At 47.8% G+C, this 281,551-nt stretch overlaps 1 protein-coding gene across 4 annotated transcripts; it reads right to left on the reverse strand.

Annotated features, from left to right (window-relative positions):
* Window positions 1–6,257: 6,257 nt before the first annotated feature.
* CORO2B (coronin 2B) lies at window positions 6,258–191,944 on the reverse strand. Of its 4 annotated transcripts, XM_066388305.1 has the most exons (13): window positions 149,052–149,289; window positions 148,588–148,852; window positions 77,605–77,805; window positions 32,554–32,670; window positions 19,052–19,201; window positions 18,273–18,437; window positions 15,845–15,961; window positions 15,617–15,721; window positions 15,019–15,115; window positions 12,755–12,867; window positions 12,334–12,424; window positions 11,992–12,131; window positions 6,258–8,239 (listed from the first exon to the last, which is right to left on the reverse strand). In XM_066388305.1, exons 2-13 carry the CDS (start codon window positions 148,600–148,602, stop codon window positions 8,108–8,110), a joined length of 1,443 nt encoding a protein of 480 aa, XP_066244402.1. In that variant the 5' UTR covers window positions 148,603–148,852; window positions 149,052–149,289; the 3' UTR covers window positions 6,258–8,107. The 4 variants fall into 4 exon arrangements, with proteins under 4 accessions (XP_066244402.1, XP_066244403.1, XP_066244401.1 ...); XM_066388306.1 differs by lacking the exons at window positions 148,588–148,852; window positions 149,052–149,289 and adding an exon at window positions 191,924–191,944; XM_066388304.1 differs by lacking the exon at window positions 149,052–149,289 and having other exon boundaries at window positions 148,588–148,953.
* Between the last annotated feature and the right edge of the window lie 89,607 nt (window positions 191,945–281,551).

The raw sequence follows: 281,551 nt of genomic DNA on the forward strand, positions 1-281,551 counted from the left end.
GATCCATGTGAGCTGTGCATCTCAGGATATGGAGTTGGGAGTCTTCTGTCAGAAACCCACCTGTCAAGTGTCCAACAGATGAGATACCTGGCCAGAGTCTGCTCACCCCACCCAACTACCCATGCGGGTGATCTCTTCTGGTCCAGATGGGCAGTGCTGATGGGGCAGGAAAAGTCCCAGGACCCGCCTGCCTGCTGGTGGTGCAGTGGCTAGGGTGTCGACCTGGGCTGCTGAGGACCCAGGTTCGAAACCCCAAGGTCACCGGCTTGAGCGCAGGCTCACCAGCTTGAGTGCCGCATCACCAGCTTGAACGTGGGATCATCGACATGATTCCATGGTTTCTGGCTTGAGCCCAAAAGTCACTGGCTTGAAGCCCAAAGGTTGTTGACTTGAGGCCAAAGTCACTGGCTTGAGCAAGGGATCACTGGCTTGGCTGGAGCCTCCAAGTCAAGGCACATGTGAGAAGCAATCAATGAACGATGAAAAGTGCCGCAAGTACGAGTTGGTGCTTCTCATTTCTCTCCCTTCCTGTCTGTCTGTATCTCTCTCTCTCTCTCAAAAAAATAAAATAAAATAAATAAAAATAAATAAATAAATAAATAAAAAAGGCTCCTGGACCCATACCTGGTGAACTAATTGGAACAAACCTGAGGTTTCATCCCAAAAGAAGCAGTTGGTGGCAAAACCTAAGCTTTTACATGCTTCTGGAATATCTTTAAAACTAAAAATGAAAACAAAACAAAACTTAAAATGACCTTCCTCCCTTACTGAAAAAGATTATTATAGAAAAATGCAGCTATTAAAAAAGAATAGAATTAATCTGTTATCCCATCTCCTTGAGATAATCATTGCTAACCATCAGTCCTTCCAGACATTTTTCTCTGCACTACACAGAATTTTTTAAAAGATTTTATTTATTCATTATAGAGAGGAGAGAGAGAGAGAGAGAGAGAGAGAGAGAGAGAGAGAGAAGGGGGGGAGGAGCAGGAAGCATCAACTCCCATATGTGCCTTGACCAGGCAAGCCCAGGGTTTTGAACCGGCAACCTCAGTGTTTCCAGGTTGACGCTTTATCCACTGCACCACCACAGGTCAGGCCACTACACAGAATTTAAATTGTAAATTAGAGTGGAATCTCTTTGAGAGCAAGAACTACAGCCTGTTCATTTCCTTAGTTCCAGCACCTAGGATAATACTTGGTGTAGAAAAGGCATTTGATAAAAGTTTTTGAACAAAAACTGTCTCATACCTTCTAGTAGGCAAAGAGGGAAAATAAATTAATCTATTTTTATTATTGTTGCAGATGATTTAGCCGAAAGACAAATGTGTAAGAGGCTGGTGGGGGACAAGTTAGGATGGGAGACCCTAGGGTGGGTGGGGGACTTTCACATGACAATGCCAAGCAGTCCTAAAGGACAGTCAGGCTTTTCGGTGATACAAGAACCCATCACGTTTTCTAAGAACACCCTTCCTCTGTCAGCTAGTCCAAATGACACTTGCTAAGCAGGGTACAGCCAACCTTGTCTGAGGTCCCCTGTTGGGAGTGGTGCTGATTTAACAGAGAGGTATAAAGAACCGTGCCTACCTCTGCAGAGGGCCCCTATCTATTGGCAGAGGGTGGTTCATCTCTCATCCCAGCTCTGGTTCCATGCCTGGGAGCTCTCCCTCCCCCCCCGCCTCATTCCCCCAGTTCCCCCGACCAAAGGTGTCTGTTCTGAAGTTGCCCCGACCACTGCCCCTCCCTGCCTCTATCTGCCCCTAGGCCACTGCCTCACCAGCTCCGACCTGGCTCCTTGCTTCTGTGCTGCCCTCAAACCCTTTCTCGTCGCAGCTGCCAGAGGGAGGTGTCCATTCCTGCTTCAAGTCCTTTCTTGGCTCCCCGTCTAGGATTCACGGCTCCCGAAGCCTGGCCGCGACCCCTCTTCCTCTGTCCGCAGCGTTGTATCCGTACTTGGGGCGCCGCTCCTGTTTCTCTCATCAGGGACTTCCTGGACACGAGCGGACGGGAGCGGCTGAGCGATGGCGCTGGCCGGGCCCCTGCTCCTCCCTCCGCGCCTTTTCTTCCCTCCCTTCCACGTTCCCGGCTTTTCCTCCAGCCACCTCCTCGGCACCAAAGCCTAATTGAATCTCAGACTCTCCAGGCTCCTCCCTATTATTGTCCCTTGGTGGGGAAGCTGCTCGAGGTCACAGAGCAGGTTAGGGGCTGAGATGGCCCATGAGCCTCGATCTAGCCTCTTGCCAATTACTGTACTGAGGACAGGCAGCCTCCGCGGGACGGCGAGGTGAGCGCCCTCCTCTGGTCGTTCCTTCGAGACAGCCGACCTGGGGCAGCGGGAGGGTAAACTGCCCACTTGTGAGCCTTCTTTTTCCTATACTTGGGGCGTTTCAAATCCCTGCTAGTCTATGTGCCTTCTTTGCAACGAGGCCTTGGGGCCTCTGGTTGGGTCATTAATTTGGGGAGAGGAGGGGTGGCAAGTGGCAGAAAAGACCCACTTTAGGAAAAATGGGTTTGATAGCAAGGCCATAATCTGCCACCTGCTGGCTGGATTCAAGCTCTTAGCAAATTTACTGGTCTTCGAATCTTGTCTTAATCTCTGTGACCTTGAAATTCAAGATCTCTGTCCTCACCTCTCTGCTCCCAGGTGGGCTCTCTCCTTTTCATTGTCCCTGTTTCCTTCACCCAATCTGTCAACCTTGCTTGCATTAGCACCCCGATCTCTGGGATCTGAGTATGAAGAAGGCTCTGGCAAGGGCCAGGGCAGTGCCTAACGCAAAGGGACTATGGACTCACGGGGGATTCCAGGCAGTGTGAAAACCAAGCACGAGGGAGTGGTTGTGGAGCAGGCACTTCCTAAAACTGTTCAGACCTAACCCTGTAGACGTTCACTTTGTCTCTCTAAGGAAGGCTGACCCGTTTGTGTTTTTACTGAATTAAAATCCCAAGGAAAGTCAGGCTGCAGATTGTTCCCAAATAGAAACACACATGATCATAATATAAGAAGCTTCTGCCAGCATCCCAGAGAGGGCCCTCTTCCTTCCCTGCGCCACTGGCCTGAGTCCCCAGGCTAGCCAGCCCAGGGGAGGAAAGGGAGGGATGTGGTAATGCTTCCTGTGGTCGAGGGAAATGTCTGATCCAGCTCCCTGCAGCAAGGCTGAGGGGTGGAGGCCTGGTGTGTAAGGGGGGTGTTTTCAATATGAAGTCATTTCCTCCAGCGAAGAAGCAGCCACGTTCTGCACGGTCCACTGGCAGTCTGGGATGTTTGCCCAGTACCACGAGAGAGCCTAAAAATGCTCAAGTCCATCTCGGGCTCTCAGGAGGCTGGCTGAAGGGGAACCTGGGAGTCAGCAAATCTCACAACTGCCTACCCCCTGCTGAACCAAGCAGAGGGGGGAGCTCATTCCTGCCTCTCGGGGCTCTTCCTCCTGCTAGATAACATGATGCCCATGGGTTACCCTCTCAAGGGCAGACCTGATCCTTTCCTGTCTTTGGGTTCCCAGCACCCAGTACTGAGTAGACACAGCTACTCAAGTGTGTTAGGCTGAGTTGGAACTCCAAGTAGGTGTTGGGGAGCAGAATAAGGAGTTCTAGGCATGCCCAGGAAGGACTTCTCCATAGAAGAGAAGGGTCTAGAGCAGGAGTCCCCAAACTATAGCCCGCGGGCCGCATGCAGCCCCCTGAGGCCATTTATCCGGCCCCCTGCAGCATTTCCGGAAGGGGCACCTCTTTCATTGGTGGTCAGTGAGAGGAGCACTGTATGTGGCGGCCCTCCAACGGTCTGAGGGACAGTGAACTGGCCCCCTGTGTAAAATGTTTGGGGACCCCTGGTCTAGAGTTTAGCCTATGTCCTTACTGGAGAAAAGAGGGAACAAACACCTGGTGGGGAACCTAGCAGTAAGAACAAGTTCAAAGAGCCAGAGGGACGTGCTGTCCTCCACCATTACAATAATCAAAACAATGTGGTTGGCGGGGCCATAACTGGCAGTAGGAAGAGAGTAACAGATGAGGCATAATGTGTTCTAGTACAAGAAGAACTAAAAGACACACAACCAAAGAGGAAGTGTCCCTACTCAACAAATGCAGTTGGGAAAATGGACTGCTTGGGGGGAAATCACGTTTGACTCTGACCTTGGACAATTTGTCATAACAAGTAATAATTAAAGAGCTGCCTAGTTAAGCTCAGAACTGGGGATTTGGTGGGACAGAGATACATATGAGACAGATCACCTGGTGCATTCCCCTGCTTCTTGAGCCCAGGTGGGGGTGGGGGATGGAGTGGAAAGCCTCAGTCAAGGAGCTAGCTTCATGTTCCCGTGTTCCTCAGCATCTCAGGAGAAGGCGCTTATGAAGGCCGGGCTCTCAATGACTGAGCAATTCTTTCAAGCTCAGAACTTTGTGAATTGATCTAGAGCAGAAGCTCCAGGGATATCTTTGTTCAAATTCATGTTTAGGAAAAATACCTGTCTGTACCAAACCCTGGAGAAAGATGTCCTGCCGCCTTCCTTCTCCTGATAAAACTTTTCTTTGCACCACTTGTGTTAGAGATGGTCTTGGGTATTTGTCCCATTCCCCCCAATGCTGGTATACTAGAAACTTAAATGTTAAACCAGGAAGAGACCCTAAAATTGTCTTATTCCCTCATTTTATTCTTTATTATTATTATTTTAATTGATTTTAGACAGAGGTAGAGAGAGAGAGAGAGAGACAGGAACATCGATCATTTCCTGTATTTGCTCTGACCGGGGATCGAACTGGCAACCCCTGTGCTGTGGGTTGATGCTCCAACAAACTAAGCTATCTGGCTAGGGTGTACCCCCTTTTAGAGATGGAAAAAGTGAAGGCCAGAGTAGAGAAGTGAGTAGTCAATGTCACACACCCAGTCAGAGGCAGAGCTGGGCCTGGAGCCATCCCTCCCAGTTTCTGGTGTCTTGCCCACTGCTTCTCTGCAGCCCTGCATTCATTTCCTCTCCAGCCCTCTTTTCTGAGACTTTCATTGCTTTCTTCTGGCTCTTCTGAGTTTTCTGTGGTGTCCATACTGCTACATACCCGTTCACTTTGCAGCCTGACAACTCTGCCTCCTGACAACCTGGCTTGGTGAGAGATGAGGGTGTCGCAGTGGCTGGCATTCCCTGGCCAACATCCCTGGTCTATGATGGGCCCCAACCCTGCCCCCAGGACAGACTTGACCCAGCACTAAGACTGGCTGGAGACTGAGAGCACGTGTCTTCTCTGACTCTGGGCCCATAAGATCCACATCCCTGTGTCTTCCCCACTACACCAGTTGCGTGACCTTGAACATGTCACCGCTCTGGACCTGACTGCTTTCTTGAAAATGGGAATAACAGAACCTACCTAGAGCTGCTGTGACTGAAGATCAAGGTCAAATACATGGAATAGTACTTTGTAAACTGAAATACATTCCAGTGTAAAATGTTGGTGTCCCCCGGTTCTCAGCACAGGGTGGATACAGAGCAGATGCCTCTGAATAGATGGAACAATGGCTCTCAACTGGGGGCTATGCTGACTTGCCAGGGGACATTGGGTGGTAGCTGGAGACATTTTTGTTTATCACAACTGGGTAGGGGTTGCTATGGCATCTGATTGATTGGAAGCCAGGGATATTGCTAAGCATCTTTTTTTTTTTTTTTTTCCTTTTTCTGAAGCTGGAAACAGGGAGAGACAGTCAGACAGACTCCCGCATGCGCCCGACCGGGATCCACCCGGCACGCCCACCAGGGGGCGATGCTCTGCCCACCAGGGGGCGATGCTCTGCCCATCCTGGGCGTCGCCATGTTGCGACCAGAGCCACTCTAGCACCTGAGGCAGAGGCCACAGAGCCATCCCCAGCGCCTGGGCCATCTTTGCTCCAATGGAGCCTTGGCTGCGGGAGGGGAAGAGAGAGACAGAGAGGAAAGCGCGGCGGAGGGGTGGAGAAGCAAATGGGCGCTTCTCCTGTGTGCCCTGGCCGGAATCGAACCTGGGTCCTCCGCACGCTAGGCCGACGCTCTACCGCTGATTGCTAAGCATCTTAAAGTGCACAGGACAGCCCCACAGCAAAAAACTGGCTCCAAATGTCAATAATGCTGAGGTTCAAAAGCCTTGCTGAGGTGAATGAAAGTGTGAAATTACGTCTGTAGATACAGAAGTGGTTTGTTGTTCCAGAAAGGTGAAGGAGCTGTGACTGGGGAGTTGGCTATCAGGATACCATGGTAACCAAGAGGAGGAACCACACCGGGTAAAGTGAAATGACCATGCCCAGGTTTGATAAGTTGAAAACATTTTATTTCAATTCTATCCTTGGGAGGCAGCATAAATAATCACAGAAGACCACAAAGGTCGATGGGGAAGAAAATAAAAAGCTCAAGAAGTATGGGGAAGAGGAGATGAGAGCTAACACTGCCTAGCTGCAGGGACTGAGGTGGCGGGCCCTGCTTTAGCTGGCCGAGAGGAAGTTTCTTAGAGGGAAACCCTAAGGGTCAGAGGGCTCTCCCTGCCCAGGTTACCTGGAGGGGCTTAGGGCACCCTGGCCTCTGTGGATGGCTGTTATGTAAGGTGGCCATGGGAAAAGCAGGTGTGGAGCATAATGTGTCTAGTAGATCCCAGTGAATGAGAGAAAAGGGTGAACACCCATTTTTTTTATTCCCAGGCCAGATCTCACCCCCCAAATGTGACTTTTCTAAGAACAGTGTTTTTGGACACTGTCGGTAGTGGGAAATGGAGAAAAGAAGGAGGAGAAAAATGTGTAGAAGACCAAATGAAATGTAGCATCTCAAAGAGTCTTGTGAGCTCTGGCCACTTCTCAGTATGTTCACCTGCAGAATGGAAAGAGTGCTCCCCTACCTCTTAGAGCAGATGTGAGACTCCAATGAGATCTGATGTATCAAAGAACTGTGTAAACTTTAAAGTGCTATACCAACGTGAGGGTGTGGCCATTCTACAAGCATAAGGCTGGAAGTGGCTGAGATAATAGTGGGGAGAGACACACGCAGAGCATCATCACCCACCCCTTGAAGCAAACGGACCCCTGTGTTGCCTTCCCCAGGGCCCAACTCCACCCCCCTCAGCCTCAGCCTCCAGGAGGAAGAGGCCTCATCTCAGAGGGAGTCCCCTGGGGGGAGGAACAGGGCAAGGGGACCCGGGGGATGGAGGAGCACTGAGTGAGAAGGCCCTCACCTGGGCAGTGTGACACATTGGCACTACTGGTGTTGGGCAGACGGTGGAAGTGGCTTCCGGTTCTCATTCTCCACAGATACTTGGGCACTGGTGAGGCCCCAGGGATTGGCATCTTGATGCAGTGGGAAGGGCCCTGGCCTGGGGTCTGGACACTTTAGGTCCTGGGTCCTCTGTTGACCTATTGGGTGACTTAGTAAGTCACTTCTCCAATGCAACCCTCAGTTCTGTCATTTGTAAAATAGGGACAGTATTCCCTACCTTGCCTGCCTCACAAATTAAATGGAAAAGGGGTATTGCAAGAGCTCTGAAGAGAATCGTGGGAAGGCAAGGGGTCATTATGGCCTTGGTGAGCATCTTCTTAATTCCCTGAAGACAAGAGTGGGGTGGGCAAGAGACAGAAAGGAGTGTGGCTGCTTGCAACCCTTGTCAGGTGAATCTGGCTTCCAGGGCTGCAGAGGGAGGTAGGGGAGGGGCCTGCCATCCAGCCCTTACATTGTGGTCCATCAGGGGATGCGGTGAGTCCCAGCAGTGGGTGCTGACACGTCCTGGCAGCAGCTTCCTTTGCAAAGGAAAAGTTCCAGTTTTAAGTCTACTTGGGTCCTGGTTCCCTCCTCTTCTCCCTAGTCCACTGAGGGCACCTCTCAGGGAATCCGTGGTCACTGCCCAGCCTCCGGGAAGCCTCGGGGAAGCTGAGGCTCTTGGGGTGGCAGGAAAGGGGACTGCCAGCGGAGGGTCTCCAGGAGAGGCTGGGACTTTTATTAGCATGAGGTCAAAAGGCCAAAGATCAGCTTCCAGTTCTTGAGGTGGCAGGTGGGGTCCTCAGGCTCTCTCCCCCAGCTCCCGGCTTGGCTCTGTCTCTGGGATCACAGGATAAAGGGAGGTTAAGGGACGAGTAGAAACGCCGGAGAGACTGGCGGAGAAAGCGGCCCCACGGGAGCTAGCAGTTCTTCGGGCTGTTGCGCAGGTTCTTCAGTTCCAGCTGCAGCTGCCGAATGCGGACGTCCTTCTGCGCCAGCTCCTCTTTCAGCCGCCGAATCTCATCCTGCTGCCGGAAGAACATTCGGAGGAGCTGGTGGGTGAACGGGGGACCGGAGGGGCCGGTGGGGGGGGGGCAGGAGAAAGAAGACGAGAAGGTGATTTTCCAAGTGGGTAACGCCACCCCCTTCCTCCCCCAGCTCCCCACAGCAGCCTCTGCCCTCCTCCCCCAGACCTTCCACGCCCCTCCCACTGTGGTGTCCCGGGTGACTGATGTCACCACAGCTCTCCCTTCTCCAGATTCAGCTCACAGCTCCTACTTTCTTTCCCCTGTGAGGAAGAAGAAAAGACCTGCCCCAGTCCTGATTCAGGATCACCGAGGAGGTGGTGAGCCCACATAGGCCGTTTCCCCAAACATCCCAAGCTTGCCCTTTTAGGGGTCCAATCCTAACACTTTCAGTTACCATTCTGGATGGAAACCTTTCTAAAATGTTTGCCTAAGGAGGCTCTGATACGGCACAGAAGCCAGTTTTTTTCTCCTGCTGTGACAGGTATACCAGAGTCCGCACTGGGCAGTGAGCCCTTAGCTGGCGTGGGCACAGGCAGCCAGATCCTCACTTAGAGGCCCTGGATTAACCAGTCTCTCCAATTCTCCTGCAGGAAACCCAGATTGACAGGCGCCCACAGAACACTGAGGCCTAGAAGGCCTCAGCTACTGGAGGACCCCACACACTCAAGTGAATGTTACAGACAAGCAGCTGGGTTCATCCTCAAACTTCCTGGTGGGAGTCACATTTGTTCTTTGTAATTGCACAATTTAATTATATATGATATAAACAGTTGAAATATGAGTACAAAAGGGCAGCTGCTATGTTTTTAAGGGAAGGGAATTCATATTGATTGATCGGTTGATTGATTTTAGAGAGAGAGGAAGAGAGAGAGAGAAGTATCAGTTTGTTCCACTCATTTACACATTCATTGGTTGGTTATTGTATGTGCCTTGACTGGGGATCAAACCTGCAACCCTGATGAATTGGGATGATGCTCTTACTGAGCTACCTGGCCAGCGCCCAGTTGCTGTTTCTATAAAAATTAGCTTAAGCGCTTTAGAAAAATCTTGGTAAAGTTGATGCAAAAGATGCTGTTGCTGAATGAGGTGTGGGTGACATAATCACCAACGACTGCAGAATTTTCTATATCTGGGTTGTCTGATAGTGGTTACATGACTATCAAAACTTACATGTTTCTCAAAACTTAGGGAACTGTATACTACAAAGGATGAATTTTACCATAGGTGAATTAAACCTCAATAAAGTTCTCTTCTTTAAAAACTGGGGAAAACTTAGAAAAAAACTAGGGCTTAGTTTTCAGATTGACTTTAAGTTCTTGTTCTATGTCAAAGAAACTGGAAATTTGAGTTTAAGTGTGATTTATTTGAGAAAAACATGGCAGAGCCCAGCCAGGGATATCCTCAAATAAATGATCTTGGTCCTGCATCAAACTATGTTGAATGAATGTACATGTTTTAAATAAAAACAAATGGCTTAAAGAATGTATATGTCATTTATATCATTTCCTCTTTTAACTGACTTTTTTTGTTAAAACCAACAAACCAGTCCTGCTTTTGTCTGAGAGAAGATATGTGATTTGCTCCTACACATTCCCCTGCCTTCCAAATTCTCAAAATTTCTTTGCATAATTTTTTCAACTTTTATCTAAAAAGGCTTTATTGAAGTATAATTGACATTCCATAAATTTCACTTATTTTAAGTGTATAATTCAGTGATTTTTAGTAAAGTTACACAGTTATGCAACCATAAATCTCCTCCCTTGTGTCAACTTCTCTTTACACTTAGATCAATGTGTCCACTGTTTATAGTCCCATTTTCTAATTGGCTGCTTCTAAGCTGCTGTGAAGATTAAAATTGTGGGTCAAAGTAGAGTTAGTAGGCTCTGTGTGAATGTCTTCCCAATGAGGATAAGTGCTCAAGCTTTAGTGTAGGGAGGCTGTGGTATCTGTTTTGCCTGCTCAGAGACCCTTTGCAATTTTCCTCCAGGACAACAGACAAGTCTGCAGCTAAGTGGTATTCGATTTAACTACCATTCAACCCTGCCTTCTCCACACCAGTACTAGAACTGAGCTCAGGTTCTTGACATGGCCCACCTGGGCTAGCAAAGCAACTTAGGTACCTCCACCTTCTCAGTGTACACAAAAAGAAAGAAAAAGAGCCAAATTTATACAAAAGTAGAAAAGCATCATGAATCTACAAGTACTCATCGACCAGCTTCAACAAATGACATGTGTGACTGCTTTTCCTCCCTGATATCTACCTATTCTTGGTATCTGCTCCTGCCCGCTTCTCCCACCCCACTGCCCACGGGGATTATTTTGAAGCAAATCCCATTTATCACATGACTTCATCCAGCCCTAGAAATCTCAACATCCCTCTATAATGGCACATAAACATTATATAACTATTGCCAGTGTACTTGTCAATTTCTACTTTAAAACTATGAGATCCCAGAAGTCAAGAATAGTCTCATTTTCATGAATAATAGTGTAATCATAATTTGGTGTGACAAGAAGCCTCTAAGATTGCCCCTCAAGAGTGAACTGGACCTAGTGATTTGCTTCAAATGAATAGAATATGGCAGAAGCAATGAGATGTCATTAGGTTATAAAAAGACTATGGTGTCATCTTGGACACCCTCTCTTCCTCACTCACTCTGAGGGAAGTCAGTTGCCATGTTGTCAGTTGCCCTATGGGGAGGTCCATATGGCAAGGAACTGAGGTTGGGGGGTGCTCTGGCCGACTGCCCATGAGGAACTGAGACCCTCAGTCCAACAACCTGGGAGGAAATGAGTCCTGCCAACCTCCATGTGAGTGAACTTGGAATTAGATGTGCCTTCCAATGTGACTGCAGCCCTGGCTGACAGCTTACGCCCTCTTGAGAGACCTTGAACCACAAGCAGCCACAGAAACAATGAGACAATGAATGTTTGTGGGTTTAAGTCACTAAGTTTTGGAGTAATCTGCTACACAGCAATGGATAGCTAGTGCATCAGCCTCTCTGAGCACTTCAGGTGAGCCAGGAAGAGTGTTAGACACGTAAAGATGATCTCTTTCATGCTCACAGCATTGCATATCCCCATTGTGCCATGAGGAAAAGGTCAGGAAACTGGTTCGGGCACAGCCAGGAACTGGGAGAGCCAGGATTCAAACGCACGGGGTCTAAGCAGCCATCACTACCACAGCTGCACCAAGCCAAGCACCTGGCACACGGTAGGCATTCTGTGAGTCCCGGCTGAGCTAAACTGTATTGGCAGCAGAGACTGAGGGTGTGGTTGGAAAGAGAAGCCTTCAGGGGCATGGACAGTGCCCAGCTATGGTTGCTCCTACTGCAAATGGTACAAAGAGCATTTCCATAAACATCCAGCATCGTCCACAAACCAGGAAATTGTCAGATCTCATCAGCACTGCAGTGCCAGGAAGGAACGCAGTGCTGTAAGGCACGAGGCTGGCCCTCCTCTCTGACTCAGGACTTTATATCTCCTCCAACAGCAAATGACGGCGACATTCTGGGGTGGATTAATGAGGAGACTGTGAATTCACATGTAACTGTGTTGGTTCATGAATTTGAGGGTTGGGGGAGGGGCACCACTATCCTTGCCTCTATTTATTGGGGTCAGAGGCAATGGAAACCAACAACAGGCTACTTGTGGTGCTTGTCACAGAAAGAAAAAAGCCTCCAAACGCAGATGGTATAAAGGCCTGAAGCCCATAATTGAAATATAAAGGTCCTGCTCTTCCAGGGCCTGTGGAGGTAATAACTTATACTCCTTACCTCATTCTCTGTCCTGGGTGGGACATTTTCTAATAAATCTATTCCATTGACCACAACGCTCTTCTTTTCTTTGATAGGAGCCTTAAATACCATTTTTGAGGACTTCTTGTAGCCTTCTTTCAAAGACATCAGCACGGGATCTGAGAAAGGCAAGGGACATGTTCTCACAGAAAGCTGATAGACTGCCAAGTGATGGTCTTTCATTGATACCATGCCTGACAGTTGACTATGAGGGGCATTGCCAACAGGAGGATGCACAAGGGAAATGGGGTGAGCCAGACAGAAGGCAACGCTTGCTGGCTTTTAGCCTCTTCTGGGAAGCCCACCCCTTGCAGTACTTACCTCGGTTAATGCCTCCCAGCCATTCATCGGGGGTCAGAGCTGGCTCCGTGCCTGGCGTCATAGGGTAAATGTCTTCCTGGTAGGAATCTGACTGTAGTAGGGGGAACAGAGGAGGGAACAGATGGGGGCTGCTGAGAAAATCCTTGCTCTCCTCACTGACATCCAACCACGCTACCTGCTTTCCTGCCTCCAAGCCTTTGCACTCAGTGTCTCCCGCTTGGAATTCCCACCCTGAGTTTGTTAGCAACAAAACTGTCCCCACCTTGGAGTGTCGTCCATTTCCCACCCCAGATTGGACCTGAAGACCCGGGTCCACAGGAAAAGAGCTCCTTCTGCTGGGCTCCTCCAGGCTCACAGCCAGCAAAGAACAAGCTAGGATTCCATGCAGGGGGCCCCTGGGAGTCACGCCAGCCCCACTCACCCTCCGGGGCACGATCATGGAGATGGGCTCGATCAGGCCCTTGAGAGTCACAAGCTTGTAGAAGCGGAACACCTCGCAAGCTGACACATCCAGCCCATGCTTGGGCATGACACCTGTGGACAGGCACACGTAGCTCCCTGGGGTCCAGTGGATTCCCCTCTTGCTCTCCCTCCTCCCTGATGTCCTTGGCCAAGGGAAAGGCCCAGTTGTGGGCACTAGATATGGAGCAATGACCCATGCACAGGGGCAGTGGGTGGGCTGAGGGCTTCTTGAGTCAGCTCTGTCCCTGGGTGGGGACTTCTCAGATGAGTACTATGGGCCAGACCTGTCTCACCAAAGTGCATGGTTTAGAATTAGGGTCTTTTAGAACTGGACAGGGCTGCAGAAATATTGGGATCTAATCCATTCTTTTTATAGATGAGACTTTTAAGGGTTAGAAGAGAAGGGGTTTGCTCAAGGTCACAGAGTGTTGCCATAATATAAGCCACAAAGCCATCACCTTCTGAAATGAACTGGCTTCCTGAAGTCTCTGTGTCTCCCATCCTTAGAGAGAAAAAAGGGGAGAAAAACCTTTTCCCACTCACCCTTGAGGTTTAAAAGCAGCCTGATGACTGTTTTAGGACTGAGAGCATGTGCATACATATGTGTGCATGTATTTTCTGTGTGTGTGTATTAGCCACACTGTCCCTAAAAGCTGCATCTACAGATCATCTACTGAGAGAGCAGTGTGGTGTTAGGAACAAAAGCTTGGGGGTAGGACAGACCCGGGTTCGAATCCTGGCGTTGTCTTTTTTTATGCTGGGAGTCCTTGGGCAAATCATGACCTCTCTGAGCTTCAGGTTCTTGGCCGGTTAGAGGAGGAAAGTGGTGGCCCCTCCTGAGATGGTCAGGGGGCTGAGTGTGAAGATGCTCATTAACTGCTCAGCACAGTGAAGAGCACAGATAACATTTGTTTCTTTCTCCATGATGTGGCTATGAGTTAAGGTTCTACCCGTCCTCCAACTGGAAGGGAAGGCTGCTCTTCTAGGACTCCAGGAGCTGGCGCAGAGTGGTGTAATGGTGCCCATGTGGGATTTGGAGCCAGTAGATTGAGTCTGAGTTCTGGCTCTGCCACTTACCAGCTACACGGTCTGCCTGGGGTGAGCTACTTAGCCATCCTGGGCCTTCGAAAGGGCCTGGCTGCTAGTAAATGCTCAATAGTGGCCATAGTTGAGGACGAGAAACAGTTAACCTTGGTTTCTCTCCCTGCCTCTGCTCCTCCCCAAGTCCTCCTGACCCTCCTTTCTACACATCTGGATTCACCCTCTTCTCCCCATTCTCATGCCATCCTGTCTCCCCGGTTAGACATTTTTTTTTTTTTTGTATTTTTCTGAAGCTAGAAACGGGGAGAGACAGTCAGACAGACTCCCGCATGCGCCTGACCGGGATCCACCGGCACGCCCACCAGGGGGCAACACTCTGCCCACCAGGGGGCGATGCTCTGCCCCTCTGGGGCGTCGCTCTGTTGCGACCAGAGCCACTCTAGCGCCTGGGGCAGAGGCCAAGGAGCCATCCCCAGTGCCCGGGCCATCTCTGCTCCAATGGAGCCTCGGCTGCAGGAAGGGAAGAGAGAGACAGAGAGGAAGGAGAGGGGGAGGGGTGGAGAAGCAGATGGGCGCTTCTCCTGTGTGCCCTGGCCGGGAATCGAACCCGGGACCCCTGCATGCCAGGCCGATGCTCTACCACTGAGCCAACTGGCCAGGGCAACATTTCTTGCCTAGAAGTCCACAGTGGTCTCCTAACTGGTCTCTCTGCCTCCCTCCCGCTCTTTCAAAACCCATGCTCCCAAAGCCACTCTCCCTACAGAAGCCAAAGCGATCTGCAGCTAGAATTTCAGACCATATCACATCGTCCCATCTCCTACTCATCCTCCCAAGAAAAAAAAACAAAAAACCTTCCAATGTCAGAGCCACACTGGGCTCACCCTCCACATCTGCAAGTGGGAATGTAGACACCGTGCACACCCCTGTGGGCTGCTGATGACCAGAGATGCAAAGGGTGCCCAACACCATGGAAGGATGAGCCGCTCAAGTGGGCGATGACAGGTGGCTGAAGACCAGCGGACTGACCTTCACAGGGATGCACCAATAGGTTCTGTTCTGACTAGCCCATGAGCTGCGGCCTTCAGAGTCTGATATTTTATTGGGGGTGGGGTAACCCCTGAGCCAAATATCCAGTCTCTTGTTTTCTAGCCTAAAAGCCATGGCAGCTTCTTGACCCCTTACCTAGGCCTTTTTGCGGGGCTGGGGACCTGAACTCCATGAGGTAACTCAGGTAGGGCTTCTCAGTGCTGATCTCATAGTACCGGATGTTTCCATCTCCCTGCGGGAAGGAGAGGGGAGGGGTGAGGAAGGCAGAGGGCTGGGGAGGGCTGAATAGAGCCTCTGCTGTGCCTCAAAGCTGGTCAAAGGCCAGCAGGCCTGGCCCCTAGGCCCCTGGTGGGCCTGCTACCCGGGATGTGCTGGGGGTGGTGAGTGGTGGTGTGTAGAAATAGCTTTTCTGACAAACAAGGTCGTATTTGTCAGAGGTCTCCTGGCAGGTGCCTCAAATTCCATCATGAGTTACAGTCCTCTGTACTTCAGGCTCCGACCCTTATTCCAGTGTAAACTCTCCAATCCACCTCTGAAGGAATGTGCAGCCATTGACACATCAGTAAGAATAAGTGTCAGACTTGAGGGTAGATTTCACTGAAGAGAGTGAGAATCAGGTTGGGTCAGGGGAAGGCCAGAGAGGTTAGGCTGGCTCTTCTCATGGGAGCAGGACCGAAACAGGGCCCCACGGGGTCAGGGGTCTCCCACAGGTCCCTCTCCCACCCTCTACTACCTTTCCAGCCAGGTAGAGCATGTGGGTGTCAGCATCATAGAAGGGGAACAGAAGGCCGGAGAGTCCATCAATTTCCTCCTCGATCAGAGGCATGGATAGGTCTTCCTGCAGGGAGGGGGCCAGTATCAGCCTATGTCCAGGAAGGATGGCACCTCACCTTCCCAAACTCCAGCAAAGCCCCCAGAGCTACAACTCTTTTATGTAACCACCCAACCTCTTGTGGCTGACCTGGTCCCAGAGAGCGATCTGTCTCGTGTTCCACCTGGAGACTCCTGTCGTGAGAAGCCGCTTCATGTTCCCCAGGAACACCACCCGGTTCACTCTGTGGTTTTTGCAGTTGGCCTCCTGCCGGGCACAGAGAGGGCTGGTGAGCCAGGCCCCCAGGCACCAGGGTCCTGTAGTGGGCTGAATGGTGGCCCCCAGAAGATACATCCATATCTTGTATCCCTGGAACCTGTGAATGTCTCTTTATTTGGAAAAGGGGACTTTTCAAATGTAATTTTAAGTTAAGGGCCCTGAGATAGGGGGGTCCCCTGGATTATCCAAGTGGACCCTAAATGTTATCACGAGATCCCTTATAACAGGCGGAAGGATATTCCACAGACAAAGAAGAGCAGGTGATGTGACCATGGAGGCAGAGTTTGGAGTGATGTGACTAACGAAGCCAGCAGCTACCAGAAACTGGAAGAGGCAAGAAATAATTCTCCCCTGGAGCCTGTGAAGGGAGCGTGGACCTGCTGACACCTTGACGTCAGAGTTCTGGCCTCCAGGACTGGGAGAGAATCCATTTCTGTTGTTGTAAGCCATTCACGTGTGGTCACTGGTTACAGCTGCTCCAGGAAACAAGTGCAGGAGCCGAGGAGCAGTGGAGCCTTGGAAACCAGGTCTCTCCTCCACGTCCCGTACCGGGCGGGGCACTGGGCAGGAGTCAGCTAATGTTGACCACGCCCCAGGCAGGGCCTGCCATGGGCCAGGTGCTTGGTGCTCTCAGCTTCTCTTTGAACCTGCACTACAATACTTACTGGCAGAAATCTCTGAGGATGGAGAACCCCAGGCTCAGGATGACAGGGGACTCAGGGTGGTTCACTGTTTGATGACTCACTTTACCAGGGGCTCCTACAAAGCCGTCCTTTTTTTTTTTTTTTTTTCAGAGACAGAGAGAGGGATAGAGAGGGACAGACAGACAGGAATGGAGAGATGAGAAGCATCAATCATTAGTTTTTTGTTGCGCATTGTGACACCTTAGTTGTTCATTGATTGCTTCTCATATGTGTCTTGACCGCGGGCCTTCAGCAGATTGAGTAACCCCTTGCTCAAGCCAGTGATCTTGGGTTCAAGCTGGTGAGCTTTTGCTCAGACCAGATGAGCCTGCGCTCAAGCTGTCGACCTCGGGGTCTCGAACCTGGGTCCTCGGCATCCCAGTCCGACGCTCTATCCACTTCGCCACCGCCTGGTCAGGCCAAAGCCGTCCTTTGCCTTCTCTCCTGCCTCCCAGTTCATAACACTTTCTTCTCCTCCTAACACACAAAGGTCCTCTGCCAGGATGAGTCAGCATCAGGTAGACACCACAGGCTGGTGGAGCAGTGCAAAGACCCAGGCATCACTTGCTCTGGACTGTAATTCCTAGTTCTGCCAAAAAAGTGTATCCTAGGAGGAGCTCCTCACCCCCTCTGGGCTCATGCCCATGGCTGTGCGTGGAGGTTGGGTTCTCCGCTCTCTGCCACCTTTTCTGCTCAGCCCGGGCCCTTGGGTCCATCTGGCTGGGTTTGAATGCTAGCTGCTCCATGACTGTGACATTCAAGTCTCTGACCCTCTCCAAGGCTCAGCATTCTCATGAGTGAAATGGGAAGGGTAATACTACCCACCTCAGAGGACTGTCATGAGAATTAAATGAGGGAACGTGGAGCCCGTGGCCCACTGCATGCCACCCAGCGAGCTCTGAGTAAATACCGGTGATGCTAGTAACTAGGACAATTATTATTTGTAGAAGTAGTAGTAGATGACTTTCTGGCCTCACAATATTGAACCCTTCCTAGATAAACACAACCAGGTCACCATCAAGCCTTTCTTGTACGGTGGGTAAATCTCAAATTTAATCCAAATTTTTCATCCTACTTAGTGACTGGGATGCTTTCGGTGCTCAAGAAATGATCACTTCTTACTGCCTAAGGGCATCTAATCCCTTCTTTACAGTCAAGACCCAGGGGACTCAAAAAAACAAAACTGGAGTTAAGTTTACCATCCGCCTCTGCACTTGGAGTTGTCCCTGGGGATAGCACCCTGAGCCATGTCCATCAGGCTTGTCCCACCCAGGCGGCTGGGCAGGGAGTCCAGATCTCCTCCACCCACGTCCACGATGGGCTCACTCAGCACCAAGGATTCATGTGCTGAAGGGTGTCCTCAGAGCAGGCCAGCAGAATCCCGTCTGGGGAGGGCAGTGCAGTGGACGAGACAGGGTACTCAAGCCCCTCCCCACCAAGAACAAGGCAGGGTTCCTGGGAGCCAAGAAGGGCCCAGAACAGATGGGGTGGTCAACAGAGAGGCGCAGGCCCGGTGCACAGGAGAGGGGCACTGGCTCGGCCTTTCCTAAGCCTGGCTGAAAGCTGAGCCCCAGGCTCCAGTGCCTTCCCTCCCCCTCAAAAAAGCGGGGCTTCACCTGCAGGACACGGCCTGAACGGGGCTCGATCACACGCAGCTTCTTGTCCTTACACGTGGTGGTGAGCAGGCTGCCGTCGGTGTTGAAGGACATGCAGAGGATCACGTCCGAGTGGCAGTCGATCATCTTCACCGGCTCGCCCACGTCCAGGTTCCAGATGAGAACCTGGGAGGGCAGGCACGCAGGAGTCGGGGTCAGCCCTGCTGTTACCATAGGGCATCTGTCCCTGGTCCATACCAGATGGTCCTGGGAGGGATGCCCCGTGCAGGGTCGGGGTGTGCTGGCATGCAGGACAGTGTCACTGAGGTCTATACCAAAGGCTGGTGTGTCCCTGTCGTGTAAATCCACCACTATTTTTGGGCAGATCCCACCTCCAGCTTGGGCTTACAAGTGAGAAGGATAAATGTTCTTTGCCAGGTTCTAGCGGCTGGCGCACCTCTGTTGAGGGCCTGCCCAGGGGTAGGGGCTGTGGCTCCATTCTCTTCCCTCCAGCAGCTTTGGTTGCTCTTTATTCCCCACCGTGAGAGTGTGGGTATGAAGAGGCATTCGCCTTCAGTCCATCAGCACCAGACAAGGCAGACCAGATGCCTCCAGCTCTGTGGACCCCAGGAATGGCAGGGTCTACAGAGGCTGTTCAGGTATGTGTAGGTGAATGAATCGCCAAACAAACGGGACAGTGTTGATTAACATGCTCAGAAAAATAAGAGGTGCTTCCTACAGGTCCCCAAAGATGTTTTCTCTCCCCGCCCCCCATTCCCACTGCCTGCCAAGCTGCCCACCTTGTAGTCATAGCCGGCACTGAACAGGATGTTGTTGGTGGTAGGGTGCCACTCGACCAGCCCCACACGCCGGCTGTGCCCGTGCAGCTCCAGGAGAGCCTCTGTCATGTTCCGCTTCAGCCCGCCCTCGGGGATCTCCCAGATCCGCACCTGCAGCGGGAGCAGAGGGCCTAGGCTGGGTGGGCAGGGCAGGAGGTCGCCCCGATAGCCTGTCGCTCGGACACCAGGGAGACCTGCTTGGTGAGGCGCCTCATGGCCAGGGTGGTGGGCAGAGCTGGCTGAGGCCTGGAGGGCGGCTCGGGGTATGGTTAGAGAGGAAAGAGGCCATCTCTTCTCTTCCTTTGGGAGGGTTTCTTCAGAGAAGTCTCTGCCAACCTCAACAACTATTACCACTGGCGTGCTATTGCTATGGTCCGACCATAGCAGAGCACAGCGGTCCACATGCTGAGCAGCTCTGAGCCTGTGTTGAACTGAAAACCCTATCTCTGCTTGCCTTCCCATACCCTTCTAAGAGATCCTTCAGCCCCAGCTCCTCTGTTAGTGCCGTACGGCCTGTCTCCCACTCAGGATGGACATCTGAGCAGGGGGAAACCTTTCCAGGAGCTGGGACATCCAGAGTCCTCCCTGAGATATGATAAACCGAGGGGCAGAGATTCTGAGGAGATGCTGGAGCCTGAGCTGGCAGGACGGGCAGAGCCTGGAGGAGCCGCCACTCCCAGGCTTACTGAGGCTGACGGGAGATGGTCTGCAGCCAGGGGGCAGGGGCTGAAGAGAAGCAGAGAAAAGGGGCCATGTGGACCCAGACAGAGAAACGGTAGTTTCTCTGCAACCTTTGACTAACCCACCCCCCATTATTTACACCAGCCCTGGTGGGCTTGTTTTTTAAGCCAAACCAGGCTCAGCAGCAGAAAGCTTTGCCCGGCCTTTCCTACTGGCAGAATAAAATGAGATGCTGCTTGTAAAAGCTGATAAACTATTGAGTTCTCTAAAGGACGAAGGAACTATATTCCTGTTCTAATTGTTGTTATCGTTAACGCTATTTATTATGATCTAACTGGTGGAGAGGAAAGAACACATGTGACTACTACAACTTAGGACACTCTTAAAACAAAATGTTTGAAAATATGAACTCCACCCTTGCTAGCAAGAAGAAAAACAGGAAAAACAGCTTTGAGATACCGTTTATAATCTTCTAAAATAGCCAACTGAAAAAAAAAAAAAAAGGAGCCATGTTGGCAGATTATACAGGGTGTGGCAAAAGTAGGTTTACAGTTGTGACGGCATGAAGCACAGAGTTTATTCTTGTATTACTATTTCTTAATTATTGTATTGTTTTCCATGCGAACAACTGTAAACCTACTTTTGTCCCACCCCGTATTGTAGGTTTAATCGTTGTTGATAGTATTATAAATCAGAGTGATCTTTCAGAAGCAATTTGGCTATCTTTAGTAGGAACTATGAAGCCATTTGTATTATATTCTTTGACTCAGTAATTTCACTTTTAAAATACAATATAAGCAAAAAACTATGCACAAAGATGTTTATTGTAACATCATCTTTACAGAAAATTTAGAAACACTCTAAATGACCAACAGGAGGGGAATAATTTAATATGTCACATCAGTACGGAATATTAGCCACTCGATTATAATTCTGAAGGCCCTGAATGAACACAGAAAGCGTGCTGAGGAAAGCCAGTCACAGGCCATCTCAAGGACCAGGGAGTGAGGCTGGGCACTAGGAATGCCCCAGAGGGGATTTCTTTGGCAGGCTTCTGGTCATGGTGCTTTCCCCGAGACTACAAACATGACTATTCCCACATATGTGTCCCCTGGAGACCCAGCTCTGCACATGCAGACAGGGGGGTCTTCAGGGAGAGACAGGCAGGTCTAATGAAGGGTTGGGGTCACCCTTAGATGGACCATTCTCAGTTTCAAACATACACTAGAAAAAAGAAGTTTATAATTAGGGGAAGGTTGAATGTTTTCCCATTCTGACTGTCATCTCCTTTGGTCACTCCAGCTCTCTGCAGAGCCCAGTGCTCCCGAGCAGCCCAGCAAGGCAGCAGGCCCGGGGGAGGGAGCTGACATAAACAGGGCCTAGTAGGCCCTGTGGTCCTTTCTCCACAGGCCCTGTGGGAGGGCCTTCCAGGGTAAGGTCTGATCTGGAAATGGCAGGGGGGAGAGTGGGGACCCAAATAGATGACTCAGTAGTTACCGAAAAGACATATTCTTCTTGTCTCCAAATGTACTAGAGGAAGGTGACCCTTGAAGAGTGACTATGTTTGTGTTAGATACACACACACACCACCATCACCACACACACACACACACACACACACACACACACACACACACACACACACACACACACACACACAATTTCTTTTTTACCCAAAGGGATACTGTTATACATGTACTTCTGCAACTCGCTTTTCTCATGTAACAGCAGAAGTGGGCACCTTTCCACACCACTACATACGATCTACCTTATCTTTTTAAGTGGCCAGAGGGACATCTGTTGTATGATTGTGCGGTGACGGACTTAATCAGCCTCTAATAATGAACACCTGGGTTCTGTCCACTTCTTTCACTATTACAATTCATTCTCTGATGAACAGCACTGTAATACAAGTTTGTGCACGGGTGTGAGTAGGCCTGTAGGACACATGCCTAGAAGTGTTTCATTATAATTACTGTCAAGTTGTTCCCAAAAGCTGTTCCAGTTCTCACCAACAGTCTGCTTTTCACCTAGGTCTCTAAGACGACATCTTCAAAACTGGAGTTTTGCCCACTGGATGAAAAATGCTACCTCACTGTTGTTTGGATTTGCATTTCTTTGATTCGCAGAAATACTGGGCGTCCTTTTCCCCTATTGGCCACCCTTGTTTGCATTTGGGAGGCCTGAAAGGCTTTCAGACTCAAGGGGATAAGACAGAATGATGGGTCAGTGTGAAGGTGTTTGGGGGCAAAGGATCCTGTCTATGGACACCTCATACCGTCTCTTGAGGACAACGGGCAAGCACGTACACATGGAAACACTATGTCATTCAGCGCGGAAGTGTTGACCGAGGCAGGAGAGTCACCTCTGGTCTTTGTTTTCTTTTTCTTTCTTTCTTTCTTTTTTTTTTACAGAGACAGAAAGAGAGTCAGAGAGAGGGATAGATAGTGACAGACAGGAACGGAGAGAGATGAGAAGCATCAATCATCAGTTTTTCCTTGCGATACCTTAGTTGTTCATTGATTGCTTTCTCATATGTGCCCTGACCGTGGGAACCTTCAGCAGACCAAGTAACCCCTTGCTCAAGCCAGTGACCTTGGGTCCAAGCTGGTGAGCTTTGCTCAGACCAGATGAGCCCATGCTCAAGCTGGCAAGCTCGGGGTCTCGAACCTGGGTCCTCCGTGTCCCAGTCCAACGCTCTATCCACTGCGCCACTGCAGGGTCAGGCGCCTCTGGTCTTTGAGGAAGATCTTTGAAACTGAGAGTTGAGCCTCATTACTTCCACACATCCCTCTTATGAACCAGGCTCTTACCAGCCAATGGGACGGGTGCTGCACTCGCCCCGTGCGGGCCCCTGGGCAGTGTTAGTGGGGCTGACTCAGCAGAGCACCTGCCAGGGCACAGGGATGGGGAAACCTCAAATCCAGTCTTGGGGGTGATGGGTGGGAGTGTTTGGGCAGAAGCAGGGTTGAAAAGGGAGATGTCGACCCAGGTTTGGAAAGACAGTTTAGGGAAATGGGGGAGGGTGGGGCACAAAAAACGACCTGTGTGTGGGTTCAGGGCTAGTGGGTGGGGAAATCGCCAGCAGGTCAGCCTGGCTGGGGTGGAGCAGGCTGGCAGGTGGCAGAGGAGGGCAGAGGCCACGTGTGTCACACCTCGTCACTGAGGCCCAAAGGAGTGCTGCTTAGAGGGACTCTCAGAAAATAAAATTTAAAAAACCCTTTTCCAGAACAGCCTAATTCCTGAGCAGCCAGCTAACTGAGGGTTCCTGAGTGGCATCACATGCTGGGTTAAGGCAGAGACAAGGGGGAAGCTGTGGAGTGAGGGTCCACCCAGGCTCTAATCCCCCTGACCAGTAAGATGACCTTGGTCAAGCCAGTTAACCTCTCTGAGGCTCATGTTCCTTGCTTAGATGATGAATTGAGATGTGAGCACCTTTTAGAGGTGTGTGGGTTAAAGTAAACTGAGCTCAGCGTCCTTGTGGGTCTGAGGCTTTGTTGGGGTGACAGACAGCTCTGCCTAGAAACCTACGAGCTAAGCCAAGGTGTATGCAGAAGGCAGGTCATGTCCGTGCCCAGGCTCAGCCCCTAGACAGCAACCACATCCCGTGGGGTGAAGGGCTGCAAGTGAGAAGCCAGGGGCTGTTTTCCCCAATAACTGCCGGAATAGTGCATCAGGCAGGGATTGGGGGACCCTGATGAAAAATGCCCCACAGAGGGAAAGAGGCGCCTATCCCCATTTAATATCAACCACTTCCTTCACTGGGCCCCGGTTTTTTTCATGTACAGAATGAGACAGTACAAGTTAATCTTCCAAACTTTTCGGCTGTTGACATCATGGAATGTATCCCTGCGGGGAAGAGACTAGTTCTGATTCACCACTACAGCTAACAGTTGGTGCGACACAACGTGCTAAAGGAGCTCAGAGGAGGAGCTGAAGTTCACAGTGGGCCTAGTAGCTGGAAAAGGAATTCCAATCCCTTAGCATGGAAGGGATTTGTTGGAGGAAAAGCATGGATGGGCGTGGCAGGAGCACTGTGGATCTGCCCAGAAGTTGCTCTGGGAGGTTTCTTCTATTCAACAGGAAACCCAATAGGGTCTGCCAAACAGGATTTCTGGAAGGAAGGGGAGGGGAAAAGTGGCAAAAGCATTCTGTTTTGAGAAAGCAGCTGTGTCGGGGATCATCTACTTCATAGGTCCTTGGGTCACAGCCCTGTTATTCTCAGTTACAGACATCCAACAAAATATGCTCAGCCCCTCCCTGAGTCACACACTTTAGACAGACATGGCTACAGCAGGACAGCTGATAGGGGACTGTTAATAAAGCTACAAAACCAGTGTCCCTGTGCATGGAGGAGGGAGCAGTTGGCCAACAAAGAGAGAACTTTATGATCTGACAGGCTCCATTGAGAGCCAGTCTCTGAACCTATTAGCTGTGAGACTCCAGCCAAGTTACTTAGTCTTTCTCTCAGCCCTAGTCTTCTCATCTGTAAGAATAATTATACCTATAATTATAGTTGCTTTGAAGACTAAGTAAACATTTGTGCCCTACCAGGAAGATTACTAAGAACTTAAGAGTATGTAACAATGTTTGCTAAGTATTAATTAAGGACCCTATACAAGTTTTATATAGCTCAAATTTTAGATGGGATTTATATTTTTCATGTGCATTCTGTTGTCACTGGTGTTGTCAATGTATACAGTATAAAGTGTGTCTCCATTTTATAAAATGCAGTATACATTTCCTTTTTAAATTTATTATGTGATTATGAAGTTTGAGTCTCTCTCTGCATTTGACAATTGAGAGTCATAGCAGCTGGTGACTTAGGGCCACGGTCTAGTGAGGGCCAACGGAATGCCTCTGACAACACTGTTCCTAAGGGCAAGAATGTTCTGTTTAGGGCATCTGCTTGTTCTATAGCCACCGCAGACAAGCAGTGCTTACTGTCTGAATCTGTGGTATAGGAGCTCAGAGAAGGAGCTGAAGCTCACAGTGGTCCTAAGCAGCTGGGAGAAGGTATAAAGAGTCCAACGGCTTAGTATTTACTTAAAAACAAAACAAAACTCTATTTAGAGCAGTGTGGGGAGAAACAGGACAGTACACAATATGGTTTCTGCCCTCGGGAAGCATCCAGTTTAGCTATACAGTACTATATCACACAGTCACTGGCCCTAGGATTTCCATCCAACCACTCTACAGATACAATGCCTGGAGCCAAGATCACAGCAAGTCTCATGTCTTCTGCAGCGGGAAGAGAGAAATGGTGAGGGTCTTGCCCAGAGCCAGGGGAGGCTCCTGGAACTCTCACCTCCCCATTTCTTGCAAATGATTCTGTTGACTACTAGAAACTGAGTTTATCTCCACTCACCTAAACAAGGGGTAGCATCTCAAAGTCCACCTTCATGTTGATATCTTCTGACCACCTAACTGTTTCCCAATGTGAGAAACAAATCAATTCAAACCCAGGCTGGTGAGAGAGGTGACCTGAGGCTGAGAAGGAAGTACAATTGAGTGTCTACTGCCGAGTCTCCTGAGGCGGCTGCTAGAGGGTTAAATGAAATGACAAACATGGAGCTGGACACATGGACAAATCCATGCTATTGAATATTATTATCTTTTTTATTAATGATTATTCTTACTTACACAGGTAAGTAAATGAGGCACAGAGAGGTTAGGAAACTTGCCTGGGGTTGCACAGCCAGGAAGGGAGGAGCTGGGATTCAAATTCAGGCTTGGAAGTAGGCAAACTACCCGGTTCCTCTCTTCTGCAGCCTGTCCTTGCCCAGTCCCTTCCTTGTCCCCTGGATGGAGCCTGACAACCTGGGTCAGGCATGGTCTGTCCTTCTGCTCATCCAGGAAGAAGGTGCAGCTCCCTAGCCCCAAGTATCTAGAGATCACCCTCCTGGGGCACAGACAACCAGTGAGGCTTCCTGCTGGCTGGTCCACTCCTCCATACAGGGGTGAGGTCATTGCCCTATCTCCAGGGTGAGGGACATACCTAGCACATAGTAGGGACCCAAGAGACTTGTTGAATGAATGAATCACTGGAGAACCTGAGAAAGCCAAGGGACCCTCAGCAGGATCAGCAGTGAATCACCCCGACCTGGGGCAAGTGGCCTAGCCCTTCCCCTGGCTGGTGGTGCGCTGGACAGAGGAGAAATCACTCCTTTTGTCCTGATTTAGAAAAGGGGCCTGGTTGGGGGGAGTAGATTTCTTTCTTGGATTTTGAGGCCCAGCATTCAGCTTACTCCTTTTTGGAAACCAGTGATGCAAGGCCTGTCTTGGAGGCTCAACGAGCAAAGAATGAAATGTTGTAGAAAGAGCAAGTACTAGGAGTCTGACTCCCAGCCCTCCGGCCAGCCCTCACTGGGACAAGTTATTTGAACTCTTTGGTCCCCACTTAAGGCTAAGGCTAATAAAGTAGCAGTTAATGTTTATGGAGTTCTCAGTAGTCATGAAACATTTTCATATTCAGTTAGTTCTCATGATGAACCCAATATGGTCCCCAATTTGCAGTAGGGCAACTAACTGATACCCAGAAAGGTAAAGAAAGAAGTGTAAAGTCACACCTCGGGAAAGTCGAAGGGCCAGGATTTGAATGTAGGCCTACAGCCTCCTGAGCCTGGCTGCTTAACGCACGAGCCACACCGCCGGTTTCTCTGCAGCTGCCCAGTGCATTGGTGAGGTCTCTTGGGACTACTGTCCTTTCATCACTAAAAAAGAGTATGTTACTCCTTTCCAGCTCCAAGAGGTATTGATTCTCAAGTGTGTAGAAGGGTACGGTGGCGGGTGGCTTCCGGCTGCTTCCGGCAGAGCTGACACGCTGCCCTGTCCCACTCCTAGCTCCTCTGGGAAGGGGATCATCTCTGGGAGAGCTGGGAGGCTGGACGGAGGGCAAGGGAACCCAAGGCAAAGGGAAGATACTGCGCTTGGCCCCCCGGGGAGAGGGGCCTGCCTCCTTCTTCCTCCTCCTTAATTCTCCTGAGACTGACTGCTCTGCCCTCTCCTTGAGATGTCAGAAACCTCTTCCTCTGAGGCTGCCGAAGAAGTGCTGAGAGCAGGAGGCTGGGAAACCCATAGCGCTCTTCCCTGCTGCCTGCCAGCCGCCCCCCAGCCGCCCTCCCTAGCTGCAGCAGAAGCTATAAAAAGCACAGCCCTTCAACAATAGGTGACATCACCCCGGAGCAGAAAGAACTGGATTCTACCAGATGCCAGGAGAGTTACGGCCCCCACCCCTCCCTTGTGACAGGAGCCCTTGGGAACGGGTTTTGGATCCGTTCCACTGGTTACCAGGAGGGATGTGCTAGGCTCCCAGGGATCTCCTCAATCTCTGGGGGTTGGGGGCAGGGAGGCTGGTCCTGAGGGACATGGGGGATGAATTTCACTGGAGACTTTTCAAGGATGGGGGATATGGGAAAGAACTGGAAGGGGTGGAGGTTCGCTTGATCCCTTCAGTGTCCTCCGAATGTTCTGAGACAAGGAGAGGGCGGCGGAGGGGTGGGAGCAAGTGCGCAGGCAGAAGACGTGGGCAAGGCCTGCTGCAAGCAGCTTCTCTCTGGGTCCCTGCTCTGCCTCGGTGCGCCGCACAGTGCCTGGCGCACAGTAGGTTTGCTGACTCTTAACCCTGGTTCTGGATGTTGTTTCAGATGTGCAGGAAGTTGACCATTTGGGTTGGAATTGGTTGAGGGAGGGGTGTCTCGATGGCCTGCCCTTGAGGTGCTTGATGAGGAGGAAGGCCAGTCAGAGCAGCCTGGGGAGGCGGACCGGTCTGCTGGCCCATCTCGGGAGCTGCAGGCTCGAGGCCGATGCACCCACCTCCCAGGCTGGTCAAGGTGCCCACAGAGGCTTTGCACAGAGAGAATACCAAGATGTAAATGTTGGGCATGTGATGGATCTGAGCCTCAGTTTCCTCACCTGTAAAGCTATGGCTGTTGGTGAGGTGCCCAGAGTGCTGACTGGGAGTCAGGAGATCTGGGTTCCAGCCCTGCCGGGGACACAGACTCCTGTGCGACCTGGGGCCAGGTGCTGCCCTGGGCCTCAGTATGCCCTTCTCTGGGCACGCTGGGCCCCGGCTTCCGGGCCTGCAGGCGCCAGGCCATGACCTTTGGCACGGAGCCTGAGGAGGGGCAGAGTCCTGTGGGGCAGAGTAGGGCTCTGAGCTGCTGCTGCTGGGGCAGCTGGGCTGGCAACCAGGGCGAGAACGCAGCTCCTCTCTGGTCTGGAGACTTAACCTTCTCTCCGGATCAGCGGCCTGTGCTAGCCCTTCTCTTCCGGTGCCCACCCCCCCGCTGGCGTCCTTCGTCTTCTCACCCCTGGGTGCTCCCCTTCTCTCTGTGGAGTCACGTTCTGGCTGGTTTGGGCCTCTTCCCCTACAAAGCTGGTCCTGACCCTTCAGCCCCACTAATCGCCCTCCTCTGGGCCCCAGAGCACGCAGTGTCCCCCACACACCACCCGCCCGGTGTCCCCCACACCACCTGCCTGCTGTCCCGGCTTATGTTCTGATGGCTTGAGAAGCAATGGCCTCACTTCAAAGCGCAGCTGCTCACCCTGACATCCCGAGCACGCTCGCTCTGCTCGCCTCCGCCCCTCGTGTCCCTCTCCCGCCCACTCCCCTCCCTGGCCGGCTCCCAGCACTCCAGCCACACCAGATACCTCTACTTTCCAAACACACCATATGAACTCTGCTGTGGTCTGAATGTTCATGCTGTCCCAAAATTCATATGTTGAAATCCTAACCCCTAAAGATGATGTTATTCGGAGGTGAGGCCTTGGGAGGTGAGTAGGTCATGAGGGTGTGGTCCTCATGAATGGAATTAGTGCCTTATGAAGAGAACTGAAAGAGCCCTAACCCCTTCCCCAGTGTGAGAACTCAATGAGACACTGACCATGTTGGCATACTGGCCTTAGTCCTTCCAGCCTCTAGCATTGTGAGCAATACATTTCATGGTTTGAAAGCCACCCAGTCTGTAGGACACTGTCACTCTGGCCTAAGCTGTGTGAGACACATTTCCCCCAGGCCTGTAGCTTCACCCTCTTCCTGGGCATCCTTAAACCCTTTCTCTGCTGTCCAAGTCCTGCTTCTCCAGTCTCTGGCTTTCTCTAACCCCCTCTGTCCGGGCTGTACCTTGCTCAGAATTAATCCTTTCTCCATCCTGGGCCCATAGCCCTGTTTGACCTTCCCTGGCTGCAGTGACTTCATTCTGCATTGCCTCTGAGTGAGTGGGCTGTGGTGCTGGCCCTCTGCTGGTGGCGTTTCCAGGGCAGGACTGAGACTAGCAGGCATAGTCCCAGGCACAGACCCCCCCCCTTTCATCCTCATAGCAACAGCCACAGGGATGTATCATCATTATTAATATTATAAAGATAAGCCAAACTGGAGCTCAGGGAGGGTAAGTAACATGCCCTTGGTCACCCAGCTGGTAAATGGTGAAGCTCAGATTCAATCCCAGATCAGTCAGATCTCATGGTCAAACTGGCTTTGAAGTCCAGCATCCAGGAGCATGGCGGGCACTGTGTGGCCCTTCAGCAAGTGTGCAGAAAGTGGAGGAAGGGCTTGGCTTGTGTGACCGAAGCCAGGGCCTCGTGCTTTTCTTGAACACACAGCATGGGTGTCTGGCTTATTAACTGGGGTCCTGGAGCACGCGGTACATGACTCTCAGGTGCAATAAAGTGCTGAGATAGAACTGGGTAGGGCCATCAGCACCGGTGACCCCTGCCATCCTCGTCCTGACTCAGACAGGAGTTTCCACCTAAGGTGGAACTAGGACGGCCAGTGACCCCGAGAGTTCTGGCCTGACCTGTCCCTTCCCACAGCAAGTGGACACTGCTCTTCTCTTTCCCAGCTGGCTCCCCTGGAGAGACATGAGACCCCAGGAGGAGCCTGAGGCTTCCCACAGGATGCTGTGGGTTCATGTCATGATGAGACTTCATGGAGCAAGAAAGCCTTGGGACCATAAGGTCTCCTCAACTTCCTAGTCGTACGATCTGTTCCCAACCCTCAGACTGGGGGGGCAGTGAGGGCTAACTGTGTGCAAAGTGTCCAACCTGGACTGGGAGGAGGAGCTCATAGAAGGCAGCCCCAAGGTTCAGGGGTGTTGGCTCCCTGATGGCTGGTGACAGTCACTCAACATCTTACCAGGCAGTAGTGGAGCTGGCTGGGGCTGCTGGCAATCCTTGGGCTCCCTGCATCCAGAAGAGTGAGACAGGCAGTGACTCTGCCCACCCTCTCTCCCACGGAGCCCAGGCCTTACCCACACCAACCACTGACCTCTCCAGCCCCCACCAGCTCTAGCTGCCTCCTTTCCAGCCCAGAAAGCAACCAGTCATCTCATTCTTCCTGGGTTTCCAGCCCTGTCCTGGGCTCCATCACCTTGTGGCCATCCTCTGGCCTGCCTGTGCTCTGACTATCCTCATTTAGCTGAAGAAAGTAACCAAACCAATAGCCTATGTCACCATCAATTCTGATTTTCTGCTCAGTGGATCCTGCCCTTGTTGCTGCTGCTCCTGGGTTGACTGAGGGCTTTGACCTCAGGGAGCTGCCCAAGCCCATTCCTCTCTTAGCCCCCTCCCCACTACTCCCATTTACTAGATACTGTGCCAGCTGACCCACCACCAACAACTTTACTAATCAATGGAGACTATTTACTGTGACTCTTTCTCTTTCTTTGGATAATTGATTAGTTGAATTATATTCATTCAGTCACAATTATCTTTCCATTCATCCATCTATCCATTCACCTTCATCCAATCATCCTTCCTTCCATTCATCTATCTGTTATCCATTCCTTCAGTCATTTCTTTACCCATCAATGTAGTCATCCATCCAACAATTTATCCATTAATCTGTTCACCTACCCATCTAGGCATCCAACCATCCATCCCATCCTATACATCCATCCCATCCAACCATCCATCCCATCCAACCATCCATCCCATCCTATACATCCATCCCATCCTATACATCCATCCCATCCTATACATCCATCCCATCCTATACATCCATCCTATCCAACCATCCATCCCATCCTATACATCCATCCCATCCAACCATCCATCCCATCCAACCATCCATCCCATCCAACCATCCATCCCATCCTATACATCCATCCCATCCAACCATCCATCCCATCCTATACATCCATCCCATCCTATACATCCATCCCATCCTATACATCCATCCCATCCAACCATCCATCCCATCCTATACATCCATCCCATCCAACCATCCATCCCATCCAACCATCCATCCCATCCAACCATCCATCCCATCCAACCATCCATCCCATCCTATACATCCATCCTATCCAACCATCCATCCCATCCTATACATCCATCCCATCCAACCATCCATCCCATCCAACCATCCATCCCATCCTATACATCCATCCTATCCAACCATCCATCCCATCCTATACATCCATCCCATCCAACCATCCATCCCATCCAACCATCCATCCCATCCTATACATCCATCCCATCCAACCATCCATCCCATCCTATACATCCATCCCATCCAACCATCCATCCCATCCTATACATCCATCCCATCCAACCATCCATCCCATCCAACCATCCATCCCATCCTATACATCCATCCCATCCTATACATCCATCCCATCCAACCATCCATCCCATCCTATACATCCATCCCATCCAACCATCCATGCCATCCTATACCTACTAAGCATTTACCAGGTAGTCAGCTCTGTGCTAGATGTTTGGGATTCAGAACCTCTGTTCTCAGGAACTCACAGTCCAGTCTGGAAAGACAGGCGACACGATCATGGGAGTTCCTTCCAGTCCCAGTATCTTGGGAGCCTACTGCCCATGCCCAGGCTTTGCCAATGAGTGCTAGGAGATGCGTATGACCTGACTGGAAGGCTGCTTTTCCTTCACCTGGGAATACCAGGGGCTCAGGAAGCCCCTCCTCACAGCTCAGCTGAAACTCTGAAACCCCCTCTTACTTCTAAGCTGGTGAGTTAACGGTGTTCAAGGGCAGTGTGAGAAAAGACATAGGCTCCCCTAAAAAACATGAAGGCTACTGCCAGCACCCGACCCTACCCTGCCTGTGAAAATCAGCAGAGCTTGGGGGAAAGGTGGCCAGAAAACAACTTCAGATTCTACTATCCCTGGATTCTTTATCCCCTCTCTCCAAACTCTTCCTGACCCCTCCCCCCTTCCATCTCTATCTCTCCTGCCTGCTCTCTCTTCCTCTTCCCTCCATCTCCCCCTGCCCCCTCCTCCTCATTTCCTTTCTCCTACTTCTTCTCTCTCCCTGTTAAGTGGTATACACATGGAGCTCAAATTCTGGGCCACCACTGTAGGTCCCTGGACAAGTCATAACAACTCCCAGGCCAGTGTCCTTCCCTAAAGCCATGGCTCCCAGGGCACAAAACCAGGAGTATTTGCCACACCCAGGCTGCAAAAACACAGGTTCTTTTCCTCATGGTTCATTCATTTCCTTCCCTTTCCCCTTCCTCCTTGTCCGTATGCCCCTTCCTGCCCTTCTCTTTATGAGACCACAGACAAGTGCTGAATATACATTTAATTTTTTTGTTCTAATTCTCACCTACAAAACCGGCACTTCCAAACAAAATCATGTTAACGCCACAAAATCTGTCAGTCTATGGATTCACTCCCTCAGTTCTTTTCTTAACTCCCCATCCTGGATCAGAAGAGGGCAAAGGAGCGAGAAGGAGGGGAGTTTAAGAAGGAAATCCTCCCGGAAGAAGGGCGGGGAGTCTCGTGGACCTGCCCTCCGCGGGCACACCCTTCCTGCTCACCGACGTGTCCTCCGAGCATGAAGCAATGATGTTGTCGATGAAAGGGTTCCACTTGATGTCCAGCACATTCCCCTGATGACCACAGACCTTGGGGTAGTTGGGTTCAATCCTGCCTGTCTGCCAACAAGAGAGAGAGAGAAGGAGATTAGTTTGATGGCCCCCCAAAGAGAGAGCCTTTATTCTGGGCTTCTAAAATGTCTCATTCATCTTTGAGTTCTTGCACTGGGCTGGGCCAAACTGCGCTGTGGCTGCATCCCTCCCGGCCAACACGGAATGGTGATGGGAGAGGGGTGGGCACTGCTAGTCCATATGACACCTTTGTGCAAATTAGCAAAAGGTGCCTCTTCCTCAAGGAAAAACATTTAAAGTTAAGATGTCACTGTCCACCTGAATGACCAAAGGCCGCTGCCCTGGCAGGACATGCACCCAGACCAGTGGTGGGATTCAACTGGTTTGCAGAGGTTCGGCAGAACCAATACCTAATTTTTTGTTGAGTTAGGCAAACCAGTTGTTAAAATGGCACTTGTAATCAGGGTTCTCTACGGTGAGCGCCTGAGCAGCCGCCCAATGTAGCAATCACAAATTTACATCCCTTATTATTATTTTTTTTTTGTATTTTTCCGAAGCTGGAAACAGGGAGGCAGACAGACTCCCGCATGCGCCCGACCGAGATCCACCCGGCACACCCACCAGGGGGCGATGCTCTGCCCACCAGGGGGCGATGCTCTGCCCATCTTGGGGCGTCGCTCTGCCGCAATCAGAGCCATTCTAGCACCTGAGGCAGAGACCATGGAGCCATCCTCAGTGCCCAGGCCAACTCTGCTCCAGTGAAGCTTTGGCTGCGGGAGGGGAAGAGAGAGACAGAGAGGAAGGAGAGGGGGAGGGGTGGAGAAGCAGATGGGCGCTTCTCCTGTGTGCCCTGGCCGGGAATCGAACCCGGGATTCCCGCACGCCAGGCCGATGCTCTACCACTGAGCCAACCGGCCAGGGCCCCCTTACTTTTTTTTTAACGTTCATCTGCACAGTAGTGTATTCTAAGTGCCTATAGTAACGTTCATTCCATCCACAGGTGAAAAAAATTTCAAGTGAGGATGCCAATCAAGAAGCAATATGGAAATATCTTAAATAACAGTTTTATAGTTTTTTGTCAGGTATTATTTAATATTTTTTCATTAATATTTTAACACTCTTACAACAATCTAGTTTTGTGTACCTCTTTTATTGTTCTTATTTAAGTATTAAATGCATGGGATAATAAACTACCTTTCAGTATATCTTTTTTTTTTTTTTTTACTTAATATGGTCACTAGTGCAGAGAACCAGTTGTTAAATTATTTGAATGCCATCACTGACCCATACTGGGGTGTATGCGCTCTCCCCAGTGCCTGTACTCCTCCAACCCCCCAGGAGAGGTGTGACAGTCAGGCTGGCACCAGAAGGAGGCTCCTTCCTGCTGCTCCAGGAGTCAGCGGAGAGGCCTGAGGCTCTGCGTCCACCTGAACACTGTCCTTCATGTAAGTTATTCTGCCCGTGATGTGAACAGTGCTGCCCCAGATGTGGCAGGCTTGTTCAGTGTGCATCTTAAACATCTGTACACAGTGTCCTGTGGTTAATAGCATAGTCTTTGGAGTCACACAGACTTGAGTGTTTGAATCATAGTTCTGCCACCTTTCAGCTGTGTTGCCTGGGCAAAGTCAATGAATTTCTCAGAGCCTTGGTTTATTACTGAAATTAGGATAGCAGCACCTACCTTTTAGCATTGTTGTGAAGATTAAATGAGCTGATGTGCTTAGTAAAGTGTTTAGTGTAGAGATGACACTGCTCAATTTATGATAGTAGTTATTATTATCGTACAGGTTAGATGACACCTCTTCCAGGAAGTCTTCCCTCATCTCTCTCACAGAGTTAAAGAGCTCCTCCTCTGTGCACTGACAGCAATCTTGGCTTCCCACCATTATAGCATCATCATGTGGAGTTGTAGTCTGTTTCTATTTTTGAGCAACTGCGGACGGGGCCTGCGTCCTCTTTGTCTCTGAATCTCCAGCTCCTAACAAACCTGGCTCATAGTTGATACTCAGTACATGACCTGAAAGCACCCTGCAAGGGGAATAGAGTCCACAAAAGATGGAACAAGGGGTGAGGGTGGGAGACACGGGAAGGATAGGTCCGTGCTTAGTGCTTAGTGGCTATAAAAGGTGGCAGGAAAGAGAAGAATAATTATAGGCAGAAGCTGTGTCTCCACTTTACTAATACTGTACTAGCTTTGCGGGGTTTGGAGGAAACAAGAAGCTTTTTTGTTTTTTTGGTTTTTTAGAGTGAGAGGGGAAGGGAGAGAGAGAAAAAGAAAACATGGATTTGTTGCCCACTTATTTATGTTGATTCCTGCATGTGCCCTGACCAGGGTGCAAACCTGCATCCTTGGGAGGATGCACTAACCAATTAAGCACCCGGCTTAGGGCAAGAGGTGTTTTTTAATAGCTAATTTTTTTAGGGGGTGAGGTTGGAGGAAACAGGGAGAGTTTTCTAATCCCTGCCCATCTGCTAGTGGGGGTTAGGTGTCAGAGGCACCTTAGGCAGGTCATACCTCCCCCTCCTTTAGGTTCCTGGGCTGAAAAATGAGGAAGAGAACCAGTTTTGACCAAGGCCCTGCTCCATGGGCCCCGTGGCCCTGTCTGTCACCAGTGCGATGGCACAAGGGTGATTTCAGTGCTTTCCTGCCACAACCTCTCCCTGCCCACTTCCTGCCGGCGTCTCTATCGGCTTTCCCCCAGACCCTCTGATTCTTTTGCGGCACAGCAATGGCAGGAGGCTTAAGGAAAAGGGAGCCCTGAGAGGAAATGGCAGTGGGATGGAGCATGAGGAACGTGGCAGAGAGAAGGAGGGAAAAGCCTCGGGGTTGTCCGGGGGACATCAGTGTTTCTGATGCCGACATCTGGGGAATTAGAGGATGGAGAGGAGGGATGGGGAGAGTGGGTATCAGTTAAGAATGGGATCCCCTTTGACATTCCGTGATGGATGCAATTCAAATTGGAATATTTTTTCCAATTACTGTCAGACTTTGGGACAATGTTTCTTTAAATGAGAATTGGAGCAGAGACTGAGCCACATGTGGCCCTGGGATTTATTGGGGTTACATCTTGTCTTCTTTAACTCTTACGACCTTATAAATTAGGCATGAGGAAATTAAGGTCCAGAGAGGTTAAGGAACAAGCCCAAGGTGACCCAGCTGAAAGTGAAATGCAGACTCCCATCTAGTGGTGCTCCTCAGAACTGAGCTTTCTGAACCCCACTGCTCGTTGCTGGCCAGCTCCCTCCTACAGCTCGGACTTCCCTGGGCACGTGGACCCTGCATGGTCTGCTTCTACAGCTCACTTACTCTCTGACAGAGCCATTCCTGACATCGGATCCCAAAGGCTGCATTGGAAGGATCCCTGAGCAAAGCTGTCTGCAGTAAGCCTTTGGCACCCAGCCCAGCCCAGCCCAGGCAAATCTGAGGGGCACTCAATCTGTCGATGGGTGGCCATCAGCTAACAGCAGCTCTGGCGAGCAGCCTGTGAGTGCTGCACTGGAGGGAGCAGTGAGCCTACAGCCCTGGGACCTATTCAGAACGGGGGGAGGTCAGAGCCCTGCACTGGGAAGAGAGAAGTCTTTTTAGAACACAGGATAATCCTGATGTAATGTACAGGTCCAGGTGGACTCCTCTCTATATGATGGGTAATTATAATTATCATGACTTCATCACGTTGTTTATGTGAATGGTAAACCCTAGAGTTTTGCAGGACACAGCCTGCTTGGCTCTCAGTGGCATCCTGAAGGGAAGGCTTTCAAACTGGATGCTCTGATTTTCCTGTTTTATGTAGGAGGGTGTCATGTAAAATTTTGTTAGAAAGACAAGTTCCATTGCTAAGAAGAAAAGTTTGAAAACCAGGGCTATATAGAGAAATCAAGCAAATTAAAAAAATAAATTATTAACTCCTGGAAAAAAAGTTGTACAGGCAGTTCCCCAGGTTCCGAACAAGATAGGTTCTGTACGTTTGTTCTTACGATGAATTTGTATGTAAGTTGGAACAGGTACATTTACCTATTAAATGCAATTTAAACAGACATTTGTCTTAACATAGTATTTATTTTTACCTTTCCGTGCATATAAATACTTAAACATTTTCATACCTACAGAACCTATCTCATTCGTAACCAAGTGACTGCCTGTATAAGAAAGCTAATGCAATCTGACCTGCAGTGGAGCAGTGGATAGAGCATTGACCTGGAACGCTGAGGCTGCCAGTGTGAAACCCTGGGCTTGCCCAGTCGAGGCACATACGAGAAACAACTAGAAGTTGATGCTTCCTGCTCCTTCCTCCTACCCCCTTCACTGCCTTTCTCTCTCTTCTATCTAAAACCAATAAAATAAAAACTAAAAAAAAAGAAAGCTAATGCAATCATAATGCGTAATGACTTATATTTACATAGTTGTAACAATGTAAATCTCAAATATTTATTTAAACAAGAGTTGTGCTTTAACAGAGGTAGGGGAAGTGTGTGTGTGTGTGGGGGGGGGGGGTAAGAGGGGACAGAGAGCTGGAAGAGAGCCAGATCCCCACCTTCCATATCAGGAAGTCAGTAGACAATTCTAAGAATTTAAAAATTAAGACATGACAGTAAAAGCAAGTAATTAAGAAATATGGGAATAGGTGCAAAAAGAAACAGCTAAAAGCAGTGAAAGCGGTCACCTTTAAGGAGTAGGAAGTAAGAGGTGTACCAAAGTGGGACAGGGATAGAGGGAAGAGGCTGTGGTGAGCTGCTTTATGTTTCACAACTGCTTCCCCCATAAGGAAAAGGCCTTGGTTTGTAGCATTTGCCATTGAGTGGTGTAAATATTCCCACCATGGCTAATTTCAAGTTGTGGGGTGATATCACCACCAAAAGCAGAGTTAGAAGAGACTCCTCACAGTACACACATTATATATTTCCTTCCTTCCTTCCTTCCTTCCTTCCTTCCTTCCTTCCTTCCTTCCTTCCTTCCTTCCTTCCTTCCCTCCCTCCCTCCCTCCCTCCCTCCCTCCTTCCTTCCTTCCTTCCTTCCTTCCTTCCTTCCTTCCTTCCTTCCTTCCTTCCTCTCTCCCTCTCTCTCTCTCTTCTTTCTTTCTTTCTTTCTTTCTTTCTTTCTTTCTTTCTTTCTTTCTTTCTTTCTTTCTTTCTTTCTTTCTTTCTTTCTTTCTTTCTTTTTGGTGAGAGGAGACAGACTCCTGCATGTGTCATGACCAGAATCCACCCAGCAACTCCCTATCTGGGGCTGATGCTCCAGTACCAAGCCATTTTTAGCACCTGTGGCTGACATGCTTGGGCCAGTGGTGCCATCCTCAGCACCCAGAACCACACTGGAACAAATCGAGCCACTGGCTGGGAGGGGAAGAGAGAGAGAAGGGGGAAGGAGGGGGAAAAGAAACAGATGTCCGGTTCTCCAGTGTGCCCTGACTAGGAATTGAACCCAGGATGTCTATATGCCAGGCCGATGCTCTATCCACTGAGCAACTGGCCAGGGGCTATAATATTTCTAACATATAGATACATTGATATCTGCAGGGAATTGGGCCCCTTGAGGATATCAAAAACCACAGATGCTCAAGTACTTTATATAAAATGACATAGTATTTTTTTACAATTTACACACATCCTCTCATATACTTTAAATCATCTCTACATTACTTGAAATACCCAATACAATGTAAATGCCATGAAATAGTTATTATACTGGATTGCTTAGGGAATAAAGAACAAGAAAAAGTCTGTACGTGTTCAGTACAGATGCACTGGTAATGGGCCTAACTACGTCAGCAACAATGTTACTTTTTCCCCAAAGATCTGGGGTGGGTTGAACTTGCAGAACCCTCCCCCTCCTCCGACTACCTGAGGCCCACTGTGTGTTAGATGTAAATAACCACAAGAGCAGACACTGTAGTAAAATAATTAGGAAGTTATGACTAATCTTTAATACCTGTTTTTACTATAATTTATTTAATAAAAAGTTTGCATCATTTAATTTTTAATATTGGCTGTATTAAACAACCAGCTTGCAAAATTCCTAAAAACTTAACAACAGGCTTTCACAAGCCAGCACAAGCCGACCCCGGTACAGCACTTGTGGTGTTACAGGTCTCCTCACACTGTTAGACTCTATGAACTCTGTGTAATGATTACTTTACTAGACAGAAAAATTAAAGCGTGAACAAGTAAAAGGCATGTACCAGGTGTTCTAAAGGAAGCTTGTTCTGAATTTTTTAAAAATGTGAACGATCCTTTGCCAGAACCCTAAATGCCTTTGTTTCCTGTTCTGGTTTCTGTTGGGGGTGACCAGAAAACAAATTTGGATCTGGTTCTTAGGTGCTACACAATACTGACTGCTCATCCTCGTATACATAATAATACACCAACACGAATAGCTATTATTACTTATGATATTAATATAAGCAAATGAAATCCTCATAACCCCATTTTACAGCTGAGAAAACAGAGGTTTAATGAGTGGAGTCAAGGTTTTCCAATGTTTCATAACTTAGAATCACTGTTTAGATGGTCAGTTCACAGAGCTGTCCCCGTGGTAGGATTATTCTCAGGGGTCCTGGGTCTCATCTGCTATCATCCAGTCCTTGAACCTCAAAGAGAGCTTCAGCCTCAACAGAGCTGGGGCAGACATCTTGTTGCAGGGGTGGGGTGGGGAAGCCCGTTACTTGGTGTCTATAATCACGCTGTTGGTGGGCCATATCCTAAGGACCTCAAAGGACAAATCCAGTCCCTCTTTGGTGGGACAGAACTTCAACGTCAATGTTGGATGGTAGCTGCTGCATATCCCGAGTCTCCTCAAGAAGAAGCCCAGTGTTGGGGATCAGGTTGTATGGCAAGTACATGCTATCTGCCAAAGATGGAATTGGAAGGGGCTGGACACAGGCCTCTCTACCAGGTGGGAGGGAGTGTGAAGTCACCCGCAGCCTTCCTGCGGGTCCCTTTGACAGGGTCTCAGAGACTTAAAAGGTTCATAGACTTTGACTAATAATTGCACTTTGGGAATTTATCCCATAGAAATCAATAGAGAAGCACACTAAGATGTCCCCTGCTGTCTTATTTTTTAAATGTCCAACAATGGAGCATCACCAGAATGAATCACAGTACACAATATAGTGGAATATGATAAGCACATTTAAAATCATATTTTCAAAGAATATTTAAATGACATGGTACTTGCTCAAGATCTAATGTCTAGTGGAACAATCAGAACCAAGTTATATACATAAAGTGATCTCTACCTATTAAAAAATACAGTCTGTAAGAAAATACATCAAACTGTTAATAGTGGTGATCTCTGGCTAGTTGGATGTTAGTGGTTTTCAATTTCCCCACAATGAACTTTTAACACTCTTATTAAAAAGATAGATATTGCCTGACCAGGCAGTGGCGCAGTGGATAGAGCATTGGATTGGGATGCAGAGGACCCAGGTTCAAGACCCCGAGGTCGCCAGCTTGAGCGTGGGCTCATCTGGTTTGAGCAAAGCTCACCAGCTTGGACTCAAGGTTGCTGGCTTGAGCAAGGGGTTACTCGGTCTGCTGAAGGCCCCTGGTCAAGGCACATATGAGAAAGCAATCAATGAACAACTAAGGTGTCGCAGTGAAAAACTGATGATTGATGCTTCTCATCTCTCTCCGTTCCTGTCTGTCTGTCCTTGTCTAGACTCTCTCTCTGTCTCTGTAAAGAAAAACATAAAAATAAAAAGATAGATATTTAAAACACACACACACACACACACACACACACACACACACACACACACACACACACTGTAGCTTAGATGGAAAAATATTCCTCTCTGGTTTTGGTCAAACAGGTTTTAAAGAAATAAGATGCAGGCTGTAGTCTACAAGATTAACATGTTTCAGAAACGTCTGTGGAACATAAGTGTGCTTGTGCATACAAGCTTCTCTTCTCCCTTGTTACCATAAGAATCATTTGGAGGGAAATACGATCCTTTAAATTGAATAAAATTATATAGCTAATTGAATGCGAGTTTCAGCTTCTGTATGTACATGTGTGCATGCGTGCGTGTGTGTGCACGTGAGCAGCCAAGGCCGGGCCCTCCCTGGGAAGGCTGGCAGTGCGGCTCACCCCACAGGCTGCCTGGGGGAGCAGCGGGTGCTCTGGGCCTCGGTCCAGGCTTTATCTGAACCCAGTGAACTGGCCGAAGATGAGATGTTTTCAAAACAACCTGCATTGCAGCTTTAGCTTCCTAGAATCTTGCGTCGCTGCAAAGCTGAATTTTGTACACAGAAGCAAAATATTTTCTTACCTGGCGAATCAGCTTAGTAAGGCAGAAAGAACAGACCCTGAACAGGAGGTAGGGTTTCTAGGCCCAGTTCCACCCCCACCTACCTCACTGGCTGAATGACCTTGAACATGACCCTGGCCTCTCTGGGTTTCCAAGATTCCTAGACCCTGGGGTAATGCCCTTTCCACTTCTCGGTGGCTGCCCTTCTTACTGTATGAAGCAAGGCACCCCTGCAGCCAGAGGCCGTGCTTCTCTGTGCCAGGACAGATCAGAGATACACACCGGGTCTGCTGTTAGAAAGACGCAGGAGGGCGTGCTAATGATAACAATAAAAAAGAGAATGATGGTAACAAGGGACCATTATTTTATTTAATTCCTGTAACAACCCTGCAATTTTAGGAAATCCTTCTGACCCTCCTGGAACAACCCATTTTATGGATGAGAAAACTGAGCTCTGGGACGTGACCTGCTGGCAACCGAGGAGCTGCACATTTGCACTTGGTGCTGTCTGGCTCTGAGGCACCTCGACTGTGCTGCCTCCTAGTTCAGAAAGTAGGTGACAAATTAGGGGAAAGCGGAGTTCTGAGAAGGGGCTGGCCGGCAGCTCTGTGTGTCCCTTGTCTCTTAGACTTGCTCTTAGAGACGCTCCCTTCCCTCCTTTCTCACTCAGGCTCGCCCCTCCCCCTACTGGTTCCCACACTTTGCTACATTTTTAAATCACCTGGGAAGTGCCCAGGTTGTTGTACTCTATATCAATTTAGTCACAATGTCTGCGAGGGGGTAGCCCCTACTGATTCTGATGGGCAACAGAGTTTGAGAACTGCTACCCTAGAAACTCCCTATTCTGCAGGGGCCTCAGGGAAGCCCCCGCAATACTCGTGCATTCCAACACAGGCTCAGCAGCTGACTGACTGTCGTGCTAACTAACCAGTGCGGGCACGGAGGGTGGGGTGAGAAATCGAAGGACGTTATCGCATGCTTACTTCCCACTCATTTGCAGAAACCACAGACCAGGCAAACAGGAAGATGACAGTCCCATCAGGAGGATCCAGGGTAGTGGATAACGCTGAACCTAGGAAGTGGCTGATCTAGCCCTGGAACCCCAAGCTTCCGGGTGGGAGCTGTGTTTGGATAGGCCGCCCTGGTCCTCACACTCCTTCCTCCGAGAGCCGTCCCAGACACCCCGGACTGCCCACCAGGCCGCCCTGGTCCTCACACTCCTTCCTCCGAGAGCCGTCCCAGACACCCCGGACTGCCCACCAGGCTGCTCGCGCTCTCCTCTGCTTTCTCTCCTCCGGATGGAAGTTGATATTAAGTGAGAAACAGCCATTGTAAAATAGGCGTTAGTCCTTTCCCCCAAAGCTCTGGGCAAAGGTCAGGCCTCTGTGTCCCAGCCTCCTGGGTCTGAAGGTCTTGCCCCCTTCTCAAAAGCACTTACATTTATATGATTTTAATTAATATTGCCCAGGGAAGGTGTGACTTGATAAAAAAGGACATTTGCCCCTGGCCGCCCCAGCTGGCAATGGCAGTCGCAGTGCACTTGTGCAGGTTCAGAGCCCCTGGGTACCACCATGGCCTTCTCAGCAGGGGTGACGGGGGAGTCTCATGTTCCTGAATACTGTGTGCCCTTCATCCAAAGTGCGGGTGCTCCCACCCCAAGGCGTGTTCAATTGGCCAGTGACCGTCCCCAACGCACATGCTCAGACACTCACACATTTATATATGCCCCCCACTCTGCCCCTGGCACGAGCTCCTCTCCACGGCCATTTCTACCCACGTCTCTAACTCGGCTCTTTCTCTCCCGGCACCCTAAACAGAACCTGCTGGTTGCATGTCCCACACGTCAGGGCTCTGTCCTCTTCAGCCAGCTAATTCAATGAATGGAAACTTTCCGAGGGGACGCTGGAGGATAACAAGTCAGTCCATTTCTCCTTGCGGGTCATCTCTGTGCACATAAGCAAGTCTTTTAGAGAAAGCTGCTTCACCCAGAGGTGGGCCTGGGGCTCTCTGCTGGCAGGCAGTCTGCTAAGAGATCTATTTTGGATGGAGAACTGCATTCACACTAGAGCTCGCAGACTGTCCTGGGGATTTCTGAAGCGGGTCCACTGCTTTGTCTCCTTGCCTCCAGTATCTGCCCTCTTCAATTCCCTCTCCCATCCATCTGACATACTGTTGCCTAATTTTGCTAGAGTACAGCTCTGCTGCAATAACTCTCCTGCTGCAAAGTTTCCAATGGCTCCCTATTGCTAGACTTTGAAAGCCGAACTCCTTATCTAGATATCCGAGCTGTTGTAGTCCCAGCTTGATCCTGCTTTGACACAATCCCTTATCCCACCGCCTGTGCCATACCTGTAACTAGACACACACCCCCACACCTGCCGCCAGTGTCCCTGCCGCCTGGATGATGCTGCCTTTGGCTCCCAGTTCGTCCTTGCCACCAGGCAGTGTGCACCAGGAGGACAATGACCCTGACCAAGGCATCTTCAGGGCCTCATTCAGTGCCTGGCTTATAGCAAGAGCTCAAGCCAGCTAAAGAAATGTCATCCTGGTTTCCACCTCTGGGACCCCTCTCCCTTCTGCATACAAGCCTGTCCTTGGCACCCAGAAAGGATCACCCAGGAAACAGACAAATGTTCTCTCTGTTCTCCACGCGGGGAAATGCTTCTGGAGCCGGTTCTTCTGACCTTGAGAAATTCTCAATCTAGGGCTGAGCTTGGGGACAGATTTAGAATCAAAGAGCAGAGTGTGTGATCAAGGTTGTGACTGCTCTAAGGTGAGTCACTGGTCAGACAAAGATTCAAGGTGAGACCTCAGAGAACCTCCTGGTTTCATGACTTCCTGTTTTGATTTTTTCCCCTTCATTCTTTTTATCTGTGTGTTTTTCAAGATAGAAAGGGTTTGCTGGCTTTTCCAGTTAAAACTCCTGGCGTGTGTGACTGTGTGTGTGCGTGTATGGGCAAAGGGGCTCCCTGGGCTGAGGGGGTTGGCTTGTCTGGGGAGGAAGAGCAGTAAGACGTTGTGCTTCTCCCGGTATTTCGGCTCTTGGAGGCTGACACACCTGGTTCTCCCCGGCTCCAGGAAGAAGATGCGACGGGGCCACCTTGTCCTGGTCCTAGGTAGTGTCGTTTTGTAGACACTAGGAGAAGAGGCTCCCTGAGCTAGGATAGAAGGTGTTGAGTAACAGTCAATGAGTGAGGGAGGGACGGAGTGTGAGTATGTGTGTGAGTGTGTATGTGTTAAGGAGGGGGTTTCCTGGGACCTCAGAACTCACTTTTTGCCTCTTCAGTTTCTTGGTTACTGGCCTTTTATAAAATCCTGAGCTAAATATATAAAGAAAATAAGAAAACTCCAAGCCTATGATTCCTGACAAATCTGCATGGGGTGGGGTTTTGATGAAGTGTCCAGGGTGTGGGTTTTCTGGCCTTCTGCTGCTTACAATCTAATGGAGAGACAGACAGACAGCTGGACAACTGCAGATGGGAATGTGCTGTGGTGAGGAAAGGGTGGGCCTGTGGAAGCGCAGACCAGGGGAAAGTATTAGAGACTGTGAAACCAGGGAAGTCTTCCCAGAGGAGGTGCTGCAGACCTGAAGGAGTGCTATCACACCACCAGGGATGACATGAGGAAATGCTTATGAGACAGAATGACCTGCATCTTCAGAGGCCCGGGCATGTTTGGGAAAGCCAAATAAATAGGGAGAGACAAGGCCAGAAGAAGGCCTAGACCAGACGGTTCAGGAACTCGCTAGCCTCGTGAAGGAGTCTGAAGTTTACCCTGTAGGCAATGGGGAGCCATTGATGGTTTAATGCAGGAAAATGAACTGCAGAGGGACCCAGATATACAATTATTACAAAATTAGAACTATGATATGCTCAGGGAGCTTGGAGGCCTGAGGGAGGCTAAGGCATGGAGGGGCCCTAGCTCAGGGAGCATGTTGCAAGGCTTTAAGTATAATGGGGCAGGAAACCTCACAGGACAGGACAGTGTCTCAACACCCAGTCCCCCGTCATGTCCCAGTGTCCCAAAGTGGGGAAGGGGGGTGGGCAACAACCTGTAACTGTTCGGAATATAAAACAATAGGCAAAAAAAAAAAAAAAATGCATGATAGCAACTATGCGAGTTGTTGGGAAAGCCTTAGTTTTGTTTTATAATGAACAGAAAAGCAAATTTGTGGTTCAGGCAGAAAGTTCAAAGGAAAAGAGAGTGCTTGCACCATCTTGAGACCTTCAACACTAGCATTGGCCTTCTCCTCCCCCCTGCCACAAAGCCAAGTTGTTCTAGAAGGGCGGGAGCACTGGGGACATGGGACCTGGCCTTGGGGTTCAGGTACAGGCTCTTCCTGCATGCCCCTCTGAGAGACCCTAGTAGAAACCCACCCCAAATGGGGAGGGGTGAAGGTTGGGATGACCCTGAGGTGGACTAAAACCCAGTCAAGGTCAGGAGCAGTTCCCAGGTCAGCCCTCTGCTTTTTGGCCCAGGGGCTTGGACATCTGCTGTACCAGGGATCCCAGCAGACCTTCTCATGTTTTCCAGGGCATACTACCAAGAGTGTAAAAATCCCTCCTTCCATTTGCCCTGTGGCTCAGGGAGAGAGAGGAGAAATAAGGAAGGACCCTCTGGTCTGAAGCCCCTCCAGCCACCTTCCCACATCTGCCTCATGCCGGTGAAAAAAAGTCCTTCAGGGTACCTGGGCTCATCTCAGTCCTGCTGCTCACTGGCTGTGCAACCTGGGTCAAGTCTCTGCCTCTCTGGTTTACATCTCTCCATCTGAAAAGTGAAGACATTCTGAAGGGACACGGATAACAAATATGTGGTCCACGTGCCACCAGCAGGCTTTTGTCCCTACAGCAGGCTCACTGGTGACCGCCTGAGCCCTGCAATCCTTCTTGGTGACCAGACTGGGCCAGTGAGATGAAATCTGCATGTCCGCCTGGGGCCACGTGACTCCCCGGAGCTCAGACAGCTGTTCACATGTGAGCTCCTTGCTAAGCCTCTGAGACTCGGGGACCTCTCGTCATGCAGAGCAGATTTGTAGAAAAGCCTCTGATAAATTAATCCCCACAAATGCCTTCACATCTGCCCCTTCCTCTCCAGCCCACCCTACCCACAGCCGCCCTGAGGGCACTACCAGTCTTTCAACTGGTCTCCTTGGTGCTTGTGAAACCCTTGTGTGAGGCTGGCATTCTCTCATTGTCACTTGCAACTCCTCTAGAATCTTCCACAGTTGGAACCATTTGTAGGAATTTTGGCACTTGGGCATCCAAGCCCCCTTCTTGATCTGGGGGGTCCTCTCTCACTGTGTGATGTACTGATGGGGTGCAGTGTCTCCCCTTCCATCATGAGATCTGAAATGGGGCTTCTCTTACCCAGGGTCCCCTGCTGGTCACGAAGGGGGCACACGACCAGGTTTGGCCAGTCAGACGCTCCCATCCAGGGAGGCCCAGCACTGATTTAACTTCCTGCTCTGGGCCCTCCAGAGCTGCTTGGTGCTCACCTGTATTCCAGGTCTGGTTCTCTCCTGCCCCAGCCCTTTGAATCTGCGAAGGCCCCAAATCCCTGCCTGCTGAGCAGGGCTAAGGGCAGCTTCTGTTGGTAACAACCGGGAATCCTGACCGAGTCAGCTCCCTTGTCCCCATCTCATCAGATCCAGCTTATCTGCTTGGCCTTTGAGGGGCCCACACACTCTGTTCCTACCTCCCCCCGCCCCCAACCTGAGCCACCAATTCGCTCAACCCTATTGAGGTCACACTGCTCAGATTGCCAAGAGACAGATCCAATTTTGAATGTGAGCTCTCAGGGCCCAATAAAACACTGAAATCTCTCTATTTTTCAGTCTGCTTCTCACGTTTGGAAGAAACACAGAACTTCTTTGCCAGCTGTGTATGTTCTTTCCTTTGGTTTGGGAAGATATGGCCCCCAAATCAAGTTCTCACCGGCCCACAGCAGCCGGACTCCACCCTCCCCACTGTCCCCACAACGCCCATGGTCAGCAGGACCTGCCCCTCTGGGGGCTCTGGCAAGTCTTAACTGTCCTTCAGGAGCCCCTTGACTCCTCCTCCTACTAAGCCGGCTCCTGACTCCTCCCCATCTTGTGATCGCCCTTCCCCCTCAACCTTCCTAAGCCATTCTCCCCATGTCCCAGTATTTATGATAATACTGGCTGTCATTTACTGAGAGACTTCCCTGTATCAGATCTGAAAGCAAACGGTATTTCAGTTATTTACCACAATCACCTTATGAAGTACCTGTCATTACGTCCGTGGTACAGATGAAGAAACCGAAGCGCAGGGAGATGAATGAATACGGTGACAAAGCCAGGACTCAAGCCTCAGTCTGTCCGGCTTCTGAACTAGAATGCCAGCTACAGGAGGGGTGGGGCTTGGTCGTGTTCTCTGCTGTAACCCCAGTAACTGGAATAATGGTAGGCTCTCAATAAGTCTGTACTGAATGGACGATGCCATGAACTGTGGATCTAATCGGGGTCCTCTGTACAGTTATAAGGGCTGTGCATGCACAGTCACCTGGGACATAGCCCTCTCTGGTGCTCCGGATCAGACCACGATGCCGCCCTGCTTCTCAGTTTTGTATTGTTTGCTTCATTTCATGGGTGTGGGTTGCCTTCCCCAAGAGATTATTAACACTTTTATCTGAAATAAGATACTCATGGAGGGTTCCCAGCAGAGTGTGGGACACAAGTAAAACCTCAGAGGCATAAGGCATGCTCCTTGTGCCCTCCGGCCCCAAACGCAATGTCAGTCTACACTGGGGATCAAATGATTCCCCAGTCACGTGCTGCCGGCTGCACAGATGCTGCTTTTGTTGGCAGTGGGAGTGGATCACGGAACCATCCCCACTCCCCTCGGCTGAGCCACTCCTCTGCCTCGGCTCTAGGATCATCCACTGAGAGATCCACCATCTATCCAGAGCGTGCCAACCAGCATGGGCATCTTCCTTGCCTACACACCGCCAGGACGGAGCCCCGGCTGGCATGCCCGCAGAGAAGCTGTGGAGTGTGTGGGCAGAGCAGGAGTCCTGTGGCTCAAACCCTCGGCCTCATTCCATGAGGGGCATTTAAGAGGCCAAAGACAGCGGTGCACCACCTCCGAGGCAAGGGCTCTGAGGTCTCAGTGGCCTTGAAAATGCCCTTGAAATGGAAAGGGAGCAGCCAATCCTTAGGTGCCCCACCTTGTCCCAACTCTCTCCCTGCTGCGTGTGCTGAGGTTGGGTGATCCTCAGGCTCGCTGGTGGGAGAAGGGACAGACTGCAAGGAAGTGGGTCTAGTTTGTAGCAGTTCCGAGCAGTTCCAAGCTGCTAGGAAGTGGGTCTAGTTTGGCTCTGCCCACACTATGAGTGATGAGCAAGTTCCTTCCTCCTGAGGCTGCAGTTTCCGCATGAAACAATAAATGTAAGTTCACCCGGCACAGTGCTGGGCACCAAATACTCAATCAATACTAGTTATCGGTATCATCTGCAAAATGAGGGTTTCTGCTGCCCCTCTGCCCTGCGCTCTGCCACCCCACCAGGGCCACCCCTCCCCTCTGCTGTGGCGGTGTCTCATGGCCCTGTCTCTCACACCTGACGGTGAGCTCTCTGAACGTGGGCATGGGTCTCATCTGCCCATGCACTGCCAGACCCGGCATAGCCCCCGAGCACATGTGCTCAGAAGCGTCTGCTGAGCAGAGCTGAGACATCAGGGCCCTCTAGCGCTGACTGGCTATGTTTAGGAACTGAGCCTCCACTCACCCGCTCCTCAAATACTGACAAGGACCCTCCTGGGTTTGGCTCTGGCCACCTAGACATGAAATTCCTCCTTTGAATGGCAGCTCCATGACAATCTGTTTGTTTTGGTCACTACTGTATCCCCAACATCTAGCACAGTGCCAAGCACCTAGTAGACTCTCAATAAATATTTACTGCATGAATACACGAGTGGGAAGCAGATGACATTTTCCAGGAAGGCCCACACCCTCCCTCACCAGCCCAGAGGGCCAGGGCAGGGACTGGCTCTTATTGTCAAGCAGAACTAGGCCTCCAGAGGGCCCTGGAGGGGACCACATCCCTCTTATGCCTGCCACCTGGCCTCCAGCCAGATCCATTATCTTTTCCAGTCACCAGGGGCTACTCTAATTCCCAAATGGTAAAGGGGACACGAGGCCAGCCTGTGTTGAGTGCTGGGAGGTGCGGCCATGAGGGCTGGGCGGGGGTTGGGTGTGCAGCGCCTGTGTTTTGGGGCTCCCCATGTGAGACCGTGAGGGCAGCTCCTCTGAGCTTGGCGCTGGGTGCCCCATCTGTCGATCCCTGGGACACTATCAGCAGCTGCTGCCTTTTCCATTATTGCCTGATGACCCTGTGGCTACCTTCTGGGAGCTCTGTGTGAGGAGGGTGGAGAGGGCCTCCATTTGCACAGAAATTGGGGCTTTCTGGTTCCCCAAAGCCCACACTGTGCCGTGGGGCCCAAGGCCATTCCGTCTGACTCCTCCCCCAGGGCCTGGCCCAGCTTGGTGGTCTCCCGGGGCTGGATGGGAAGGGCTCTAACCCACCCAGGACTGCAGGGTGAGCTAGCAGCCGGCAGCATGGGTGTTGAGCAACTCTCCTGGGATGTCAAGTACATATTAGGCCTTAGTTAGGGAGGGACAGGGGCACTCAGGTTGCAAAAGGGGAGAGCTCTTGTCAATTACAGAACGGCAATGTCAGCCTTCTGGGCCAAGGCAATGGGTCCCGCTGGGCCCAGGAGACAGAGGAGCCCTGAGCTCTCTACTTGGGGAGGGGAGGAAGCCCCCAGCCCTACCCAGAGAACCTGTGGCCAGTTGAGCTAGGGGATCAGTATCTATGGTTGACACGACAGTAGGGGACCTGGCCACCCATCTACCAGCCATAGGTATGTCTAAGAAGAAGGCAGAAAGGAGGGAGAAGGAGGCGTCAGGAGAGGGGAGGGGGAAGAGACACACAGGAGGGGGCTGGGCAGGGGGAGACTGGATCCTGTGACCTAGCAGGGCTGTTTCACTAGCAAGGGGGACGGGCTGGCCCAGGGCGCACAGTCACGAAGGCCTGTGGCCAAGAACTGCTATTTCCTTTCTGTGCGTGGAGGCCTTGTGTTCCTCTCCCAAATAACCTTTTCTTCCCCAAGGAAGCCTTGAACCCGCTGGGTCACAGCTGAGTCAGTCCTCCCGGCCTGGCTGTTCCTAGAAGAGCAGCCACGGGGCTGCCCAGGGAAACCGCTGCCAAGGGGTCTTTGTCTTCAGCCAGGCCCGATAAAGGGAGGTCTCAGCGCCACCCCCTGCTGCGCAGCACTGAGCTGCCCTGCCCCTGTCTGGGCCTCACTTACACCACCTGTACAATGGAGCTTTGTACTGGGTAACCTCTGAGGTTCTGGAATTTTCTGATTAGTTGACTCTGCTCAGGCCCAGTGGGGGGAGCCGTGAGTAGCATTTCATTGGAAGCAGGAGACACGCGGGAAGGGCAGAGGAACACGCAGGGGCGGGACAATGACAGATGGCGCTGAGGATCGCAAGCCCCAAGGGGCCTCCTCCAGAGCTACTGAATCAGAGTTTCTGGGGAATGAGCATTTTAAACATGCTCCCCAAGTGGTTCCGACATGCCCCTCCCCCCCAACCAGCAGACATCCGGGAGCCATTGCTGCAGCAGCCCCAGCACCAGCTTGGGAGTCTCATCGACCTGGGTTCAAGTCCCACCTCTGGGAACCTAGCCCCATCCCACAGGGGAACAGAGTCAGAGTCTGGATGGGTGTGCCTGGCACCTGGTGGGTTTAGTCAGTGGCGCTTACCCCGCTTTAAGGCGCTTACCCCTCACCCTTTGCCTTTTTTGTCCTGACAGTTGAGGAAAATGATCTTCAGTAGATTGGTCTTAGGATGTCAAAAGCCAGGGTAGGCCAGAAAAAGGTTCTGCTTGTACTCAAGGTCCTCTCTTGGAGTGCACAGCTCACAATGACTCCCTAACTATGGCCCTCACTCATGGATGCCAAGGCTCACAGCCACATTAGCCACTCCAACCCCCCCCCCACACACACACACACACACAGAGACTAAACTGATTGGATCAGAAGGAAGATCTAATTCATGTGAGCCATTCAGATTCCCTGGCCAGCGCATTTAAAGTTGTAACTACCTTCCACCCTCCCACCCTGTCTCCTTCCCTAATTTATTTCTCTTCCTAGTATTAACTACCTTCTATCATTTCTATGATTTAATTATGCCTCCCCTTTGTTCTCTTCTGGGTCCTCAGTGCTGCCAACAGAGCTTGGCACATAGGTGCTCAGTATAAATTGGTTAACTGAATGAATTTTCTCCCAAATGATGTGATAATGGCTATTCCTAGAAGAGCACCTACTATGTGTTCATGTTTACTGAGCACTTACTATGTGTTAGTGTTTTCTAAGCACGTAAGTAATATATTACTTGTTATTATCTCCATTTTACAGATGACTGTCTAAGGTCACAGAGAGGGAGAGGAAGAATTCAAAGCTGTTCCACAGCGACTAGGTGTGTCATGACTGTGTATTATCCTATTCATGACCTTGGTCTTATGGTTTATAAACATTGTATTTGATCCTCACCACTCCCCTGGGAGAGGTATTATTTCCCTAATTTTAGAGATGACAGACTTGAGGCTCAAAAGGCTTAACTGTCTTGCTCAAGGTCATGCAGCAAAAAGTGCCAGAGCTGAAACTAGAACCCAGGACTTCACACCCGCCCAAGTTCCCAGTTCTTTCCAGATACTAGGACACCATTCCTACGTGTAGAAAATGCTGTGACTTTGCCCTCAGCAGCTTACACTTTCCCAGGAAGGCGAGCTAGCTCCAGGAAGGCACAGACCTGCAGGCCCAGGCAGAGGCTGACCCGGCTGGGGAAGGGGCATGAACACTAGCTGCTTTCCCCTCCGTTACTGAGAAACCCTTGCAAGGACTGCGAGCCGGGCAGAAGGCAGATGCTGAGAGGGCGCTACAGAGCACGCGGAAGGGGGCGCAAATGCTCTGATTCATGCTGGATTAGAAGTATTTTCACCAGCATGACTGCCTTCTTCAGATTACCTTCCGCTCTATTTCTCAATTAAAGTATGGCTCATGGAGCTAAGAACAATGCCATACATCCAGCCCGTGGTCTGACCAGCACAAAAGGGAGGGGGGAGATTTCCTTTCTTTCTTGACTCTAAGATTTTGCTGCCTTATAAAAGAATCTCTGCCTTTTTTAGTTGATTTATATCTGAAGTTCCACTATTAGGGATTCATTCCTTTGGTGCTATACCTTGATGCTCTTAACATATAGAGCAGCGGTCTCAAACTCGCGGGGCCCGCAGACTAATCCACGAAGTTCAAAATATTTTGGATAAAATTAAGTAAGTCTAGGGGCCTACTTGTATTTTTCATTTCTCTAGCATCCTAGCTAGATATTAGCTTAGTTAACAGCAGTTGTGATGCGAACTACAGTTTCTGGTCGTTTTGTGACACTGAGTAAACTGCATGTACGATTGTGCTTGTTGTACTGATTTTTTTTTGTTTTCAACTGCAGTGAGAAAAGTGTTGCGTAACAGTTGCCTTTTGTAGACCTAGTGCGGCCCGCCGAAAGGCTGTGATCTTGCTCTGCGGCCCACATGCTGAGTTGAGTTTGAGACCCCTGATATAGATACTACTGAGAAGGGCATAGTGATGGGAGATGTTGGTCATTCTGAATGAGCTTTGGAAACTTATCTAGAAAAAAAGGGGCATGGAGACACTGGTGGGAGAGGGGGAGGGGTAAATAAGAAAGAAGGAATCAGTGCATGGGGTCAAATTCCTAACCTCAGATCTTGCCCGATGAGGTCATTGGGCATCACTGAGTTTGGTGTTCTTTCTGCTGTGTCCCACAGAGGAGCCTTGACCCACGAGCTCTCTGGTGGTCAGAGTCCCTGCTCCTCACCCCACATCAGTGTGAGGCCCAGAGAGGGAAGGTGCTTGCTCTAGGTCACCCAGTGAGTAAGTAGGCGATGGCTGTGCCCAGGGCCACACCCAGGTTTGCAGACATTCAGACCAGTGCTCAGACCCAACTTTGTCAGGTCTAGAGTTCCTGTTCACAGGAAGGGGGCAGGAAGGTCACCCTGAGAAGACATAGGACACACATCAGTTACCTGAGGGAGGTTCACTGGCTTCATTCCCAAGTTAGAGACACTGGTGGGGGCACTCCGCTCTGTGTGATCTCACTTGCCCTCCTGGCACATCTGTGCAGGGGATCTCCCCTTCCCCTTTCCTGAAGCCCCCAGCCTGGAGCTCTCAGACCCCAACCGATCACTTCCTATGGGGAAATCCTTGCCTTGCCAGAGGACTAACACAGCCACCAAGCAGAGGGAGCTGTGCTACTGATATTCCACCAGCAGAGGGCGGTAGCTGCGTTGCTCTCAGCTGCATTCAGAAATGTAGACTGTGGGAAGCAACTTGGCCCACCAGCTCTACCTAAGGCTGAGGTCTTGAGACACATTCTGCCTTGGTGTGAATGCTCCTAGTGCTCAATTGACTAGAATAGTTTTGTTTTGTTTTTTTATATTGGGATGAAAGTCCACTTCCTTGTAATTCTCACCATAAGCACCTGGCTCTGCTTCTGGGGTCACTCAGAAAAAGTCAACCACTTTTTGCTTTGCCACCTCTTGGTAATTGGAGTTCCTTACTTAGTTGGCCATGCACAGGGCTGTGTGACTTTGGGCAAGACACTTTCCTTCTTTGGGCCCTTATTTCTCACCTATAAGGCAATGGGATGGACCCTGATAAATTAATTCTGAGGCTCCTTTCAATTTTGACATCCCAAATGTTGTCTCTTTCACAGTTCCCACTGCAGAGCAGAAGAGGGGACACTGTACCTCCCACTCTGGGCTCAGGTTTCCAGCACTCAGTGGCTCCCAGCACACCTTCCCCACCCTCAAGGCTCTCCTCTACCCTACAGCCTGTTCTCAGACCCTTTTCCTCGGGGGCTGGGTTCTCATGGCTGCTGCGTACTCACGCCCACCTCCACCTGAGCTCACCTTCAGCTCAGGACAACCCTGACACTTCCCATTAAGTGCATGTGACCCAACTGCCATGAGGAGGCTGCTCACAGTTAACACACACACACACACACACACACACACACACTTTCATATTACCAAGCTGTCAGGCTAGCCCCTGTTCTACCATCTCCTGGGATACTCACTATTATTTTTGGTGTATGTCTTCCCCAAGCTGCACTCAGTGAACAAGTGGAGTGTCCTTCCATCCCTGTTCACTACTCCTGTGAGTCCTCAACACGCTCTCCAGAGCTCCTGAAAAATGTCGGGCATAGTCGGAATTTTACAAGCTGCCGACAGCCCCCCATTGCCCCCTCAGAACACTAGCTCTTCCTGTTAAGCACTTTAACCCTGGCACATAGTGGGAGGCAGCTTTCAAGATGGCTCCTGCAGTCTCTACCTCCTGGTATCTACACCCTGCAGTCCTCTTCCGCATTGTACCAGGTCAGTCTGTGACGCTAACAGCATGTGGCGAGAGTGGTAAGAGCTCCTGGTTTCCGTCCTGAGACTCTCACCTCTTGTATCACCACTTAGTGGGGGCGGGGGGACATCATAAGAGAGGACACAGCCTATGGAGAGGCCCAGGTATGAGCAACAAAGGCCACTAGACTCCCCTAATTGAGCCTTCAGATGACTGCAGCCCCAGCCGATAGCTCAACTGTAACCTCATGAGAGATCCTGAACCAGAACTACCCAGCTACATCGTGGGGTAATTTGTTATGCAAAAAGAGAGCATTAATACAGATATAATTCCCATTTGTAATGAGGCAGGCAGACAGGCATCATCACCTCACATTCTGATGTAGTAAACTGAGGCACAGAACCAGTAAGCCATGTGTGTGAAGCTTTCTCAGACAGGGGGGCCCACAGCCAATGACCAGGGAACCTGCTGTGTGAACTTCCTTGGGTCCCCATTGTGGGCTCCAATCCTTGAGATCATAGAGGCTTCCTCCTCACTTTTTAAAAAAGTAGTAAAAAAAAAAAATAGGAAAGTTGGGAAATATAGATGAGAAATGACTGGTTTTATTTGTTGGTGACTATCGGCTCAATTTTATACCCAGCTGGAAAGAGTTTGGTTTTTCTTTTTCCTGTGCCATGAAGTATTTTTGACATCACCATGTTTAATGGCAGTATCATATTTCACAGTCTGGCCACATCATAGCACATTATGCAATCTCCTACTGCTGGACCTATATGTGCTTTGTAATTTGCAATACTTGAAAAAGGTTGTAGTAAACATAGCTGAATCTTTGCATACATAAGTGAATGTTTTAAAGGATAAATTCCTATCCATTAAAATGCTGGGGTAACAGGTTTGCACTTTAACATATGCTTTTGTTATAAAATTTTAAACGCCCTTCATAAAGCTTGTACTAATTTGTATTCTCATCAGAAACTCAAGAAAATGATCATTTCCCTATACCTCTGACAGCACCGGATATTATAATATCTTTAACTTGCTTATTTTTAGATTAAAAAAAAAAAAGATTTCCTTGTTTTCATTTGCAAGCCCTGGATGTCTAGCGAGGTTGATTATGTCTTCAGGTGCTTACCGGGCATTGGCATTTCTTTGCCTTGTGAATGACCTCATTATATGAAGTACTCAGATTTTTTCTAATAAGATGTTCATCTTTTTGTTAATGATTGATGAGTTCTTTGTGTATTAGAGATATTAACTTTGTATTCATTCTTTCTCACACTTATTGTTCCTTTTCACTTGTGATCTAGCTACAAAAACTACTGAGTCTAAATATTTCTGCTTTGCTTCCTGGTCCCTATTCAGTTCCCTAACCTGGTTGGTTATCCGTAAACATTTTATCAGTAGGGATTTCTTGGTTGAGCTCCCAAACCATCCTTGGAATGATCTCTCCAGTAAGTTCAGGCCAGTTTCTGGAGCTCAGAGGCATAAAATCATAGCGAGCTCAGAGACTGCCTCGCTCGTTGCTCTTAGATAAAGCGAGGTCATGCAGGGATACACTGAAAGTCAGGGGCAGTCACGGGAATGCATTCCTGTTGTTAGCTCTCCTGGCCCTGGCCCATTGCTGTATTTATGCAAAGCCCTGCAATTTCTTTCAGGGAACACATCCTACCCACTGGGCCAGAAAAGTCTACCGTACTCGTCACATACCCACTCTGCCCTTCCAGACAGAGGCCCTATTATGGTTCTCATTAAGGAGCCTGCCCATTTGCGGGTTGTAAAGATGCCTGTGTAGATTTCAAACACCCAGAAGCAAATAAGCCAATAAGCCATGGTCCAAATGTGAACAAGATGCCCTGCTTTTCAAGGTCAAGTCCTATCTCAGGCTTTCTAGGGAATGTATTTTATGTATATTTCTTTACTTAGCTCAAGTAAGAGGCAATCTTAGGTTTGAAATCCTCCAATGGCTTCTTTGTGCACGTAGGTACAATCCTAGCTTTTCAGGGTGATCCCGCAGCGTTCTGGGTAGTCTAGCCCCTGCCATTTGTCCAGCTGCATCTCCCAGCGCTCCCTACTCACACACAATGCTCCACTACGTTGCCCCCTAACTCTTTTTTTTTTTTTTTGCTTTGGGCTTTAGCATATGTTATTCCGTCTTGCTAAGACAGTTTTCCTTATGGTCTTCACTTAACTGGCTCTTTCCCATCCAAGTTTTCAGAGAAGTCTTTCTTAACTGTCTTATTTATTATATTCCTCCCAAGTTTCTATCACATTACTGAGTTGGAGTTCTTTTTTCACAGCTTACTGTCTGATAAAATCTTAATGATGGGTTTGTTCCCTTGTTTATTATTTGTTTCCTCGACTGGCCCACAGAGCTCCTGAGAACAGGAGCCTTGCCTCCCAAGCTGTGCCCGCAGAGTGCCAAGTCTGGGTGCTGGGGACAGACAGCCGGGGCCATCTTGCTGATGGAGGCTTGTTGTGTGCCAGGTCCTGCTAGCCTCTGGGCCAGCATCACCCCCTTTCCTTTCGGTTCTATCACTTTCAAGCTATGTGACTCTAGGTATGTGACCTCGCTTTCCTGTGTCTCAGTTTCCTCATTTGTTAAGTGGGGCAGCCCCGGTTTTGTAGGATTGCAGTGAGCATTCAGTAAGACAGGAACAGCCCCTGACCCACAGTACGTGCTCAACAGGTGTGAGTGATTCTTGTTCTCCTAACAACCCTGCCAGGTAGAATTTATTACCGCCCAGTTACAAATAAGAAAGCCAAGGATTTAGGGCAGTGGTTCTCCAACTTTTTGAAGTTGGGGCGCATTTAAAATCCTACAAATAATTATAGGTGCATTATCTACAAATTTCTGAGAAATATGTTATAATAATTAAGTCAAATAGTAAAGAAGAAATATATAAAGTCCAAGCGTGCTTTTATGGAAATTAAATGAAATAAATATGACAAAATTAAATTTATTCTGACATTAAAAAACATTTTTATGTTACATTTTTTGAGTTATGCTTTTTAGAATTCATAAAAAAGAGGGGTTAAAAAATGAAAAAAATAAAAAAGTTATCTTTATATATATATAGATACATTCTTAGTAAGATTTAGTAAATTCGGCAGGTCCTGGCGTGAATGTGTTAAGTTTTTTCATTCTTGTGTTTATGAGAAACATGAGCCTGATGTGTCCTAGAGATTTCTTCAATGTATGGGCATATATTTGAAAGACAAACTCTCATTTCCTTGTCAATACATTGAAGAATTCCTCTCTTTTTACTCTTCATTGTGTTGAGTGCAGAAAACCCCACCACACATATCATCTTAACTTTACACCAAACAAAGGATAGAAGAAACTTGCCTCCAGTTTTTCCGGGGAACAGGGTGGGAGGTAGTGTAAACTATCCAGCACCACAGCTTAACAGCCTTTTGCAACCTAATCAGGCAAGTGGGGGGGGGGGGGAGGTTGGGCAGACTGTCAGCTTACAGCCAATTCCCCATACCTCTGTCCCCCAAAAATCTAAACTCCAAAATCCCTGTTGGTTTTTTGGTCCCCAACAGATACATATTTCTCTGGAATACCATAGGGTGCAACTGGAAATCTTCTAGGGCACACCAGTGTGCCCTGGCGCACACTTTGAGAACCACTGATTTAGGGTCTAATAGCTCAGCTAAGAGGTAGCTGAGTCAGGACTCTAAGCCCAGGAACCCATGACTTCATGGCAACATATTCTAATTCTCTCTTGAGAAGGAGCAAACTGGTGTGAAGTCTCTCCCCGCCCCACACATCCAGAGCTAGCTGATTCTGCATTCCTGCAGCGTGAGGCAAGGCCCACATTACCCTGTCTCCAGTGCACTCTTCCAGTCCACAGAGAGGGCAAACTGAGGCTCAGAAGAGGTGTGAGGGTGAGCAGAGAAGCCCAGCACAAACTTGGTTCACTGGACATTTCCCTGGACACTCAAGCAGGAGGCTTTACCATGTGGGAAAATGTCTGTGGGCTGTTGGGCAGGGATCAGCCATAAGTCTCTGCCTCATCCAGAGGGCCTCACCCATTCATTATTCCCTTCCCTCACGGTCTTAAAATCAAAGTTTTGCAGTCTAGAAGACTTGGGATTTGGGCTAAGACTTGTCACCATCCTGAGCCTCAAAATGGTTATTGCATCCAAAAAGATCCTGGTCCAGTACCCTGGGGAATCCTGGCTGTTGGAATCAGGGTGGGTGGGCATCGTTCCCCAGCCTCAAGAAGCCCAGAAGGTAGCAGTAGGAATGGATGTGAAAACAGACCGAGACTCCCCACATGGAGGGACGGGTACGAACAGGACTTGGTGGAAGACCAGAGGAATAAAGAAGGTGGTCCCGGGGGGCTTCCTTGAGGTGGTTGCGTGGAGCTGTGCTGGGAGGATGGGCAGGTATCGTCTATGTGAACGAGGAGGGAGAAGGGCATGGAGATGGGAAGGACCAGGATAGGCTCAGGGTTGGGGCGGAGGGCAGTGTGAGTCCCTAAGGAGGGGAGGTAGTCACTGGATCCAGAGGAGGGATGGACTTAATCGAGACAGGGAGGGGAGGCCCTGGGAGCTTTCAGAGTAGGGAGGGCCCATGAGAGTGAAGGGAGGTTGGGGAGAGAAGGCTGGAGAGGAAGCTCAGAGCCTGTTTGCCAAGGACCTTCCATCTACAGGCTCAGACTGGCATTGCCATGGCAATTGTGGGTTCCGTACCACCCAGAGCAGGAGCTGAGGGCCGTAACTTACCCACCCTCAGGCAGCTTGTTTCTGGCAGTGCCAAGATTTGAACCCAAATCTACCTGATTATAAAACCGTGTACTTTTTTATCTTTTTATTTTTTAACACAGGTGGTGGTTGCAATAGTATAAATAAAAAAATTGACACTGCAGAGGCCCCCTGTCTACCACAGGGTTGAGAGAGACACAAAGCTGCCTTGGCCCCTTCCTTACTGGGCCCCCAGGCCCCAGGCCCCAGACTCCGCTGTGCTGGCCACTCCAGCTGTCCAGGAAGAGCTCATTCAGGGGAGGAGGGAAGCACCTTCTCAGGCCACTTCCTTTTCTTTGTCTGGGGCTGAGCCAGGAAGGGTCTGCTGGACAGGAGCAGAAGACAGAGAAAGAAAGAAAAGAGAAAGAAATGAAGAAAGAAAGAGAGTGAGAGAGAGAGAGAGAGAGAGAGAGAGAAGAGAGAAAGAAATAAAAGAAAGAGAAAAGAAAGCGAGAAAGAGAAAGGAAAAGGGAAAGGGAAGGGAAGAGAAAAGAAAGGAAAAGAAGGAAACTTCCTTGTTGTCAGGAAAGACTGTCTCTTGGAAATGCTGCCCCTCCCTGGGTCCCATAGGCGTTTGGAAGAGGGGTGGGGGAAGCTGTCATCCTTTGTCTCCTTTCCCCTGAACGTCACCTCACCTAAGTCCTAAAATCTCAGGTCCCCTCCACTTGTGACACCAGCTGACACTGTGGACAGGGCATGAAGGTGCCTGGGGCCTCACCTTCAGTATTTGTACATCTGAGTACCACCCAATGACTTAGCATGTTGTCAGATCCTGTGCCAGCTACACAGAATGTCCCCAAGGAATTCTCAGTCTGAAGCTACTTCCCCATCTCAAACAAATGGGGCACCCAGCAGTGGTAAGTGTAGTCAGCGGTCACAGTAAAATTAGGTGGTGTTTACTGCAAAACTATTTAAACTTTGAGGTATGCTTGAAAGGTTTCATATTAAATGTTGGGGGAAAAAGCTATCTTTCTCAAACCAGAGTATTTAATGGGTAAATATCTGCTGTATATTGCCAGTTAGGAATAAGAAACCACTATTATTTAACAGTTTCCTGGAGGAAAGTCCAATGCAATTAGAAAAGAAAAAGATACTAGAGGTATAAAAACATATAAGGAAATAAAATTATCACTACTTGCAAATGACAAGAGAGTATGCCTAGAAAACCTAAGAGAAAACACTGAAAACTATTATATATAAATATATAATTAGTGAATTTACTAACATGGCAGCATAAAAAATTAACATACAGAAACCAAAGGCTTTCAAATATACATCACCAAATAGAAGATATAATGGGAAACAGGTCCTACAATACCAACAAAAAATGGTAAATATTTGTAACAAGAAATGTACTAGATCTATGTGAAGAAAAAATGTAACACGCTAAATGGGCACAAAAGACTAGAACAAGTAACCAATGTTCACATATAGTTCGACTCAACATCATAAGGTTGTCTACACTCTTTAATTTATTCTATGACTGTAATATAATTCCCTCCCCAAAATAAGAGGTTTTGTCTATCTAAAGAAGCCGATTCCAAAATTAAATATTAAAATACACAAGCCAGAAGAGGCAGCAGTTAACCTTTGAGAAAAGACAATGATGAGTGATGAGTAGCCTTATTGATACTTTTTGTTTGTTTTCTCTTTTTTTTTTTTTTTTTTTTAGCCTTATTGATATTACAACACAAAGCCTCAGGACCACAGCACTGTGGTCCTGACACATTAACAGAGATCAGCAGAAAAGAATGCAGCTCATAAAGAAACCCAAATGCACTGAGAAAAGTAGAATGTAGCAAAGACTTCAAATCCGTGAAGAATAGATAAATTACTCACCAAGTGATATTAAGACAACTGGATGGAATAAAAAAATTAAGTTGAATCTGTATCTCACACTTTACATCAAGATAAATTTCAAAGGTATCCAAGATGGAAATATAAAAATGAAATGATCCAAAGAACTGGAAGGCCTGTCAGAAAGCTACTTTACAACCATGGAGAGAGGAAGTCTTTTCTTACCACAGCCCGGATCCAAAAGTCATAAAAGAAAGGTCTGGTACATTAGAATTCTTGAAATTTAAAAGGAGAAAGCTGTGTTGCAAAAGAAAAAGCAACAACACCACTAACAAAAAACCCTTTTAAAGGTATATTTGCAACTTATATCCCAAACAATGGGCTAATTTCCTTAAAGAACTTATTAAATCACTAAGACAAGAACCACCAATGATCTATAGAAAAATGGATGAAGGATATGAACAATTCACATAAAAAGGAAACGAAAATACATTTTAAACATATAAAGATATTTTAACCTCATTTTTAATAAAAAATGCTACTTGAGCCTACTGTGAGACTGTTTCCCACACATCATTTTAGTAAAAATTTTAAAAGTGTGGTAACACTCTATTTTCAATAAGGTAAGGAAACAAGCACGTTTATACTTTGCTGGTGAGACTGTAAATTGTTACAACACCTCAACAGAAGACAATTTTGTCATTATCAAAATTTCAAAAACATATTATCTCCCCTCGTTTGAAATTAATATAGTATATTTATCTCCAACAACAACAAAAAAAGATCTTAGCTGTACATCTCATCAAATTTTTACACATGTATACATTCATGTACCTGTCACCACAATCAAGATACAGAACATTTCCATCGCTCTGAAAGTGTCCCATGCCAACACAAAACACAACCATTATTCTGACTTCAATCACCACCGGTTTGGGAATTTTGCCTGGTTTTGCACTTCAAATAAATGTAATCATACAGTAGGCACTATTTTGTGTCTGGCTTCTGTTCAACATGTTTTTTGGTTGTTTGGTTTTTTTGGGGTTTTTTTCTTCCATTTTTTAGAAAGAGAGAGAGAGAGGGAGAAGGAGGGAGGGACAAGAAGGGAGAGAGATGAGAAGCACCAATTTATAATTGTGTCACTATAGTTGTATGTTGATTGCTTCTCAGACATGCTTTGACCGGGGCCTCCAGTTGAGCCAGTGACCCCACGCTCAAGCCAGCAACCTTGAAATGATCCCATGCTCAAGTTGGCAACCTCGAGGTTTCAAACTTTAGATCCTCAGTGTCCCAGGTCAACACTCCATCCACTGTGGTGTACACATTTGTTTAACTTTATTAGATATCTCAGAACAGTTTTCCAAAGAGGCAGTAACATTTTACAGCCCACCAGCAAAGTATGAGAGTTCTACTTGCTCCTCATCCTCACCAACACTTGATATTGTCAGTCTTTCCAATTTTGGCTGTTTTGGTGGGTGTACAGTAATAACTCATGGTTTTAATTTGCATTTTCCTAGTGAGTAATGATGGGCCCAGCACATTGAAAAATAAGTCACACAAAAAGGAAGTGCAAATAGGACTTACATAAAGAGATTTTCAGCCTCAATCTTAATAATAATACTAACTGAAACTACTTTGACGAAGTGCCACCTCTTCATAGGCTTCTTAGCCATTTGTATATTCAATTTTATGCAAATTTCATTTAAGTTTTGCCTTATAATTTTTTTTTTGCCCATTTTAAAACTCAGTAATATAGTATTATGGATACCAGTCCTTTTTCAGATCTATGCATTTTAAATATTTTTTCTATATCTGTAGTTTGCCATTTCTTCAATTTGTTGTTCCATTTATGCATTCATTGGTTGATTCTTCTGATTCTTGTATGTGCCCTGACTGGGGATCAAACCCGCAACTCTTGCATATTGGGACAATTCTCTAACCAACTGAGCTACCAGGCTAAGGCTCTTTCTTTTTTTAAGACAAATTTAATCGATTGATTTTAGAGATAGAGGAAGGGAGAGAGAGAAAGAGACAGGAACACTGATCTGTTTCTGTATGTGTGCGACTCGGATCCAACTGGCAACCTCTGCACTTCGGGGTGATGTTCTAACCAACTAAGCCATCCAGCCAGGGCTGCCTTTTCTCTTTTTTAATAGTATATTTTGATGAGCAAACGTTTTTATTTTGTTAAAATTCAAATTATCCGTTGTTTTTATAATTATTGCTTTCTGCATCCTGTTAAACAGTCTTTGCCTGCTACAACGTCAGGAAAAAATTCTCCTCTGTGTGTGCGCACGCACGCTATTTCCTGGGAGAAAGCACATAGCTCTTGAGCCATCAAGGCAACATCTAGGTATTCTACAGATATGTGCAACAAGGTGTGTCCTTAATTATTCTGTGTGGCACTGTTTATGACAGTGAAGGTATGGGAAAAATCCCTATGTCCATTAGGCTCTATCTATGGCTCAACAAAAGATGGTGCATCCAAACAGTGGAATACTGTGTAATGTAAAAATAGATGAAGAAACTTTCTGTATTTAATGTGGAAAGGTTTCCAAGATATATAATTACATGGGAAAAGGCAAGATGCAGGGAGAACAATGTAAGTAGTGTGCTATCTTTGTATAAAGGGATACACACACACACACACACACACATATACATATATATAATTTCGGGAAAGACATTTGAGAAACCATTAACACTGGCTGTCTTCTGGTAGAGAAAATGTAGTAGCTGGAGGCTAGGTGTGAGAGGCAGGCTTTTAACTGTGTATGCTTTCACTGCTTTGGAAGTTTGAGCCATCTGAAGGTTTTACTGTCTGAAAATAAATACTTATTTATAAATAGATGTTACTCTAAATGGGTGAGAGATTTCCCCGTGCATGGCTGCTGGTGAGTAAGGACGGTCCAGAAGGGGGAGGAGCTGGAGAAAAAGTGTGGGCCAGGGAAAGTGGACTGCAAAGTCAGTGCGCCTGGGGCCCTTCGAGCACTTTACAGACCTTCGTCCAGGGTCTCATCATGGCCTCAGTGTTGAATCCAGGGACTTTCATCGTCCTAGAGGGTAAGTCCTCTTAGATGGCCTATAGCTCTGAGCCCTCAGGAAAGTGTCTAGCACTGTGCTAGACACCTTGTGCATTTAAACCTCATTCCGATCCCAAGAAGCATTCTTAGGAATGATGTCCATTGGAGAAAGGAGGAAAGTGAAGATCAGAGACGTTAAATAACTTGCTCAAAGTCACAGTAGCCTAACTGGTCCCAGGGCCTTGTATCCTTCCCTCTCCAGAACACTGTTAAGACCACGGTGAGAAAGGGGAGGTGGGAAAGAGTTAAGCACTCAAGAGTAAGCAACAAGGCATGTCCATGGCTTTTTCCGGGGCAGCCCCTCCCCCTCCCATCCAGGTTGCTGTCTGGCTTTGGGCCCCATCAGCACCCCCTACCCACCCCCTGCGGCCGACTGCAGGAAGGAGGCACAGATGGCAGGCGAGGACGAGTCCCCCAGCCAGGCTCACCCAGCTGTCGCGTTGGAGAGCACCGTGTATCTCCTCCTCCTCCTCCTGCCTTCAACACTTGGGAGCCAGCCAGCCTGGCCCCAGCTGTTCCCTCTCCCTGGTCCAGGGCTCCTGCAGACCCATGCTTCTAAGGCCTTTGTCACTAGTGGAGGAGAAACACAGACTCCCAGCATGTCAGAGCTGAGCAAGACCTCAGAGGACACCGGGTTCAACATCACCTCTTACAGATGGAGAAACTGAGCCCGGAAAGACCACAAAGAGCCAAGCAGAGAAGTCAGGCTTCCCCAATGGCAGCAAGGTTTAGGATTTTGGAGCACCTCACAGGGTGACGGGTGCCCAGGTGGTTGCATTGACCTTCCCCACCAAGCTTCAGCCAGGGCAGGTCTGTTTGTCCTTATCTTATACAATGATATTCCTTCTGCAATTATGTTTCAGAGGTCTGTCTTTAACCTGGGCCTACAGACCCTTGAGCAGGTTGTGAGCTGGGATAGTAGAAAAACTGCAGTTTGCCTGACTGGTGGCGGCACAGTGGATAGAGTGTTGACCTGGGATGCTGAAGACCCAGGTTCAAAACCCCGAGGTCACTGGCTTGAGCTCAGGCTCATCCAGCTGAGCGCAGGCTCACCAGCTTGAGTGTGGGCTCGCCGGTTTAAGCGTGGGGTCATAGACATGACCCATGGTCACTGGCTTGAGCAAGGGGACACTGGCTCAACTGGAGTCCCCTGGGCAAGTCACGTATGAGAAGCAGTCAATGAACAACTAAGGTGCCGCAACAAAGAACTGATGCTTCTCATCTCTCTCCCTTTCTGTCTGTCTCTGTTTCTGTCTCTCTCGCTAAAAAAGAAAGAAAAATTGCATTTATATTTTAGTAGCCTCTAACTAAAATTTAATATTCTTTTTGTTTATAAATGTAGGCAACAAACCCCAGCAGGATTAGATGAACCAATAACTTTTTTATCAACAGACAGCAAAGATATTTTCAGATCACATTATCCTGTTACCGCTATCTCAAAAAGTATCGACACTCATCGTTGCTTTGAAAATACAGTCCTTATTATTAGGCCCTCCACTTGATCATGTCATCTAATATATTAATATGAAAGTACATATACTACTATATTACAATTCTGGTATATATTATGATAACTATATTCCAATATAATTGGTTTCCTTTGTAATCTAATTTATTTTATTTTATGTATTTAAAAACTTTACTCTGGGAGCCCTGGCCAGGTAGCTCTGTTGGCTAGAGCGTTATTTCTAGATGCCAGCATGGCAGGTTGGATCCCCAGTCGGGCACACACATAACTTTACTCTGGAAAGAAGTCCGTGGGTTTTTCTAGATAGCTTTTCAAAGGGATCTATGCATCCCCTCCAAAGTTATGAATCTGTTTTATTTGGATAAAATGTTCCAGTGTTAAAAACTAAAGTTTGTGAAAACTTGAATACTGTATCTATAACTTTATAAGACTAAGATTGAGGCTGAACTCTCTCCACATAAAGATGTACGGGGAGGGGGAGTAGGTACGGGGCACTGGTGCCCTAGGGGCGGAGCCCACGTGCACGGCCTGTGCCAGGTACCCCTCCCTGGCTTTAACACCTTACAGAATCCTCAGAACAGTCTTGGGGTTGGGACTAGCACTTATCCTATCCTACAGCGGAGGAAACTGCAGCACGCAACAGTTAGGTAACCTGCCCAAAGTACATGGCTAATAAGTGGTGGAGCTGGGATTTGAATCCAGGCAGACTGACACCGGAGCCTTTGTGTCTCATCACTGAGCATCCTGCCTCCCCGTCTGGGTAGATCAAGTCTCTTACAGAAAGCCCCTAAGGTGTTGCTGCTGCTTGGGCGGGATGAGGGGAATAGGATTCTGAAGGGTTTGCTGTCCCAACTGATTGCCTGACATCTGGGACACAAGCTAGCTGTGCAACCTTGACCAAGTCCCTTGCTCTCTCTGGGCCGCAGTGCCTCCATCTATAAAAGACTGAGCACTGCTGGTGTTCAACTGAGGGACAACCCACTTAAAGACTTGGGCATAGGTTGTTGAGCAACTACAATCAAGGTCTTGGCTGAGTGGAACAGAAAGTGGTGGGACAGGCTAGCCCGTGCCTTGCTGATGCCACACAGCCCTCTCTTGTTTTGAGGGGCTATGAGTGCTGTGACCTCCCCTGGGACCTCCATTAAGGTGACCTGGCTCTTTAAGAGCCTTGGGATGGGGGTGAGATCAGGGACAGGAGGAAGGCCATCCTGAAAGGAAACTGCCCTTAGGACTAAATCAGGCCTGGAGTTTCTCAGGCGAGGCAAACACATACTCATTGTTCTGGAAGCTGCCATGGAAAGGGTCAATTAGTAGGGGCCTTGGCCAAGGCCTCTGGGCCCTATGGGCCCCCTGGGGAGATGCTGTTTCAAGCCAGTCACCTCAGTTCCACTCAGCCCCCCCTTCCCATGTACCCTATATCACTTTTGCTCCCTGAAGCATTGGGAGCCATGGGCACAGGAGGAAGTTTCTGAAGCAGCAGCTTCAGGCCTGACCCAACAGGCGAGTCTCTTGGGGGCACGGGGCTGCTGCCCCGCGTGAACACGGCTCCCTGCAGCCTGGAATTCCACTGTTAGCAACACAGTCCTTTGGATCTCGAGAGTTTGGTTTCCTTAAATCTCACCCTAACTTGAACCAATTGCAAATCCCTTGTAAAGGGAAGCCATCGTCATCACCAACACTTTAGAGGGTCTGAGTTAGGGACTCTGAGAAGTGGCCGAGTGCAGGGATTCCTGGGACAGGGCACCGAGGGTGTCCAGACATGCTGTGTAACCTGGGGCAAACACTCCTCTCTGGGGCCAGTACTTCTCATGGGCACAGCATGGAATACGTGACTGTGGGAGACTCCTGATCTGCCCATCGTCAGTGTGAGCCTGGACCGGGGCACTGGAGGTGGGTGTGGACTGTGGGGATTGGGAGCTGCAGGCCAGCTCAGCACAGAATCGCACACTCACGCCTGCCCAACGAGCTTGTGCTTTGTATCTGAGTCAGGTAGATTTCAGAAAGCTCCTGCTCCCAATTTCCAGCCCCCACCCCCTTACCTCCATTAACAGGGAGCTTGTTCTGGTTATTATAAAAATAGAAATAAAAGCAATATGGCTTTTACTGAGCACTTGCTATATACCAAACACTATGGTACATCTTTCCTTACTTAGCCCGGGCTGACTCCAGATAAGCAGGCCTGCTGACTGCAGAGGTCCAGGAGCTGGCTGGCACCAGAGCGGGTCCAGCCCGCCTCCCCTCCAAACTCTCCTTCCTCCAGGCACGCATCCTGGAGCAGTGCCATCAGTCACGCTCCCCTGGAGACAATGACCCCCACCCCACTAGCTACTGAGCACAATCGACTGGGTTGTGGGTGCCTTCCCCTCTGGGCAGGGCGGGGCTCATTGCTGGAAAGTTCAGGGACCACACCAGACAATGGAGACGGTAGTGAGAAGGCCAAAAAATATGCCTCCCTTCTGCTGGCTGCAGGCTGGGCAGTCCCCAGGCTATTTCTGGGCCTGGCTGGATAAGAAAGGGAGGGGAGGGCATAGGGAAAGCTGTTGGCATCGCGGAGCTCCTACTGACTGAGCACACACTGTGTGCCATGCAGGTGCTGAGTGCTTTATTCAGTACCTTATTTAGTCGTCACAGCACCCTGAGAAACAATTACCACTCTTATTTCAGACACAGAGAAAGTGAAGCCCAGAGGGATTCCATGCCCAAGGGTTCACAGCTACGGGGTAGAACTATCATGCCCCTTAGCTCCAGGCCTTAGAAGAAAATGGGGAGCAGATCAAGCTAACTGCCAAATTGGTTTGGGTCCAGGCCAGTGTCCATGGGCAAGTCAGGGCCCACAGCCCACGTTCACAGAGATCCAGTGAACCAGCCCTATTATCTCCAGCCTCCCAGGCTCTGCTAGGAATCAGAGGAGAGAAGCAAAGGAGCAGCTAGTGGACGCCTTGGCCCAAGGCAGAGGGATGGGCTCTTGGACCTCCCAGCATATCCACTGGCCAGGCTCCGTCCCTGGTCCCCCCCTGTACCTCAGATCCAGAGAATGCCCTATCCGAAAACCCTGAAATAAAGTAAGGAAACCACATTGCTACTTCTGCTGAAGGGCTTGTCTGCACTTTCTTAAAAATAAGCAGTCATTCTTCCAAAAAAGGAAAAAACACAAAGCAAGGCTGTCAATCTCAGGCCTCAGACAAATGGAATAAAGTTGCGACTTCTCTCTCCCAAAGTCACTTACTGTACATTTGGGCTGTCACAGCCTTTGAGATGCAAATCGCAGCAAGCAGAAGGCAGCTTGTAGAACAAAGAACCATTGAGGAAAGATCAGAAAAATGGATTTGGAAAAGGATCTCTGAATTCCCCCAGGAGAGGGGGAGACAGATCTGCAGAAGGGAGCAGTGGTGGAGATTTGGGGCTATGTTATGGGACAGAGAAGGACTGAGGAGCTCCATGCTCATTGTGGGAAGCGATGGGGAGGGAGAGAAATTTGGAATGGAACCATAGGCTTTGGATGAGTGAAAAGGTCTGATTTTATTAGTTTTCGGCACTGAGCTAGGCACTTTTCCTCCCTTCTTTTAATCTTAGGCCTCAAACATACTGCGAATCATGGAGCTAACTGGTTTGCCAATTATTGGGTTCGATTCCAGAGAGAAAGCGCTGGGTGGGGCAATACTGTTCTAAGGGCTTGAAGGGGGGATGCAGCACCCCTGCGGTCCGGTCCGGGAAGCCCCTGCAGGGCACCACATTGTCCCTGGGGCTGGGAGGGGAGGGGATCCCAGGACCTGAGAAGGGAAACCTCAGCTGGAAAGATGGAGCCCTGTGCCTCTGGGACCTGGCCTCCGGTCAGCACAGAGCCTCCTTCTGGAGCACTTCCTGTGTGCAGGCCCTGCGCACATGTTCCCTACCCTCTGGGGCTCTTGTCCAATCGAGGTGGCTAACTGACTACAGACTCCATGGCAACAGGAACTTGGTCTCGTGTCTTGCTGCATCTCGGGTCCTGGACCTGGGACTAGGACTTAGTAGGTATTCGATATATATTTGTTGGATGGATGGATGGGTGAATAAATCAATGGATGAGAGGGTAGATGGATGGGTGGGTTGGGGGTAGTGGGTAAATGAATAAATAAATGGATTAGAGGGTGGGTGGCTGGGTGGGTGGATGGATGCATGTGGATGGGTGGATGCTTGGATGGATGCATGTGGATGGGTGGATGCTTGGATGGATGCATGTGGATGGGTGGATGCTTGGATGGATGCATGGGAGAAGGTGGGTGGATGGACAGGTGGATAGATGGATGGATGGATTAACCATCTAGGAAGATAAGGAAGCATATAAAAAGTACTCTAACAACGATAGATACAAAATGCCTCCAGACAGGTGCTGGAATGGGGAAAGGTCCATGGAGCTGACCCCATCTGAGCTGGGCCTTGAGAATGAGAAAAGGCTATTCTTATATTCCGCACAGTACCCACCAGCACACGGGTGAGTACATATTCAACTAAAATGCTGTTAGAAGGGAACAGAATGTGAGAGCTAAACTGAACTCCAGAGATCATTGGTCCAACCTCACCATTTTACAAAAGAGAAAACTAGAACACAGGAAGGTAAGTGGCTCACCTGAAGTCATACAGCAATGACATGGCAAGGCAGAGACTCAGTGACAGCCTGATTTGTCAGACCCTGTGCTGTGCTACTCTCCTGCTCCAGGGCTCTGCTCTTCCCACGGAGATGCCTGTGGATCTTTGCTACCATTCCTGCCTCAGGCCACCTCTGCCACTCACCCCTGCCGGGCTGTGGAGACAGGGAGCAACAGCCCAGCCCTGGTCAGGCCTCCCATCCTTGAAGACCAGGCTCAGGAGAATAAGCAAGAGGAGGCCACAGTGAGTGGGCGAGAAGGGAATGCAGCCCCCCAGCCCCAGGACTGAGGAGGAGCTGTTCGGCCACCAGGTTGAGACCAAGCAGGCGTGGGGTGGGGGGAGGCCCCAGGGCTTACCCAGGGGGTAGGAGTGACCCTCACCTGGAGATCAGGCCCAGCACCCCAACCCCAGGATTGTGTTATTTTCACTATATGCAGCTAAAGATAAATTAACCAGGGACTCTAGTGTCTGGAGAATGCAATAATGGCCCATCATTTTGAACTGCTGGCAGGAGCAGTTAAAATGGACTTGTTCAAACACCATGGAGTTGGCTCCTTGAGCAAAACGTGAGCAGGACCCTCTCAGAGAACTCACACCTGCTGGCCTGCCCCCAGGTCTCTAAGACCAGGCCTGATAATACTTGGGCCCTCAGTGCCTGGCATGGCTGAGTGCCCAGTCCATAGCCAGGACTAAAGGAACGATGCTCTCTGAATAATGCTCTCTGGTGTGGTCTCCTGCTCCAGGACACCTCTCTTCACCTCTCCTTGCCGAATGAAATTGCTGCTTCAGTCCTTCAGAGAGGAAGCTTCCCCATAGGCTCTCAGAAATGCCTGCTCTCCTGGCTTCCAGGAGAGAGGGGCACACGTGGTGTCGGCTCATCACAGGAGCTCACGCAATACAGACTGAATTAATGTTCAAGGAAATCCTTGGAGACATGCAAATGACAGTAATAGCAACATAAGGCTCATCTATAGACACGTCTCTCCCGAACTCTTTGTAAGGTGGGCAGACGTGTGGCTGGGAGAGCCCTACGTTGAAATTCTGCCCCTTGTGTACCAGGCAATCTTGAACGAGTCACTTGACTTCTTCGAACCTGTTTCTTCATCTGTAAAATGGGGAGAATAACTACTTTCATCATGGGACTGGAGGTGAGATTCAAAGAGAGCAGAGGTGTTAGACCCTCAAACGTTCCCTAGGTGATTCTAGAGTGCAGCAGGGCCAAGAACCTCTGGGGAGAGAACCCAGACACCTGATGTTCAAGCCAGGCTTCTTTCTTTTCTACCAGGTGCCAGGTGGGGTACCAGGAAGCTGGCTAAAGCTCAGGCATACGAGCCTTGTGCTTCCAGCCTTGGTCTTTTTGGGTCTGGATGGCTGCCCCAGGGAGTGTGGCAGGAAAGGGGAGGTGCACCTGGGGAGGCCCAAGTGATTAATCAGGCCTGGGCACAGTGCCTGGTCTCTGGAATATTCATAAGGCCCCTCCAGCTGTGCCAGGCAATCAGGGTGCTGATTGCTCCCCCATCTGCAGCTTAACATTCCACTCCAGAGAGTAGTGAGCTGGCGGCTGAATGCTAACTAGGGGGAAAACAGGCTCTGGCCTTCACAACAGCGGCCTGAACAGGAGCCCCGGGAAAGACAAATCCACTGCTTCGAGATCTGCCCGCCAGCCAGAACATATCTGCTCACCAGCATCACGGGCCACGGAAAGGGTCGTGGATTCAGAAATCAGAGAGCAGATTTCAGGTCCAGCTCCGGCACTGACCAACTGTATGCCCGTCTCTGCAGCCTCAGCTTCCCCAACTGGAAAATGCGATGGTTCCACCTACCACCTGAGAGGATGAAGACAGGTCTGCTGGACCAGAGTGCCATACAAAGACAAGGCATTGTCACTGTTTGGCTCCCTACCCTGGAGAAAAGTTTTTACTCATAAATATTAAAATCTCAGGCCAACAGGCTTTCAGGGAAACAAAACAAAAGGAATGACACTTCCTGGAAGAGGGGCAGCCTCTCTCTGCAGGCTCAGGAATTCGGGGGTCCTGGGTTCACAATGGTCTCATCTGGCCCAAGCCTCTCAGGGAAGCCAGAAGGGAACGAGAGGGACACCAACAGTAGATAGAAAGCAATTTGGAAAAAAATCGACAACAACAGACAGTGTTCTGGGGGACTCTCGGTGGTTTAGGATGACAGTCTGCTGCCATTGTAGGGTCAATGTAGGGGAGGGACAAAAGTGTGCCACGTGAGTCCACAGCTCACGACTAACCCTCAAAGCAATGATCAGGAGTCATCAAGAAATGGCCCAAACCTTTTCTGTGTTTTTAGTGAGTAACACAGGAAACTGTTTTCTAGGGAGATTTCTATCAAACTGAGGGGAAAATGCTGAAGCTAAAATAATATAACCTTCTTCCCAGGAAATCGATCTGCTTGGGACGGCTCATCTCTGCTGAGAAAATGAGGGGTTTCCGAATTCAGCATGATTGTTACTGTTGTTTATTAGCCCTTCTTCCCCTTACCCACCAGCCAGGCCCTTGCCTGCAGGTCCAGCTCTGACCACAGGGGGCAGGAGACTGACAGCCTTGGCCCAGGCAGTAGGCAGTGGCAGTCTCTTCTGGGGGTGGGACTCTGCTCCACAGAATCTGGGGTCCTGCTCAAACTCAGTGAACCACTCAGATCTTGGAGCTGCTTCATTCTCCCAGCCATCCACCCTGCAACGCTCATCACCGCCTGCCCATATGGATAATGTCTGTATTTTCTCCAACAAGCTCATAAACCTGCGTCACTCTGGGAGATGGATTCAGCTTTGGGCTATGTGGCCTCTGACACCTTAGGGGCTCCCTCCTCACATCGGCAAACTGCTTTCATTACTCTTTTCTCCCCCTAAAGCAGATAACATTATGCATTCATCTAAAAAGCTTTTTAGAAAATATTGCTAAGGAAAACAAAGACAATGAAAGAGCACTCACGATCCCAATACTTGAAGATAACACCTCTAGGACCAGGTGTCTATTCTCTCAGTCTTTTCCAGACAGGGAGGTGGGTACATAGATATTTTTAAATGGGATCATTTAAGTATATTTCACCATTTTGTTTTTCACTTAACAGTGTGCCATAAACAGTTTTCTCTCGTTAAATATTCTTCTGCACCAGTGGTTCTCAAAAGTATGGGTTGGGACCCGTGGGGTCCCAGGACTTTTTCAAGAAGTCTGTTGGGTTAAAACTATTTTCATAATAATGCAAAGACATTATTTGCTTTTTCACTCTGCTCTCTCAGGAGTGCACCGTGGAGTTTGGGAGAGGCTGCCTAATATGTGATATCACAACAGGCCAAATGCAGATGCAGATATGCAAATCATGTTTGTCTATGCAACAGACTAATTTAAAGAGATTTGCAAACATGTAAAACAATGCCATTCTTCTCATTAATTTTTTTTGTTTTAGAAAGTATAGTAAAATATATTATTTGGAGAACATGAAAATATATTTTTTGGAGAACATAAAAGGGTTTTATTGTTGTTTTTAAATAAAGTAACATACATATTTTTGAAATTTCTTGGTTTTTATTTATTTAATTTTTTTTTTGTAAGTGCGAGGAGGGGTGATAGAGGGACAGACTCCTGCATGAGCCCTGACCGGGATCCACCCAGTAACCCCCATCTGGGGCCAATGCATGAATCAACCAAGCTATTCTCAGAACCTGAGGCCAACGCTGGGGCCAACAAAGCTATCCTTAGCACCTGGGCCAACACTTGAACCAATCAAGCCACTGGCTGTGGGAGGGGAAAAGGGAGGAAAAGGGGAGAGGGAGAGGGAGAAAAGCAGATGGTCACTTCTCCTGTGTGCCCCGGCTGGAGATTGAACCCAGGATATCCATATGCCAGGCCAATGCACTATGCACTGAGCCAACTGGCCAGGGCCTTGGTTTTTATTTTAAATATGCTAAATATTTATAGACATAGTCCATGTAAGCAAAAGCTCTTTGGGGTCTGCAATAATTTTTCAGTCAAGTGGTTCTGGGGCTGAACAGTTGAGAGCGACTGTCTGTCACCAGTTCTGATGATTTCACCACGCCCCCAGGTTTGCTCAGCCACTTCCTTATTGATGGATCTGCAGGTTGTTTCCACTGTTCACTATTATAAATATGCTACACAAACCATCACGTACTTATGTAAACTGAAAACTTCATGAAGTTAGAGAAAACAACAGAATCCAACAGGCAGTGTGAGTCATCATTCTCAATCCATTCTTTTTTTTTTTTTTTAATCCAGTGAGAGGAGGGGAGGCAGAAAGACAGACTCCTGCATGTGTCCTGACCGGGATCCACCCAGCAAGCCCACTAGGCGGTGATGCTCTGCCCATCTGGGGCATTGCTCTATTGCTCAGCAACCGAGCTCTTCTTAGTGCCTAAGGCAGGAGGCCATGGAGCCATCCTCAGCACCTGGGACCAACTCCCTCCAGTCGAGCCTTGGCTGCAGGAGGAGAAGAGAGAGGGAGAGAAGCGAGAGGAGGAAGGACAGAGAAGCAGGTGGGTGTTTTTCCCGTGTGCCCTGACCAGGAATCGAACCCAGGATGTCCACTTTCTGGGTTAACCACCGAGCCAACCAGCCAGGGCCTCTCAGTCCATTCTTAATCAAATTAAACAAAATGTATCAGAGAATGTGAGCAAATAAAGTTGAAAAGCTATGTGTACTTTTTTCAGCGAGAGAGAGAGAGAGAGAGAGAGAGAGAGAGAGAGAGAAATGGAGCGACAGACAGGAAGGGAGAAAGATGAGAATCATTGACTCATAGTTGTGGCACCTTGGTTGTTCATTGATTGCTTCTCATATGTGCCTTGATGGGGGGTGGGGCTGTAGCCAAGTCAATGACCCCTTGCTCAAGCCAGCAACCTTGGGCTTAAGCCAGCAACCTGGGGCTTCAAGCCAGCTACCACAGGTCATGTCTATGATCCCAGATTCAAGCTGGCGAGCTCGTGCTCTAGCCGGGTGGGCCCACATTCAAGCCTGTGACCTCGGGGTTTCAAACCTGGTTCCTCAGCATCCTGGGCCGATGCTCCATCCACTGTGCCACTGCCTGGTCAGGCAAGCTATGTGTACATTGACTAAATATGTATGTGTACAGATACCTTGTATCTTTCTATACATAGAGAGAAATACCCTGTGAAGAGTATTTTCTTTTCTGCAATCCATGAAATGTTTACAAAAGCTGATCTAAAAAAACAAAGCTGATCATATTTTAGACCAGTGCTACTGACAGTATAAAACTCTGGTACCATTACAGAAATTGAGAGGAAGAGTTTAGAAACTTTTATGCAATTTGAAAGAGAATTTTTTTTTTACTTATTAATTTTTAGAGGAAGAAGAAGGGAAAGAGAGAGAGAGAGAGAGAGAGAGAGAGAGAGAGAGAGAAACATCGATTGTTGTTCCATTTACTCATGTCATTGGTTAATTTTTTAATGTGCCCTGATTGGGGATCGAACCTGCAACCTCAGCACATCAGGACAATGCTCTAATTGGCCGAAGCTTCCCGGCCAGGGCCAGGAGAGAGAAATTTTATTTCTTTTGGAAATAATAGAAGTTGACGTTTGTAAATAATAAAAATTAAGCACTAAAAACATGTTGCACACATTCCCGGGGAATGTTTCTGTAGGATGGATTCCTAGAAGTGGACTTCCCGGGCCAGTGACACGCACCTTTAAATGTTAACACAGATCGCCAGGTTGCCTCCGTTTACATCTCGGCACGGAATACAGCAAGAGTGGATGTGAGCGTCTGCTCTCACAGCTTTGGGAGGACCAAGGACTACTGCTAGGTTAAGTCTCTTTCTATTTAGCACGTTATAAGATATAATTTGTCTTTCTGAAAACTGCTAACTCACATCCTCAGCCCGTTTTCTAGGTTCTTTTTCTCACTGATTTCTCTGGACTCCTTACATATTCTGCACACGAATCTTTTGTCTGTTATGTATTTTAACTATTGTACTCGATTATGTGGTTTGCCTCTAATTTTGCTTACGTGTCTCATTGAAGTGCCAAAACTTTTCCTTTTTTTAAAAAAGTATTCTAATCTATTCATCATTTCCTTCTTGTCTTAGAAAGCCTTTTCTCATTGCATGATTTTAAAAATGCTCTCCATTTTTCTCCAGTATACTTGAAGCTTTCCTCTCCTTTTTGTCTTTGAATGTTTAATCCACCTGGAAGTAACTTCTCTTAGGATGTGAGGCCCTGACTGCTGACCTCTGCGAGCCGCTGAGTGGAGTATGGCAAGGGGTCGGCCACGGTGTGAGCCTCGCAGGAATGTGCTGGGGAACTGCTGCTGGAGCTGAGCTAGTTAGGTATTTGAGCCCATCTGGGGAGGGAAGCTACATTTCAGAATCCCTTCGAATGTGTTACAGCCCCTGAGTCAACCGGCAAAGTTGAGGAGCAGAGCTGACGATCCTCCCAAAAAAGCAGCAAAACATCTTCAACATGTCACGTGATTCACAAGGAGTTTTCATGTCCGTTATCCCACTCAATGCCAACCTCACAGATGTAGACGGAGGAGGATTTAGGATCCTCACTGTACCATTACAGAAAAATAAAATTGCAGAGAGGTTAAGCGACATGCCTGAGGCCATGCTAAAATCCAGACCTCCTGCTGCAAAGTCCACCGCTTCTCGGACCTATCTGTGCCCCGGGCACTGTCCTCAATATCACTGCAGCTGCCCGTTTGGCGGAAGGGAGGATCTGGCCCAAGTCTTCCCCAAACCTGTGCTCTCCCACTGTGGGTCGGAGAGACTGGAAAAAGCCATCCGCTACCACCAGCTGAGGGTGGATTTCAAGACCAAGCTTTCCTCCTCATGCACCTCCTCCTCCCCTGAGCGGTTTGGCAGAGGGTGGGAGTGGAGATGAGTCAGGCCGGGAAGGGTGAGCTCAGCCATAAACAAGCAGGACTGACAGCGAGCACTTCTCCTGAGGCGCGTGACCTCCCACGGGCCTCTGGGGACTCTGCCTGAACAGCAGAGCTTCAAAATTTCATGATCTAGGCTTTGCCGATTTAATTTGCTGTACTCACGAAGGCAGACGGAGAGGGGAAAATCTTTAGATAGAAGGTGTGGGATGAGGGAGAAGGCAAATGATTGTAAGTCTCTCAGTGGAGAGCTGCAATGTTTTTTGTTTTATTTTCTTTTTTAAATAAGTGTGCCATTTTTGCAGACGTCCAATGTGCCCATGGCTGCGTCTTCCTCCCTTCCAGCTCCAACCCAAAATAACATCCAGGACACAGGGTGGGAGAGCTGGACCTGGTCTTGGAGATCATGTGTGTCAGTCCCTCGGGTTAACAAGAACCTCAGGTATCCTGGGGAAAGTGACTTGTCTAAGTGCACACCTGTGGGGGAGCTCTGGGAACAGATCTCAGGTCTTCCGGAAGGCAGACACACTTGTTCTGGTGAATCCCTGGAGAACCTTGGGGAGGCACAGCCACTGGATACGTGATGAGGAAGTCAAAGGTAGTGAGGGGTGCAGAGAGAAACAGGGGCAACTGCCTATGCATGACCAAGGAGGGCTTCTCTCTGCCCAGAGAGACGCTGGGCACCTACCTGCTCCAGGGGGATGACTAGGAAGGACCCTCCTCCCGCACTCTCGGTGACGATGGCCAGGAAGCGGGCATTGACGGCACAGAAGTGGTTATCATGCACATTCTTGGTGATGGGGATCCCGTCGAAGCAGTGCTCCCGGTTGGCCACCTTCCCATACACGTTCCGGAACTTGGAGCTTCGGTATTGCGGACGCCAGGACATCTATGGGGGGCCAGGAAAGACAAGGGTCAGGCTGGTCACTGTTGCCTGAAAGGCCTTGGCTAGACACTGGGGAGGAGAGCTGCTCCCCAGGAATGCAGGAGGTGGGCCAGCATTGGTGCTGTCCTCAGGACACAGGGAGAGGGGAAGGCATCTCCAAGAATTGTGTGCCCAACCCTGTGCTAGAGCAGTTACTCTTAATAAAGCCCTACAGGAGTGAAGATTGCCATGAGGGTGTTCACACATTTCCTGCCTTTTTTTTTTTTAAGTGAGAGGAGGGGAGATAGTAAGACAGACTCCCACATGTACTGCAACTGGATCCACCTGGCAACCCCCATCTTGGGCCGATGCTTGAATCAACCGAGCTATTTTTAGCACCTTAGGCTGACACCTAGACCAATCAAACCACCCTCAGTGCCCAGGGTGACACTCGAACCAATGGAGCCACTGGCTGCAGGAGGAAAAGAGGGAGAGAAGGGGGGAGTGAGGAGCAGATGATTGCTTCTCTTGTGTGCCCTAAACAGGAATTAAACCTGGGATGCCCATATGCTGGGTTGATGCTCTATCCATTGAGCAAACCAGCCAAGGCCATTTCCTGGTTTTGGTACATACTCCCATCCCACCTTCCAGAAAGGATGTAGGGTCCTTTCACTTCCAAGGGACTTGCCATGTGATAGAGTAAGACCACCCACCCAACAACCTATATGGGCTTGTTCGTGCCAGAGATTGCTCAAACTACAGGAGGTGCAGACAGGTCGGCTGGGTGTCCACAGAGAGAACATTGCTGATGACAAGGGGTGGGAGGAAGATGTCCCCTCTATATGCAAGGAGCCAAACAGCCACCCATTATCATCCCTCCTCTGATTCTCTCAGATTTCTAACCCACAAGTGCACCCTCAGAAATTGTTTAGTCCCATATGTTATCATCATTGTCACCACCAGGTACAGAAAGGTGAAGTGACTTGTCCAAGGTTATACAACTAATGAGTTGGACCATGAACACAGCTTTGTTGGCTGTAAATCTAAGACTTTCTCTTATGTCAGACTACCCTTTGGAGAAAGGCTTCTCAATGTGTGGACCACAGATGACCAGGATCAAAATCATCTGGTGTGAGGGAGGTTTCTGAGCCTCCTTCCCACATCATTTGTTAGAAATGTAGATTTCTGGGTCCCCGTCCAGACCTACTGAATTCAGTACGTGGAGGATGGAGCCCAGAAGTGAACATTTAAGTCAGTTCCATCCCCTACAGTGAGAGTGAAGTTTAAGAGTCCGTGTTCTAGAGAGTGGAGTGGTATCCTCCCCAGCCCTCCCTGACTACTATCTAGGACACAGGCTCCAGCCAACCAGCAAACCAACCAACCAAACGGTTCCCACTGCATGCCTGTCCCAGGATATACACAGAGGTTGGGTGAGGGTTGGATGGGCAGCCCGCAATGGAGCCCAGCTTCACGGGAGGATGGCAACCCCTATGTGGACCCTATGAATGGTCACCATCACAGGTGGAGTCCTGGCAGGCACACATCCAAGCGTGCTGAGCCACAGGCGAGCATCCAGCCCAGGGCCTGACACACCGCGGAGCTCAATAAAACACTTTGTAAAATGAACATGCTTCTGGCCTGACTTTGCCATTATCCATCCCCCCCTTCCTGCCAAATCTCCTGATGTGTCTTGAGTCTCCCACCCGAATTCAGGACGGAAAGGGGCAGGCTCATTTCTTCACAAGAATTTTGCAAGGGGAGGAAAACAATAGGAAACACCGCCACAGAATCAGAAAAACAACTCTGGGGATTTGACTGAAAACAAAACTTTGCATTTGATTTGAATAAAGCCAGGAGCTCAGCCACAAAGCCGTCTTTATTGGAGGACCAAGTTCAGAGCCAATGAGGAGAAACGCAGGGAAGCCTCCTCACCTTTACTCCCCTTTATTGGAGGAAGAAGTTCAGAGCCAATGAGGAGAAACGCAGGGAAGCCTCCTCACCTTTACTCCGCACACGGCTCCACTCCCCCAGGCCACCCGCACCCCGCAGGGCCAGTCTCCCTACTTTCCAATCCTCCCCGCCTCCCCGCCCCTGTGCCCGCTGTAGCCCTCTGCTGTCTGCCTTCTTCTCTTTCTGCAAAGTTCTGCCCCAGGTCATTCAGGACAAAGTCCTGCTGCTGGGCAAGCCCACTGGGTGCTGCCTGGTTGGTCACTACTGGCTGTGTGGCCTCAGCCAAGCTCCCTCCACTCTCTCGGCATCTGCTCACCAGGATTACATCAGCGCTTCCCAGAGTGGCATCTCAGGCGGTCGCTTACAGTTCCTTTACATCAGCGGTTCTCAACCTGTGGGTCGCGACCCCCGGCGGGGGTCGAAGGACCAAAACACAGGGGTCGCCTAAAGCCATCGAAAATACATTTTTTAGAAGTCCCGGGTTCGATTCCCAGCCAGGGCACACAGGAGAAGCGCCTATCTGCTTCTCCACCTCTCCCCCTCTCCTTCCTCTCTGTCTCTCTCTTCCCCTCCCGCAGCCGAGGCTCTATTGGAGCAAAGATGGCCCGGGCGCTGAGGATGGCTCCTCGGCCTCTGCCCCAGGTGCTAGAGTGGCTCTGGTCACAACAGAGCGACACCCTGGAGGGGCAGAGCATCGCCCCCTGGTGGGCAGAGCTTCGCCCCTGGTGGGCATGCCGGGTGGATCCCGGTCGGGCGCATGCGGGAGTCTGTCTGACTGTCTCTCCCCGTTTCCATCTTCAGAAAAATACAAAAAAAACAAAAAAAAATACATTTTTTATTTAAAAATGTATTGTATAATAAATATGTATTTTCTGATGGCTTTAGGTGACTCTGTGTTTTGGTCATTCGACCCCCACCAGGGTCGCGACCCACAGGTTGAGAACTGCTGCTTTACATGGTACAGAGATGAAGTTTTTAATTGTAGTCATTATGTGTTTATTTTAATTTGCATTAAAAAATATAACTTGCATGCCAAATCTACAATTTCACAGATTTTATTGCTAATAAGGCTAAGTTAAAAAATAATGAATCAATTCAAAGAAAAACTAATATGAAAATTATAGTACAGCGGTACGTGGATAAAATTGAATTTTAGGAAAAATTCAATCTGATATGGAAGTGCTGGAAATCGCTCTGTCTCTTCCAAGTAGAACATGCTAGATTCCAGAGTTCCCAAGGAAAAGAAAGGAAATGGGGAGCTTGCTCACTCCAACTTCCCGTTACTTGCTGGTGCAGTTCTGGCCTGGAATGTCTTTACCCCTCCTCTCTGCCCAGCCCCACCTTAGCTTGTCCAACTCACCCAGACTCCACAGCCCACCATGACAGCCAGCACCTCTCCCTAAGCTCCTAGTCTAGAGCTGTCACAGGCTCTCTTGTCCCGAGGGCGTCGTCTCAGCTCTGTGATGGCAGGAAGTGACATCACAGTCTCTGAGCGGAGCTGGAAGCTATTCTGTGCTTTTCCTGGGCAGCCCAGGGGGGTCCTGAATGCCGCGGGGAAACCTGCGGGGTATCTGGCCTCATGAGCACCTCCTCGGAGGGATCCCCGCCTGGTGGGGAGACAGATGGGTACAGTTTGGCTTCCACCAGAAGGCAAACCTCAGGGAGCCACATACTAGCCCTTCTGGTGAGCAGCAGCACGAGTTCTTTCTCCACCCTGAGCACAGACCATGGCCGGGCACCTGGGATGCGCTGAACCGGGCCTGTTTGTAATCGGTCCAGCTCTGTGCTTTCCCAGAGCCGATTTCATTTCAGGGTCTCATGGGTGGCAGTGAGGGAAAGGGCAAAAAGAACCAGACCGAGAGCCATGCAGATTTAGATACAGGCTACGTCTGCTGCTGCCTTGCTGTGTGAACTTGGACAAGCCACTTGATCACTCTGTGCCACCTCCAGCCACTATAAAGGAGGCTGATACACCCCACTGCCTCCAAGTGTGTGGAAGGGTCAGTGCCACGTTGCTATGCTGTGCATAGCACAGGGCTGGCATCCTCTGGATGCTCAAAGGGGCAGAATATGAGGCAGGAGAAGACTGGCTGGGCACTGTGCCCCCACCACAGACCTGCTGTCCATTCCAAACACTGCAGAGCCCTGCAGTCTGAGGGGCTGAGATTGAGCCCAGGCCCTCTGGTCCCCGAGCTGCATCCTCCACGGCTGGGGGATCAACATGGGCCTCCTGGGAAATGCATTGGCCCAGAGCTCCTGGGACATCCAGACAAGCTGACCTGAACCCTCTACACCACAGGCATATTTCCCTGGGGCGGGGGTGGGGGGCAGCGAGCTTGCGGTTGCCCGCGATCTCTGGATCTATTTTCCCACCTGACTTCACTTCATCCTCCCCCACGCCTTTCCTCCCCGTCTCCTTCCTCTTTTCCCTGTTCTTTCTGTGTTGTCCCCACCCTCGCCTTGCTTCCCTCTCTCTGCCACCTCCCTGTTCCTGTGGATACAGCAAAGAGGCATTTGTGGCCACGGCTCCTAGCCGGCACACGTGCACTCTTCTTGAAAACATTTCGTGTCGCCCCTCACAGCCCAGCTAGCGTTGCTGAGCTGGATGTTGTGTCCCGGGGGACCAGAGCCCTCAGGCTGGGGGTCTGCACTCAGCTGGCATGTTCTTCCAGTGAGTGTGTCTCCTGGGGTAGCGCTCCCCCCACAGCAGGCTCTAGAGTGATGCAGGCCTGCTTCTTGGGAACACGGAGAGTGTCTTGCCAAGGGCTTTGTTCTCAGCAAGCCTGGCACTGGCCTCTCCCCATTGGCTGGTAGACAGGGGCTGGATCTCCATAGAGATTCCCTGTGCTGGGCCGTGGAAGGGCTGATGGAGGGAGGCCGGGCCCCTGCTCATCAGTGGTTCTTCCTCACTGAGCCCGCAGCTTCACCCCACCGGAACCCACAGCAGGCATGCCTGGCAGAGCCCCGAGGGACTAGCAGTCTTGTGTTTCCACTTCCCGTTCCACTCCTACCAACCTTGGGAAAGACACTTTGTTTCTCTGAGTCTCAGGTGCTCCATTTCTAAAATGAGATCCATAATTTCTAACATAGTGAGGTTGTTTGAAGAATCAAAATGAGATAATGTAGGTGCAAGGTCCCACTTGAGATAAGCTACCACTGCTGCTGCTGTGGGCCATTTCTACTGAGGGGGCCCCTGGGAAGCACCAGGCATAGACCCTGCTTTCAAATATCAATATATTACAAGCGAGTGGAAGAGATAAAACTGATGCGAATTCAACAAACGTTTGGTGGCAAAGAGACTGTAAGGATTCTAAGTGCTACAGGAATGAGAGGTCAGGGAAGGTGGGGGGATCAGGGTAGGCTTCCTGGAGGAGGAGTCCATTCACTTGCACTGAGAGCGCCCCAGGCACTGTGTACACATTGATTAGTTTCATAATCCACCATCAGGAAAGTACAAGGTGCTTGTACAGGGTGGGAAACAGTCTCAGTCAAAGTTCAGACAGCAAGTGCAGAGTTGATTTGAACCTGTTCTTCCTGACTCTGCAGTCCATATTGTTTTCTCCAACATTTTATTATGAAATATTTCAACATACAAAAGTAGCCAAGAATCACCCACCATTGAGTGGAATTATAATTTGGCTATACATCTTCGCGTTTGTGTGTGTGTGTAACTTCTTTCTTTTGTGAAATAAGTTGAAAGGAAGTTGCAAACTTCATGACTCCTGCCCCACTGTTGCATAGCAGGAATTTCCTACAAAGGAGGACAATTTCCTAATTAGTACATCATGATCATCATGTCTAAGAAAATTAACAATTCCTTGATACCATCTAATACCCAACCCATATTCAAAATTCTCCAAAATGCCTTTCATAGCTATTCTATCTTTTGAACCAGGGTGAGGATCCACATTGCTCCCGTGTTTCATTTGGTTGTGATCTCTCTTTTGCTCATTTAAATCTAGAACATTCCCATCACGGTTTTTATTTATTTGTTTAGAGAGAGAGAGAGAGAAAGTGAGAGAGATGAGAAGCATCAACTCATCGTTGTGGCACCTTAGTTGTTCATTAATTGCTTTCTCATATGTGCCTTGACCAGGAGGCTCCAGCTGAGCCAGGACGCCTTGCTCAAGCCAGTGACCTTTGGGTTGAAGTCAACGACCATGGGGTAAAGTCTATGACCCCACACTCAAGCTGGTGAGCCCACGCTCAAGCTGGCAACCTCAGCATTTTGAACCTGGGTCCTCAGCATCCCATGCCGGTGCTCTATCCACTGTGCCAATGCCAATACCTGGTCAGGCCCATCATGGTTTTGAAAAGTGGTTTTTTAAGTGACATTGACTTTTTCAAGACACCACGTCAGTTATCTTATAAAATGTTCTAGTGATTTGTCTCATTGCTATGTGACATCTTCAAAATCATTCCAGTATTTCCTAGAAACTTTAGGAGTTGGATGTAAAGCCCTGATTTAATGCAGGTTGAAGACACCTCCTGTTATTAATTGGCTGTGCTGGGGGTGAGGCTGGGGAGGTGAGGGCAGAGGAAACGTGTAGGCACACACCTGGCAGGGCCAGTGGCAGTGAGGGAGTTGGCTGGACAGTGCCAACGGTTGTTTTGGAGGATGACAGACAGAGGCTGGAAGACCTGGGAAGCCAGATCGGTCGCCGGCACACAATGTGGCCAGAGTGGGGCATCTACAGGGAGGTCTGACCTTTCCACCCGTGGTTACTACAGGGCTGACTTCATTCTGAGGTCAGACGCATGGGTGTGTAGACAGGGAATAGCAAAGACTCCTCCCTGCTCTGATGGAGGGTGGAGGCCGCGCTGAGGCTGGGGCCAGAGGAGCCTCAGACCTCAGATGGAAATCGGTGGGGGCAGCCCTTTGTCTTTTGCCCCTTTCCTCAAACTCAGCCCAAAGCCTGGTGGACCCCCAGCTAGTTCTAGTGAGGGCAGAACACACTCAGAACCTTCCAGGGAAAAACTGAGACACATTTGAGCTTCCCAAAAGGAAGGATTTTCTTAATGGTCAGAGCTGCCTGAGATGGAAAAGGAAGCTGCCTTGATAGATAATGAGCTTCCCGTCGCTGGAGGGGGTCAAGATTCAGGTGGATGACCTCTAGTCAAGGGTAATGTGGAACAATGGGTGGAACTGGATGGCCTTCCAGCCCAGAGATTGCAGCGCTCCTCTACTTTATGAAAAACACTATGTTGACACAGAGAGGAGCACAGAGGTCGGAGTGCCCAGCAGGAACCCTGATTCTGCCACCTTGGCCGGGGGCCATTCTCTTCTGTAAAACAGGGATCATAATGCCTCCCCAGCTGGGTTGCTGTGACCTTGAATGACAACAGCTGTCATGGCAATTGCTATCTCCAACTAGGGCATCCCACAGAGCTGATTAATGCTTGGTCACTTCTTTTAAGCTGTAGATATGAATGTTTTCTCTCGCCAGCTACTAGATTGTAAGTTATCTGATATTCTGTCTCCTCCTGGCCCCTGTACAGCCCCACCCCACCCCAGGCCTGGTCCAGGACTCCTGTCTGGCAGGAGCCTCCTAGTGACTCTGGTTGAATAATCTCTCCGTATGGCAGGAGGGCAAGAGCCAAGGTCAGGACAAGTGCCCAGTTCTTTAGATGTGGCAAGCACTGGCTCCCTCAGAGCCTCACCCCAGGGTTGTGACTTCAGCTTGCTGAGGTTTTGAGTTTCATTTTCAGAATGATGCTCCACCCCTGCCCACACGACAAGGGCCTGGTCCTTACCCCCCCCCCCCCGCCCCCTTACCACTTCTTGGTCCAAGCTCTTTCTCTGTAGTGTTCGTCCTTCTGGTCACACAGCCCCGTCTCCTCTGAACAACTTGCATCAGGATGCCAAGGCCTCTGAACTCAGTACAGCTCTCAGGCTGGGGCTTAGTGTGTCCCTTGCTGCTGACAGCACAGTATCAGTGAGGGGACAGAGCTTGCAGAATTGCCGCCTACACCACCTACAGCCACCGCCACAACTCTCTGCGAATACCACCTCACTCTCCACCACTCCCAGCTGACCAGTGGGCAGAGCTGGGAGGATACTACAATCCCATTGAAAAAACATCTGGCATGCGTGTTACTAAGCTGAAGCTCAAGGCGTTAAGAGACTAGCCCAAAGTCACAGGCTATGAAAGTTACAGAGACAAGACTTCAGCCAAGAATCCTCTCAGTCTACTGCTCTCCTCCTTCAGCCTCTCCACCAAACTCATACCCCAACACACACATTGTTCCGCACAATACAGAGCAATAGACAAAAATGTGAAAGAACCATACAGCAGGTGGGGTTTCGAGAGTGAGAAAGACTCCAAAGGTTTTTATCTTGACTCTGCCATTTGTTAGCTGTGTGACTTTAGTCTAGTTATTCAACCTCTCTGAGCACCAGTTTATCTGTAAAATGGGGATAATGTCTCCCGGCTCACAGGATACAATGAAGTGAGTAAATGTAAAGTGGCTGACAAGGGACAGGCCGGCACAGGGTAGATGCTTGCCACACATTCGTTCCACCTTCTCCCTCTCTCCTATAACAAAGAGGCGATGACCTCAATGGAGTGTTTACTTGGGGAGGCCAGGCTCTGCCAGGAGGAAGATGGGGCTGGGCTGGGCCAAGGGTCAGGAGGAGGGAGAGGCTCTGGCCTCCAGATGTGTTCAGCAGCTGGGTCCACTCCATGAAGGCCTCCCCTGGGCCCAGGGCCATCCTAGTCTCCCTCTGAGAGGGGGAGGGCCTGGAAGGAAGAAGTATTCATTTCACAGCTGAATGGCCCTTATAGCCTCTTAAGAAATAGAGGCTGGCTTTTTTCTCCTGTGAGATAATCACTATGTACACTCCACATGGAAGCAAATTGTATCCTGTCCTCCGATGCCAAAAAGGAGTTATTGTGGCCAGCGGGTGCATTTTCTAGATGATGAGGACTGAAATCCAGTCATTTAACTAGAACATGGAAATGTACAAGGGAAGTTTTTCTCTTTTCTCTGGCTCAGGTAAGAGGGGAGCTCATGGCTGTATCCCCGGAGAGCTGTCAACTGGAGGAGCCCGGGATGCCTCTGAGAGAGCCATTTCCTGTGCACGTGCCGCCAACTGGAGGAGCCCGGGACGCCTCCGGGAGAGCCACTTCCTGCGCACGTGCCGCCAACTGGAGGAGCCCAGGATGCCTCTGAGTGCCCGTGCTGCCAACTGGAGGAGCCCGGGACGCCTCTGGGAGAGCCACTTCCTGGGCACGTGCCGCCAACTGGAGGAGCCCGGGACGCCTCTGAGAGAGCCACTTCCTGTGCACGTGCCGCCAACTGGAGGAGCCCGGGACGCCTCTGAGAGAGCCACTTCCTGTGCACGTGCCGCCAACTGGAGGAGCCCGGGACGCCTCTGAGAGAGCCACTTCCTGTGCACGTGCCGCCAACCGGAGGAGCCCGGGATGCCTCCGGGAGAGCCACTTCCTGCGCACGTGCCGCCAACCGGAGGAGCCCGGGACGCCTCCGGGAGAGCCACTTCCTGTGCACGTGCCGCCAACCGGAGGAGCCCGGGACGCCTCCGGGAGAGCCACTTCCTGGGCACGTGCCGCCAACTGGAGGAGCCCGGGACGCCTCTGAGAGAGCCATTTCCTGTGCACGTGCCGCCAACTGGAGGAGCCCAGGACGCCTCCGGGAGAGCCACTTCCTGGGCACGTGCCGCCAACTGGAGGAGCCCGGGACGCCTCCGGGAGAGCCACTTCCTGGGCACGTGCCGCCAACTGGAGGAGCCCAGGACGCCTCCGGGAGAGCCACTTCCTGCGCACGTGCTGCCAACTGGAGGGAGCCACTTCCTGCGCACGTGCCGCCAACTGGAGGAGCCCGGGACGCCTCTGGGAGAGCCACTTCCTGTGCACGTGCCGCCAACTGGAGGAGCCCGGGACGCCTCTGGGAGAGCCACTTCCTGCGCACGTGCCGCCAACTGGAGGAGCCCGGGACGCCTCTGGGAGAACCACTTCCTGTGCACGTGCCGCCAACTGGAGGAGCCCAGGACGCCTCTGAGAGAGCCACTTCCTGCGCACGTGCCGCCAACTGGAGGAGCCCAGGACGCCTCTGGGAGAGCCACTTCCTGTGCACGTGCGTGCTGCCAACTGGAGGAGCCCAGGACGCCTCTGAGAGAGCCACTTCCTGCGCATGTGCCGCCAACTGGAGGAGCCCAGGACGCCTCTGGGAGAGCCACTTCCTGTGCACGTGCTGCCAGAGGAAGGCTGGCATTTTCAGTTTTATGTGGGCCCCTAGCTCTGTGGCCTGGGACAAGTCACATTTCCTCTCTAGGCTCAGTGTCTTCTTCCATGAAATGTGGGTATCAACCAGACTCACATCCTGGAATCCTTATGAGGATGAGGACTTATGAGGATGAGGACAAGAGAACACAGGGGCTCTGCAGGTGGCATGCCACTCTAATGAACATCGGACACTATTATCAGCACCTCTGTTGCATTTGCTCATAACATGCTGGGTCCACGAGCAACAGCTGATCACCTGGCCCTCCACCGTCTCTGAGCCAGCCCTGCTTTCCCAAGCCCAGGGCTGGCCACACAGGAGGGACACAGTGCATGTTCCCACACGAGGGAGCAGAAGTGAATCCACCCAGAGTCCTGAAAAGCTTGCCAGGGTGGGTAGTAATTACTGATGGACTCTACCTTTCAGTTTCCTCTTCTGTAAAACGAAGGGCTAGGATCTTTTGCTATTAGCTGGAGAACTCTTTCTCCAAATGAAGTGTTACTCAGAACTTCAAAATGTAAAACAGGCATTGTGAGAGCTGTCTGCATTTGAGTCTAGAAGAAAGCTGGGAGTACCTTTGAGCATGGTCCTGGGACTGCACTGTGAAATCCAATTTGAGAACCTCTGGTATAAGCAAAATGCCAGAAATCTGTGTCCTGGCCAGCTAAGCCACTAACTCACTGGGGACCCTCAGGCAGGTCCCTCCTTCTCCTTCCACAGGAGGTGTCTGGGCTAAAGGCCCACCATCTATCTCTGCCATTTCACAGTCTTCCCAGGACACGGAGTTCTCACTGGTTTTCCGGACTTCTGAGATGCAGCCACTCAAGAAATTCCCAGCACAGAGAAGCTGGACCACACGTCTTCTCTCGTAGGTGCTCTCTGATTGCCGAGTCCACCGGGTCCAGGCCTCCAGGGACCCAGGAATTCCTGAGGGTTTACCTCTGAATTCTTTGACCCCCTCCAGTACAGCCAGGAGCAGCAGGGGTGCAGGACAGAGGGCTGGCTCCCTGCCCCATTCCACAGGCCAGAGCTCACAGCTCAGAACACAGCGGTGCTTAGGAGGGAGGGCCCTGTAGCCAAGTGACCTACATTTGAATCCTGGCTCCACCTCACCCAGGTCCACCAGGATGAGTCACCAAACCACTGTGGGACTCAGTTCCCTCTATCTGTGACGAGACCTTGGGAGGATGCTGTTGCCCCTTCTCACTTCCTTCAGGTCTTTCCTCAAAAGTGAGCTCTCAGTGAGACCCTTCCCAAGAGCATGTCATTCCCAGGCATATGTCATCAACCACACCATACGTTTTACTTATCTGGTTTGTACCTTCTCCTCTACTAGACTGCCAGCGCCAGGAAGGCGGGATTTGTCTCTTCTGTTCACTGCTCTGTCAGCAATGACTAACCCAGTTCTTGGCACCTGGTAAACACTTGAAGATTGTACCTGCCAGTGGGTCTAGGTCAGTGGTGTGCCAGCAAACAGTTAACCAGCTCACCGAGGGAGGCACGGAGAGCCCTGGTTTGCCATGTCTGCCAATTTCCAGGGTGAAAATACTCCTGCCACGGCTGACTTCAAGGTGCCAATGTGGCATCACTGAGTATGAAACTGGGCTAGTTAAACCGCAATGGAAAGAAGATGACAGAAAAGAGGGAGAGGTCACCAAGGCAGGCAGACAGACTGACAATGGCAGGCTATGTAAACGGTGTGCCTTTACCACTCCCCTCCGAGTCACACCTCCCAGGTCCTGTCTGGCGCTCTCTCTGGCTGTGCAGTGGAATTGTCCAAGGTGTGCGTCATGAAGACACGCCCCTGGGGACACCAGTGTTTGAGAACATGCGCTCTAGCTTGGGCGCCGACAAGTAGGACAACGCCGCACCATCCCATATAGTAGCTGCTAGTCACAGTGACTATTGACATTCAAATTAATTAAAAATAAATCAAATTGAAAAATTCAGTTCATCTATCTTCTATATCTTGAAAGAAGTATAGGCTAAACAGGTGTATGCGTTTGTCAAAATTGATTGTATAGTTAAAGATCTGTGTGTTTCACTTTATGTAAATGATATTTTAATACAATACTTTCTTAGAAAAAAAATTAAATTCTTTAATTAGACTAAACACATTTTGAGTGCTCCCTAGCCACATGTGGCTGGTGGCTACCATACTAAATAGCACAGATTACAGATCATTTCCATCACTGCAAAAAAAAAAAAAAAAAAATCTGTTGGATAGCAATGGGGGAATATCAATGAGCCCTAGAAGTAAAGAATCATACTGAAACCCCACACCTAGGAGTTCCTGGCTGGGAAGCACAGGGACCGCAGAAGGTCACAATCAGTAGTCACCCCAGGGACTTTCCACCCTGAGCACATGTTGAATGCTGAACCCTGGGTTCCAAGCCAGCTCTCCTGCCAACACACAGAGCCTCTTGGGCAAGCCGCTCAGTCTCCTCAACCATGAAATGGGGACTCCTCCCCTCTGCCCAGCTCTGTCCTGCCTCCTTCCTTCTACCAGGGAGCAGATCAAAGTCAAGTGGGAGTGGACATGTTGGGATGGCGCCTTCCCAACAGTCTGGGGATGGGAGGGTATAGATCCGGTACCCATGGATGCTACACATCACCCAACGCAAGTCTAGCCAGATGCGAATCTGTTCCTGGAGCAGGTTTCTGTCCTGAATCCCTGCAGCCTTCCTGTTCTGCTGGGTAGGAGTGGACACGTGCGTGAGTGGCTCATCTGCTTCAAGCTCTTCAGGACAGCTTCCCACCTCCCCTGAGATGGCCCCTGAGCTGGCAAGCCTTTCCTGAAGCCCCAAGATTCTGTCCTGTCCCATCGGTTCATCTGACCCCTTTTCTGGCTCATTACTAACAACAAGAGCCAACATTTATTAAGTGCTCGCTATGAGCCAAACATTTTACATTCATTATATCCTGCCATCCTTATAATTACAAGGAATAGACACAATTATTATCCCCATTTACTGATGCAACTGTGCTTGTCCAAAGTCACTTTAGTGGAGGAACTGGGATCTGAACTCAGACCTGACATCAGGATCTCTGCTCCACATGCTTACTGCCAGACCACACTGGCTGTGCTTGAGGGCAGAGCCTTTGTCTCATTCCTCCTCGTTTTTCCAGGGCTTCCCGTTAGGCCTAATACAGTATTCATAAATATTTATTAAATATGTAAATGAGTGAAGGAATAAGACAGGGTGATTGTCACTTCCCCTCAAAGCCTCCAAAAGCCCCCTTGATGCTCCCAGATCAAAACCCTTGTCCACCTCCTCATGGGATCTGCAGAATGAGTTCCCAACCAGTCAGATCCAACCTGGGCAGAAAGCCGGGAGAGGAAACGTCTGCTTCCCATGGGCCCAACTTTTCCTACATGTGTTCCTGACACAAAAAAGACTTTCATGAAAGCACTGCTTGCCAGGGCAGGAAAGGACCCTTGGGTCCACTAAACTCTAGTCTCTCATTTCACAGACCGCAGCCAAGAAGGGGGAAGTGACTTATCCAAGGTCACACAGTAAGGTCACCCAATGACCAATACATACTGTAAGCTTTCTGTTGGAAGTAGAAGTGGGGGTGGGAAGTGGAAGGGTAGGACGTGGCGCTGCCCCCTCTCCAGCGGGAGTGTCTGGGTCGGGCAGGCCCCACCCAGGGAGGTACCCACCCACCACCGGGGTTCTGAGTTCTATATTCCTCTGCCCATCCAGGGAGGGGTGATGGAGCTCAAAGTACAGGCCCAACAGATGGTTTCTATTTGCAGCCATGAGCCTGCTCTTGCCAGACTCCTGACCTATTTTGAGGAACTAAGGGCCCCGCTGGCTCACGAATGGCCTCCCACTCACACCCCTTAACCCACATTTTGGCAGAAGATCAGATGGATGGTGCAGGCCAGTGGAGAGGAGGAGGAGGAGAGGAAAACCTTTGAAAATGAGGCTGAGGTGGATGTCAGAAAGCTTGAACCCTGGGGAAGGACTCCTGTCTCACAATCTCTTGAGGTGTTTGGGGAAATTCAGGTTCCGAGGCCCACTTTGGTAATGAAGGGTTCACCTCTGGGGCTGGGCCAAGGAATCTGCATTTCCACCAAGCTCCCCAGTGCACTGTCTGTGGACCAACAACACTGGCATTATCTGTGGCATTATCTGGGAGCGAGTCAGAAATGCGGATCCTGGGCCCCACCTGGGACGGAAGCAGAACCCACAGGTAACAAGAACCCCCAGTGGTCGCAGTGATGGTAGCTGAAAACCACTGCTCTCCAATGCTTCTCAAATCTGTGCACGCATCAGTCACCAGGGAGCCTGATAACACAGGTCACTGTGGGGTGGGCCTGAGAATGTGCATTTCTAATAAGGTGCCCCGTGATGCTGAAGCCACTTGACCCCTAATCTGTTCTGCAAGGAGCACTGTGCCATCTGAAGCCTTATCTCTGTGACCTGTCCTAAGTCCCTTTACCTCTCTGAGTCTCAGTGTCTCCATCTGTAAAATGGATATATAATTCATAGCTTTTCCCTAGGATAGTTGAGGTTCCAATGAAATAATAAGGTGTGTGAAAGTAATTGAAAGTGTTTTATGAATTACTATACAAACATTATATAAATCAATTTGATTAATTAACAGTTAGAAAGGCCTATAGGTGATCTCCTGTGCCCCTGACAGTCTCCCTGCCTGGCAGCACGTCTGACGGTGGGCGCGCTGGGCCGCACAGCCCTCGGGCTTCGCTCTGCTTTCCTAGACTGCCAGGTACAAGGCCTGGCGTGCAGTAAGCACTCAGCCAGGGCTGGTAGAATTCAACCCCGGACTTCTGGTTCTCAGCCCGGCTCTCTTTCCATTGCAGTCTCTCTCGGTAACGTAAGGCTAAGCAATTTTTAAAAAAAAGGAAATAAAAAAGGTTGTTTGATAGTTGAGGCAAAAGGCTGAGCGGAGGAGCCACCAGCCCCAAGGCCCTCACCTGGGAAATGCCTGCCTGGCTCTCAGGGTCATTTCGGATCCCAAGTTCAGAGTGCCTGACCCAGCCTCCGACACATGGTGGGTGCACCCTCATTGCAGTGGACCCTCCCCATGCCAGAGCTCACACGGTCACGGTCATGGTCATGGCCATGGCCATGGGCTAGCACAGCCTGATGCTGTCCCCTGTCAGTGAAACCCCCTGAAACAACACGCTGATGTGCTGGCCAGGAGCGAGCAATCCCGGCCGGGTCCTGCTGAGGAGCCCCCCTAATTGGTCCATGTCACCGGGAGACTCACCACCATCTCACAGCCCAGGACTTTGGCTCCCTGTCACCTGGCAATACAGAAAAAAGTTGGGTTGATAAACCGTCCCTAGAGGGACACTGTAACTCGGCCTGGGCCTCTGCCTTCCCAAGAGATAATTTATCTCCATTGCAATGAGTGGAAGGCCCAGAAGAGAAGGGAGGTTTGCGTGCTGTGTTGTAGCATGTCTGTTCAGACACAGAGGAAGCCTCCTATCCCTCCGTGCTCCACATGAGAAAGAAAAAAAAAAAAAAGAAAAAATTTATATTACTGTTAATCATCTTGAGTATAAAACAGAGCAGGGTATCAACTTGCCCACCGAGAAGCAGACACCAGCCACCTGCACAGAACTTATCTGGAAACAAACTGTGTCACCCACCTAGCACCGTCCCCAAGGGATGTATGTGTGTGGTGTGTGGGGTATACATGGTCTGTGTGTGTGTGTGTGTGTGTGTGTGTGTGCGTGTACGCGCCCGCACGCACATGCAAGAGTCACCTTTTCCTCCTGGATTTGCTAACCATTCAAGGGGCCTCATCAGCAGAGGGTTTAAAAACCACGGCAGAAACTTTTTGATTAAAGCGCATGTCACTGAGAAAATAACATGGCTTTTATGTGGAAAACCTTCTGACTGATGATTGTCTCATGATGTTCTAAAGACTCTATTAGTTAATTTAGGACAAGCAAGGACAGGGGAACCTGCCTGCATCTTTGGTGGACAGTTGCCCTAGGATAGCCTCTGTTCCCCAAACTCACCAGGGACGCAGCCCTATCTAGGTGGCCGTGCTGTGTCCCCCATGACCTCCAGCTCTGCTCCAGTAGGAGGGACCACACTCGGTGGTGACTGGCTCAGCCACACAGATCCTCCCTCGGAGCATGTAAATGGGAGCAGTGTCGAGCCCTCGGCTGGCAGCAGAAGCCACAGCTGAGAGAAAGGCCTGGAGAGGACCGAGCGAAGTGTGAAGGGGATTGTTCTTACTTTTCAGACATGTTAGCAGACTTAGCTCTTGAATTTACTACTTGTGACCCTTCCTCTCTTTCTCTAAACAGCGTCCATATGCCCAGAGAGGGTTTAGGACTGTAAAAGCAGGAATCCAAAACAGGATTTTGCAGCTCCACAACCGTCTTAACAGCAAGACTTTAAAGGCTTTCCTCAGCTCCCAAGTGCCTCTGTCAGCAAACATGGAGTCTCATCTGGCTGATAGTGGCAGAGAGGTCCTGACCCAGCACCCAGGGAATGGGGAGAGCCCACTCCTCAAGGATGGAAAGACGGAGGACGAGGAGGGAAACGGAGAGGGAAGGGCATGTTCAGGTACGTATCCTGGTGTCCCATACTTTGGGCTCAAATCTTAGGCAGACATGTGCTCGGTAGGTGGAGGGTGGGGTAAATGGTAGAGGGTGGCAGGGTTTCTCTCTAACTTCTTGGTTGGGATTCTAGAAGGAAACAGACCACTATTCAGGATGGCCCAGGGTCAAATAAGAGGTGGCCTCGCAAAATTAAGATGGCCACAGCAACTGGCCAGACAGAGAGGGCCAGGCGTGTGACCTCAAGCCTTCTTCACCTCTTGCCTAGTAGAGAGAACCCAGCCACTCCTGCTCACCAGAGGGAGGACATGGATGATCTAAGAAGCTTCGGGCCACCAAGAGGTTGCCATGGTGAGGGGCAAGCCAACTGCATCAGAGGCTCTGGACAGTCTAGGCCTGGGGTAAGATGACTAGTGAGACAAAGGCCCCCTGGGGATGAACCCTGCTATCGGGGCCAAGACAAAATGGACCATAAGTCTCAGCTGCAGACTTCAGTGGCAGATGCCCAAAGAATGCCCTGAGATGGGACGGACTAACCACACCTCACTGCACGACAGCTAGAACATATCTAAGGACCAGCACAGAGCCAGAGGTCCCTCTGCCCCTGACACCTGAGGGCACTTAGGCCCCGGCTAGCTATATCCTTAGATGCCATTTTGAGAAAATGCCAGAGAAAGGGGAGCAGCTCTGAAAGATGAGCCTTTTGGCGTCATTCAAGCAGAAGCCAAATTACCCCAGAGGCCGAGCCTGTACATCACAGGACTATTTAAATTACTGAACCAGACTGACGCCAGTGGATGAGGCTGACTGTTTTATCACCGTGACCTTGCGAGGTGGGGCTCCTGAATGAGAACAGATTAGCTTCAGAGAAAGCAAAGACACGCATCTCCTTTGCGCATTCAGTGGTCAGGGCCGCCTACAAGGCCATGAAGGCTGGCTACTGCATAGCTTGACCACATGGATAGTGCCCCATGGAGTTATGCAACAGGGGTAGGAGGGAGGGTGTGTGCAAGTCCCTTTACCGTGAAGTGCTGCTGGGGCAGGAGGTAGAGTGGGAGAGCTTCATCACCATCCCAGAGGCCAGGCCTGAGCAGACAAGACAAACAGGGGGGGTCCCGCACACTGGTAGCTCGGAAATGCCATTTCGGCCTCTGAAACCTGCTCATGTGGCTGCCCCTGGGAGCCTGAGAGACCTGCATGATGGTCACTCTCTTGTCTCCCATTACTAATGGTCAACTGAGAAAGTCTGTTTCTAGCAACCAAGAGAACCCACTTGAGGCACAGGAAGGGACATGTGGCCTTCCCACGGCCTGTGCCCTGAGCCATTCCAGAAGCTGGTCTACACTGGCAAGCAGAAGCGACTCACTCCTCGCACAGGTGTATCAGGACTTTCTCCGGTGTGTTTGCTGGTGTCAAAGGTTAATAAATTGGCCCCAGTGCATCTCTGACCACTGTGTTCTTGGGGACTCACCCACCCTGAGCATCTGCAATGTCTCCGGGCCACAGCTCTCAGTGGGCACTTGGCGTACACTTGATGGTCTGATTGCTTTTCTCTCTCTTTTTAAATGTTATTTTATTGATTTCAGAGAGAGGAAGGGAGAGAGAGAGAGAGTGACAAAAACATTAATCTGTTTCTGTATGTGCCCTGACCAGGGATCAAATTGGCAACTTCTGCATATCAGGATGATATTCTAACCAACCAAACTATCTGGCCAGAGGTGACTGGTTCTCTTTATATGTAAAAGAAGTCTCTAGAAGGCTGTAAGGAAGGCCTGCATGCCAGCTTTAAAAGCTGGAAAGAGCAGGAACTCTAAAATTAGACAGGCCTGGGTCAAAATACCACCACTCACTATGTACCCTACATATTTTGGACAGGTTCAGTTATTTTTTGAAACTTGCATTCTCATCCATAAAAATGGAGAGTAACAATGCCTATTCCTCGGGCAGTTTCCACCTTCCTGGTCTCCCTCAGAGTGCACTGTATACCCTGTCAATAATCAATTACTGGGTATGACTTGACTGGCTTTTTTGAAGTGAAGCATAACTTCAGAGCTGTTTCAGGACTCTGTCCTCTGGGTGTCCCCCAGGGGCAGTGGGACGAATGCCCGGGTGGGGGAGGTGTGCCAATGCTACTGACAGGCTACATGGAGGCCATTCCCACCTCGCCCACCGTTTCCACTGCAGGAGGGCCCTGCGATCCAGTTCTGTGCTGAGGGACTTCTGAGAAAGTTTTTCTTTCATATTAATAAAAGGAAACACAAAAGAAAATCTCTTTCTTGATATACAGGCTGATGCACTGCTTCCTGCCTTTGTTTGCATTTGAAAATGTAAAGCCCGGGGCTATGGCAGCCATCTTGGGTCCATGAGATGACAAGTCCATGATCAAAAGCCAACAGGATGAAGAGGCAGACCAGGAGGACAGAAAAAGTCTAGGTTCTTAATGACATTGTTGAGCCACAAAACCAATCCTAAGAACTTTCCCTCCAGGCCTCTTGCTCAACAAACCATAACTATGAGTCATTCTTGGTTGATCTTTTTGTTGCTATTGTTACTTGTAGCCAAAAGGATAGAAGATGAAGAAGAAAGGGCAGGAGATAGCAGATGTCTGAGTCTCTGGATACTACCTGTGATCTACCTCTTGAGGTCTCCATGTCTCAGAGGCTCTGGCCCCACAGCCAGGAACCTAGAAATTATCAGGAGGCTCAGATACCACCCAGCCCTGCCCATGCCCAGCAGGCTTGCCCTGCAGGAGGGCAAAGAAACCCCGAGGCCCCTCCATTCCCTTTCCTCTCATCTCTCAGGGTGGGCTGATGCAGCTGCCTCTGCCTCTGGTGCAGCCGCTGGAAGAGTTGCATAGCTCAGGGGGTAACAATGATGGCCATTGGGGGGAAAAAAGCAATAATCAGATTAATACTATAATACTAAAATACAATAATCAGACCGTTGCTACACAACCACCCACACAACACCTCCCAGGTCCAGCAACACTACTGAGATTTCTCCCTTCCTCCACTTTTTTCTTCATTTCACTAAAGGCTGTCATTATGATAAAAACCATAAGGAGACGAAAATGAGGTCATGTATGTAAAACATCTGGCACAGGGCCTGGTGGGCAATGAGCAAACACCAGCACCCTTCCCTTTCCCTTCCAACGTAACAGCAATGTGCACAACAAAACATGGCCATTGGGCTGCTCCCAAGGGTGGTGGTGCCTCTGTCCTTTTGGGATTCTTGCCTTTTGAAGTACTTTTTGTCCTTTCCCTCATGGCACGCGTGCGCATGCGCACACACACCTACCCTTCTGCTGGTTCTGGGTCCACATCATGATGAGCACATTACAAAGCCCTTATAGATGCTCAGTGCTCAGCCTTTCCATACACATCATTCCCTCCCAGTCCTGGTCCCAGGCTTTGTTCTTGCTTCAGGCCCTCCTGTTTATTATGCAAATCAAAGCCAACCCACTGGCATCATCTGGCCTCTGTAGACTCACTTCTACAGATAAAGTCTCTCTACTCACCTCTCCCCTGGAGTCAGGACCACCCAGTTTGTAGGGTACTTTTATGGAAATAGCAAAAGGTACCCCTTCCTCTTGACAGATACAGCTCTGGACCAGAGCCCACAGCCCTGGGGCAGACACTCACACTGTTCATGGCAGCCATGCATGGTGCCTTTCTGATTACCTTCCAGTGTTTCTGACCTAAATTCTATTCTCACACATAGACTACAGAATTTCCAATGTGGAGCAGCCCAGCTAGGGGGCAACAACTTTACAAAACACCACGACCTACTCAGTACTCCCCAGCACAATCCACAGTACTCCCCAGCACAATCCATGGCTCCCTTGGTACCTCCTTGTAGGCCCCACCCCTTAGGCTCTTCCCCATCAATGTTTGTTAAAGTCATTGCTATGACCTCTGCTGCCCAGTCCCAGCACATTCCTCCCTGCCCTGTCTGGAGGGACACACAGCTGTCCTTGGAGACATGTGGGTCTCTCCTTCTCCTTCTTATTCCACCCGGGTTAGAGGCCTTAGTCCTCAGAGCTACCCGATGAGGTAGGTGCCATTATCCTCCCCTAATTACAGGAGAGGAAACTGAGGCACAGAGGTTAAGTAACTTGTCCAAAGTCACCTAGGGGAGAGGCAAAGGAGGGATTCAACCCCAGGCTTTCCAGCACCACTGAATGTGCACTAACCAAGCAGGCTATGGGGCTTTTAGGGGAACTAAATGACACAAAGCATGCTTGGCACACAGAAGACACTCACTATATGGTCATTATGTTACTGTATCATTATTGTTGAACCTTTATCATCATTATCACTCATTGTGCAAAGTGCCCAAGAAAATCAAGCTGCCTTTCTTCCCTTTTATCCCTCTCTTCCTTCCACTAGTGCTGCTGTGGCTGTTTTGGTGGTAGGAGTCTTCGCACTCTTTATAAAAGGTTTCCTGATGGGTTCACAGTTGTGGGGCAGGGAGAGAAGATTTGGGGTACAGAAGAGAGGGTGAATAAACCTCTTTGGCACAGAAAACTAATTGAACTGGTGGTTGATCATAACACAGCAAATCATGTTAGCTACAATAGGAGGGAGCTGGGACATGGGGGTAGGAGGGGGATCTGGGGCAGAAAGAAATTCATCCCCAGGAGTCTGGGATGGAGAAGCAAATGAAAGAAGACCAGGGCGCCCCTGCAAGATTCAGCTAAGCAAATGACAACTGAATTGCCTAATACAATCCCTGAGGCACAATAAAATGCCACTTCCTCCAGGAAGCCTTTCTAGATATTCCAGTAGAATCAACTCCTTCCTCCCCTCTGCTCTCAGAGCACTTTATATTTCAAGCCCAGGCCTGACCATATTATATCTACTTAGTTTCAGATTCACAGCACAGAGGCTGAGTGTCTTTGTGCTTCTGAGACTATAGTTCTGAGTCTCTGAGGCTCAGAGAAGTGATGTCGCTTGCTGGGGGTCACAGAGCAAGGAAATGGCCCAGCCACTTCTGAGACTATAGGCTTCTGGAGAGCAGGGACCAGGTTTATAACATGTGCATGGACAGCAGAGGCTTAATGAATGCTTGCTGGGTGAATAGTAAATGAACGAGACACAGGTCGCACCTCCTTTGGTCCTCACTTTTTGGTGACCTCATCATTACACAGCAACTGTATGGTTGGTGAGACCTCAGAGCCAGCCTGGAAGGTAGACAACAGGATTGTCCTGCTGAAAGTGACAGGACAATAAGAGAGACTGCCACTCCTTTCCACCTACAACAAGGTTCTGCCTCACCAGGACCCTGCGAGGTCACTCGCCAGGCCACTTCTCCTTCCCTGGTCCTGGGTTTGGCCAGCACCCAGTCATCCCCTCAGGAAGGCCTCGGCCCAGGTCTGTCCAGGCCCTTCTTCCTCCTGCTGCCAGGCAGATGAAGAGCAGACTTCCCACAGTGCCTCCCATCAAACCGTCATCACGGGTCTCCTCTCCAGCGAGCTCTGCAAGCTGCAGCCGGACGCACCTCATTGTCCCAGGCACACGGTTACTCCCCTTCGGAAATGCTCTAGATCACGACTGATGGTGGTCACACAACCACATGCAGGTGTTGAAACACACGATCTTGTACACTCAAAAGGATGGCTTTTGCTGCGTGTAAATTACACAATAAACCTGACTTTTAAAAATCCCCTAAAGATATGTGTTGTTCTGGTCCTTGATAAAGAAAGTTGCATAAAAGAAACTGTGGAAAGTTTCCAGTTTAGACACTTCCAAACCCTGTTTGGTGGCCCGGGGAGGTCTGGGTCCCTTTACCCACACAGTGGCATGCTCTGAACACCCACCGCAAGGAGCCTTAGTAGAGCACAGAGAAAGGGTCCCTAGGCAGGCTGCCGCTTGTCCTGTAGCTTGTCCTGTAGTGTTCCCACTCGGGCAGGTGTGGCCTTTAGTCACCAGCATTTAAGTTAAAAAGGACCTCCCAGTCCCACTCCAGATCCACTGATTCAGAATCTCTGAAGGGTGGACCCCGAAGCCTGCCAGTCTGGTGTTTAAAAAGTCCCGGAAGTGATTCCCATGCACAACTAATATCTGAGATACATCGTCTATGGGTTTCAGGCCCTAGAGCAGGGGTCTCAAACTCGCGGCCCGCCGAACAATTTTGTGCGGCCCGCAGACTAACCCACGAAGTTCAAAATATTTTGGATAAAATTAAGTAAGCCTAGGGGCCTACTTGTATTTTTCATTTCTCTAGCATCCTAGCTAGATATTAGCTTAGTTAACAGCAGTTGTGATGCGAACTACAGTTTCTGGTCGTTTTGTGACACTGAGTAAACTGCGTGTACGATTGTGCTTGTTGTACTGATTTTTTTTTTTTGTTTTCAACTGCAGTGAGAAAAGTGTTGCGTAACAGTTGCCTTTTGTAGACCTAGTGCGGCCCGCCAAACGGCTGTGATCTTGCTCTGCGACCCACATGCTGAGTTGAGTTTGAGACCCCTGCCCTAGAGACAGCAGTTCCTTGTATGAGCTCCAGGCTGGAGAAAACACTGAATGGTACCTTTCCAAGACTCCGATGATTCGTTATAATCTGTGTTACAAACTGTGTTCACTGTTGATTCTGATATCTTACCCTGGTAGGGTGCTTCAAGCTTCAGAGCACCCTGACATGGATTCCTTCTTCTAAGCCAGGCAGCTAGCTGGCTGTTCTTTCATCCCCATTTATCAAATGAGGAAAGGGAATCAGAGAGAGGTTAGGTCACCTGCCAAGATGGGGAAGGGGCAGAACCTGTGACCCCGGTCCTTGGAATCCCTCTCTGCTTGCTTCCATCAGCCCGCCCCAAGAGCTCAAAATCCTCCTTCCTGCTAGAGGCTGAACCAACGAGGGCTGGGCAGTGGGTGGAAACAGAAGGAGTTTCCTCTCAATTCAGCCTCAAGAACCCGGTTTGTGCTCCCTGAGCCCAAGGGCAGAGTGGCCGCTGAGATCTGCCACACAGGCAGTGGGGGTGCTGCTGCTCAAAGCACCCGCCTCCAACCTCACTCTCAGCAAGTGGCACAACCTGGGGTTAGTTACCTGGAGCTATGACCTGGCATGCAGTCATTGCACCAGCTCCTGGGTGCTGGATGGAGAACCCAGCAGGATTTCCAAAGCAAAGGGAGCTGCAGGCTGCCCTTCCCACCAGGAGTCCACCCCACTGCCTGAGACAACTCCTGAACATTCTCCAGGACGATCTCAGTCCACACCACAGCTGGGAGAGGCTGGCCTCACCCGCTTCTGTCCCTTTGGGGTGGGACAGGGTGGGGCTGAGGGGGGTTGTGGCTGGGGAGGGCTGGAGGTCGCTCATGTCAGCTTGTACACGTTAGACACTTCCCGGGGTTCCCTCATGACCTTCCAACGATGTGCAAAGGGCCCACAGCCTCGCTCCAGCTGCTTCAACTCTGACCCCAGTTCTGCCGCTCTGGCAAGTCTCGGGGCCTCAACTTCAGAGGCAGTACAGGGTGGAGGTGAAAGAGCTGGGCCATTTCCTTGCTGTGTGACCCTAAACAAGCAACATCACTTCTCTGAGCCTCAGTTTCCTCATCCATAAAATGAAGATGATGTTAATAGTGCCTACTGCATAGGGTTCATGTGAAGATTAGATTCAATAAAGTATACAAAGCACCCGACAAATTTTACAAATTCTAGCTGTTGTTACGACCACTACCATCCTCAGTTTCCCAGTATCTTAAATGGGAATAATCTTTATCACTGCCCTGCTTACCTCACAGGGGTGTTGTGAGAGCAGGTAAACAAAACTGTAAACTCCATGAGGACAGTGCCTTTGTTGTCCTGTTGTCCTGACGCATACTTACGATTTAAAATGGTGCTTGTCATAGCAGGTACTCAGCAGATATAAATGGATGGGTGGATGGATGGACGGACAGATGGGTGGGTGGGTGGATGGATGGAAGGATGGATGGATGGATGGAGTGTGGGGATAAATCTTATGACTCTGAAGGGACTCCATAGGGGTGAGCTGCTTTTATTTCTAATGAGTAGTCAGTGATGTCCAATGACAGAGTGGACTGTGTTGAGAAGTGGTGAGTTCCCTATCACTGGAGGCCATTAAAGAAATCAGAAGGTCACCTGGCACAGGTGTCAGAGATGGAACTCACATAACAGGTTCACCTTGAGAGTCCTTCCAACTCAGAGTGAAGGACAGGCTCACTTATTCCATCCGATCCTTCCTGCCAACAACAGCCCTCCATCAGGTCTTCCCTAGTCAACTCGCACTCACGTGGATGGAGAACCAACCGTCACACCCTCATAGAGCGGTCACATTCTCCACCAAGATGGACAGTCTCAAAAGCACACTAGTATCCACACACATTTACTCCACTCTGCTCACACAGCCCCTCTGCAAACAGGTGTCACGTCATCACCACTGAAGCAGTAGCAGCTAATACACTGAGCTCTCCCTACAAACTAGGCTGTGGGCTAAGTTCTCCTCCCACTTGGTCTCATTGAATTCTTATTCTTCACAGGAAGAGCTCATTACCCCTGTTTTAAAGGTGGAAAACCAAGGTTCAGAAGGTGAAACAACTTGCCCAAGGTCACAGGGCTGGCTGGAGCAGAGTTGGACTTTGAACTAGCTCTGTCTTGCTCCAAAGCCTGTCCTCTTGAGCCACACTTCCTCCCAAACACAAACCAACAACCAAACCGAAATGAGCCCAACTGGTTCTCGCGAGGTTGCTTCCAGCCCAACCATCATCCCAATCTTTAGGGATGGTGGAACCAATTGGGCCGCTTGACAACTGGGCAAGGCAGAGTCAAGAGGTCAAAGGCACATTCTCACCTCAGGTGTATGTGCACCGCTCTTGCTAATAATGTGAATGAACCCCGGCCAACTGTGGACTCCTGCTCACGAATGGTTCTAACACACCTTCATAGTCCGTCTTTGCTACCGCTTCCATCAGCCTTATATCACAGCCAAACTGGACTCTACTTGCTCACCTCTGGGTCTGGAGTGACTTCCCCTCTTATCCTGGCAAGTCCAATCAAAGGCACAAGTACAGGTCAGATGTCTCGTGCTCTGCGAAGCCTCGCTGATCCCTGCGAGGGAGAACTCGCCGCTCCCTCCTCTGTGCTGTCTCCATACCACCTGGTCCATTGCTCCAGCCCTTGCTGCACTGTTCTCTGGTCAGTTGTTTATGTGTCTGCCTCCCTCGTCAGACTGGGTCCCCTGGGGTCAGAACGGTGTCTGATTCTGTGTGTGAGTCCATCTGCGGTTTCATTACTTATGGTCAGGAGGGTCCCCACATAGGGCTCTGGCAGGGTTCACAGTGGTCATAGACTTGAGAATGTTCACTGCTGACATTATCTGTCCACACGGAGCCGAGTCACAAGCCTAAATGAGCCATTAGCGAGCAGACAGGAGAACATCTGGCCTCCTTCAGAAACCAATGCTTCCTAGACAGGGAGCAGCGTGGCCTCGGTGTGCACTGATCATGGTGCTCCCGAGTGGAGCGCAGCCAGCAGACTGCCCTGCTTTCACCCAGCCGACTCTCCACCATGTGTTAGGGGATTTCATCACAGAAGCTGGCTCCCCTTCTGACCCTGCCTGACACACATGGTGAGAAGGCCTGGTCTGCCATGGCTGGCTGGGTGATGGCAGCGCCCCACCCCTACCCCAGGACTCAGTCTGCACTTCAAAAAAGTAAAACAAAAACACACACACAGAGACGAAACAGGAACCCCTGCTGTGTCTGCTTTGTAGGACTGGGGTAAAAGAGGAATGAACTAGTAAAAGACAAAAGGCATTGGGAAATAGAAAAATAATTTAAAAGCAAGATGCAAGGCCAGATGAGGTTAGAAGGGGACGGCGCTCTTCACTCCCTGCACCTTAAAATAACCTACAGCACCCACAGACAAGAACCTTTCTGGGCCACGATTGCATCAGTTTTCAGGCGAGAGGCTGAACTGAATCAGTGTCCTCCAAACTCGCGTACCAACACAGTTTGTCATACAAATTACCTGAATCATATTTATTTAAAAATTTGGTTTAATTACTTTTTAAAATTTAGATATCTGCTTAAGACTCATCTTAAACAATTTTATCCATGACATCATTTGTTTGATGTGTTGTCTACACGTTTTTCTAATACACATTAAATAAATATGCGACAATTAAACCAAACCATGTTCATCCCGGCCCCACCGAAATTGCCTTGTGCACCACTGGTGGTCCATATCCGTCCTTTAAGAAACAGAGAAAGATGGGATCCTTTGGGACCTTTCTAGCTCCAACTGTGCAAGGTTCACGTCTGCTCGGCTCCCCTGGTGACCCGCCCTGGGACAGACGCTCAGGAGACGGTACGAAAATCACCACCACCCAGGAGCTTCCAAACTTGTCTGCAGAAAAAAACGCTCTCCCGTTGCCTCAGTATATTTGACTTTGCGTTTTATTTTCAGCCTGCTCTAAGGTGTTATTATACCAAAATATATACATTACAGTGGGATAAAAATTTAGTAGGTGATGAAATTCAGACTAAAGGAAATTGAGGGTAGGAGAACTAAGGCAAGAAAAAAAAAAGTGAGTACATAAAAGGCCTACTGGAGTTCTCAAATGCTCCCTGGAAGAATAGTAAATATTGGAGCCCTGAGCTTCCTAGCAGCCAAAGTAAAAAGGGAAACATGCTTTATTCTCCTTTCATTCTCATCAGCATGTGCTGTATGTGCAATGTTCTCAACGGCATCCCTAAGATAAATATGATACAGTGGTCTCTGGGGCTGCTGACCGAGGCAGGAAGATGCTGCTCCTGGCTCCTGACAGGTGTCCCTACCTCTCCTTGAGAACCATTTCCTATCCTGATGCCACTGTGATCTTCCCCAAATGAAGCTTTGATCTTCTCACTTCCCTTTCTCAAAAATGTATAATGTTTTTCTCTTACCTCCAGAATGCAATGAAACATTTCCAACTGTTTTCATGCATCTCCGTGAACTAGCCCCACAATATCTTTAGGGTCACATCTCTAAGAACCTCATATTTGGATCTCAGTGGAACTGCCTGAGTTCAAATCTTGGCTCTACCACTTAGTAGCCATGTGACCCTGGGTAAGTTCAATAACTTCCCTGAGTCTCAATTTCCTTGCCCGTACCATGCAGAGTCCTTGCCTCCTAGGATTATTATGCGGATTGAGTGTGGCAACCCAGGAAAAGTGCTGCTCCCATGACAGACTCAGCAGTCCAGTTCTCCCACCCCGCAGTCTCACCTCTCCTGGTGGTGCTCGGCTGTGGCTTCAACCTGGCCGCCTTTCACTTTTCTCTGTTGACTGAAATCCTACCATTCATCCCGATCCAGCTGAAGGGTCATTTGAACTAGGGCCTTCCCTGATTTTCCCATTCAAAAGAACCCACTCCTCGCTCTCTTTTCTCACATTATGTAATTTATATGCAATACAATAAATGCAATATAGTATGCAGCACTCAGTCAGCACTGGAGGGTCACCTCCTACCAGCAGGTTATGAAATCAAAGTAGTAGGTTGCTATCAGCATTTTAAAAAAGTGAAACAGAGTATAAAGCATCAGAGTGCATGGCAGGACTTTTGGTTTTGTATATATAACATCTGTGTGTCTCTGTGTGTCTGTGTGCATGTGCATGCTCTTGGTCTTGGTCACAACATAAAGTTATTTTCTTACTAAGAGTTGCAGCCAAAAAACATCTGACAGCCATAGCGCTAACTGTAGGGTCCTGGAGGGCAGGGGCCAAGCCAAGTTTACTTCTGTGTTCCCAGCACTTAGCACAGAGCCTGGCATCTAGTAGATACTCAATAAACATTTATTGAAGTGAACTGAAAATCCAGTGACCCAGAATAGTGGTTACTAGGATATTGGGTAGTCCAGATGCCCAAGATTCAGCTATAAACCCCCATCTGAATAGGACCTGATACAGGACCCACCCAGCAGGATGATGGCCACTGAGTGGGAATTTCAAGATCAGGGCTGTTGGGTGTGGGTGGAAAAGAACAATATGGCTTAGTTCAGGACCCCCTTTCACGACTCCACTTCCATCTTCTATAAAATGGGAATAATGACGCCAACATTGTCCATCCCATAAGAAGAGAAAACAGTGAGGGAAGGACTAGAGTTCATCTGGTCCTCTTACATCAAGTTTGCTGAGAACAAACATACACCAGCACACACTTATACACATACACATGCATACACACACCCACACAAATACACTTACAGACACACCGTGTGCATGCTACTCTTTTTTTTAAAAATAATTTTATTTTTTTAATGGGGTGACATCAATAAATCAGGATACATATATTCAAAGATAACAAGTCCAGGTTATCTTGTCATTCAATTATGTTGCATACCCATCACCCAAAGTCAGATTGTCCTCTGTCACCTTCTATCTAGTTTTCTTTGTGCCCCTCCCCTTCCCCCTTTCCCTCTCCCTTTCCCCCCTCCCCCCCCCCCCCCCGTAACCACCACACTCTTATCAATGTCTCTTAGTCTCACTTTTATGTCCCACCTACGTATGGAATAATGCAGTTCCTGGTTTTTTCTGATTTACTTATTTCACTTCGTATAACGTTATCAAGATCCCACCATTTTGCTGTAAATGATCCGATGTCATCATTTCTTATGGCTGAGTAGTATTCCATAGTGTATATGTGCCACATCTTCTTTATCCAGTCATCTCTTCATTTCATCGGTAGGGACAGGGAGACCCAATGAGGGCAAGGGACTGCACAAGGTCACAGCACGTTACTGGCAACCTAGAAATGGGACTAGAACCAAGTCCCTTGGTTTTTAGACCAAGAGTGAGGAAGGCACAAATGAGGCATTAAACAGAAAAGTGCTCAGAAACCATGGACAGTCCCTTTCCAGAGTGAGAGGTGGTGTCAAGGCCCAGCTCCAGGATCTGCAGAGGCAAGAGGCCACGGTTGATGACATGGCCTCCTTCCTCCCACGTTGCCTCTGGATTTCTGCCCATCCCCAGCTCCCAGCCCCGCAGGGTCCCTGTGCCAGAGAGTACCGCGTCCAGCTTTGTAAAGCTGGAGGGGACCGATGTTGTGTGAAACCATGGACTTGGAGGCAGACAGGCTGGCTGTAACTGAGTCCAAACAATCCATAAACCATTTTCTTAAGCCCCCTCTGATCCCTGGACCCTAATCTGGTAACCAAGGTTGCTGTTCTCCATTCCACGGTTCTTGGGAGGGTTTAATGAGACAAAGTAAGTTAAGTACCTGGTAAGTCTATGTAAACGTTAGTTCCTTATCTTTCCCCCTCCCTTGAAACCTTTTATTTCGTCCTCAGAGGTTTCTTCCAAATAAAACCAAAACACCTCTGACCATCTTCTCCTGCTTTAACGCCTTCCATGTCTCTACAGTAAGAGAATAAAGTCCAAACTCCCCAGCCCAACACTCGAAACCGTTCAGGAATTGAATCCTATTTTTTACGTCTTTAGCCCTTTTGTCCATCAATGAGATGAACCAGTCACTTGTCACCTGGGATCACAGAGTTTGCTAAGCGTGAACACACACACACATATAAGCACACAATTCCACACACACACAGCACTCAGCGCTCTCCCCTCAGACTTGCCTGCCCCATACCCTCCTTGCAAAACCTTAGCCCCGAAAGCAGATCCACGTGGTTGGAATTAGTCTGCCTGTGAGTCAGGTTCCAGCACCACATGCACTCAGCACACCATATAATTGCTCCTCGTGTGCTTGCCTGTCTTTCCCATGAGACCCTGAGCACCTGGGAGGCAGGCTGCAGATCTTGGGCCCCTGGATACGGCCCGGCGCGGACACATGGGGACCTCACAGATGATTTTAACATGGGATTCCCTGCGTGTGTCATTCCACGTGCAGACAGGCGCACTCATGGCCTGTCAGAATCATATGAGCTGCGGCCATGAAGACTCATGCGATTGCCCAGGGCACCCAGCAGGCAGCCTGAATCTCAATCCAGGGCAGCCACCTGATTTACAGGCATGCAGCTGGACAGCGAGACCAGCGAGCCAGGCAGTGAGAGGCCCCGGTCGGGGCTGGGTGACCTTGAGCAAACCCTTCCCTTTCTGTTGGAGTCACAGTAAAATTCAGAAGTCTATAAATAACACTAAAAATATGGCTAAATACTTATCTGAGAGAAACTAGGACAACTGGAAAGCTTTTTCAAGCTACATGAATTCTGCCCAAGATTCTTAACTCTCCGCCCCCTAGTACATGTATATCAGAACCTGGAGAAGCAGAGAAAAGTCATGGATGTTATTCTGTAAAGACTCCCAAGATAACTCTCATTAGTCATGGCCCCAACAGCAACGCAATTATGCCCATCGTTCTACTACTGTTCATGACCAAATCACAAGCCACAGTCAGCCATGGGCAGTCCAAGCCAGGACACAATGCCTAACCAATCCAAGCTGGGACAAAATGCGCTCCAGTCAGAGCGAACGGCAGTGGATAAGGGGTCTCCCAGCACCAAATAGAGACGGGCTCCTGGACAGGGCTGCTGGGAGGAGAAAGTGAGCCCTCCTTATCAACTAACCTATCAACTAACCAGAGGCTCTGTTAGGGGCTCCTCTGGGTGAAGGTTAGTCTTCCGTCAGGCGGTAAGCATCTAGGAGGGAGGGCTGCACATCTTCCTTCTGCTTCTCCTCTGAGCCCGGGTCACAGCTTCTGGCTCAGCAATGGGCCAGAAAGGCTCAGAATCCCTCTCTTATTTCACAAACATCTACTGCACCAGGGCCCGAAGTGACAGAGAGGAGCAAGACCTGCCTGCATCCCTCAATAGGCTCCCCATCCAGGTGCATGCCTTATTCTCTGTCTACTTTGATTAGTTAGGTCAGTAGTAGTCCTGTCTCCTGGGTACCTAAGACCCCCAGACAACACTACAGGTACCCCAGAGAGTTCCTGGCTGATTGGAGCCAGCGTTAGCCAGAGAGGCAAAGTTCATGACCAAAAAGTGCATTGTGAGCCAGCCGGGGAGCCCTGGGAGGTGGAGGGACCACGTCACTGGCTGTGTTGACCGTGAAGTAAGCTATCACTCCTGCTTCGGGAGGAAGGCCTGTGGTGGCACCGGCACCGGGACACCTCGCCTCTCTCTGCTCAGAGGCCCCACTGCGAAGCACATCCCCTGTATACAGCACCCCCACCATCCCACCCTCCGGGCATCCAGTGCCTGGTAAATAAAACTCTGTGGGGGGCCAGGCCCTCACCCCACCCATCTCCCACACACAGAAGCTTTGTCTGAGCTGCTGATGCATAATGCATGGGCACAGGCCCAGACCAGCCGAGCACCCATCTTGGACAACAGGCCCGTCACTAAGAGGCTGTGAGGGGCACAGCCAGGACACAATGTGCTCCAGTCAGAACTGAGGGCAGCAGATAAAGGGCCTGCTGGGACCCAGGAACCAGCCCCTCCCCCAGTGCAGGGGTGGAGAGGAAGGCGGTTCCCAGAGGGGCCCATGAGGCAGGCTTGTGGGGGGGGGGGGTTGTCCTGAAATCCTCCCAGCCATTTTCCAGGGCGGTCTCAAGCCACACCCTTGACTCTCAGGCTCCGCTGCTTCTGCTTTGTGACCTGTGGAGAGCCCTTCAGGACCTCTCCTTGTCTTGGTCCCCATGTTCCTTCTTTAAGAATGTTTCCAGCAAATGTTGCCACCTATCAGGATCTAATATGCTCCTTGGGGTCTTGGCTCCTTGATCTTGGCTGGACCAGAGGCCCCTCACCTACTCACACTCATGTGTCAATGGGAAAACACACGGGGATCACACAGAATAAGACAGGGGCATCATGAATCACCTACTATGTAATTACTAAAATAAGCTATGCACAATTTTATGTGATAAAACAGCACTCTTTTACTTGCAAGATATTTAAGTAGAATAAATTCATATGCAACTCATTTCTACGGGCAATTTAGTGTTTGAACCACCATGCAAATACATTAATGATGTGTTCAGATGGTCTCACTGGCACAGGTAAGCTTATTCTGGGGCCTACTCCCAGAGTTTTTGATTCAGGAGGTCTGGGCAAGAGCCCAGGAATCTGTATTTTAACAAGCATCTAAGAGATTCCAATGTAGGTGGTCCACAGATGATACTTTAAGATACAGTGGTTAATGAAAAATTATAGGTTTGAAATATGCAAATAAGTACCACATACCGGTGGTTCACTAAACAACCCACAACAAACTAAATCGATAATAATGGAGCTAAACCCTCAGCAATTTATAATTACAAAGCAGAAATGCAACAATTGAATATTAGAACCAACTCAAGATGATACTGAGAGCAAAGTGTCCTTACTGACAATTTAGAGAGTTCTAGCAGTCTACAGAGGTGCACACAGTAGGAGCTTTGCCAAGGACTGCAAAGGTACCAGCCATCTTTGTAGAATACTGATTTCAAGGCTCCAGTAAATTCTGGGGGTTACTAATTGGGATATATAAATACCATGGTTTGCTAACCCTCGTTTGATAGAGGAGGATATTTGTAAGCAGCCTTTGGTTGTGTATTAAAATTAAAATCTGTGAAATGGTGCTTCATTGTCTCTGAAAAATCCAAGGAAGGGCTTGCAATTCTGAATCTGTTCTCAATCCTTCAGGGAGAACCTTGCCCGACCAGTGGACTTGAAGACTTGTCCTTCAAGACTTACTGCATAGAGAGAAAGAAAGGGAAGCATTCTAGGGTTGAGAAGGGGAAGGAGATGAGTTCACTCTATCTTGATAAATCTCAATTTGGTAAGCCATTTTGATAAGCTGCTGCTGTCATGTAACTATTTGGAGTCCTTAATTTCTGGGCCTCAAGATCTGTTTTTTACAGATTGCTCATTTCCCTTCAAATTCTGTCCTCCTGTTCTCATAGTAATAAAGTCTCAGTTTTTAACAGGGGAAAAAATTACATTTCCCAGACACCTTTGCAATTGAATATGTGGTCATATGATATTTATGGGCCAATAGGATATAAACAGTAATATCATGTGGTAGCTCAGGTCACCTCCAGTAAAGGAAGAGAGTGTTTTCCTACACCACCCCTTCTCTTACCCCACCCCTCAGGTAGAAACATGGAAGAGGGTGAGTCATTTTAGATGATAGAGCAGCAAGAGAGAAGGAGCCTGGGCTGTTAACCACTTTGAAAAGAAGAGCCACCTTAACACATATCTAGGCTATGAGATGTGAGACAAAAATAAACTCATTTTGTTTATACTGTTCTGGGTCTTTATTAGAGCAATCCAAACCATGTCCTAATCAAAGTATTGTTTCATGGCTATGGGGCGGGGGACAAGGGAGCAGAAAAAGGGGTCTGACCTTTGATTTTGAGAGGCCAGTTAAGATAAAACACACAAACTAGACTTAAAGTTTTCATACCTGCCTCTTCTGGAACTCTGGGGAAGAAGAGAAATTCGCAGCCTTCTCTAAAGGGTTGTCAGGGGTCTTGGTGAAGTTAGGAAGGTGAGTCCCATGTCATGTTAAGCCTGACCATACCAATCTTCTGTGCACTCCCAGGGGTATTTAATGGTTCTAATATTCTACCTGGGTGAGACACGCCAAGAAAGTTGTTCCAGGCCCCAAGGAACCAGGGGTGGGGGAGCTGGGTCAGTTATAAACCAACTAATGCCTTCTGTTTCTCCCCAGTGCTGGGAACTCTGAGGTTATAGATCTGCAGAGCTGGAAGGATCCTAAAGATCAAGCAATCCCACTCCCTCGTTGACAAAGGAGAAAACTGAGGTGTGAGGAGAGGAAATCATGTGTTCGAGGTTGGTTAGAGAGCAAGTTATCAGCATGCCAAGGCTTGAACTCACGTATCAGGCCCCACCCAGTTCAATGTTCCTTCTAGACCCTGTGCTCCAATTGCTGGAACTGAGGGGCATGCAGAATCTTACCAAATAGCCTTCCCTCACCCCAACAGTCCCCCCTGCCTACCTCAGATCTCAGGGCACATACTCCTACACCATCCATTCCAGTATTTGAAGGTTCTTGTGCAGCACTGAGCATTTCTCATTGTCCCTATTGTCCCTATTGTCTCCTATTCTCTCTCCCTCTGTCACATACACATACAAACACACACAGTTGAATTTCCTTATGATTATCATTTCAAAGTCTATGCAAAATGAACTTTATAGAAAATCAGAACTTGGTAAAGTATGATGCCCATCTTTTTTTTTTTTTCAAAAGAGAAAGACAGACAGGGAGAGAGATGAGAAGCATCAACTTGTAGTTGCAGCACTTTAGTTATTCATTGATTGCTTTCTCATATGTGCCTTGACCAGGGGCCTCCAGCTAAGCCAGTAAACCCTTGCTCAAGCCAGCGACCATGAGGTCATGTATATACGATCCCATGCTCAAGCTGGTGACCCCCAGCTCAAGTTAGTGAGCCAGGGCTCAAGCTGGTGACCTCAAAGTTTCTAACCTGGGTCCTCAGCATACCTAGTTGACACTCTATCTACTACGCCACCACCTGGTCAGGTGTAATGCCCATCTTTATCCCTCTATAATCACTTTGGTCCTTGTCAATACATACATGTGTCTCCATCAAGAGCCTTTGAGATCTTCATTCATTTTTTTCTCATTACACCTATTCTTGGTAATCCACCACAACAAACAATGAGCATTGTGGACACACTTCACATATAAGGATATTTCTTGAAAGTAGAAAGTTGGACCCACCTAAATGTCCAATAATAATTGGCTAATAAAATCAAATATATTTATGTTCTTATGATAGACTATAATACAAGCATAAAAATCCTGCTTTTGAAGCATATCCATATTTCATCAAGTTTAATTTAATATAGGATTGACCTTTATTTTATGTTCTTTTGATAAAGAAAAACATGTAGTAATTATGACATGCTATCAATTGAAGATATACTTTAAATTCAGAGATCACAAAATGTAAAATATTATAATCAATGAAATATAGCATAAATGATACCATGGGGGAATGCTCTGAATACAATGTTATAACATTAAATGCAAAAGATAGGGTATACTCATATATACTCACAGCAAAACACAACCGCAACAAAAACAAACAAACAAGTGAAAGGAGACGCACCAACATCCAAAGGGTGGTATCTTGGGAGGAGAGGATAAAGGATATTTTATTTACATCTTTACACTTTTTGATTTTCCAAATTTCCAGATGAATATATATCATTTTTTAATGTAAAAAAGACATTACTTTAAAAATACATATTAAAATGAATACAATGGAACAGGTGAAGCCATGGTCAGCATGAGCACGTCCACAGAGAATGCTGGTTCCCACGAGCCATGTCCTGGCTGGCGTGTGCTCCCGGTGCTGAAGAACCACAGGTGACTTCACTCAGTTGCTGTAAAGTTCACGGAATGTTTTCCAAGTTTCTGCTAACACAAGTAAGTCTTTGTACAAAATCCTTTTATTTTCTCTCTTGGGTTATCTCCTTGGCTACTTCCAGGGTGTGGAATGGAAGGTGCTACCTGACATTTCTGGGTGCTAATTGGCATCTCTATGAGTTGGAGTTAAGAGACAGGGTGGGGCCCTGGCTGGTTGGCTCAGCGGTAGAGCATCGGCCTGGTGTGTGAAAGTCCCGGGTTCAATTCCAGGCCAGGGCACACAGGAGAAGCGCCCATCTGCTTCTTCTCTGTCTCTCTCTTCCCCTCCCACAGCCAGGGCTCCATTGGAGCAAAGTTGTCCCGGGCGCTGAGGACAGCTCCATGGCCTCTGCCTCAGGTGCTAGAATGGCTCTGGTTGCAATGGAACAACAGCCCAGATGGGCAGAGCATCGCCCCCTGGTGGGCATGCAGGTGGATCCCGGTTGGGTACATGCGGGAGTCTGTCTCCCTGTCTCCCTGCTTCTCACTTCAGAAAAATACAAAAAAAAAAAAGAAAAGAGAGAGAGAGAGAGAGAGAGAGAGAGAGAGACAGGGTGGTTCCAGGGTACACTTTCTCTCTGATGCTCAGTTTCTATATGTGAACATTCTGGACTGACCTATGCCATGTTGGCCTCCCAGACCCACCTCACAGAATCTGAAATTTTTTGACCAGTGAGAAGAATATCACACTCTGCTAGATGATAAACCATTTTAATCAGTGAAACAAAAACCTTAGTTCTTTGAGAGATGGAATCCTGGGAGAGATGCACCCTCATGTATAGAAGATAGATGCAGGATCTAGGCATCTATCTATCTCCTAGGGGAGACCAGGTTTCCACAAACAGAACTTAAAGGCACGTGGTTCTTGTGGGGGAGGATAAGGGACAGACGAAGAGCAGGAGATGTATGAGGGGAGGGGAATGGGGAGAATGCAGAAGGGCATAGCCCCAAAGGAAAGCTCAGAGGAGAGGAGACCTGGGGCCTGGGAGACAGCCTTCTCCAGAGAAAGCAGCAAGCTAAAAATCAAGGACTGCCTCCCCGCAGAGTCAGGGCCATGCCAATCTGTACCATCTTTGGCTGCCATACCAAACTCCCTAGATCAGTAGGAAAAAATCCAGGAGGAGGCGGGAGTTGAGCAGAGGGGTGTAAAGATGAAGGATTCTCACAAAGTACCCTCGTCCATGTTAGGATGTGCCCCAGTGGTGCCCATGCCCGGTGGCCCCACGGCACCAGCCCACATTTCAGGAACAGTCAGAACACCGGACTAGGATGAGCAGACTAGGGTTCAAACTGTGACTCTTTCAAATGAACTTCAGTATATCATGTGCTTTCCCGTGCTAAGTTCAGGAAACATAAAATGGAGGCCATACACCAAGTGATTTATAAAGACTCTTCTGATGTGGACATCTTATGGGTCCAGAAGAGATGACAATCAAGTAATTTGTTTCTTTTTAAAATTTATTTTAAAATAATAATTGCATATATTTAAGGTATAAAAAACATTTGGCCTACATATAATAGTGAAGTAATTACTACAGTCAAGCTAATTAATATATTTGGGGGGGGGGTGTGGTGAGAGACTTGAAATCTCTTTAAGAAAATTTCTAGTATTCAATATAGTTGATTAACTAGAGTCATCATTCTCTTCATTAGACCTCTAGGCATATTCATCCTATATAACAGCAACGCTGTGCCTTTGATCAACATCTCCTCACTTCCCCCATCTCCCTGTCCCTGGTAACTATCATTCTGCTTCTGCGTATTCAGCTTTTTAAGTTTCCACATATAAGTGAGATCATGCAGTTTTTGTTTTTCTATGTCTGGCTTATTTCACTGAGTATAATATCCTCCAGTTTCATCCATGTTGTTGGCAAATGGCAGGATATCCTTTTTAAAAGCTGAATAATTCTATTGTGTATATATAGTACATTTTCTTTATCCATTTACTCATTGACAGACACTTACGTTGTTTCCATATTTTAGCTCTATTGAATAATGCTGCAATAAACACGAGGGGAGGGGTGCAGATAGCTCTTCAGGAACCTGTTTTCATTTCCCTTGGACATACCCTGAAGTGGAATTGCTGGAGCATATAATTCTGTTCTTAGTTTTGTGAGGAATCTCCATACTGTTTTTCATAATGGCTGCATCAATTTACATTCCCACCAACAGTGCACAAGGGTTCTAAATTTTTTCTGTGTTCTTGCCAACACTATCTATTTATTTTTTAAATAATAGCTATCCTGATGGGTATAAGGAGATATCTCATTGTGGTTTTGATTTGCATTTCCCTGATGATTAGCGATGTTGAGCACCTTTCATACAGCTGTTGGCCTTTGCTGTGCAGGACTTTTCAGTTTGATATTGTCCCACTTGTTTACTTTTGCTTTTGTTGCCTGAGCTTTTGGTATCATCCAGAAAAAATCATTGTCAAAGCCAACATCAAGGAGCTTACTGCCTATGTTTTCTTCTAGGAGTTGAATGGCTTATATTTAAGTCTTTAATAAAATTTGAATTAATTTTTGTGCATGCTATAAAGATCCAGTTTCATTCTTTTGCATGTGGATGTTCTGTTTTCCCAGCACTATTTATTGAAGAGACTGTGTCCTTTCCCCATTGTGTATTTTTGGTGGCCTTATATAAAATTAGTTGACTGTATATGTTTGGAGTTATTTCGTAACTCAAGTCACTATTTTATTTATCATACAATTACTGAACATTTTACCTGTGCAAGGCACAGCATTAAGACCACAGGAGTTGCACAGAGGAATGGGAGGAGAGAGCCACACATTTAATATTTTTCAGGCATGGAGCTGCCTTCTCATTAGTGATGGTCCTAGGAGGCAGGTATTATGTTCCCCATCAGACAGGCAACAACACTGAGTCTCAGACCTGTTAGGCCACACAATGGTAAGGGACTGAGCTGAAAGGCTGACCCTGGTTAACTCACTATGCCTCATCTTCCCTATGAGAAAAAGAGCACCGCTTTTGCCTTCAAAGAACCCACAATGCAGTGAGCGTCTGACTCACTAAGGGCAACACTGAGCAAGAGTCAGAACAATGTCTGATTGACCCTGACAGAGAGATGGGGAAGGAACTGAGGAAAATCTGGCATGGGAGTCTGCCTGAAGCCTGACTCAGAATCCAGATTCAAGTGTAGAACCAGAGGCAAGGGGGAGGGAGGAGGAAACAGCACAAACAAAGGCTGAATGGAGAGAGGGTAAAGTTCATGGGCACGAGGGAAAGAGCAGAGCCTGTTGTCGCTGGATCAAGGGAGTCTAGAGATCAGTGTGGGAAACAGGTCCTTGAAGACGGTTGGGTCCAGGTAGCCAGGGGTCTTGGATGTCAAATCAAGAGCAGCAGTGAAGGGGTGCACCCAGAACGTAAGCTTGTCCCCAGGCTTTCCTCTACGGAGTCATAAGAAAAATGCAGGACTTCAGGGCTGGCAGCGGCTCACCATCTGCTTTGTGAACCAGACACTGGAGGCTCCATGCCATTCTGTGGAGCCCTGGCTGCTCTAACAAGCTGCAGCATCCACATTTCTTGAGGGCTACTGCCCCTGGGGCCAGAGGACTGCAGGCTCCCTGAGGACAGAGCTGGTTTCTGACAGATAATCAATACCTCTCCAGTAAGAGATGCTCAGTAAATATTCACCTAGTTAATTCTGAATAACAAATGGAATCATCACCACATTCATTTTCTCTCTGTGCTTGAGTCACTGGCCTGGTTTCTACCAAGAAAACTGGGGGGTAGAAAGGAGAGGTTGGTTGCACAATTACAGGGCCCCTGGGGATGGGCTAGCTGGCCAATCTGGATGACTCAGATGGATTCCAGGTCCAGCCAGCGTACTGAACGGGACAACTTTGCACTACCCCGCCCCATTCCATCCTGTCTGCCATCATTGCCAGTGACGAGGCCCAAAAGGCCCATTCACATGACGCGTGGTAAAAGGCAGCTCTCCAATCCCACGTTCTCACAGCTGACCCCAGCTCACCCTGGGCAGACGGAGCAGCAGCCTTCCACCGGTAGCTCTGGCGCCGTTGGTGGAGTCACGCAGAGCACTCTGGGAGAACAACAGTGGTGAGGGAGCATGTGGCCAGAACAGTGGAAAGAGGTGGGAGGCCGGCAGCTAAGAGAGGATGGAGACTCCAGTCACTCCCCGACTCCAAGAAAATCTTCCATCGAAGATGGTTCAGTGTCTCTTCTGTTAGGTAGCCACCAGGTGGGAGGTGAAGTCTGGCCCCAGGGTTCAGAGATGTCCCTTCCTTTTCCCATAGACCCTACTTTGGTTCAGGCTCTTTTTTTCTTTTTTTTTTTTCTTTTTTAAGATTTTATTTATTTATTATAGAGAGGAGAGAGAGAGAGAGAAAGAGAGAAGGGGGGAGGAGCAGAAAGCATCAACTCCCATATGTGCCTTGACCAGGCAAGCCCAGGGTTTTGAACCGGCAACCTCAGCGTTTCCAGGTTGACGCTTTATCTACTGTGCCACCACCACAGGTCAGGTTGGTTCAGGCTCTTGTTACCTCATGCCCAGCTTCCAGATACAGGCCACCAACTGATCCTCTGTCCCAGAGGTCCTGCAGCCAGGAACCTCTTTTTTGTGCATATGTATGTGACAGAGACAGAGAGAGGGACAGACAGACAGGAAGGGAGAGAGATGAGAGATGAGAAGCATCAATTCCTCGTTGTGGCACCTTAGTTGTTCATTGATTACTTTCTCATATGTGCCTTGACTGGGGGGCTACAGCAGACCAAGTGACCCCTTGCCAAGCCAGCTACCTTGAGCTCAAGCTGGTGAGCCTTGCTCAAAGCAGATGAGCCCGCGCTCAAGCAGGTGACCTCGGGATTTCAAACCTGGGTTCTCCACATCCCTGTCCGATGCTCTATCCACTGCGCCACTGCCTGATCAGGCCAGGGCCCTCTTCTTAAATATAGGCCCCATAGGAAGAGGAAGGAAGGCCGTTCCTCTGGGCCTGGTGCGACCTAGTTCACCAGGCCCTCTTTCACCTCTGGAAGTAAGGACTCAAGACAGGAAACACCGGAAAATGAGGAAAGTTCTCTTGACAGAGCTCATGTGCCCTGCAGGGAGGCTGCACCTCGGTCCTGACAAGGTCCCATGCTCGGGTCGGTCCTGTCACCATGGTTCCTATTCCCTCATCCTGACCCCTCTGCCAGGGCCAGAGCCTAGCCTTCCCCAGGCCCAGTTCAATCACTGTTTTTCATGAACCTGGCCCTGCTTCTCCAGGACAGCATGCTCACACCTGCAGCTGGCACTGCCTGCTGGCACGGCCGCTGCTTACTGCAGGTCAGTTTCCTCTCTGCTGCCCTTGAGGACAGGGCCTGAGCTGGTGTTCTCTCTCTATGCCTGACACTGAACAGGAGTTTGGGTAAATAAATACACGTTACAATGCTTTCTGAAGGGCTAGGTGGAGGGCTGGAATGGTGGACACAGGGGAGGCGGACAAAGATGGTGGTGAGGAGGAGGAGGAGGAGGAGGACGAGGAGGAACTCTAAGGCTTCTCCTGAAGCCCCATTACTCCAGCTGTGGGAAGTCAGGGAAAGGCATTTAGGAGTCAGGACAAAGCCTTGAGGTTCCAACCATTCAGGATTCAAAAATTCTGGTTTCCAGGGGCATTTCCTCTCTAGAAGAGGGGGACCCGGGGAAAAGGGTGGAGATGGTCCCTGACCCTTGATTCTCACATCCTTCTCCAAAAATCCCTTCACTGCACAAATAACCAAATCTTTGAAAAACAGAAATGTACCAACACACACACATGCACACACGCACACACAGTTGGGTCACCCACCAGCCTGCGTTCGACATGCACAGATTGGCCTAGCCAGGGAAGCCATCCTCAAGGCCAAAGTCTTCCAGGAACCTCCTCCATGAGGGAAGGAGAACCAGCCTTGCTGGCCCTTTGCCATGGAAACTGTAACTACTGCCCCTCACGTCTGGCCATGGGCAGCCAGCAGCAGGAGGCCAGACCTTGGTCACTTCCACCTTGAGCACTGCCTGCCCTCAGACTTCCAGCTTTGGGTCTGCAGTGGTCGGGATGAGGCCACCAGGTCTGGCTGTGGTTGCCTCCAAGGGAAAGGAAAACACTGGCCCAAAGAGAGGTCGCAGGAAGAATGTGGTAAGTCCTCTTGCAAGGGCAGCATTGCACAGTCTATATCTCCCTGCCCAAGTTGTAGGTCAGTCGCTGCAGCTGAGCCCTGGGGTGGCTCTGTGCACCCAGGGTCCTTCGCGCCCAAGCCCCTACTTTATAAGACGCTAGGCCAGAAGGCATCTCATTTTGACTGAAAGATGATAAAGACCCTGGGGTCTCAGAAAAGAGAGGGGCATGAACATCATGTCTGTTTCCAGTGACCAAATCTGACCGACCTTAGAGACAGGTGGAAGTGACAGCTAGAGATGCGCTTTTTGAAGAGGACTCTGAGGTGTTTTCCTCAAATATCCCCTCCCCTCAAATCTGGTGTGGAAATGACACTGTGTGATTCTGGGACTAGGTCATAAGAGGTCATGCTTCTTCTGCCTTGTTCTTCCTGAGTCATGTGAGAAATTGGACTTCTCTGAGCCTGCCATGCCACCAGGAAGCTCAAGCCACGTGGAGATGGCATGTGTAGATGTCCTGATCCACAGTCCCAGCTGTGCCCAGCCTTTGAGTCATCTCAATCTAGGCACTAACACAGGGGTCCCCAAACTACGGCCCGCGGGCCGCATGCGGCTCCCTGAGGCCATTTATCCGGCTCCCGCCGCACTTCTGGAAGGGGCACCTCTTCTGGAAGAGGCATCCGCATCCTGTGCTCCTGGAGTACTGTATGTGGCGGCGCCACAAAGTGCGGTGTCACTCACGTACAGCACTACTTCCGGTGATGCAGGACGCACATGTCATATCACTTGTTACGGCTAGCAGTGACAAATATGGAACCGGACATTGACCATCTCATTAGCCAAAAGCAGGCCCATAGTTCCCATCGAAATACTGGTCAGTTTGTTGATTTAAATTTACTTGTTCTTTATTTTAAATATTGTATTTGTTCCCGTTTTGTTTTTTTTACTTTAAAATAAGATATTTTTTTTATCTTGTGCATAGGAATTTGTTCATAGGTTTTTTTTATAGTCTGGCCCTCCAACGGTCTGTGTAAAAAATTTGGGGACCCCTGCACTAACATGACAGTGAAGAAACTTCCAGATGATTCTAGCCTCTCAGATGTTCAAGTCCCTCCCTAGTCATTTGCATTTTCCTATCTGAGACCCCCGACATTGTGGAACAAAGACAGGCTCTCCCCTGTGTGCCTCGTCTGACTACCTGATCTACAGAAGCCATGTGGCCCTTGCCCACCCCTCCACCTACTCCCAAGGCCCAATATCTGTCTCCAGCCTGGTGAGCCAGGGTGAGAGCCAGGAGGGGCCTGGGATGTCTGCAGAAGGCTCCTTCGTCTGGTGCCCTTTCTGCGATTCTCAATTAATCCAAGCTGACGGAGGACAGACTGAGCACCCACAAAGTCCCTGCTCCACGCCAGCAGCTCCAGGGCATGCCAAGACTGTCTTCCAACCCACCCCTCTGTGCTCCAGAATCTCTCTATGTGGAGCCAGACTGGGGGCTGACCCGTGCTACTGGAAACAACGTCATTCCACGTTCAGTTTTGCTCTGGACTTTCCTGTGTCTGTCCCAGTTTCAAATATTCTACCACACTGTACCCATGAGCTAAGCTATCAAAATAACCCTGTCATTTCACTGTTTCTATACCCAAACTGTATTACCTACATGACCTCTTCCACCCAGAAGCAGGGCAAAAATCCTGCAGACCATGTGCCAGAATTTGGGGCATGGAAAATGTTTACTTTACAAAAATCGACGAACGAACTTTTCTGTTCTGTTCCACAGAATGGACATTTACAGCCCACAGCCTGTAGCCTGTGTGCAAGGCCCCGCATTAGGCTTTGCGGGGCCCACCGCTTCAAGGAATCCTAAGGCTTGGAAGGGCGCTTTCCGTTTCAGCCATGGAGAGCTTCTGGTTCACACCCCACCACTCCCTTGTCATTTTTTATTTTAGGTGAGAGGAGGGTAGATAGTGAAGCAGACTCCTACATGCACCCTGACCAGGATCCACCTGGCAACCCCATCTGTGGCCAATACTCAAGTACTGAGCTATTTTTAGTGCCTGAGGCCAATGAGCTCCAACAGAGTTATCTTCAGCACCCAGGGCCACACTCGAACCAATTGAGCCACTGGCTGTGGGAAGGGAAGACGGAGAGAAAAGGAAGAGGGATGGGGAGAGAAGCAGATAGTCACTTCTCCTGTGCACCTTGACTGGGAATCGAACCCAGGACGTCCATACACCAGGCCCAGGCTCTATTCACTGAGCAACCAGCCAGGGCCTCCCTTGTCACTTTAACAGCCATACCCATCTGGCCAACCCCACCTGGGAGATTCTGATTCACTTGCCTGGAGGGACCTGAACAGTATCTGTGGATGAGAGCCACTATCCTTTCTCAGGGATCTAAACACCATCTACAAGCTGATATCTCTGAAATTTCCACCCCCAACCTGGGCCTCTTTCCTGAACTTTATATCCATTCATTTGGATTCTCCCAGACAATTCTGACCTAGCATGTCGGGAACTAACTACTGATCTTTCCCCATCCCAATCTGCCCTTCTTCTGCCACCATGACTCCCAGTAAATGGGACTTTCATCCATCCAGCTGCTCATCCGTCAAGACTGGGAGACAGCTTGTGAAGCCCCCTTTCTCCTGGGCCCATCTCTAGGTCCTGTCAAGTCTCTCTTCACTTTCCAGTTGAAGGACATCTATATTTTCCAAAGAACTTTCACAGTTACAATCACGGTGTACATAAAACTTTGCAAGCCACCTTTCTCGCTTAGCATGAACATTATTCCACATTGCAATAACATTTTGGTATTATAAATTTTAATGGCTGCAGAATGTTGCATTGAGTGAATGCTGCCTAATTCACTTAACCAGCCCCATGTTGTGAGGCCTTTATTTTGCTTCCACATTTCAATTGTTACAAATAATGCCATGATGAGCCTCTTGATGCACAGAGCCTTTCCTGCCTTTAGATTATTTCCTTTGGACACTTTCCCAGGAGTGGGATTACTAGGTCACAGGATACGGACATTTTTATAGCTTGTGATGCATGTTGCCAAATTGCCTTCCAAAAGGGTGGTATTCCTTTACTTTCATTTGTCTTTGATAATGGCTGATATATTGTTGGAATATGCCACCTGTGATTCCTGGAATAGTCCTGGGCACCTAGGAGTTGAATCTTTCCCTTTCTAAAAAAAAAAAAAAAAGACTTCTTAAAAGTCTGCTTAATTTTCTCCTAATTATCAACATAATAAATGCACAATCTAGAGAGGCAGACATGGAATTATATAGTCAAACAAACAAAAGCACCTATTATTCCACCTTTCCAGAGATTCTTAAAAGACGTGGTTTGAGCCTGACCGGGCAGTGGCGCAGTGGATAGAGCGTTAGACTGGGATGCGAAAGACCCAGGTTCAAGACCCCGAGGTCACCAGCTTGAGCGAGAGCTCATCTGGTTTGAGCAAAAGCTCACCAGCTTGAGCCCAAGGTCGCTGGCTCGAGCAAGGGATTACTCGGTCTGCTGAGGGCCCACAGTCAAGGCACATATGAGAAAGCAATCAATGAACAACTAAGACGTCACAATGTGCAATGAAAAACTAATGATTGATGCTTCTCATCTCTCCGTTCCTGTCTGTCTGTCCCTATCTATCCCTCTCTCTGACTCTTTCTCTGTCTCTGTTAAAAAAAAAAAAAAAAGGCTGTGGTTTGTGAGTGTCAGATGCTAAAATGAGGAACGCGAGCTGAATTTGGGGTTGTCATCTTTAATCGCAGCATACATGTGTTTAGACCCTGACCTTCCCATAGATGTTCCCGGAAAGGCCAGGCGCACATTCTAGTTACACCACTGAGATCAAATCCCGCCCACTCACCACCACATTTTAAAAATAACTTTTAAACTCCTGGTGTGAAATCCCGCTTGGGACTGGGAAGGTATTCTTAGGGCCATCCTCAGTGAGGTCCTACCCTTGCCCTTCATCACAAAGCTCCTCTCCTTAGCCACAATCTGGACATAAGCTTGGTCCTTTCAAGGTGGGAAGCATGATTTAGGGGGTGAGGGGAGGCTGGCCATGAAGTGTCAAACTGATTTTTTGACCCTAGAAGCTAGTACCGTAAGCTGCTGGGTACCAAAAGGAGGTCCTAAAATGTTCTGAACCATGGCTGGAGCCCCTGGAATGTGTGAGGAGAGAGGGGTGGCGACACTGAGGAGCAGACACTGCAGGGATGCAGAGGGTCAGCTCGGGCTGACTGAGGACCTGCCCGTGCTGGCTCTGTGCTGAGTGCTTCACATAAGTAAAAGAAACTTCATGCTGCCTGACCAGGCAGTGGCACAGTGGTTAGAGCGTCGGACTGGGATATAGAGGACCCAGGTTCGAAACCCCAAGGTCACCGGCTTGAGCACAGGCTCACCAGCTTGAGTGTGGGGTTGCTGGCTTGAGCATGGGATCACAGACATGACCCCATGGTTGCTGGCTTGAGCCCAAAGGTCACTGACCTGAAGCCTAAGGTTGCTTGAGCAAGGGGTCACTTGCTCTGTTATAGCCCTCGATCAAGGCACATATGAGAAAGCAATCAATGAACAACTAAGGAGCAGCAACGAAGAATTGATGCTTCTCATTTCTCTCCCTTCCCATCTGTATGTCCCTATCTGTTCCTCTTTCTGTCTCTCTCACTGTCTGTCACACAAAAAAAGAAATTTCACGCTCACTGTGCTACTTGTACAACAAGGAGTTATCATAGTAACTACTGTTGTTATCTCCATTTAGATATGAGGAAAGTGAGGGTTTAGAACCTGTCTAGGACCTCACACCTAGACGGTGAAAAGGGCCAGGACTTGGGCCCGCCAGGCTGACTCCACAGCCAGGGCTCGTAGGAGACCACCTGCCTTTCTGAATTCTATGACACAGCTCTCTTATCTCCAGGTTCTGTCCACCTTGACCTTCCAACTCCGATCCAGGGTTGCCATCTGTGTGAGTCTGTTAGGGCTGCCACACAGAGTGCTGAAGCCTCGATGGCTAAACAAATTCAGCCTGGAGGCTGGAAGTCTAAGATCAAGGTGCCAGTGGGCAGGTTTCCGGGGCGGCCTCTCTCTTCCTGGCTTGCAGACGGCCCCCTTCTCATTGGGAGCTCACAGGCCTCTCCTCTGTGTACCACACACTCCTGGTGTCTCTTCTTCTTTTTATAAGGATATCATTCCTATGGGTTTAAAAACCCACCCTATGACTTAATCTAACCTTAATCACCTCCTTAAAGGCCCCGTCTCTAAATGCTATCATATTAGGGTTAGGACTTCAATATATGAATTCGGGGGAGACACAATTCAGTTCATAACACCACATCAACCAAACTCTGCTCTGAGAAGTACAGACTCATGACATCTTCCAGATGACCTTACATTGTTCCTGCAGCTCATCTTCCATAAAGGTTCTTTTTTCATCATGCCTCACATTGGCATTATTGACAAGCATGCTTTTCAAAAGTAGATTATGATTATGTGGAAGTTACAGGCCAACTTTCACCCATCTATGCATACCCTCCTATTCATTCATTCATTCATTCATTCAATTTAATCATTCATTTGGTCAGTCACTCAGTCATCCCACAACTAGTTTAGTAAGCACCTCCCAGGAGTCAGGCACTATGTTAGCCTTGAGACCAAAGCTGCACAAGATACAATGACAATTCTGTATCCTAACTCGGCCAACCTGTTCACTGCTCTCTCCTCATCGTGATCCCTAAGCCCAGGCCACCTATCATCTCTCACCTCCTGTCCTAACAGACCCTTGACAAATCCTTAGCGGGCAGGAAGCTCTTTAACACCTTCCTGCTCAGGGGAAGTAGATGGCGTTAATCCTATAGGGCAACTGTTTCTAGGTAAGGGATTGCAAAACTGTACGTCTCCTTCTGGGAAATAAAATCACACATGTCCCAACAAGGGAAATAAATGTGTGCTTGTAAGATTTATACAAGCGGTCTCTCTTTGTTTCAGGACAAAGGCCATGCTTCCATGAAATGTTTCTATTAGAAAACAGAAAGGAGCCATCTCTTGGTGTTCTTAAGATGCTTGTCTTACTGCACCTCCCTTCGCTGATGTAGAGAATCATGAAGCTCATACCTACCATCCTTACCCCAGGAGGGGCAATAAAAGGAGAAACCCCATAGCAAGCAAAACCACGGGACCCCCCACCACCACCAACCAGAGCCCCGGGAATCATGGAGATGAGTTGGATCCTGCTTAACTTGGTACATGACAGGGATAGATAAGAGTTAAAGACACATGTTATAAAGAGCAGTCTGAGCCCTTTTTTTGGCTCAACTCTCTCTTAGTGGCCTGAAATTTCAATACCAAAGTGAATGAAAACATCCAGGTAAAAGGTGTACAGGTGTGTGTCTAGGTTCAGACTAACTTGGGCCGTATAATCCCAGTCGCTGCAATACCCTCCCTGCCTCTCACTTATTTCCTTCCACAACACCAAGCGTGACCTGAAATGAAAAACTGAGAATATTTTTATTTTCAATCATAAAAAAGACACGCCAAACTGATTTAAAAAGTATTTAAAACATAAATCTAGTGTTACTCCCTTGCATAAAGCCAGTAAGCAGTTCCCTCCCCAATCTGAAGGATCAAGTTCACGGTCTTTCGATTAGATTACGATGGCCCTCCTTAGTCCAGGCCCCGACAGCCCACTGATGCTCCTACTGTGCTCAACTTTCCGTTCCTCAAAGCCTTTTTCTCTCTTCTCTGGCCCTTTGCACTTGCTGCTGTTCCCTCTACTTTGATCATTCTTCCCAGCTGTTCACTTGGCTAAATTCTCTTCCCTTCAGGTCTGTGCTTCAGGTTCACTGCCCCAGGCTGGCTGGCTGTTGTCCCTAGACTGAGTTAGCTGCTCCTCCTCTGGGTCCCCATGTACTGCCCTCATCCTAGCATCCGTGCTGTAACAGTTGCCTGGTCAGACCCTGAGCTGCGCACCCCCACGGTGCCCGTGACGGTAAGCTCCCTGCAGGCTGAATCCTCTGCCACGTTCATCACTTTATCCTCTGTGCACACAGGAATGCTCAGGGGGTGCTGGCTGGGTGAAGGCCTCATGACAGGCAGGCCCCTCAGCCTCTTGGTGCTGGCCTCCCCCACAGCCCTGGAGTTCACGGGCAGTGTCTCACCCATTTCTACTTCTCCAGGACCTGGAGCAGGGCTTGGCACATGGTGGGCACTCAAGAAATGTTTGCTGTATGAAGGGGTGGGGCTGTGGAGAAGAGAGGAGAACACTCAGCTTTTCTGGATAGATTTTCCATCTCCACTTGGACCTGTCAGCTGTTCGCACACCCACGCACCTGCACACCACCCAACCCCCTCGAGGAAGACCCATAGGGAGTGCTGCTGCCTTAAAGGTCAGCTGGGAGGTGCCCTGTCCTTTTTAATTAAAAGTCAGACAGGCAGCTTCCTCCCCACTCATTCCTGTCTCTCCAGGTCATTTCTGGAACTGAGACTCAGCAGGACAGCTGAGGGGGGTGTGGTGGATGTGGAGAAATCGCTGGGTTTGCATCTCTCCCTGCCAGGCCAGCCCTCCTCCCACACTAACAGCAGGCCTAGGGGCTGAAAGGTCAGTGGTGGGGGGGCAGCGACCAGAGCTGTCCCCAGCTTACTGTTTTCACTTAGGTTTCCTTTTCTTTTGCACTCTTTCCCCAAAGGCTCAGTTTTAGGGTGTCTCCTTCTTTCTCAGCTAGGGAAGGCAAAGCACCTGCCTCCTGACAGGGCCTGCAGTCACAGGAAGTAGAGGGCCCTTGGGAGCCACAGCAACAGAGAGCTCGTAGGCCTGGGTCCTGGGATGGGGCCGAAAACACAGAGAAGTTAGCAAAGACCCCTTTATCATCCAACTGAGCCCATGGAGGTCCCAGTCTGGGGCTCCAGAGAGGAAGGCAGGGGGTTACCCCTGCTGGGAGCTTGTCCCGTGGTACACAATGTGTGCTCAGTGAACCGCTCCGGGCAGACTATGCGGAATGCCCGAGGCACAGACCAAGCCCAGGGGTAGAATGGGGCTGAGAGAGAGACAGGCATTTCAGGAAGGCCTCCTGAGTGAGTTGGAATCTGAGCCAGCCCTCCAAGAAGAAATGCCATTTCTCTATTTTAAAGATTTACAAAACAAATGGCACTTAAATCACTGGGTTTTGGTGTATGGGTGTGCACGTGCGCACACGTGTTAGATGAGGGGCTGTTCAGTTGTTTGTGAAGGGAAGCTCTGGCCAGCAATAGGCTGTTGGGATCATCTGTGAGTATCTTTTATCCCTGCAATGCTGGGAGGAACTGGGGCTCGACCACACGGGTCTCGGTGGCTGCTCACAGGCTGCCTCCATCCGCTTTCCCCGCTCAGCTCCCCTCTGGAGGGGCCTCCGCCCACCGGCAGAGGCAGCAGAAGCAGTCCACACAGAGGAGCAGGCAGGGGACTCCTGAGCCAGTCTCCAAGGACCAAGTTCATTAGGACGCATCTTCCGTTGCCATGGAGACCCCAGGCCCAGAGATTCCGGCTAATAGTCCCTGAATTCACTCAGGCCTCAAGCACAATTAGACAAGATGAATTTTTGAGTTGGAACTTAATGAGACCCGGATGTCCGGAAAGCAACCTCCCAGGGGACGGCAGAGCCCCAGGAGAGCACACTGCTGTCACAAGGTCACCGGGCCGCAGCTTGTCTTGGACAAGAGGTCTGGAAGGCGCTGGGGAGCACTTTCCCTCCTTTATAATTCTTCAAGGGCAGCACAGCTTCTTTGTGAGCAGTGCTGGGGGGATGGGAGAAAGGAAGAATAAGCTCCCTGTATAGGTCCCAGGCCCTTCGGGAACCTTTTTTCTGCACTCTCCGATGGATTCGCCAACAAATGCAGCTCACATGGCTGAAGCTACGCTGCATGTGCAGAATAGATTCTTCTATCCACGCAAAAAATACAAACATGTTATTCAAAAACTTCTACTGGAACATCTATGAGCCAGGCACGAAGGAACACGCCATGGGATCCATGGCATCGCATGCTTCCTCCCACACAGTGCCTGGGGAGACAGGGCGTGGGCAGCTGCAACCATCTCAACACAACCGTGTGGCACGGGAAGGGCAGAGGTCTCGTGAGGAGAGATCAGAGAAGGCTACATGGAGGAGGTGGCATTTTGGCTGGGTCTTGAAAGCCAGGATCAGGAGACCTTCCCAGTAGAGAGAGAACAGAAAAGCACAGTTTGGGGGTAGAAAGCAGACCAGTATGGCTGGAAAACAGTCTCCAGGCAGGGGTCAAGGAGGTTAATGGTGGGAAGCCAGAGAAGTAGAAGGTTTTGAATGCCCAGCTGTGTGGCCTAGCAATGGGTAGTGAAAGAATACTGCCATCCAGGTGGGCAGCGAGCTCTAGGAGTACAGGCTGGTAGGTCCCCACCCCACCCCAGCCCCCTAATCCAGGGCAGCCCAGTCCTAGCACAGGCTCACAGCTTGGCCGCCCCCTGTTCCCGTTCCTGCCAGCGTCCGTCAAGTAGTTACGTCTGCTGCAGAGTTAAAAGTAGGAAACAAGGAGTTGGAGAGAGGAGGCTGCTACAGAGGGCCAATCCAGGCCCTCTGAGGAGATAAGGTTTCTGTCCTTGGATCAATCTTTTTCCAGGAGGTTGTTAGTAAGAATCACTGACTCTGCACGAGAGAGGCGCTGAGATGGCAAAGCTTCCAGTTTGTTTTCTCTCTCTCTCTCCAGGAACCCAGCTCCGTTCCCGGGGAGCAGGACGCACTGAGTCTAGCCAGCTGCCACCCCTCTTCCCCCGATGCTGCCTGCAAAGCCTGAGGTACCTAGCTTCGGCCTCTGCAGAATCTGATTTTCTGAAACTGAACATATTTGAAAAGCTACCAAGTCCATGGCACAAGGTAGATGGTCCAGTGACAGGGGGGAGGGGCTGGGTCCAGAACACAGGGCCACTTCCTCCTCTTGAGGTCGCCATCTCCCTCAACAGCAAGGCCAGGAGCCCTGGTCACCCACTGACTTCCACCTCACACACACCGCCACTGACTTTCTAAACTCCAAACACCACCCTGCGTCCTGTTTCCTCTCCAGTCCTTGCAGCTTCCACCAGGCTGGCTGAGGCCTCTCCCCTGAACCACCGCTAAGGTCCCCTAACTGGGCTGCTGCCCCATGGCAGCAGGTCCTGGGGGAGGGGCAGGACAGAGCCACAGCACAGCCGGTGGCTCCTCTCTTCCCTGGTCCTCCTAGTGACTCTGCTGAAGCCTCCTGTCCATGGCAATCGGGGCCTTTTGTTCGTTGGGGGTTTTGGGGGGGGGGAGTTATGGGAGGAAAACAGAAATTAGGGAGAAGCTATTGGCTAAATGCAATACTTCTGAGGGGCAAACAGCCAGGCGATTCAGGGCATGGGGTCTGAGTGCATCATGGACACGATGCGCCCTGGCCCTGTCTCAGTTTACCCGCGATGTGAATGTGGGCATGTTAGCAAACTCCTCTGAGCCTCAGTTTCCTCACCCCCAAAACCGACATAATAGCACCCCATTCTGTGCCTCACAGGTTGCTGAAAGGGTGATAAGATGCACATTAAACAGCACCGGTCCCTGGAACATGGTCAGCAACTAAACAAGCACTAGTCATTAGCATTTCATCACTGATTAATACAAATCCTACAGCACCACCCTTCTTGCCACTCCAAACTCAAGCCAGCCCAGAACAGATGTGCCCAGCTGCCAGAACTGCCGCTTCCCTCCATCACTTCTCCTTGACCCAAGACGGCTGTGACTCTTAATTGCTCTTTGGTTTTACTCAATTTGAAATGAGCAGGGCACCAATTCCCTGCAGGAAAAAATAAATATGCTTCTGCTCAAAATACTAATGAGGTTGGACTCAAGATGAGGCTGGCAAGGGAGGGAAGCCTCCGAGGACCTTCCTGAGCTCTGCTGGCCCTGCAGGAAAACATGGCCCAGTTTGGTGGGAGGTGAGGCTCTGGCTCACTCCACAGGCCCGGGTCAGAGGCCAGTGGGCTGTGGGGCCCCACTGGAGGGGGTATGGGAGTCTTGCTGTGGTAATACCCCAGGGACTCAAGAATCCAATTCTCTGGGAAGCCCCAGGACCACCTGGCTGTTTTCTTCCTTTCCTCCCATCCAGTCATCAAAGCCTGCAGATTCCTCTTTCCTGGGTCACTGAGCCCTGGCTCAGACCCTCATCACCTCAAAGTGGCTGCCAGGATCCTGGATTGCAGCTTCTCCCTGCTCCTGTCCTTCCACCTCTAAGCGGCCACTCTCAAATAGCCAGCCAGTAAACACTACTGAGCAGAAAGCAAGTGGCAGCCTGCAGGAGGCAGGGCTCCTGGGACCCAGACCCAGCTTCACCCTCCTTTCTAATCCTCTTCCCTGATGCTCCCCAGACAAGGGCCTCATGGCTGTGCCCTCAATGGCAGGCAGGCTCCTCTCCGAAGCCCGTGAGGGTGCCGCTCTCCCAGCCAGAAGGATTGTCCCAGGTTCCGTGGCTTGTTTCCCTCAATCCACGCTGGGACCTGGTGTCCCCTCTTCATGGTCGCCCTATCTCACTGTCCCTTTGCTCTGCCCCCTGACCCCCCCGCATTTATCTGATTACTGTTTATCACCACCTGACATCCTAATATTTATATGTTTGTGTTCTGTCTTATCTCCCCACCCTCAGGGCCCATCCCCTGAGGGCAGGGACTTTGTCTGTTTTGTTCACGGATGGGGATGTGTCCCATCACCTAGAACAGTGGCTAGCACAGGACATGCTTAATGGGTACTTATTGTTGTGGAATCTAATGACTCAATCGTATCTCTTTCCCATGCATAGCTCTTCAGTGACTTGTGCACTACTAGTTGCAGCCTCCACCCTCACCTCTCCTCTGGCTACTCGCCAAGCCCACTCCCCACCTTCCCCGCCCCTGACCTTTGCCATTCAAACCTCCCTGGAAGACCTCCAAGCTTGGGATCACCCCAGGTGTGCTGCTGCCTCAGCCTTTACCAATACTGCACCCCCACCCCATTCTACTCTCCCCAAATCCTACTTACTCTTCAAAGTCAGGCTCAAACCCCACCTCTTCTCAGAAGTCCTGGCCCGTGTCCCAGTGCCCCACAGCCTTCGGGACCTGTGTCCCATGCCGTTCCAATCACTGCGCTGGCATCTGTGTCTACCTCCCAGGCAGAACTCAACTTCCTTAAAGGTCGGGGAAATCGGTCCCCTCTGTGTCCCCTGAGCCAGCGCAGTGCCTGACAGGGAGCAGGTGCCTGGGAAATGGTAGCTTGTATTAGGATTCAGGTTGTTCTAATGCTAATACCTGTTACTAACTATTACTTCTAACAGGGTCCACCATGGGAGACAGGAGCAACAAGCCAGCCACAGAGCTGGGAACAGAACCCCCATCCAGGGAAAAGGCTCTGAAGCTCTGCATCAGCGGCTGAACTGAGGGTGGGGGTCCCGGTCTCCAAAGCATGAACAGCCGATGATCGGAGGCTGGCCACAGGGCTCAGGGCACAGAGTCACAGGCTTCCACATCTGAAGACAAGGCCATTCCCATTGTCAAGGGTAAGTGCTGCTTTTCTCCTTGGTGCCTGCAACTCCCAGGGGATATAAACCGGACACCGCATCCTCTTCCTGGGAGGAAATCCTGCCAGAGTTCACAGGGACATGGGACAGCAGGGCTCAGCTGGAAGAGGAAGAAGGGAAGGGGCCCCAGGGTGAGCTCGGTCCAGGGAATGCTCCTTCTGGCCTGACCTTGCAGGTCACAGCTGAGAATGCCAGGTGGGCTGACCATTCAATTCTGCTCCCAGCCAGTTTTCTGCCCTTGAACATCGCATAGCTGGGACTTCTACATGGTACACCCGCTCCCTACACCTGTTCCTACCCCTTAACTGCCTCAGAGCAAAGCTGCTCCACAGCTCATCTGACTCTCTAAACACTATCAAGGGGCACACATAAGTAGATTGATACTTCTCTCAGAGTTGTAAACAAAAACCCAGAGAGGTTAAGCAACTTGCACAAGGTCACACAGCATGTTAGAGACAGAGCCCAGAATAGAAACTAGGCTGAGATTTCAGATGTTATTATTTGGAGTCACCAGGAAAGCATGTGCTAAAAGGCTTTCCTGGGACTGGAAGCAGGATGTTGAGAGGGCTTTCTGTCCCCTCCAGAAATCCCACCCTCCTTCCTCCTGCAAGTACACAGGCTCTGTCTGGCTTTAAACTCAAAGACATTCCATCGTTGCTCACTGGTTCTCAGACACGGGAAGCAGCCCATTCCCTGTGGCTTCTTCCCCAGAGGATACGCTCAATAAACAGAGCCCCTTTCTCATCTTCCTGCATAAATATTTCAGGAGACTAAGAAATAAACAGATCTGTGTTTGATCTACTGTTGGCTACTCAGAAATGGGGGCTGTTCTGTCCCAGGCAGGACCCTCACTCCTCTCTAGGCACCAAGCCATGGAGCATACAAGGTGGCAGGGACAGCCACCTGCCTGCAGGGGCAGCTCACTCAGGTTGGGGAACCTGCAGTGGGCTGGAGAGCAGGGCCCCCTTTCTACCAGAAGCACCTCCCCATCCACTCATTGCTTGTTGTTCCTAGAAATGGGAGAACACGGTCTGCTCAGCGTCTGTTCTCGGGGACACTTCAATCACTGTTGCCCAAGAGCACATGGCAGGGAACAGGAGGTTCCTGCACGGAAAGGCACCACTCACAGGGAAGAGGGTGCAGAGCCTCCAAGAACAGGTGGGCTGCAGGCTGGCTGGAACCCTCAGCCACCTAGTGGGCCAGTTCCCTTTAAGTCTCCCCCAAACACTCCTTTTGTTTATTCATTCAATGTTCGTTCATGGAGTACATTATTCTTGGACCCAGAACATTCAGCAGCTCCCCACTGCCAACAGGATTCTGACTTCTCAGACTGTCATTTCCTGTGCTTCCCAATCTTGCCCCACCCCCGCTCCCCAACCACATCTCTGCTCAAGGCACACTGGCGCGGCAGTTAGCCTGGCTCCTCCTTTCCCCCAGATGAGTCCTTCCCTTTCCTAAACGCTGTTCTGCCTTCGCCTTCTCCTCTCTCCCATTCTCTTCTCTCCCCCTTCTCAGGTTGGCACATGTGTCACCTTTTCCATGAAGACCTCCTTGACCATCCCACCCAACAATGATGAGCCCCCTCTCTTCCCCGAGCTCCCTCATGGATCGCTGCCACTGCTGCCACTGGGAACTGCTCCTGTGACACTCTCACGTGTGAGGTCTTATCGTTCCAACTCAGTTACAAGCGTCTAGAGAGCTAGGCTCCAGCTTCTGTTTCAGCCAAGTGTCTGAGGATAAGGGCTGCACCTGAAAGGAAACTCCGCTTTGAAGAAATCCTGATGCCCAGGCCTCACCTCCCAGAGATTCTGATTCTATTGTTCTGGGGGAGGAGGGAAGGAAGGACCAACTACTTCATTTGTGGGTCCTCTTGATCAATAATTATGAAGAATTTCAAGACAATGTCAGAACAAGCAACTCAGGTCACACACCCATGAAGCTGGCCCTGGGGACAAGCATTTAAATACCCCCAGGTGATTTGCAACCGTGACAGATGGCAACAGGGAGCCACTGCACGTTCCGCACCCCTGAGCTTCCACAACAGGACAGGGATCTGCAGCTCCTCAACTTCGAGGTTTCATGACCTGTTCACAACCCTCTGGATGAGTGTGTGTGCACATGCGCTGGAGGACACGGCTCAGAAGGAGACTCTGGCAGCAGGGTCTGAGGAGGCTGGGGGAGGGAGGAGGCTGGGGCTGGGAGGAGGCCCGGCGGCAACGGGACGCTAAGCTCTGGGCATCCACATCCATAAGCTTACTCCTGCACACAGCCTGGAACCAGGTGATGTTATCTTAAGGTAGTTAGGGAAACTGAGTGCCGGCCAGAGTGGCAGGTGACCAACCCCAGATCATACAGCCAGAGCTGGGGTCTAGGCAAGAGCTTCCCACTGTGGTGGTCTTCTTACCATGACATAACCAAATCTTCTTAGGAGACTTATGACCCTCTGCCCCATCCTTCGGTCTCCTCAACCCCCAGATCCAACCATGGGAAAGGCCAGCAGCATGGAGCGGTCTCAGCCAGAGCTATTTCCTTGATGGAGAAGGACACATGCAGCACCCACTCCCAGGCAGAACCCCCCACACACACACACACACCTCATTGCACACAGGCTTTGTGAATGACCACTCACCTCTCTGCCTCTAGGGCCACGTGGGCTGGGGTGGAACCCCCAAAAATGCAGGTGGGATCATGCCACTCATCTGCGTAAAGCCTCTGTAGAGCACCCCAAGCACAGGATGAGCTCAAGGCCCCTGGCTCCCACCTGCGTCCCCTGCCTGTTTCAATAAGCACTTTCCTTCCCTTTCCACCCAGCAGCACCCAACTCTAGTCTCTCTGAGAATAAGATACACCCATGTCCCCTTCCAGACCCTCGTTCATGCCACCCCCTCTACCTGGAATGCCGTTCCCTGCTCCTCACCTGCCCCTGCCTGCTCATCCTGGAAGACTTGAGCTAGGATCTCTGCCTCTAGAAACCTTCCCTCCCGGCTGGCGCCAGGGGCTTCCGAGTTCTGTGCACACCTCCCTGTCACTGTCCTTCACAGCCCTGCTCCCCAGCTCCCTTCCCCCACATCCCTGCAGCCGTGTGTCCCTCTGAGGCACCATTCCCCTCCCCACACTGGACTGGGATGCCCTGGCGGAAGGGATGGCCTGGGTTCATCCCCACATGTGCCATGCCGCATGCTTTGGGCCTGGCACACAAATGCTCAACAAATGATTTTTGAGTGAATCTGGGGGACTTGCTTTATTTGACTAGGGGCAAGGGGTGGGAGGGTGGTCAGGGGAGCAGGGAGGCCAGGGTGGAGAGGTACAGGGAATGATGACTACCTTCTCCACTCCCAATTCCCGGGCCCACCCGGCTCCTGGTAAGCAGCTGTCCTTCCTGCCTCAGCTTCCCCCTCAGGAACCTCTCCTCACTCTCTTTAACTAGGATCCTGCTGCCTCTCAGTCAGTGGCACCTACTAAGGCATTACCTCTTCCAGGGGGATTTACATTTTAAGAACATCTAAAAAGCCCAAAGGGACTGAATTCTACAGCCGTGGGCTCCAGACACAGGGACTGGAAGGGCATCCTTGAAAAAGCAAGCACGCAGCGTGACCAGTCATCCACTGCCAGGCCAGCGGGCTGCTAAGTGTCCCCAGAGCTGTGCAATCAGACACACCAGGGTCAGGTCCCAGGCCACCCTTCCCCACTGTGTGAGCAAGGCAAGTGCTAACCTCTCTGAGGATCAGTTTCCCCCTCTGTAATGTGGGGCTACCAGCAGAGTCATGAGGCTACATGGGATAATGAATGTGCCGTGATCAGCGTGCAACTCAGGAAAGTCAGCTCTATCATTGCTGCTGCTTTTCCAGAACGAAGGCCACAGAGCCTGTGGCCCCTCTGGCCAGCTTCAGTGCCTGCACTGATTCTCCAGGGGCCCAAGATAGCGGCTTTGTTGGTGGTTCCTGAGTCTCCCTCTCCTTCTCTCCGCCCACTCCCTCTCTCCCTCCCTTCCTCCCTCCAAACCAGAGTTCCAGGGAAAACTTTGCCTGGAGAATTCTCAAGCCTGTGATAAGGTCTGGCCAGGGAAAGCTCTTAGCAACCCAGGCTCCCAACCCGGAGGCCCTTCTAATGGTTTCAGAGAAACAAAGGAGAGAAAGATCGCCTTCAGCCCAGGGTGCCAGGAGGGCCAGCTCTCCCTGGGCTTCCAGGAGGGGGAGCAGGGTTCACAGGCTGCCTTGGAGGCCAGGCTGGTGGCCTGGCACGTAAGACATGCGGCTGCCAGGGCTCAGTAATCACAGCCCCCGGCTGAGCAGGCAGAACATCAGAAGTCGCTCCTCCAGCCTCTGCCAGGCCACCTCCAGGCCTCAGAGCAGGGCTCTCCTGGCTGGTCCCTTGGGGGACCAAGTCTCTTCATTCAGATGTGCCCTGTCATGTAAGCTAAGTTCTCAAAGTCTACTTTCTGGATTTTCTTCACCACCCACTTTTTAAAATGTTTATTTTATTGATTTTAGAGAGAAGAAGGGAGAGAGAGGGAGAGACAGGAACATCAATCTGTTCCTGTATGTGCCCTGACTAGGATTGAACCAGCAACCTCTGTGCTTCCGAATGATGCTTTAACCAACTGAGCTATCTGGCCAGGGCATCCACCCACTTTTGAATCAGTTCTTGCCCGATTTCTATTAGAAGCCTAGAAAACCCACTGAACTGAAATGCATCCGAACTGGGCCCGCTATTAACCCAAGGGAGCTCCAGTTGTGGCCACTTGTGTGCCCTTGAGTTGACTTTCTGAGGCCTCAGTTTTCTCCTCTGCAACATGGGGGGTCCTGTCACATCTCTTTAAAGTCCCTCCAGCAATCCGTGGGTCAATAGGAAGGACTGTGCCTACGCAGCAATACCAGAGAAGAGGTGAGGCCTGCTGCACTCCTGCCCAATCTTCTATCCTTACACCTGGTACCCCAAAGTCCGGACCACACCCTTGATGCATGCTGTGAAAGGTACTAGGAAGGATCAGACATCATCCCTGGCCTCAGCCAGCACACAGTTATGTTAAGGAGTCGGTCCATGCTCATAAAACAATCAACAAACAACACATTAGGCCTTTGCCCGCGGCTGGTGTAGTAGAGGCTGGGGTGCTACGGTAGCTCCGAGGCAGAGGAATTTCCAGACCCTGAAAATTTAACAGGACAAGTCGGGCCATGAGATGGCCTCAATCCAAAACAACTTGAGTTTGTTCTCAGATAGTCTAATGACTATGACAGGAATGCAGACTCAGCCTGTAGAGGACAGATGTGTGATGATAAAAAGTTATCAGACGGACCCTCAGGTACACAGAAATCCCCTTTCCCAGAATCCCATATTTCTTGGAATCCCAAACTTCCCCTGCATTCCTGCAGACCGCCCTTTCACCTGGAGGTCGGCAGGGCAGGCATAGACAGCATTTTCTTCATGCATTGAACAAAAACGCAGAAATTACATTTTATCTTTTGTTCTCTTCCACCAACATCTTTCTTTCCAGCTGTTGCATGTCCTGGAAATTCCCCTGGGCCTCAGATCATAAAGCTATTGGTTCTGAAATCACACTCAAGGTGTTTAAATGGTTTGTGGTAAATGTCTCAAGCTAGTCAAAGATTCCTCTTTTTATAACCCCAAAGGAAAAGTAGATCTGAGCCCCCTGGGGTGTCAGAATGTGTGGATCAAAGGTCAAGATCATTTGCCAATGGGAACTGGGTCTCCCTGCCCAGAGACCTGGGCAAGTTTGTGCCCTGGGACCTGTCTTCCCCCCTCCTCCACAGGGAACTGGGATGATTCAGATCAAGGTTTAGATGCTTTATTTGGCTCACTTTTCAAATGAAAGCAGGACACTCCATTTTTATAGCCAGATTATTTGTCCCAAGCATATTAAAACAGCCAAAATAGAACAAGAAAAGAGGAAAGCAACTTTTCATCTGCACCCAACTAGAATAAAAACACACAGAGGCTGTTTAGAAGAGATGAACTTGTCTCTTCCACCAACGAAGTATGAATCGGTTCTGAAGTCAAGACCACAGCAGGGGAGAAGTGGGTTAGCTGTTGGACATGACTGCCTAACATGGAAGGCCGGCCGTGAAACGCTGGTGGTGGGAGGGGGCGGGAGGGGCTGTGAATTCGACATTACAATAAGCCACCCCCTTTCATGACATCCACAAAGCACCTTACTCACACATGTCCATATTACTTACATATTACAGTACCCTGGTGAGGTTGGCTACTAAGTCCGTTGTCACAGATGAGAAAATAGACTCAGAGACATTGAGGGATAGCCCAAGGTCACACAGTAAGAAACACAGTCAAGAGCCTCCAGGTCCCCGGCTCTGGCCACATGTTTTTAGGGTCATTCCAACCTGACAGTGGCAAGACAGAAGGCGTGGGAGGCAGGCTCAGCCCCTCACCAGCACTGTGAAGCTGAGCAACCTTTACCCCCCTTCCCTCTCTGGCCTCTGTTTCTGCAACAATAGAAAGGGGGCCGAGAATAGCACAGACCTCCAGGGCTGCCATGAAAGTTAAATGAGTAAGTACATAGAGACACCTTTTATATGTCTGCCATAAACTAAGCACTCCTGAAAGGCGCGTGCTCCAGAAAGGTTAACTACTTCTGTCATTACTGTTTATTTCACTGCCAGTTCCTTAAAAGCAGGGACCTGCACCTGGTAAAAGGCTGGGAGCTGCCTACTATTAAAATTAGTTCTCATCACACGAGTCTAAATTAAGCTTAGGCCTCATTTTCATGTTCCTAGAAAGTGTGGAATGCCATGGGACAGAGGGCCGGCCCTGATGACCTCAGCTGGCTCTGGAGTGAAACACTGAGCATGAGGGCTCCTTCCCAGGATTAGTGTGAGCACTCCCCCGGCAGGCGCCTCCCCACATCCCCTCCAGACAGTCAGGGCCTCCAAGGTCTCATACAGGGGCCAGTAAGTTTAAAGCCTGTGGCGCAAACTCCATGTAAAATGTCCACTTTCCATGAGCTTAGGCAGGACAGAAACCCAAATACAGACCCCTACTGGGGTTTTACTTTAAAAACTAAGGCCCAATCCAGATCATCAGAAAGATTTAAAGAATAAAAATGGTCATAATTAGGCCCAGTAAAAATATAACATGGCAATTTTCCTGCCAGAGCAAAGTTTCCTTTTGGAAAAATAAATGACCCCTCCCCAGAGCTGTCTGCGGGCCAGGAGGGCCCCTGCCCCCCTTATACAGCCTGGGGAACCACTGTGAGGGGTGGCAGAGGGTTGGACAACTGAACGTGGCACTTCTACACCCTTCTTGCCCAGGTCAGTTTAAGTGGCCCAGCTACAAGCCATCCTCCATGTGATCATCAAACCACAAGGAGGCAGGAAAGAATGTCAGAGTCAGGAGGCCTGGATCTGGACCAGCCTCTATTTGGCCTCGCTGGGTGGCTTTTTGCCGCTTACTTGGCCTCTCTGTGCCTGTTTCCTCCTGAGTAAAGCCAGCTAGCAACAATAACCCACACCATAAAGTCATTCTGAGCATTAAATGAGCTCATACCTGTACCAAGCCCTCATCAGTGCTGTAGGAAGCAATCCTGGTGTGTTGTTTTGACTTCACACATTTGTCCCTGCTGTTCCCTCTGCCTGTTATCCCCTCCTCAGCTCCCTCCTTTCACCTGCTACCTCCTACTCATCCCTCATGTTTCAGCTTAAAGTCACTTCCTGAACCCCCCCTGGCCAGGTCAGACTCCCCCCCCTGCTATTATTCCCCAAGTTCCCTGTGTTTCTCATTTCATACCCCCCCCCCAGCCCTCATTGTCAGCATTTCTTTAATTTTCTGTCTTCTGGATGTTAATAGCTAACACAAACTGCCAGGCATGTGATAAGTGCTTCACATGGATCAGCTCATTTAATCTTGAGAATAATTCTTTCAACTACTGCTATTATTAATATCAATTAATAGATGAGGAAAGAGATGTTCAGAGAGGTTAGGCAACTTGCCTAAGAACACACAGCAAGTAAAGGACACAATGCTATTTGTCTGATTCTAAAGCTGGCATTCTTTAGAATTGCCACCTCCTGGGAATCAAGGGTCATATCAAGAGAAGGTCACATCTGGTAAGGGCTGAAGACCTGAGCCACAGACCTGTGTTCCCTATGTAAAGCTAGCTTCATGGAAACGGGGCAGGTGGTCCTGCTGTGGTCATACCTTGCTCTGCCCCTGGGCTGGCCAGATCTGATGTCAGACACCATGTGGAGGATGCCCTCCTCACCCAGCACCCTTCTCCAAATTATTTACGTCAGGGGTCCCCAAACTTTTTTCACAAGGGGCCAGTTCACTGTCCCTCAGACCATTGGAGGGCCAGACTATAAAAAAAACTATGAACAAATCCCTATGCACACTGCACATATCTTATTTTAAAGTAAAAAAAACAAAACTGGAACAAATACAATATTTAAAATAAAGAACAAGTAAATTTAAATCAACAAACTGACCAGTATTTCAATGGGAACTATGCTCCTCTCGCTGACCACCAATGAAAGAGGTGCCCCTTCCGGAAGTGCGGCGGGGGCCGGATAAATGGCCTCAGGGGGCCGCATGCGGCCCGCGGGCCGTAGTTTGGGGACCCCTGATTTACGTGGTTCCCGGCTCCAGCAAAGCCTACAGGGAAGTCTAAGCAGGACACATCCATGGGCGTCATCTTCAAGGCAAGCAGCATTTGCCAAGCACCCCTCGAGGTCAGGACCACAGATGCAGGGCTAGGAGCCTCCACCTTGGGGGTGGGGTGGGGAGCGCAGTAGAGGGGAACACCAGCACAAGAGGCCTGGGAGTCAGCTGAATGTGTGCTCTGGGGTCACACAGCCCAAGCACAGGTCACCCCTGCCCTACCCAGCAACACTGCCACCTTGAGCAACTCACCTACCCTCTCTGAGCCTCAGTTTCCTCCTCTGGGATCACCCGATGACAGAATCAACCCCGTGGCTGTACAGAGTTAGTGCGATCACGCGTGCCCAATGCCTGCTTAATAACTATTGTTCTCATGATGATGGTAATTAATCACATAATAGACCATTATGTAATCAAATTGAGAAGGTTCTGGCTCAAAGTCAGATCTGTAGGCACATCCCAGCTCTGACCCACATGAGCTCTGTGACCAGAGTGTGGCCATCTCAGCACTCAGATTCTATTTATTCATCTGTAAATATGGGAAAGCCTCATGTTCGAGGGGATTCGGTGTAGTAACCCATGCTTATAGTCGGTAAATAGGAGAGTTCTGAGCAAACCTGGGTGCCGCCCATCACTGTGTTAATTAATTGGAAGGAGGGTGCCAGCCAGAAACCAATTACCTCCAGGGGCCTCTGCGGAGGAGTGAAGAGAAGGGGCAAGGAAGGGTGGTGGCAGCTCCTCCCTCTCTGTGCTCCTTCCCAGCTGGTCCTGCACTCCAGCCCACAAAGGAGAGGCTCATTCTAAACAGCTTCTTTTCATGTGAAAGCCACTGGATTTGCATCTGTCCTTCCCTGGCAGGGCCTGCTCCGTGCCAGCTGCTCTGAGTGCCCCAGGCTGTGGTCTGCAGGCAGGGGAAGAAAAGGGGAGGATGCAGAGCGGCTGACCAGGGTGCTGCGCCCAGAGGGAAGCTGCACGCTCCCTCCTCTCGTGGACACCAGACAGACTCTGCGGCTGGCATATCCAGAGCAGATTCTGGGCTGCCCCGGTGCCAGCAGTCGGCGGCGGCTGAGGCCGTGTCTGCTCCAGACTAGCCAACCCAGGAGAGAAATGGAAAAACTCACTCTATCGCTGAGCTGCCAGGGCCTGATGCTGCCAGGCCATTGGTCCAGCCAGCGTCCACACTCCCAAACTGGCCAAGCTCAAGTCTATGCTGACTCCACAGGGTCAGCCAACTTTGGGGATGATTCTGGGGCCCTGCAGAGCCCCACAATCCTTCCCATAAGTCTCTAAGTGCTGCCACAGTTGCCTAGGTGGCAATGCCCTCAGGCATGGGAACACAGGCTTGTGGGCAAGCTCAAGTAACTCACCAGACCTCTTCTGGAGAGTGAGTTTCATTGCCTAGAAGGAGAGACATTAAGAAGGAAAGAGCCTGCATTTATTGAGCACTTATAACAGTGGTAGTCAACCTGTTCCCTACCGCCCACTAGTGGGCGCTCCAGCTTTCATGGTGGGCGGTAGCGGAGCAACCAAAGTATAAATAAAAAGATAGATTTAACTATGGTAAGTTGTTTTATAAAGATTTATTCTGCCAAACTTAGCAAAAATCTGACATAAAGTACTTGGTAAGTAATTATTATTATATGCTTTAACTTGCTGTAACTCTGCTCTATAAACTATATAAAGTAAAGTTACTTCCCTACTTTATAAATCACCATTACTATGGAACCGGTGGACGGTTAAAAAAATTTACTATTAACAAGAGATACAAAAGTGGGCGGTAGGTATAAAAAGGTTGACTACTGCTGACTTACAGCATGCAGGCAAGACAGACCTCTCCTGGCTTGGGTCCCCTGGACCTCGAGACTCATAACTCAGGACCTTGGCAAATTTCCTTCCATAGTGATTTCCTCAAAGGTTCCGGACAGCAGGGATGATGGGTTACACTTTCTGTCACCCTAATGCCCAACACAGGCCCTGGTCCAGAGCAGGAGCTCTGAGGGTACTGGATAAGGAATGAGTGAATGTTAGCCTCACACCTTCAGCAGGAGAATGCTAGACATCTGGAAGAACAGACAGGAAGAAGGAAGTTCTAATGAGTATGTGAAGCAGAGAAGGCAGAATCTCCACCCCCCCCCCTCAAGTGTCTGGGAACGGGGTGTGCCTTTTAACTGAGGCTCTGTGGCATGCTGGCGCTCACAGCTCTTCTCCCAGGAAGAGCCAGACAGGAAGGCAGTGCTGGAAGGGGGGTGGATGGGGTGGATGGAGTCCTTTCTAGGTTAGATTCTGGGTCAAGGATTTAGAGGCAGAGGAGCCTTGCAATCCCTCCTTCCCCATCCTGAACCTGGGTAGAGCAAGGGCTCCCCTATACAGTATGTTTATCTCCAAAGGAAGAGGCTAACAGGGGGAAAGCCAGACGCCAGCAGTCCAGGCGGGGCCCACACGGCGGGGTAACTGGGGTGGGGCTAAAACATCTGCCCTGATTGGGCCACCTGCAGTCTCCCTCACAGGGCAGCCAGGTCTGAGAAGCACTGACCAGCAGGCAGGCGGACCCAGGTTCCAGACCCTTCAGCCTCAAACATGCGGAGTGTCTACAGACAGGTCACAATTCTGCTCCCGGGCCTCAGCTCCTTCCTCTGTCAAGGGAGAGGATTAGATGATTTGACCACTCAAACACTCTGTTCCCTATGAGCCACTCAATAAGGGCCCTAGAGACACGTGATCTTTGTCAAACAATTAACTGTTATTAGTTACCTGGGAGAGCGACACTGTCCTGAGTCCTATCATATTCAGCAGGGGCCAGGGGCTCTCAGCCATGAGCTGAGCTCTCCTAGCGCAGGGGCAGGAGAAAGAAAACTGACCTGTAGGAAGAGGGACCGGGGTGTAGCTGACATGCTGCTTTGGGACCTGAAATGGACTGCTTAGAGAGAGTGCTAGTACCCAGGGTCTCCTTTTGCATACATTAGTTCTGAAGTGCAGTAGGCATTGCTGCTGCTCAGGGCACTTGATTCCTGGATAGCAGACTCATTATACTAGACTCATGAACTTGGAAAGCACTAAGTTCACTGGCATCTAACCTAACAAGGCACACCTGGGAACAAGAAAGCTCAGTCACTATAAGTCACCACCTTTCTTACCTAGAAGCCCCATCTCTCTCACATCATAGACAAAAGCCAGGAAATCACGCCAAAGGACCACTGAGTGGCAAAAAGGAGGTTGTCAAGTCCTACGTTGCGGCTTGCAGGCTTTTCTTATAGCCCATTGACTTGTACTCTCCACACAGTGCTAACATACTTGTTCCGTTTTTCTAGTTGATGGCAGTTTAGAAATTAATATTTAGAACTGGAGAAGCATTGCTAGTCTGGCATATAACTGAAATGGAATAGAGATAGAAAATTATAATAAGCAGGCACAAGAACTCAAAGAATAAAATCATTTTTGTAATAAAATCATCTTGTTACTAGGAAAGCAGCCTTCACTCCCTCAGCCCTGACTTGTCCTATAAAAGAATATGGACTCAGACTAGAAGGAGGTGGAGCCTTGATCTCCTATAGATGATCAAGGTCTGGGAAGCTGCTTCTTGTCTTTCCCTCGACTGACTCTCTCTCTCTCTCTCTCTCCTCCTTTCTTCTCCTCATTACATAAAGAAACAAAGGTAGCCTATTAAAATACATACAATAAAACAGAGTTTAAAACATCATGACCACCAGGCTAGAAGGTCACAATCTCCAGTGCTGATTCGGGCAGGAGCCCCTCTAGGTCTGACCTAGGCTAGATTCCTTTCCCCAACCCTTCTGCCCCCGCTCCCACCCCGGGCTTTATATGCAGCTTCCCCAGCTGTAACCTACAGTGAAGGAGAACAGGGGTACGTATGAGAGGCAAGGTGGTAAACGGAAAACAGAGGAAGCACTACTGACCATCTAGCAACTTGCCCCTCTGATTTCCTCTCTTCCACTTTTGAGGCTCTCTGTGCTAACAAGACCACGATCTACTGCAGTCACACCTGACCCTAGGACTTCGCCCGCAGGGAGCCTGACACAGAGCTCAGTCCGAGGGGCAGGAAGCTAGGCTCCCCTGAAAAGGACAACCTTGTGCCTGGAGGAGGAACAGCGAGGGGCTGTGGTCTCACCCTCTAAGCACCCCCTCTCCTGCCTACCACGCCCAGTTTGTATGCAGTACTCTCGCCTCCCAGATGTCCTTCAGGGTTCTTCTTTGTATCTGTCTTGGAACCAGACCACCTCTCAAGGAACAGAGTCCCCAATCTCTGTGAGAGCTGACTTCCTTGCTGAAGTCAAAGTTGTTCCCAAGTCCCAGCAGAAGGGACCCTAGACATCATCAAAAGCAATTCCTCATTTCACAGATGGGAAAGCAGAGGCCTAGACACGGAACTGACTGGCTCAAGGTCACATAGCCTAACAGTGACTAAGTTAGGACTAGATGTTAGGCCTTCAGACTCCCAGAGCGCTGTGGTTTCTTCTAGAACTCATAGAGTCACCTCTTCCAGCAGACTTTCAGGCAGCAGGACTGTACCCAGCCCCTTCTCCTGCATCCCACCTGTTCCTTTGGCCCTTCCCACAGGAACATTGCTAGCTGGGAAGGGCTGACAAGGAGAGAGAGAAAATAGGGTTAAGGTGGGGATTTTATTTAATCCCCTGAGCTGGCTTAAACTGATGGCACATTGGTTAGAGCAGGAAGAGAGAGACATACAGAAGAGGTGGGGGTGGGGGGAAACAAGGAGGAGCATTAGTGATTAATCACTGGATATCAAGAGGCCAGGACTGAATATCAAGAGGCCAGTGGGTTTAACAAACAAGTACCCACCGTCATGGACTCCCTACCTCAGGCCTCCAAGTAGTAACTCTCTACCATGGAAATACCCCAGTCTCCAGGGTGCTCAACAGTGCACAGCAATGGAAAGATCACAGGCCATCGATGACAACAGATCTCAGGGCAAACCTCAGTTCTGCTACTTACGTGCTAGGCCAGTGGTTCTCAAGCTTTATGAAGTCGGGGCACATTTAAAATCCTACAAATAATTGTAAGCGCACTATATACAAATTTCTGAGAAATATAATAATTAAGTCAAATATTAAAGAAAAAATATAAAGTCCAAGCGTGCTTTTATAATAATTAAATGAAATAAATATACAAAATTAAATTTATTCTGACATTAAAAAACATTTTTATGCGATACTTTTGAGTTATGCTTTTTAGAATTCATAAAAATGAGGGGTTAAAAAATAATAAAACAACAAAAAAGTTATTTTTTTATATATAGAGATACATTCTTAGTAAGATTTAGTAAATTTGGCAGGTCCCGGCATGAATGTGTTAAGTTTTTCCTTTCTTGTGTTTATGAGAAACATGAGCTTGATGTGTCCTAGCCATTTCTTCAATGTTTGGGCATATATCTGAAAGGCAAACTCTCATTTCCTCGTCAGTACATTGAAGAATTCCTCTCTTTTTACTCTTAATTGTGTTGAGTGCAAAAAACCCCCACCATACATATCATCTTAACTTTACACCAAACAAAGGATAGAAGAAACTTGCCTCCAGTCTTTCCGGGGAACATGGGAGGTAGTGTAAACAATCCAGCACCACAGCTTAACAGCCTTTTGCAACCTAATCAGGCAAGTGAGGTGGGGGGTTGGGCAGACTGTCGGCTTACAGCCAATTTCCCACACCTCTGTCCCCCAAAAATCTAAACTACACTGTTGGTTTTTTGGTCCCCAACAGGCACATATTTCTCTGAAATACCATACGGCACACCTGGAAATCTTCTAGGGCGCACCAGTGTGTCCTGGCGCACACTTTGAGAACCACTGCCTTAGGCTAATCATTATACTACTCCAAGTCTCAGGTTCTTCTGCTAAAGGGCACTAAACATATGTACCTTGTAGGCCTCTTGCATAGGTAGGCAGACTGAGCTCATGTGCATATGTAAAGAGGCACAGGGGAGGCACCGAGTCAAAGCTCAATGCTAGTATTACAAATTGAACACCCTTTATCTCTCACCCAGGTCCATCCATTACTTTTCTTCCCTAGCCAATTTGCGACTTGACATTAATAACCTTACTAATAATAATCCTTCCCAGCTGAATAGCATTTCAAAACATTAAGCATCCTACCCACAGTGGGTCAAAGCAGCCTGTCAGTAAGATAGACAGTTCCTCAGCCCCCACATTCATCTTCCCACAGTGTTTCCAAGTCCTGATTTGGAAATTGAGCCCAAAACCCCCAAATGAATATGTTGTCTTGTAGCAGATCTCGTGGGGGCATGGGTAGCCTCTGGCTTATCAGAAGGAGCCAGAACCACCCCTCCCATTGCTTCCCCAGCTGACCCTCCATCTGGTCCACTGCTCTGACCACAAACAAACTGCCCTTCCCACTTTGGTCTCCAACTCTCCAACCCTGAGAACCAGCTGGACAGCTATTTGGAGTCTGGCCTTGGGTGCATCGATCATTAAAACCAAGGCCAAGACTAGGCTATGAGCTTCTGACAGTGATAGGGCTCTCTCGGAAGTGTGGGTTCACACCCTTGATCTTACTGGTTCTTCAACTGCCCAACATAACTCCCAGAATCCACATTATCACCCTTACATTTCACAAGAGGAAACTGAGGCCCAAAGCAGAAGGGCCCAGCCAAGATTGCCCAGGGGTTTAAATAGGGCTGGGAAGTAAACTCAGGACTCTCTAATCCTGAGTTTACTAATCCTGCGCACTTTACACTACCCTGTCTCCTTTCCTTTTAACTCCTTCCTCCTCACAACAGAGGAGCCCCGAAATCTCTCCAGTAAACCTGGGCCCCTATGGCAAGGTCCAAGAAACCTCCTTCAATATGGGTGCTGCCAAGATGTGTATCTTACCCTCCCCCATCTCATTCCCTGACCTGCTTCAAGCTGGCACCTCAGAACCTTTCTTATCCCCAGTAGCAACTCCCGGGACTGCGGAGCGCCTTCTCCAGTCAGTGGCGTAGGTGCAGGGACAGAGTACCCGGGATTGGCGGCAGAGGCCGGCAGGTGCGGTGGGCTTTCCCTTTCGTGGCCTCCTCTCGGCAGCAAACCCATTCCCACACCACTGCCTGTACCAGTCCCTGCCAGCGACTCTCCCCGCGGCGCGCTCCGATGGGGGTCACCCAGGAGCTGCCCAACACTGTTCTCCAGGGGTTAAAAATGCAGCATCCTAAACAAGGGTTAAAAATGCAGTCCTGGGGTTGGGCCGGAGCGGAGGGATGTTGTCCAAACCACAGCGGCTGCCAAAGCAGCATCCTCCCCCTTCCCTCCGCAGTCCTTGGGGGGCCGGAGCGACGAGAGCGACTGGGGGAGCTAAGGAAGCGTACGCTGCACCTTCCCCTCACCAGTGCCCCCTCCCACACCCACACCTCCGCGCCCCCCTGCAGCCGAGGCGGAGGGCTGCAGGCGCCCGCTGGTCCCGAGCGCTTACCTTTGTGACAGTCATGCAGGAACTCCGGAGCGCTGCGGGGGCGCGGGCGCGGCGTGCGGGGGCGATGGCCCCGGTCCACGAGGGGCCCGGGCGGCGGCGGAGAGGGGTCCCGCGCGGCTCTGCGCGCTCGCGGCCCGGGCGGCTCTGGGCGCGCTCTCCGCGCCCGGCGGGAGGCTCAGTCCAGCCAGGGGGCCCGCGCTCCGGGCGGGCAGCGCGCAGGGACCGTTCGTGGGCGCTCGCCCGCCGCTCTTCGCTGATGTCAGCCCTGAATGTGCATTTATAATAGATGAGCCTCTTTCGCTGCAGGAAGGCGAGGCAGGAAGAAAGGGAGAGAGGGAGCGGGCCGGGGCTGGGGGGCGGGGGGAGGAAGAGGGGCCGGGAACTCGCTACAAAGGAGGAGGCGGAGGGAAGAGAAGGAGGAGGAAGCGCCCGCCCGCCCGCCCGCTGCCTTGCCCCGCGCCTACGGGCTGGATCGCTGGCCGCTGGGCACTGCCGCTCTCGGGGCCCGGGCCGGGCGCCCAGGCCGGCGGCCTTAACCCCTTCAGGCCCGCGGACGCCGGACGGCTGGGCGAAGCCGGGTCCTGGCACCTGCTGGCTGGGGGAGTGGGCGGCGACCCGAGTTCTCAGTGCCCCGCTGGCCCGGGAACGCTGGTGAAATTACATGCTAGACGGCCGAGGCGCCGCGTGGGCCGAGAAGACCGCCGGGCTCGCCCCCTGGAGGTTTGCGAAGTCGGCCCGTGGGCCTCCAGTGCCGCGCCGCGGGCGGAGAGGGGCGTGGCAGCCGCCAGTCCCGGAGGTCTGCCCGCGGCCCTTCCTCACACAAACGCCAGGCACAGGGGCGCGGAATGGGGTTGTGGAAGCAACCGTTTGAACCTAATTCTCTAAGCGATTAGCTGGCCCAGAGGGATAATAGTCAATTTTATGCAGGAAGAAACTGAGTACTAGAATGGAAAGTAACTTAGACAAGGGCACGCGACCGGACTGCCCCCAGGCGTTTCTCCCAACGCCCGCGTGTTCCACGGCGCACAAGCTTTCCACCGTACCCCTTGAGATAAAAGATGCATTCTAGAGACGGGATGGGTCCTGCCCCAGGTGTGACCACACTACCCTTGGTGTAGCGCTGATGGAGGAGTTGGGGGGTGGGGGTGGGAATAGAGGTGCGTCCTGTGCGGTGAACTTATCCTGACCTGGGTCACATCATATCCTGGAGCTGCTGCAGGGACCTGAGAAACAATCACCTAAAGGCGACCCGCCAGTCTTTGGCAGGGAGGCCCCGTCGGAATACCTGAGCAGAACTGGTTTCGGCCGATACTGAAACGCTTAGACTCAGCTGGGGAGGAGTGCGCGGAGATGGAGGGCGCAGGGCTCTTTGATGCATCACCATCTCTCAGCAAGCCAGGAAATCCTGGCTTCCGGCTACACCGAGATTTTACACCACAATTAAGTACACGCGACGAAGGCCTCGACGCTGTGGATGAGCACCTGTGTGTGCAAGGTGCCAGGGGAATAGAGAGGAGACTTGATGCCTGCCTTCAAGAAGCACACTTTTTACACTACAGAAATAACAATTTGTTTCTGTAGAGCGCTTTGTGGATTATCATGCTATTTTTTATTTGCATTCCTCTTGTAATCCTAAATGCAGCAGTATGAGGAAGGAATTACCATTCTCCTTTTGCTGATGAGTGAGCAAAGAGGGGAGGGACCTGCGGAAGATCACACAGTGACTTGACAGAATTGTACTTTGGCTCTGTGCATTCAAGGGCCACTCTCATTGGCTGCCTTATTTGAACTTCCCACTTGTCTTGGGGGCTAGACAGATGGCTGTTAGTCCTGGTGTCACACATGAGGACCCTGAGTGGCTTCACTAAATCTCTTGGGTAGCAGATGATGTTGCCACAGGCTTCAGGCACCTTCTAGGTATGCTCCCATGCTGGACCTCATCCCTTTGACCACATCATTCATTCATCTGCCAAGAATCCCCTCCTTATCCTTCTGCACTAATCCAAACACTCCTCACCTCTCACCATCCCACCTCCTTGCCAGAGTCCTGACAACTCCAGCCCCTCTGGTTCCACCTGTTGCATTTGGATGTGAGTGTCTGGACTGATTTTCATGAGCTTCCTGTCAATATAGACCACGATCTGGGAAGCATCCTGAGCACAAGGGCATACCATTTCTTAGTGTGTACCCCTGGGCACTCAGTAGGTGCTAAGCAAATGTTAACTACTATCTAAAGCAAATCAATCAAAATAAACTTTACACCTGCAGCAGAAGAAATTTAGATTAGACCTTCAAAAGTGGTCACAGTCCCTGTCCAGATTGTCCTGGTTAGGTCAGCCTCAAGCCAGGAGGATGCCCCTAAAGACCTTCCCAGGACCCTCCAGCCCATAGAAGCTATTAAAAGGCAACTCAAGGACACTAATCCTCCTTTCCCCATGCCTGTGACTTGTCAACTTCTATCTCTCATGGATGTTTAAAATCCCAGATTGTCATCCTCAGCTACCCAGCATGCCTCTTGGCACCTTCCCCACCATCCACCGGTGTTGTAAGCTCTGGAAATGAGAAAAATACTTAATATCAGCTTGAGCCAAATGTAATTAGGAACATCAATCTGCTGCCCACAACCCACAAGACATGCTCCAAAGGCAGGAAGAAACTGTTTCTGATCCCTCACACATGCTGGCTCACCCCTCTTGTCACATCTCTCGAATCAGAACGGAGGTCTGGAAGAGAACAGGCCTTCTCAAAGAACTCTGTGTGCCCTTGTCAAGTCAAGAGGTTGGCCTGTAGAAAACACTCAGAAATGTGTGCGTTTTCTATGGAGCAGTGTCTATACCACAACACCTCACACTCTGGGTCCCCAGAAACATGGCCCATCTCAGCTTGGACTTCCCAAAGCAGAGCCTGAGAAAGGAGTTGGATGTTGGTGGTTTAATTGGAAGGCGTCCCAAGAAGCAGGAGTGAAAGAGTGGGTTGAGGGTGGACAGTGAGCCGGGGAAGGAGGAAGAGCCGATGTACAGACTGGCTTTATATTGTGTCCTCAGGGTCACTGCTGGAGGAAAGGGGGCCAGTTCCCCAGAGACCTCTGGGATGTGTCCAGGATGGGCTGCAGGAGTCAGTCAACAGGCATTTATCCACAGGCTTCTCTTCCCCATTGTTTGAGGGCTGCCCTGAACACATTACTTTCACTTGGAGAATGTCCTGGGGCAAAAGTGGAAAGACATCCCCCAACCCATGCACGGGCGCACGCGCACCTGTGCACACACACACTTACTTGGGTGGGATGTAGTCAGCTCTAAGTCTGAGCTTTCTCCAACCATCTACTGAGCTGCAGGTGGAACCAGAGGGGGGCTGAGGAAACGCATTACACATTGTGGAGGAATGAAGAGTGTGCCGCAGGAGCTCTGATCTCCTCTAGACGCATCCGTGGCTCTGCTTTAGACCAGGCTCCCTCCTCAACCTCCAGTGCCTTTCCCTGTTTCTCTATGTAGCAAACTCCTATTCCTCTTCCAAAGCCCAGCTCAATGTCACCTTCTCCATGTAGCACTCCTGACACTACCTCCATGGTGGCCTGATTTACACTGTATTATAATTATCAAAATTGTATTTGTCTTGTATTTTTGGATGGGCCATGACCATGTGTTGTCTTTCTCTCTCTCTCTCTCTCATCACTAGGAGTAGCTAACACAAAGAGATGCTGGATAGCTGCCCAACCAATCAATAAGGCCGCCACGGGCATCTTTAGCTTCTATCTTAATAACTCAAGTCCAAGCACCACAAAGGGAGGCATCAGGCCCCCTGAGCTCAGGCTCTGCCCCGTCTGTTCATTTGCTCAGGCCCCATATTCGGTGAAGGGGCCTTGCACAGAGTGAAGGGGGCTTGCACAGAGTGAAGAGGGCTTGGCTCTTGCTTGCAAAAAGTTTTTGGCTTCCACCTGGCCTGTGGTGTTGCGGTGAATGAAGTGTTGACCTGGAAGGCTGTAGTCACTGGTTCAAAGCCCTGGGCTTTCCTGTTTAAGGCACGTATGACAGCAATTAATAAACAGCTAAAGTGAAACAGCGATGAGTTGATACTTCTCACTCCTCTGCCCTCTCTTCTCTCTGTAAAATCAGTAAATAAACTCTTTAATAAATGTGTTGGTTTTATTTTTTTTGGCTTCCTAGGAAAGACCTAAGCATGGGCACACAACAGACCACAGGTGGATGATGCACTTTAGCAGGGGCTGGAAGGCGATGGCCAAGGCCATGGAGCTCCACAGGAGAAAGATGCTCCTCCAGTCCTCGCTGGCTGCCTCATTCAGGCCGCCCCAGGACACACGTTACCTTCCACTGACTGGCAGGTATTTAGTCTTCCAGCCCTGCAGGTCTGGCTACCCTCAGATCCTCCTTCCCTTCCTCTCCGTCTCTACTCTTATTGCCCTAGCGCAGCATTTCATTTTGCTTGGGTGGCCCTGACTGGTCCTCCTGCCTGTGCTGACCTATCCATTCTCTCCTCAGCAGGCCATGCACCCCAAACAAGCACATGCAGATCTGCTTCCTAGAAACCTGTCGGGGACTCCTGCTGTCTTCACGGTGAGACCCAAACAGCGTCTTTGTCTTCGGAGGCCTGCCCAGCCCCTGCTTCTCCACATTCCTTGTCTCATCACACTCTTGCCTTTCACTCCCCTCAGTGGCTACCAGACTCTTCCTCATTCTTTCTTCAGATGTCACCTCTTCCAGAAAGCCTTCCTGGACCATGACCAGGTGTAACTCCCTGAGCCTCCATCTATCTGCACTTATGCATTGTTGTTTTTTTATCATTTCCTGTTTGTGTGTTTGACTTCCTGCTGGGCAATGAGCTGCTTGAGGCCGGGGCAGGCTCTTTAGTTTGGTGATTCCAGCACATGTGCCTTGCTCAGTCCCCTTTTCTCTATGTAATCTCCTGGTCCCATTTCTCCTTTTCTGTCTTTCTCTCTTTTTTAATTGTTTTCTCAACCTCTTTTCCCTTCTACATGTCTCCACCAACAGGTTCACCCCATCTGTTTCTCTGCTGCACCCACATTTCTATGCCTCAAATCTCCATGTCTGCCTTCCTCACAGCTGCCCTGATGCCCCTCTGTGTACCTTTCCCGCTCTGCCCCTCCACCCCCTGCATACTCCCTCCACTGCTTTTTATGCCTTGGTGTGGGCTCTCCTCTCTCCCTCCCTCTCCTTGGTGTGGGCTCTCCTCCCTCCCTCCCTCTCCTTGGTGTGGGCTCTCCTCTCTCCCTCCCTCTCCTTGGTGTGGGCTCTCCTCCCTCCCTCCCTCTCCTTGGTGTGGGCTCTCCTCCCTCCCTCCCTCTCCTTGCTGTGGGCTCTCCTCTCTCCCTCCCTCTCCTTGGTGTGGGCTCTCCTCCCTCCCTCCCTCCCTCTCCTTGGTGTGGGCTCTCCTCTCTCCCTCCCTCTCCTTGGTGTGGGCTCTCCTCTCTCCCTCCCTCTCCTTGACTTTTGTGGTTTCTCTTCTTCCTCCTGTCTTTCCTCCAGCTCTGTTCTCCCATTATATCTGTTTATTTTTGTCTCCCTGCCCTTTTCATCTCCCTGATTGTTTCTGTCTCTGTCTCCTTATCTCTGTGGATGTGTCTCTCTCTGTCTATCTTCTCTGTCTTACTCTCCCTCACCCTCTTTCTTCATCCCTCACCCCCTCTCTCCACGGCCAGTGTAGGACACACATAATCCTGGTTTAGCATGGGGGAGTGCTGGGGCAAGCGGGGCCCAGCGCCAGCGTACCTTCCACCGCATATCCAAGGGGTGAGGATGGGGGAGCTCCTGACAGCAGGCATGTGTTGGGCCTCTGAGGGCCACGTCTGTAATTGTGAATGCCCTCACCCGGGCATGAGGGTATTTTTCCTTTCCTGACTCTGTGAGCTTGTGTGAGCATGTGTGGGATCCTCTGTATCCATAGGTGTATGTACGCATATGGAAATAGAGGATGGAGTCGCAGAACTGAGCTCAGTGGGGGAACCGTGGCTCGGCTTCCCTCAGAGGTCTGCTCTTCCTGCTCTCTTTGGCGACTTGGTGGCAAAAAAAAGGCACATTTAGGCACAGGGAAGACAGATGGCTTGCTCTGACTGGGCTCACTGTCAGACCCTGCATGTGCAACCTAGAGACAGATGTGCTCCAGAAACATTGTCCATTCTCATATAATGTAGTGGTTAAGCACCTGTCTCTAGAGCATTATTCCTGGGTTCAAATCCCACCTCCCCTGCGTGCTATCTGTGTGATTAGCTGTTTGACCTCCTTGGACTGCAGTCCCCTCTTCTCCAACATGGTGATAAAGTAACACTGGCTTCATAGACTGTATGAAATGAAAGTGGGAGAAAGTACTGGGGCAGTATATCTACTCTATAAATGCTGTTATTAGAAATCAACACTGTCTATGATCCCATGCTCAGGCCGGCAACCTTGGGGTCTCCAACCTGTGTCCTCCATGTCCTAGTCTGATGCCCAATCTACTGTGCCACCGCCTGGTCAGGCATGCTTCAATATCTTTACTGTACCAGTCACTGTGCTGGGATCTGGAGATACAGGTGGAAACAAAGCCAAATCTGTGCCCCTCCATAAGCTTTTGTTCTGTGGGTGTGTTGGGGGCGATGTGCAAAGCAATTATTAAGTAAAGACATACCATGGGATGCTCAGTCTGATGCAAAGTAAGGGGTAAAGTGAGGGGGCATTTCTGGGATGGTTAGGAGAGGCCTAATTAATACAATGACACTTGGGTATATTCCCAAGGAGGCCAGGAGAGAAGTCCTATAGATGTCTGGGGACAAGGAGCCCAAGGAGGCCCATGTGGCTGGACAGAGAATGGTTGAGAAGGATTTTATGGTATTACAAGGCAACCCATCAGGGGCTCACAAAGAAGCCAGTTAAACGTTCTTGGGCAGCTCTTTAATGGATGTTTACCATCGGATCTCTGTCCCCAGCCTCTACCACAGCCTGGGGCACAGCATTTAGGTGTCAGCCACCCATTATCTCCTCTCATATTCTCCCAAATCTTCCTCCCAAAATCCTGCTGAGGGGACCCTTGAAGTGCGAAGATTAATGTTTTCTTCCATCATCAGAAATGGAGACCCCAGATCAAGAATCAAAAAGTGACCAGTCGGGAACCTTCCCTGTGCTGGGAGCTTTGATCCATGGTCTCAGTCTGTCTGCACTGCAGTCCTAGAAGGGGTTTCTCTCATCTTTCAGATGAGGAAATGGAGGCTTAGAACCCAAGGTCATCCTGAAAGGCAATGATGGCAACAAGACTGGACTCTGGGTCAGCCTGGCTCCTCCCTGGGCTCTGTCAGTTTGGACACAGATCTTTTCCTGATGTCCCCTCAGCATGGCTCAGACAGGCACAGCTTCCACGGGCTAGACCCCAGGGGAGAACAAGAGAACTTAGAAGCACCCCTACTTTCTTGCATGGGCTTCCCTGGGGCCTTGGACCATGCCACCTTTGCGGGCATGTTGCTTCTTCTCATCATTCTAGTCCTTGACATTGTCTCAATGTGAAGACTCTGGCTTATTTGTCCCACCCAGAAGTTTTCCCCAATGTCTTAGAGTTTCCTAATCAAGACCCACAGTTGCCTCTTACTCATTCTATGGGGCCAGAATTACCCTGATACCAAATGCAGACGAGGACATTACAAGAAAAGGAAACTCCAGACCAACATCCCTTATGAACACAGATGGTCTAAGTCTCAGTCATTGCTGTGTTACATGCAGGTACCTTATACGCCAAGTCTTCCTCGATCCTCCCAACAACCCCATTAAGTTGCATTCATTTTTCAAGATGGAAAACTGAGAGCTGGAGGCTGAGACTTGAAGGCAGTCACATAGCTAGCGAGTGGCGGAGGTAAGATTCAAACTCACTTCCAACTCCAAACCCAGCTCCTCCTACTACACCACCCAGCCATCCACAGAGAGAAAGAGAAACGGCTGGCCCTGTTCCAGTATCATCTCTGCACGGCTGTTTGCTCAGGTGACTCACCAGAGTAGCCTGTCCCTGCAGATGAGACCCGTCCCCAAGCCTGTTTGCTGGGAAGGGCACAGAACCCACGGGAAGGTGACTCCTTAGCTAAAGAACACACACTGGCCTGCACACTGAGAATTATGTCTGTAGGAAGGAAGTGGAGTGGGAGGGCAACCTGCCACTGCCTGGGCAAAGCCTTTACCTCTCTGCACCTCAGTCTCTTCATCTGCAAAATGGGGGCACAACTCCAAAACAGTGAGAAAACCAAATGCTGGCAAGGATGAGAAGCAACAGAGACGCTTATTCACTACTGGTAAGAATGCAAAATACCACATCCACTTTGGAAGACAATTGGGCAGTTTCTTAACAAAACTAAACATACTTTCCCTGTACAATCTACCCATTGTACTCCTTGGTATTTACCCAAAGGAATTGAAAACTTACATCCACACAAAAACCTCCACATGTATTTATAGTAGTGGGCAGTTCTATTCATAATTGCCAAAACTTGGAAGCAATTGAGATGTCCTTTAGCAGGTGAATGGATAACTCCACTAGGGTACATCCAGACAATGAAATGTTATTCAGCACTAAAAAGGAATGAGCTGGCAAGCCACGAAAAGACATGGAGGAAATCTAAATGCATAATATGAAGTGAAAGAAGCCAGTCTCTGAAAAGGCTACATACTATACAACTCCAACTGTGTGACATCCTGGAAAAGGCAAAACTATGGAGACAATAAAATGACCAGGAGTAGCCTGGGGGTGTGGGGAGAGAGGGGTGAGTAGCAGAGCACAGAGGAGTTTTAGGGCGGTGAACCTATTGTGTACGTTACTGTAATGGTAGATACATGTCATTATACATTTGTCAAAACCCACAGGACATACAACACCAAGAATGAACCCTAGTGTAAACTATGGACTTTGGGTCATTATGATGTATAGGTTCATGGATTATAAAAATTTCCTCTTCTAGTAGGGATATTGATATTGAGGGAGACTGCGTCTACATGGGGAGCTCTGCCTTTTCTGCTCAACTTTCTTGTGAACCTAAAACTAATCTAAAAAATAATAATCTGCCTGACCTGTGGTGGCGCAGTGGATAAAGCGTCAACCTGGAAATGCTGAGGTCGCCGGTTCGAAACCCTGGGCTTACCTGGTCAAGGCACATATGGGAGTTGATGCTTCCTGCTCCTCCCCCCCTTTTCTCTCTGTCTTTCTCCTCTCTCTCTCCTTTCTAAAATGAATAAATAAAATTAAAATAAAATAAAAAAATAATAATAATCTATGTTAAAAATTAGGGGCAACCCCCCCCCCCCAGGTCTCAGGCTGGGATATACAAACTAATGCCTACAGAGACTATTTTAGAGGGCAAGCTGGTTTTTGTTATAAGAGACTGGTATTACTGTTTTTAAATCCCAACTGTGGCAGAAATCTTCATGGGAGTTCAGGTGGGTCATTTTGACTTTTTGAGTCCCAATGTCCTTAGCTAGAAGCCAAGACAATACTTGTTCTTTGTTCCCATTCCCATGACAACCTCTCAGAAAGTAAGTGGCAAGTAGTGATAATGATAGGATAGCCACCATTTATGTCTGGGCACTGTGTTAAGCATTCTGGACACATTATTTCATTTAATTCTTAACACGGGTTTTACAGGAGCATGGGGTTGGGGAAGAGGGGAAAGAGGAGGTGGGGTGGAGAACAGGCAACTTGCCCTGGGTCACAGAGCTGGTCAGTGGCATGATAGCTTCTGGGAGACTCAGTGCTTGTCCTCAGCCTCCAGCTTCACCCCCACGGCTCCCAGGCTGACGCTGGAGGGCACACAGGGGATGCCCCCTTGCCTGACCACTGGGGACTAGATTCATAATAACAAATGATGATCATAGGCAACCTTTCTGTAGGACTTACTATGAGCCAGGACTATTCTTCAGCTTGTGACAATACATATTTCATTTAATTCTTACAATCACTCCCTGAGATAGGTATACTATGTTCATTTTACAGATAAGAAAACTATATCATAGAACTCAAAGACCAGAAAATGTCAGACCCAAAAGGTAGTGTGGGGTTTGGCTGCTCCCAGTCCTTTAAGGGACATTCTGCCTCCCTCTGGGTGGCCTCAGGTCCTCCAGCTACTGCGAAGCCTGTGTGTGTGTGTGTGTGTGTGTGTGTGTGTGTGTGTGTGTGTGTTGTTGTTGTTGTTGTTGTTTCATTGCTTCCTTTTGGGACCCACCTCAAGAGAGGCCACACCTGGGCCTCCAGAGCCCTGTCTCCTGCTGCGTTCACCCCCAGAGCACCTGGCAGTAAGGTTCCCCCCCACACACTGACTTTTGTCCCCACATGCCCTATAGGAAAGGAAATTCAGGAACAGGAAACCTAATTTGCCCCTTAACCATGGAGGAGGCCTGTGAAGCAGGAATGGGCCACAGTGGGGAAGGGGGCAGTGGAGGAAGATGAGGCACCTCGGGCCTGGAAGCAAATCCATTTAGGGTCCTGACTCCCTGCAGGCTGCTGGGGAGGGGAAGGGCCTCTTCTTGGATGCCGCAGCACCGGGCACCTGATTTTGTGCAGTAATCAGGAATATAAGGCTTTAGAATTAGCCAGATCTGAGTTCAGATGCTGTCTTTGCTATTCCCTGGCTGTGTGACCTTATTTGAATTACTGAGCATCTCTGAGTAAGAGGACCTCCGTTTCCTCCTCTGTCAGATGGGGATAATGAATGGCAGCCACCCCACAGGTCAAACTCTGTCCCCAGCCTGGGTCAGGGACCAAGGACTCAGAAGATAAGTTATCACCTGTAAAGTGGGATTTCTATTAGTACCTGTCTTGCTATGAAGGGTTACATGAGTAACACGAATGAAGAGTGATTAGGAAGGACCCTGGCACAGAGAGAGTGCCCACCAGCTTAGTATTAAATCCTCTTTCTCCCTACCTCTTCTCCTAGTTCATGCAGGGCACCCAGGGCCTGGGGACAGAGGCTGCTTGACTTCAGGATGCAAAGTGCAAAGCTGGCATTGTTCTCAGCTGCCTCCCCACAGGGTGGAGGGAAGATGGGGATGCAGGCATTCATTAGCACCAATTAACACTGGAGGCTGCTTCTGATCTCACCCTGGTCTGCCTCATCGCCACTGGGGGCCTGGGACCACGTGGCACAGGAATCAGCCAGGCTTGAGGAAAGGGATGTTTTGTGGAACCATCAGGTATTACTTCTAGCTGCATGGGAAGGTTCCAGAAAGAAGTGAGGCAAACATGAAGCATACGAGGGAATGTTGCTCAGGGCCATAGACAGTCAGTGGCCTTCTTAGTGTGTCTGACACCCAGAGTGGGGGTTATTCTTCATTCCAACCCCCCTCCCATACAACAAACACTTTCAGTTATAATCTTGCAATAAAAGAAATCATTAAAATGGCTGGGAAAGATATGCAGACAATAAAACGGTTTTGTTTTGAACTTCATATATATGTTCATGCCAATAAAAAAATTTTTAATAAAAAAGGAAAATAGTAATGGATTAATACTTTTAAATTTCATTAATGTGATTTTGAAAACAGGGGGAAATTTTTACTACTATATTAGTCTGTATCAGTAGCAAATAATATTTCAAACTATTGAAACCTGTGACTGATGTCCAAAATGATCTCAAAATCATGTTCAATTGATAGTAAAGCTATATTTGTCTATCTTTACTCACAATTCAAAAGGACACCTTTTATTAATTTTAACTTTGAAAACTTACTTTCACATGAAGCAATAGGTAAGTAAATAATTAGGAAAAATCTTAAATATAAGGATAGATTTGAAAGAGATTCTAAAAATTTCACTTTAGAAAAAAAAAATCTAGAACCTGCCTGACCAGGCGGTGGTGCAGTGGATAGAGCATCGGATTGGGATGCGGAAGACCCAGGTTCGAGACCCTGAGGTCACCAGCTTGAGCGCAGACTCATCTGGTTTGAGCAAAAGCTCACCGGTTTGAACCCAAGGTTGCTGGCTCGAGCAAGGGGTTATTCAGTCTGCTGAAGGCTCGTGGTCAAGGCACATATGAGAAAGCAATCAATGAACAACTAAGGTGTCCCAACGAAAAACTGATGATTGATGCTTCTTATCTCTCTTCGTTCCTGTCTGTCTATCCCTCTCTCTGACTCTCTGTCTCTGTAAAAAAAAAAAACTAGAACCTGCAATACTGTTTATATCTTTCTTTACTATTGCTTACAGTGGTTTTCAAATGTTTTTTATCATCAAAATTTCCAGTAAAATATTTTCTCCAGAATTTTTTTTACTCTATTTGGTAAAACTTTCTGAAGTTTTTATTCCCTCCAAAATCAGGGGAAATGGCTGAAAGATAGAGAACAATGACACGATTGGAGCCATTGCTCTGGGAGAATGACAGACTTGAGCAACTCAAGTCCTACTTCATTTTTACAGTGACTCTGTACTCATTGATAACTTTGAATCTACTGAGACACAAACCTATGCCAGAAGAAAGTTCAAAAGACTTTACTATAATTAAATTGTTCCCTAAACAATTTCATAGCAGCTTAGTTTAGGTGTGTCAAGGCCCCCTGTATAATTAGGAGTACTTCTAAATGACTTACATGGTGAAAACAATGTTTATTAAAGGGTAAATAATAAAACGTGCTAACTTACAATTCACTTCTCCCTCACTCATTCAACAGTAATTAGAGCAATTATTTAGAATTTAGATCATTTAATGGATATAAAAGATATTGACCTTTTTTGTCTGTTTTGTTTTGTTTCGTTTTGTGACATCTTTGTCTAGACTTGGTACAAGGGTAATGCTACCTTCCTAGAATGAGTTAGGAAGTATTCCTCCCCCTTCTATTTTTCGGAAGACTTTAAGAAGGTTGGTGTTGACTCTTCTTTAAATGATTAGTAGAATTCACCAGTGAAGCCATGTGGTCCTGGGCTTTTCTTTATTGAGAGGTTTTTTATTATTGACTCAATCTCTTTACTTCTTATGTCTCTTCAGGTTTTTTTTACATCTTTTTGAGTCAGTTTTGTAGCTTGTGTCTTTTAGAAAACTTGTCTATCTCATTTAGTTTTTTACATACAATTGTTTATACTCTCTTATCTTCTTTTTAATTTTTGTAAAGTGAGTAGTAATGTCCCCAATTTCATTTCCGATTTTAGTAACTCAAGTCTTATCTTTTTTCTCAGTAAGCCTAGTTAACAGTATGTCAATTTTGTTCATCTTTTTAAAAAAATAACTTTTGATTTCATTGACTTCTCTATTATTTTTCTAGTCTCTATTTTGTTTATCTGTGCTCTGATTTTAATTATTTCATTCCTTCTGCTGGCTTTGGTTCAGTTTGCTCATCTTTTTTCTGGTTCTTAAGATTTAAATTTAGGTTATTGATTTGAGATCTTTATTCTTTTTTGATGTAGGCATTTACAGCTATAACTTTTCCTCTAAGCACTGCTTTGGCTGAATCCTAGAAGCTTTGTTATGCCATCTTTTTGTTTTCACTGTCTCAAGGTATTTTCTAATTTTCTCATTTCCCTTGTAATTTCTTCTTTGACACATTGGTTGTTTAAGGGTATTTTTTAAATTAAATTTATTGGGATGTACATTTTTTTAATAAGATCATTCAAGTTTCAAGTGTACATGATCTATATATTGCATTGTATGCCCATCACCCAAATCATATTCTGTTGCTATATATTTGCCTCCCTTTACCCTTTACTACCCCTTAACTCCTTCCCTTTGATAATCACCATACTGCTGTCTGTGTCTATGAGTTTTAGTTTTATATCCCACATAAGAGTGAAATCATACAGCTTTTAGCTTTTCAAAACTTATTTCCATTTGGGGGGGGAGGGGGAGAGAGAGAGCAAGAGAGAGAGAGAGAGAGAAGCATCAACTCATTGCTTCACTTAGTTATTCCATTTAGTCATATACTCATTGACTGTTTCTTGTACATGCCTTGACCAGGGTGTGCTGGGTCAATGCTTTATTCACTGAGCTGCCCAGCTAGGGTCGGTTCTTAACTTTTTATGGCTGACTTATTTTACTTTGATAATATTCTCAATGTCCATCCATCACAAATAGCAATATTTCATCTTTGCTTATGGCTGAGTAGTATTCCATAGTATATATGTACCACATCTTCTTTATCCAACTCTGTATCAATCCTTGGTTGTCTGTGTCTTGGCCACCATGAGTAATGCTGCAGTGAACACAGGTGTGCATATAATCTTTGTAAATAAACATTTTTGAGTTTTTCAGGTAGATACCCAGAAGAGGGAATGCTGGGTCATATGGTCACTCTATTCTTAATATTTTGAGGAACCACCATACTGTTTTCCACAATGGTTGTATCAGATGACACTCCCACCAGCAGTGAACAAGTGTTTTATTTCACCACAACTTACTAACACTAGTTATTACCAAGTATGTTAATTTCCACATATTTGTTATTTTTCTAGTTGTCCTTATGTTGTTAGTTTTTAGTTTTATTTTATTATGGGCAGAGAAGAAACTATGGATAATTTAAATTTTTTGGAGACTTGTTTTGTGACCTAACACATGATCTATCCTAGAGAATGTGTACTCAAGAATGTACATTCTGTTTTTGAGTGTTCAAGTCCTCTATTTTCTTATTGATTTTTTTCTAGTTATTCTACACATTACTGAGAGTAGGGTATTGAAATCTCCAGCTATTACTGTAGAACTGTCTATTTCTTACTTCAATTCTGTCTTTATATACTTTGGGACCCTGTTGTCAGGTGCATATTTATTTATAATTATTATATCTTCTTGATGAATTCTTTTTATAAATATATAATGTCCTTCTTTGTCTCTTATAATAACATTTGACTCCAAGTCTATTTTGTCTAATATTAGTATAGCCAACACATCTCTATTTTGGTTCCTTTGTGCATAAAATACCATTTTTTACCCTTTCACTTTCAGCCTATTTGTTTCTTTGGGGAAGCTTCCAGTATAGGGTTGTCAGATTTAGCAAATAAAAATACAGGGTGCTCAGTTAAATTTGAATTTCAAGACAATGAATAAGTTTTTAGTGTAAGTATACATTCCAAGCAATTTTTGACATGCATTTATACTAAAAAGAAACCATTCACTTATTTATCTGAAATTCAAATTTAACTGGAGATCCTGTATTTTATCTGGGAACCCTATTCTAATAAGAATGTAAAAACAGACATAAGCCCTCCACTCCATGAACTTTTGATCTAAGGGTGAAAATCAGAGCTTTCCTTGGAGGGGTTTCTAGTTTAAGAGGAAAATATCATTCTTGCACAGGGAGGCTTACAATCTAAGAAGAAGGGAGGCGAGACGTGGCACACTCTCACCAAGAAGACAAGAGGAGTTAGCCAGGCCTTGCCAGCTGGGACTCTTCTTGGCTCTCCCAAGGTTAACCTCACCCACACCTCGCTGTCCACCCAGTGCCCAGCTCCCAAAGTTCACTTTCACACCGAGTCGGTAGGAGCTGGGGAGTCCCAGCTAGCCTGCTTTTGGGAGCAAGTTCTGTGGGAAAACAGGGCACTCCTCCCCCTGACTTATCCATGTTCATATGCATGTGCACAAACAACACACACTCATGTCACGCTCACAGGTACACCTTTACTATATACACATTCCCATGCATTAGTATACACACCAGCCCACCAAACACACCAGCAGGAGAAATACAGACTTGTACACTCAGCCCCACTGAAACACACTCCACTCACTCAGACACATGGCCTTGCACACATTCGCATACTTGACCCTGTATGCCAGTGATAGATCACAGTCACAGCAAGTCTCGTACACTCTGCCAGTCCTTTCTCGGGCTCTAGATGTGAGTCTGTGTGCACACGTGTGTGTCTGTGTGTGTGTGCATGCATGCATTTTTCTCCTGCCATCTCTATCTGGATATCTGTCCATCCTCCACTCTCCCACCCCAGCCATCTGCCTCCCTCCCTCCCTGCAGGAAGGCTGAGGGAGGTTGGACAGCCTTGTCTCCATGACAACCAAAGACCCTCTACCCTGGAAGGAGAAGGTGCTGGGAGGCAGGGCTGGCTTTCATTCAGGCCCTTGCTGAGTGAGACAGGGGTGAGGGTGGGGGAGTGTGAGGAGAAAGGAATGGGATGACCATCTGGACCTGGGAGAGTGGAGCTGTAGGTCCTGCCCAAGTATTCCAAAATGGCAGGTGGGCATCATGGTGCCTGAGAGGAATTGGGAGGAGGGGAAGCCCAGTGTGGTATATGCAGGAAGACCCCTACTCCACCCCTCACCTTCTCTCCCTGAGCGTCCTTAAATCTAACAGATTCTAGAAAAACCCTCTCAAAGTTTCCTTTCTTGGAACTCAAACAACACTAAGAGGTGGAGTTGTGTGGGGGTGCGGGGAGCGGCACAAACACCATAACGCCCCCCCGGCTCTCTCCCTTTGTGTGCCACTCCACGGGGGGGAGATGTGGCTCCTCCTGCCTGCCAGTTGGGATCCTAGTCTTGAGGGCTGGTGAGGAAGGTAAGCCGGATTGTGCCATGGGAATCCAGAAAGGTGGTGCCAATTTGAGAAACCCCACACCAGGGTGAGCTGGGCTGGGCTCTGGCTCCTCTGGGTGCTGCATAAGGAATGCATTCCCTGTTTGTGCCCGGCCCCCTGCCCTGAGAGCTGGCCTTGAACGGAAGGGTTAGCCAGGGGGACCCTGACGAGCGAGGAGCAGACATGAGGAAAAGAGGTTGGTTGTGGAGGGCTGTGCCCTGAGAGACAGGAGGCTGTGTGCTGTTCCGGGCCTCTTCAAGAAAGAACTTGCTATCAGCCTCAGGGAGTGCAGTTAGTGGACAACCTCCAGCACCTCCTGCCTATGGCATTGAAGCCCCGCCCTCCCCAGTGGCCCTCAGCCAATGATGGAGCACAGCAAGTTTCAGGGGCCTACTGGTTTCAGCCTATCCTGGAGTTCTCACCCAGGCCACCTGGGCTCTGTGTTCCCTGTAGGGAGGGAGGGGTATGGACTCTGTCAAATTTGCTTCTGGCCTGAGAGTCCACCCGCCAATTCTGCTGTCTTCCTCCTTTTAAGTCTCACCTTGTACTCCAAACTCTGGTCCAATGTCTGCTCACCAGAGGACCCAAACTGACATAGATGTGTGTGTGTGTGTGTGTGTGTGTGTGTGTGTGTGTGTGTGTGTGTGACACAGAGACAGAGACAGAGAGAGATGTGTTAACAGTGTTCCTCTGAGCCCTCAAGTTCCTAAGAAGCATGCGGGCAGCCCCGCCCTCTGGTGGAAATTCCCGGGAACTACACCTCCAGAACAGGAGGCCAGTGGGAACATGGGATGGGGTGGTTTCACTGCAGTCACAGGAACAGGCTCAGGATCAGGCTCAGACTGTTACCTGTGAGAACTTCAGGGATCACCGCACCAATGGGTAAACTGAGGCCCATAGAGGGAAAAGATTAAAGACAGAATTGGGGGACATCATGTCACCACCAAGGTTGCTCCTGTGCCCCCTATATTGTTCCTTCATAGGCCCCGTAATATCACCTTTGCCCTCTTTTCCTGCATCAATAGCCCACCCCACCCCTGCATCCTTCCTTACTATGGCCTTCATCCCCGTGCCCCAGGACCATGGCGACTGCCTGCCCACTTGCCTCTTTGTTCCATCCACTGCTCTGCAGCCAAGTGACCTTCCTGAAGTAGGAGTCAGAATCCATTCCTTTCCAGCCCAAAGCCCACCACAGCCCCTCAGAGGGCAAGGCCCCCGCACTGCGGCACCACCTCCCCTCCGACTCCTCCCTCGCACTGGCCCAGTGCTCACCAAGCACTCGAGCGCTGCAGACGTCCCCTGTCCCCTCGGCCAGTTGAGGCTGTTTCTTCCACATGAGCGGAGCTCGCTGCACCCTCGGCCCATCTCAGAGCCCGCCTGTCAGCCCTCCTCTTCCCCTCTCCCTGCCCCTCGGGGACTGACCTGTATCCCACAGGGCAGGTTGCTGCTGTAACAAATCACCATAAACCTAGCGCCTTAACAACAACCCAAGTTTATTTTCTTATAGTTCCGGAGGCCAGAAGTCTAAAATCAGTCTCACTGGGTTAAATTCAAGGTTCCTTCTGAAGGCTCATTATTCAACCTACCTACTCAGGCTACTATTCAGTAAGTAACATTCAATCCCTGCTTTCGCAGCCTAAGAAAGGGGAGCAGTCCTCAGTTTCCTTAAGCAAATTGACCTTTCCCAAGGCATTCCGATGTGTATTATCCCCCCCCCTCCCCCCGCACATCCAAGCAGTTTGCTCGTTCTCAACAGACACTGACCTACAAACTCAACTCAATTCTGACACTATCTGCCTGGAAATACACTTAGATCCCACAGGCTAAGGTCTCAGTCCTACAAGACTGCCCACACTTAGCTTCTGACGCCAATCAAAAGTCCAAGGTTGCCACCCATGCTTCTGACCCAGCAGCTACAGATCAGAGGTTCCCATGACCCCGTCCTTGGCTGTGAGCAACTTGCTAGAGCAGCTCACAGAGCTCAGAGAAACATTTGCTGAAGTTTACCAGTTTATTGTGAAAAACACAAAACTCGGGAACAGCCTGGTGGAGGAGATGCACAGGCAAAGGGCAGGGAACTTCCATGCCCTTTCTGAGCCCACCATTTCCCCCCAAATCTCCACGTGTTTAACAACCCTTAGAAGCTCATTCTTTCTTACTGTGCAACAGTTTTTAGAACTTAATCTGCAGGGTCCCTTCCCAGACGTTGGTGGTTGTGTCTGATTCCTACCCTCAAATCGCTCGTTCTTTCTGGTGATCAGCCCCTTCCTGAGGCCATCCAGGCTAATACCTTAGGAGCTCTGTGCCCAGAAATCTTAGCAAAAACCATATACACTTCTTTTTACACCACAGGCACCAATCACAATCGTTGGCAACAAGCTGATGTGGATTCTCTCAAGGACACCAGGAAATTGTTGATTAAGTGAAGCTAAGCTTATTGGACGCCATGCTGGAGGGAGAACCCCGCCTCCCCCACAGGCTCTCAGCAGTGTCCAAAAAGGGGAAAGTAGGGAGGTGCTTGGATAGAATTTGAGAGCCTGAGCTTACTTAAGGCAGACAGTAAACTGGTTGGGATTGGGGAAAACTGACAGAGCTTCAGACTGTGCCCACTCCAGCCCTCAATGCCCGTAATGCCAATCCCACATTTTGCGCAATCCAGCCCAGTCCTGCCAGTGGCCTCGCAGTGTGCTCTAAATCTTGTGGGTGCTTGCAAAAATGCAGATTCCTGGGCCCTGTCCGCAGAGTAGAAATAGGGGTTGGAAATCTGCTTAAAGAAGTGCTTTGAGTCATTAAGATGGGGAGAAGGGTCTTCTGAACACGCTGTGAGAAAAGTAGACCAGAACTCCTAAGATGAACCCAATGTGGAAGTTCATCAAAGGCTTTTCGTTTCCTAGGCCCCAGGGCTTAGGGCAAAGGAGCCACACTCTCGCTCCTCCTGCCAGTGGGCAGGGGAAATTGGCCCAAGGATTATTTTGTTCTTATACAAATGTTCTCAGCAAAACTAAGCACGGGTAATTTGTAGATTAAAGTATCACTAAAACACACTGTCACTTTTAACTAGCTGGGATGTGTCTGAAGTATAATTGGCCCTCGCTCCTCTGACGCACTGCTCTCCTGACAACAGCCACTTTCAGTCACATCTGCCGCCCACCCCTTTCTTCCTAGCATGCAAAATGTCATCGGGCAAGTAACATGTGGTCAGTAAATATTTACTGAATAAAACTGAAGATGAAACGGCAGCAAAAGAGAACATGCTCCCTCCTTTGTGGCCTGCACAGGTCACCTCCTCATCGGTTATCTCATGTTATTCCACACAACTCTTACATGGGCTGACTGTCGGGACTTGGAGATGAGGCAACTAAGACTCAAAGGGGAGTCCAATGTCAGCCCTGGCCAGTTGGCTCAGTCATAGCACATGAGTCTGGAGTATGGATGTCCCGGGTTCAATTTCTGGTAAGATGTGACCATCTGCTTCTCCATCCCTTTCCCTTCTCTCTCTCTCTCTCTCTCTCTCTCTTTCTCTCTCTCTCTTTCTCTCTTTATCTCTCTCTTCCTCTCTTATTCTCCCTCCTCCTCCCACAGCCATGGCTCTAATGCTTTGAGCAAAGCTGGCCCTGGGCTCTGAGGATGACTCCATGACTTCACTTAGCTCGGTTGCAGAGCAGCAGCCCCAGATGGGCAGAGCACCCCCCGGTAGAGGGTTGCTGGGTGGATCCCGGTTGGGGCACATATGGGAGTCTGTCTCTCTGCTTTCCCTACCTCTCAGTTAATTTAACAAAAACCAAAACTTGTCCAATGTCACACAGCAAGTCAAGGCGGAGCTGGGATTTGCTCTAAGACCCATCCAGCCCCTTGCATTTCTTTTACAGACACTGACAAGGAGCGGGAAGGTCAGAGGCCCCATATCCTCCTCCCCCTTTTATCTGGCAGACTACATCCTGTCTGGAGTCCGTGGGAAGGAGTTTGCTTTCTCCTCCCCACCCGCACCCTTCCAGCAGGGTCCCTGAGTCTGGCAGACAGTGGCAGCAGGAGACAGCTCTGGGGAAGCTGGGCTTCTAGCCCGGAATGCATTATGCATGGGGGTCCCCACGGAGCCCTCACAGTGTGTCCTCACAGAGGGTGGGAGCCCACCCCAGTCAGCAGCTGCTCCCTATCTGCCCTCCCCCAGGCCTTGGCCATCCCATCACTGAGCAGTCCCTGAGGGACCCCTGTGCCCACATCCCGCTCCTCTCAGGGAGGTGCTCACAGCACCTGTGTGGCTGCCCTCTGAGCCATTGGGCTAAGACATCCCTTAGCTGTTGGGACACCCCACAGGGCCTACCACAGTGCCCAAATGCCCACCCCCTGGAGATACGTCTGCAGGGCCTTCCAGAGACACGCTCCGTCTAACTGAACAGAGGTAGCACGATACCTGGCAGGTAGGTGATACAACTGTCACATCCATCATTCGCTGCACCCGTCCTTGCTTCACTCCTGGAACACCATGACCCAGGCCTATGAAGTCCTGGTGAGAAGTACAGACTCTGATATCAGGCTGCCTGAGTTCAAATCCCAGCTTTGCCACCCACCAGCTCTGTGAGCTGGGACACTTCCTTAACCACTCTGTGCCTCAAAATGCACGTGAAAATCATGCCACCTACCCTACGGGGTTACATGTCAAGTACTGTAGTAGGCCCTTGGAGATGACGCCCATCTAGCTAAGATGTCGCCTGACTTTTGCGAAGCTGAGCATGACCTGGCTTCCCCACCTGCGTTGCCACGCCCCAAGTGTATCCTGGGTAGATGAGCCCTGAGCCTTAGCTTTCTCACTGGCAGTGCACCCGCTTTCTGTTCAGGATTAAACTCTATAATTCTCTAGGTAGCCCCTTCAAAGTGGTAGAGAAAATGTAAATAAGACAAGGTCACGTGTTGAGCCCATTCTTGCTTTTCAGTGAGACAGTTAGGGCTAGCGTTCTTACCTGAGGGGACAGTCATGGGCAGAACAAAGCCGGAGTTGCCAGGAAGAGCCATACCTGCCTTCAGGGTTTGGATCCCAAAGCTGAAATCTGTTTGGGGCAGTGGTTATGCAAGAGTCCTGGAAAGAAGTCTGTAGGGGACTGGTTTTAAGAAGAAAGGGGAAGGGTAGAAGATTTTCCTGGGTCCCCATCCCGCCAGGAAGAAAAGGGCCCATGGGTCCTACGAAGAAGGAGCAGGGCTGAACCTAGTCCAACTTCCCAGCCTGAGCAACGGCAGCCATGGGGTCTTAGAACTGACGCTTTTTCTGCTGGGGCTGTGAAGAGGAAAGGGCCAGGGCCGGAGGGCTGCCTGAGGGAAGAGGTAAAGATCTGTTCAAGCTCAAGGATGTCCTCACTGGAACGGTTTTGAGGAGGAATGGGGGAGAAGGCAGGAAGGGTCCTAGACATGTCTGGGGGACCTCCAGTGTGGACAGGAGGCAGTCTGCAGTGTGTAGGGTGTGGTGGGAGGGTGGGGGTGACTCCAACCAGCTGGTGCTAAAAAGACTGGAGGCTCATAGGCACACATTCTGCATACAACCTTCCTCTGATGGGGCTGTCACTGAGGCAACAAATGAGTCTGGTTGCCTAGTAACGAGGCCTTGCCTCCCCCATCCCTCGATGGCCATTTCTGCCCCTTGGGAGCTTTGTACCCTTCCTGGATTGCTCCAGTGTGTAGCCAGAACCAGACTCCTCTGTGCCCAAACACCAAGGGTAGCAGAAGAAAGAGATTACTTCTGCGGCTGGGGCTGCGGACTCCGCATCAGGAGGGAGGAGGGCCCAGGCAGTCTAGGTGAGGAAAAGGGAGTGAGCCGTACTTCAGCCTCAGTCTTTGCTGGGTGTTTCCTCTTTTCCACTCTTACTGAAGGGAGGCAGGAAGCCCACCTGTCTGGGAGTCAGGAGAGCAGGTGCCACAGCCTGGAGCTGCCTCTCACTTGCTGAATGTTACCAGCAAAGGACCCCTTCTCCCGGCTCTCAGTTTCCCCACGTGTGAGAGGAGAGATTGGGCAAGCTGACTGCCAAGGCCCCCTCTGGGCCTGACTGTCTGTGACTCTAGAACCTCAGGGACAGAGAGGAGCAGAAACCAGGCTGGTCCCAGCCAGATCCCTGTACCGACCCCCCCCTCCCCAGGCCGACAGCATTTGGTCTTAGCCTAGGGGGGGGCATTTGGTGCTGGGCCTCACATTCATGAGAGGCCCCAAATCTAGACATTAGATGTTATATCAAAAAAATTATAGCCACTGTCATGTTTTATAAGTGAAAAGCACTAATCTGTCATCACAAACATTTACAATAAGCTGTGATCTTTGTAACTTTAGTTGCCATTCTTCATTTTTCAACTATATACCTTGGACTAACGGAGTGAAGTGGCCCAGACTTCCATCCACCTGTGCGGGCCCAGACCCCACTCGCCCCTGGGAGAGGGTTGGAGGGGCTGCTCAGGGTTCGGCACAACAGCCCTAAGAATCTGGGCTGCCTGGAGACCACATGACCGTCAGAGGGAGTGAGGTGGCTGGGTGAGCCCCAGGCTGGGGAACAGTTGGGAGGTCAGTGTTGGGGTGTGAAAGCGGCTGGGGAGGCAGAGCTGGGGGAGGGGCTGCCCAGTGTGTCTCTGCTCCCTCTATTCCTGGGAACAAGAGCCTTGAGTGACAGCGCCTTGTGCACAGCCAGTGAGGGGACCTGGGGCTAAGAACCTCCAAGATTAGATAAGTCACCTGTAGTGCCAGGCTGCACCTGGCGCCTGCAGAGAACCCCTGGGGCTCACGTGCTGGCTCTCCCAACCCCAGCCTCCCCCAAAGTGAGGATCCGGGGTGAGTACGGCTGGGGTCGGACACTCACACAGAACAGTCCCTGAGAGCAGCCGGGCTCTGTGTCCTCTGACTGCCCTGTCAGGCCGTGCCCTAGCTTCTCCCATCTGCGTGACCTCCACCCACTGTGGCAGGTGATGGTTGGGGATGGCTGGGTGGGGAACTCTGCTCAGAGTCATCCAAGCAGTGGCAGCCGGTCCCCTTTCCCCTGGAGAGTCAGGAAGCATCTCTCCTCCAGCCCACACCCAGCATACTTCACCCACCCAACAGCCCACACCCATGGGGACAGGTGGCTGGCAGAGGGGAGGGGGACTGGAGGTGTGGGGAGAGAAAAGCATCTCTACCTAAAAGGCATGTGGCCTGGGTTCAAGACTTGGCTCTATCTTAAAGAAGGCAGCATGCCCTCTTTAGTCTCAGGATCCTTCTTTGGAAAATGAGGGAGCTGAACTCTCCAGAGCCCGTTTCATCTCATGTTTTCTGGCTCCAAGAACCTCCCTGCCTTCTGGAGAAAACCTTCCCACCAAGCAGCTGAAAGATTTGCTCTGAGACAGCACCACCTGCTGGTAATTCTGGGAATGACGCCCATCCTTTTTCAGGTGACTCTGGAGTCCCTAAAAGTCTGCAGTAACAGTAACAGAGGTTGTCAAAATGTGCCCATTGAGCCTTATTTTGCACCTAGATCATTTCATTAAAATTTTACAATAAGATATATAAAATAGGCAATATTGTTTTATAACTTTATATATTATTAAATTGAGCTTCAGAGAAGTTAAATAACCTGCCTAAATTGGCAAGGTGTGGGACTGCCACTCTGATTCCCTAGCCCCTCACATCACTAACTAGGACCCCTGAAGGGGAGTTTTCAGAAGGGGTCCTGAGATCCAGGCTGGCGACTTGCCAAGGCCACAGGGCAAGCCAGTGACAAAGTCGGGAAGGAACCTGTATCGACTAGGAGGAGTATGACATCCCAGGGGATCCTCCCAGCCTGCATTGAGGGCTTGTCTCAGAAGCTGCATTTTCATGCTGGCAAGACAGAGTAGCTCAAAATCTGCCTCAGGAAAGCAAGTTTCTCCCTAGAGAAGCGTCAGCTTCATGAACCTGGGACTGACATCTCCCCTGTCCACCTCTATGGCGGACTATCTTTTCCCAGGCCTGGAAAACCCACCAGGTGTTCTTTGCACCCTCTAGGAAGCAGGAATCAAGGAGCCTATGAAAACTGCGAGGTATTCAGTGACTTGCCCATGTTCACTCGCAGTTTCAAAGAAGCTGGGGCTATAGTGGGGTGGACCAACTGCGGCCAGCTCGGGGCTTTCCCCATTTCATCTTCCCTATGGCTCCTTCACCCTGCCCATGGAAACCCAAGCTGGTTCAGCCAAAGGTTTGCCAAGGGCCAGAGAGGGAGGAGGAGGGAACGGGCTGGAAGTCTGCTCAAGACAGCAGGAGGTTCTGGTGTCACAGGAGCAGACACATCCAAACACCCAATCAACCAATAAGAAGACAAAAGGTCCAGATCTAAAATGCCAGGAAGGAAGATTGACAGATGAACACTTTGCTAAACCAAAGTCTCAGGGAGCTTAGTACTACCAAGCAAGATGCCTTCAATGAGTTGACATATGGACTCACATCAAGGAGCAGTATAAACAGCCATATATTGTAAATGAGTGTAAAATATTTTTCTTCTCCTTGATTATATATAAGTTCTAATTTTTTTCTTCCAGGACTTTGCACTGTTCATGTAATAAGACAAAAAATAATTTGTAAAAAGGAAGCAAGGAGAGTATCATTGTGATTGGGGGAAGGGGAGGAAGAATTTCTTAAACTACAAAAAGCAGGGAGGTCTTGCAGCAAATCCCTCAATAAATCAATAAAGAAAAGATTAGAGAGTTAAACTAAAGATATTCACCATTCATATACCAGACAAGGGATGAAGATATGATGTTGGAAGAACTCCTATCAATCATTAAGAAAAAGGTAAATAGTTCTAGGTAAAAATAGGCTAAGACTATGAATAGGTAATTTGCAGAAGAAGAAATCCAAGTCATCAATAAACACATGAAAAGGTGTTCAACCTCACTGGTTGTACCGTTGCTCATTCACCGTATCGGCAAAAATGGAAGCTGGATGTACTGAGTGTTGGTAAAGATGTGGAGACACAAATGCTCTCATATGCTGCTAGAAGAAGCGTAAATTAGTAAGGCCACTTTGGAGAGCAATTTGGCAATAAGTAGTAAATCTGAGAGTGCTAACAGCAACTTCTTTTAAGACTATATCCTTAGAGAAATGCTCATATATATGCTCAGTGAGGTGTATAAGCCTTCATGTGCTAGAGCCAACTTGTACCAGTTCACAAGCTCTGATCACGTCCGGTTCTCCCCGTTCAGCGATGTCATGTCGGTAGCTTGAAATTGGTTAAGGCAGGAGTATGTACACCATGAAAATTATCAGTCACTACAAACCAGGGCTTTTTTTTTTTTCAGAGAGCTGACAATCAAACATTTACCTGCACACCACTGCAAATATGTTCTTTGCAGCTCTGATTTTAAGAGAAAAACATTGGTTAATCTACATGTTCGTTAATAGGAGAGTAAAATGTGGTATATTCCTTCTATGAAATAGTCTACAGAAGTCAAAAGATTTACATACAACATTGATTCATCTGAAAAATATACCGTTGAACTAAAGACAGAGATGATGGAATGTCCAGTAGGATTGGGCTATATAGATGAAAAACAATAACTGATACTATTTATGAAACATATGTCTGTATTTTAAGTTGACTTGAAAAAATAAACACCAACTTCATTGTGTTTGTCCCTTTGGGGAGAGGAAGGTGACAAAAAGGAGACAGAGGACTTTATTTGAGGTGTATAATTTCTTTTATTTATTAAAGTAAATATCAACAAAATATTAACAACTATCATTGTACATGGTGGGGTGACACATCTGTGATGGTCTCTGTACTTTCCATATTTTTAAAATAAAGGAAATAGCACTATGAACTTTCTTGCTCTACTTGTGGTTCCCGAGGTTATAAATGTGCGTACATTTTATTTACATAGGATGTCTTTATGAGAAAGCATAATTCCAGGAGCAGTTGGGAGTCTCTAACTTGTCTTTACCTTAGGGACACTAAGGAATTCTCTAAGTACATGTTACAGGTTGCCCTCTGCCTGGGCTGCCAGGAAGCTCAGTGGTAGACATTTTCCCTATCTCTAGCAATTATACCGGGTCTCCCAGTTTGCATTTATCTCATTCTTTATTTTTTACCTTTTTAACCATCCTTTTCCCTTTGCTGTGTAGTTTTTGCATTTGTTTGTTTTATAATTTACTTCATTTGTGTTATATTTCAACTGATAAGCTGATATGAGTCTTTTCTGGAATGAGGCGGGTTATAACTTAATTGATTGTTTCAAATCCATCAGATAGATAAGATGTGATCCAACAAGAGAGGAGAAAAATATCTTGAGTGCTTGCCCAAAATATTAGCTGATATTTGTAGGGGTGTTTTTGTTCCCATCTGAAAGGTTGGGTAATTAAATGGACCGGGGGTAACCACTAGCTAAGGTCAAGGCCAAGGTGAGCATAAGACCAGAGAAGGGCAGGAACAAGGCAGATCAAAAGCATAACAAGGCGGCCCTGGCTGGTTGGCTCAGTGGTAGAGCGTCGGCCTGGCGTGCAGGAGTCCCGGGTTCGATTCCCGGCCAGGGCACACAGGAGAAGCGCCCATCTGCTTCTCCACTCCTCCCCTTCTCCTTCCTCTCTGTCTCTCTCTTCCCCTCCTGCAGCCAAGGCTCCATTGGAGCAAAGTTGGCCCGGGCGCTGAGGATGGCTCCATGGCCTCTGCCTCAGGCACTAGAATGGCTCTGATTGCAACAGAGCAATGCCCCAGATGGGCAGAGCACCACCCCCTGGTGGGCGTGCCGGGTGGATCCCGGTCGGGCGCATGCGGGAGTCTGTCTGACTGCCTCCCTGTTTCCAACTTCAGAAAAATACAAAAAAAAAAAAAAAAAAAAAAGCATAACAAGGCAACATTTGGTTTTTCCTCCCTCCCTCTTTCCTTCTTTCCTTCTTTCCTTCCTTCCTTCTTTCCTTCCTCCCTTCCCCTTTATTCATTCAATAACTGTTGAGCACCAGGGGAAGAAGAAAACACACTGCACTGGGCAGCAAAAGTGGGCCAGCAGCAGCTCCTGATAGCCCATCTAGACACCACAGGCTTTAGAATGATCAAAACCCAGCTTGAGAAACCAACCCAGAGCAGCCAGAAGGTCTGGGCTGGAGGTAGCTGATTGCTCCCACTTAGACTGGGCTCATTGCAGGTCCCTGGAAACCTTGGAAGTCCTTGGGGTAGCTGAGTTAGGGCCCAACTCACTCTGCACCCCCGAATCAGTGATAGCAGTGGGAAGGCGAGGACACAGAAAACAACTGCAGTGGGACGGCGGCGTCTCAAACCCAGTGCAGGGAGGTCTTGCAGCAAGTCCCTCAGTGTTTCTGAGCTGCGTTTCCTCATCTGCGGGACGAACATGACAATTCCTTGTCTGGTCACCCTCCTGGCAGGAAATGTGAGGCTGGAGGGGTCGGGAACATAATGGAAAATCCACAAGAGAGCAGTTCTATGCGCAGAAAAGAGCTTTGAGTCCATTTTCTGCCCAAAGAAGGGAGGGTGGCGAACACAACCACCGCTGGCCTTCTGCCCTGGAAAATGAGCGGCATGGGCTGGCAAAGAGGGACAGCAGAGTGGGGAGCTCTGGGGTTAGGAGACCCTGTGCAGAGGAAATGAGGCCTTTTGGAGGAAATGCCAACTCTCTGGGTGGCCACTGGCTGTGACCAGCTTTCTGGGCCCTGGCATAGCTGTGTGCCACTTTCCTAACCACAGCCTTGGGGCTGGGGACTGAGGCTGTCTGGTCTGAACCCAGGAGGTGACCTCAGCTCCCGTCACCCCCTTGGGGGTGCCCCAGCCTCCCAGACAGGCCTCATGGACCCTAGCTCTTTACTCCCCAGTGAATGGGATGATGGGATTTTTCTCTCCCCAGAAAGGAGTGTTTCCACCAAGACCTAGGGAAGAGGGGGGGCCTCTTTGGTTCCTTCAGGGGCCACCCCAGCTGCTGCTGCTCCCCTGCCCCAGGGTCCCCACCCTTTCCTCCCCTCGGGGAGCTTGCTGACAGTGGGGAAGGCCAAAGGGGAAACCCCACCCTTTATTGCAAGAACTTTCAAACGTGAAGAGCAGCCACATTCACACAGAAGATGCAACTCAACTCGCAATTCATCCAAAGAACAAATTTACCACCTGCTGTTTCCAGGACTGCGGAGGAGGGTGGGCGCGTGGGGTAGGAAGGCCACGGACTTGGGAATCAGGTCAACCTGAGACCTAACATTCAGGCAGCAGATGTCTTCCACAGCAGTACAATGAAAACATGAAAATAAGTGAATTCAGCAGCCAGGTTGAGAAGTTAGAGAAGAAAGCATGAAGGCTCAGAGGCAGAGTTTTCATTCCTTTGAACCTTCTTCACTCACTGAGCACTCCCACGTGCCAGGCATCATAGCTTTTATTTATTACAACTCCTTCGATCTTCACAGGCCCAGGAAGAAGGAATAGAGTTCCATCATTTTATGGATGCAGACAACGGGGCACAGAAAAGTTCCTAAAGTAGCGGGTTCCCGAAACTCTCTGCTTCATCAAGTACAGACCCCTCCTGCGCTCCTGTAGTGTGCAGGGCCCCGTGTCCAGCACGAGAGGGAGCACAGAGATGTCTGCGACATCGGCCCACCCGGCAGGTGTCCCCAAACTTTTTATACAGGGTGCTAGTTCACTGTCTCTCAGACCGTTGGGGGGCTGCCACATACAGTGCTCCTCTCACTGACCACCAGTAAAAGAGGTGCCCCTTTCCGGAAGTGCAGCGGGAGCTGTATAAATGGTTTCAGGGGGCCACATGTGGCCGGCGGGCCGTAGTTTGGGGATGCCTGGTAGGGTCAAGCTGGGGTGTGGTGCCCTCCCCAGTCCATCTTGGGAGCCCAGCTCAGGTGTTCTTTCCCAGGGGGAAGGATCCGTCGCTCTCCGATCCCACTGCACAGACACAGCCCTGTGCACGCACGTCACTCAGTGCCCAGACTGTTTACTGGCCCTCCCCTCGGCAAAGGAGGGTTCCTTGAGGGCACGGACGGAGTCCCGGGCATCTCTAGCTCAGAGCCTGGCAGAAACAAGGACAGAAGCTCAGTACCTGTTCCAGGTGGGTGGGTCAATAGATGGATTCAGCGGTGACTAGTGCCACAGGCCACTAGTGACACACAGCGGTGGGATTCAGCCGATTCGCACAAGTTTGGCAGAACCGATACTTAATTTTTGGTTGAGTTCGGTGAACTGGTTGTTAAAATGGCACTTGTAATCAGGATTCTCCCTAAGGTGGGCGCCCGATGTGGAAATCACAAATTTACATTCCTTACTCTTTTTTAACATTCATCTGTGCAATGGCGTATTCTAAGCGCCCGCAGTAATGTTCATTCCGTCCATGGGTGAAAAAAATTCCAAGTGAGGAGGCCAATCAAGAAGCAATATGGAAGTATCTTAAATAATAGTTTTATTGTTTTTTGTCATGTATTATTTAATATTTTTATTATTATTTTAAAACTCATAATCTAGTTTTATGTACTTCTTTTATTGTTCTTATTTAAGTATTAAATGTATGAAATAATAAACTACCTTTCGGTACATCAGTTTTTTATGCTTGAAATGGTCATTAGGGCAGAGAATTGGTTGTTAAATTATTTGAACCCCACCACTAGTCACACACACACACACACACACACACACACACACACACACAATATTTGTTACACATAGTCTCAATGACTCCTTCCAGTAACCTTTTGAGGAAGGTACCATCATCTCCTTGTTACAGTTGGGGAAACCGAGCCGCCGGGAGAGACACGGGGGGAGAGACGGCCACTTGCTCAGGAGGGGTAGGGTCAGTGCGGGGAAGCCGCAGGCGGGTGCTGGCGCCCCTGCTCTCAACACTGCCCTTCCGGGGTGGCTGTCCACAGTGGGGGCCGTAAGGGTTTGGGGTGGGCTGGTGGTCACCAGGGTGGGGGGTGGGTCTGAGATGCCCGTTGACAATCAGAGAAAGGGATGAGGAGAACATTCCAGGGGGAGAGCATGTGATTGTTTGTTCTGGCGGGGGAGGGTGAGGAGCCGGGGTTGCAGTGGGGCTTCGTCCCCTCGCCTGTGCTGCCCTTGGAGGCTGCTGGGCAGGAGACCACAGGTGAAGCTGGGGAGACCGGACTGGCACACACGAGCAGGCTGGATGACGGGGGTGGAGGCAGAGACTAGGGCAGGAAGCAGACAGGAGACTTCCCCAGTTGTCTTGAGGGGAGGAATGGAAGCTCTGGGCTCAGAGACAGGCAGGGGGCCTGGAAAAGAGGCATACATTCAAGAGTCCTTACAAGGGAAGGGTCCTCGGGAGCAAACGGGAGGGTCTCTATGGGAACCGTTAGCTCTGCCCCTGGGAAACTGGCCTCGCTGGCCTTAGAGTTGAATTCTAGTCATTCCCACAAGCCCCTGGGGTGAGAGAGGAAGGAAGGGAGACAGCAGAAAATGGGGGTGGGGATGCACCAGCCCCTCAGATGCTTTTAGTCTCTGCATGTCTGCGAAGTCAGGAATGGACTCAGACACCAAGATAAACAACTTATTGACCTGGCTCAGGCCTGAGAATGATGCTGATAGTGATTGTGAATCAGCCCTAGGCTCTGGTCCAGGAGAGACAGTTCCCTGCCAGGGGAAGGGAACAAGCCAGCCACTGTTCTGGAAATTTCCACTCTCATTGTTTCCCTTTTGGAGGGGAGAAAGCTGAGGGCTACCGAGGGACATGACTTGTTCAGGGTCACCTGGCAGCAGCAGAGCCAGTGTTGGAGAATGCCCACGTGAGACCTAAGCCCAGCAAAGCAGGGTCACTGGGACTGTGGGCATTTTGGGCTCCCCATACCGCCCCCTGCTGGAAGCCTTCCTGAATTATCTCCTCCAGTCCAGACTGATGCTTTTTGGATTTGCATTGCCTTGGTAGTTCACAGTTTCCTGTGTTTGACAATAAACTCTGACAACCCAGGAGAGATTTGGAACAAGGTTTTGTTGTTGCTGTTGTTAACTGTGCCAAATGCAGAGCATTACTCTCCAAATCACATATTGACCAGTGCTTGTCAAGGAGGCATTGGCACTGGTAGAAAATTCCCCCATTGGCACATGGTAAGACTGTACATCTCTGCTCTCTTTGGAAGTTAAGTAAAGCCATATGACTTTCCCTGGCCTATGAAATGTGAGCAGAGGTGACCTATGACCCTTCTGGGAAACCTTAAGGGCCAGTGTACAGTTGCCACAGCAACTGTGAGAGCAGACGGTGAGCTGGAACCTTGGATGGCCTGGTCCTGGGTGACTACCCTGAGTGAGGTCCCCTTCCTTCTGGTCCACACTGGACATGCAGCGTGAGCCAGACATGATGAACTCTTGTTGTTCTAGGGTTGATGTTAGCATAGCTTAGTCTGTCCTATGCTGACTGACACAGAAGTTTGTTTGTGGAAGTGGGATGCTGTTGAAACAAGCAACTAAAAGATGTAGCATTTTCTCGGGGGTTCAATGTCAGGCAGCGAGGAGACTGATGATGGAGGCTGAGAAGGACATGAGCCGTGCAGGGCAGAAGCATTTGGTGAAACTATTGCCTCTGGTTACTCAGAATGCACTCCAGGGAAAGAATTTTAAAGACGGAGTTAGAAATGTGATTCGCTTAGTGTTGACTACGTTTAGCAAGGCAAAACAAAACAAAAACGTGATGAGCTCAGAAACTATGTGTTTAAGGATAGGTCAGCCTCATTCATGGGTGCACAGTGGGATGAGATCTGGAATCCCTAGGGTCTTCCAGTTCCATCCAAGAAGAAGGAAGAAACTGGATTAACTGGTCTACTCAAAACAACTGAAAATATGAAACAATGGTTTTCAATATACTAGTCCTCAGGCATCAAAGAACAGTGATCCTCAAAACACAACAAACAAATGAGACGAGTCCTATGAGCTGCCTTGAGAGCGTTTCCAGAGCACAGTGCAGGGAGAAGGCACACAGGCAGATCCCAGCAGACTCTCTGAGTCTGAGAAGACAGAACTGACCAGGGAAGCTAGAATTCACCAGTCACAGCGCTGGAGAGGAGAGAGCCGCACAGAGAAAGAACATCAAAGATCCACAGAGGGTCTGAGACATACACGCATGTGGGGAAACTACATGAGCCAGGAAAAGACCCACCTGAAAAGATCGGAGGGAACAGTAGCAGAGCTCACACTGGGCCAGGAAAAATGCTGATTCTGCAGGCAGACCGAACTATGTCATAATTAGCTGGGCACTGGGCTAAGCACTCAGAAGGGTCTTGCTTCAGTAGTGGGGGATAATTAGCTCTAAATAGCATTCTGATAAAACTAAATCACCACTGGCCCTATGATTATGGTACTGACTGCAATGACACAGACTCCTCTGGGGTCAGTATATTATTTTCTTGTGTAATGATCCAATTCTTCCATCACTTTTTCCTCTATCCAAACCAGTATATAATCTTTGTTCACATCGTTTGACATCCTTTGATGTGAACTCATCGTCAGTGTGCTACGCCTCCCAGTTTCACTGGCCCTTAAACAAACAGCAGTACTACTTGGCCCCAAGAGGACTCACAATTCAAATGAAAATTAGAGCCCTGAAGTCACATAAATATACTAAGTTATAAAATATTTAAATAGAGCTACAATTTTCAAAGTGTTGGCCACAGAGCCCAGGAGGTTCCCGAGATCTTTTGGAGGGTATACAAAATGAAAACTATTTTCCTAGCACACTTCGACATTATGTTTCCCCATGTTGAAATTTGCGCTAATGGTGCAAGAGCAAAGATGGGTAAAGCTGCTGGTGCTTTAGCATGAACGAGGTGTGGCGTGAGCTGTGCCAGCAGTCATTGATGGTGTTTCTCACTACAATGCACATGCAGAAAACAAAAACAAAAACAAAAACCCAGTTTGGCTTAAGAATGTCTTTGATGAAGCAGCAAAATGTATTCATTCTATTAAATATTGAACCTTGAGTGCATGCCTTTTTGATATTCTGGTTATGCGTGACAAAGTGGGAAAACGCATTAAGCAGTGCTGTGCAGATCCAAGTACAAGGGGTGTCAGGAGGACAAGGACATGTGTGACTGATTGGATGGTAAGCTAAATGAAGGCCTTGTTTTCTGTGGACTATCATTCTCGCTTCAAAGACAGAGTGCTGGTTTTCAGATTTGGGCATTTGGCAGGCACAATTTTGAAAATGAATGAAATGAGCTTACCACTTCAAGGAAAAGTAACTGACAATAATTGTTGCCAATTATAAAATTCAAACTGTCAAGTGCAAATTAGAATTTTGGAAAACTTGCCTTTGCTGCTGTGAGAATGACAGGTTCTCAGTACATGGTGATTGGTCGTGATATTAAGGAATTTTTTCATGAAGTGTATGAATCAGCATTTGGAAGCTCTACATATTATAATAACTCAATGGATCAATATTTTCCAAGTGACCAATGAATGACATTTCAGGATCACGCATAAGCAAAAGATCCATTTAAAGTACAAGGTTGACAAGTGAATTTTGATTAAGAGTACGAAAAGTTCATTGATATGATTTCAGTTTCCTCATTGCAATTAACCTTTTAAGAAACTACCATTTGTTGAGCTTTGGTGCACGGATGAAGAATAGTCACGGTCATTTTTAAAAATCATTTAAATACTTCTCTCTTTTCTAACTACATAGCTGTGTGAAGCCAGATTTGCTTTTAAAAAACTTTTACAAACAACTTCACTGAGATATCACTGACATATAAAAATTATATATATTTAAGGTATAGAACTTGAGGTTTTGATATATATTCATTTCGAATAGATCACTGCAATTAATCTAATTAGCATAATATCACTTTACAGAGTTACCAGTGTGGGGGGAAGAGGGGGAGAAGCAGATTTTCTTCATATACCTCAGCCAAAACAATGTACCACAACAGGTTGATTGCAGAAGCAGGTAGGAGAATCCAGCTGTCTTCTATTAAGTCAAATATCAAAAATATCTCCAGAAATCTAAAACAGTACTATTCTTTTCACTAATTTTGTTTTGTAAAATAGTTGTTTTCATAAAAATGCATTCATACCTAATGAGCTTATTGTTGTTATTTAAAAATGAAATGAATTAATAAATATTTCAAAGATTTCATAGTTTTTCCAATAAGGTAATTACAGATAGACATAGCCCATATGTACCAGTTAACAGTTTATTGATTCTCAGTCCTTCATTGCCAGCCCTACAAAAATAAAGCCAAGCCCTTAAAAAATTTTGTTTTCTTTGCCAGCCTGCACAATGTTAAGCTTTGTCAGTAGAGGGTGCTAGAGAGACATTGCAGCAGGAGGGGGCATTCCTGTCTGGTTCAGTGTGCTCGTTGGCAGGCTCCCACAGCTTGGGCTTCTATCATTCCCAGTTCTGTTGTATTGTTACTAAACTTTCTTTTTGATCCCTAAACCATCTCCTATGTTGTAGAAGTTTACAAATATTAAATAGTATAATACAATTCCCATGTCATGCAAATGTTTAAATTTAGGCACAAAAACTGGAACGTTAGAGTATGACTGCCATTCTGTGATATAATCAATTAAAAGAATTAATAGTTTTCCAAACCATTAATGCCTTAGGACTTTTGGTAGCTCAGCTAATAGAAATGAAGACCCCCGCCATCTCTCCTTCTCTGGTGAGGCAAAATGAGACCCAGACCTGTGCAAACCTGCAGGCTGCTGTCAAGGTACCTGGCCCCATCCTTAGGGGACCCAATACCCTGCCTAGAATGCAAGCAGTCTTAATGGGTTCAGGAATCCTCATCTTCTCTCCCACTGGGTGTAGGGAGGTTGGGAGATGACAATAGAGCTAAATTATCTTTGTTGTAGCCATAAACTTGTGGGTCTCCTTTCTCTAAGCAAAGACATACTCAGTTAGAGTGTACCTGAACATTAGGTTTCAATTAAAATAACAGATAGCAAGAACCCAAGTGGGGCCCAATTGGCTGGGGTAAGATGGGCTTTGGCCATACAGAGGAAAGGGGAAAATAATCCATGAGTTATAGCAACCACACACTCTAGAAATGGATGCCAGGGCCGTGCTCAGGACCTCCTCCCTGTCACAGCCCAAGGAGCACTCAGGACCAGCCCCTCAGCATCTGACGTCAGCCATTCCAGAGGACACTGCAGAAATCCGATGATCCATCTCCCCATAACTGCCATATCCTGTACATTTTTACCTAATGAAACCAAGCACTCTTTTTAAAAGACTAAGTTATTTTATGCAATTAAAAATTACTGGGGTAAAATGTAATGTTTCCTGCCTCTGTTTCCCAATAGGTAGTGACTTGAAAAATATCAGATCAATTATTAAGGAAGAGAAATAAAATTATACATTTCTATTTCTCTAAACATCTGAAGGTAACATTAGTAAGTTTGAGACCCTGCTACCAAGGTATACTTTATTATTCTCCCTAAATAATACTCACTCTATAAATAAGACCCTCGCCTTCCCCTATTACTAGGCATCTGATGATCATTACATACTTTTCTTTCTTTTTTTTTTTTTTTTGCAAGAGAGGCAGACAGACAGACAGGGACAGACAGATAAGAAAAGGGAGAGATGAGAGTCATCAACTCATAGTTGTGGCACCTTCATTGTTCACTGATTGCTTTCCCCTAAGTGCGTTAACGAGGGGGCTCCACCCTAGCCAGTGACCCGTTGTTCAAGCCAGCAACCTTTGGATTCAAGCCAGCAACCATGGTGTCATGTCTATGATCCAACATTCAAGCTGGGGACCCAGCACTCCAGCTGCTGAGCCCACACTGAAGCCGGCAACCTTGGGGTTTCGAACCTGAGTCCTCAGTGTCCGCGGCTGGTGTCTCCACTGTACCACCACCTGCTCAAGCAATCAATACATACTTATTAAATTGAAGTTACTGGATCCTAGTCATGTACTATATAGTGGGAACTGGCAAACTTCTTTTGTACAGGGCCAGACAGTAAATACTTTGAGCTTCACAGGCCACCTATGGTCCCTGTAGCAACCACTGAACTCAGCTGTGGTAGTGTAAAAACATCCATAGACAATATGTAACCATAGCTGTGCTCTAATAAAACTCTATTTACAAAAACAAGCAGTGGGTCAGTTGGGCCCATGGGTTATAGTTTGCTAAGTCTGCTCATGCTGTTGCCGATTGCCATCTCTGGAGACTAATGGCTCATCCTTTTTTACCTTCCAAATCTTGCATGAGTGCCTGACACAGGCACACTCTAAACTAGAACCACACTGAAGGGAATTCTGGGAGATGTAGTTCTTGGCTTCTTCTCTTCAAGAGGGCAACAGCAATGCATAGTTGGCAACTGATAATCTAGCATGTCAATGTTTCTGAATCATAGAATATTCACAGGCCATGATGCCAGAATGACAGATGCCACATTTTCAGAATTGCCTACTATTGATATTAAAACTGTGGATTCAGCTTGCTTAAATGAGACAGCTGAATTCTCCCTCATATCGTGTATTGTTGGGATGGCATCCCCAGTATCAGGAGCTCAGGGTCTTTTCATCTCAGTGTTCCATAATTCATGGCTTCTCTGCCAAGGACACTTTATGGGTCAAGGTGGCTGCTGGGGCCAGGTCCACATCCCAGCCACAGGAGGCTGGGTGGAAGAAGGGCACACCTCCTTCCTATGTCTAAGGACATTTTCTAGAAGTTGTTTGTGCCACTTCTGTTTACATGTCATCGGCCAGAATTTAGTCACAAGGATAAACCTAGATGCCAGAGAGGATACAGATTCAGTCTTTATTTCAGGTGGCCATGTGTCTAGCTAAAGATCAGGTGGTCTATAAGCAAAGAAGAAAAGAAGAACATACAAAAAGACACGCAGTGACTTTTGATATACCAAGATTTCACAGTCACACCTTATAAAGACTAGTATTCTGTGAACACACAATACAATACACAGATGGTGTATTATAAAATTGTACACCTGAAGTCTATATAATTTTATTAACCAATGTCACAGCTTATTGGGATAAGCTCTATAAAAAATATTTTTAAAAACTAACGTTCCATAATCACACCATATTATTATAGGCCAGTTTCATAGTCACAGCACATCCTTATGGGTCAAAGTTTTGAAGTGCTGTGCTATTCTATGTCAGGATTCTGAATCACATAAGATGCTCATTGGCCAAGGTCCTAGCATAAGATAACATTCCTTCAGGCAAAACTTCTAAATTCACATAAAATCTCACAAGCCAAGAGTCAAAAACAAAGATGTGGTTAAACCAACCTTCCCAAATCACATTAGCTTGTTTTGATCAAGAGTCCAGAATTACCGAAGATTCCTACAGAACAAGCTTTCAGACTCTTCTTGCAAGAGTCCTATAAGCCAAGGTACATGGAGATCAAAATGCCAGAATTACTCTAAATTACTTATAGGCTAGGATTCCAAAATCACATAATATTCTTGTAGAGCAAGATTCTGAAATAACACAGTATTATTACATAACATTTTGATAGCCAGGATCTTAGAATCAAGCATAATTCTTTCAGGCCAAGTTTTTAAAATCACATACTGTTTTAATCAATCAAGTTTCCAAAATCATGTAAGTTTATTACAGGTCAAGTTTTCAGAAGCACACATGATATTATTATAAGCCAATACTGCAAATCATATAACCTTTTTACTAGCTAATGTTTCAGAATCACCCAAATTTTTTCATGCCATTGAATCTAGAATCACACAGCATTCTTAGAGCCTGATGTTCCATAAACCCATACAATTCTCAGAGACCAAGTTTCCAGAATCCTACAGTGCTCTTCAACAACCTGAGTTCTGGAATCACAAATAATTCTTACAGGTGACATTCCTGGGTTCTGGTTCCAAAGTATACCACTAAGATGCCACTAAAGTTGGTTGAGTATGCTTTCTTCCTTTTTTTTTTTTTTTTTTTTTTTTGTATTTTTGCGAAGCTAGAAATGAGGAGGCAGTCAGACAGACTCCCGCATGCGCCCAACCAGGATCCACTCGGCATGCCCACCAGGGGGCGATGCTCTGCCCATCTGGGGTGTCACTCTGTTGCAACCAGAGCCATTCTAGCACCTGAGGCAGAGGCCATAGAGCCATCCTTAGCGCCCAGGCCAACTTTGCTCCAATGGATCCTCGACTGTGGGAGGGGAAGAGAGAGACAGAAAGGAAGGAGAGGGGGAGGGGTGGAGAAGCAGATGGGCGCTTCTCCTGTGTGCCCTGGCTGGGAATTGAACCCGGGACTCCTGCACGCCAGGCCAACGCTCTACCACTGAGCCAACCAGCCAGGGCCGAGTCTGCTTTCAAGTTAAGATTCACAAAACATTACCACTTTCAATGCCAGTGGTGGGCACTCTTCCGTTCTCTAGGCACCTCCAACTATTGCATAATCTCTACCAGATTCTAGAAGTGTTTATATAATTGTGAGAGGCAGGAGGAGCAGAGAGGTGCTGTCATCAATGTATGAAGGGTTAATAATAATAATTAAAACAACATTTATTGAGTGCCTACTATGTGCAGCATACTAGTTCTTGGTGTATTTTACCTTTTTAATCACTCCAGCAACACTGTGATGGAATTATCATTATAATGAATATCATTAATAATTATCATCAATACTCTCATTTTTTTCACATACTCAAGCTCAGTCTCATAAAAGGTAAGTAACTTGTCAAAGTGCATACAAGTATGGGATCGTAGATTCAAAAATGTAAGCCTGATTGTTTGTTCCAGGACTATAGGGAGATGCCTCCAGCTTTGGGGCAGAGCACAAGGAAAAGACCATCTCATCCTTGAAATAAAAAACTACTAAATTTCAACAGGAAAATAATAAAAAGGAGTCATCTACAGAAATGATCCTTCCCAGGAGTGAATAAAAAGCAAGGAGCCAAGCAAATTTAGGGAGGCATAAATCTTAACCAGGTGGCCAGGGCAGAGCCTTGAGTGCATTCCCCTGTTACTAGGCACTAAGTAACAAGACTTCCTGTGCTGGCACATGTAGAAAGAACAGATAGATGTATTGGCAAAGGGACTGTGACTGTCAGGGAGGGTAATTTAGCAGTTTTTAATCAGCAATGAGTAGGGAAAAGATGCCTGGATTGGCTGACATGAGTATCTGCTTCATCTGGTGGACAAAGTCCTGAGGTGGAAGTGAGTACATCATTCAACAGCCATTTGTTAAACTTCTATCATGTTCTGTAGGTTTGAAGAGGAAATACTATAAAAATGTATACTGCAAAATATTTATCTTTAAGAAGTTCCACTTCTGGCCCTGGCTGGTTGGCACAGTGGATAGTATTGGCCTGGGTATGGACGTCCTGGGTTTGATCCCCAGTCAGGAGAAGTGACCATCTGCTTCTCTCTCCCTCCCTTCTCTCCCTTCTCTTTCTCTTCCCCTCTTGCAGCCAGTGGTTCAATTGGTTTGAGCATGGCTCCAGGCACTGAGGATAGCTCAGTTGGTCTGAGCATTGGCCCCAGATGGGGTTGCTGGGTGGAGCCCAGTTGGGGCACATGTGAGAATCTGTCTCTTTATCACCACTCCTATCACTTAAAAAAAGAGAAGTTCTACTTCTTCCTGACCTACGGTGGCACAGTAGATAAGGCAACAACCTAGAATGCTGAGGTCGCAGATTCAAATTCTTGGGCCTACCTGGTCAAGGCACGTGCAAGAAACAACTACAAGTTGATGCTTCCCTGCTCTTCCCTGCCCCCCCTGCTTTTCTCTCTCTCTCCTCTCTCTCTAGAATCAATAAATATTTTTTAAAGCTTTACTTAAAAAAAAAGTTCACTTTACCAGGTGTAACAGATGAACAACAATCAAACATAAGTGAGAGGTGAACGTGCATGTGCATGCGTGTGCACAGACATACACAGACACTGTCATACAGAGACAGAGGTGAATGGAGAAGGCTTCATGGAGATGGAGATGGTGGCTGGATCTATAGAGACAAGATAGAAGAAGTCTGTTGGGAGGGTGAAACTGGCAGAAGTGGTGGGAGGCCTTCTCATCTAGAGGACTCCCCAGACACACTGGTTCCCAGGGGAAAGCAACTCTGCCTGCCATGTACATAGAGCTCATCTTAGGAAGCATAGGGAGCAGGGAGATGAGGGCCAGACTGAGTCTGGTTTGGATTCATCAGTGGCCACAGAAAGCTATTGAATGTGGGGTTCTAAGACGGGGGTGCTCTGCACAAGCATGTGGGGAGGTGAGAGGATAATCACAATAAAGTCCCCACCCTTTGATTACCTTCTCTAGGCTCTCATATTTTGGGCACAGATATTTCAATTGAGTATTTCACACTGCTTACTCTAACAAAAAAAAAATTTTTTTTTGTATTTTTCTGAAGTTAGAAGTGGGGAAGCAGTCAGGCTTCTGCATACACCCAACTGGGATCCACCCAGCATGCCCAGCAAGAGGCGATGCTCTGCCCATTTGGGGCGTTGGTCCATTTCAGCCAGAGCCATTCTAGCGCCTGAGGTAGGGGCCATGGAGCCGTCCTCAGTGCCCGGGCCAACTTTGCTCCAATGGAGCTTTGGCTGTGGGAGGGGAAGAGAGAGATAGAGAGAAAGGAGAAGGGAAGGGTGGAGAAGCAGATGGACGCTTCTTCTGTGTGCCCTGATTGAGAATCGAACCCAGGACTTCCACATGCCAGGCCGACACTCTAGCGCTAATCAGCCAGGGCCCTAACAAAATTTTTTATTATTATTTTAACAACTTTCATGTCAACTGTAACCTTTGAAACTGTTGAAAAGACACTGCTTTTTGAGACAACACTTGGGGAGCCATGGCTGTTTACCTCCTCGACCTTATTCTCTCGTGGACCCTGACCAGGGGAGGACCAGCTCATGTTTGACTTCTCTCCTCTTCCCACAAAGGAGTGACAGTATCACCAATCAGCCGATACCCTGTGATTCAACCCCACTGGCTTCGGCCCCACAGTCTAGCTACTCTGTTGGCGAGTCTGCCCCTGGTTTCTCTTGGTTAGGTTTATCTATTTACTTGTTCATGCTTTCACCGGTATTTTTGTACATATATTAAATATTTGTTTAATTTGTAAATTTATTAATCTACCTCTAATTCCCGCAACCTAGTTGAGAGTTTCTGAATTAAAATTCAGTATGAAGGATTTCCACATCTGACCAGGATAGAGCAACAGAGTTCAGACTTACCTTCCCACCATAACAAACTAGCAAACTAATCAAAATATTATGATTGATTGATTTCAGACACTGGCTAACAGGCAGCATGGCATTGTGATTCGTGAGAGAAGGGAAACAGATAAGATGAGCCCAACAATGTCTCTGAACTGGTGTCTAGAGGGCTCAAGCAGAGCACAGTGGCCTTGTGTTGAAAAGAGAGATATCAAATTTCAGGGATGTTGAAGCAGCTTGAAATGTGGCTAGAGTTTTAGAGAGAAGGGAGTTATGCAGAAAACAAAATTCAAAAAATTGCATTGGGGTTCCCTTGAATGTTTGCTGAATTATAAACCATGCACGTGGAGGCTGAAAGTCCTCACACTGAAGAACAACTGTGGATTTGTAAGTTGAAAGTTTCCAGGGTTGATATAGGTGAGGAGATGTTTAGGCTTCAACCAGACAGAGTAAAGTTTTTATTGATCACCCAGGACATTCATTTAGCTCCCAACCTACCCTAACAAAGGTTTAAACAAGCCTCGAAAGAAGTGAGTTAATCCTTTGACAATTTAACCTCCTGATACAAAAATCACAACATTCTTTCCAGGGAGACAAGAAAATAATCAACTGCATAATATTCACAATTAAATTAAAATGTAATTAAAAATTACCACACATGTCAAGAAGCAGGATGATGTGACTCAAAACCAGAAAATAAATCAAGTCAGTAGAAGTAGAAACAGAAATTACAGAGAAGACAGAATTAGCAAACAAGATCTTTAAAACAGCTATTATAAATATGTAATGTATGTCCAAGGACTTAAAGGAAAATATGAACATGATAATGAAAAATAGAAGATACAAAAACAAAGTAGAACCATATTAAATTGTTAGAGGCAAAAATACAACAAGTAACATGAAAAATTCACTTGGATAGGGTTAAGAGCAGATTAGAGGCATCAGTAAACTAGAAGACATAACAATAGAAACTATCTAAACTGAATCACAGAAATAAAAAAGGCTGAACAATAAGTAAACAGAGCCACAATCACCTATGGGACAGCAAAAGGCAATCTAATAAGACCCAGAGGGGAGGAGCAAGGACTGAAAAATATTTAATGATCTATTGGGTAAAATATTTTCCAGATTTGATGAGAAATGTAAACCCATAGACCCAAGAACCTCCATACATCTCAAGCAGAACAAAAAAAAAAAGAAAGAAAGAAAGAAAGAAAGAAAGAAAGAAAGAAAGAAAGAAAGAAAGAAAACCAGACAAAAGCACATTACAATCAGGTTGTCGAAAATCAATAATGAAACTATTAAAAGCATCTACAGAAAAAAGACATTCTATGTTAGAGAATAAAAGATAGAAATATCACAGATTTTTTGTCACAAACTATACACACCAGAAAACAATAAAATACATCTTTAAAGTGCTGAAAGAAAAAAATACTGTCAACCTAAGTTTTTATATTAATAAAAAATATGCTTTAAAAATGAAGATAATCTAAAGAACTTTCCAGGCAAACAAAAGAGGATAGAATTCCTTACTGGCGGACCTACAGTACAAGTAAGGATAAAGTAAATTCAAAAAATTGATACTTGGAAACCTGGATCTATGAAAGAAATCAAGAGCATAAAAGAAGAGTAAATATCTTAGTAAATTAGTAAATTTGAGAGTACTTGTTAGGGAGTGACATTACTAAAACAGCAACATAAGTCATTCTTGACTTGACTTCCCCTCACAAGAATAACTAACAACTATTCAAGAACAAGACACTAATGAGAGCAATTTATTTCCTCACAGTTCTGGAGACTAGCAGTCCAAGATCAAGGTAACGGCTGGTTGGTTTCTAATGAGGCCTTCCCTTGGCTTGCAGATGTCTGCCTTCTTGCTGCGTCCTCACATGGCCTTTCCTCTGCACGCGCACATTCCTGGTGTCTCTTCCTCTTCTTATAAGGACACCAGTGCTATTAGGTTAGGGCACCACCCTATGACCTCATTTAACCTTAATTACCACCTTAAAGACCCTGTCTCCAAAAACAGTCCCTTGTGGGAAGGGGTTAGCGCTTTAACATATAAATTTTAGCAGGTACATAATTTAGTCCATAAGAGTCTTCATTAAAATTAAAAACTTCTGCTCTTTGAAAAACATCTTTAATAAATGAAAGGCAAGCTATAGCCTGGGAGAAAATATACACTTTACAAATATCTGACAAAGGACTTATAGCCTGAATATATGAAGAACTCTTGGAACTCCATAATAATGGAAAGCACAACTAAAAATGTTCAATAGATTCAAAAGATACTTCACAAAGGAAGATGTCAGAATGCCCAATAAGCATGTGAAAAGATGCCCAACATCATCAGTCATCAGGGAAATGAAAATTAAAAACCACAATGAGATATGATGACATATTCACTAGCATAGTTAATATTAAAAACTGACAATTCCCAGACTTGGAAGGATGTGGAACATGGTTGACAACAGTGTAAAGTAGTATATAACCCATTCAGAAAATTTTGGCAGTTTTTATAAAGTTAAAGATATATTTATCACATGATCCAGAGGTTCTACTTCTATACCCAAGAGAAATGAAAATATATGTCCATGAAAGATCCACACATGCTTATTAGCAGCTTAAGAAAAGCCCAAAATTAAAAATAACCAAAATATACAAAAACTAGTGAGTGGATAAATAAATTGTATCCATAGTACATCCATGCAGTGGAATACTATTTGGCCATAAAAAGGAATGATTATTGATACATGCAACCACATGGTTGAATCTCAAAATAATTATGCTATGTGAAAAAAACATGCTTAGAATTCCATTCATTTGAAACCCTAGAAAACTTTAGAAATAACAAATGTATGCTGTAGTGATAAAAAGCTGATCAGTGGTTGCCTATGGCTGGTTGTAAGAGTCATTGACTGGGACAGGCACAAGCACACTTTCAGGGGTAAAGGAAGTATTTTATATCTTGGTGTTGTTTACATGAATGGCTAACACTCTAAATGGGTGCATTTTACTGTATGTACACACACGTGTGTATATATAAAATACCTCAATAAAGTTGATTAAAATAAGTTTTAAAATCTAGCAAGCCAAGTTTCACAGCTCAGCAGCCCATTCTATCAACAATGTTGACGATTTTGACCTTCTTCATGAACTGTGGTTACACTGTGGACTGGGGACAAAGTGCATTAGGCTGAACTTGAGACAGGAGTTTGGAGATCTTCACTGAGGGAGCAAGTAACAAAATTTGCATTTCTATGTTTTAATGAATAAAAAATATTTGTCCCAAACCCTGCAAAAGGCTCTGTCTCGAGTTGAGTTTGTTTGACCGTGGTAACCATCAAGTCTTGTTGAATCCTCCCATGACATAGAAGGAGGGGACCCTAACACTTTTCCAAATTTTGACAAGCTCATCAGTAATTGGCTTCATACATTAGTCTTTCTTGACTTTTCCAGCAATGTTTCACATTCTTTCAAAAATGCTTCAGAATTTGCTTTGGGGGGAAAAAAAAGTTGTGTCTCCTCCCCCACCTCCCATTCCCCTTACCCCCCGGAACCTTGAATGACTTATTTCAGAAATGGCTTCAATTTACACGCCTGTCATTTTAGACCATAATCGGCCTCGTTAACTGTTAAATGACATCAGTTTGCTTTACTTTTGCGTTGTGGTGGGGGGTTTGCTGGATGAAGTTGCCTGTCTGAGAGGGGTGGATTTGTCTGCCTTAGTTATACCCAGATGTGCCTAAATAAAAGACAGAGGAGAACAAACACCGAGTAAGAATTTTAGTGAATTTATGTTGTATGTCTCATAAATTCCTGTGGGTTTCTTTTGGCACCAGAATTCAATGTGTTGTTCTCAGTTCCTTTTAAATAAAATGTGATGCAATAGCTAGGGGCTCGTGTCAGGCTGGGAGCCTCCACCTACGATCAGCTGCCGCAGCGCAACATCAGTCAGTTCAGCAAGCATTTCTCGCACTTCCACTGTGTGCTCGGACCTTCTGCGAGCCCGATGGGATATGCAGAAGGTTCTGGCTTCAAAAAGAAGCACAGATGGTGGCTAGACATTGAGCTCGAATAACTACATTTTAGGTAGAGAATTCCTCTACTTTGTTAGCAGCACTCATTCAAAAATTCATTTAACTTCTTTATTAAGTGAATTTTAATGAACTTCACTGTCATGATTTTCAAAATAGGAGAAATCATCTCTATTTTCTCTATACGATTGGAGTAATATTCAATGAAGATAATGCTTAGCATGTCAGTTGATAAAATAGATATGCAATAAGATTATGAAGTTTATTTATTAGAATATGATTGGATAGATGAGCCTAAGATGACAGCAAAAAAATTGCATGGAAGTGTTTATAATTCATTTGTTTATGCCCTCATGGAACAACAGAGAGGGATTAGGGAAAACAACAGTTTCAATTAACTTGGAAATAATTAAAACAAGATGTAAAAGATGAAGAAGTATAATTCCACTTCCAGCTATAATGAAAGAGCTTATGTCAGATAGAAATTTTCATTGAGATCCCCTGAAATGGCTGGATAAATTTTTTTTTTTTAATTTCTTTAAAGACTTATAGGACTCTCAAGGCAGCCAATATCAAGGGGCCAAGATTTTGGAGAAAAAATAAGAAAGCTCTTTCAAATGTCCCAACACTTGGTCACTGCTTTTCCCCTTGGGACATCTGGTGTGGGGTGAGAGGTGGAGGGGTTTGCAGGAGGTTACCCACAAAACGGCAGAAAAGCCAGCACAGCCTCCAGTCATCTCACAGAGAAGAGAAACCAAGAACACAGCTCTGAGCTTCCAAGGCAGCCAGGACTTGACGAATCTAGATTCAAGAGACAATGGAGGCCCTGGCAAGGGAGGTCAGTTGGTTAGAGCATTGTCCCAATATGCCAAGGTTGTGGGTTTAATACTGGGTGGGGACACATATAAGTATCAACCAATGAATGCATAAGTAAGTGGTACAACAAATCAATCTCTCTCTCTCCCCTCTTCTCTCTGTAAAATCAACTTTTTGAGAGAGAGAGACAAGAAGGGAGAGAGATGAGAAGTATCAACTTGAAGTTGTGTCACATAAGTTGTTCATTGATTGCCTCTCATATGTGTCTTGATGAAGGGCTGGGCAGGTTCAAGTCAGAGACCTTGGGTTCAAGCCAGTGGCCTTGTGCTTCAAGCCAGTGACCTTTGGGCTCAAGTCGGCTACCATCAGATATTGATGAGCACATGCTCAAGCCAGCAACCTCGGGGTCTCAAATCTTCAGCGTTTCAGGTCAGTGCTCTATCTACTATGCTACCACCGATCAGGCTAAAATAAAAAAAATTAAAAATTGTATTTTTTTTTTTTAAAAAGAGACAATGGAGACCCAGAAAAGTTAGCCTGACAGTTGGCGCTTTTCTCCTTGAGGCAATTCCCAATTCTTAGCTATTCAGGGTAGGAGGCTAAGAAGAAGAGTAAAAGGTGGCTGAAAAAATTCCACAGTCCCTGGGAGACAAAAATTTGAATGAAAATATGCCAGGGATAAAGGGACCCAGGAATTACCCAGATTCTCAACTGGGAGCAGTGGAGGAAGGAGAGATCACCCAGAGGAAGACCGAACAGACAAAGGCTGAAACCAGGCCTCACATCAGTGCAGCCCTAGACTGAAGGCGGTGGGCCAACAGCCCTACTCCAGCTGACTGCCAGGGATGGGGGAGTCCTCTGCGGAGGACACGTGCAGAGCCTCCACATGTTTCCCTGTAAACTCTTCAGTAGCCAATCAAAAATATCAGGTGTGGCCCTGGCCGGTTGGCTCAGCGGTAGAGCGTCGGCCTGGCGTGCGGGGGACCTGGGTTCGATTCCCGGCCAGGACACACAGGAGAAGTGCCCATTTGCTTCTCCACCCCCCGCCTCCTTCCTCTCTGTCTCTCTCTTCCCCTCCCATAGCCAAGGCTCCATTGGAGCAAAGATGGACTGGGCGCTGGGGATGGCTCCTTGGCCTCTGCCCCAGGCACTAGAGCGGCTCTGGTCATGGCAGAGCAACGCCCCAGAGGGGCAGTGTATCGCCCCCTGGTGGGCAGAGCGTCACCCCCTGGTGGGTGTGCCGGGTGGATCCCGGTCAGGCGCATGCGGGAGTCTGTCTGACTGTCTCTCCCCGTTTCCAGCTTCAGAAAAATACAAAAAAAAATAAAAACAGGTGTACTAAGTCACAACAGACAGGAAAACAAATCCACAGGTAACCTAGATACTAAGGTGATCAGACATGAACTTTAAAATAACTGTGATTAAGGTTTGTAAAGATATAACAAGATGATAAATTTTACTTGGAAATGATAATCTATTTTAAGAAGAGGATCAAATAGAAATTCTAAAACTGAAAGAGAATATAATTCATAAAATTAAGAATTCAATAGATAGGTTCAGTAGAAGATTGGAAGAGAGGAAGAAAATTAGTTAGGTCATAGTGAAGTCATTAGAAAATATACAGGCTGACGTCCAAAATAAAATTAAAATGCTGAATAGCCCTGGCTAGCTGGCTCAGAGGTAGAGTGTTGGTCCAGTGTGTGGAAGTCCCAGGTTCAATTCCCGGTCAGGGCACACAGGAGAAGCGCCCATCTGCTTCTCCACCCTTCTCCCTCTCCTTCCTCTCTGTCTCTTCCCCTCCCATAACCCAGGCGCTAAGGACGGCTCCTTGGCCTCCACCTCAAGCACTAGAATGGCTCGGGTTGCAATGGAGCAACACCCCAGATGGGCAGAGCATTGCCCCCGGTGGGCATGCCGGGTGGGTCTCAGTTGAAGGTATGTGGGAGTCTGTCTCTGCCTCCCGTTTCTCACTTCAGGAGAAAAAAAAAGCTGAATAGAGGATAAAACACATATTGAACATGATGGAGAGTTTAAGTAAGTATACACTCAAATATACAATAATTGGAGACCCAGAAGCAGAAGAGAGAATAGAAAAGTGCTATATAAAGAAATCATGACCTTCCTTCCTTCCTTCCTTCCTTCCTTCCTTCCTTCCTTCCTTCCTTCCTTCCTTCCTTCCTTCCTTCCTCCCTCCCTCCCTTCCTTCCTTCCTCTCTTTCTTCCTCTCTTTCTTTCTGTCTCTCCTCTCTCTAAAAGGAATAAATAAAATCTAAAACAAAATTACTCTGAAGAAATCATGACCAAGAATCTTCCGGCAATGACAATACATTAAGCTAGAAATTCAAGAAGTGTGACAAAGTCCAAACAGAATAAATATACAGAAAATTTCACTTAGGAACATAATAGTGAATCTTTGAACACCAAAGATAAACAGTCTTAAAAATGTTCAGGGTAAAAAAGATACATACCTTTAAAAGCACAATAAGATAAAGGCCAGATGGCCCTGGCCACTTGGCTCGGTGGTAGAGCATCGGCCTGGCATGCAGAAGTCCTGGGTTCGATTCCCGGCCAGGGCACACAGGAGAAGCACCCATCTGCTTCACCACCACCCCCCTCTCCTTCCTCTCTGTCTCTCTCTTCCCCTCCCGCAGCCGAGGCTCCACTGGAGCAAAGATGGCCCGGGCGCTGGGATGGCTCCTCAGCCTCTGCCCCAGGCGCTAGAGTGGCTCTGGTCACAACAGAGCGATGCCCCAGAGGGGCAGATCATCGCCCCCTGGTGGGCAGAGCGTCGCCCCCTGGTGGGTGTGCCGGGTGGATCCCGGTCGGGCGCATGCGGGAGTCTGTCTGACTGTCTCTCCCCGTTTCCGGCTTCAGAAAAATACAGAAAAAAAAAGATAAAGGCCAGAGAGGCCCTGGCTGGTTGGCTCAGTGGTAGAGCATCAGCCCAGTGTGTGGATGTCCTGGGTTTCATTCCTGGTCAGGGCACACAGTTTGAAAAGCAGCAATTTGCTTCTTCACCCCTTCCCCTCTTAACCCTCACTCTTCCCTTCCTGCAGCCTGTGGCTTGATTGGTTCAAGTGCATTGGGCCAGATGCTGAGGATGGCTCATGGAACCTCAGGAGCTAAAAGTAGCTCCATTGTGAGCATGGTCCCAGATGGGCAAAGCATCAGCTCCAGATGGGGGTTACCAGGTGGATTCTGATTGGGGCACATGCAGGAGTCTGTCTCTCTATCTTTCCTCCTCTCACTTGGAAAAGAAGAAGGAGAAGAAAGATAAAGGCCAGAGAAAATGGAATAATATTTTCAAATTGCTAAAATCATCACCACCCACATCATCATCATCATCATCATGATCATCATCACCAAACTAGAATTCTATACCCAGTGAAAAAATCTTCCCATGAAAAAGTTTTCCCGTTTTCCCAAAATGTAGGCAAGATAAAGTGATTTCCAGACAGACAAGAACCAAGAGAATTCAGTCTCTGTAGACCTGCACTAAAATAAAAACTAAAGTGAGTTCTTCTGGCAGAAGTAAAGTAACCCCAAATGGAAAAAAAGGACAGGTAGGAAGAAATGAAGAACAACAGAAAGGGTCAATGTGTGGGTATGGGTAAGTTTAAATAATACTGACTTTACAAGATAATGAAATATGAAGTTTCAACTATAAGATTGAAATGAATGAAAATGCCCCAAAAGAAGGATGGGGAATAAATGGAGTTAAAGTGTTCCAACCTTCTTGTGTTACCTAAGAAATTACAAAAGCCTTACTTTATATTAGACTCTAATAAATTTTAAAAATCAAGGGCATATTATCTCTAAAATAATAACTAAAAGAATGTAAAACTGATAAGCTAATGGAGTAGGTGGAATAATGAGAAACTATTTTAATAATGCAAAAGAATGCAAGAAGAGAAAAAGGAACATAAAACAGGTGGAAAAGTTTGAAGAAAAAATAGTAAAGATAGTAGATATCAACCCAAATGTGTCAGCCAAGGAACTAAATACTATAATGACACATAATAAAGGAAAATACTGAAAAGAGGTAAAAGACAGACAGCATAAAGTACTCCATTTAAAAGACAAAGACTTTCAGACTAGATTTTAAGAATATACACGCTGCTTACAAAAAACACCTTAAATATTAAGTTGAACCATATAAAAATGCCAATATTCAATCATTTTTTGACTTACAAAAATGGTGGTTTTATATGATTCAATCATAAATGACAGTACTGTGAAGCTGGAGGTAAAGAAAAATATATACTGTGTGAACAATAACCAAGAAAAAGTAGATTGTAAGGCAAGAAGAATTACCAGAATCAAAGAGACATTTCTTAGTGCCAATCTATCAGGAAAATATAACTCTCCAAAAAAAATTTTTATAGCATTTTAATTGATTTTAATTTATTGTGTTTACATAGATTTGAGTGTCCCACTGAATACATTGCCCCACTCCCGTGTTCCCCTCAACAACCCCCATACCCCCCTCCCATCAATGCCCTCCCCCCTTCCCTCCAGGATTTGCTTTCCTGCTCTATATAACGCTGTGTTATGCATATATAATTTCACCAATCTCTTTCCATTTTCTGATCCCATCCTCTCATCCCCTTTCCCTCTGTCTGCTTTCCCTCTGGTCCCTTTGATCCCACCTCTGCCTCTATTCTGCTCCTCAGTTCACATTGTTCATTAGATTCCTCAAATGAGTTGAGGTCATGATTTTTTTTCCTCTGCCTGGCTTATTTCACTTAACATAATAGTTTCCAGGTCCATCCATGTTGTTGCAAAAGGTAAGATTTCCTTCTTTTTCATCGCCCCATAGTATTCCATTGTGTATATCATATGTACCACAGCTTTTTAATCCACTTGTCCACTGATGAACACTTGGACTATTTCCAAATCTTGGCTATTGTTAACAATGCTGCAATAAACATAAGGGTGCATTTCTTCTTTTGAATCAGTGATTTGGTACTTGGAATATATTTCTAAAATTGGGGTGGCTGGGTCAAAAGGCAGTTCCATTTTTAATTTTTTGAGGAATCTCCATACTGTTTTCCACAGTGGTTGCACCAGTCTGCATTCCTACCAGCAGTGCAGGAGGGTTCCCTTTTCTCCGCATCCTTGCCAGCACTTATTCTGTGTTGTTTTGTTAATGAGCGCCATTCTGACTGGTGTGAGGTGCTATCTCATTGTGGTTTTAATTTGCATTTCTCTAATGATTAGTGATGTTGAACATTTTTTCATCTGCCTACTGGCCATCTGTATGTCCTCTTTGGAGAAGTGTCTATTCATTTCTTTTGCCCATTTTTTGATTAGATTGTTTGTCTTCCTGGTGTTGAGTTTTACAAGTTCTTAATAAATTTTGGTTATTAACCCCTTATCAGACATATTGTCAAATATGTTCTCCCATTGTGTGGCTTATCTTTTTATTTTGTTCATATTGTCTTTAGCTGTGCAACAGCTTTTTAGTTTGATATAGATCCATTTGTTCATCCTGTCCTTTATTTCACTTGCCCATGGAGACAAATCAGCAAATATATTGCTGCAAGAGATGTCAGAGAGCTTACTGCCTATATTTTCTTCTAAGATGATTATGATTTCATGACTTACATTGAAGTCTTTTATCCATTTTGAGTTTATTTTTGTGAAAGGTGTAAGTTGGTGGTCTACTTTTTTCATTTTTTTGCAGGTAGCTGTCCAATATTTTCAACACCATTTGTTAAAGAGACTATCTTTACTCCATTGTATTCTCTTACCTCCTTCGTCAAATATCAATTGTTCATAAAAGTCTGGGTTTATTTCTGGGTTCTCTGTTCTGTTCCATTGATCTATATATCTGTTCTTATGCCAGCACCAAGCTGTTTTGAGTACAATGGCCTTGTAGTATAACTTGATATTAGGAAGTGTGATACCACCCACTTTATTTTTCTTTTTCAAGATTATTGAGGCTATTCGTGTTCTTTATTGGTTCCATATAAATTTTTGGAATATGGGTCTATATATTTGAAGTATGCCATTGATATTTTAGTAGGAATTGCATTGAATTTATAAATTGCTTTGGGTAATATAGACATTTTAATGATATTTATTCTTCCTATCCATGAACATGGTATATGCTTCCACTTGTTTGTATCTTCCTTGATTTCTTTTATCAATGTTTTATAATTTTCCAAGTACAAGTCTTTAACCTCCTTGGTTAAATGTACTCCTAGGTACTTTATTTTTATCGTTGCAATAATAAAGGGGATTGCTTTCTTAATTTTTATTTCAGACAGTTCATTGTTGGTGTATAAAAATGCTTTTGATTTCTGAATATTAATTTTATAGCCTGCCACCTTGCTGAATTTATTAATCAGATCCAGTAGTTTTTTGACTGAGACTTTAGGGTTTTCTATGTACAGTATCATATCATCAGCAAATAATGATAGTTTTACTTTTTCTTTTCCAATTTGGATGCCTTTTATTTCTTCTTCTTGTCTAATTGCTCAGGCTATCATGTTGAAGTATTCTCACTTTGCTGAGAGTTTTGATCATAAATGGGTGCTGGATTTTATCAAATGCTTTTTCTGCATTATTGATATTACCATGTGATTTTTCTCCTTCCCTTTGTTTATGTGATGAATCACATTGATTGATTTGCAAATATTATACCAGCCTTGTTTCCCCAGAGTAAATCCCACTTGATCATGATGTATGATTTTTTTTCATGTATTGCTGGATCTGGTTTGCTAATATTTTGTTGAGAATTTTAGCATCTAAATTCATCAGGGATATTGGCCTATACTTTTCTTTCTTTGTATTGTCTCTGCCTGGTTTTAGAATGAGGATTATGCTCGCCTCATAAAAAAAAAGCTTAGAAGTTTTCCCTCCTCTTGAATTTTTTTAAATAGCTTGAGAAGAATAGAAGTTAGTTCTTCTTTGAATATTTGGTAGAATTCCCCTGTAAAATCATCTGGCCCAGGGCTTTTGTTTGTTGGGAGTTTTTTGATAACTGTTTCTATCTCATTTGCTGTAATTGGTCTGTTTAGGTTTTCTGATTCTTCCAGATTGATTTTTGAAAGATTATATGGTTCAAGAAATTTGTCCATTAAACCCAGGTTATCTAAATTTTTGGCATACAGTTCTTCATAGTATTTTCTTACAATCCTTTGTATTTCTACTGTGTCAGTTGTTACTTCTCCTTTCTAATTTTATTTTTTGAGTCCTGTCTCTGTTTCTCTTGGTGAGTCTAGTTAAAGGTTTACCAATCTTGTTTACCTTTGCAAAGAACCAGCTCTTGGTATCATTTATCTTCTGTATTTTTTTTTTAGCCTCTATGTCATTTATTTCTGCACTGATCTTTATTATTTCCTTCCTTCTACTTCCTCTAGGCTTTACTTGCTGTTCTTTTTCTAGTTCTTTTAGATGCAGGGTTAAGTTGTTTATTTGAGCTTTTTCTTGCTTCTTAAGGTATGCCTGTAATGCTATGAACTTCCATCTCAGGACTGCTTTTGCTGTGCCCTATAAATTTTGAGTTATTGTATGTTCATTTTCATTTGTTTCAAGAAAATTTTTAATTTCTTCCTTGCTCTCATTGTTAACCCATTTGTTATTTAATGACATGCTATTTAGTTTCCAAGTGTTTAAATGTTTTTCAGTTTTTCTATTGTAGTTGATTTCTAGTTTCATGCCATTGTGTTCAGAGAAGATGCTTGATATGATTTCAATCTTCTTAAATTTATTGAGACTCATTTTGTGTCCTAACATGTGGCTATCCTAGAGAATGTACCATGAGCACTTGAAAAGAATTCTGCTGCTTTAGGGTGAAAGGTTCTGAAGATATCTATTAAATTCAGTTGATCCAGTGTGCCCTTTAAGGCTGTTGTTTCTTTGTTAATTTTCTTTCTTGAGGATCTATCTAGTGATGTTAGTGGGGTATTGAAATCCCCTACTATTATAGTATTGCTGTTGATCTCACCCTTTATGTTCATCAGAATCTGCTTAAATATTTAGGTGCTCCTATATTAGGTTCATAGATATTTATAATGGTTATATCTTCCTGTTGGATTGCTCCCTTTATCATTATGTAGTGACCTTCTTATCCCTTACTATAGCCTTTCTTTGAAAGTCTATTTTGTCAGATATAAGTATTGCTACCCCAGCTTTTTTTCATTTCCATTTGCATGAAATTTTTTTTCCCATCTCTTTACTTTCAGTCTATGTGTATCTTTTGTTTTGAGGTGAGATAGCATATGTACTGTTTTCTTATCCATGCAGCTACTTTATGTCTTTTGATTGGAGCATTTAATGCATTTACATTTAAAGTTATTATTGATATGTAGTTGTTTATTGCCATTTTATTCTTTAAATCTACATTCCTCTTTTACTAGATTATATTCCCCCTTTGTTCTGTTTATAACAGGCCCCTTAACATTTTTTGCAGCATTGGTTTGGTTGTAATAAATTCCTTGAGTTTGGGGGGGAGGTTGGTCTGGGAAGCTTTTTATTTTTCTTTCAATTTTAAATGATAACCTTTCTGGATAAAGAAGTCTTGGTTGTAGGCTCTTGTTCTGCATTACTTTGAATATTTCTTGCCATTCCCTTCTGGCCTCAGGTGTTTCTGTTTAACAGTCAGATGTCATCCTTATGGGGACTCCATTGTAGGTGATTGACTGCTTTTCTCTTGCAGCTTTTGCTATTCTTTCTTTATCTCTTAGCTTTGGTATTTTAATTAGGATGTGTCTTAGTGTAGGTCTCTTTTGGTTCCTCTTTAATGGGATTCTCTGTGCTTCTTGAACTCGTGTGCCTTTTTCCTGCATCAATTTAGGGAAATTTTCAGCTATAATTTCTTCAATCATGTTCTCTATCCCTTGTTCTTTCTCTTCTCCTTCAGGAACTCCTATTATGTGGATGTTGTTTCTCTTCATGTTGTCACAGAACTCTCTTAAAGTTTTCTCAGACTTTTTGATCTCTTTTCTTTTTGCTGTTCTGCTTCCCTGCTTTTGCTTATCTTGTTCTCTAAATCACTGAGTTGATCCTCTGCTTCATCCAGCCTGCTTTTAATTCCCTCTACTGTAATCTTCATTTGTGATATTGTGTTGGTTATTTCTGTCTGATTCTTTTTTATGATTTCAGTGTCCTTTTTGATGCTTCCTCTCTCTTTGTTTAGGTGCCCATTATGTCCATTTATTGTTGCTCTAAGATCCTTGAGCATCCTAACAATCATTATTCTAAACTCTGCATCCAGTATATTGGTTATTTCCATCTCATTCAGTTCCTTTTTGAGGGATTTCTCTTGTTGATTCATTTGAATTGCATTTTTATGTCTTCCCATTTTGTCTCAGTATAGATTGCTTCTTTGGATGTGCTATTTGTGTAGCTAGCTGAGTCTAGGGTTTGTGTTGTCTGTCTCCGGCTTTCAGTTGTGTGGTTTCTAGATCTTCTTGGGTTGGCCTCAGCTGTTGTTTGTAATCCACTGTGTGCTACTTGTCTGCTGCTACTGCTCTTTTTGCTGTTTGTGACAGCATTTCCTATGCCTTAATGGGGTCAGGTGTGAGGAGCCTTTCCTTAAGATACCACTATAACTAGGGTTGTTAGGTCTTGAGCTGATGCTCTCTGTGCCTGGCTGCTGGATGTACCAGCCTTGGACCTCCCTAAACGGAACCTGGCACAGACCAGTGGGGGTCACTGTTTATGATTTGCCCTTAGCAACCTTCTTGAAGCTACAGGCATTCCAGAATTTGTGGCTGCCTCTGCTGGGCCCTGATGCCTTTGTAAATATCAGCTGCACTCCTAGGCTGGCTTTTATCTACTCTTGGCCAGTGTGTGTGCCCTTTCTATTCCCAAGGTGTGGTCTTTCCACTGGCCCCCTGCCACCACCACCACCTCCTCGGGCACTGCACTGCCGGGTGCATGGGCTCATAGGCAGCAGTTCAGGCTGCCCTGCAGGTGCACGGGACTCCTCACCAGGATCTGGCCCCCTGCCAATGCACAGGACACCCTGCTGGGCTCTGTCCCCCACAGACATGAGGGATTCCTTGCCTCACTGGGCATGCAGGATGCCTTGCTGTGCTCAGCTCCCCACAGGCATGGGGGATGCCTTGCCCCCCCCTCCACTGCATGGGCTGCCTCATTGGGCTCCACCCACCACTGCCACATGGGCAGCCTCACTGGGCTCCACCCCCCACCATCACATGGGCTGAGCAGTGCGGCTGCCATCACAGCCCGGCCCTCCTGCCCTTCAGAGGGTACACAGCAGTTTGGGAGGGCAGTGTAGCCCAAACCTCAGCACTCAAAACCTGTGTCCCTGATGCACCTCCTGCTTCTAAACATCTCTTTGCACTGACTGGAGCAGGAGAGCCTCTGGTGAGTGGGATAATTGCTTTCCTTTGCTGGCTTGGTTCTCATAGGAAAAATGTCCACTTTAGGTTTGGGAGTGACCTAGTATAGTACAGGGGTCAGGATGGCTGTCCCCCACAGTCTCTCTCTGTGCCCCCGAGATTACACTCTCCTTTTGCAACTCTAGTCCTCTCAACGCTCCCCATTCCTGTAGCCCCAGGTAAGTGGTTGTGAATGAGGTTTTCTGTGTGGTCCCTTTAAGATGGAGCCTGGGTCTGAGAGTTCTGTCTCCCTCTAAAAAAACAGTAACCCAGCTCTTCTTTCAGCTAAATACTGTCCATATGCCTCCTCTAGTCTCTGGGGCTCCTGGCTGGGGTTCCGGTCCTGGGGCTGAGGACCCACAACTCTCTGGACAACTCACCCCACTGTGAGAGACCCTCTGGGCCACCTCTCACTCCTGGGAGTGGGGCAGCCCTTTTCACATTTCACCCCTTCCTACAAGTCCCAGTGTGGTTTCTTTGGTGATGCTTGGTTATAGATTCCTCTTAGTTTAGTCCAAAGTTGGTTTTTCAAGATGATTGTTCCTAAGTTAAGTTGTAATCCACTTTGGTTCTGGGAGGTAGGAGTTGTAACGTCCACCTACTCCGTCATCATTCCCCCCCAACTCTCCAAAACTTTTGTGCACTTCATGGCATAGCTTCAAAATATATAAAGTAAAAATTAACAGAACAGGAGAAATAGATAAAAGTCACAAATATAAGGAACTCTAATACATGACTTTTAGTAACTGATGAAACAAGCAACAAAAAGAATTTATAAGAATTATATAGATCTGAGCCCTGGCTGGTTGGCTCAGCAGTAGAGTGTTGGCCCAATGTGTGGAAGTCTCAGGTTTGATTCCCGGTCAGGGCACACAGCAGAAGTGCCCATCTGCTTCTCCACCCTTCCCCCTCTCCTTTCTCTCTGCTTCTCTCTTCACCTCCTGCAGCCAAGGCTCCATTGGAGCAAAGTTGGCCTGGGTGCTGAGGATGGCTCCATGGCCTCCGCCTCAGGTGTTAGAACAGCTCTGGTTGCAGCAGAGCAACGCCCCAGATGGGCAGAGCATCGACCCCTGGTGTCCATGCTGGGTGGATCCCGGTTGGGCACATGCGGGAGTCTGTGTGACTGCCTCCCTCCCCCTCCCCACTTCTCACTTCGTAAAAATACAAAATAAAATAAAATAAAGAATGTAGATCTGAATGATTCAAGTGAAAAAATTCACCCACTTAGCATATACAGAACCTGCCCGTAATATCAATAAAAAATATATTCATATCAGGGGCACATGAAACATTTATCAACATTGACCACATGCTACCCCATAAAGCAAATCTCAACAAATTTTAAATGCTATAAATGATTCAAAGAATATTTTTTCATGATAGTGGACTAAATCTAGGACAAGAAAATAATAACAAAAAAATTCCCAGATGTTTGAATATTCAGCATTATACTTCAAATAATGCATAGATTTTTAAAAATCAAAACAGAAATTAGACAATTTGAACTGAATGATATGGTAAATATAACATTAAATTTTGTGAAGCTGACACTGTGCTTAGAGAAAAATTTATAATCTTAAATATGCCTATGTTAGGCTCTGGCTTGGTGGCTCAGTGGATATAGCATCATCCTGGAGCACCTTCGATCCCCAGTCAGGGCATATATGAGAAGCAATCAATGAGTGCATAACTAAATGGAACAAGAACTTAATGCTTCTCTTTCTTTCTCCTTCCCTTACTCTTCCTCTCTTTCTCTTCTTCCTTTCTCCCCCCCCCCCCAAATCAGTGGAAAAAAAATTTAATTAAATAATATATGCCTGTTAGGAAATAAAAGCTGAAGTCAATTTATCTAATATTTGTCTGAAGATACAGCTAAAGCTATGCTTGGAGAGAAATGGATAGCTTTAAATTCATGTATTAAAAAAGAACAAAAGTTTAAAACTACTTATATAAATATTTATCTCAAGAAATTAGAAAAAGAATAAATTATAGCCAAAGAAAACAGTAGGAAGGAAATAATAGAAATAATAGATATAAGAGCAGATATTAATCAAATAGAATATAAATAATAAAGGAAAATCAGCAAAGTCAAAAGTTGGTTCTTTGAAAGACTAATGAAATTGATAAGCCTTTAGAAGGACAGATCAAGGGTCTGACCAGGCAGTGGCACAGTGGATAGAGCATCAGACTGGGACACGGAGGACCCGGGTTTGAGACCCCGAGGTTGCCGGCTTGAGCACAGGCTCATTGGGTTTGAGCAAGGCTCACCAGCTTGAGCCCAAGGTCACTTGCTTGAGCAAGGGGTCATTCGGTCTGGTGTAGCACCCTGGTCAAGGCACATATGAGAAATCAATCAATGGACAACTAAGAAACCGCAACGAAAAATTGATGTTTCTCATCTCTCTCCCTTCCTGTTTATGGGTTCCTATCTGTTCTTCTCTCTGACTCTCTCTGTCTCTGCCACACACAAAAAAAGAAAGACAGATCAAGGAACAAAGGTACAAATTACCAAGGTAAGTAATGAAGATAAACATTCATAATGAATTTATACAAATTATATAGCAGAGTCCTTAAGAATTCAGCCTTGGCTCTGACTATATAGCTCAGTTGGTTAGAGCATAGTCGCAATACACCAAGGTTGCAGGTTCGATCCCTGGTCAGGGCACATACAAGAATCATTCAATGAATGAATAAATAAATGGAATAACATATTGATCTCTTTCTCTCTCTCTACTTCTCTCTAAAAAAAATAAAAAATAATTTAAAAATTTTTTTTAAAGATTTTAGTTATTCATTATAGAGAGGGGGGAGAGAGAGAGAGAGAGAAAAAGAGAGAGAGAGAGAGAAGGGGAGAGGAGCAGGAAGCATCAACTCCCATATGTGCCTTGACCAGGCAAGCCCAGGGTTTCGAACCGGCAACCTCAGCGTTTCCAGGTTGACGCTTTATCCACTGCGCCACCACAGGTCAAAAATAATTTTTTTAATATAGAAAAATGAATACAGCCTCTAAAACCAGATTACCTAGGTCTCTGGGGTTTAAGGCAGAATTAATATCATTCACAATAGCCAAGATATGAAAACAACCTAACTGCCTGTCAATGGATGAATGGGTAAAGATGTGGTGTGTGTATATATATATAAATGAGAATATATTTCAACTGTGAGAAAGAGACATCCTGACATTTGCGACAATATAAATGGATCTTGAGGGCATTATGCTAAATGAAGTAAGACAGACAGAGAAAGACAAATACTGTGTGATGTCACTTATATGTGGAATCTAAACAAGTTGAACTCACAGAAACAGAGAAGAGAATGGTGGTTACCGGGAGCTGGGTGCAGGTGAAATGGGGAGATGTTGGTCAAAGAGAACAAACTTCCAGTTAGAAGATGAATAAGTTCTGGGGATCTAATGCACAGCATGGTGACTATAGTTAATAACATTGTATTATATACCTGAAAGCTCCTAAGAGAGTAGATCCCAAATGTTCTCACCAAAAAAAGAAATGGTAATTATGTGACATGATGCAAGTGTTAGCTAAGCCTACAGTGGTAATCTTTTTACAAGATATAATTTTTATCAAATCAATAGCTTGTACACCTTAAACTTACACAACGTTACATGTCAGATATATCATTATATCTCAGTACAGCTGGGGAAAACAGAAAATAGAATTAACAATGTAAAATTAATATTGTAGAATCAACCTGCCTGGTTGTTTTGGAAAATTTTTGGCCACAGCCTTTTCAAAGACTCTCCTTCTGGGACTCCAATCCTTCAGGTTTAGGGACGTGTGCTTCTTTGGGTTTGCACACTTTTTGAAGAGTCAAATCTTGGTTTTGTCTGCCCTGGCTATATTTTCTGCAGGGTACCGGGATTGGGTGCTGGAGAGAAGTCCCCTGCAGGATACTTCTGCCCTTGAGTGGGATGGGTATGGGACACAACCACCTAGCAGAGGCCCCTGTGCCACAAGTGTCGTGCTCTGCCGCTGTTCCTGTATATGCAGGCTGGGGCCTGGAGCTGGACAGCTGGGCTCCCTGTCTGACTGAAATCAGTGACTGGAGAGCAGGAGCCCAGCCCAGGCTCCTCCTCCTGGACTTGAGGTCATTCCAGGGTCTGGAACCAAGGGTCTGAGGGATTAATCACATCTGGCTAGCTCTGTGTCTACAAAGGCCCCTGGACCTCTCTGTGTTTACAGCTCTCTGAGGAGACTTTTCTTTCCTCCAGCCAATGCTGCCCCACACCCCATCAGAAAAAAAGCAAGACAGGTCATCGCAGGGTTACCAGGGAACCCCTGGGAAGCCTTAGGGTGGAGACCAGCCTGAGCCTGAAGTGTGTCTCCAGCTGCAGCTGAAGCACATGCCCAGACGGTCCCAATTCTAGCAGCAAGACTGCATGGGGACATGGGAACGACACCGCTTGCTGGGAGCAAGGTCAGGAGAGCAGAAGGACAGAGAAGAGAGAGGAAGTGAGAAGAGAGAAAGACTGACTAGAAAACTGGGAGGGAGCAGATCTGGGAACACAGAGGTGGAGAAGTGAGGCCAAGGGAGGAGAGAAGCTGAGGGAAGCGGAGGAGGGCAGAGAGTGACCTCGGGAAGACTGTCCTAGGTCACTGTCACAGCACCTTTCACGTGCTGGCTGAAAGGATTTGTATGTTGCCCAAGAGAGTGCCTCCAATCTTAAAGCAGGAAGCATTAATGGTGGGATTTGAGGCATGGGGCTATCAAATGCCCGGGATTTCCCTCTGTCTCAGAGACCTCTAATTCCAAGCCTCACCTCAATTTAGGATTCACCCCAGGAAGCTGGAGCTCAACCCTGGCAACTGAGAGCTGAAATGGGAGAACCTTCTCTTGTGTGTTTTCAAAAAGCTTCCCCTCTTTCAAAACAACTTCTTTTCAGAGAGGACCTTGAAAACCAGAATCTCTCTCAAAGAATTAAACTGCCTCCCCTCAGCCCTTGTTCTCACTCACAGAAGCTTCTCTCTCACCCTGGGGCCATGGGCTCAGGCTCCCCGTGGCCGTGTGAGGACACAGGCAGTGTGAGCAATACCATTTCAAAGCTGGACAGGGCCAGATCGATAATAAATCACCATCACCATGTATGTATGGTTTGGCTCAGTGTCCCTTCTGGGAACAGAGATTCAGGGCAAAGGAATCCGCCCTAATGGATTTTCCAAAGGCCCAGTCCTGAGCTTTGGAGATTCTGGCCCTCCGAGGCCCCCTCAATCTCTGCCCAGCCCTCAGCCAGGACGGCTCCTCCTTGTGGCCGGAGAGGCGGCCCTCGGCTGTCTGAGAGATGGATGGTGGAGGCGGTCCATCCGGTCGGGAGGGAGGAGAGGGAGCAGGGCTACCAGCTGCAAAACAGAGCACGGAGCCAGGCGGCCGCTGGCAGGGGAGGTGGCTTTCCAAGTGGAAAGCGGTGAGAAGTATGTTGGAATCCGCCTCCAGAGTCATGGAATTTTTTAAATGGCCTTTTCAAACACATACTTTGAAAAAATATTTAAAGGCAAGGGAAATTAATTAGGGCCCTTTGTGCTAGAATCGTCTCCCCAGAGCTCCCATCACAAGAGAAGTAAAAATAGGACCTGTTGAGGGGTTGAAAATGCACTGCACACAAAGATCACAGTTAAGAGCCCAACTGGGCGTGACTGCCCAAAGAGGAAGAAGGGAGCTGATTATTTCCATCGCTGCGGAGGGAAATGGTGGCAGTCTTCTTGGGGTCACTGACAACATCCTGAAAACTGGAAAATGCCCGGGAGGCTGGGAGGAGAGACCTTTCTGAGGGACAGACCCTGCTTGTGCCCCTCAGATAATCATCACTTTTGTCCGAACTCTGTCACTGAAGAGGAGTGAGGAAATCGGGAAGGAGAAGTGGAGAAAGGCAAGGAGTTTGGTATTAAAGGGTATTAAACAGCTCTTCCACTTATGCAACAATTTGACTTTTCACTATATTTTTCTATTCATTTGACCCCCAACTACCCCCCAGGAGGTTCCCTAATGGGGGCTCTCATTTTCTCCAAATGTGAATGTTAGCTGAGTCCAAAGTGGCACAGAGGTGTTTCTGGCAGGACGCAGAAGGTCCAGAGGCGATGTCTGACTCCCAGCTTGGCCATGGTTCAGTACAACACAGTGGTAATGAGTGTGGGCTTTGGAGCCAGAGGAGCTGGGTACAAAGCCTCAGTTCAGCCACCGGAAGTAGAAGGTGCACCCTAGACTCGGGTGAGTGGAGCATAGAGCCATAAGTGAAGACTCAGGGGCCACCCGGCAGCATTTGACTCCTGACTCTATACTTACTGCATGACTTTAGACCACTTACTTGACCTTTTTGTGCCTCGGTGTCCTCATCTGCATAAGGTAGTGAGGATTTTAATGAGTTCTACATAAAGCACTTAGCGTGTAATTCATACCCTTAAAATGCTGGCTTACAGGTAGGTGGTAAGGCTCAGAGAGGTAATGTGCTTTCTCCATGGACATGTGTCTAAGACGAGGCTGAGCCTGGACTTGAACAGTGTGCGACTCCAAAGCTGGTTCTCGTTCCTCTGTATTTGCAGTAGCCCCACCAGGAGACTCCAGGAAAATAAACAGTTATCACCCTCCACTGTCATCATCGTCATCTTCATCATCATCACTACCACCCCCTGCTTTCTAATAACACTTTACAGTTTTAACTATAAGCGTCAATAGTCTATCTTATTTCATCCTCACGGACATTCTGATTCTCGTTTTACAAATAATAAAACTGAAGTTCAGAGGGAACGGTGACTTACCCACAGTTGCTCACTCTGTGGTGGGACAAACGGGACTTGAACTCAGGACCCTTCCTCCACACAGCGGTGCCGCTGAGCAGTACGTTCAGCATGTTGTCTTAAAGCAGCCACCGTTTCCTCCACGGCACGTTCCCATCTTTCTAGGTTCGCCTCCAGCTTCTCTGGAAAGCAGGACTGGGACGGGTACTGGCCTCGGGGGAGCAGGGCAAGTGCATCTCACAGCAGTGTTACCTGGGCATGTTGGGAGCAAAGTGAGAGGCCACCTCCAGGGCTGAGTGGAGCCACCATGAGGGGACAAGGCCAAGGGTTGCAGTGGCCCATGCTGCTGAGAAGGGTCTGTCCAGAGCACACAGCTACACAGAGGACAAGAGCAGAGGTTACTTGGCCCAAGGGGTCAAGCCTGGGGCTCTCTGCAGTACATGGGGTAGTGAGAGCTGCTCACGGGGCCAAGGTCAGCACAGACCTCACAGGAGCTGCTCTCTGGCACATGGCTCCAGCCACACACTGACTTCTAACCCTGGGCAGGACCGAGCTCAACCCTGGCCACACACTGACCCTTAAAACTAGATACAAACTGGCTCTAAACTTCAGCCACAGGCTGACCATGAACCCAGCCTCAGAGTTACCCCATCTAGACAATAACATAAAGACTTATAGTCGAACTCTGAGCATGAACCATGCTTGAATATTGACCCCAATCCTCAAGGCTAGTTTCTAATTGTCGTGAAATAACCAAACACTGACCGCAGGCCGACCTCTAACCCCAGTTCCAGACGGGAGTGTTACACCCTGGCCAGCCTGACCCTAGAACAGCCAGATCTAAAGCATATATCATTGGTCACACAAGTAAGAGGGCCAGGTGGGTTCGCCCAGTACGTCTGCACTTAGAGCCCCCTAAGGTTGAGGGTGAGGGACAGGGTCATCTCTTAAACACATAAGTAACCAGTATTCTCGGAGGAAAAGAACACGAGCCGAGGAAAACACGTAGCGGAATTGTCTCCGCCACCTCCTCCAGGCCGGGCAGCACTGGAGTTCACCCTAACAAAAATCCTAACAGAGAGAGAGAAGCCTGACTTCTTTTATGACATTGCTTTTAAAACTTGATAAGAACAGAACAAAAAAAGAAAGAAAATTACAGACTATTTCATTTATTGCTATAGTTGTAATTCTTCTTAAAACAGCCAATTATTTAAAAAAAAAAAACAAAAAAAAAAAAAACAGCACATCATGACTAAGAAGGGTTTGTGCCAGGAATGTGAGGATGGCCCAGTATCAGGAAATCTATCTATGTACTTCACCACATTAATAAACTAAGGGAGAAAACTCCCATGATGTCTCAACAGATGCATAAAAGTATTAAAAGGTCATCTCTTTATGAAAAGAATTCTAATGACTAAAAATAGAAGGGAATTTCTTTAACTTTAGAAAGTTTCTCTACTAAAATTTTACAATGAATACACTTAACAAGAAATTTTCTTTTAAATTTAGATACATTCTTTTTACGTTAAGCTACAAGACAGGGGTGCCCACTATGACTGCTATTCTTCAATATAGTCCTGGAGTTTTTGGTCAATGCAATAAAATAAGAAAAAGAAATGAAGATTGTAATATCACTGTTGTAATGAAAGACATGAAAAGGTTAGTTATGGATAATATGATTATCTTCAAGTATAAACTAACATTCAGCAGACAAACTAAGAGAACTAAAACAAATGGCTGGTTGAATCAACTTACAAAATTCATTAGCGTTTTTCTAAAATACCATCAGTTATAAAATGTAGTAGAAAATAAACTTCTATTCACAATAGCAGCAAGTTTACAAATTATTTTGGGATTAATCAAGTGAAAAAGTTAGTAAGACCTCTGTGGATAAAACTGTAAATTTTTATATCAAAGCTAAACGCCAGCTGGATATAAAAGGTAAGTCTAAAAAACATAGACTACATTCTGAAAGAATAGCTTTCATCTGGGGGTGGAGAATGATTTCTTAAGCAAGGTTTCAAATATACAGACCTTAAAAGGAAAAGTTGTTGATTTGTCTACATCAAAATTGACAATTTTTGTTCAATAAAGAATACATTCGATTCCCGGCCAGGGCACACAGGAGAAGCGCCCATTTGCTTCTCCACCCCTCCGCCGTGCTTTCCTCTCTCTCTCTCTTCCCCTCCCGCAGCCAAGGCTCCATTGGAGCAAAGATGGCCCGGGCGCTGGGGATGGCTCTGTGGCCTTTGCCTCAGGCGCTAGAGTGGCTCTGGTCGCAACATGGCGACGCCCAGGATGGGCAGAGCATCACCCCCTGGTGGGCAGAGCTTCGCCCCCTGGTGGGCGTGCCGGGTGGATCCCGGTTGGGCGCATGCGGGAGTCTGTCTGACTGTCTCTCCCTGTTTCCAGCTTCAGAAAAAATGAAAAGAAAAGGAAAAAAAAAAAAAGAATACAGTGTACAAAGTTAAACAAGTGATAACCTGGGAGGAAATATTTTCAAATGTAGTATGGGCATAGAAAGATACATAAGGAACTTCTGCAAACCAACAAGCTAAGACACTCTACCCAAAGTCAACTGACAAATTGACAAAGAAGAGAGATATGCTATTCACAGAAGAAAAATGCCAAATAGCTGAGGAGATATGAAGGATACACAAGCTCACGGCCCTCAAAGAAATGCAAATTCAGACAACTATGACATGTCTCCTTGCACCCATAATTTTACCAAAAATTAGGAAGTCAAATAATACCAAATATTGTTGGAGAAGTGGGAGCAGGAGCCACTTACTTACATGGAGCACCTATTTGGAAGAATTGGTCATACTTAATGAATAAATTCTAAGCAGTACACATGGGCCAACAATACCACCACCAGGTGTACAGTCCAGAGAAATGGCCTCCCAGGTCCATGAAGATGTGTGAGGATGTTCACGCCAGAAGTGCTGGTGGCAGAAATTTTAGTGTTCCATGTCAAATGTGCTCAATGGGTACTGTGGAACCCCCAGAACAGGTAGGTGCACACACTGTATGAACACATAACGATATGGGTAGGGCTTTTAAAACAACATTGACAGAGGCCTGACATGTGGTGGCACAGTGGATAAAGCATTGACCTGGAAATGCTGAGGTCGCCGGTTCGAAACCTTGGGCTTGCCTGGTCAAGGCACATATGGGAGTTGATGCTTCCTGCTCCTCCCCCCTTCTCTCTCTGTCTCTCTCTCCTCTCTCTCCCTCTCTGTCTCTCTCTCTCTCCCTCTCTCTCTCTCTCTCCTCTCTAAAAATGAATAAATTAAAAAAAATTTTAAAACAACATTGACAGAAAAAATGTAAAAAAGTGTGAAAGCTAAAGCACAATAACACTTATGTAAATTAAAATGTATACACGTGAAAGAGTCCTGTACATTTCCCTAAGATACACAGATATCTAAAGACATGCAGAACACACACTGAGGCAGGGGCCAGTGTGAAGGTAGGGAACTAGACTAGTTTGGGAGATGAAAGCAAAAAGTAAGACAAAACAAGACAGGGGTTGTATTAGTTTCCTATTGCTGGTAACACACTTCTGCAAACCCAGTGGCTTAAAACTACACAAATTTATTATCTAGTGGTTCTGGAGGTAAGAAGTCCAATATCAGTCTCACGGGGCTAAAGTTAAGGTGTCAGCAGAGCTGGTTCCTTCTGGAAGCCCCAAGGGAAAACCTGTTTTCTTTTGTCTGTTTTTTTTTTTTTCCTGCCTTTCCTTCTAGAAACTGCCTGCATTCCTTGGCTCGCAGCTCCTCCTCCCACCTTTAAAGCCAGTAGTGTAACTTCTGTAATATGTCTTTCACTGATTCTATTCCCATCATCACACCATTTTATCTGACTCTGACCTTCTTATCTCCCCCTTAGGGACCCCTGTGATCACAATGCACCCACAGATATCATCCAGAACAGTTTCTCCACTTCCAGGTCCTTATCTTAATCACATGGGTAAAGTTTGTTTCTCCATGTAAGTTGACATAGTCACAGGTTCCTGAGACTAGGGCGCGGACATCTTTGGGAGGCCATCATTCTGCCTACCACAGGGTCTTTGCATGGGTAGATGATTTTGGAATCCCATAAATCAAAGAGAATAATTTCCCCAACTCTCTGTAATTCAGGTTTTACAGGAAAGTGCTTGGGAGAAGTGTGACTTGCTGGAAAGAGTGTATGTTGCTGGCGCTGTGTCCCTTCTTGGGAGGCTTGGATGGATTTCCTGAAGATGTGACATTTGGGCAGATCTCTGAAGGATGTTCAGCAGGGCCAAGAGGGTGAGAAAGGGGAAGGTCTGGAGGATGTCGGCACTGAGCCTCTTCCTAGACCTCTGTGCTCCCACAGCCCCTTGTTCTGCCCCGCTGCGGGGCTGTGGACTTTTGCTGGAAGAGCTGCCCCATCCACCACATCCCCCCCTTCTTCCTCCGGGCACCCCCCACTCTGCAGGCTCTGGGCTTCTTTGTTCATCCCTCTTTCCCATTTTCAACGTCTCTTTTCTGTTCTACTGGGGATGCAACACATTCATTCACATCATTCCCATTTCAGAGACAGGAAACAAACAAACCTCCCTTGATCCTCGTTCTATGTTCATTGAGCATGCCCTCTCTTCCTCCTTCTCTAGCCCAGCTTCTTCAGTGTGTCCACAAACCATGCTCACCCCCTCACCCCCACCGCAACCTGGCTTTTGCCCCTACCTCTCATAATAAATCAGCTTTTGCCAAGATTGCTAATGACCTCCTTGTCAAGAAATTGGGAGGATATATTCCTTTTCTCGCTTTCTTGGCTTCAAGACAGCATTTGACACCATTGGTCACTTCTATCTTGTGGAATACTCTGCGTACCTTCATGAAACGTCTCCTGTGGGTTCCCTCTTCCCTCTCCAGCCAGTTTCCCAGTCTTCTCTGCAGATTTCTTTCCCCTAATCATACATGACAGTTGGATGCTTCTCAGGGTTCTGTCCAAAGGCATTTTCTCATTTCCCTCTGTGCATATGCCCTCTGGGAGCCACATCCATGGCTTCCATTACTCTTTCTAGGAAAAGACTAGAGACAGGTGATGTGCTTATAATCATTTCCTAGGGCCACTGTAACAATGTGGCATCAAACTGAGTGGCTTCAAAGAACCAAAATTGATTCTCTCACAGTTCTGGAGGACCAAAACCCCAAAGCAAGGTGTCAGCAGGGCCATGCTCCCTCTGAAAGCTCTGAGGAAAATCTGTTCCATGCCTTTCTTTTCGCTTCTGGGGTTGCCTGCAATTCGTGGTTTGTAGAAGCATCACTCCAACCCCTGCCGCCCTCATCACATGGCATCTTCCCTGAGCATCTCTCAGCCTGCATCTCTCCTCTTCTTATTAGGACATTAGTCATACTAGATTAGGGCCCACGCTAATGACTTCTTGTCTTTACTTGATTACACGTGCAAAGACCCTAATCCCAAGTAAGGCCACATGTACAGATACCAGGGGTTTAGGACTCCGCTTATCTACTTGAGGGGGAGGGGTGCAGAGTGCGATTCAACCCACAGCAGTGCCCCGCCCCACAGCACAGCCGCGCTTGTCACACTGCATTGCAGTTACTGGTTCGCCCGCTACTCGCCTACCAGAATGTGAGCTCTGGGACACCAGTGCCGTAACAGTCCCCCTCACGGTGCCATCCCAGGGTCTGGCACATAGTGCATGAAATGTTTTTTGAACGACTGCTGACGTATGAGTGAATGGACCCCTGCACCTACTGTACCTGTTTGATCCTCTTGCCTGACTGGCCTGCGTGAACCTCACTGTAACTACCAGCCACGCCCACTTAGCCCCATGGGAGAGTCTGAGTTTGAAAGCAGTGGACAGTACAGGTCGCAGAGCCACTCCTGCAACTTCAAAGCGGTCTTGTCCGGCAGCAGTCCAGGAGCTCAGGGTGCACACTCAGTCCCAATGGCCCACCTGCAAATCCACCTGGAGGCCACAGCCAGTGCTGCTGGCCCACGCCCAATGGCCGCAGCTGCGCAGGCTCGCCTTGGGGGGCGGGAAATGCCGCACTGACCGCACCCCTAACCGTCATCTGATTCCTTACCTGAGAGCTTCCTCCCCAGAGTCAAAGTCGGAGGCAGGTGGGCGGGGGGAGGTGGGAGGAAAAGTAGAGAAAAGCAAACCCTTTTAAGCTGGTTCTCATTTAGCACCCATGAACCACTCTCGTGGATTTCAGCTGTGACAGTGACAGCAACAATGCTCAGAACAAGGGAGAAGCTGGCTCGGCCCCACATTAACTTGCTCCATGGGTTTGTATGGGGGGGGGGGGTCTGGGACTCTGCCAAGGCACTTCCAAGGGCAGTGCAGAGGTAGCACTCTATTTAAGTCATTTGGTGGGAGGAGCTGAGGGAATGGTTCATGGGGAACCTCGAACCAAAGAAGCACAAACTTCTGCACATAGTATGGCAGCAGCATCCAACACAGTCACATCACATCAGCTCATTTGCTCAGTGGCCCTGAAGGTGGGAAGGAAGGAATCGTGGGAAAGGGGATGCCAGCCATGCAGAGGTTCAGGCTGGAGGCTGGGCTACACTTGCAGAGCCCTGAGCCTGGACTGCCTGGTACCTTCTGGCTGGAGGCCTAGTTTATAATAATTGGATTCCATCTCATCCAGTGAGACCCCAGGCCCCGGAATTTTCGCAGAGGGTGGAGAAGGCCCTGGGGAGCCTCGGGGGTTCTGGGAGCCAAGTGATGGCTGTCGGGAGGCAGAGAACTGCCTGTGCACAGGAGTGGGTAGACAGGCCTTGAGGCCTGCAAATATCATTACCCCAAACAGACATGTCTGGCTGTCCAGAACGTTCAAGCCTTTTGATGAAAACCAAGCCATTAACGCTTCAGGAATTTGCTTCTGGCTGTGGAGCAGCCCACTCTCCCTTCCTCCTCGGGGATGGAGTTTCCAGCAGGACCAGCCCAGATGTGGGCCAGCTGAATGAACAGGAGGGCTGGTGAGAGTGTGGCTCAAAGATGGTGAGCTGGATGGGGGTTGGGAGAAACCTCTGAGGTTTGGACAGGCTCCAGGGGCTCAGAGCAGACATTAGCATCTACCTGGAAAAGATTAAAAACCCTTTGCTGACTCTGTCTGACAGATCCTCCTCCCTCCAAGGCACTGTGCAAAAGCTTCCCCTTTACTACGAGACCTATCTTCCCCTCAGACCCCCCCTATGACCACTTTGTGCGGTCACCACATGAGCAGATAGCCCACAGCCCCATGCACATCCCAGGAAACACCTGCCCGGCCTGGCAGGCAGTCTCAGGAGCAAACCCACTTGATTTTTAAATCTATAGATTCGGATCATTCAAATCTCCAAACACGTCACGCCCTCCACCTTCTCAGAGCAGATCACACTCTTCATTCTGTTCCTGCCAACATGTTTTCCCAGTACAGAGGACTCTGGGATCCAGTCATGTTTATTAACATCTCGTCCTCTTGGGTGAGTATTTAGTCACATTGAAATGTTGTCACCATTCACAGTTCTAACTTCTCTTTGACCCTGAACGTACCCTTCCTTTCCCGTGTCTTCCTTTTGTGACTCCCAACACTCCTGGGGAGGAGGGACTGTGGTAGGTTCCCTCCAAGATGGCCCCCATGACCCACCTCCTGGTGCTCATGCCCGTGTAGTCTCTGCCACCTGGTGCCAGGTTGGTCTGTGTGAACAATAGAATATGGTGGAAGTGAGGGTGTGACACTTCCAAGATTCAGTTACAAAAGTCACTGCAGCTTCTGTCTTGGGGGCTTCTCTCTCTCTCTCTTTGCCACCCCCTTCAGCTCTTTTTCATCACTCACTCTGGGGAAAGCCAGCTGTGGCCCAATCAATGGGCACACCAGGCTCACCAGGCCCCTGCATGCCAGGGCAGCTAGTTCCAGTCCTTGCCCAGTGGGGGAGAGGGTCTTAAGGAGGCACTGCCTGGTCAGGGTTGGCTTACATTATGGGTGGTGGGCCTGAGTGGCTGTGGCCAGGCAGAGAGGGGTCTGAGAGCCAGAGTAGTCAACCCTAAAGGCAGCTCTGCCATGGCGAGGCCCATTGTTCAGCCTTCCCCTGTGCCAGTCCTAAAAACCATCCCCAGCATGGCACCACAAGCAGTAAGACTCCTTCAGCTGCAAAGCAGAAACCAGCTCACTATTGGTGGTAAGCAACACTTATTTAGAGCTTGTATTTGCTTTATTCATATTTACTTACTTAATCCTCACCACAGCCTGGACGTGGGTATTCGCATCCTATTCACAGATGAGGAATATGAGACAGAGAGCGGGCCAGAGGTCCCTCTGCTGGCATGTGGAGAAGCTAAGATTTGTTCTAGTCAGGCTGGCTGCAAAGCCCATGTCCTAAACCCCCACCGAAAGGAAGATGTCAGAAGACACGTCCCTTCAGGTATCCCTGCATGCAAGAGCTCAAACAATTTCACCAGTTCCCCACTCTCCTCGGCGTCTCTAAGCTAGCCCTTGGCGTTGACGTCTGTCTCAGACCCCTGCATGTGGCCCACCAGCAGCGTGGGGCTTACACCATCCCCAGCCATTCAAATAAAAGTCCCAGAAATGAGGTACTTGGGGTCATATGCTCAGCCTTAAGTCACCTTCTCTGACCCAGGACATCTGATGCTCTAAAAAACCAGACTTGAGTCAAAGGCGCCACCTAGGAGCCAAACCTGCAATCGGAAACCCAGATCCCCTTGGCCTGGGAATTGGAAGAGAAGACATTCGCCTAGAACAGCGGTTCTCAACCTGTGGGTCGCGACCCCGGCAGGGTCGCCTAAAGCCATCAGAAAATACATAATGCATATCAGGTATTTACATTCCGAATCATAACTGTAGCAAAATTACAGTTATGAAGTAGCCACCAAAATTATTTTTTGGTTTGGGGTCACCGCAACATGAGGAACTGTATTGCGGGGTCACGGCATTAGAAAGGTTGAGAACCACTGGCCTAGAAGAAGGGGCAGCACAGGCCACACACTGATGTGCCTGAAACAGCATACTTATTCCCAGTGTTTCGTCATGGGGGCGAGGGACAACACCACTAAAGAATGAATGTTCAGGAGACACACACTCACCCTCTATGCCACACCTAACACAATTCTTTTTACGTTTGCGTATTACCTCTGGGCCTTGTCCTCACACATTCACCTTGTGAGGCAGTTACAGCCACAGTACAAGGCTCTGTCTCCTCCAATGGATAGCCGGGAGATAGTGCTGACTCCTTTTATAAAAGACTTAAAGGAATCTTGTCACTCAGGACCTCTGCCTGCAATCCTTTTGTTTCCAGGGTGTATTTTTGTTTTGTTTTGGTTTGATTTTTGTTGTTGTTGTTTATTTGATTGGTTGGTGAGTTGGTTGGTTTTCTGATGTTGGAATTTTGCCCTTGTGCACCTGTGAGAATGAGGACAGGTTGTTTCTGGGGTCCTGGGGTGGGTAAGACTGGGCGGTACCAGCTGGCAGCGCTGGCCGGGGCCTCCCTTCTCCCCATACTACACAGAGAGGCCTCATCAGGGTTTTTTACTGGAGTGGCCCTTACACTTGGGCTCATTCCATAGGAGTCCTTGGTCAGTGGCTGCATCTGTGAGCTAATGGCTGGGATCCTTGGTTACGCCAAGCAGTCACCGTAGGAAGAGTTACACAGTGCACCTTTCTGAGCACATTCTCTCTGCACCAAACACTGCCATAGCTTCTCTGCTCACGTCCTCTCCTTGAGCTCTCACACGGGCTATGTAAGTGACTTCATCAAGGGCACACAGTTAGGGAAGTTGGAGCCCTGATATAAACTCATCAGTCAGACCCCATGTTTACAACCACTTAGAAAGGGAGAGTGGGGCCCTGGCCAGTTGGCTCAGCAGTAGAGCGTTGGCCTGGCATGTGGAAGTCCTAGGTTAGATTCCTGGTCAGGGCACACAGGAGAAGCATCCATCTGCTTCTCCACCCTTCCCCCTCTCCTTCCTATCTCTTTCTTCCCCTCCCCCAGCCAAGGCTCCATTGGAGCAAAGTTGGCCCCGGGCACTGAGGACGGCTCCATGGCCTCCACCTCAGGCACTAGAATGGCTCCGACAGAAACAAACAACACCCTAGATGTGCAGAGCATCGCCCCCTGGTGGGCATGTGGGATGGATCCTGGTCAGGTGCATGCGGGAGTCTGTCTGACTGACTCCCCGCTTCCAATTTTGGAAAAATACACACAAAAAAAAAAAAAGAAAGGAAGGAAGGAAGGAAGGAAGGAAGAGTGGGAGGTCAAAAACTCTGGACCCAGACAGTCCAGAGTTAATTCCACGCTTTGCTACTTACAAAGGGTGGCTCTGAGAAGGTTATTCAATGTTTTGTGCCTTAACTTCCTCATTTGTAAAATAAGGCAAATCAGTACCTACTTCATAGGGCTTAGTAAGTGCTCAGTAAATGCTATCGGTCGGTATTACACTGATGCAAATTCTTGAAAAAGAGTCATCCTTTGATAATGGTGCTGAGTCCCCAGTTCAAATGGGGCACTGTGCTTGGTGCTGGGTGGGGGTGCAGGAGGAGAGATAGAGCAGATACAAGGGAGGAGTAACAGATATTTACGCTAACTCGAGATGACTGTGATTCACTCTAGCATACCTTATGGGTGTGTGCTCACAGACAGAAGGAAAATTGTTCAGTTCTGGGTAGAAATCTGGACAGGCTTTAAGCGAGTGGCAGATTTTGACTTAGACCTTGATAGAAGCCCAGGGCTGTACAGTCAGGTGAGGAGACATTTTATATGAAGCAAGGAGGTAAGGAGGGTGTGGGGTCCTGGCGTATCACTGGAGGGTCAGTGCTGGGCAAAAAGGGGAAGGGGTGGGGGAAAGAATGGAGCTGGGAGTGCCGGGCAGGAGCCCACAGGACTTGGAAGTATTTGCTCTGAGAGGTAATAGCACAACAGGGGTGTTTATGATAAAGGCCTACATGCAGCCTGGGCCATGCTCCCCGCCACCCCAGCTCTGTGTGTTCAGGGCCCATAGTGGTCACAACGTGGTCCACCACCACCTGGGTGGGCTGTGCTGCTTGGAACAGGATCACTGGCGGCCGGCTCACACAGACCCCAGGAGGAAAAGCAATCACTCCGTTCAGACTCAATACCTCTCCCAGGCCCCTTCCTGAACAAAGCCAGCATTGACAGCTCGGCACTCCGGGGTAGGGTTACCCCGGCTGTTTATGACTTGGGATAGAGGGTTTTCCTGGAGAGCAGAAGCCCCTTTCTGTCCTATTTGAAAGTCATTTGGGCTTTTGGAAAGGGTCTAGGTGATGGCATTTTGCCCTTAAAAATACAGTGAAGACCAGAATCTGGAAAGAACTCTGATGACGTTATTCCCTCTTCCAGAGACCTGCTTAGGCCCTGACAAGACTCCTCCCAGGTTTCAGAAATTTGGGAAAGCTTCAGTTAGGAAGAGCTGCCTTCTAGAACAGGAGACCCTTAGAGCCCCAGTGTTGGGCAGATAAAATGTATTATGCTCACTTTGTTAGAGATGACACGAGGAGGCCGTCGCCCAGGTGATATTAATGTGTGTTGGGGGTGGGCTAAAGGCAGGCAGAATCCTTGTAGCCTGGGGCTTGGTTTTGGGATTAAGCCTTTCCTACCCTTTTTGATGTAGGGTGGTACAATCCAATCATGCCTCAGAGAAGTGACTTTGTATTAGAGACTTCCCTATTTTGTATATTGGATTAAGGGTTTTGAATCTACACTATAAAATAGGGGTAGAACGGGAGCTTGCGCTCTTGGTTCCTGGGATCATTAGAGGAGAGAGCAGAGCAGAGAGCAGAAGGAGGCCACGTGGAGTAGGCCAGGAGAAGCAGCCAAAATGGCGGAGTGCTGAGTGAGATGCCAGTTTGTGTAGAGTTTGTATCTGGGATAAGGAAGGAGATGGGGAACAGAGGTGAATAAGTTTGGTGAGCTAGAAACCTTTGATTCTAGGAAACTCGGATAAGTCAGTAGCTTTGTGAGCACTGAATGTGACTGGGTTTTGGAGCCTAGTGTGTGTTTTTACTTGCCCACCAGGTGCAAGCTAGAATTAAAGACTATGGCCCACCAGCTTTTGGCTCCGCTGTTTCTTTACCGACTGTCCGAATTCAATGTGAACCTGCATGGGCCGGGCTGCTGTGATAGTAGCTCTGGCCGTGGCTTCTGGCTTTACACCCAGCCCCAAGCCAGCCTGCTGGAAGCAGGGAGAAGACCTCCAGGCCCTTGCCCGCTTGTGACAGGCCCAACCACCTTGCTTCTGCCTGGCCCCAGTGTTCCGATTGCAGGAGAAGGTGGGGGCAGATAAACCAGCCGAGCTCTAAGGCCCTGTGTTGATGTTGTGCCTTCTGCTGAAACCCCTCAGGCCAACAAGGGTGGGGGATGTGGGGAAGAGTTTCAAGTTGCTTCCTTACTGAGAACCGAGGCTGTTCTTTTGATATCCAAGCCCAGACTTAAGGCCTTTACTCATCTCACATCCTCATGGTTGCTCAGGAAGCCAGGCCACGCAGAGAGGTGGGTGGTCTCTAAGACCCTGGTCCTGTCAGAACATGCCCCAAGCTGTGCCCATTCCTACTGCTCTGTGTGTGACTGAGGGGCTCCAGGAAACCGCTTTCCTTTCCCCAATGGTTCCTCCAAACCCTGCCACCAGACTGCTCTGGGGGCCAGGCATTTCCACAGTCAGACCCACAACATGGGGTCCAGGGACTGTGTCTCCAGAAAGTTCCCCTTCCCAGTAGGCATTACCTGCTTGGAAAAGAGGGGCGAGTTAGGGCAGGGAACTGGGCAAAGGACACGACCTAGAGGACTTGGCACACTTGAAAAAGAGAAGGGGTTTAGAGAAACAAGGTGATGAGAAGTAAAGAAGAGGGGACTGGAATCAAGAAAGGGTGCTGGAAGGAAGGGGTGAAGAAGTGAGGGGAAAGGAGGAAAAAAGGCAGAGGGGCTGTGTTGGGCAGATAAAATATATTATGCTTACTTTGTTAAAGATGGCGCTGCCCACATAGAAGCTGTCGCCCAGGTGATATTAATGTGTGTTGGGGGCGGGCTGTGGGCAGGCAGGATCCTTATAGCCTGGGGCTTGGTTTTGGGATTAAGCCTTTCCCACCCTTTTTGATGTGGGGTGGTACAATCCCATCATGTCCCAGATAAGTGACTTTGTATTAGAGACTTCCCTATTTTGTATATTGGATTAAAGGTTTTGATTTCTACACTATAAAATGGGGGCAGAACGGGAGCTTGCGCTCTTGGTTCCTGAGATTAACATTAGAAAAGAGAGAAGAAAGAGCAGAGAGCAGAGAAAGGCCACGTGGAGGAGGCCAGGAGAAGCAGCCAAGATGGCGGAGTGTTGAGTGAGAAGTCAGTTTGTGCAGAGTTGGTGCAGGGAGAAGGAAGGAGATGGGGAACAGAGGTGAATAAGTCTGGTGAGCTAGGAACATTTGATTCTAGGAAACTCAGATAAGTCAGTAGCTTTGGGAGCACTGAATGTGAGTGGGTTTTGGAGCCCAGTATGTGTTTTTACTTGCCCGCCGGGTGCAAGCTAGGATTAAAGATGATGGCCCACCAGTTTGTGGCTCTGTTGTTTCTTTACCGACTGTCCGAATCCAATGCGAACCTGCATGGGCCAGGTGGCTGTGATAGTGGCCCTGGCCACTGGCTTTACAGGCTGAGAACAAGAAAGGGGGGAGGTGAGACAGAGGGTGGGGAGAGCAGGGTGGGAGCAATGGAAGGGCAGAGGAGGCGACAGAAAGAACATGGGGAGAACAAGTACTCAGGACCTGGGCCTGCCCTCTGTCCTGAGTGTCTGAATGGTAGGCCCAAGGGGACAGTTCCAGTGGGGGCTTCTCCTCCCAGGTTCTGGGCCAGAAGTGGTCCTCACTTGCTGTTTGACCTTGAGATCCTGGGAGCTTTTTATCTCCCCCTTTTACCCATCACTTTATGACCTGCAATTAGCCTCTCTTTCCATTCTGAGGAAGAGAGAATGTAAGTATTCCCAGGAAAGCTCATTAACTCTGTGGCAGACCCTTGGCTACCTATTCGATGGACAGACAGACACACACAGGCACACTCTCTACACCTGCCAAGCCCAATGGTAGGCTGACTGTTCTATACTGGACAGCACAGACACAGAACCTCTTCATCACTGCAGAGAGTTCTGCGGACAACACTGTTCTCAGTTCTTGCTGGAGCCTTGATTCTGATTAGCTCTTTACCTTCCCATGTGTTCTAGAAGGTGACACCTGGCCTCAGGCCACCCCAGGGGTGGGTCTTGATTAGCCTAAACCACACTTGGTAATTCCTTATTCTTTGCCAGTGATGGGTTTAGTCTGGGCCTATGACACAGCCTTGGCTAATGAGATGTAGGGGAATTATGCTTGGGAAGAAGGGGTAGCTTCTGGAAAACCTTCCTCACTAGTCAGCAAAGACATTCATCAGCAAGCACTCCTTTCCTTCCCTGAGCTCTGTCCTGCCTGTGTGAATCCCCTGGAATGGCCATACCCAGCCTGCCACTCGCTGAAGGTGACATTGAGTCCTGAATTCATCAACGCTAGGATTGCTGGCTGGTTATGTGATGTCATATATTTTTCTTGTTTTAGTTATGAATTGCTATTTGCAGCCAAAAGCATCCTAATACACATAACAGTTTTTAATGAAATAATTTATGGCTGTTCCCTGCAAGCCGAGACATGTGGACTGCCCTAGACACAGATGAGTATTTACATGGGGAAGCAAAAATTTGACTTGAGGCAAATGGAAGAATATGTATGAAACTTGAAATAACCAGAGCAAAGCTCCAGACCTGAAACTTCTACCTTAAACAAGTCAAACACTGTCTCTGAGTGCTAGTACTCCCATCTGTGAAAAGATGTGGAATCCAAGGCGTTGGGCAGATAAAATGTATTATGCTCACTTTGTTAAAGATGGAGGCCGTCGCCCAGGTGATACTAATGTGTGTTGAGAATCCTTGTAGCCTGGGGCTTGGTTTTGGGATTACGCCTTTCCCACCCTTTTTGATGTGGGGTGGTACAATCCAATCATGCCTCAGAGAAGTGACTTTGTATTAGAGACTTCCTTATTTCGTATATTGGATTAGAGGTTTGGATTTCTACACTATAAAATGGGGACAAAACGGGAGCTTGGGCTCTTGGTTCCTGAGATTATCATTAGAGGAGAGCAGAAAGAGGCCATGTGGCCAGGAGAAGCAGCCAAGATGGCGGACTGCTGAGTGAGATTCCAGTTTGTACAGAGTTTGTATCTGGGATAAGGAAGGGGATGGGGAACTGAGGAGAATAAGGCTGGTGAGCTAGAAACCTTTGATTCTAGGAAACTCGGATAAGTCAGTGGCTTTGTGAGCACTGAATGTGAGTGGGTTCTGGAGCCCAGTGTGTGTTTTTACTTGCCCGCCGGGTGCAAGCTAGAATTAAAGACAATGGCCCACCAGTTTGTGGCTCCGTTGTTTCTTTGCCGACTGTCCAAATCCAATGCGAACCTGCATGGGCTGGGCTGCTGTGATGGTGGCCCTGGCTGCTGGCTCAACACAAGGCATTTATGGTTAATTTTTTTTTTGTACAGTTGATAAATATTTTTGGTTGTCTGATCTATAAAACTCTATTAGGTCAGAATTATTGCCTCTGTGTCAGAACAGAGGACACTGAGTTTTAAGGTTTTCCCAAGGCCACAGCTGGCGAGTGGCAGAGCTGGCATCTGTAGCTAACACAAACCCTGGTGTTGGGCAGATAAAATGTATTATGCTCACTTTGTTAAAGATTACGCTGCCCACGAGGAGGCCGTCGCCCAGGTGATATTAATGTGTGTTGGGGTGGGCTAAAGGCAGGCAGAATCCTTGTAGCCTGGGGCTTGGTTTTGGGATTAAGCCTTTCCTACCCTTTTTGATGTGGGGCGGTACAATCCAATCATGCCTCAGAGAAGTGACTTTGTATTAGAGACTTCCCTATTTTGTATATTGGATTAAAGGTTGTGAAGCTACACTATAAAATAGGGGTAGAACGGGAGCTTGCTCTCTTGGTTCCTGAGATTATCATTAGAAGGGAGAGCAGAGGAGAGCAGAGAAAGGCCACGTGGAAGAGGCCAGGAGAAGCAGCCAAGATGGTGGAGTGCTGAGTGAGATGCCAGTTTGTATAGAGTTTGTATTTGGGATAAGGAAGGAGATGGGGAACAGAGGTGAATAAGTCTGGTGAGCTAGAAACCTTTGATTCTAGGAAACTCGGATAAGTCAGTAGCTTTGTGAGCACTGAATGTGACTGGGTTTTGGAGCCCAGTGTGTATTTTTACTTGCCCGCCGGGTGCAAGCTAGAATTAAAGACTATGGCCCATCAGTTTTTGGCTCCATTGTTTCTTTACCGACTGTCCGAATCCAATGCGAACCTGCATGAGCCAGGAGGCTGCTGTGATGGTGGCCCTGGCCTTGGCTACTGGCTTTACACCTGGGCTCTGTCTGTCTGATCTGGGAGGGCTTGAGTAACAAACACTCCTCCACCCTTTAGAGTGAGTTAGCTTCAGACTAACTGTAAAGCCAGTATCCAAGGCCAGGGCCACCATCACAGCAGCCTGGCCCATGCAGGTTCGCATTGGATTCGGACAGATGGTAATAAAACAATGGGGCCAAGAACTGGTGGGCCATCATCTTTAATTCTAGCTTGCACCCGGCGGGCAAGTAAAAACACACACTGGGCTCCAAAACCCACTCACATTCAGTGCTCACAAAGCTACTGACTTATCCGAGTTTCCTAGAATCAAATGTTTCTAGCTCACCAGACTTATTCACCTCTGTTCCCCATCTCCTTCCTTCTCCCTGCACAAACTCTGCACAAACTGGCCTCTCACTCAACACTCCGTCATCTTGGCTGCTTCTCCTGGCCTCCACGTGGGCAGCGCCATCTTTAACAAAGTGAGCATAATATATTTTATCTGCCCAACACTAACCAACTGGTGGTGGCAGCTGGGACCCAGGCTTTAGGAAAGAGGCTAAGGTTGGGGAAGGAAGCGATGCTTGAGGGGCCTGGAGACCTGGCTCCACCTAAGGCAGGCAGGCAGGTGAGCTAGCCTGGGCACTATGCCACAGTGAGGGTGCATGGGGCTGGGAGCTGGCACTTTTACAGTTACCTGATTGTTGGTCAAATAAGTTTATAAATTGATATATATGTTTACTCGCTTATAGTTTGCATTGTGTGTGGGGGACAGGCTGTAAGCAGACTGGGTCATTATAGCCTGAGGCTTAGTTTTAAGACTAAGCTTTTCCCCACACCCTTGACTGATTGCATGATGTGGGGTGGTGCACTCTCATGAGGAATCCCATTATGCCTCAGATTAAGTGACTTTCTATCAGAGACTTCCTTGTTTGTATATTGGATTAAAGGTTTTGGTTTCTACACTACAAAGTGGGGCAGACCAGGAGCTCGCTCTTTCTCAGTTCCTGAGATTAGCATTAGAGAGCAGAGAGCAAAGAAAGGCCACTTGGAGGAGACCAGGAGAAGCAGCCAAGATGGTGGAGTGCTGAGGGAGAAGCCAGTTAGTGCAGAGTTTGTGCAGGGAGAAGGAAAGAGATGGGGAACAGAGGTGAATAAGTCTGGTGAGCTAGGAACATTTGATTCTAGGAAACTCAGGTAAGTCAGTAGCTTTGTGAGCACTGAATGAGTGGGTTTTGGAGCCCAGTGTGTGTTTTACTTGCCCGCCGGGTGCAAGCTAGGATTAAAGATGTTGGCCCACCAGTTCTTGGCCCCATTGTTTCATTACCATCTGTCTGAATCTAATGCAAACCTGCATGGGCCAGGCAGTTGTGATGGTGGCCGTGGCCACTGGCTTTACACTGATGATGGGCAGAGCTCGGGTCAAAGCCTCGGGTTCAATTCCCGACTCTTCTTTCTAGCTGTGTATCATGGGCAAGTCCTTTAATCTCTCAGAGTCTCCCTTTCCCCACCTGTAAAATGGAAAAAATAATCCTTGACCATCCTGTGTTGATATTTACATAGGTCACGTGAGGTGCTTTATGAACTTGAATGCATTAGAGCAATTAAGCGATTGCTTTTAGAGAGACAGAACATTGAGAAAGAAGACCTATAGATGTTGACAGACAAAGTGCAAGACAGCTTGTCGGGCAGGGCCTGGGTCCGGCTGTGGGGTCGCCAGGGATTTGTCCCAGCACCAGGAGAAACAGCAGTTTGCCTGGAAAACGTTGACAAAGAGCCAGAGCCTGCTGAAGGGCAGCTTGTTAAAAATCAACCTGGTGAGGCTCACCCATTAACGAGGTGTGATCCTGGGAGTGCAAGACCTGGGTGGATTCTGCAAAAAGCCTGTTGGCTTTGATCCCCCTTCTCCTATAAAATGTTATTTCTGCTCTCTGCCCCTCAAATTCCTAGACGGACGAATCAGTCTGGGCTACCCGTGGAATGTGAAAAGAACCAGTTTTTAAAAACCACACTTGGGAACAATGGTTACCAAAAGTGTCTGGGTAGCAGGCAAAAAACAAACACCTTAGCCCCATGCGCAAGTGTTTCCCAAACATCCTTCTCCCTCGCGCCTTCCTCATGCCCCCACCTTGCATGGGACCCGTGTTTAATGAGAAGCTAGTTTATCCTGTGCTTCTGAGGCATGAAAATAAAATGCAACCAGATGCACCAGCTGTGTTGGGAGGTGCCACTGATACCCTGCCCTGGGGACTGAATGGCCCAGAGGCCTGAGGGCTGGCTTTCCCCAGGTCTGCTTCTCCAGAGAAGGAGCCGTAGGGAGTCGTACCTGCTTGGGGGAGACAGCCCTCAGCTTGTCTTTTCCCTCCCTTTAAAATGTTGTCGTGGAAGTTTTCATTCTAATCAAAGCAATAGAGGTGCTTAGTTTTAAAAAGTCAAACAGAACCACAATAGTTTTAGCAAAACAGCAGTGTCTTGGTTTTGAAGATGAGGTGACCATTTCCAATACTTTTTGACATGTGTTTCCCTGCATGTTCTATCTCACAAGTTAGAATTCTGATTCTTGACTTTTCAGTTTTAGACATTAGCCATTAACTATCAAAGATGACAACTTAGTTCTCTTACACTGCTCTCCCAACTCTAATACACACCCCCAGATATACACACATAACACACACACATACACACACATGCACTTCCCAAACTCCCATCCTTTCCATGTAGTATCACAATTTTTACTTAAATCTCTATTCAGTTGACATAATTATGCCTATAGTACACATAGTATACTATGATTACATTTTCCTTTATGCAACAGCTTTTGTTTTGTTTTGTTTTAAGAGTTAATAACGGCTTTTCCCCTTTCACATGTTGACTTTCCATGAACCTGGAATTGGTTCTGCCCCTAATTCTCAGTTGGCACTGTCACCATTTCTCTGGCAAGTTCAATCCACCTGTAAGCTTAGACTTCTTCCTGAGCCGCCCCTTTCTGAGCACCTGTCCTGCTCCCAGCGGCACTGCTTACCCACTGAGTCTGTGTGGGTCTGTCACCCCAGCCAAGGACAAGAGCAGCTGGGTACACAGACTGGAAAATGATTGCTTTGGTCAAAGACACTACGCAGTTGCGAGCAGTGCACTTGGGCCCACAAGAGAGTAGCCTACAGCAGTGTGCTTAGTGTTGGCGGACAATGAAGAGGGTCTGGTGAGTGTGTGTCAGTCAGGCCACCTGGGACCAGAGAGCAGTAAACACTCATTCTGGTCCTAGAAATCAGAGAAGGCTTCCCGGTGGAGATGGCATGTGAACTGGGCCTTCAGAGATTAATACGATTTTAATATACTAGCAGGGGTCGTCAAACTTTTTATAAAAACCGCCCACTTTTGCAGTGCTGGTCAACCTGGTCCCTACTGCCCACTAGTGGGTGGTCCAGCTTTCATGGTGGGCCAATCGCTAGGCTGTTTGGTTGCGTGGTAGGGACCAGGTTGACCAGCACTGCAAAAGTGGGCGGTTTTTATAAAAAGTTTGATGACCCCTGTAGGATGAAAAATCTCAAAGTAGGATAGAGGACACTGTATCACGAAGGGAGCAGAGACCTGAAAGAGCATTGTAAGGAGTAGCTGTGTTGTCAGTGCATAGAACACGTGGAAAGGCTGTGCTGGGAATGAGGCTGGACGGGCAGCAGTGACCCTGGGTACAGAGGGGGAGGGGCAAATGCGCACACCTGGACCCCAAGTGGGGAGTCCAAGCGTAGTCACATGTAGACCATTCATTCCATTCTCGCGGCCTTTCATGTTCTGACAAGGAACATGCACTTTGTCCTCGGCTGAAACGGAGCCACTGAATACCAAAGTTCTGAGCAAGAGCCTTGTCCCTCTGCTGCGGGACAGGATGAGCAGTGCCAGAGGGGAGAATTCAGGGACGGGGGAGGATCACAGCCGAGAGCTGAAGGAGGGATTCTTATAAAAATGGAATGGCAAAAATGTGTTATTTGCTAAAAGGTCTGTCTTATCCCCAGAACCTAGACGGTGCATGTACACAGTGGGTTTGGTGAATATTTGCTGAATGAGTGAATGAAAGAATGAAGGAATGCATCTGTTCAGCCATTGCCCCAAGGAGTGGACGTGTAAATCCACTGACTTCCAGCCCTCTTCCCAAGGGCTGCAAATCTCCAGTGTCTGTGGCTGCAGGGAGAAGGAACATTGAGAAGGAAGACCTACACACTGACTGCAGCAGGGGCACGCCCTGGTCTCTTTTCTGGCACCTTCTCTTCCATAGGCATAGGCTTTGTCAAAAGCCTCAAAAGGAGATTCAGATTCACTTCTCCTTTGTCCTTGCAAACATCCCTGAGGAGAGGGAGCCCAAAAACCCAGTTTTGGTCTCAGAGTGAGAAAAAAAACTCAATGTGAAAAATAAAGACCCTTGTCTGACCTGTGGTGGCGCAATGGATAAAGCATCAACCTGGAACACTGAGTTCGCTGGTTCAAAACCCTGGGCTTGCCCAGTCAAGGCACATAGGGGAGTTGATGCTTCCTATTCCTCCCCACTTCTCTCTCTCTCCTCTCTCTCTCTCTCTATCTCTCCCCCCTCCTCTAAAAATGAATAAATAAAATCTAAAATAAATAAATAAAGACCCAAGGAGAGCTCATCCTCCCAATTCTGCCCAGAGCAAAAGCAAACATGAACGAGCATCTCCGGACTCAGCCCTGCGCGGCCAGTGACGGTGCTCTGGTGCCCCTCTGTTATCTAGTAGCCCCTGCTGAGTGCTGCCTGGGGTCTTCCTGGGGTGGTGGTGGGGTGCTGTGGGAGTGAACCCTCCCCCCTCAGCTCATGGACATCAGAGCCCTGGGAACGCTGCCAGGTCAAGGTCATGCTCTTGGCCACCTTGGCGAGGTCTCTACTGGCTCTGAGCCCTCTGCACGCTCCACTGCCAGGCCCTGGGGAGATAGATGGGCTGTGAGATCACCTCTGGCAAAGGCACATCCTCATTTTCTTGAGTCAAAGCAACCCGTGATTCAGCCTCCAGGGAAGAGGAGCATTGAAAACAACCTGAAGAGTACAAAGAAAAGAGGTCTGGCGACAGGGCTGACAGCAGTGGGGACATTGCTTGTAGAGACTAACTAAAACCCTGCTCTCTGCCACCTGCTGGTTCTGTGTGAATTCATATAGTTTATAAACCTCTCTGAGTCTCAGTTTCCCCATCTGTAAATTGAGACTCATTGCCCCTGACTCTTGGGTAGTTGTGGGGTTTAAATCAGACAGTGCCCATCTTTAAGCTGTGTTTTTACTCATCTGCAGCAAGAGAAAAACAGAAGCAGAGGGGTAAGTGTTCAAAAACGTTTATATCATTTTTAATTTGCCCGACATCCAAGTACAAGATCAGGGACCTCGTCTCACTGGATAGGGTGCAGACCAAAAATAGCAATCTTCCTTGAACTGAAAATACATTTTAAAGACAAAATGAAAAGTCAAAACACCTGGTCCTTCACCACCAATTGTCTGGGGAGCATTGTTGGGAAAAGGCTAGCTACCCAGCTCACAACTTCATGGTTGAACAGGGGGATGCTCAGAGCAGCACTGGGGTGGGTGCACTTCCCTGTCCCCAGCTGCAGAGAGTGGTCTATTGCAACCTCACCCTTCCTTTCCTGAGGTCTCCTGCGTGCCTGGCACCAGGCTCAGGACTGGAATGTCCCCTCTGGCTGTGCCCCCAGCTCAGCCCTCACATATAACAGTTGGCAAGTCCTGTCTCACTCACTGCCTATGTGTCCCTCATTCTGCCCCCAACCTTCCAGTCCCCCTGCCAGTAGCGAAAAACAAGTCTTCACCACTAGGAGAATGCTGGGCCCTCCCCACTCAACTCCATCCTCCATGCTGCCTGCAAAAGGAGTTGTTTAAATTTTATTTAAATAAACTTTTTATTGGAAAATAGTTTTAGATTAACAGAAAAGTTGCAAAGGTAGTACGAAGAGTTTCTAGATAACCTGCACCCAGTTTTTCCCATCGCTAACGTCCTAGGATAAATTTGTCACAGCTAGTGACCCAACATTAGTATAGTACCATTCACACATATCTAGTATTTGGCTGTCATTAGTTTTTCCCTAAATGTCCTGTTTCTGTTCCAGGTGCTCATTCAGGATGCCTCACTGCATTTAGGTGTCAGGTCTCCTTAGCAGCCACCAGTCTGTGACAGTTTCTCAGTAGAGAGAGTATATATATAAAAAATAAGACCTCACAAAATCTCTCTCCCTGCAAAAGCTTTCAGTGGCTTTCCAGCGCTGAATTGTGTGGCCTCCCATGACCCGCTCTACCCTTCTCACTCTTTCCCTCCATCCGTTGCGTTCTCCGACCAGCTCTGGGTGTGGTGTAGCCGTGCAGATCCAACGGCCCGCAGACCAGGAGGGCCAGCGTGGAGTCTCAGTCTCAGGGCAGGAGACTGATGTCCCAGCTCTGCAGGCAGGCAGGGTGGCTAGGCAGCTCTCCGAGGCTTTATTACCCTCTTTTCCTTCTCAGTCTATGAAAACCCTCCTTCTTCAAAAACCGGCCAGAATCAAATGTCTCCAGCCTGTCTGATGGCCTGCTCTTGGCTCCTCCATGGCTCGCTGTTCCTGCCTCTAGTTAGCATCGATTCTGTTCAGCTCCTCTATTTCTCTTCCCACTACGTAGAATCGTAGAACAACCTCCCCCACCCCACCCCTGCCACTTGGCAGGTAGTTTGTGGTGCAGAGTCAAACAGATAGGACCAACCCAGTTGTGTTACATTAGACAAGTATCTGAGCCTCTTTGTGACTCAATTCTACTATCTGTAAAATGAGGCCAAAAATCTATAGTCATAAGTAAGGGTTAAGTAAGTAACATATACAGAGCATGTCACATAGTAAATGCTCAATTAGCAGTAGTTACACTTCTGTTGCTGTTAGTACCTTTCTATCTACCCCAGCCCACTCCTCTACAAAGGCTGGAGATCAATAATTGAATTTAATTAAAAAGCTCCATCAAATTGCCAAGGTTTTTAGCATTTACAAAGAAGACTCCCCACACACACACACACACACATAAATGAACAATGTTGAACCCAATGGAATAAATCTTGAATGGCGGCATTTCAGGCACCAGCAGAAGAGGTGTCTGAGAAAAGACATTTCTTGTCTCTGCTTCTGGAGTCACCCCCATCTGACTGTGAGCCCTGGCCCCAGCATCCTTGAGCATCACCAGTTCCACAACAGTGCTGATTCCTATACTATCGATGCGAGCAGTGCCTCTGAGGGGAATTCACCCAGCCAACCCAGAAGTCAGATTTGGGGACTGACACACAGGTCCCATTTAGGCATCTATGACAAGCAGAGTTTCTAGCCACATAGGCTCACTGCTGTCACATTAGTCATCACATGTCAGTAGTGTCGAGGTCCTCACACAGCATCTCAGAAGATAGATGAGGAAACCAAGGCCCACAGAATAGAAGGGGCTTCCCATTGTCTGTCATCAATCATTCATCTACTTGTTAATTGATTCATTCAATAAACATTTGGGAAACATCTTCTCTAAACCAGATCCCATGCTATTGGAGACAAAGTGATTAATGTAATTCCACAGTTAAAAGATAAAAAGCCACCCAGGCTCAGTGATGCAGGGACATCCCAGGATTCCTGCCAGGCAGTGACTGGAGGCAGGGTGGCTCTGTGGAAGGCTGCCGAATAGCTCTGGCCAATCTGTATGGAGCCTGAACCCCCACCAGGCATCATCCTTCCAGTTAAAGTTGTGTCTCTGTGAGCCTCGGTTTCTTCTTTTGTCTCATAAGATCCCATCAGACTGCACTTCATAAAACATCTGGCTCTTCGTGTTTTAGCCACACTGAGGATAATCTAACAAAACAATTTGGTCGTGTTTGTCTTTTGTTGTTTCATTTGTTCTGACGTAGGTGGGCACCTGGTGTTAGAGAAGGAGAATAGGGGCAGGAAATAGACTCCACGCAGGGGCTCTCTGAAAATACACTGCTGTTGTCAGCCGCTGAGATTTGGGGATATTTGTTACCAGAGCATCACCTAGTCCATCCTGACTCATACGGGCCCCTTTAGAAAACCGACCAAAGCTTGAACCACAAGAAAACTGCAAATTCGTGCAAAAGTAAGAACCTTTCAACTTTGATGTTATAAGATTTCCTCTGTATTTCTAGATCCTCAGTGGCCACGGCCTCCTCTTCTCAGCCTTGAAATCAGGGCACCCACCCACCTGGATGTAAGTGATGCTGAGTCAGAGGTCATGAAAGTTCACAAAGCTGAGACTCAGCAGAGAGGAACTGACCCTGTCACCAGGGAGCAAGGCCTAGCTAGGGTTGTGCAAAAGAGCCAGGAACTGGGGAGAGAGTTTAAGCCCCAGCTCAGTTATTTTGGATGCTTCCTCCTATCTGACCTTGTTTTCCAGATGCTTTCATGACTCTAAACTTGTTTTTTGGATACTTCTTGTGACCAGTTACTTTGTAACCCCTCCTAGCAGTGACCGCATCTTGTTATCAAAGGAGTGAAGGAAAAGGGGTGCTTGTTGCTATTGTGAGCAAACACTGGGTAAACAACCAGCTCACATTGAACCAGAGCATGTGACCAGTGGCCTGGCTGAGTGGAGAGAGGCAATTTGAGGTCAAAGAAGCATCACTTGGGGAGCAACCTACAGGTGCAAAGAGACATTCATTTCCAAGGCCATACACACAGGACGGAGGGTCATAACTGCCGGATGGAGCTTTGAACAGGAGGGGCTTAAGCAACCTAAAGAGACCACACTCGCAGCTTGGATCACACTGGAGCCTCTCTTGAGTCACACATTCCCCACCGGCTGAAAAGCCAAGTTGCTCTAGAGCCAGCTGGTGAGTTCAGATGGCTTCCCTGGGATGTCTCCAGCCACTCAAGGGTGTGCACTTGACAGTGAACAGTTGGGGTGGGGGGCAGTAAAGGAATGACCCCCTGGGGATTAGGACTTTTGGTTCAGATCCTCACTTCACCATCAGTCTCTTGGGTGATGGGGCTAGGTCACCACTCTCTGGGCACCTGGCTGTCTGGGCACTGAAGGTGCTTTTGTCAGCTTCGAAGGGTTTCACTCAACAGTCTTTATCAGCTCAGGGTTAGGGCTGGCTTCTCAGGAGCTGACAAGTGGTCAACTGGCAGAGCTTGACCACCTCCTCCTGCCAGATGCTCAGAGTTCAGGCCCTGGGCAGGGGGCACAGGAAGGTCCGTTCTCCTCACATCTCCCCACCTGTTACAGTTATTCAGTGTAAGATGAGAGACCACTCACCTGCAATTGCAAAAGCAACAAAAGGCCTGAGGTTCCAGCATTAGAGCTTCACCTTCAGGATGATGCAGTTTCCTATTAAAGTGCCAATGCCCCCAGGCAGAGGTAACAACGAAAGCTGTTGTCAGTTGTATACACCTCAATATGAACTGATTGATAGGCCTTCTCCAGAGCCAGCTGGCAGGGAATAGATTTGGATAAAAGGAAGGAAGGAAACTTGGATGCCTAGAAGGTGGAAACAAATTTGTATGAGAACCTGGTAATAATATGGGTAATAACAAACACGATACATCACGTGTTAGGTGACAGGCACTGTTCCAAACAATAGATGTAGATATACAGATGTAGTCATTTAATTCTGACAGCAGAATCACGAGGCACATGTTATTTTCATCGCCATTTTACAAAAGAGGGAACCGAGGCACAGAAAGGTCCCGTGTGCTGGCGTTTGCCCCTCCAGACCCACCCTTCACCTTTCTCCCGCTGCTCTGTGCCCCAGGAGACGGTACAGCCAGCTTCACTCTCCCGGGTCTTCTGGGTTCTAATTGGAGCCAGCCACTAGCGGCACTGGCAGGAGGAGAGGGGGGTCAGAGCATCCGCCTGGCTTCCTCCCTGCTGGACACTTTCCTCTTCTGGCCACAGCTCTCATCCTCAGCCCCTCTCCCATGGCTACAGCTCTCACCAGGTCCCTGGCGGCCCCCTCACCCATGTCCATGCCCCTCCCACCCCAGAGGTAGAACAATATCCTCTTTAGGAGTCGCTGGGGCTTCCCCTTCCTTTGCAGATTTCTTTACCCCCACGCACACCTCTGCAAATAACCCCTTGTGCAAACTCAGCTCAGTTAGTCCCTGTGAGGAGCTGTCTGTTTTCTGTGGGACCCAGCTCAACATCTAGTAAGAGGCAGAGCCAAGATTCAAACCCTGGCAGTATAGCTGCAGGCTACCAGGAGCCTCCTGTCAATAAAGGCCAGCAGCCCACAACCCTGCTGCATAACAGTCTGTAGGATGGAATCCGGCAGGCCTGGACCCTGAGGTCAGTGCCTATGATGAACGCGGCATCCCAGGTGTGCTCGGCTCAGTGAGATGCTCTCACCAGGTGAGGTTCACAGACATGAGACTGAGGGTCCAGACCATCGCTACCACTCAGATCGCTTTCAGTCCTGAGTGCTCTTTGAGAGAGATGACAGCCACAGTCACACAGCACCACTTAAATCCCCTCTTACCACCAGTCATTCAAGCATGCATACTTGAATCCTTTGAAGTTCTGAAGCCTTTATAGGAAAGGGAGTGTGCTGGTGCAGCAAGGTGGTGCAGATCTCGAAGGCAGGGGCTTGCCCTCAAGTCATGGGTGGGGCAGGGAGTTCTGTAGAGGCCGTTGGGTCCATCCCCCTGCTTCAGAGTACCCTTTCCCGAACCAGCCCACACAGGTGTTCATCCATCTGATTCTCCAAGCAGGAAACAACCTCAGGAAGCCTCCCTGGCCAGCCCAGCTCAGTCCAAATATAGCGTTCTCTTCCTCCTCCAAACTCATAACATGGGTAGATTTTCCCCAAAAGTCTCACTTACTATTCTACAGGGGAGCCCCTCCTAGTGTTCAGTGTCCTCTGATTAGTCTGTTGACAAAATAACACAACCTTAAAACTTAACAAAATGGTCTAAGCGCCAAGGGAAAGGCTATCGTGACCTCTGCTGCTCCTCCCACACCGAAGCACAGCAGACCACGTGGCAGCCAGGTGGGTCTCGGGACCATTCAGTCTGGCTCCCTCACTGCAGAGGGAGGAATCGAGGCCCCGAAGGGGGGTGTGACTCGCACCATTCTCCTGGCTCCTAGTCCACTGGTGTTTCTCTGGCACCCAGATGCCAGAGGAGGCATTCTGCTCTGGGCAGACAGGCAGGCAATTTCCACTGGAAAGAGCCAAACGTGAGGTTGGCAGGAGGGGTCGAAGCTCAGTGTCCTCGCCACCACCGACATTCCAGGGCTCCTCTGTCGGAAGCTTTCTTTGGAGCCTAAAAGCTGGTAATTGGGAGAAGTTGGTGTGAGTCATGTATCAAACACTGTTTTTGTTTTTCTTCTTTCTTAAAAATCTCAACTATTGTCTATTTTTATTTCAGGGCCAGATTCAATTTCATCTTCTTTTTTTTCCTCCTTTCCTGGGATTCTTTGTCCTGTTGCCATGGGAACCCTGGGCCCTTTCCCCAGCTGTCCTGAAGGTGCCTGCTTGACAGTCGGGGAGACGATGGAGGGTCTCGAAGGCCACCACACAGCCGCAGCCAGGGCAGGACTGAGCCGCCATGCCCCACGACACACTCCCAGGCCAGCCCAGGACGCCTGCCCCATCTGCCCTGTGTTCTTGTCCTCAGATGACCCCGTGGTCCTCCAACATTTGAATCTTCTGGGGGCCTGAGACCTGCTGTTCCTTACTCAGGCCCTGCCTGGGTGCCCCTCTCCCAGAAAGCTTCCCCCCAGCGGGCCTCCCTGCCTCCCCTCCCGCCACCTGCCCCCAACCTCCTCAGAGCTACCAGGACCATCGTTTATTTTTTTAAACTGTATCTAATCAGAGTAGCACATGCATATTTCTAAAAAAAGCAATCTATATATATATATTCATATATACATATACACACATATATATATATGGGTTTACACTGCTATTTCTAGAATTATTCGGTTTTAGCAGAATCTCTTGGCTTCTGGTCATGGTAGTTCTGGGTTTAACCCTTTTACCTGTGATTCCCCTCCTCCTTTACTCCCATATTTCCAAAAGCGCAGTATTGAAATCAGTGAGTGGAGTTCACATTTATCACACCTAAGTAGAAACTGTTCTAACGAGTGCAGTAGCGATTGCGTTTACTTCCTCCAGCACATAACTGTTTCCCCTGGCTCTTATCCCTTAGACCTGCGCCTCTTTGGTCCCACCCTGGACCCCATGCTGACCCTCCTGTCACCGCATTTCTCTGGAAGGACCGAGCTGTTCACTGGGCCAAAGGGATGTCCCTTCCTGGGGCCCACACCCCTGCCCTCTAGACCTCCTAAGACCCCCAAATTCCCTGGTCACATGGCCCAAGCCACACCCAGGGAGTCTTCTCTAGGACCATCTCTTCCAAGCAGGGTCCCCACTGCAGGGTGCACACCCCGAGGTCCAGGGGAGGCCAAGAGGATGCTTTCTAAAGAGATGTAAATGGAACTCGGACAAGAAGGCTGGTGTGTCCGCACACATGCGCACAAGGCCCGTCATGCGGCAGGGTGTGGGGCGGCCTCAGCGTCCCTGCCCTCTGGCCAGCGGCAGGATTAGACTTAATGGTGGCATTCTTCCAGCCCTCCCCCCCACCCCACCCCACTCACCTCTATGTACTTGGTTTTCTGGGTTCCCATGGCCATTTTCCCAGTCGTTTCAAAAATACCTGAGAAATGCTACTCGGTAATTTCAGCAAATGCTCCAATTCCTCGAATCATCTGATGAGCCCTTCTATTCTCCCCTCTTGTGTGAAGAAGCTGAAGAAGAAACACTCGAGACCTGCTGGGTGCAGATAAAGTGCTCGGTGCTGGGGACACGCAAGGAGCAAGGCACTGTGCCTGTCCCCCAGGAGCTTGTGGTCTGGTGGGAAGGAAGTGTGGGCTTCGAGGCACCCACAGCAGCTGAGGGGGAACCTGATACCCAGAGAAAGGCAGGCAGGTGGGCCACAGGGTATGATGCTTCCATATTATGGATCCATAAACTTCTTTTTGTGTTTGTGTGTGTGTGACAGAGACAGAGAGAGACAGAGAGAGGGACAGATAGAAACAGACAGACTGAAAGGGAGAGAGATGAGAAGCATCAGTTCTTTGTTGTGGCATCTTAATTGTTCATTGATTGCTTCCTCATATGTGCCTTGACCGGGGGCTACAGCAGACCAAGTGACCCCTTGCTCAAACCAGTGACCTGAGGCTCAAGTTGGTGAGCTTTGTTCAAACCAAATGAGCCCGCGCTCAAGCTGGCGACCTCGAAGTTTCAAACCTGGGTCCTCCACGTCCCAATCCTATGCTCTATCCACTGCACCACTGCCTGGTCAGGCTCCATAAACTTCTTAATGTAAAATTCTTTCAAGCAAATAGAATGGGAGAAACAAAAAAACAATGAGGAAGGTAAAAGCAAGTTGTTTATGGAATGCTGGAAGTGGCTCAGGGCACAGTTTGAGAACCACCTCTCAAAGCTATTATAACAAAGGTGTTTATAGCCATGTTACCCTTTTTGTAACTATAAATGCCAAATAAGGACATCACTTGTCACTTGCTCTGTGCATGAGTCGAAATTAAGCCAAAGGTTTCTTCATCTAATCTGGGAATCAGAGGTGCTTACCTCTACCTTAATGCAAAGCAGTGAATGGCCAACAGTAGATGTGAGGGGCAGCACCGTGCTGGGGAGTGTGTGGTTCAGGGGAGCTGGATTCCGTGTTCCTCCGATTATATCATGGAGACAGCCACCTGCTCCAAAAGCATCAGGAGCCCCGTCTGTCTGGTACCCATCTCGCCATCTGTTCTTCCTCTTACTCACTCATCACACACCTGGGGAACACCAGTTGTGCAGGTTCTTGGGCAGGTGTTTGGAGCGACAGTGGTGAACCTGACGCCGTCCTGGGGGTCAGTAAAGGAGATAAGGCACGTGCCACAAGGGACGTGCCTGTCAAGAATTACGGGAATTCTGAGGTGGTAGGAGCCCCTCACCCCCAAGCTGAAAGGCTCCCTGAAGGAAATGGCACTTAAGCTAAACCTTAAAGGCTGGTGAAGCCTGGACATGGGGAGTCAGAAGGAGCCCATTTCAGGCCAAGGCTCTGGGTGGAAAGGCATGAGGAATAATAGTTCCTTCCAGCCAGAGTGTAGGTGGGGTAGAGCAGTGGTAAACACACACACACACGCACACGCACACGCACACACACACACACAGCTGCCCTGAACCCAGACCCATTTGGACAACACTAGCTCACATCTGCATCTATATTACCTGGGGCATTTTTTCCAGCATGTTCCATGTCTGCATCTTGTTCTACCAACTCGAGCTGGAGCACATCAAGGGCCACTGCTATTTCTTCTTTCCTGGGACCAGTGGTTTCATGAAGGGGTGTGCAATAAATGTTTGCTTGCTTCATCCATTCATTCAACGGATGTTTAGTGTGCACCTACTGGCCCTGTTCTAGGTACCCGGGTACAGACATAAACAAAAGAGACGGTGGCCCGCCCTTGTGGCGCAGACACTTTAATGAAAAGCAGGCATGGGTTCTTCCATTGCTGGCTAGAAAGTCATTCCCCACCTTACCCTGAAGATTAAGAAAAATAAACAAGGATTCTGCCTAGACACCAGAGCGGCCTGGGTTCTAATCTCAGCTCCCTGCTCAGCTGAGATCCTTCGGGAAAGCTGTTTCCTCTCTGAGCTTGTATCCTTGTTCACAGAAACAGTGTTTATAACACTAACCCACATGCTGTCACGGGGCTAAAATGGAACAGTTTAGAATAGTGTCCATCACAGTGTTGGGGCCTTGGAGGGGCTGTGTCAGTGACTGGTGTCAGTCCTCTTCCTTTCCCCACCTTGAGGCCTCGGTGTTCTCATCTTTCTAACGATCAGTTCAGGCTGGATGATCTACTTGCAAACATTCTCACAGCTATAACATTTTGTGATTCCAAAAATCCAAAAAGGCAGGGGCCGTGGGAGGCCTTGTGTATTATCCTTTGCAGTAAATCAGCCCCTGCATGAAGTCATCTCGCCTCCCTGGAGTTTGTCAGGTTTCCCTTTATGTGCCGAGAGGATTGGGACCTGCCAATCCCCCCCCCCCCCCCCCAAGCCACACTGGCTGCTTCTCCGCTTCTCCGAGGGAAAATGGCTTTACCATCCGCAGGCAGCTTCACCATTTCACCATCCCCCTGCAATCCCGTGGGGAGAAAAACAGTCCCTCCTTATGCAACCCTGTCTGGAGAGACAGACAGCAAATGAGCACAGCTAAAAATATTACATTCTCATGTGTGTGGTGAGGGGCTGAGAGGGAGGGGCTGAGAGGGAGGGGCTGAGGTGGGTCACATTCCCAAAAGCTCTGGGTTTTTCTCTGCGCTTTGCTGGGAATACAAGAAATAAGAACACAGGAATGGCAGCTCTGCCACACAGAACCCATCCCATGGTGCTTTGAGTCCAGGATTCTGAAGTGTCCTACTCCTTCGCCTTCCTGGATTGTGCATCTAGCCTCAAGGTGCTATCTTAGGTCTCAGGACTGGACGTGTCGACGCCTCACCCAGATTCTTCCAGCTCCATTCCCTAGCTTTCTGGAGCTTTGCTGCTAGTGGCGAGCGCCCATGACCTTTGGCACGTTGCTCTTGGAAGCAGGACAGCCTCATTTCAGGGAGGACTAGCTATGGCAGAAGTTCACCCTCACCCCCCAGCCTATAGCCAGTGACTAGTGGGAGCAGGAGTCCTGAGATGTAAATCACACTTCAAAACTCCCCTAGGGGCCCTGGCCGGTTGGCTCAGCGGTAGAGCGTCGGCCTGGCGTGCGGGGGACCCGGGTTCGATTCCCGGCCAGGGCACATAGGAGAAGCGCCCATTTGCCTCTCCACCCTCCACCCCCCTCCTTCCTCTCTGTCTCTCTCTTCCCCTCCCGCAGCCAAGGCTCCATTGGAGCAAAGATGGCCCGGGCGCTGGGGATGGCTCCTTGGCCTCTGCCCCAGGCGCTAGAGTGGCTCTGGTCGCGGCAGAGCTACACCCCGGAGGGGCAGAGCATCGCCCCCTGGTGGGCAGAGCGTCGCCCCTGGTGGGCGTGCCGGGTGGATCCCGGTCGGGCGCATGCGGGAGTCTGTCTGACTGTCTCTCCCCGTTTCCAGCTTCAGAAAAATACAAAAAAAAAAAACAACCTCTCCTAGGATCAGGCTGAGTGTAGGGCTCCACCTGCAACTGCACCCTGTTTGGCTGGTCCCCTTGGCCTATCCTGTGTCACCCATTCCCTCACTAGTTTTCCAGAGGAACTTACCTTTCTCTGGTCCATTGCACCTGATGCCTTCGCTCCGGGTCTGCTTCTGGGGGAACCCCACCTATGCAGCCCTTCTGCCGGGAGCCCACTCTGTCTCCGGCCCAGCTGCCTTTTCGGCACTTTCCTAACGAACCTTTCTCCGATTGTCAGCAGCAAGCACTCAAGGGTTCCCGTTCCACATGCTCTTGTCTGTTTCTCTGGACAATAGTGTGACACCAGAATGACCTGGGTAGTGGCACGAAGGAGGAGACCTTCATTTAGTCAGCCCGCCCTACTGCTCAGGTTATCCTCACTCACACTGTATTTTAAGAACCTCTCCCTAAAGGGTTCTTGGAGTGCTCTTTCTCTGTTTGCCAGACCACATGCTCCTTATAAGATAACTATTATCTTACATGTTGTGTAAAATGCCTTGATATACATCAAGCCATTTGATCCTCTCAACCACACCATGCACTAAAAAGAAAAACGTGGTTTTTAGCCTCGTTATAAAAAAACAAAAAGCAACAACAAAAAACAAGACTCAAGAAAGTTAATTGTTAGGGTAGAAAAAATTCAAGCATTGGATGGGTGGTCTAGATGAATTTTAAGTCCTCTCTAACTATGACCTTTTTGTCTATTCTGTTTTAAAATACTCTGTGACTCTACCCAAGTTAATCAACTGGCTAGGGGAAAAGAAGAAAAATGTATGTGCATGATCTATTTAAGTACAACAATTCAATGAGACTGTTGTTATTTTTACAGTTGTGCAATACATAGATAAATAAATATATTTACCCATAAATAGATAGTAAAACAGGCTCAAAGTAGTTAAAGGAAATAATAATTTCTCATAGTACTATTTACACTGCCAATAGCAGAAACTTTGCTCAAATTAGCTTAAGTTAAAAAAAGGATATTTATTACAGTAGCTGGCTTCAGGCCCAGCTGGATCGAGGAATTAAAACAATATCAATTATTGCTTCTTCCATGTGGCTGGGGAAAAGATCCCAAGCAGTTCCCATGTCATTCTTAGAGTTCTGGTGCCAGAGGAAAAGAGAGTGTCCTTTCTGATAGGAGGAGGAGAAAAAGAAGGCTTAAGGAAGAGTTTAATTGGTCCTGCCGTGATTCTAGCTCAATACCAGAACCAATCATTTTGCCTGGATTGATGAGTCCTTGGATAGTCAGACCTCAGTCCCATCCCCTCCCTCCCTTGGCCGTCAGGGGCAGGTCAGTCCCCCTTGAATCACAGAAAGTGAAGGAAAGGATCAGGGCAGACCGAGGGACTGTACCACAGCTGACCTGCCAAAAGTCAAGAACTTAGCAAGTTGTAATGTTAAGATTTGAACTCAGGCCTGACCAGGCAGTGGCACAGTGGATAGAGCATCGGACTGGGATGCCGAGGACTCAGGTTCGAGACCCCAAGGTCATCAGTTTGAGCGCGGGCTCATCTGGTTCAAACAAAAGCTCACCAGCTTGGACCCAAGGTCTCTGGCTCGAGCAAGGGGTTACTCGGTCTGCTGAAGGCCCACAGTCAAGGCACATATGAGAAAGCAATCAATGAACAACTAAGGTGTCGCAACGAAAAACTGATGATTGATGCTTCTCATCTCTCTCTGTTCCTGTCTGTCCCTATCTATCCCTCTCTCTGACTCTCTATCTGTAAAAAAAAAAGAAAAAAGATTTGAACTCAGGTCTTCTGTCTTGATGCTGGAGATTGGTTTCTCTATACCACAGCTGTGATCCATAGCCCTTAGCTAGAACCAGAAACACCATCGTGGTCAATCAACATCAGTAGCTGTGGCAGTTGTTAAATCCATAGGGCACCTTTAACTTTTCAAATTACTTTGACCAACATTCTCTTTTCCCCCATACCCAGAAAACTGTGAGACATTAACTGTAGATTCATATGCAGTTGTGAGAAACAATATAGAGCGATCTCATGTATCTTTTACCCAGGTTTCCCCAATAGTAATGTCTTATAAAACCATAGTACAGTATCATAACCAAGATATTGACATTGATAGTCAAGAAGACATGAGCATTTCCAACCACAGGGATCTCACACAATGCCCTTTCATAGCCACATACACTCCCTTCCTGTCCCATCTCCTTTTTAACCCCTTGCAACCACTGGAGAGCCATATATTCTCTAGTTCTATAATCTCGTCATTTAAAGAAAGTTGTAGAAATGGAATCATACAGTGTGTAACTTCTTGGGATTGACTTTTTCCACTCAGCATCATTTTCTGGAGATTTAGCACAGTTATTGCATGGATCAATAACTTGTTCCTTTCATTGCCAAGTAGCGTTCCATGGTGTGGGTGTACCACAGTTTGTTTAACCAGTCTCCTGTTAAAGGGCATCTAGGTGGTTCCATTTTTTGGCTACTATGAGCAAAACTGTTGTTAACATTAATGTCTGTGTTTCTATGTGAACCGATGGCTTCATTTCTCTAGAATAAGTGCCTGGGAGTACAATTGAGGGGCCATATGATAGCTGCATATTTAGGGGTTTTGGGGGGTTTTTTTTGTTTGTTTGTTTTGTTTTGTTTTTACAGGGACAGAGAGAGAGTCAGAGAGAAGGATAGACAGATAGGAACGGAGAGAGATGAGAAGTATCAATCATCAGTTTTTCGTTTTGACACCTTAGTTGTTCATTGATTGCTTTCTCATATGTGCCTTGACCACGGGCCTTCAGCAGACAGAGTAACCAGCAACCTTGGGTCCAAGCTGGTGAGCTTTTTGCTCAAACCAGATGAACCCGTGCTCAAGCTGGAGACCTCGGGGTCTCGAACCTGGGGAACCTGGGTCCTTCCGCATCCCAGTCCTACGCTCTATCCACTGCGCCTCCGCCTGGTCAGGCATATTTAGTTTTTAAAGAAACTGCCAAACTGTTTTCCATTTTACATTTTCACCAGCACTGTGTAAGTGATCCAGTCTCCACACCGTCGCTATTTTTTATCAATTATTTTAGCCATCCTGAGAGTAATGATATCTCTTTGTAGTTTTATTTTATGTTACCTTAATGGCTAATGAGAGCAACATCTCTCTGTGTACTCTCTTCTCACCTATATAACCTCTTCATTGAAATGTCTCTGCATGTTGTTTGCCCTTTTACTGACTGGATTATTTGAGGTTTTAACTGTTAAGTTTTGATAACTATAGATATTCTAAACACTAGTCCTGTGTCAGTTATGTGGTTTATGAATATTTTCTCTCAATCTGCACCTTGTTTTTCATCCACAGGGTGAAATAAGATATTTTTTCAGAGTCAAAGTTTTTTTTGATAAGGTCCAACTTATAAATTTTTCCTTCTATGGATTACGTTTTTGATGTCAAATCTAAGAACTTTGTCCAGCCCTAGATCACAAAGATTTTCCTTTATCCCTTTTTTTTTCTAAAAGTTTTATAGTTCATGCTTTACATTTAAGTCTGTAAAAATTTTTGCATAAGATGTGTGGTTTGATCAAGGTTTATTTTTCTGCCTATGGTTGTTTAATTACTCCAGAACTATTTGTTAAAAATGCTGTCCTCTCTATTGAATGGCTTTTGCACCTTTGTCAGAGATAAATTGAGAACATATGTGTGGGTCTATTTCTGAGTTCTCTATCCTGTTCCATTGACTTATGTGTCTATCCTGCCATCAATACCACACAATCTTTTTTTATTGAATTTATTGGGGTAACGTTAGTTCACAAAACCATACAGGTTTCAAGTGTACAACTCAACAAAACATAATCTTCACACTGCATCTTGTGCCCATTGACCCAAGCAAAGTCTTTCTTTGACTCCAATTTCTCTCCCCTCCTTTGCCCATCTCCACCTATGCTCCACTCTGCTTTCCCTCCGGTCAACACCACAGTTTTCTGTGTCTCTGTACACACACACACACACACACACACACACACACACACGTTTTTTGCTTAATCTCTTCACCTTCTTTTATCTAGTCTCCAACCCCAGCTCCCCTCTGACAGCTGTCAGTCTGTTCCATGTATCCATGTTTCTGTTTCTATTTTGTTCGTCAGTTTATTTTGCTCATTCAATTCCACATATAAGTGAAATCATATGGTACTTGTCTTTCTCTGACTGGTTTATTTCATTTAGCATAATATTCTCCGGATTCAACCATGCTGTCACAAAAGGTAAGACTTCCTTTTTATGGCCATATAGTATTCCACTATGTAAATGTACCACAACTTTTTATCCACTCATCTACTGATGGGCACTTGGGCTGTTTCCAGATCTTGGCTATTGTAAATAATGCTGCAATGAACATAGGGGAGCATATATTCTTTCAAATTAGTGTTCTGAGTTTCTTTGGATATATTCCCAGAAGTGAGATCACTGGGTCAAAAGGCAGTTTCATTTCTAATTTTTTGCAGGAACTTCATACTGTTTTCCACAGTGGCTGTACCAATCTGCATTCTTACCAGCAGTGCACAAGGGTTTCCTTTGCTCCACACTCTCGCCAAAACTTGTTTGTTGATTTATTGATAACAGCCATTCTGACTAGTGTGAGGTGATATCTCATTGTGGTTTTAATTTGCATCTCTGATAATTAGTGATACTGAGCATTTTTTCAGTCTATTGGCAATTTGTATGTCCTCTTTGGAGAAGTGTCTGTTCAGGTCCTTTGCCCATTTTTTAAATGGGTTGTTTGTCTTCTTGGGATTGAGTAGAATAAATTCTTTATATATTTTAGAAATTAAGCCCTTACCAGATGTATCACTGGCAAATATGTTCTCCCATTCAGTGGGTTCCCCTTTCATTCTGTTGATGGTTTCTTTTGCTGTGTGTAAGATTTTTAGTTTGATGTGGTCCCATTTGTTTATTTTTCCTGTTTCCCTTGCTCGAGGAGATATAGCAGCAAAAATATTGCTATGAAATGTCTGAAATTTTACAGCCTATATTCTCTTCTAGGGTTTTTATGGTTTTGCAACTTACATTTAATTTTTTAATCCATTTTGAGTTTATTTGTGTGTGTGGTATATGTTGATGGTCTTGTTTCTTTCTTTTTTTATTTTTGCATGTACCTATCCACTTTTCCCAACATCATTTATTGAAGAGACTATCTTTACTTTGTTGTATATTCTTGCTTTGCTTCCATTGTCAAATATTAACTGACCATAAAGGCAAATATCACACAATCTTGAATGCTGTAGTTGGCTAGTAAGTCTTAAAATTGGGTAGACTGACTTCTCTCAATGTTTTTTTTCCAAAATTATTTTATTCTTCTAGTTATTTTGTATTTGTATATAAATGTTAGAATAATATTTTCTACACAGTATCTTGCTGGGATTTTTATAGGAATTGGATTAAACCTATATATTAATTTAGGGAGAATTGACAACTTTACCACATTGAGTCTTAAGTCCATGAGTACAAGCACACACAAATACACAGCCTCACACAATATCACTTTTATCAAAATTAGGAACAAAAACTCACTACAGCTAAACACACATATCTGGTAAGCACATTTTTAAAGTAAGGAAATGACAATACAAGATTCAAGACAATGGGTATCCCAGTGGGGGAGGCAGGAAGATGGGATGGAAGAAATAAGCTGCCAGTGTTCTCTTCCTTGGTACTGGGTGGTAAGGTCAAGGGTGTTCACTAAACACTTACATAAAAAAATAGGCAATACTACAGAAATGATAAACATTATGTCATGAACCATACAGATATATTCATGTTATGCAGATTGTGAAATGTTTGCAATTTGGGTGAGGGGAGACCCTCTGAGGAAAATATATACAAAAATTCAAATACAGAACCAGAAATAAAAGTGAATATTTATTTAAATTAGAAATCACACATTGCAAAAATTTTTAAATATGACAAGCAACACAAACCTTACAAAATTCAGAAGAATAACATAACATTTTTATTATAGTAATGGACAACATAACACACCTCAATGATACTGATACTTTTCCCCTATATTTTAACATTTCTGACTGCATCCTCTTGGAACACTCTTTACATAATAAGAATTTTATAAAATCCTTTTCTAGTGAGCAGAAAGATAATTCAGTCTTTACTCTGACCTGGGTCATCAGAATGTGTTTTGTATTGTTGACAGTTTGAAACAGTCAACTTCACACCTCGTTACTGGTCATATACTACAAAAACACTTCCCTTGGAATTTATTGTTCAGCTGGTGCTTTGAGCCAGGGGTCGTGCCTGGGCACGCAGCCCAGCTCAGCCCAGCCACCACCATCACGCCCACCCGCTAGACAGGTACCTAAGGATCAGGGTGATGGTAAAGCTTTGATTGTGGTGGTGTCACCTTCCGATTCTTCTCCTTGGGCTTTAAAAGTGGAGCCCACATGCTCAATGGCATCCCCCGGGGGCAAGGGATTAGGGACCTCTATGGATGTGGGGATGGTGCTGGCACCATCAGTTAATGGACAGCCTGCCCTCCCAGCAGAGAACAGACAACCTGGAAGGGCCCATGCAAGAGAGGGGTGCTGAGGCTTCATGAGCACCACTGTGCATCATGTCTAGAACCACAGCTTGTGAGGCCACTAGTGATGAGATTCCCCCCAGGACTGACCCAGTGGCGGTGCCTGTACCCCTCTGGAGCTCCCTCTGGAGTAAAAGCAGCTGGGTCACATAACCCAGGGCACAAGAGAGCGGCAAGACCAATGGCCTCACCTGTGTTTACTGCCTGGCTGTATTTACTCACTTACTCAACAAATACTTAGTGAGCATCTACTATGTGCTAGGCTCCATGCCAGGCAACTGGGGACAACAGTGGACCTGCCCTGCCTGCCCTGAGAGAGCTTCCTCACAGAGATGGCATCAGTTTAAGTCTGGGCACCTCTCTCTCTCAGAGTTAAGTGTTCTAGACCTCAGGCTTCCTCTACCCCTGTTCTTACTCCATCAAACCATCTTGTGTCTATTTCATGCACACTGGGCACATTAGTTCATTTATTTGTGTCTGTGTCCCCAGTGCCCTGCACACTGCTTCAAATACAGCTGGAGTCGGTGTTGCATGGAGCCAGGTAGGCAGAAAAACCCAGGGCAGGAGGACCGGGAGGCTGTGTTCTGAGGGCGCCTGGTGAAGGAATCAGAACTGGAACTTCAGCACCTCAGACACATACCCAGACTGGCGGGACTTTGGTTCCTGAGGCTTCACGGGAAGCTGGCCACACCCACAGCGGATCTCTCTCCACCGTGCCCCCAGGACAATGGGGAATCACCTGGAGAATCACTGTGGGGAAGCAGGGAGAACTTTCCTGAGGCTAGAGGGCTGGGGGAGGAAGAGCATCATCTGGTCTGCGGGAACAGACAGCACAAGACTCCGGTCTCTGTTACTCTGCTCACCACTCAGCTGCCCTGGGGCCTCCCTGAGCCGTGCACACTCCTGGCCTCGCTCTCTGTGAGTGATGATGGTGCAAGCCTAGCAGTGTCTCCTGGGACGGTAGAGGTAAGGCTGCTCTTCTAGAAAGCCCACAGTGGCTCGGTAAGGACTCTCAGCCCCTCTGTTCACCACAAAGCCTCTCATCCTCCAGCCTGATCTTATGCCTGGACAGAAGCTCCAGAGGGCTGGGACTGGTCCTTCTTCCCCTTGGGCATTTAGCACTGTGCCCAGGACATTGTGAGGCAGGATAAATATTTAGTGACGGATGGAGGGAAAGATTATACTGAGAAAATATAATGAGTAAAATGTTGCATTGTCAAAATGACACACCATTAGGCTAGCTGCTTTGGTTAAAACAACTTCCCAACTATAAAAAAAATCTGACCTCAAATATGTGTTTTCCACTGTTCAGGAGGACAAATGCCAATGCAGTGCTATTTGAAGAGCTCTCGCCGTTGCTGATGCTAGTATTACTAACTCGCTGTGAAAAGTTCGATTACAGGCTAGGAGAAGCGGGGAGTTGGACTGGAACAAGACGGTCACAGGTCTCTGCTCAGATGCCAGGAAGCAGCACGGCCTCGTCCCTCCTTCAACCTCTACATTTCAAATGTCCCAACTAACCCCGCAGCAGCCTTTGTAGCCCTGACCTAGTCCTACTCCATACTTAATCTCAGTATAACAAAGGGAGGAGAGTGACTATGTACGTGTGTGTACATGTGTGAGTGTGTGCATGTGCCTGTGTGTGTGCACGTGAGTCGGTGTGTAATGCCCCTCCCTTTCCCAGCAGGCATTCAGAACACTTGTTTCCGTTGTGCCTCTGGTGAGCCCTGGAGCTAGGCCCTCCACTGTCATACCCCATTTGCCAGGAGAAGGGATAGTGCACCATGTTCAGTAGATATGGAACCACATTAGGGTGATTCAAACCCACAAATTATCTGCTCAGAGGTTGCCCAGCCTATCCAGGTTGCCTGGACCCCCATGAATAACCTCATCTGCCTGGACACATGGCTCTATAGTTCTCTTTCTTAAATATCAAGCTTACAGCTTCTCGCCCTGACATTCACTTCCCTCTTTGTCTTCCTCCACCCCCACTTACATCTACTACCTGTGTATAGGCTGTCAGTCTACTGCACAGATCCTGCCCCCACGAGTCTGACCGGGTCCAGTCTCATCCCGATACAGTCCCTAATCGCCATCAGAGGCTCCCACTTCCCTCATCTCTTCAACACCCTTGGACAACTCCCATATTCCTCCTGGGTTACTTCTATCTATTAAGTCTCAACCCCACATTTCATTGCATTTTATTCCCCGGCAGGAGAGCTAACGTCACTCACCTGAGGCTACTATTGTCTTCCTCCTTCTTCCCTGTCCTTGTGGGCTTATTTCCTTTCCACTAGAAAGTATACTCTATGAGGGCAGGATGTCTGTCTGTTTTGTTCAACAAAGTATTTCCAGTGCTAGGCATGAGGTGGGCACTCAATAAATACTATTGGACACAAATAAATGCATAGTATTGTTGAACAACTGGCCAGTGGATTTAAAACTAGCTTAGTTCATCAAGTTCTGGAAACCTGAATTGCTTCAGAAAGGATGTTACTCAAGCAGCGGGAAAGGAACATTCTCTTACATGGTAAACAACCTTCTTTAATCAAAGGGAAAAAAAATATCTTCTCCCCACAACCCATCAAGAATTCTATCTTTTAAAAAAAAAAAAAAAAAAAAAAAAAAGACATCCATTTGAGGTATAAGAGCAATAGAATGTGTAAGGGATCCCAATTTCACTAGGTGCATCTCAGGTTTCCGTAGAGCTATGGTTTGCCATTTTAACTGTGCATCATAATTGCTGGGGCGTTTGTTTAAAACACCACTCCTGGACCCTATTCTCAAAGGCTTGGGGTTTTAGTAGGCCTGGGATGAAGCCCAGAATCTGCATTTTTAATAATCTCCCTGTACAACTTAGAGGCAAATGGCTCTCACATCTCATTTTGGGAGACTGTATTTTAGAGTTGATTATAGCAGATGAAAATCCATCTGAGTGTGGTCAGATAAGGCCTGCTATAAAGAAGGTTAAATGGAGTTAGTTGACAAACCCAATATGGCAACATCAGACACTCTACGAGCCACAGCTGCAAAGGGACATATATGAAAGCTGAAAGGACACATAGATACACAGCCAAGATCAAGTGCAAAAGCATGATGTGAAATTCCCGAGAAGGCTGAAGGCCGTAATAAACTAAGGGATTTTTTTTTGAAGGTTAATTGATGTGGTTACTTGAGGATTTGTCCAGTGAAGGAGAATGTGGACTTCAAAGCGGCTGCTTCAGAGGACAGAAGTTATAAGGAGACTGATTTTAGCTCAGGCATAAGAAAATTTTTTATTATAGACTCATTCTGAAGTGGAACGGACTCATGATTTGCTTAAAAATTAGAGAAAATTGTATTACTAAAGAAGAATAAGGACCAGTAGCTGAGCTTAAGAGTGGAATAAAGCCCCATGGGGAAAACTTCCATAAGAAAATGTGTTCACTGCTGTTAAATTATTGCTGGGGAAGGCAGGTCTGGAAAACCGTGAGGTTTTATTGTCCTTCATGGGGAATGCACGTTCGGGCCAGAGCTGAACTGCTGGATGGAATAGTTAAGAGCTGCATGGAGAAAGGGTGGAGGAAGATTAGCCCTGCAACATGGAGAGAGAGGCAACCTTGGGGAGAGCAAGCCTGGTGAGAAGGATACCTGAGGGCTTTTACTGTTCTATTGTGGAGTTTAACATACACCCTTCCTTTCATTCTTCCTCAAAATCTGCATTGAACTTTATGGTTGTCACTAAAGTGCTGAGTGGTGAATTTACTCTTGAAGGATGTGATTAAGTCTTGATTCCTGATCAACAATGACCTGAGACCAAATCAAAGCTTGCTCATAGAAGACAAGCCAAATATGGGTCTTAGTGATGTTGATAGCTATGAGCAGTTTGGTACATTAATTATAGTATTACATTTAATTTTCACCATAATCCCATAAGGTAGAAATCATCATCTCTGTCTTTCAAGGAAAAAAACTGAATTTCCAAAATGTTAAATAGTTTGTTCAGTGCTGAAGCTAGGATTCCTTCCCAAGCCTGCCTGACCTCAAGGTGTGTGTGCTTAAATACGATTTCCCCCGTCACTGGCATGTCCAGTCTGAGGCCGGGGACCTTTTGTCCACTACGGTAAGGGAAGTTATGTCCTGACAGGAGTTTTGGCCATGGCATAACGCTTGTACAACTACAATAGATGTGAATACAGGCAGACTCACACACACACACACACACACACACACACACACACACACTTTCTGAGGATGCACATACGTGTCTTTCCCATACTTACAAATGGACTGAACTATCCACAGTTCTCAACTCTACTCTGTCTTTTCCTCAGAGCCCCGTGAGACCTTCATCAGGAGCTCCTGGGCCATGGGCTTTCGGCATTCATGGAAGATTCAGAATCTGCTTCCTCCACTCTCTATATATTGACCGGGCATTCACCCTGTGCCAAGCAGGGTACTGGGCACTGGGGATACAGGAATGAGCAAAAGCAGACTAGGTCCCTGTTCGCAGGGAGGAGACAGGCATTAACCATATAAACACAAAGACAAATATGCAGTTGCACCGTGACTCTGCTGTGATGGGGAGGTTTGTGATGCTATGGGGGGGGGGGGGGATGGGAGGGCTGAAGAACTAAGACTAAGCTGGGTTTGGGGACACATGGACTAAGGTCTAAACGTGAACAGGTGTTGTCAGATAACAGATGGAGAAGAGTACTCCAGACAGAGGACACAACATGCACAAGGGTCCTGCGGTGGGAGGGAGTGTGGCCCTGGGAAACTGACGGCAGGCTGGCGCTGCCTGGGCAGCAGTGGAAGTGAAACGAGGCCAGAGAGAAACTGGATAAGTGGGCCGACCAGGCAGACTTTGGAGGCATGATAATGAGAATTCCCCAAAGCAGTAAAAGGCACTGATGGGCTTTAAGGGGTGGGGCCAGGGGCACAGAGGAATCATAACACATTTACATTTTACAAAAGGGACCCTGCTTTTGGGGAGGAAGGAAATGGAGGGGGACTAGCAGGGATGCAGTGAGCCCTGCTGGAGTGACTGCTTCGTCCAGAGTCATCACTGCCAGAGATGGTGGTGATAGATGCCAAGGTCTTCCAGGCATGAATACCAGGCCTCCACCAGCCCTAACGTCCTCAGCGCTTTCGGCAGGTCACTGGGGTCCAGAAAGGGATGCTCCGCTTGCTGACCGACCTGAGAGCCAAACAGGCCCCTGAAGGTAGCACCAAGTCCCTGCTTTATCCTCCTAAGAACCACCTCCTCTGGCTTAGCTCAGACGTTTTGCTAAGTGGTAGGGGAGAGGAGGTGGGGTGAAGAAGGAAGGCAAGCTCTCTCATTTCTGAACCAGTTTTTGTGGGAAAGTGCCCTGCAGTTATCTGTACAGATTGTCAGATTGTCTGGCAGAAACCCCAGCTGGGGCCCTTTGGGGAGAAGAAATGCATGATTCAGCCAGTGGGATGGAGCCAGAAAGGCTTGCGATTGATGAGGGAGGCCGGAGGGAGGCTGGCAGTGAGGGGCATGCAGTCCTCCAGGCAAGAGAGCCCCGGAGAGCAAGGCAGAGACAGTGCGAGGCCAGTAAAGAGCTGGCCGGTGCCCCAGGCGTGCCAAGCAGAAGGTAGGCTCCTGTGCACCACTTCCTGGAGGCAGAGCGGCTCAGCAGGGAGCCAGGAAATAATAAGATAGGTCTGATTAAGTGACTGATTCAGCAGTGGGGTTGCTCTTGGTCCAGGCCCAGCCTGGAAATTACAGGCCTGGGTTGCAGCTTCCGGGACAGCTACTGGAATCGGGGGCCTGCTGGTGATTGTGGTCAATGGCCACATGGCCCTGGTCATCATTTGGGGGAGGGGCCCCGGCTCCTGACTCAAGAGCTGCAATCACGAAGGCCTTGCCAGGCCTTGAAGGGCCCCGGCAGTGCAGGTATCAGAAAACACGTCACCCACTGGAAAGATCAGCCTGGCTCGCCCTGGTCTACAAGACAAGGGTGGTAACCTCTAAGTCCTCATTCACAGTGGTCAGGAAAATGCAGATTTGTTTGGGCGATACCATGGAGCAAAGGAGACAGGAAATGGCATTCTAATCTTAACTCTGCCATTGCTGTGTGGCTTTGGAAAATCTCCTTCCCTTTCTGAGCCTCAGTTTCTCAACCTGAAAATGGAGACTGTAGCCCCCTGCCTTGGCTCACCAGATTGCTGGAATAGCCAAAGTGAAACACTTTGAAGAAAAACAAGAGAAAAATGTAATGACTGTGATGATATCCCGCCTGCCCTTCACCTTCACCCTATTTTAGAGACGAGAAAGTGGAGGCCGGGGAACTTAGATATCTGACTACGATCAGTGGCTAGTGAGCAGCTGAGTCAGCACCCCAGCCACAGCCACTGACCCTAAAACCACGGTGTCCTCTGCCACCCCCAGCCGCCTGTGGGTTCATCAGGAGCCAATTTGCATTTTAAAAGGGTTTGAAAAAAATTAGTCCTGAAATTGATAAACCAGAGATAAAAGTTGCCTTAATTTTCAGACTTAAAAGTAAGCAAAACAGAGAGGGTCAGCTCATAGCAACCTCTCTGTGAACTCTAACCATATAAAATATCTGGAGATTTGGCCCCCAAAATCTTTGAAACAGGAGTAGCAAGATTAGAAATGTGTGGGGTTTATTTATTTTGTTTGTTTGTTTCTTTCTTTCTTTTTACAGAGATCACAGAGTGACAGGAACTTTAGAGATCAGGTATCTCCCTCACCCTCATCCCGCAGATAAGGAAATTGAGGTCCCAAGAAGGGAAGGACCAGCATCTTGTTGTCTCTTCTCAAATTAGAGGCAGAGCTAAGATGAGAACTTGAGTCTTCCTTATTCTCCTTGTGATGATCTTTCCAGAATAGCAGCAGCCTCGTGACTGGGCAATTTCAGGATGTGAGTGGTGACTCTTGGAAGGAGCCCTTCAGCAAGCCACAGGGGGCCCTGTCTCTGCTAGGTAGAGTAGATGGAGGTTCGAGGCCCATGCTCACCCCATCAGCTCCCAGCAATTCTCCTTTCTCATCTCCCAAGACTCCCCAGCTCCATCTCTGTGCTGTAGCTTAGAAGGCTCCTCCTCACTACCAGCCACCACTGCCACCCCATTCCCCCCCTACCCCCTGCCTCAGTTTCCCTCACTGCTGCCATTCTTTCCGTGTATCCAGTTTTCACTCTTCTTTGAAGGGAGTCCTTCTGCTTGTTCTAGGAAGCTTATTCCAGGTTCTAAAGCCCTCTTGCCTTTCTCTGAACCAGGACAATAATAATACTTACTATTACAGTGACTAACATCTATTGAAGTTTAGTACAGGCCAAGTGCTATGCCGAGAGATTGCCTCATGTAAATCTAGGTGTATTATCACTTCCCAGTGGGTACTATTTTTATTCCCATTCTGAAGGGAAGGAGGATATAGTGATCCAGAAAGTTTAAGTCAGTTGCTGAAGATTACACAGCTTGTCTGTGTTAGAGGTGGGACACAAGCCCAGGGCTGGCTATGTGAGCCAGGAGCCTTGCTCTGACCATTAGCCTACACTGTGTTTGAGGGTTCATGCAATCTTTACCCCCCATTCTGGCAGCTTCCTACACCCTGTCTCCTTGTATCCATTTTCCATGGTTAGTCCTGTCTGACCAGTTAGACTGTGACCTCTCATGGGAAGAACAGATAAATAACCAGATCATTTCACATCCCCTCGTTCCTGGAGAAATAGGCAATGTTGACTCTCAAAAAAGACCATCCTTCTAAATTCCACTGTGCAAATTTCCAGTTATAAAATCAGTCATTGTTGTAAAGTGCAGCACAGGGAATATAGCCAATAATATTGCAATAACTATGCACGGTGTCAGATGCATACTAGACTTATAGGATGATCATTTTGAAAGTTATACAACTGTCTAATCATTATGTTGTACACCTGAAACTAATATAATAGTATATGTCCACTGTAATTAAACAATAAAAAATAAAAGACATCCTTACCTCTCCTTCCAGGGACAGACTCCATTCTGCTGAGAAGCCAGCAGACATGTGTCAGCCTGGCCCTCCACTAGGCAGTCTCCCACATTCCCAGAAGACAAGGTCTCTTTCTGTTGTGGCAGAATAAGTGGGCTCCTTTCCTCCGGTGCTGTAATGCTTCCCTGGTCCACTGCCTGTAGAAGCCCTCCAGTTTCTTCCTCCCTCCTTGCTTCCTACTCTCCGTCACCTCTGAATATTTCCAAGGACCTCGCTGTGGCTGTCTTCTCTGCAGACTGACAGCTCCTCCCTGTCCGTGGCCCAGGATCCCCGCTTCTTTCTGACAAGTCTGGAAGGCACTCAGAACAGGTTCAGGACTGCGAAGTGGCATCTCCCAGCGCACTGACTATTTTCCCCGATGGGATATGATCAACACCTCACCAACATGCAAGTCTAATGACCATTCAGCTGCTCTGTGGCCACATAAAAAGTGTGAGTGCCAGCGGTCTCGGGGACATGCACCCTAAGGGCTTAGATCAAGGCAGTAATAGGAAAAGTTACCCTCACAGACAGACTGGCTCCCAGGTCAACAAGAGCGAGACTAAAGAAACAATGTGTGGGTCAGCTGGGGAAGGGCTGGTCAACTACAGAAGGGAGGAGAAAGGGGCCGGGCCCAGACCAACGGTGACAATGCCTGGAAAATAGAAAGAGAGGAGGCCCTGGCCTATGGACTGGCAGCATTTTCATTCACAGAACAATTTCATTTGATCTCTAGTCATTCATTTATTCATTAAACACACCTTTGTCAGATACTCCTCTATGGTCTGAGATTCACTGATGAACAGAAGAGATGAATTTCCCTTGTACTGTTCTCAATATGTATTTTTATTTTTAGCTGTGTGGTTAGTTGGTTATGTCCTGTCTCCATGATTAGGCTGTAAGCTCTGTTATGTTCAGTGCTGAATCCCCACTATCCACATGGGACCTGGTTCATAGTAGCACTTAGTAAATATGTATTGGTTGAATGCAGGATATATCATCCCTACTGAGACAAGAGATGCAAGAAATTGTATCAATCAGCTGTGAGGACTGCAGCCTCCCTGGCACGGCCATCCAGGTGCGAGAGGGATAGTCCTCCATCCTCATTGTGAGCACACTGAGCCACTTCCTGCTAGAGATGAGAGTCCCCATTTAGCACCCTTTCAAGAAGAGAAGGCAGGCAACCACAGGAGTACTGAGTTCTACTTGCAAGTAAACACTGTACATGGCTAGCCCGCAATCCCTAGAGGCCGCCCTCCGGGTCGGCCGGGGAGATCATTTTTCCACCTGAACATCCGCACCAGGGACAGACACGTGATCGCTCCAGTTCTGGGGTCCCATTACATCCGCGCTTAAGCACTGTTCCTACTCCTCTGTCACTTCTGCCAAGCTGGAGATCATTGGGCAGAGTCCTCGGAGACTGTCTAATCCAACTCCCTCACTTCATTATTTTTACTCATTGTAACATCTATCATACATACGGGAGTGCACAGAGATGTGTATAGTTTATAGAATCTTAAAAATAATGTACACACCTTTCAAATTAAAAATAAAACTCGACAACACATTAGAACTGCCAACCTCCATTCCCCCGCCCAGCAGATCCACACCAGAGGTAATCATCATTGGAGGTAATCATGTCTGGATTGGGAGTTAAACAGCCTTTGCTTTTGAAAGTAGCTTTTATCATCAAATATGTATCTTTTTTAAATTATTGAGTTATAACACCATACCATAAGATCTACCCTCTACAAGTTAACAATGCTGTTGCTTTTTAATATATTTATGTAGTTGTGCGACCATCACTGTCATCTCTTTATAGAATATTTTGTATCCCTCCAAAAGAAACCCCATACGCATTAGCAGTCACTCCACTCTCCTCCCTCTCCATAATCCCTAGAATGAATGTTTTCCATTCTCTTCAATATACACCTAGGAATGAAATTTTGGTTCATATGGCAACGCTATGTTTAATCATTTGAGGAACTGCCAAACAGTCTTTCAATGTGCATCATTTCAACACTATGTTCTAATTTCTGTACATCCTCTGTAATACTTGTTATTGTCTGTCTTTTTAATTAGAGCCATCCTGTGGGTGTGAAGTGCTATCTCAATATGGTTTTAGTTTTTATTTCCCAAATGATTAATGATGTTGAATCTCTTCTCCTGTGTTTATTGACCATTTGTGTGTCTTCTTTGAAGAAATGTCTATTCAAATCCTGTGCTCGTTAAAAAAATTTTGACAATCTGTATTTTTTTTAAAAAAGAATAAAGTTGGACTCCTTTTTTCACACTATATGTAAAAATGAACTCAAAATGGACCAAAGACCAAAATGTAAGAGCTGAAACTTTAAAACTCTTAGAAGAAAGTATGTGTAAATCTTTATGACCTTGGATTAGAAAATGATTTCTTAGATATGACACCAAAACAATAGGCAACAAAAGAAAAAATAAACTGAACATAATCAAATTAACACTTTTTTTGGCCTTGGCCAGCTTGCTCAATGGATAGAGCATTGGCCCAGTGTATAGACACCCAGGTTCCATTCCCAGTCAGGGCACACATGAGAAACAACTATCTGCTTCTCTTCCCCTCCCTCTCCCCCTTCTCACTGTCTTCCCCTCTCACAGCCAGTGGCTCAGTTGGTTTGAGCTTCAGCCTCAGGCTCTGAGGATAGCTCGGTTGATTTTAGCTTTGGACCCAGAGGGAGGTTGCCGGGTGGATCCCAGTCAGGGTGTATGCAGGAGTCTGTCTATCTCCCCTCCTCTCACTTAAAAAATGTTAACACTTATTGTGCTTCATAGAACATCCTTAAGAAAGTAAAGACAACCTACACATGGGAGAAAAATTTTTGCAAATTACGTATTTGACAAAGAACTTGCATCTAGAATATATAAAGATCTATTACAATTTAATAACAAAAAGACAAATAACCCAATTAAAAATAGGCATCTGACCCTCTATTGATGAACATTTGAATTGTTTCCAGTTTGAGGCTATTACAAAGAGTTACACTATGAACTTATTTTAAAATGTTCCCCTGTACACATGTGCCAAAAATGTCTTTATCTAAGAGTGGAATTTGAGTTTTAGAGTTTGTGCATGTTCAACTCTACTATGCAATGCCAAACTGTTTTCCAAATAGTTTCCTCAATTTATACTCCTACCAGCAAAGGAAGAGAGTTTCATGACTTCATATCGTTATGAATACTTGGTATTGTCAGACTTTATTTTTTGCCTATCTCATGAGTGTGTAATTGTATCTCATTTTAACTTACATTTCCCTGATTACTAGTGAGGTCAAGCCTCTTCCTACTTTTATAAAGCATTTATGTTTCTTTGTCTATGGTATTCTTGTTGATAGTTTTTGCCTATTTTTCAACTTTTTGTCATTTTCTTATTGACTCATGTTTATGTATTCTGGATGCTATTAAACCCTTTGTTAGTTTTATGTGTTACAATTTTCTTCTACTTGTTTGTGGTTTGTCTCCTTAGTTTTAGTTCTTATATTTTTCAATTCTCAATTTACTTGATTCTGTTTGAAATCTGTTTATTTCTTGATTATATTTACAAGATACTTTTTTATTTCTTAAAATGTATTGAATCTAGTTTTTCTGTCGCTAATTCCAGGATATGAAGTCATATGGCTCTACTTCTGCTGTTTGGTGTTTCCACTGACCCTACTTTTTGGTGCCTTATTTCCTTGTGTGTTTCGTTTCGTTTTGTTTTTACTGTGAGCTGCTCATTTTCCTTGGAAGTTTATTTGTGGGAATTCTTTGAGGTATGGGTTTAAGTCTAGATCTTCCAGAGATGATTCATATTTGCTTCTTCCCACATAGGACATGTAAAATTACATTCTTCATTTGAGGTTTTTGGGCCACACTGATAGTATGAATTTGGACTGCAGTCACATAAAGATCAGCTTATAGTTTTGAATTTTCAGAGGGTTTTTTTTTTCCCTCTCTCGATCCACAATCGAAAAAAAAAAATTAAGGCTAGTTTTCATGCTTTATCCCTTTTGCAGAGTTCATTTCCTATTCACTTACCATGAAAAAAAAATGCTTTTTAGGGGTATTCTAGTTTATGAGAAGAGATCTCTTATTAGATTTTCCATCTTGGGTGGACCTTGGGCTTTTAATTGCGTTCCTTGATTCTATAAAACAGAACCTCAAGATCCCCACTTTTTGACAGAAATGTACAATTCAAAAGAGAGCTTTGTAACAATTTATATCCACGGATTTCTGCTTTCACCTCATTTGTGGTTCCTTACCTTTATGCCAGCTCAAATATATATTTGTGCCATTACAAATATATTTATATATTTCAGCGTCCCCCCCCCCCGCCTGCGCCTTTCCCTTCCTCCGCCCCCTCTCCTTCCCCCACAGACATGTATCTTCTGAACTCTAAGGGTCCCCAGAGACTTGCAATCAGGGGAGCAGTGGGCAGCAGCAGCTCGCCCAAGGTTAACCCCTGAATCTGCCTCCAAGGCCCCCTTTTCTCTGACTTCCCAGTGTGGGCTCATTTCTTTCCCATAAGTTTCTAGAGGACCGAGGCAACCCCACCTAGTCTCTCTCCTGTTGCTTCTTCTATCCTAGGCCCGTCTTTGTTTCACTGTCCCTAGCTTTAGCAAACATACTCTCAAAATTAAAAATTTATATATATATATATATGTAAATTCTTCTCTAAACAGTCTCGCTCACTATTTTATATGGTAGAGTCACTCATGGTATTTAGACTACTGTCATGCAGGAAAAAGAAGTCTGCATCATTTTGCCAGAGAGAAGACTAAGTTTTAGAGAGAAGACATCAGCTCACGGCTATATAGATGCTGACACTGTCACAACAGTGAAATGAGTCTACTGAGAGTATTGCATATAGAAGAATCCCTGGGTCCTGGGCTGGCCTGGCAGGTGGTTCACCATGGCCACTGTGGGTAGTCGCCTGGCCATGAGGAATCTCTGGTTTATGGTCAAGGAGGATCAAGTGCCCCCCAGCACCCCAAGCCTCCTGTCCCCCTCCCATACTTAGACCCCACTGTGCATGCCATCACCTCCACTTGACAAGAGGGTGGCATGGAACACAGCGAAAGGACAAGGCTTGTCTAGTTAGACGTGGAATCATGAGCTTCTCCCCAATTTTTGTCACCCCAGAAAGTGCTCTCTGCCTTTCCTCACAGCATCCATTAGCACTTATGGGACTTCAGTTGGCTAACTGGGCTCCCTGCCTCACACTCAGCAGCAGCCACCTAATGCCTAGCCTCTGGCCCTCTGGTGGCCAGCCAGATATAGCTTAGGTTCTTGGAAAGGAAATGCCAGCCTCAGGGAGTTATGAGCCACCTATCACTGAGCCCACGTATGGCCTCTGCTCCAGGAAGAGCAAACAGAAGACAGTTCAGGACAGCTGAGCACTCAGACTTAGTACTTCATTGTCTTGAGAGCTCATAACTTATTTATTGAATGCTTTTTTTTTTTTACATTAAGCCCTGTGCTATACTGTTTTTTGTTGCTAATTCATCTCAGTCTCAAGACAATTCTGAAGTTAAGAGAGGTTAACTCCCTTACCTAAGGTCCTCTGTGGGTAAGTGGTGCTGAGATTTAAATTAGGTCTAGCTGATTCCAGAGGCCATGATCCAAAACCCTCATAGTACTTTATAACCCTCAGTGACCTTCTGGATAATCTAATACAATCATCCCCTTTTGCAAAGGGAGGACCTGAGACTTGGAGAGGTGAAGCGGTTGGCCCAAGGTCACAGCTTGTTAGTGACAGTGCTGGCTTGCGTGGCTTTCCTGTCAATGCCCTGTTTAAAAGCAGAACTTGGATGCTTTCATGAATAACAAGCCAGGGGAGAGTCCCACAACATTGCCTCTACAGAGCCCTGAGCCAGCCAGGCTCCAAATACACAGGCTCAGGGGACCCAGGCCCAGGTATTCTCCTCCCAGTTGTACTGCCTATGGAGGCAAATTTCCCACCTCATTCTCTGGGTCCTCCCCCAGCTCCCAACCCAGCTGCCTGCTGCCGCCTACCCACAGAGCTGTGGTCAGGCCAGCCTGGGAAGTATCGGATGCTGCTGGATTTCCATCTTCCCATCCAGCTTCGGAAGGGCCCCTTCCAGGTCTTTGAGCAACAAGCGGATTTGGAGAAAACTGAAAAGTTGGCTCTTTTCTGAAATCCTGCGGAGCACTAAGCACGGAATAAAAAACAGAGCTGCCGAGCCATGGAATACTCTAACTCAGTGGTCCCCAACCTTTTTGGGGCCACAGACCGGTTTAATGTCAAAATATATTTTCACGGACCAGCCTTTAGGGTGGGACGGATAAATGCACAAAATAAAATTATGCGACCGGCGTAAAAACTGTGGTATTTTTAAATATAATTGTTGAGCTTACAAGACAAGCGTCAAGAGTGAGTCTTAGACGGATGTAACAGAGGGAATCTGGTCATTTTTTAAAAATAAAACATCGTTCAGACTTAAATATAAATAAAACAGAAATAATGTAAGTTATTTATTCTTTCTCTGTGGACCGGTACCAAATGGCCCACAGACCGGTACCGGTCTGTGGCCCGGGGGTTGGGGACCACTGCTCTAACTTAAAGATGAAAGCTCCATTTGGGAAAAAGTGAAGCTGCCCAAATGAGTGAATTGTACCAACCTTCAAAGACAGACAAAAGGGCAAGCAACAGCCTTTTCTTTCTACTGGGTTTTGTTGCTTGTGTTGCTGTTGTTTCATATGAGTATTTTCGATCTGAGGTTGTAACTCTGAGGTTGGGAATGTGAAAATACAGTTTCCATCGGTGTTTGGTTGATTCCATAGATGTAACACCTACTGATAGGAAGGGCTGACTGTACTTATGGGAACAAATTCACATATAAGTGGACCCGCACAGTTCAAACCCATGTTGTTTCAAGTCAACTGTACTCTTCTCCTGGAAGCAGCTCTCTGCAGAAACTTGTCGCTGGCCCAGAGGAGTGTGTCATGTGGGCCAGAAAGATGCGTGTAGTGTTTATATTGGGTGGGAGAGGGTAAAGGGACCAGTTCAAGGAATAGCAGTAGACCCTTGGAGTAGGAGGTCTCATGAGACACAGTGTTTGAAAACATATCCTTAGGTAGAGCTGGAGGAGCCTTCCAGACTACTTAGGCCAACACCCTTGTTCTACAAATGAAAAAACTGAGGCCCAGAGAGGGGAAAAACTTGCCTGAGATTACATCACTAGTGAATGACAGCTACAGTTTGGGAGCCAGAGTGTCCTCATGCTCTGAGAGTCTTGGCTTATGCAAAGTCTGTCGATCGCCAGCCAGAAACCCCAATGGGAAATTCCTCTCCAGTGTAGAACACAGAGGTCGTCAGCCCCAACAGTCATGGGGGAGGGAACAGACGATATTTCAATGGGCTTTTTTGAGGCTTATTCACGGGGTCCTTACGGCCAGCATTCAACTGCCAGGGCTTCTTCTCTTGGTTTATCCGTGGCACTGACCTCTTGTGGTACAGCACCAACCACATGGATCAGTACTATGTCATGTCTGACTCGGCCATCAGACTGTGAGCCTTTAAAGGCCTTCTTTATATGCTGGCACCAGGCACTCAATAAATGTTGAATGAATGAACAAATTAGTGGATGGATGCATGTGTGTTTAGAAGAATGAATGGGTGAACAAACCTGTATATCCCCAATGAGCAAGATCTCAGTTCAGTGTTGTATGAAGTTTTCAGCCTCTGGAAACAAAGGGCAGATGGTTAATCTGAGCTCACCTCTTACCTCCCTTTGACCTTATGCAAGGCACTCAGCCCAGGCCTGGCACGTGGCAATGGCTACACCCACTCTCTTCTGGTCCTCGGATTAAATGCTTAATTTACATAGCCTCATTCAAAATTCTCAAATAACCAATGAATTCTTATTTTACAGATGCAGAAACAAAAGTGTATCAAAGTAAAATGGTAAGATCTGAAATGAAGGTTCAGTACAATGCGCTGCCTTGATATCTGGTGAAACGGGGAAGGCCCTAAATGTCCTACCAGCCAGTTCCCCTCTCTACTCTGCTTTCATAATCAGGTTTTCCAGTCAAACAGCTCACCTGCAGATGAGCCAGGTGCAGTTCTTGCATACCTCTCAGCGGCAGGTTTCAGGTCCCTGGCAGCTGCAGGGTTATTCAAGCAAACCAATCACACCCTCCTGTGGGAGACAGGAGGTACCACAGCCCCTGGAAACGACAAAGACTGCCTCCCACAGGCACCACTGTTCATCCTGGTCTCGAGTGGCCTTGCACAGTGTGTGGTGTCCTCCTCCCCAGGATGAGTTTAGTGACTGATAAACTACTGTTTATCTCCACTGTCTAATGTAGGGTGTTGTGTGTTCAGCCATCCTCATAACCTTAGAATGGTAAGCTCCTCCCAGCAATGATGTGAAGAGGAGGTGATCAAAACAAAAACTTGCCCAAGGTCACACAGCCAGGGAGCCATGAATCTGGGGTACCATTGAACCCTAGCCTCTGATGTCAGAGCTTAGAGCCTTTCTTTTTGTGCCATATTGCTCACAGTAAGCATTCAATCACTGCTCTCTTCTTAGTCCTCAAGCATCATAAGGTCGAGGACAGTGTCTTATGTGGAACTCCATCTTTTGAGTCTAGCATACCACTGGGAATAGTGAAGAACTCAATAAAGTTTTGTCAAGTGAATAAATGGGAGGATGAACTTCACATTTCTGAACCTCAGTTTCCTCATCTGGAAAATTAGAAGAATAATCTCCATTTACCTTGCTATAAAAAAAATCATTAACTTTGGAACCAGGTAACCTGGGTTTAAGTCCAGTTTCTACCAACCATATAACCTCCTCAACACTGTGACACAGATTTAAGATTATAGATTTAGGATGATAATAGGAGTTACTTTGTTGGGCTGTCATAGGTCTAAATGAGTTTATATATATGAACACTTAGCTATTCCTATTGGTTGTGGGGACATTGTGAAGAGCATGTTAGAACGCATATGTATGCAGTGCTAGGGGGATTGTGGAATGGATGGTTTGTCTCTGGTGCCATCCACCTCTACTACCAATCCCCTGTGGTGGACACTGGTACTTGTCTGCCCAAACACTGTTCTGCTCCTCTCTTCTTCCTTCCTAATAGAACCCCACTTTTGCTGAGGAATTGGCCTCTCCCACACATGGCTTGGGGGAAGATGGCCCCATTCTCAGCCAGGAACAGATCATGACTAGTCTAGTCCATTGCAGTAATTTTATTCCCTTTGTCCGTGATTAGAATAGGAGAGGGCATGTGACCTAAATCTTCCTGAAGAAACATGAGGAGAGGTATGCTAGAGGAATTCCTGTTTTTCCTCTAGATGTTCCCATGGCTGGGTGAGACAAATGGAACTTCATCTTGTGCCATCCTGAGGATACCAAAAGGGAAGAGGCAGAGGAGTAGCTAGACTCGTGGTCTCCTCTGTCTGACTTTCCCGCACTTCTAGACTTATTAGTCTGTGAAGTATATACATCCAGTCATTATTTAAGCCCATTTGGGTCCAGTTTGCTGGTGTTTGCTGTCAAAGCATCACAACTGAGACAATTCTTCTTGTACTTGGCAGCCTCATCCTCTTCCTATTACAATCGATTGTTCTCAGTCAATTTTCCTCTCAATCTGTCATTGCATTTGGGCATAGCTATTTTTTAAACGTGTCTGCACTTCTTTCTCTCTCTCTCTCACACTCTCTCTCTCTCTCTCTTTTTCTCTCAACTTAAAAGTTTGAGAGAAGGGAAGGGGTCTGTTTTTCTTAACGTGTCATTTCTAGGGCCTAGATCAACACCTGAAATATAAGAGACACTCCATAAATATTTGTTGAATAAATTAATGAATTAATCTTCTACTCCTTGAGCTGTTTGAAGACTGAGTAAAATCACCATCCCAGAGTACTTGCTTTTGAGTGGCAATTCTGGAATGTTCATGAGGAAATACTTGCCAAGTTTTATGAGATATTATTAAAGGTCAACCTAAGGAAATGACATTGTCATATTTTGTATTACATTTCCAATTTTGGCAGATTAAGAAATGGAGACAAACTTTCCCTCTGTGGAGAACTTAAAATACTAGACAAGATATTTTCCAAAAATTAGCTTGAAAGTATGGAAAAGCTATCAAAGGAGTAAAAAAATTACTGGACTGAGATCTGAAAGAGGAAAGAAGGCCTAGGGAAAGGAGCTTGGCATTTGGGGCTGCCTTTGCCCTAGAGGCATTTGCAAATCCAAATGACACAGCTGAGAAATTGGGAGACATTTTTGACAATGTTGGTATGGGGGAAAGCTGTAGTTTGGGGTCTACACAATGAGAATAATGGTAAATCTCTAACACTTTTAAACCCTAAGAATAAGGGTAAACTGTCAGTAAATCCCTCCTCACATAGACCATAAACCAGCTCCTAAACATCTGTATGCCCAAGAAAGTCTCAATCCTAAAACATTATTAGCAGTATTCAAGTGATCTGAATGGCCTCTAGATCCTACCAGAAGCAAATAATCCTCTTTGAAAGATAAAATTCCAGCTCTCAACTTATTTTCACAAATAATTTTTAAGTACAACGACTGATGCACAAAGGTAACTAGTCCCATAAGGAGATAGGCATCATACGTGAGGATCATGAGAAACAACACACAATAGAAACAGACCATAATAACTCCAGCTGATCCAACCCAGATTTTAAAATAATCATCTTTCTTGTGTTTGAGGAGATAAAAGATAAGATTTAAAATTTTAACAGACTACTGTAAAAAAACAAATAGAAATTCTCAAAGGAAAAAATTAAATAACCAAAATAAAGAACTTAAAGAATAGGTTTTGAATCAGCTGGGAAAAGGCTTAATAAATTGGAAGATAAGGCAGAAAAAAAATACCCAGAAATAATTGGAAAATGCAAAGAGAGGATAAGAGGCATGAAGGTTACAGTCTAAGTCTATTCAGAGTATTATATGGTGCAACAAAAAGACCATAAATTAGTGGCTTATTCAATAAACATTTATTTCTCACAGTTCTGAAAGCTGAGAAGTCCAAGATCAAGGCACAAGCTGATTTGGTGTCTGGTGAGGACCCACTTGTTACTTCAGAGATAGCCATTTTCTCACTATGTCCTCATGTGATAGAAGGGGTGAGAACTCTCTGAGATCTCTTTTATGAAGTTACTAATCCCGTTCATGGGGTTCCATCATGACATAATCACTTCCCAAAACCCCCATCACTTACTACTATCACATTGGGGATTAGGATCTCCACATACAAATCTGGGGGATGTAGGAAACAAAACCATATGGTCTATATCAGAAAAAGAAATAAAATCTAATAAATGTTTATTGGAGTCCTACCAGTAGAGGAGAAATAAACTGGGACAATCACAATGTTTGAAGAGGTAATGGCTAAAATTGATGAAAGGCTTAAATTATAGGTTAAAAAAAAGCCAAATTAATCTCAGGAGGACAAATTAAAATAAACCCACATGATAGCAAAACTTCTTAAAGCAAAAATGGAAAAGAAAAATCTTAAATTCAGCTGTAGGGAAATTAGACATTTACCTTCAAAGGAGCAATGATTGAACTAAAAATTGACTTATCAAAAACAATAAGAATCAGAAGGGAATGGAGTGATCATTTCAACATGATGAAAGAAAAAAATAATTCCCAGAGAAAACATGCTTCAGGTATAAAAATGAAATAATACCGTTTTTCTACAAACAAGAATAGAAATAATTCGATGCCAAAAAATCCATTCCTAATAGAATCACTAAATGGTGGTGTTCTTCTGGCAGAGGGAACAGGATCCCATGTGGAAAATCACAGATTCAGGAAACACAACAAAAATGGTAAATATGTGGATCAATTTAAATATTGATTGGCTGTAAAAAAATATTCAAGTTTCATAGTGTTTAAAATATAAAGAGAATTAAATTAAAGCCAAATGTATGTACATTAGGTGAGTGGTAACTGCAGGGCAAATATTCTGAAGCCTCCGCATTGACTAAGAGTGAATAAAAGCACTCCTTACTATAAGACTTTTATAAATCAAAGATGCGTGCTGGATACTCTAGGGAATCTAACAAGTAGTAAATGACTTTATTATTTCCCACCTAAAGGAGGAGGAACTAGAATAATTATAAATAATCTACCCAACAGAGAGCAAGAAAAGAGAGAAAAAAGAACATACATTGGGCAAGACAAACAGGACAAAAATACTGAGTAGATTTAAACTCAGGTATAGCAACAGTTCAATGTAAATGAACTAATGCTCCAATTTTAAAATGGTTTGACAGATCAAATTTAAAAAACAACTAAATGCGGCTTACTTGAGATAGATCTAAATCATAAAGATACAAAAAAGGCAAAAGCAAAGTAACGGGAAATGATATTCTATGCAAACAGTAACCGGGAAAAGCCAGTATAACTGTATTAATATCAGAGATAAAGTAGTTTTTAAGGCAAAAAGCATTATTAAAGATAAAGATGGAAGGTTCACATCACTAAGAAGCTATAACAATAGAGCTGTGTTTGGCACTTGGTAAGTAAATGATCGATGGTAGCTTGTTTTTTCATTTTATAGGTGGTGAAATGTTTGTAAGTGGTAAGTCACCCAGCTGATGAGGAGCCAGGTTGAGGTTCTAACCCAGGTCTTTCTGAGCCTAGAGCCCACGTGTTTAACCACGACACTCCCTGCCCCCACAGTCCCAGGAGCAACTGCAGTGGCCACCAGCCACTTGATGTCTGCAAAGACCAAGGAAGCTACTGTCTTCCCCATGATGCTTAATGACTGGCCTCCACTGAGGGATAAGTTCTTCAGATGCCTTAAACCCAGCACTTGCACCAACATTTTTCTCACTAGTGCTCAGAGAGAGAAAAATGCTCTCAAAAACATTTGTTACCCAAATATCAACTAAACATTCATACTCACCATACCTCTCCCCCCACCCTCAACCACCACCACTTAGCCTCTGCCCCCAGCTGCAAATTGTTCAGAAGATGTTTATTTCTGGGACATGCTTGAGGATGAGAATCAGCAGCTGTGGCAGTCTGGGGACAGCATCCCCTGGCAGAGCAGAAGATGGGTCCTCTTTCCAGAAAAGCATATACAAGCAAAGTCTCCAAGCAAGTACCCACTGGTGGCTCCCCGCCACCTGGCAGGCATTTGATCACAGAAACAAGGACAGCCCTTCAAGCCCGTGACAGAGGGAGAAGTAGAGGGGACTCGCGTCTTTTTAAAGTTCTAGTCACTGAGATTAGCAAGGCTGGCTGGAAGCAGAGATTAGAGTGTTGGTTTCGTCACTGGTCATACTGTCACGAATGTTTTTATGGTTTGTCTTGGGTGGTGCTTCCCTGTCTTTCCTCTTCAACTTCCAAGGTCCGTTATATAACTTGTGATGCTCCGAAATTCCTGCATGTCCTTCTATGCTGAGGACATCAGCCCAGAGGCTGAGACTGGCTCTCAGCTAAACAGGGAAGCAGGACATGCTCCTTTTCATCACTCTCATGCTGCCTTTCTGAGGGACTGCTTTCTCCACGGGGGCCCCGTGGCTGCACGAGGGCTGGTGCCCCTGTCCCATGTTTCCTGCAAAGTCATATCCTTTTCTCTTCCCTATTAAAGCTCCTACTTTGTGCAGGGACCTTAAAGAAGAAAATGATGTGGTAAAAATATCATGTGTTGGGCCCTGGCCGGTTGGCTCAGTGGTAGAGCATCGGCCTGGCGTGCGGGGGACCCGGGCTCGATTCCCGGCCAGGGCACATAGGAGAGGCACCCATTTGCTTCTTCACCCCCCCCCTCCTTTCTCTCTGTCTCTCTCTTCCCCTCCCACAGCCGGAGCTCCATTGGAGCAAAGATGGCCCGGGCGCTGGGGATGGCTCCTTGGCCTCTGCCAGAGTGGCTCTGGTCGCAGCAGAGCGATGCCCCGGAGGGGCAGAGCATCGCCCCCTGGTGGGCAGAGCGTCGCCCCTGACTGTCTCACCCTGTTTCCAGCTTCAGAAAAATACAAATATATATATATATATATCATGCTTTGGATGAATAATTGATATTATCTAATAGGTTAATCTACTCCCCAAGGGGATTTTTCTTTTTTGTAGAGCCAAAAACTGAAATGGCAAAATCTCTGGTGTCACCAGACATTCCAGGTGCTTGGACAGTTGTGAGCAAGTCTGGAGACAGCACAATTAAAGCAGTTTGGAGGCTCTATTCATGTTCTACCCACATCCCGTGGATTCAAGTCTTGACTCAGCCACTTTCTAGCACAGGGGTCGGGAAACTTTTTGGCTGAGAGAGCCATGAATGCCACATACTTTAAAATGTAATTCCGTGAGAGCCATACAACGACCCGTGTACATTACGCATTATCCAATAAAAATTTGGTGTTGTACCGGAGGACAGCTGTGATTGGCTCCAGCCACCCGCAACCCTGAACATGAGCGGTAGGAAATGAATGGATTGTGATACATGAGAATGTTTTATATTTTTAACGTCATTATTTTTTTTATTAAAGATTACTCTGCGAGCCAGGTGCAGCCATCAAAAGAGCCATATCTGGCTCGTGAGCCATAGGTTCCCGACACCTGTTCTAGCAAGTTGTTTTATCTCTCTGAATTTACCTGTGTAGGTTCCCCTGGAAGAAGACCCGGATAAAAGGATTTAATGTAAGTATTCTGAGGGGAGGTGGTCCCGGGAAACATTGTCAAGCGCAATGAGAAGTAAGATAGGGAAGAGAAGGCAGCAGTAGTGAGCAGGTGGCCATTGTGGGTAACTATGCTTAATTCCCCTCGGCTTCCCTGGGAGAATATGGAGCATACCTCAGAGATGTCCCTCAGGAGTGGTGTCTTAATCTGCTCAGGTTGCTATAAAAAATAAATACCTCAGACCGGGTGGCTTATAAACAACACAAACATATCCCTCACAGTTCTGGAGACTGGAAAGTCCAAGACCAAGGCGCCAGCAGATCTGATGTCTGGTGAGAGCCCGCTTCCTAGTCCATGAAGGGCAATGTCTAGCTGTGCCCTCACGTGGAGGGAGAGGCGAGGGATCTCTCTGGAGCCTCTTTTATAACACTAATCCCCATTCACGAGGGCTCTGCTTCATGACCTAATAATCATCACCCAAAGGCCCCACCTCCTAATGCCCTCACCTTCAGGGCTAGGATGCAGCATACACATTTGGGTGGGAGTGGGGAGAACACAAACCCTCGGTCCACAGTAAGGGGTGTTGGAGTAGGGCAGTCTTCCTCCAGCTGCCTTCCACCCGTCCCTGGGGGAGGACTGCTCCCACTGTTCCTCAGCATTCCTAGATGGCTGAGAGGGCTGCAGGAACCAGAGAACTCTTTCCAGCTTGTAGTTGGAAGCAGTAGGACCTGGCATTCACTGGAACAGTGAGTGCCAAGGGAATAGCTTATCAACAGTGACTGTGACGCCATCCATCCGGTGGAAATAGGAAGGCTCACTGCCCGTGCTGAGACGTTATATGAGAGGGTACAAGGCACTCAGCACAACGTCTCATCTTCGGTCAGTGAGGGTCAGTGATGGCTGTTGGTCATATTATCTGTGTTGCAGGCATGCTGAGTACTAGTCACACAGGCTTTGTTTTGAAGAGAGGTGGGAAACAAAATAAGAAAGGCAGGAGTAAGTCCAGTACACAGGGCTTTGAAGGACAGGAGGACACGGATTTGTGGGCAACAGTGCTGGGAGCATGCAGAGCTCCATGGGAAGCAGAGGATAGTACATGCCAAAGCCAAGGTGGGGAAAAAATCCACAACTTTCAGAAGCTCAAGCAATGTGTGTGAAAGTACACAATGTCTTGGGGGAATGCGGCAGAGTGTCTGAAAGATGATCTGGGAGGTATAGGCAACTCCTCTACAGCTCCTCCGTGAGCTGGTCAAAGGGCCCCAGGCGTCTGTCATCCTGACTAGTCTGAACGCAGACCTCCCTTCCGTTCCCCCATCTCACACAGAAACTGCTCAAGCCTTCTCATTACCTATCAAATGCAGGTCGATTAAAAATTCTCCATGTTGTGACCCAAAATTATTTTTCAGCTCTTATTTCTTAACTACTCCTTCTAAAAACAAAACCAATTAGGATTAACTTCCTTGGAATTTAATCTGCCCCCAGAGTAAAGAAAAGGATGAAAATATGAAAGCTTTATCTGGGCCGTTTTATAGCCAAGGAGCATCCTTTGGGGTTGTGTGCCTGGTGTGTTAAGACATGGATGCAATGATTCAACCCTTAGGCTTCCTCTGAAAGTGGAAGAAAGCCAAGAGGACCCAACACTACTCTGAGAAATAATGGAGAACGCTACCTCCGCTACACACAGGGTAACCTGTACATTTGGGGTTAACTCAGAGGAATGTTTCTCTCCCCTAACATGGATTTGGATTGTGCTGGGTCAGAAGAGTACTACTTATTGTTGGGGTGAATTTGCATGCATGTTTGTGACTGTGTGTGTTTGCCTGTGCCTATGTTTGACCCAGTCACACTCACTGGAAGCTCACAGGGGGGTGAGTATCTGCACATCAGCTCCTCTGCTGATGGAGAGACTTGAACTTGAGCAGACTCAGACCAAAGGGTTCCCGAAGGGGTAACTTAGGAGCAGACATGAGACAAACTCCCTCTCCCCAAATGCACCAGAGGACGCTGACCTTTGAAGGGACAGAAATCTGGAACTTGAGTTTCTCCTATTCTTACTCTTGTGCCCCCTCAAACTGCCCACTGCTTCCTGGGCTCAGCCTAGACTCCTGTCCCCTGCACAGACCTGTGCACGCTTGCAGCTTCCTCTACTTAGAATGCCCTTTCCCAGTCCCCCCTGAAAAAACTCCTGCCCCCAAGCCTAACTCAGATGTCACCTCCTTCCTCAAGGCTCCTCTGTGCTTCCGTGGCACTTGGTCACATTTTCATTACAGAGCTTATCACTGTCCCGTCTACCATCCAGCCCTGCAAAGCAACAAAGCCGAGGGGTTTGGAGCCTGGAATCTGGGATCAGTCAAGACCAGGTTCAAACCCTAGGTAAGTTCTGGACCTTACCTCTCTGAGCCTCCATTTCTTTCTCTGTAAAATGCAGATAGTAATTATATATATACTACTATACTTCCCGGCTTGTCCTGAGAATCAAAGAAAATAATATAAGAGAAGTGTCCAACACAGTAAGTGGCTCAGAAGTGGGCACTGCTGTTCTGACTATTACTGAACATGTTTTGCCTCCTTTCCTAGATTAGGAACTCTATGGGGAGGCATAGCCCACATCTGATTGGTCACTCCATCCCCACTGTGGCGCTCAGTAATAAACTTACTGAATGGCTCAGAGTCTGGTCTCTTGAACCTAGCCCATGCACATTAAGGGAATCTTTCTGTCCCACACCTTTGTTTGATGCCATGACTTTGCTTCCCAGCAGCCCCTCCTGACCCTTGTATACTCTATCCAGTCCCTTAGCTCTCATTGCCTCTCCCTGATGTCTTATCCCAGTGGGGGCCAGGATGAAAGATCTTTGACAAATACCTAGGCTATGCTAACGACTAAAGGAAATGATGCAGAAGTAGCATTAAGCCCATATTAAGCGCTCAGTTGAAAGCAGTTATTCTTCACACTGCTGTTGCTGTGAAGGTTGTCTCTGATGTGGCTCTTCCAGTCTGGTCCAATGTCAAGAGTTTGGCTCATTTAAGCTTCATCAGAAATTGTTTTTCAACTTGGATGTTGACTGCTAGTTCTAGACTTTTAAGGCAATTTGTATTCTCTCATACCCTTTGACATACTTTTTCTTCAAAGGGATGTTTCCTTATCCATCCTGTGTGTCTGTTTGTACTGTGGCCATACGCCTTCCCTTTGATTTCTTTACGGCGAATGCTGTACATATTTGTGGCTTGAGAAATGGAGATCAGAAAATAAGTTCCTGGACTTGGTACAGGTTGTATACAGGGCCTGATCCAATAGAAATTCTAGTCACTGACCCACAACAACAAGACTGAGATTGGGGCTCAGGCACAGCATTTGGGAGAAGGGGACACCCACCTGCTTCAGCATTGTGGATTAGATTTTCTACTTCAAGTAGAACGTGGCCAGGGCAAGCATAAACTACTAGTGGAAAGGTATTTACTCACAGCTAACGTCCTTTGCTCTGTTGGTAGGGATGAGAGCTGGCATGACAAACAGAAACCAAAAGAAATCCTCTAAGCTCCTTTACGTATGACAGATGCAATCACCTCCCCATCATCTATGTTATTGACCCAGAATAGTGACACACATCACTCACAGAGCAGATAGCAACAGCAATCTTGTAGCTTTCTTTACTCTTTTTTTGTTGTTTTGACTTTGGAGTTTATTCTATCACTTTTTGGCAGATGTTCTTTCCCAGTAACTGTAAGTTTGCTTAAGTTTATCTTTAAAAAATAAAAATTAAAAAAAATTTCATTTCCTAAGCACAAACCAATAGACCAAGAAGGCATAGGGAGGAGGCCAGATCTGTGAGGGGGTCCTAGGAGGCAGAGAGGAGCCTGGAACCCAGGGTGCACCCAGGGTGGACCCCCGCCCAATGCTGACCTGGAGAGCAGGTGCAGTAGAGGCACCTGGAGGCAGAGAGAGAAAGTACAAAGGAAGAACGAGAGAGTGGGAGAGAGATCGTTGGTAGGGAGAGGAGGAGTGTTGGAGAAGGAAGTTAAAGGGAGGCAGAGGGTCCAAGACAGAGAGGAGATAAGGGGACCAATTTGTCCTAGTTGGCCAGCGATTGTCCCAGTTTTGGAACTGAAAGTAAGCAACCCAGGAAACCCCTTGGTCCCAAGCAAACCCAGACAGTTGATCACCCTGGGTCACAGAGGTGAAAAGGCAGAGAAAGGGTGGAGTAATTAAAGCAGACTGGGCCATCCTAAGAATGGTACTGGATGAAGAGTGTGTTAGTCATAGAAGGACAGGCTTCTTTTGGAGGGGATGGCATCTCACCCTGCTTTCCTTTCTAGAGAAGTCAGGTACTCCCCAGAGGAGGGTGCTCAGAAACACAGCTTGAGAGACACAGGACCCTGAGCTAACCCTGCTCAGGCAGACCTGGCCCCGAAAAACCTGCTTCCCTCCTCCAGCTGAATGCAGTCATGAGTTCTGAACCTGCTGTCAGAACACCTGGATTCTAATTCCAGTTCTGCCAAGTAGGTACTGTGAGATCTTGAGTAAATCCCTTCTGCTTGGAGCTTAGATTTCTCAAGTGGATTTACTAACTGTGAATTTTGTCTGTCTGTTGTATTTCGTCATCCTCCTTTCTCTGTTTCTTTTGAAAAACTTCTCTCCTATAACATGTGGCCTTGATGGGGCTGTCAGCCATAATGTCCTTTTCTTCCCAACTCCTCAGGGCTGGGCATATTATCCAGAGTGGGCCAATTATAGTAGCATATTCTCCAGACACTGATTGGTTTGGGGTTGGGCGTGAACCAAAACCCTGGACTTTTCTGCTGGATCCAGGAGGGAAGGCTGTCTTCTCCCTTTAGAATCTATAATGTAGCCTGACCAGGCAGTGGTGCAGTGGATAGAGCGTTGGACTGGAATGTGGAAGACCCAGGTTCAAGACCCCAAGGTCACCAGCTTGAGCGTGGGCTCATCTGGTTTGAGCAAAAATTCACCAGCTTGGACCCAAGGTCGCTGGCTCAAGCAAGGGGTTACTCGGTCTGCTGAAGGCCCATGGTCAAGGCACATACGGGAAAGCAATCAATGAACAACTAAGGTGTCGCAATGCGCAACGAAAAACTAATGATTGATGCTTCTCATCTCTCCGTTCCTGTCTGTCTGTCCCTGTCTATCCCTCACTCTGACTCTCTCTCTGTCTCTGTAAAAAAAATATATATATATATAATAATAAAAAAGAATCTATAATGTATAAGCTTGGGACTGCTGGCTACATCCTTCTAGCAGGCAAAGCAATACTGTCTGCTGCAGGAAAGGACAGCAGAGTGTAGTAAAACTAAGAGAAGTCAGAGAGAAAAAAGACAAGTCTCATCTGAGACTGTTGATCCAGCCATACCTGCAGCGAGTCACCTTTACACTTCCTCCTTACATGAGCTCTACATTTCCTTTTCTGATTTAATTATTTTGTATCAAGTTTCTGTTACTGGAAATTGAAAAAATCCTCACCAATACAATCTCTTTAACTATAAAAAATAATATAAATTTTTGCAGGACTCTTGTGAGTATTAAACAAAATCATAGGTGTGAAAGGGATTTCAAAATTAGTAAAACACCATGTACAGCCTTCAGACATTGCTGGCGGGAATGTAAAATGGGACGGCCACTGTAGAAACAGTCTGGCAGTTCCTCAAATAATTAAACAGAGTTACCATATGACCCAGATATTCCACTCCTAGGTATAGACCCAAGAGAATTAAAAACACATGTTCAGAAAAAAAAACTGGTACACAAATGTTTATAGCAGCATTATCCATAATAGCCCTGAAGTGGAAACAACCCAATATTCATCATCTGATGAGTGGGTAAACAAAAAGTAGTATATCCATATAATGAAATGTTATTTGGCAATAAAAATGAATGAAATACTGGTACATGCTATAATAGATCAACCTTAAATACAATGTTCTAAGTGAAAGAAGCCAGACACAAAAGGCCATATACTCTATGATTTCATTTACATGAAATGCCCAGAATGGACAAATCCACAGAGACACAAAGTAGATTAGCGGTTGCTAAGGGCTGGGGTGAGGGAATGGGGAGTGGCCGCTAATGGTTACAGAGTTTCTTTGGGGGATAATAAAAATGCTCTGAAATTAGTAGTAATAGTTGCACAACCTTGTGAGCATACTAAAAATTGTTGAATCGCTTGGAGAATATTACAGTATGTGAATTACATCTAAATAAACATAAATACATACGCTATGTACTTGTACATGTAAAGGATTATTATCATTATTATTATTAGCGCTAAAGTCAAATCCCAGCTCCCATAAAGCCCTTCTCTGAGCTTCTCCAGACTCAGTGTGGATCATGCATTTGTCACCCATGCTGCCTTGTGTGATTTAAAGAGTGTTTAAAAATCATTAAATAATAAATTATTTAAATGAATTATTAAATAATAAATAACGACTGCCAATAAATATGAGGCTATGTCTCGTCTTCTCAGATCCACCGCTACCTCCTGGAGCACAGGCTTCCCTTATGCGACTGGCAGAGCACTGGGTGCACGGGAGGCACCCTCTCACCCTCCCTGGCTACACCAAGGCGTGCATGCTGGCTTCAGAAACCCAATGCCCGGAGGAAAATGTGAGATAATGAATGGTAAGATTGTTAGTCAAGGAGCCGTAGCAGCACCCCCATGACAGAGAGCCCCTCCAACAAGCAGTGTGCACTCTGGGAGTGTGGTCCTCAGCCCACCTCTATGGCAGGCAGGACACCTGTGGTGCCCACCAGGACTCCCTGACCTGTGAGGAGTTTTCCTTCTTCCTAAGTGTCCCAGGAAACTCCCATGCATCTGCAGTGCAGGAGCCACTGAAGAGGGCGTAAATTTGTGCGAGACAGGGAAGGCTTTGCTGCCTGTTGGATAGCTGTTATTCTAGGTTCAAAGTATCCAGGGCACATAGGAGAAGCGCCCATTTGCTTCTCCACCCCCCCCCCCCTTCCTCTCTGTCTCTCTCTTCCCCTCCCACAGCCGGAGCTCCATTGGAGCAAAGATGGCCCGGGCACTGGGGATGGCTCCTTGGCCTCTGCCCCAGGCGCTAGAGTGGCTCTGGTCGCGGCAGAGCGACGCCCCCGGAGGGGCAGAGCATCGCCCCCTGGTGGGCAGAGCTTCGCCCCCTGGTGGGCGTGCCGGGTGGATCCCGGTCGGGCGCATGCGGAAGTCTGTCTGACTGTCTCTCCCCGTTTCCAGCTTCAGAAAAATACAAAAAAAAAAAAAAAAAGTATCCTGATTCAAACCTGCTTAAACAATAAAGGGAACATTGGTCACATAATTGGAAAGTCCTCAAGGGAGCAGGCTGAGGGGGTTGGCTTGATTCAGAGGCTCAGCAAGACCCTCCTGGAACCTGGTTTCTCCATTCTGTCATCCAATACCTGGTTTATCCCAATGCCAGATCTCCCTTGCCCACCCAGACCCCTATCAATTTCCAAGCTTACGTGATTCATTGTCCCAGCCTGGGAGAGAATGTGAGGGTAAGAGAGGGAGGAGAGAAAAAGTTATCTGGTTAGTTGGTTCATTCTAGGAGCTCTTTTAGAAGAGCAAGAAAGCTTGTTTCCCAGAAACGAAACAAGAAAGCTTCTCCCTTTGTCACGCTGCCCTTTTTAAAACGATGGCAATACACGGATTCATTTTGACCTAAACCACATACCCCCTACTGCACCTTACATACACCCGAGGGATGGAATCAGCCTCCTCTAAAGTCCGTGGCTGA

The sequence above is a fragment of the Saccopteryx leptura genome, chromosome 6, assembly GCF_036850995.1.
Source record: "Saccopteryx leptura isolate mSacLep1 chromosome 6, mSacLep1_pri_phased_curated, whole genome shotgun sequence".
Taxonomy (NCBI): Eukaryota; Metazoa; Chordata; class Mammalia; order Chiroptera; family Emballonuridae; genus Saccopteryx; species Saccopteryx leptura.

What these genes read in the sequence shown, in the direction of transcription:
- CORO2B (XM_066388303.1), bottom strand. Translation starts at nt 83,165, where the DNA reads ATGAAACTAATCAATGTGTACACAGTGCCTGGGGCGCTCTCAGTGCAA. An exon ending in AGATCGCTCTCTGGGACCAG is followed by an intron (nt 15,722 to 15,844) that starts GTCAGCCACAAG and finishes CCCTCCCTGCAG; the next exon opens with GAAGACCTATCCATGCCTCT. An exon ending in TGCTCTACCTGGCTGGAAAG is followed by an intron (nt 15,116 to 15,616) that starts GTAGTAGAGGGT and finishes TCCTTCCCGCAG; the next exon opens with GGAGATGGAAACATCCGGTA.